Raw genomic sequence first — 271,166 nt, 5'->3', positions numbered from 1 at the left:
CCTGTGTCTCTGCTTCTCTCTCTCTCTTTCTCATGAACAAATAAGTAAAATCTTTAAAAATAAATAAATGCATACATATATTGTTTTCTTCTGTTGACCTTGTGTCACTTAATTTTCTGCTGAAAAAACTTGAAGAGGGTAAAGGTAAAATTTTGCCTCTCCTACATGGTGTTAAGAAAAAAAAAAACAACCCAAGGATGCGTGGGTGGCTCAGTGGTAAACATCTGTCTTGAGCTGGGGTCCTGATCCCGGGGTGCTGGGATCAGGTCTTAATAAAATCTTAAAAAACAACAACAACACAAAAAAACCATGAGGGTGGGGGGCATGCCCAGCTGGCTCAGTCAGTGAGCATGCAGTGACTCTTGATCTCTGGGTTGTAAGGTTGAGACCCATGTTGTTGGATATAGAGATCACTTAAAAATAAAATTTTAAGATACACACAGGCCCCATTTAGACTGACTTCCCAAACTGGAGGCTTAATATATATTCTTTTTTTTTTTTTAAAGATTTTATTTATTTATTCATGAGAGACACACAGAGAGAGAGACAGAGAGACAGGGAGAGGGAGAAGCAGGCTCCATGCAGGGAGCCTGACATGGGACTTGATCTGAGTCTCCAGGACCACACCCTGGGCTGAAGGCTGCACTAAACCATTGAGCCACCCGGGCTGCCCGAGGCTTAATATATATCCTAATGGCAATGTCAACCTCCCCCAGAAATGTAGCCCTAAACTGGCAGTTAGTAATCTAGTAACCTGGGCAGCCTGGGTGGCTCAGTGGTTTAACACCATCTTCAGCCCAGGGCCTGATCCCGGGTCTCCAGGATCAAGTCCCACGTCGGGCTCCCTGCATGGAGCCTGCTTCTCCCTCTGCCTGTGTCTCTGTGTCTCTCATGAATAAATAAATGAAATTTATTTTTTTAATTATTTATTTATTTATTTATGATAGTGACAGAGAAAGAGAGAGAGAGGCAGAGACACAGGGAGAGGGAGAAGCAGGCTCCATGCACCGGGAGCCCGACGTGGGATTCGATCCCGGGTCTCCAGGATCGTGCCCTGGGCCAAAGGCAGGCGCCAAACCGCTGCGCCACCCAGGGATCCCAATAAATGAAATTAAAAAAAAAAAAGTAATCTAGTAATCTTTCATTCACTGTCAATGATTTGGCCACCTGGGTTCTCTCTACCCTACCAAGAAAGATGAGGTAATCTGCATAAGACATTTTGCCTTTCCCCCCTAGAAAGTGCCCTCACCTGGAAAAAGTCTTCTTCTTCTTTTTTTTTAAAGATTTATTTATTTATGAAAGACATAGAGAGAGAGAGAGGCAGAGATACAGGCAGAGGGAGAAGCAGGCTCCATGCAGGGAGCCCGACATGGGACTCGATCCCAGGACTCCAGGATCACACCCTGGGCCAAAGGCAGGTGCCAAACCACTGACCCACCCAGGGAACCACACAAGTCTTCTTTTGCATATAAGTTTCTTGCCCCTATTGTCCTTGCACAAAAACCTTCTGTTTTGTACAACCCCTTGGAGCACCTGTCTACGTCCTAGATGGGATGCAGCCTTATTCATGAACCGTTGAATAAAGCCAATTAGATCTTCACATTTACTTGGTGGAATTTTGTTATTTAACCATGGTTTTGGTTCCCTTTCAGCATTTTGCTGAACAGCTGTCTGAGCTCTGTGTGTGGGCCTAAGCTGTTGGCACTGGCAAGTTTGCTTGCCCCCTCGATGGAAAGCAAAACCCCGTGTCACACCAGTCATTTGCAAAAAGCTCCATTGCAAAGCGGCCAAGCAAGGAGACAGGAGGCTGGCTCAAAAAAATCTGTCTCCACAACCTGAGCTTAGAACAAGACCTTATAAAGGTTGAGATTGGGGCACCTGGGTGGTTCAGTGGTTGAGCATCTGCCTCTGGCTCAGGGCATGATCCCGGGGCCCAGGGATCAAGTCCTGGATGGGGCTCTCTGCATGGAGCGTGCTTCTCCCTCTGTCTATGTCTCTGCCGCTCTCTCTTTGTGTCTCTCATGAATAAATAAATAAAACCTTAAAATAAATTAAAAAATAAATAAAGGTTGGTATTACATACATATTGAAGAAAAGGGGGGAATTTATTCATGAAGAAGGATGGAACATGCCCACTGAGCTAACCTACATCCCCTGCTCACCTTCGAGTGGAGATTAAACACTGAAATGAGGCAAAATGAGGCCCCTGATGTGAGGTTGCCTCATTTTGCCTCATTTCACATGCTCTGAGAGCCCATATAAACAAAATGAATGCAGGGTATCAGGAAGAAAAAATTCTTCCTCTATCCTCAAGGTCTTCCCGCTGGACTAAGAATTCAATTTACAGGAGACAGGTTAAGAGGAGAAAAAAAAACAAGTTTTATTTTAAGTGCGTGGAGGTCCATTAATGAAATGGAGACCCAAGGAAATGACCAAGACAGGTGATCTTATATGTTTTAGACAAAGAGACAATAGGGTTGTGAGGAATTCACAGGATAAAGAAAACAGGTGTTTGGGAGCTTTAACTAGTAAGGAATTCTAAGCAGAATTTAGGCTGATGCAGCAGGTCAGTAACAAAGTAACAAGTTTTGTCCCTTTCTCTGGTGATAAAGATGTTTCTTCTTAGTATAGAGAGGGCACCTCACCTTTCACATGGAAGATTTATTTCCTGCTTTCAGGAGAGGAGGAGGGCCTGAGAGTCCTTCTTGCAGACTGTCTCTTAAGTAACTTTTATTTAAAATAATCAATATGACCAAGTGACATAATTCGGGGCAGCCTACCCTTGGCCCCTACAGTTTCCCCTCGGAAACTTCCCTGGGAGTTTCACATGTTAAAAGTTGAACTGGTAGATTGAACTTTTAATAGCCTCTCAAGGCCAGAAGCCAAGCCAAACACTTGCCATCATACTTCGGCTGCAATACCTATAGATTTGGGTTAGTTCCTCTCTTCTAGAGGTCCCCAGTCTATTCTGAGGTTCCTGCACCTGCCAGGAAGTGACCTTCCTTACTCCCTGGTGAGGCTGCTGGGAACCCTGTAAGAAGGTACCAGGCTGGTGTTTCCAAGGGGCTTTGTTGGCTCCATCAAGTCAACCTGAGTTCCTTAAAGCTGTCTGGTCATATCTGAGACTATGGATGTCTCTCTCAAACATGACATTCCAGTAAAGCCTTGGTTAAAAAAAAAAAAAACAACAAACACCTCAGTGTTTCTTTCCAATGGTGTCATCTTATAAGAACAGATTCTTACTGCACTTATGCAAATAACTATAATTGCCATAAAGGAAAGAACACTCACTGAGAGAATTTATGAAATCTGGAGGGTTCAGGTAGGGAGAAAAAGACAAATGTTTCATATTTGTTTACAAAGAATATTTTATCAAATTGCTGTAAGCCACAGCTTAAGAGAAAAAAGTTTTCTTGGGGTGCGCCTGGGTGGCTCAGCGGTTAGAGTCTGCCTTAGGCTCTAGTCATGATCCTGGGGTCCTGGGATTGGGTGTCCTCCCCACCCATTGGGCTCCCAGCGGGGAGTCGGCTTCTCCCTCTGCCTCTGTCTCTGTCTCTCTCTCTCTGTGTCTCTCATGAATAAATAAATAAAATCTTAAAAAAAAGAGAAAAAGATGTGTTAAGTCAGGAAAAACAAAACATTAAAAAAATCAGCGATGTTTTCAACAAAAATGTGACAAAAGTATAATTATCTTTCTCCATTTATTCAGTCTTATATTATTAATTCTTGAATAAGATAATTCTTGAATAATTCTTGAATTCTTGAATCCAGTTTTCTGACTAGTTCCAGAAATTCTTATTTCAGTCTAATGATCTTAGGGTTATAAGTAACCCGTACCCAGAGTTCTTCCCGTGTCTCACTGAAGCACATCTGCAGAAAGCTTCTTATAAAAGCATCAGAGTAAAACTATAATTGTCTGTAAATAAGACGTAATGACCACAGTCAAAGATCTGATGAGAGTCCGTTACAGGGGTGCCTGGGTGGCTCAGTTGGTAAAGTGTCTGCTTTGGGCTCAGGTCGTGATCCTTGGGTCCTGGAATCGAGTCCCACGTTGGGTTCCCTGCTGAGAGGGGAGTCTGCTTTTCCCTCTACCTCTCTGTCCTTCACCTTGCTCATGCTCTATCCTTCTCTCTCTCAAATAGATAAGTATCTTTTAAAAAAATAGAGTCCATTATGATGCAATTGATAAGAAAATCTTATTTCTATGACATATGACAAAGTTATAACATGTTAGGACATATCAGATCCCCAAGAGTTTTATTCAATTTTTAGAACACTTATATTAATACAATATCTATACAAACATAATCTAAGAGGGTTTAGTATCACTTATTTGACAACACTTCCCATGTGATTTAACATAACAAGCCAAATTAGTTTCATTTTTACAAATTGTTTTCTTTTTTTTTTTTTAATTTTTTTTTAAAATTTTTATTTATTTATGGTAGTCACAGAGAGAGAGAGAGAGAGAGAGGCAGAGACACAGGCGGAGGGAGAAGCAGGCTCCATGCACCGGGAGCCCGATGTGGGATTCGATCCCGGGTCTCCAGGATCGCGCCCTGGGCCAAAGGCAGGCGCCAAACCACTGCGCCACCCAGGGATCCCTACAAATTGTTTTCTTTTAAAGATTTTATTTTTAAGCAATCTCTACACCCAAATTGGGGCCTGGGGCTCAAATTTACAACTCCTAGATCAAGAGTTGCAGGTTCTACTGCCCTGAGCCAGCTAGACGCCCCTCACAACATTCTTGAAATGTTCCCTCTGGAAAATTTCATTTAGATTGTGGTCAAAATACTTTATTTTAGAATTTGATTTTGGGAAGTATGTCAAATATATTCATAGTATGAACATTTCATTGATCAAATCAATATATCAAAAAGTTTAAACATGTCATTGGATTACAGAGCCTTAGGAAACAATATTTATTTAACCAAAGTGATAACAGAAGATTTCAAAGGAAAATACAGACGATACATAGTTGTGTGCAAAACCTAGCTCTTGATATTAAGACTCAGTTTTTTGGATAATAAAAAATGTGATAAAGAGAAAACACAGAATCTTTGTTTTCCTTACATTAAAGTTAAACTCTGTTTACAATTTTTACATAAAAAGCAAACTAATAATCTAATAAAACACTTCCCTTTTAGCAGAGAGAAAATTCTAATTTTGTAACAGCAATACTTTTGATATTAAAACTCATCTTAAAATATACTTATTTTAACCTTAGCCACTATTGACCACATAAAATTCCCTTCCAAAGGTGTTTGCTTTTTTAAAAAACAAAGCTTTTACAACTCTTCTTTTCCCCACATTCAGATTTTGTCCTGAGTTTTCCCTCTTTGTTATTTTTTTAAGATTTTATTTATTTATTCATGAGAGACAGAGAGAGAGAGAGAGAGAGAGAGAGGCAGAGACACAGGCAGAGGGAGAAGCAGGCTCCATGCAGGGAGCCCGATGCGGGACTCGATCCCAGGTCGCCAGGATCACACCCAGGGCTGAAGGCGGCACTAAACCACTGAGACACCCGGGCTGCACTAGTTTTCCCCCTTTAAATGATTAGCCTCCCTTTAGAAAAAGTTATTTTCCTTCAACAAAAATATTTTTTTATTTCTCAGATTTTTTTTAACCAAAAACACGCATCTTACTTTCCTTGCAATAAATCATTTCCTTTATTTTCCCAGTACTTTTACTGATATTTATTAGAATTCTTAACTCGTGGAAACCTTGATATCTAGTGAAACTTAAGTAGGAAGCAATTGTGAACTGTTACATTAGAATTCTTTAGATTGACTAATGAATACATTTCATAATTCAGAAGCTTGTGATTTTTTTCATAGTATAACCTTCTAATAAAGCACAAAACAAGTTTTGCTAACAGACCCAAATTTATCTTTAGTTTCTCTGTGTGGTTAAGACAAAAGTAGATAAACCTATATGCTTTAGTGCTTAATGTTTAATATCTATTTGGAAATGATCCCAGATATTCAATGAATTTAATTTAACTCATCATTTAACTTAATATGACTTCGAAGTTTTACCCTTACCGAAGATTTTGGAAACTATTTAAAGGTTTGCTTATAAGGATGCCTGGGTGGCTCAGTCAATTGAGCCTTTGCCTTTGGCTCAGGTTATGATCCCCGGTCCTGGGATCCAGCCCCGCAGTCTGGCTCAGCGGGGAGTCTGCTTCTCTCTCCTTCTGCCCCTCCACTCCACTGGTGCTCTCTCTCTCTCTCAAATAAATAAATAAAATCTTCAACCCCCCCCCCCCCCTTTTAAGTAGGCTCCACATCCAACATGGTGCTTGAACTCACAACCCTGAGGTCAAGAGTCGCATGCTCTACTGACTGAGCCAGCCAGGCATCCCCTCCCCACTTTTTTCACATCTTTTTAATTTACCTGTTCTTAACATTTATGCTTAAATTATCTATAAAATCTTCAAGAAACATCGAACAAAGTCAGTCCTGCTTTCAGGCTACTATTATTATTCCTTTTCAGATTTCATTTCTTTAAGTAATCTTAATTGAGATTAATTGAGGCTTGAACTCACAACCCCGAGATCAAGAGTTGCAAGTTACTCTACTGACTGAGCCTGCCAGGAGCCCCGCTCCTCAAGCTATTATGATTATTTTAATTTGTAACAGAGATCACATCAACTTATTTGACTTTAAGTAAATCCAGGCCGAATAAAAGTTTTAGGTTTTTTTTTTAATTTACTGAATTTACAAGGAAAGTTTTAGTTTTAATGTTGATAACATTTAGACATTTCTATTTTAATTAAACCAACAACCTTAAATTAGCTTTAGTACCAAATATTTTCCCAGATCATGTGAATTTGAAAAATATTTGAGTCTCTCACTTTCTGAGAATTTAGAATGCCCAAATCTTACACAAGCATTTGCCTTCAAACCAAGTAAATAAAACTCTATCACAGATTAATTTTAGCAACACCATCTGGAGGTAAAGAAAATATCTCATATCAAATCGATCAATCTATCTGGGTATGACTGGGTATATATATCTATAAATAGGTATAGATATAGATATATAGTCCTACCCAGACAGATGCAAACAAAAATTGTTACCATACTCAAACCTGTGCACCTGATGTGCAACACACCAATGTCTGAGGTACAGGTTTTGAAGTAAAGCTTTATTATCAGAAGAGCAGCCCCATGAGAAGACAGGGGATCATTCCCAAAGCTGCTTTGCCCTGTTGAGCCCAGGGACAGCTGATACATGGGAGGGGAGGATATGCGGTTCCTTGAAACCTTGGGATGGGGGTCTTGGAACAGTCTGGAGGTAAACATTCTTCTGTACAATGAGGAGCTATTTGGGACCTGGTACAATCAGATATTCAAGACAAATGTTACCATCTGTTCCCCGTTAGGTTTCTACAGGCAGTGGATAAACAGGGAGTGGGGATAAAGAGGCAAAGTTAATGATCCATTGTGCACGAGGTTAAGGGGTACGTAAAACATTAATTATAGGTAGAGAACAAAACAGAAGACAGAGCTAATAATGCAACTAATACAACTATAGTTCTGCTTATGCTTTCAAAACAGGTTCAGGGACCGTGGGTCTGGCCTCCAAACCTTAAAGCTTTGGTTTTTATTAATATTTGTGAAGAGGACATTACAGACCCGATATCCAAATACCCCTCTCTCTTTTTTTTTCTCCTGATAAAAAACTTTTCCTGAAGTTTGCATTTCGAAGAATGGCTCTTAGTTCCTAGAGGAGATGAGGGTAGAAAATTTATATCAGGACAGCCCTGGTGGCTCAGGGGTTTAGCACCTGCCTTTGGCCCAGGATGTGGTCCTGCAGTCCCAGGATCGAGTCCCACATCGGGCTCCCTGCTTGTGGCCTGCTTCTCCCTCTGCCTGTGTCTCTGCCTCTCTCTGTGTCTCTCATTAATAAATAAATAAAATCTTAAAAAAAAAGAAAATTTATATCAAAAAGGCATAGAGAACATATCTAAGTTTCCCCCAAGGTGGGTATTTGGAGCAGAACTGCCTGTTATTAGAAGTGCTAGAGTCTGAGCACTTCTAACAGGTCTGCTAGGTCTGAGTGACCTTCCTCCAGGAACTCAACTGCCTTTATAGCAGTTTGTATTTTGAAAAGGCCTCCTCTCCCCCTTTTTTTCTTCTGTTCCAGGCGCTAGTATGCTATATTTACATCTCAAAGATATAATAGGATTTATAACTTTAAGGGACTGAGAAGGAATGAAAGTTGTTTTTTTTTTTTCCTTCAAGTTTCAGGGTATTTGCCATCTAAAGTTTACCTTTTCTTTTCCCTTAAGTACAGGACAATTCTGTTCCAATAATCTGATCTTTAATATCTATATTATTATAGATCTATATAATATCTATAAACATTTTGAGAGAAATAGAGGAGGTTTTTTTTTTAAAGATTTTATTTATTTATTCATGAGAGATATAGAGAGAGGCAGAGACACAGCAAGAAGGAGAAGCAGGCTCCATGCAGGGAGCCCGACGTGGGCGGGACTCAGGATCACGCCCTGAGCCAAAGGGGGAGGTTTTGTTTTTTTGTTTTTTTTTAAGATTTTATTTATTCATTCATGAGAGACACAGAGAAGGAGGCAGAGACACAGGTAGAGGGAGGAGAATCAGGCTCAAGGCAGGGAGCCTGATGCGGGAATCAATCCTGGGATCCCAGGATCACGCCCTGGGCCTGCTAAACAGCTGAGCTACCCAGGGATCCCTCTAGAGGAGGTTTTAAGATTAATAAAGGTAGATGAGCTTTGACTTGTTTTGAGAGTAGTATTTCTGGTTTCGGATAGATTTGCAAAACAAAGGTGATTGTTTTTAATTTCCCCAAAGTACTGCCTGAATATCAGAATATTGGCCTACTTTTTAAAAATTTTCCTTAAAAGTAGGTTCCACACCCTGTGCTGGGCTCAAGCTCACAACCCTAAGACCAAGAGTCACATACTCCACTGACTGAGCCAGCCAGGCGCCCCAACTTTTTTTTTGCTTAAACCAGGGAGATTTTTAGCAAAAATGGGAATTGAAAGATTTATGCAAAATCCATAAAGCATTTTAACAAAAGCCTTCCTTTTGAGTACACAATTTAATGTTGGCTTCTATTAGTCTCTGAATATTGGCCTTTTGGAGATCATTTGTAGGAGGGCTGCAGAGAAATTTTGGTCCTGTCTCTTCTGTGAAGGAGGGGAGGCATTCTTCTAGGGCCAAATTAACCGCAGCGTTATCTATCAATCCCCAGCCACAAGAGCACCCAGCCCAGCCAGTCAAGGTCTCCGAGAGTGCAGTTGTGAATAGCCATTAATTTTTATTTATCTCAAAAATTTCTTTATTAAGTTTTTTTAAAGCCACTAATTAGAAAAAAAATTCCTCTCTGAGGCGCCTGCCTGGCTGGCTCAGTGGATGGAGCACTTGACTTGGTCTTGGGGTTGAGTGTAAGGCCCACATTGGGTCTAGAGATTACTTAAAAAAATAAGATAAAATCTTTAAACATAAGTAAATAAAAATTCTTTTCTAAATTTGGTAGGATCTTCTGGAAGTGGAGAAACAAGGGCTTTACCACTTAAAAGATCTGCTGTTGGTCAAGGGATAGGAATCCTTCACAGTTGTGTGTGTGGGGTGTGTATGTAAGATACATCTGTAAGGGTCATTGCACAGAAATGCCTGAAGCTGCCAGAGCCTGATTAAAGCAAAGTGAGCCCTACCATGAGTCCCAGGAGCTACTGCTAAATTCACTTTCTGGCTCTCAGCATTTGTAAGAGTAGACTGTATACTTCGAACCTAGAGGTTAGGCTGGAGTGCTGTCTGTAAATCTCGTAGGGAAAAGGAAGTTAAAACCGGCAAATGGGGCTAGATTTTAAGAAGGTGGATTTTCATTGGATGTGGACATTTATTTGTCGTAAGTTGAATTTTTGTTCTTGTATATTTTCAAGGGAGTCCCTTAATGATGTGAAGAACAAAGGCAAAAGAAATGTGGAAAAATGAAATTTTCCTACAACTGCGAGCTCCTTCGCAAGTACTTAAGACAGGCAGAGTGACCTTCCTCCAGGAACTCAAGTGCCTCATGTAAATGATGAGGGAACAGAGGACTAGCTGAGGACAAAGCACACTGACAAGTCCTTGAAATAGGCAGAGTGACATTCCTCTACAGACTCAACTGCCTCGATGTTCATAGTTTGCTAAGGGCAGAAGGCAATCTTAGCCCGACCCCCGGGAGCCTGTGAGTCTACTTTAACATATAAAAATTCCTTTAGAAAGTTCCTTTATCTCTACCCCACAACATACATGTTGGCAACCATCGCCCAAGCACATGGCCCACGGATACACAGCTGAAGGGTCTCATGACTCAGGTTTTATTAGACGGTAATAAGTGACCTTTTCCCAACAAGAGCTAGCCCCCTCAAGGTCCTGGAAACCTTGTTTCCAAAATTCCTTAGAGAATACGCTCTCCCCAAACCCTTCCCCACTGCCAGGTATATAATTAGCCACTCCCACAGGCCCAGGGCAACCACTCCTCCTGTGCACAGGTCCTGTCCCTGGGCTTTAATAAAACTACCATTTTTGGGGATCCCTGGGTGGCGCAGCGGTTTGGCGCCTGCCTTTGGCCCAGGGCGCGATCCTGGAGACCCGGGATCGAATCCCACGTCGGGCTCCCGGTGCATGGAGCCTGCTTCTCCCTCTGCCTATGTCTCTGCCTCTCTCTCTCTCTCTCTGTGACTATCATAAATAAAAATTAAAAAAAAAAAAAAACAAAAACTACCATTTTGCACCAAAGATGTCTCAAGAATTCTTTCTTGGTCATTGGCTCTGGACCTCACCCCACCAAACCTCACCTATATTTCAAAGCTTCATCATTAATACCTTGCTAAAGGCAAAAGGCAACCTTAGCTTGACATTAGCCTGACCTCTAGGATCCTGTAGACTTTACCATATAAAAAGCCCTTTGGAAACTTCCCCAAGATCCCTGTTGGCAATCATCCTCCAAGCACATGGCCCACTGATACACAAGTGAGGGGTCTCATGACCAAGGGTTTACTAGACAGTAGTCAATGATCTTATCTTAACAGCAGCTAGCCTCTCAAGGTCCTGCAAAATTTTGTTCCCAAATTCCTTAGAGACTTATGCTATCCCTAACCCCCTCCCAACTTAGAAGTACATAATCAGCCACTCCTCACAACCCTAGTGCAGTTCTTTCTGTCCACGGGTCCTTTCCCCGTGCTTTAATAAAACCATCTTTTTTTTGCACTGAAGACGTCTCAAGAATCCTTTCTTGACTCTTCACTCCTGGACCCCAAACATCACATCATGTCACATCACATCACATCACATCACATTACATCACATCACACCACACCATATCACATCACTTAAGGTTAGCTGTTATTCTAATAAGACAATTCAGAGCTCTCGATAAAGAATATTTATTTACTTATTTAAATATAGCCAATTTAAAGGATCTATCATCTGGTCATTGGTGGAGAGGATCTTATCAATTTTAGTAGTGAGTCAAACCAATCAGCTTTTTAATGGCTTAACCAAAAATGTAAGTGGCATTCAGAGAAGGCACAGATGATAAAGTCCTCCTGACCTAAAAGTTTATTCCCACAAAATCGTCTTTTCTTAGACCTTTGTTTCATAGGTGGTAAGCATGATGTGGTGAACACTGTGTCTCTGGTCTCCCACAAATCTGAGATGCCTCCAGTCACAGACCCACTAATCTGTGACACTGGGCAGTAGGGGAATGGGATTTTGTCAGCACTAACCTGCAACAAAGGTTGAGATGATAAGTGGCCCCTATGGGCTCAGATTCCTTATGATAAACTCTCCTGAGAGGTGACACAGAGGGACAGAGTGTGCTTTTCCTTTTGTTTTGAAAGATTTTGTTTATGTGACAGAAAGAGCACAAACAGGAGAGAAGGAGAGGGAGAAGCAGACTCCCCACTGAACAGGGACCCTGACGTGGGGACACAGGGCTAGATCCCAGGACTCTGGGATCATGACTTGAGGTGAATGAAGGCAGCTGCTCAACGGAGGGTGCTTTTTTTTGTTTGTTTTGGTTTTTTTTGAGGGTGCTTCTTGTAACTGAGTGTCTAGGATCCCTAGCCTATTTGGGCACCAAGGTGCACCCCAGTAAGTACACCCTCCGGATGATGGAGACCAGAGACAATGTTCTCATTGGTCACAAAGCCAAGCTCTTAGAACACAGAACAAGACAAAAGGAAAAACTTCATCTGGTTTTTATATAGGGGACTCTCAGCAAAGTTTGTTCCAACAGACCCTGGTCTGGTGAGAATTGTGAACTGATCAGTCTGTGAGGCGAGCTGGAAAAATCAGGCTTCTAGGGTGTGCCTGCCCTTGGTAATTCCTGTTTTTGAACACAGGGCACAGAAGACACAGACCAACAAAGACAATCTCTGGGACAAAAATGGATCAGCAACCAAAGAGTGTGCTGCCAAATTTGTCCTAAGAGTTGCTAAGCCCAAGGAGCCAGGTCCACAATATTTTCTCCCGATAATCTGAATTTAGAGAGAGTAAAAAATATTCTCACCATTCTGAGACTCAGACAGATTCCCAGAAGTCTGGAATCTGCAGACAGAGATTCCAGAAGGCTGACATGGTAAACAACAACAACAACAACAACAACAACAAAAAAACCCAACTTACCTGCAGACAGATTCCAGAAGGTTGATCTTACCTGCTGCCAGCTGTATTGTCAGATGCCCCAGGAGCTCGGTGGGGGCAGTGTCTGGGGCAAGCAGTTGCCCCACAAATGAAAAGATCTTGCCCACTAAGGTAGTTATGCCAACTACCTGGAAGGAAAAATTCTTCCTCTACCTTCAGGGTGTTCCTGGCTGGACTACGAATTCAATTTACAGGAGACAAGTTAACAGGAGAAAAAAAAAACCAAATCTTTGTTATGTGCCCACAAAGCCCAATAATGAAATCAAGACTCAAAACAATGACCTAGGCAGGCAGTTTTTGTACATTTTAGACAACGAGACAATACATTTGTGAGGAATTTACAGGACAAGGAAAAAAGAGGTGTTTGGGGGCTCTAATTAGCAAAGAATTCTTTTTCTTTTTTAAGATTTTATTTATTTATTCATGAGAGACACAGGGACACGGGCAGACTCAATGCAGGGAGCCCGACGCCGAACTCGATCCCGGGACTCCAGGATCACGCTCTGGACCGAAAGCAGGCGCTGAGCTGCTGAGCCACCCAGGGACCCCTAATTGGTAAAGAATTCTAAGCTGAATTTTTGCTGAGGTAGTAGGTTAGCACAAGCTACTAAGATTTATTTTTATAGCTTTCTTGGCTTTAATGTCTCTATCTTGGGCACCTGGATGGCTCAATCAGTTAAGCACTGGTTAAGCACTGGGCTTCGATTTGGTTCAGATCATGATCCCAGGATCCAGCCTGCTCAGTGGGGAGCCTGCTTCTCCCTCTCATCTCTGCCACTGCCTCTGTCTCCCCCTGCTTGTGCTCTCTCCAGGGAGGTCTCTCCCTAATAAATAAATAAATCTCTATCTCTGGTGATAAAAATGTCTTACCTCTTTTTTAAAAGATTTTATTTATTTATTTATTTATTTATTTATTTATTTATTTATTTATTTATTTATGAGAGACACAGGCAGAGGGAGAAGTAGGCTCCATGGAGGGAGCCCGACATGGGACTTGATCCCCGGTCTCCAGGATCAGGCCCTGGGCTAAAGGCAGGTGCTAAACGGCTGAGTCACCCGGGCTGCCCCTTCTTTTTACCTCTTAGTACAAGCACTTTTCACATGGAAGATTTATTTCCAGGGGAACAGAGGAGGGTCTGGGAGTCCTTCTTGACAAAGTAGCATATTTGGGGGCAGCCTGTCCTTGGACCCTAAAAAGGCCTTGCTTGTTCATAGGCCCCAATCCTAGCAGTGACCTTCCTTTGTGTCAGTCCAAGGGCCTCTGCAGGCGGCTAGTGGATTTGTTAGTGGGATCTGAAAACAAACAGTATCCAGCAGTGGTGTTGAACATTCAGGCATATAGAGAAAACTATGCTTGAGGTTTCTCCTTTTGACATTCAAGGGTTTGGAGAAAAGGCTTTTTGTAGCGATTCTCCTGAGACGCCTGTCACCATCATATTTTCTGACATCAACCTAGTCATTTTGATATTCAGTACTTAGGATTTTATTTATTTGAGAGAGAGTGAGCACAAGCGGAAGGGGAAGGGGAAGGGGCAGAGGGAGAGGAAGAAGTAGACTCCCCGCTGGGGCAGAAAGATCCACAAAAGAGGGGGAAACCCCTGAACCCTGAGATCATGACCTCAGGGGAAGGCAGACATTAACCAACTGAGCTACCCAGGTGCTCCTGGTATTCAGTACTGAGTAGGTAGCACCAGTGTCTACCAAGAAATCTGTTCAGTGTCTTTTTTTTTTTAATTGATTAATTTTTTAAGAAGATTTTTTTAATTTATTAAAGAGAGACAGAGAGAGAGAGAGAGAGAGAGAGAGAGGCAGAGACACAGGCAGAGGGAGAAGCAGGCTTCCTGCAAGGAACCCAAAGTGGGACAGTATCTGGATCCCAGGATCATGCCCTGAGCCAAAGGCATGCAACCACTAAGCCACCCAGGCGTCCCTGTTCAGGGTCTTTTTCACCAATAAGATGACCCAGGGTTCCACGTGGGAAATTTCAATGAAGGCTGTAGAGCTGTTAGGAGTCTCTGGGCCCCCTAATTCTGGATAGTTCTTGCGGGGATTATGGGGGAGGGAAGAGGCGTGGAGCATCTGGAAGTTTGGCTAAGAGTCACCTTCACATTATTTATTGAGAGAGGGGCACTCCTTTTTCCAGTGTCCCTCTCGTTTACAATAGGCACATTGGTGTGGCCCTACATTGGGGTGGCCTCTGGATGTGGAGTTTGAGGGCTTCGGGTGTCTTCCCTGGGGATGGGCCCCAGGCTGGGGCGGAGCCTGGTGAGGTGGTGACCGCGCCTGCCTCCCCGCCTCGGCCAGCAAGGCTGCCTGCTGCCGCATCCTGCGCCGCGCCTCCTTCTCCCGGACCTTGTCTCGGTTTCGGAAAACCCCAGAAGCAACCTCAGCCAGGTGAAGGGTAGGCATTCCTAAAGCCCCACTCAGCCTTTGCAACCTCCTTTGAATGTCAGGGGCAGCTTGCCTCACGAAGCTGGCATTCACCAAGGGTAGCTGCTCTGGAGCCTGCGGGGCTATGTTAGCGCACTGCCGACAGGCCGTAAACAGCCGTTCCAAGTAGTCAAAGGGTCCTCGTCAGGCCTCTGTCTGACCCGCAGAACTTTATCGAAGCTTCTTTGTTTCGGGACTCCGTCCCTCAGGCCCTGAAGGATGCAGCGTCGGTAATGCTCGAGCTGGTTTCTATGCCCGCCGTCAGCAGGGCCCCCCCTAGGGTCGGCCGCGGGTACGGCCACGTCTGCGAGCGCGCGCACCGGGCTGTTAGGCACCTGCGCGCGCATCTTCTCAGCTTCCGCGCGAGCCTGTTTTAGGACCGTGCCACGTTCCTCGGCTGTGAGGAAGACATTTAGGAGGATTTGAATATCTGCCCAAGTGGGATGATAGATAGCAAAAATAGAGGCAAAAAGACTCTCCATTTTAATGGGGTCCTCTTGGTACGTCGGCATGTGGACTTTCCAACTAAGCAGGTCGGAGGTGGGTAAGGGGGGGCGGACGAGGATGACACCGGGCGGCTGCCGGGTCCCGTAAACTCCGCCGATCGGCCACTGCATGCCGGGGAATCTCCCTGCCTGAGGCTGGGTGCCCCCCTCGTCCCGCGGGCTCACCTGGCAGGTCTGAGAGGGAGAGACCACTAGCGGGGCTGCGGGATCCGGGGGGGAAGTGGACGGAGTGGGGGCCCGAGGTGCCGACCGTAGCTGGACGGCGGCCCTGGCACCTCCCAGTGGAGACGCAGGTGGAGTAGCGGTGTTTAACTGGATGGATAAGGAATCCTCTGTCTTGCCATCAGAACCGAGTGAAATGACCTCATTCTGGGGACTCTCCTCTTGCGCCAAAATATTACATTTTCTCTGAATGTCCTTACGCTGGTATAATAACATAAACGATTGTACATATTCGATCTCAAGCCATTTTTCTTCCTTTTTGCAAAATAAATCCAACTGCAAGATAGCATTGTAATTTAAGGAACGATTCTTGGGCCACCGTTCTCCCGAATCCAGGGAATATTGCGGCCACGCAGTATTACAGAAAGATATCATCTTTTCCTTTGTCATGAATTTATTGGTCAGCACTGCCCAGTTCCGAAGGACGCAGCCCAAGGGGCTACAATTTGGGATGGAATTCTCATTTCCCATTCTAGCTTCGTATTTGCAGTAATTCTCAGTGGGTCACACAGAGTCACTCTTGCACAGACAAGTTTCCCAAGAAATCCAAAGAGCCAAGAGAACCTCTAGGAGGGTAAGCCCTGTTTTCCTTTTCCCCTAAGGGAAATTCCCCATCCAAGCCCTTTCCGCTGAGGTCGGACCCCAATTACCAGCAGTCAGTCATCTGTGCCATGATTACTCACCCAAAGGATGTCTTCCGAACCCCAAACAAGTTTCTCTGCCCCAAAGAAAGCACCGAAGGTTGACTCCGCCCCTGCAGAGAGAGTTCGGAGCCCAGACCCCCACACGGGGCAAAAGAGCCACCGGCAACGGTGTCCAGTTGGATTTAGAGCCCCTTTGCCGTTGCCAAATTTGTTAGTGAGCCGGAAAGAGCTTATTTGCTGGCGTGCAACGGAAAGCCAGACACCGTAGCACCAGGCTTTTGCAGAGAAAAAGCTTTGTTGCAATGCGGCCAAGCGAGGGGACAGGAGGCTGGTTCAAAAATCTGTCTCCGTGTCTGAGTTGAGAACACGGTTCTATAATCACGGGGGTTGGAGTCACACACATATTGGTGAAAAGGGCGGGGGAATGTGTGACTTCATGAGGAAGGAGGGAGCTGCCCATTGAGCCAACCTAGATGACACCACCTTGGGGTGGAGACTTGACATTAGAATGAGGCCAAATAAGGGCCCTGACACCAGATGGTCACCTATAGGTCAAGGAGAGGGCGGTGGGCATCTTCTGAGAGCAGGTGTAACTGAATGAGTTCTCAGGCCGGGTGAAGACTGCAGGGCCTTGCTTGTTCACAGGCTGACCAGAGAGAAGCAGGTCTCTGAAAAATAAGCTTTAAGTTTTCTACTAGTCTCAGGGCAGCCTGGCTGGCTCAGCTGGCACCGCAGATGACCCTTGATCTCAGGGTTTTGAGTTCTAGCCCCACATTGGATGTGGAGGTTACTTAAAAATCAAATCAAATTGAAATTTGCCGTTACCCTTGACGGGATGAGCACTGGGTGTTAGGCTATATGTTGGGAAATCGAACTCCAATAATAAATAAATAAATAAATAAATAAATAAATAAATAAATAAATAATGAAAAATCATTGTCAAAAAGAAATTTGCCATTAATCTCAACCTCATTAACCTCAAGGGGCACAGCTTCAAATCTGCTCATTTTCACTCTGCACCATGTTCTCATTTCTTGCTCATGAGCATTTAGAGTATTTCTTTTTTTTTTTAAGTTTTTTAAAGACTTTTATTTATTTATTCATAGAGACACAGAGAGAGAGGGAGAGGCAGAGACACAGGCAGAGGGAGAAGCAGGCTCCATGCAGAGAGCCTGACACGGGACTCGATCCAGGGTCTCCAGGATCACGCCCTGGGCTGCAGGCGGCGCTAAACCGCTGCACCACCAGGGCTGCCCCATTTAGAGTATTTCAAAGCTTTTGCTATCACAAGACCCTGAACATATCTTAAATATACTAACCTAATGGGTGTGGTGTGGAGTGATATTAATAATTGATTATAACTTTAATTTTCATTTTTCTATGTTTAATAAGTTTTGGGTTCTTTTTTTTTTTAAGATTTTATTTATTTATTTGAGAGAGAAGGAGAAAGAGCCAGAGAGCACAAGCAGGGCGAACAACAGAGGGAGAGGGAGAAGCAGACTCTGCACTGAGCAAGGAGCCTGATGTGAGGCTGGATCCCAGGACCCTGGGATCATGACCTGAGCCGAAGGCAGACACTTAACCAGCTAAGCCACCCAGGCACCCCAGTTTTGGGTTCCTTTTGTGTGTTTTTGCCACTTGGTTGTCACCATCTGTGAACTGCCTATTCATATCTTTAGTCCATTTTTCTATGGAGTCGTGCTTTTTTTTCTTAATGACTGCATAACCTAATGGAAGGAGAGTTCATCCACCCAATGAGCACCAAAGCCAGCAAGGGCCCCACCGAGTGTTTGCAAGAAACGAATTAAAAAAGCTGTTTATTGGATTATTGCTAACCCGGAGAACAGGGAGCTAAGGCTCTAAAGACCCCAACTCCCTGAGGGTTTACAAGCAGAGGGTTCTCTTTCCTTTCCTTTTTTTTTTTTAAGTATTTATTTTTATTTTTTTTAAAGTATTTATTTTTAAATGGGCACCATGCTCAGGGTGCGGCCCAGAACTCACCCCACTGAGATCAAGAGTTGCCTGCTCTACTGACTGAGCCAGCCAGGTGCAGCCGAGTGGGGGCTTTAAAAGGACAAAAATTGGGACGCCTGGGTGGCTCCGTGGTTGAGCGTCTGCCTTCCACTCAGGGCATGATCCCGGGGTCCTGGGATCGAGTCTCCCATCAGGCTCCTTGGGGAGCCTGCTTCTCCCTCTGCCTATGTCTCTGCCTCTCTGTGTCTCTCATGAATAAAGAAATAAAATCCTTAAAAAAAAATAAAAGGGTGAAAATTCACAATAAGGATCTTGAGGTCATTCAGTTAGGGATTAGGGCAGCTGTAATATTTCTTTCCTTAATTGTTTTGTCACTCCTGGCGTCACCTCGTCTGGTTTTGGTGTAACTGTGGTGAGGTGGTCCTCAGGTTCAGGGGCCTGGGACTGGAAACATTCTTGCCAGATTGCATCAGTCATCTTTAGAGTGCAAAAGCAGAAGTTCCACATCCTGTGACTATTACTAAGCTGCAAACAATTACTATTTTTTGCACACGCGGTGCGTTAAGTTTGTCACCTCAGGTGGAAGAGCATCCCACACATTTCTCAGAGGCAACTTTATGTTATTTCCTGAGGCAACTTTACAGGTTTCTTTAAACTGTAACTAAGGGCTACTTAACTCTGATCAAAGGTAGCTAGGAGCCATATATCTAATTGTGGGGCCTGCTGAGGGCTTGTATCTCTGGTTTCAATTGGCAGAAATTTTTATATGTTTTTTAAAATTTGGGGGGGGGCACCTGGCTGGCTCAGTTGGGAGAGTGCGACTCTTGAACATTGGGGTTGTGAGTTTGAGCCCTGTGTTGGGTGTACAGATTACTTAAAAAATAAATTTATTTTTTTAATAAATAAATAAATTTTATTACAGATTTTATTAAGTAATCTCTACACCCAACTTGGAGATATATATATATATATATATATATATATATATATATATATATATATATATATCTGATATCTATCTATCTATCTATCTATCCCTCATATCTTCTTTATCCATTCATCAGTCTGTGGAGACAGTTGAACTTTTTCCATAGTTTCACTACTGTTGATAATGCTGCTATAAGCATAGGGGTACATGTATCCTTTTGAATCTGTATTTTTTTTTAAAGATTTTATTTATTTATGAGAGACACAGAGACAGAGGCAGAGACACAGGCAGAGGGAGAAGCCGGCTCCATGCAGGAAGCCCGATGCGGGACTCGATCCTGCGACTCCAGAATCATACCCTGAGCCAAAGGCAGACGCTCCACCTCTGAGCCACCCAGGCATCCCAGAATCTGTATTTTTGTATCCTTTGGGTAAATACCTGGTAGTGCAATTGCTGGATCATTGGGTTGTTCTATTTTTAACTTTTTGAGGACTCTCCATACTGACCTCCAGAATGGCTGTGCCAGTTTGCATTGCCACCAACGAATGGTACAAGAGGTTTTCCTTTCTCCACATTCTTCTCAACATCTGTTATTTCCTGTGTTAATTTTAGCCACTCTGACAGGTTTTGATTTGCATTTACCTGATGATGAGTGATGTTGAACATCTTTTCCTGTATCTGTTAGCCATCTAGATGTTTTCTTTGGGAAAATGTCTATTCATGTCTTCTGCCCATTTCTTAAATGGATTGTTTTTTGAGTGTTGAGTTATCTTGATAGGTTCTTTATAGATTTTGGATACTAACCCTTTATCAGATATGCCATCTGCAAATATCTTCTCCTATGCTGTATGTTGCCTTTTTTTTTTTTAAGATTTTATTTATTCATGAGGGACACAGAGTGAGGCAGAGAAATAAGCCGAGGGAGAAGCAGGATCCCCGAGGGAGAAGCAGGATCCCCGCAGGGAGCCGGAAGTGGGATTTGATCCCAGGACTCAGCAACCTGGGCATTTTGTGTCTTACTTAAGAAGTCTGCCCCTACCCTCAAGGTCATAAAAATATTCTGTAGTTTCTACTGAAAGTTTTTCACATGTAGATATTTAATCTACTTGGATTAATGTGGGGAGCCAGCTGTGGAACTTATCTGAGAATTGAATCTCCTAGTCCTTGGCACACTAGGGATACATGAGCTCCTGGGTGCACACACTGATTCTTGACCACATTGTTCTCCAGATAGAGCTCCTCCACTCCTTCTCCTTTTGTTTTTTTTAAAATAAATTAATTTTTTATTGGTGTTCAATTTGCCAACATATAGAATAACACCCAGTGCTCATCCCGTCAAGTGCCCCCCTCAGTGCCCGTCACCCAGTCACCCCCACCCCCTGCCCACCTCCATTCCCTCTCCTTGAACTAACAGTCTATTCTTTTACCCTTCGAAGTAAACATGTTTTTCTGTTTCCCAAAATTAATCATTTCTATAGCTAACATGCTAGATCTCTTAATAAAATCTGGAGGAGACAAAGCCTTGGGATCCAACTCCGAGTGTTCTTGGTCCCCCTGTCCCGCAGATTAAAATTCAGTGAGAGGGCAGCCCTTTAATTCAGATTAAAATTCAGTGGCTCAGCGGTTTAGTGCCACCTACAGCCCAGGGCGTGATCCCGGAGACCCGGAATTGAGTCCCACGGCAGGCTCCTTGCATGGAGCCCTGCTTCTCCCTCTGCTTTTGTCTCTGCCTCTCTGTCTCTCTTTCTCCTCTCTGTGTATTCTCATGAATAAATAAATAAAATCTTTAAAAAAAATTTTTTTAAAAATTCAGTGAGACTCTGAGTCTTTCTTCATATCGTTGCCTCTGACTATCCTGTCTCCATGGCAGATTAATTTTTATGTATGACATAAGGATCCAATTTTATCTGAATTGCATATGGGTAGACTGTTCCAGCATCATTTATTTAATAGTTCATTCTTTTCCCAGTTTACACTCTACTGTCCTTTTTTTTTAAAAAAAGATTTTATTTATTTATTCATGAGAGACACAGAGAGAGAGAGGCAGAGACATAGGCAGAGAGAGAAGCAGGTTCCCTGGAGGGAGCCCAATGCAGGACTCAATCCCAGGACCCCAAAGATCATGACCTGAGTCACCCAGGCGTCCCTACACTCTACTGTTCTGTTAGTACGTCTACTGGCACTAAATTGATTCCTTATAGCCTTCAATGTTGTGAGTGTATAGAAAATCTTGGGACCCCTGGGTGGCTCAGCAGTTGAGCACCTGCCTTTGGCTCAGGGCATGATCCTAGGGTTCAGGATTGAGTCCCACATGGGGATCTTGTGGGAGCCTACTTCTCCCTCTGCCTGTGTCTCTGCCTCTCTCTTTCTGTGTTTCTCATGAATAAATAAATAAAAATTTTAAAAAAGTAATACATATTTAGCTCAGATTCAGTCTTTTTTAAAAAATATTTTTTAAAATTTATTTATTCATAGAGACACACACACAGAGACAGAGACAGAGAGAGAGAGAGAGGGAGAAGCAGGCTTCATGCAGGGAGCCCGATATGGGACTCGATCCGGATCTCCAGGATCACACCCTTGGACTGAAGGCACTAAACCGCTGAGCCACCAGGGCTGCCCTGACTCAGTCCTTTTTTTTTTTTTTTAATTTTTTTAATTTTTAAAGATTTTTATTTATTTATTCATAGAGACACAGAGAGAGAGAGAGGCGCAGACACACACAGGCAGAGGGAGAAACAAGCTCCATGCAGAGAGCCTGACGTGGGACTCGAACCCTGGTCCCCAGGATCACACCCTGGGCTGCAGGCGGCGCTAAACCGCTGCGCCACTGGGACTGCCCTGACTCAGTCCTTTTAAAGTTTGTGGGCCCTATGCCTGGGGCCTCAGAGAAGCAAGGTCAGAATGACCTGACCAGATTTCAAAGCATGAGCTCTATTTCTGTCCTGAGCGTACCTTATACATCTGCTTTGCTGACAAATAACCAAACCAAACCAAAAAAACGCCACCCCAAAACATTTTGGGGGCACCTGGGTGGCTCAGTTGGTTGAGTATCTGACTCGATTTCAGCTCAGGTCATGATCTCATGATCTCAGCGGCCATGGGATCAAGTCCCACATCGGCTCCCAACTCAGAGGGAGTCTGCTTCTCTTCTTCCGCCCACCCCTTACCCCTCATCCCCCGCTGTGGGCTCTCTCTCTCTCTCTCTAAAATACATAAATAAATCTTAAACAAACAAACAAACAAACAAACAAAACCAACCCATTTCAGACTTAAGGAATAAACCCCCCTTAAATTCCTATGAGACTGAAGTCATGCAGCCTTACACATAAAGCTTAAGTAAGACAAGTCTATAACTTTCTGAAATGTCTTTTGTCTGATTTGTAACGTTTTATGTAAAAAATCTGGTATAACTTTACACCAAATGTTTCTTCCCTGGAGCACTCCCTTATTTGTGAAGATTGTGTATCCTGGGCAACTGTCTTCCCCTGGGCTCAAATAAACCTCTTTCTTTCTTTTAGAGATTCTGAAAGCTTTGTTCATTTTGTATCAACAATATATACGTATATATATACATATGTATTTTATAAATAATCTGCTTTTTGTGTTTGTATTTTTCATAGTAAAGGAAGTATCTTGTTCATAATGTTACAAACTTGCATTAATATTGTTGCTGCTGCTCAAAATACACTTTATTTTATTTTTTAAAGGTTTTTATTTATATAGGTAATCTTTACACTCCACATGGGGCATGAACTCACGACCCTAAGATTAAGAGTTGCATGTTCATCTGACTGAGCCATCCAGGAGCCCCTCAAAATACATTTTAGAATAGTTCTTAATCTAATTACTTTCACAATGAGTGTTTCATTTTTTAAAAAATATCCTCAGCTCTAAGGAAATCTTCACCTTCTGACCACACAGTTGAGTTTTGGGAAAGGGCACTGGATCTCAGATTTTGATTCTAGACGCTCAACCACTGAGCCACCCAGGTACCTCTTGCCCTCATTTTTAAGAGATTCTGTTATTCCAGATTGACAGTTGCTTTCCTGTAGCATTTTAAGGATTTTATTTTATTTATTTTATTTTTAATTTTAAAATTTATTTTATGGGATCCCTGGGTGGCGCAGCGGTTTGGCGCTTGCCTTTGGCCCAGGGCGCGATCCTGGAGACCCGGGATCGAATCCCACATCGGGCTCCCGGTGCATGGAGCCTGCTTCTCCCTCTGCCTGTGTCTCTGCCTCTCTCTCTCTCTCTCTGTGACTATCATAAATAAATAAAAAAAATAAAAAATAAAATTTATTTTATTTGAGAGAAAAAGAGAGAGAGTGCAAGTAGGGGGAAGGGCAGAGCCAGAGAATCTCAAACCAGCTCATTGCTGAGTGTAGAGACTGACATGGGGCTTGATCCCCAGACCCTAAGATCACCACCAGAGCTGAAACCAGAAGTCAGACGCTTAAGTGCTTAACTGACTGCATCACCCAGGCCCTTTAATAAGGATTTTATTTTTTTTAATTTTTTTTTTATTATTTATTTATGATAGGCACACAGTGAGAGAGAGAGAGGCAGAGAGAGAAGCAGGCTCCATGCACTGGGAGCCCGACGTGGGATTCGATCCCGGGTCTCCAGGATCGCGCCCTGGGCTAAAGGCAGGCGCCAAACCGCTGCGCCACCCAGGGATCCCAGGATTTTATTTTTAAATAATCTCTACATCAAACGTGAGGCTCATCCTTTACAAGAGTTGCCTGCTCTACCCACTGAGCCAGCCAGGTGTCCCTCTTGCAGCATTTAAAGATAGGTTCCTCTCTCTTCTGGATTCCTGTGGTGCTTGTGAGAAGTTAGTTTTCCTGATTCTCAGCATTTTCGCCCTTCTCCTTCTCTCTCCAAATCTTTGTCCTTAGTATTCTACAGGGTTTTTTTTTTTTTTACTTTATTTATTTATTCATGAGAGGCACAAAGAGAGAGGTGGAGACGTATGCAGAGGGAGAAGGAGGCTCCCTATGGGGACTCCATCCCAGGACCCTGGGATCATGACTTGAGCCGAAGGCAGGCGCTCAACCACTGAGCCACCCAGGCGCCCCTACAGTTTCAATACAATATGTCTACGTGTGGATTTATTCATTTTGATCCTGCTTGAGATTTGTTGTGTGTTAGGCATTGAATTGTGTCCCCCAAAAGGATATGTTGAAGTCCTAACTCCCAGTACTTCTGAATGTGAATTTATTTGGAAGGAGAATCATCACAGATGTAATCAGTTAAGGTGTGGTCATACTGGAATAGGGTGGGCCTCAACCCAGTGTGACTGGCGTTCTCATGAAAACAGGTGAGGGCAGCCCCGTTGGCGCAGCGGTTTAGCGCCGCCTGCAGCGCAGGGCATGATCCTGGAGTCCGAGGATCAAGTCCCACATCAGGCTCTCTGCATGGAGCCTGCTTCTCCCTCTGCCTGTGTCTCTGCCTCTCTCTCTCTCTCTCTGCATCTCTATGAATAAATAAATAAAATCTTAAAAAAAAATAATAAAAAAAGAAAACAGGTGAAGAGGGAGAAAGGATGAGGTGAAGACACACAGAGAACACCAGGTGGTACTCAGGCAGAGACTGCAGTGGTGTCTCTGCAGTCTTTATAAGACTAAAGAAGGCTTTTTTTTTTAAAAAGATTTTATTTATTTATTCATGAGAGACACACACAGAGAGAGGCAGAGACACAGGCAGAGGGAGAAGCAGGCTCCATGCAGGGAGCCTGATGTGGGACTCAATCCCGGGACTCCAGGATCATTCCGTGGGCTGAAGGCAGACGCTTAACCACAGAGCCACCCAGGTGTCCCTAAACATATAAATGTTTAAACATATAAATATATCTTTGGAAACTTCCTTTAGCTCTACCTCCCCAAATATATGTTGGCAATCATCCCCCAAGCATATGACAACCCAGTATACATCTAAAACCCAGTATACATCCCATGACTAAGGTTTTATTAGAGAGTAATAAATGACCTTTTCCTAATAGGAGCTAAATCCCTCAAGGTCCTGGAAACCTTGCTTCAAAAGCAAGTATTTTGCACCAAAGATGACTCAGGAAGTCTTTCTTGGCCAAATTCCAACATCTTTTGGAAGTCATATTCCCTGTAGCCAATGACCCTATTCTATGTCTTGAATCTCTGGTGTTCCAAGCAATATTTCCTTAGAATCTTATCCCTTTGCCCAACCAGACTCCCTGCTTTCAGTCCTACATGGGGGCCAAAAGTGAGCATTCCAAGATTTCTCATTAAAATGTTTGCTACATAATTGGGCGCAGTTTAAGCTGGGTAAGTCGAGAGACAAAAAAAATGCTAATATTCTATTATAATGAGGTTTGGGGGACGCCTGGGTGGCTCCACAGTTGAGCATCTGCCTTTGGCTCAGGGTGTGATCCCAGGATCTGGGATCGAGTCCCACATCAGGCTCCTTGTGGGAAGCTTGCTTCTCCCTCTGTCTGTGTCTCTGCCTCTCTCTCTCTCTCTCTCTCTCTCTCTGTGTCTCTCGTGAATAAATAAATGAATCCTTTAAAAAAAATAATGAGGGGATCCCTGGGTGGCTCAGCAGTTTAGCGCCTGCCTTTGGCCCAGGGCGTGATCCTGGAGTCCTGGGATGGAGTCCCACATCGGGCTCCCAGCATGGAGCCTGCTTCTCCCTCCTCCTGTGTCTCTGCCTCTCTCTCTCTCTCTCTCTCTCTCATAAATAAATAAACAAATAAATAAATAAATAAATAAATCTTTAAAAAAGTAAATAATGAGGTTTGGCCCCCAAATCCCTTGGGGAACCAAGAAATCTGGCCACGAGTGGTTCTTTGAATTATGATACAGCCTGATTTATCTTGTAAGAGGCAAGAAAAATGGAATGAAGCACCTTATGTGTTGGCCTTTGTGGTCCTGCATGGGGACCCCAGATTAAAAGGACAATGTGAAGTTTATATGGTCCAGGCTCCTAAATCGGCAGATTTACATCCTTGAAATGACTTTGACATTTGTGCTGATTTGATGAAACCTACAGATATTACTGTCTTATTTCCTGTACCATAGAGGAGGGAAGGAAACAATGCATACATAGTCAAGCCATTAATTATGATGAAGGGGAGTAACTCAAGGAAAAGATGAAAACCTATCTCTTGGGGAACCTGGGTGGCTCAGTCAGTAAAGCATCTGCCTTCAGTTCAGGTCACAATCTTGGGGTCTTGGGTTTGAGCCCTGTGTGAGGCTCCCTGCTTAGAGGGGTACCTGCTGGTCCTTCTCCCTCTCCCTCTTCCCCTCCCACCCCCCTACTCCTGCTCTGTCTCTCAAATAAAATAAATAAAATCTTAATAGAAAAAAGAAAAGAAAACCTACCTCTCTTTCAGGGTAGATTAGTGGAGGCTTTCCACTAATGCACTAATGCAGACCCTGATTCTCCAGAAGGGCAGTCACTGTTGGCTGTGCATTTTATCCTACAATCTGCAGCAGGTATCAGGAGAAAATAACAGAAGGCAGCCGTGGGCCCCAAGCCCCTATGAAACAATTGCTGGATAAGGCTTTGGCTATATTTAGTAATAGAGACTGGGCAGGGGTGCCTGGGTGGCCAAGTCGGTTAAGTCTCTGACTCCTAACTCTGGCTCAGGTCCTGATCCAGGGGTCGAGCCCTGCGTGAGGCTTCTCACTCATTGAGGAGCCTGCTTGAGATTCTCTCTCTCCCTCTCCCTCTGTCCCCCCTGCTTGTCCTGTCTCTCTCTCTCAAACATAAATAAATCTTAAAAAAAAAAAAAAAGTAATAGGGCAGGGCAGAGAAGGAGGACAAGTTTGTCCAAAATAAATGGCATGCCCAACTTTGAGCCATGGCATTGGGCACCCTGCCACCCCAGGACCACCTAATACAGAAGCCTGCGAGGCCAGAGTCTGGCAAAGCCAGACTACAGCCCCTGGCTCGCAAAAGGCTGGGCCCTCATCAAGGTGCATTCTGCATGATGGAGGCCCATTGGAGACAGTATTGTCCCTGACTTCAAAGGAAGGTGGGTCCAGACTGGAAACCTTTGCTGGCCAAGGTTAAGGAGGACCACAGGGGCCTGAGCTCTCCTATGGCTCCTCCTGGACATCTCAACATAACACACCAGGAGCCTCAGGTGATCCTTGATGTGGCGGGTAAGGAAATTGAATTTTTATTGGACACAGGAGCCATTTACCCTCAACATGATGGGCTTCCATCCCAGCACTCCTGTTCTGCTACTGGAATAGATGGAAGGCCACAGGTGAGACAATTTACTTGTCCACTATCTTGCAGCATGGGTTCACTCTCGCTCTCATGTAGCTTTCTCTTGAGGCCTGAATGCCCTACTCTCTTACTGGGGAGGAACTGACTCGCTAAACTACGGACTACTGTGCAAATAGGACTGATGGGCCCAAACGGAGGGAAAACAGAGTTTAAAATGGTAATGGGCCTAGCCAGGCAAAATGAGAAGTAACATTTATGGGCCAGACAATATACCATGCCATACTGCAATCAGAAAATTGTATGTATGGGGATGCCTGGGTGGCTCAGTGGTTGAGCATCTGCCTTTGGCTCAGGTCATGATCCTGGGGTCCTGGGATCAAGTCCCACATCGGGCTCCCTGCAGGGAGCCTGCTTCTCCCTCTGTCTGAGTCTCTGCCTCTGTCTCTGGGTCTCTCATGAATAAATAAATAAAATCTTAAAAAAAAGAAAAGGTAATATTCCATAGGACCAGGGGCCACAAAGGCATTCAGCCTCTAATTAAGAAAAACGTTTTCAATGCAAAAAATTTTTTAAGATGTTAATTTATTTGGCAGAGAGAGAGAGAGCAAGCAGGGGGAGCTGCAGATAGAGAGAGAGGGAGAAGCTGGCTCTCCGCAGAGCAGGGAGCCTGATGTGGAATTTGATCACAACCTGAGCCAAAACCAAGAGTCGGTTGTTTAACCAACTGTGCCACCCAGGCGACCCCTGAATATTTTAACACCACAAACGAAAAGGCAGTTAATGACTTTCTTTTTTTTTAATTTTTTTAATTTTTTATTTATTTATTCATGAGAGACACAAAGAGAGAGGCAGAGACACAGGCAGAGGGAGAAGCAGGGTCCACACAGAGAGCCCAATGTGGGACTCGATCCTGGGTCCCTAGGATCACGCCCTGGGCTGAAGGCAGCACTAAACCACTGAGCCACCCAGGCTGCTCAAGAACTTTCTTAGACAAAACATCAACAACAACAAAAAATAGAACTTTCTTAGGCCTGGTAGGCTTTTGTCACATTTGGATTCCAGGGTTTCATATTATGGCCAAACTCCTTTATAAAGCATTACAAGGAAATGATTTAGAATGCCTGGAATAGGATGATGATTGCCACCAAGCTTTCAAAGGTCTAAAAGAAAAACTGAACACTGCTTCTGCCTTAGGACTCCCAAACCTGGAAAAACCCTTCACTCTATAGGAGTCAGAAAGGATAAGAATAGCCCTGGGAGTCCTAACTCAAAAACTTGGGCCAGTTCCTAGGCCAGCAGCCTACTTCTCCAATCAGACCTGGTTGCGGAAGGGTGGCTAAGATGCTTATGAGCAGTGCTCACAACTGCCCCACTAGTTGGAGAAGCTAGCAAATTTACCCTAGGAAAACACCTGGATGTCATGACTCCACATCAAGTGCAAGGGGTTTTAGAGGCCAAAGAACACCAGTGGTCCAATAGGAGGGAGATTATTGAGATACCAACGCGTGTCGAGCTTTAAACCTGGCTACTTGACGATCTGATGAAGGCAATAAGGAGCTTCTGATCTACTTTTGTGTAGACACAATAGAACAAGTGTATTTAGGTAGGTCTGACTTTAAAGACAAACTTCTACCCAGTCCAGAGGCTGAATGGTTTATAGACGTAAGTAGCTTTATGCTCAAGGGAACCAGAAAAGCCAAATATGCTATTGTCACCCTACAGCCTCAGCCTAACTGGGGCAAGACCTTTGCCTCCCCATTCTTTGCACAAACCCCGAACTGACTGCGTCATCTGAGCACTATAATTAGGTAAAAGGTTAAAGTGAAAAATATATACTGATTCTAAATGTGGCTTCCGGGGATCCCTGGGTGGCTCCACGGTTTGGTGCCTGCCTTCAGCCAATAATAAAATCTTTTAAAAAATGTGGTTTCTTTTTTTTTTTAATATTTTTTTTATTTATTTATTTATTTATTTATTTATTTATTTATTTATTTATTCATGAGAGACACACACACACAGAGAGAGAGGCAGAGATAGAGGTAGAGGGAGAAGCAAACAAGCCCTGAGCAGACGCTCAACAGCTGAGCCACCTTGGTGCCCCTAAATGTGGCTTCTTAATATTTCATACCCATGCAGCCATCTGGAAGAGATGAAGACTATTAAATTCAAATTTTTCCCCTATAAACAACACAAAGAGGAAATTTTAACATTGTAAGAGACATACATACCTCGGGAGGTGGCAGTTGTATCTTGTGGAAGGAACCAAACAAACCAAACCATGACAAATCAAGGAAATGACTTTGCTGACACATTAGTGAAAGTGGCAGTGAAAGATGAAGGGCTGGCTACACAGGTTTTAGCTCTGATTCCAGAAGCTCTCCTCTAAGAAGTCCAAATTATACTTCCTCTGAGGCTCAGTGGGCCTCACAAAAAGGATGTGAGGTCGACTCAAAGGATGGTATAAATGAAATAATATATATATATATACTCCCTGAGGCACTACAGTGGAAGATGATTAAGCAAATAGCGGACTCCACCCACTTTGGTAGAGATACTATGGCAAATCCGGTACAGCAAATATTCAGAGAGAAGAATCTAACCAAAACGGTAAGAGAAGTTACCAGAGCATATGAGCTTTGTGTCAGAAATGACCCACGGACCTATCACATGACTCTCCCACCTTCATTAAGCCAGTTCAACATGGAGACACTTACCTTGGGGAAGACTGGCAGGTTGACTTAACTCAGATGCCACCCTGTCTGGGGTAAGGTTTATGTGGATACATTTACAGGGTGGGTAGAGGCCTTCTCCATTAGGACAGAAAAGACTTTAGAAGTTTCTAAAAGATTATTAAAGGAAGTCATACCTAGCCTTGGACTTCCCCAGAGTCTACAAAGTGATGAGGACCCCGCTTTCCTGTTAACACAACCATTATCAGTGGCTCTAGGGATCTGTTATGCCTCATGGAGGCCTAAATCTTCAGGAAAAATGTAAAAAATGAACAATATATTTTTTAAAAGATTTTTATTTTTAGTGATCTTTACATTCAACATAGGGCTTGAACTCACAAACCCTAGATTAAGATTTGTATGCTCTGCCAAGTGAGCCATCCAAGCATTCTTCCCCAAACCATATCTTTTCTTTTTTTTTTTTTTTAAGATTTTATTTATTTATTTATGTGAGACAGAGAGAGAGAGGCAGAGACAAAGGCAGAGGGAGAAGCAGGCTCCATGCAGGGGGCCCGAAGCGGGACTCGATCCCAGGGCTCCAGGACCACGCCTTGGGCCGAAGGCAAACGCTCAACCACTGAGCCACTCAGGTGTCCCCCAAACCATATCTTTAAAGAAACTTTGGCAAAACTCTGTCAAGAGACTCATGAGACACGAGTATAAAATGTTATGGATTGCTTCACTAAGAATAAGAGTGGCACCAAAGGGGACTCTTAAATTGAGCCCTTTTGAATTAATATATAGAAGTTTTCTCACTGCAACTTTATCGTTTGATGAGGAAACCAACAAAATTTTAAAATGTATTACTAGTCTGGGGTACCTGGGTGGCTCAGTTGGTTAGGTGTCTGCCTTTGGCTCAGGTCATGATCCCAGAGTCCTGGGATTGAATTCCTGCTCGGCAGGGAGTCTGCTTCTCCCTCTCCCTCTGCTCCTTCCCCTGCTCATGTTCTCTTCAATAAATAAATAAATAAATAAATAAATAAATAAATAAATAAATAAATAAAATTACTAGCCTGGGTAAAGTACTACAGGCTCTCCACAAGTATGGAAATAAAATACTTTCATACCCCATTGAAGATAAGTGATCTGTTGCATACTACCAGGGAGCAAGGTTTTATTAAAAACATGGAGGGGGGCCTGACTGGCTCAGCAGATGGAGTGTGCAACTCCTTATCTTGAGGTTGAGTTTGTGTCCCACGTTAAGGGGGGAGAGTACTTAAAGATAAAATCTTTAAAAAAAAAAAAAAGAGGGGATTCCTGGGTGGCTCAGCAGTTTAGGAGATGAGGGTAGAAAATTTATATCAGGGCAGCCCTGATGGCTCAGGGGTTTAGCACCTGCCTTTGGCCCAGGGCGTGATCCTGGAGACCCGGGGTTGAGTCCCACATCACGCTCCCTGCATGGAGCCTGCTTCTCCCTCTGCCTGTGTCTCTGCCTCCCTCTCTCCCTCTCTTTCTCTCTCTGTCTCTCATGAATAAATAAATAAAATCTTAAAAAAAGAAAAAAGAAAAATGGATCACATGAAGATCAGCTCATACCAAAGTTTAACTTTGGGAAGGTTTAACTCTGGGAAGGTTTAACTTTAACTCCCTACTTCTTAGAAGTAAAATCCAAAAGTACGTTCAGATTGGGTTCACTTGTCCAGAATCAAACATATTTTCCTAAGTCTTTTTTTTTTTAACAAATTAATTTATTTTAGTAATCTTTATATCCAACATGGGGCTCGAACTCATGACCCTGAGATTAAAAGTCACATGCTCTTCCAACTGAGCCAGCCAGGCACTCTGCTCATTGGTCTTTTTTTTTTCTTTAAGATTTTATTTATTTATTCATGAGAACCACACAGAGAGAGGCAGAGACATAGGCAGAGGGAGAAGCAGGCTCCTCACAGGGAGCAGGATGTGGACTCGATCCAGGGGCCCCAAGATTATGACATGAGCCAAAGGCAGGCACTCAACCACTGAGCCACCCAGGGGTCCTGATAGCTCGGAATTTTTATGCCTCCCAATAGGCAGAGTCTACAATCTTTTTCAGTCTGAAGAAGTTACAGAAGATGAGAGCTTTGCCCTTCAACATCCCTTTAGAATAAGGAGGGGGGTGCCTGGTTGGCTCAGTCAGTTGGGTGTCTGACTCTTGGTTTTGGCTTAGGTTGTGGTTGTGGGATCAAGCCCCCAGCTGGGCTCTGCATTGGGTGAGGAGCCTGCTTGGGATTCTCTCTCTCCCTCTCTCTCTGCCCCTCCCCCTCCCCCATCTCTCTCTTAAAAGTAAAAAATAAAATACTTAATTTTTTTTTTTTTTTTACAAAGAATAAGGAGGTTAAAAATCCCATAGAGGGGAGATAAGACAGGGAAACCGAAAAGCTCCAAAAAAACTGCTTTTCCCTCCTTTCATTCTTGCTAGGATGTGCACCCCAATTTACACACGCCTTGTAAATAGCATACATATTCTTTATAAAGCACAAGGACTTGATGCTGCTCGAGGTTAAATAACATCTAAAGAAGAACCAGGCAACAGTGAGTGGAGGAAGCTACCCTATGTCTATGTCAGACCACCTGAGCTAGACAGCAATGCCAAGACCCTCCTGGCTCTGAGGAAGGACACTTGGGCCATCGTCTTTGTTCTAAGTGGTTCCTGGATGCCTGAGAACACGTGCACCAGATCACCATCCCTGGTAGCAACTGTAGACTCTGAGCATAGAAGAGACTCCCTCCTTTCCAAGTATCCTGGACGCTCCCTCTTTCTGTTCTCTGCTCTCTCTTTATCTTCAATGAACTCTCACTTCCTGTTGCCTCAGGTTTGATTTCCATCCTGTCCTAAAGCCAAGGATCCTCTTGGCTGGTCCTCCCTCCGGTCTACCTCCTGGCATCAGGAATCAAAAGGCCCCCCTCAATGCTCAAAGGTGAACTTTTGGAGAGCCAAAGAAGTTAAAAGTTTGCCCTGCTTGTTCCTCCAAATGAGATGGGGGGAAAAAGTTAATCCATTCATTGGGCCGATGCAAAGTTTTTCTACAAGCAAGAGGAGGGAAAAAAACACACCGCAATACTTCTTAGGCCCAGCTGCAGTTCCCCTCAGATTCTAACCCGGGGCTTTCCTAGAGCCTGTTAACCCAGTAAATGCTGGATTTGCTGCCAAGGGTTTAAGCAAACTTGCAATGGGGAAAAAAGGAGGGGAGGGTTTTTAAAAAATGGCTTTGTATTTTGTAGCTATTTGCACTTGGTTAAACAACGAAAATGCAACTGATTAATGTAAAAGATCAAATTGGCTCTGTTAAATGATTCATCGATCTGGCCACACCCCATCTAGTAAAGGGAAAGGGGCTGCATCGAGCTGCAGAAAAGGAAAGGTTTTTAAAAGTAGAGAGGGAGCAGAAAGGAAATTACTACCAGAGAATCCATTGTTTTAGACAAAGTCACTCTCCTTAGGGGAATGGAAGGGATTGTCAGTAAATTTTCTGATGTGGACCAGGAAACCCCATGTTGATTGGCTAAAGATTATGGTCCTCGGGTGCTGGAACTGCAGTTAGGTTAGGTATTAAGTCTTGGTTTGTGCACATGGGGCTCCCAACATATATGACTCCATATTGGACCCATAGTTTTCTTTCTAACAATCTAGATCCAGGGACCCTGGGTGGCTCAGCAGTTTAGCGCCTGCCTTTGGCCCAGGGCATGATCCTGGAGTCCCGGGATCGAGTCCCATATCGGGCTCCCTGCATGGAGCCTGCTTCTCCCTCTGCCTGTGTCTCTGCCTCTCTCTCTGTCTCTCATGAATAAATAAAATATTCAAAACAAAACAATCTAGATCCATAGTACAACTGATATAAAATGTCATATACTTTAATTTCATAAATGTTAGAGGGATCATCCCAATCAGGGAAAGCTGGGATGAAAAAGTAATATGAGGCACAACTTCCTTGCTTTTTGCCAGTGGGCTGGTTAACATTTAAATTCTTTTGAGTATTGAAAAAACAACAAGTTTCCATAGCCAGTGGTTTTTGCCTCTTGGAGCCTCTGGAAAAAAGGATGATGTAGAGAACAGTGACAATCTTCACATGGAGATACATATTTGGGGGACACCTGGGTAGCCCAGCAGTTGGGCGTCTGCCTTTGGCTCAGGGCGTGATCCTGGATTCCCGTCCCACATGGGGAACTCCCTGCATGGGGCCTGCTACTCCCTCTGCTTATGTCTCTGCCTCTCTTTCTGTGTCTCTCATGAATAAATAAATAAAATCTTAAAAAAAAAAAAAAAAGGAAATACACATTTGGAGTTTTAAAAAGGTGTTTGATTTGCTCGAGAGCTCTTATGAAATCAGGTGTATGATCCTTTGAGGCTAATGGATCTTCCAGCCTGATGGACATACATATTTTTTGGCCAGGGTGGGAGGTTAATTCAGACTCTAAGTCAGAGAAAGCATAAAGGACTTAGGGAAATCTTACTTGCCATTTGGATTCAGAACCTACTCTGCTGTCTGGCCCTGCAATATCTTAGAAGAAAAGCCACCGGCTTTTTTGGAATCCTGACTCAGATCCAATCTTAATTGCCCAGAGTGGACTCTAAGCTCAAATCTGATACTATCAGCTGGGGCCTAATTCAGCCTGAGTAGGAACTGTGCTAGCTTATTCAACCAAACCACCAGAATTTGTTCATCTGCCCAATATGCAGTAGGTCAAACAAGAACACTGAGTTTTTGCATGAAGAGAGATGGGCTGTTAATTGGTGTGGCTCACCTAGAATTGGGAGTGCACGTTTAAAAGTCCCAAACTCTCTGATGGCTTGTAAGTGAGGGTTTTTAAGGGGAAAAAAAAAAATCAAAAGTAAGAGGCATGGGGTTGCAGGTTCTTCTGATTGGTTAGGCACTGGGTAAACTTCAAGACCGATGAATTTGTCTTTCTGGCATCAGTGTTTCCCTTTCCTGGTCTGGGTCAGCAAAGCATCTCAGCAACATGTGTCAGGCATGCTATATATTTTGTTATTTAACAGAGGCTATTTATCTTGCCCCCTAGGCTGCAATTTCATTATTATTATTTTTTTTTTTTTGGAGAAAGAGAGCATGCATGTGTGTACAAGCTCGCAAGATGGGGTGGGGGCAGCAGAGCGGCAGAGGGAGAGGGAGAATCTTAAGCAGGCACTCTGCCCAGGGCAGAGTCCCACTCAGGGCTCACTCTCATAACCTGGAGATCATGACCTGAGCCAAAATCAAGAGGTGGATGCCTAACCAACTGAACCATCCAGGCACTCAATGAGTAAATATAAAGATCAAATTGATTTTACTCAACAATTCATGAAGTGAGTAGCATCCCAAGTAGCAAGTAGAAGAGAGCTCCAGCTAGTTATACGAGAAGAAGGTTGGGGATGCATGGGTGGTTGAGCATCTGCCTTCAGCTCAGGACGTGATCCCCGGGTACTGGGATCGGGTCCCACATCAGGATTCCTGCAGGGAGCCTACTTTTCCCTCTGCCTGTGTCTCTACCTTTCTCTCTCTATGTCTCTCATGAATAAATAAACAAAAATTTTTATTTTATTTATTCTCATGCAAAGTCAAATAAAAATAAAATTATTTATTTAGTTATTCATGAGAGACACAGAGAAAGGCAGAGACACAGGCAGAAGAAGAAGCAGGCTCCCCACAGGAGCCCGATGTGTGACTCGATCCCGGACCCCAGGATCACACCCTGAGTCAAAGGCAGATGCTCAACTGCTGAGCCACCCAGGCGTCCCAAAAGGAAAGTTAAAAAAAAAAAATTACTTATTTATTTGAGAGAGAGGATGCACAAGTGGTGGGGAAGGGACAGAAGGAGAGGGACAAGCAGATGCCCCACTAAGCAGGACCCAAAGGCAGATGCTTAACCGACTGAGCCACCCAGGTGCACCTAAAAAAGGAAAGGGTTTTATTTTTTTATTTTTAAAAGATTTTATTTATTATTCATAAAGAGAGAGAGAGAGAGAGGCAGAGACAGGCAGAGAGAGAAGCAGGCTCCATGCAGGGAGCCTGACAAGGGACTCAATCCCAGGTCTCCGGAATCACACCTGGGCTGCAAGTGGCACTAAACCGCTGTGCCACCGGGGCTGCCCAGGAAAGGGTTTTAAAAGCAGAAAGGAGGTAGAAAAAGGAAATTATGCCAAAAATGTATTGTTTCCGGTGAAGACACCTCCTAAAGAGGACAGAATAGGTCCACTGGGCAGATTATTTTATTAGTGCTGACCATGTAATTCCATATTAAGTAGTTAAAGATTACACTATTGGGAGGGTGGTCAAAGCTGCCATTAGGTTAGATATTTAAGTCTTAGTTTTCTTACGTGAGGTTCAGCATGAGTGAGTCCCTTTTGGGTCTTCTGTCTCTTTTTTAACAACTACGAAAACATCATGGGTGCTGGCTGCCCTGACTTGGGTCACAAACACATGCCTGCACAAAAGGGCTTATTTTCTGTTTGGACCATATGCTGTTCTGCTGTGCATTCAAATTGACCCCATTCCTCACCTGTGAATCCCACAAAAGCTGGGAATCGAGGGAGGGCACATCGCAGGGACTGTGACCCCTCTGCCCAGATGGGACTCCTGACCTGTTCTCTGGGATGTCTCACTGCTGTTGTCTGATGGCTTTTCAGGATGAGGGCAGCAATACCCTGATCATCTGACTCTCCATCTCTCCCCTTCCCCCGGTACACACACAGTAGGAAGGCAGTATGACTTAAAAGCTGTTTTCAGAGAAAGATTAATCTTTTCTAGGACTGGTTACATAATCAGGACAACAGGGGTGGAAGGTTATGCAAACCCATTAGAAATTGTCGCAACTTCAGGATTTTAACCCAATCATTTCCATAACATGATATATCTTTCTGGTTAAGTCATACAAAAATGTCTTTCTGTGTCCCTCGTGAATACATTAAAAAAAAAAAAAACTGGGATCCCTGGGTGGCGCAGCGGTTTGGTGCCTGCCTTTGGCCCAGGGTGCGATCCTGGAGACCCGGGATCGAATCCCATATCAGGCTCCCGGTGCATGGAGCCTGCTTCTCCCTCCACCTGTGTCTCTGCCTCTCTCTTTCTCTCTGTGACTATCATAAATAAATAAAAAAAAAAAAAAAAAAAAAACTGAAGGAAGAAACTATCCAGCATATGAAGATGATCTTGATGGTTAGTGGGCTTTCTTGTGATCAGCTAAGTCCAGGATCCCAAAAAAGGCATAACTGAGATCAGTACTGCATACTGGTCTCATCCAGTCATGTGGGGTTCTACTGTTAATAATTTTGCTGTGAAGACACCTTGGCCAAGGACTGAGGGGTAGACTGCACAGAAAAGTTAATATAACAGGCCTGATTGCTATTTTTTGAAAGGTCTGCTTTCAAGGTTGGCTCTCCATTGGGGTATATTCTGGGAGGCTTCCCATCATTATTAACTTCAGACCATCAAGAGTAGCTCACTGTACCTAAATTGTTGGTCCAACCAATATGGTTTATTCTTTCCTCTTGGGAGTCTGGAATTTGGACATGTGCCAGGCACGGGATCAAGAAAAGCCTCCAAAAAAGCCCTGGGCAAAGTCTCTAATGAGCTTCTCTAGTTGGCAATATCTCACACACGTTGTCACAGCTCATCGTTGGGACTAATTAAGCATACCCTGTGTGACTTCAATGGCAGGGGATAATAAAGGCTTGTACCCGGTTCACCTGGACCTTGCCTCATGGGGAGCTTCAACACAGAAGCTGAAAATGGCCCTGTTTGCAGGCCTATCTCATCCAAAGCCTGGGAGTTTGCTTTCTTCAACCCCTCACTGTCCTGTTAGACCAGAGTTATGGAACAGATCCTTCGAGGAGGGCCTGATCTCGGGGCTCGGACTGAGCACTGTCACAGTGCTGGAAGTTTCAAGGTAGCAAGGAGGACAGGAAGTGGGTACAGGTGCCGGTCAGGAGAAGGGTGTCACATACAAAAGGTAGAAAGATTGACGCATGTGCCTATTTGGGGAGTCAAATTTAGTGACATAATAAATATCACTCTATTGGGCCCACCTATGAGATATATACAAACCTGATGGAATATTATGCTGAAGGAATTACAAGTAGATGATGGACTTTGTAGCAATATGAAAATGAGCACACGAAGCAGTGATAAAGGGACGCCTGGGTAGCTCAGCAGTTGAGAGCCTGCTTTCGGCCCAGGGCGTGGTCCTGGGGTCCTGGGATTGAGTCCCACACTGGGCTCCCTGCATGGAGCCTGCTTCTCCCTCTGCCTATGTCTCTGCCTCTCTCTCTCAGTGTGTCTCTCATGAATAAATAAATACAATCTTTAAAAAACAAACACAAAAGCAGCGATAAAAATACAAGTAGAAAGAAGGAAGCTAACATCCAATTGAGGCACAGGGCTCAGTGATTTTATATAGATATTTTGAAAGTTATGTCTTACAACAGACCTGAGTCTGAGTGGAGGAATTAGCATGTTTGATAGCAAAGGACACCAGGACTCAAAGAAGTTCATAACGTGCTCCGGGTCATGTAGCTATTGAGTGACAGAGTCAGGATTTAAACTCAGGTTTTTGTACCATGCCCTCCATACTCTCAGCAAGCACGTATAGGTGCCCCACCCCAACACCACCATATGTCCCCTCACTTTGCCCTGCTCGCCCCCCCGCCGCCGCCCTGTATACAGCACACACACTTCAAGCCCAAAGAAGCCGAGGTGTGCATGTATAAAACTCATCAGTGACCTCCAAGAGAGGCTGAGTTGTGCTTTCCTGATAGTGAGCCTCCTAATTTTAGGGGTCCTTGCAACCTGAATAGGCTAAGGATTCCCTCAAATCATCATGTTCAGGTTCAGTTTTCTTGCTTGACAGTTCTTCCCTCAATCTCTCTGCTCACATATTATACTGATAGCAGGAAGAAGAAACAGGCCACACTCCCTGAACACTTTGTTTGGAAATGTCAACTAAATATCCAAGTTCATGGTTTACAAAGTCTGCCTTCCACACACACCTGCAGGCCATAATTCATTGTATTTATTTATTTATTTATTTATTTATTTATTTATTTATTTGCAGGACATAATTTATCTAAATTTCTGCCACTATGCAGCTGGACCCTCCTTGCTGACTGCCAGGATTCTTTTCTTTCTTTCTTTTAAAGATTTTATTTATTTATTCATGATAGAGAGAGAGAGAGAGAGAGGCAGAGACACAGGCAGAGGGAGAAGCAGGCTCCATGCAGGGAGCCCAATGTGGGACTTGATCCTGGGTCTCCAAGATCACACCCTGAGCTGAAGGTGGCTGTAAACCACTGAGCCACCCGGGCTGCCCAAGGATTCTTTTCTTTAGAAGGGACAGAAACTCAGTTCCAAGTGGTTTAGGGCAAACGAGGGATTTTCTGGAAAACTCCGTTGTCAATGAGGGAGAGGTACAGCTGGCCCACAGGGGAACTGGGATCAGGAGCTGGTTTTCTTCCCAACTCTCCTTCTCTGTGACTAAGCTGCCTCTCTCAGGCCAGCCTGCCTGCTGAGCTTGAAACTGAGAGCAACGCGCGGGCGGCCCGGCTTAGGAAGCCCACGTTCGCCTCCTCGCCCCTGGACCGCGACTTCAGACATCCCAGGGAAGCCTTCTGAAGCCACCTGCTCAGGTCGGGCCAGAGGGTGGGTTCCTCCCAGATCGGGCTGGCGCTGGCGCTGGCGCCGGGCCCTGGGCCCGCACGGGGCGGCCTCGGGGATCACATCCCGGGGCGGGTGAGGGTCGAGAAGAGAAGGAGGGACGCTTCGCTTTGGGCTGCGGTCCCCCCGGCCCGCAAGCCGGCATTTCCCTCCGTCGCCGACCCGCAGCTCGCACCACGGCAGCCCTGCGGGTGGCAGCTCCCACTGCGGACGGCTCTTCCTGAATCCTGCCTCCAGCGCCGGCTCTCGGCAGCCTGGGCCACACCCACTGCGGCGCGGGCCGCCCGCACCCCCGCCCTCGGCGGCGCCCGCAGCAGCACCCGCAGGCGCGTGGCTCGCGGACCTTCGGGGTCGGGGCCGGGCCCCGCGGGCGCCGGGGCGGGCGGGGCCCCGAGGGGCGGAGCCGCAGGCCCTATAACCCGGGGCGGCCCGCGCCGCCGCCCGCCGCCCGCCGCCCGCCGCCCGCCGCCCGCCGCCCCCGCCGCGCCTCGCCATGGGCCTGGAGCTCTACCTGGACCTGCTGTCCCAGCCCTGCCGCGCCGTCTACATCTTCGCCAAGAAGAACGGCATCCCCTTCGAGCTGCGCCCCGTGGAGATATTCAAAGGTGGGCCGGCGGCTCTTGGGGTGTCGCTGTCCCCCCGCCCCTGCCCCTGCCCCTGCCCCACCCCTGCCGCCCCCAGCCCGCGCCCCTCCGCGCCCCCGGCCCCGGCCCCGGCCCCGGCCCCGGCCCCGCAGCCTCCGCACCTTCCAGAGGATTCCCTAGCCCCCGTAGCCTCCCGGAGGAGAACAAAGACGAAACAAATGTAGATTAAATTTCCTTACAACTTGTAGCCCCTTGACCAGTGCTTGAGACGGGCCGCGTCTGCCCTCCCTCCCAGAACGCTCACCGTCGCCTTGTTACTGCTTTGCTAGAGATAAAAGGGCAACCTTAGCTTGACAACAGCCAGACCTCCAGTCTTCTTTAACATGAGAAAAACCTTTTGGAAACTTCGTTTTTACTCTCCCCCAAATTAAAAGTATGTAACTCATCACTCCTTGAACCCCGACGTGGGACTCGATCCCGGGTCTCCAGGATCACGCCCTGGGCCCAAGGCGGCGCGAAACCGCTGAGCCCCCCTCCACCCCCTACCCCGGGCAGCGCCGGTCAGAATTTTTTTTTAAGATTTTATTTATGTATTTGAGAGACAGCGAGAGGGAAGGGCAGAGGGAGAGGGAGAAGCAGAGTCTCAGCTGAGCAGGAAGCCAGAGGTGGAGCTCCATCCCAGGACCCAGGGATTAGTTAGGACCCGAGCCACCCAGGTGCCCCTCAAGAATTTTTTTTAAAGATTCTATTTATTTATTCTTGAGAGACAAAGACATAGCCAGAGGGAGAAGCAGGCTCCCCTCAGGGAGTCCAATGTGGGACTCATCCAGGGACTCGAGGATCATGCCCTGTGCCAAAGGCAGGTGCTCAACCACTGAGCCACCCAGGCATCCCAAGAATTTTTTTTAAAGATTTTATTTATTTATTCATGAGGCGGGGAGGGCAGAGGGAGAAGCAGGATCCATGCAGGGAGCCTGTTGTGGGACTCGATCCCAGGACCCCAAGGCAGATGCTCAACCTCTGAGCCACCCAGGCATCCCTAACCTGCCTTTCTGCTGGAAGCTAGTACACTGGTCGGAATTGTAATAAGATCTAGAAACTTGGTGTCCCCTCTTTAATCCTATTCTTTTTTTTTTTTTCTTTTTTTTTTAAAGATCTTATTTGTTTGTGATAGACACACACAGAGAGAGAGAGAGAGAGAGAGAGAGAGAGGCAGAGTCAAAGATACAGGCAGAGGGAGAAGCAGGCTCCATGCCAGCAGCCCGACGTGGGACTCGATCCTGAAGGCAGGCGCCAAACCGCTGTGCCACCCAGGGATCCCTAACAATAAACTCCTATCGAATCTTTAGCCATGTTCATTTTGAGTCTTTGTCATTTATGGTTATTGTTCTGGTGCTCTTGCAAAATGTGTTAAATTAAGTCATTAGAAGGGCTTTGGATAAATACAGGATTTTGATTTCTTTAAAATCATAATAAAGCTAAAGTGGGTAAGAATTTCCAGAACTAACTAAAAAAGCTGCATTCAAACTGAGAACGAATTAACAGGACTAAGTGAACTGAGGAAGATGATTATAGTTTTGGTGACTCCTGTTTGAAATGTTGCTGGTTCTCTGTTTTACTCTTCCAGATTAAGGAAACTTTTAGATATCCGTGATATACAGAAATAGGATAAAATATTCCTTTGTGAACACATTGAAGCATTTAACTTTTTTGTACCTGAACCCTCTGAAATTCAGAAACTGTCAGTGACTGGGGCGCCTGGGTGGCTCAGTGGGTTAAGCATCTGACTCTTGGTTTGGGTTCACCTGGTGATCTCAGAGTCATGAGATTGAGCCCCACCTCGGGCTCTGTGCTCAGCATGGAGTCTGCTTGAGATTCTCTCTACCTCTCTCTGCCTTTCCTGCTCATGTTCTCTCCCTCTCTCTCTTAAATAAATAGATTTAGATATTTAAGTAGGTAAGCAGATAAATAAATTTTAAAGGTGCTTTTATTAAAGCACGGGGATAGGACCGTATGGAGAAAGGGCTGCACCTTATAAGGTGCAACTGATGATATATTTTGGACTTGGGTGGCATGTAGAGATAAAGGGAGTCCCTAAAGGGACTTCTGTAGGTCAAAGAAGACTTAGAGGATCCTGGAGGTCTGGTATTGATTGTCAGGGTTAGGTTGCTTTTTACCTCTAGCAAAGCATTAACATAAGGCAGTTGTGAATTCTTTGAGGAAAGTCACACTCTGCCCGTCTCAGGTATTTTACGGAAGGGCTGCAAATTGTGAGGAAATGTGATTTTATCTGCTTTTTTTTTTTTTTTTTGCCTTTGTTCTCTGGTATCTCCCACTGGAGACTGCCCTCTGCTGTGTGGCCTGGACTCTCTGAACCTTAACTTTCACTCTGAGAAGGAGGATAATGTTACTTCTCTATGGAATGAGGAGTAAATGCTGAACTGGATTTTCACAGTGCCTGCCTTGAGAGCCTGTATTTGAAGTCCTGAAGCCCAGGGACACCTGGGTGGCTCAGCGGTTGGACGGAGCCCCAGGATTGAGTCCCACGTCAGGCTCCCTGCGGGGAGCCTGCTTCTCCCTCTGCCTGTGTCTTTGCCTCTCTCTCTCTCTCTCTCTCTCTCTCTCTCTCTCTCTCTCTCATGTTTCTCATGAACAAATGAATGAAATCTTAAAAAAAAAAAAAAGTCCTGAAGCCCTAAAGACCCTGGGGAGCTGGCCACCAGGGGAGAGTTTAGAGGTGGGAACCGCGGAGGCCTCTCTGGCTCCCTGCCCCCTGCCCTCCTGGGGCCTGGTCAGCTAACCCCCCTGCGCCCCGACCCCTCAGCTGCCCTGGGACCGGGCGGGGCAGGGAGGCCACCCTCACCCCTGACCCGAGGCCCAGCCTGGCCCAGGGCCCGCTGGGGGCGACAGGGAGAGCGCAGAGCCTCGGTTCTTGGCTCTAAGCTTTGCTGACTTCTTCCTCCACAGGGCAGCTCCTGAGCAAGGATTTCTCCCAGATTAACAGCCTGTGCAAGGTCCCTGCCCTCAAGGATGGGGACTTCATCTTGAGCGAAAGGTGCTTCCCCCCCAGGCCCAGCCCTCTTGCCTCCAGTGCTTCCTACCCCCTCATCCCAGCCCCCAGCCCACCTGGCCTCTGGCTGGCCTGCCCTGTGCCCTCTCGGACCCCGTGGGGTAGGCGAGGGCAAAGGGAAGGGTAGAGCTGGGGCTGGGGGTGACCAGGATGTCTGGGGGCTGACGCAGCATCGCTCTTACCCCTCTAGTCTTCAGCCTCTCCTTCTGGACCCAAGGGCCTTCCCATCCCCAGATTGAAGGGCACTAGAAGAGGACATGGGGACATTTGTCCAGTTGGATAGAGCAGGTTCAACAAACGGAGGCTGAAAGGGCCTCTCCTGGCTCCTCAGGCTGCTCTCCAGAGTCTGCCAGGACCTGAGGGGACACCTCAGGGTCAGCCACCAGGCAGGTTGAGGACAAGAGGTTGGGTGACTACAGGCATGACGGCCCGAGGACCTGTCAGAGGGGACCCACGACAGATCCGAGGACATGCTTCCCCTCCTGGGCCTCAGCCCATACACTTGAACATGCAGGGGCCTTGATGCAAGATTCCAGAGGCCCAGAGAGCCTTTTCTGAGCCTCAGACTAGTCACTTAATTATTCTGAACCTTAGCTTCCTCACGTGCAGCTGGGATGACAAATCTCCAGCTCACAGGGCGGCTGCCACTGTATCACAGGGATGAAAGGGCAAAGCAGACAGTCTGGCCAAGCATCCATGCTAGAGACAGCCAAGGACGGAGACACGGGAGGGCAGAGTCGGGGGAGACCAGGGGCAGTGCCCAGGGAGTTGTAGATGGGGGGGAGGCCCAGAGGAGCCCCAGAGCCCCACTGAGGCATGGGACCCAGGATCCTCACCGCCACCGCTCCTCCCTTCTCCCCAGCACTGCCATCTTGATATACCTGAGCTGCAAGTACCCGACGGCGGACCACTGGTACCCCTCCAACGTCCAGGCCCGTGCCCGCATCCATGAGTACCTGGGCTGGCATGCCGACTGCGTCCGTGGCACCTTCGGCGCGCCCCTTTGGATTCAGGTGAGGAGAGCCATCTGCGGGGTGTTGGCTGCCGGGGACCTGGGGGTGGGGACCACACCTGAGCCCACCCTTTGCCCATCAGGTGTTGGCACCGCTCATTGGGGTCCACTTGCCTGAGGAGAAGGTGCAGCGTAACAGGGCCGCCATCGACCGGGCGCTGCAGCAGCTAGAGGACAAGTTCCTGAGGGACCAGGCCTTCCTCACAGGCCAGGACGTGACACTGGCCGACCTCATGGCACTGGAGGAGCTGATACAGGTGTGAGCATGGCCGGTGGAGCAGCATCTGTGGGCAGCATCCCTCCTGTTGCCACCCTCACTAGACAGAAATGCTGAGGCCTAGAGAAAGCTGGGTATTTGCCCAGAATTGCAGAGCAGGTTTCTGTCTAAACTGGTGCTTGCTTTTGCTCTGACTTTCTGCTTCTCTCCTGTGTGTGGTGTTTCACGCAGGTGCTCTTGGGCCGAGACTGGCCACATGGCGCTGGGCCTCAGCTAAGGGGTGGGAAAGGGACCTGACACCTGTGCCAGTGGTCCTGGCATTGGGGCCTCAGGATCACTGTAATCTTACCATCGTTTGTCCCTGCAGCCTGTGGCTGTTGGCTTTGACCTCTTTGAGGGACGGCCGAAACTGGCAGCATGGCGTGAGCGACTGGAGGCTTTCCTGGGTACGGATCTCTGCCAGGAGACCCATGGTCTCATCCTGAACATCTTGGAGCAGGCGGCCAACAAAAAGATCCCGGACCCTGCCCCGGAAATCTATCCTTATATGCTGCTTCGTATTTCCAGGATCCCCTGAGGAGTCTGGAATGGGAGCTGATGGTTGTAGCCCAGGAGATTAGCAATAAAGATTCCTTCTTAGTCTCCTACTTGTCCTTTTCAATTCTTTCCATCTGGCCTTAGTCTTTTGTTTCTGGCTCCTAGAGGAGCTCTGCACAGGTAGGACACCTGATGTCCTTGGCAGTGCTTATTCTCATGTGCAGGAGTTCTAATCAATAGACGACTAAAATCCACCATATATAAAGAGCTCTGAAAATTCAACAGCACGAAGAATAAAATCAACTTAAAATCAACAAATGTCATTGGTCTTTTACTTTTAATTTTTTCTATTTTTTAAAAGATTGTATTTATTTATTCATGAGAGACATAGAGAGAGGCAGAGACACAGGCAGAGGGAGAAGCAGGCTCCATGCCAGGAGCCCAACATGGGACTTGATCCCGGGACTCCAGGATCACGCCTTGGGCCAAAGGCGCTGAACTGCTGAGCCACCCAGGGATCCCCTCCTTGGTCTTTTATTTTTTATTTTTATTCATTTATTATTTTTTTTTGGTCTTTTAAATGTAATGAAGACTCAGGGTGCCTGGGTGGCTCAGTCGGTTAAGTGTCTGGCTCTTAATTTCAGCTCAGATCATGATCTCAGGGTCAGAGATTGAGTCCTGCATCAGGCTTATACTCAGTGCAGGATCTGCTTGTCCCTCTCCCTCTGCGCCTCACCCCACTTGCATACACTCTCCTTCTCTCTAATAAATAAAGCCTTAAAAAGATAGTGAAGACTCAGACACTTGAATAAGAAACCAAGAATTATTGGTTTTATTACACAGTCATATGTATATAATCAAAGTATGTCCAGTAACACTCCTCATAGTTAACCAAAGTAACCTCGCAGATAACAAGTCAATATATAAGATTGTTACTAGGGCAACAAAATGTTCAGAAATCAATTAGAATGACTAAAAAAAAAAAAAAAAAGAATGGCAAACTACTAAAGGATATAGATGATATTTCAAGGGCTACAGTAATTTTTTTAAAGATTTTTTTTACTCAGAGACACACAGAGACAGAGACACGGGCAGAGGGAGAAGCAGGCTCCATGCAGGGAGCCCAATGCAGGACTCAATCCCAGGACCCCAGGATCAGCCTGAGCTGAAGGCAGATCAACCGCTGAAGCTCAACCGCTGAACCACCCAGGCAACCCAAAACGGGGTACTTTCCAAGTGTTAGGAGCCATTTGCATTTCTTCTCCTGTGACCCTCTTGTGTCATTTGTGAAGGGCCCTGATACCCAAGCATCGTGTTTGGGATACGGATGGATATTGCTGGCTTCCCTGAGACGTTCTGGGGGCTCAACCATTTGAGCCCCTCTCTTGTAGCCCGTATGTCTGCCCTGTGGGCCTGGAGATGGGCTCCTTCCCATATCCCTGCTTTAGATCTCATCTCTCAGTTGTTGAACGCATGTCCACCAAAGCCCTGCTCCTGTTTTCCTTTCTTCCTATTTGTACACCTTTCTATTTTATGCTAGTGTGACTGAACCCAAGTTCACCTGTCCAACACACAGCAGAGCCCATCACTGAGACATCGAGTGTGTGGCAAGGAAAGCATTTATTCGAAAGGCTACCACACAAGGATACAAGGGACAAGGCTCACACCTTCTCAAGTGTTGGTGAGGATGTGGAGAAAAAGGAACCCTCGTGTACTGTTGGTACTGGTGCAGCCACTCTGCAAAACAGTCCAGATGTTCTTCAAAAAGTTAAAAACCAGCATATGGTCTAGTAATTCCAACACTGGGTATTTACCCAAAGAATATAAAAACATTAATTCAAGATTTTATTTATTTAAGAGAGAGAGAGAACACAAGCAAGGAAGAGGGACAGAAGGAGACAGAGAAGCACACTCCTGACTGAGCAGGGAGGCCCATGTGGAGCTTGATCCCAGGACCCTGGATCATGACCTGAGACGAAGGCAGATGCTTAACCAACTGAGCCACTGAAAAGCCCCTGAAAACATGAATTCAAAAAGATATATGCAACCCTATGTTTATTGCAGCATTTTTACTACAACCAAATTATGGAGGCAGCCCAAGTGTCCATTGATAGATGAATGGATAAAGAAGATAACACACACACATATTTATATGAATATTATTAAAGACATGGATGGAGGGGATCCCTGGGTGGCGCAGCGGTTTGGCGCCTGCCTTTGGCCCTGGGCGCGATCCTGGAGACCCGGGATCGAATCCCACATCGGGCTCCTGGTGCATGGAGCCTGCTTCTCCCTCTGCCTGTGTCTCTGCCTCTCTCTCTCTCTCTCTCTCTGTGACTATCATAAATAAATAATAAAAAAAAAGACATGGTTGGAGCTTTATAACATTATGCTAAGTGCAATCAGTCACAGAGGAAGACAAATAGCATATGATTTCACTCATATATGGAATTTAAGAAACAAAACAAATGAACAAAGGAAAAAACCCTCAGATTCTTTTTTTTTTTTTAAGATTTTATTTATTTATTCATGAGACACAGAGAGACAGGCAGAGACACAAGCAGAGAGAGAAGCAGGCTCCATGCAGGGAGCCCGTCGTGGGACTCGATCCCTGGTCTCCAGGATCCTGCCCTGGGCTGAAGCCTGCGCTAAACCGCTGAGCCACCCGGGCTGCCCTATTTACTTATTTTAAAGATTTTATTTATTTGAGATAGAGAGTGAGAGAGAGAGCAAGAGGAGGGAGAGTGGCAGAGGCAGAGGGATAAGCAGACACCCCACTGAGCCCCAATGTGGGGCTTGATCCCAGGACCCTGAGATCATGACCCGAGCCAAAGGTTGAGTCACCCAGGTGCCCCGGGTCAGGGATTTTTAAAGGCCAGTGAAAGAGGGTCTGGGTAAAGGGGACAAGAGTCAGGTGACTCAAGATCAGCTTCGGGAAGTTGCTGAGGGTGGGAGGGTCAATTTCATTTTGTTGTGCCCAAGGGGGAAGTCAGTGGTCCTAGGTTCTGTTTTCTTCTTTATGAAACCTTGAGTTCTTGCAAAACAACTAAATTAACATTTGCTGTCAAACATGAATATTATCTTACAGAAACAAGGTGACAGAGAATAAACAGTTTGGGGGGAAGAGTTGAGCTATGCTACCTACCCTGTTAACTCTTTGGTTTCGCTAGCATCCTAGTGGGGGGTCTCTGGAGGAAAGAACGCAGCGTCTTTAATCATCACAAGGCCTACAACCTGTTTTACAAACCAAGGGCTTCTTATCAACCATGTGCTTCAACCCAAAACTTTTGGGAAATTGCACTTATTTAACAGAAACTGCACAGGTCAAAGCACACAACACTTTGAAGTTACTCACGGTTCCATTTGCCAACATCTGTTTTTCTGTCAAGTGATTTGTTTTTTTAGGACAGGGCCAGGGTCCCCAGTCTCTCAGGACCTTCCATACTAAGTCACATGGCTCATGTGGCTGCAGTTCTTGGAGGTGACAGTAGATGTCACTGCCAACCAACAAATGGGGTCCTTAACCTCGGCCACTGGAATTCATCTTTCCGGGCTCCTACTTTGTGCCCCTGCTCTACCCATCCTATGTCATTCCTGGCTTGAGCCTTGAGCGGCTCCCCTGTCACATCTGTCCTGCCCTGGGGGTTCCTGGTGGCTGTCTTCCCTCTTAGATCCTGTGCCGGTGGCCTCCCTCTCAGAGAGTCCTCACCCTTGCTTGCTTTCCTGCACCTTTTTCATCTTTCCCCAGAGGGTTGAGGCTGGAGGCAGCCTGTGCCTTCTAGAACCACACCAGCTACATTTTGTTCACAATTGGATGGTTTTGCTTCCAACAGACGTTGAAATAAAACATCAGAAGTAAATGAAAGTAGAGTTGAAGAGTCACTCTGAGTTCAGTGTCAGTGAGAACTATGTCCTGGATGGTGGCCACAGCTAGACTAGCCATGCTGGGTACCATCAAAGGTGGGGGGTAGCAGGATCCTCAGGTTGCCTGCCAGGAGGAGAGACAGAAGAGATTCTGGAAGTGACCTCGAATCCCGAATTGGTCTTGGCAGAGGTAAGGGCTTGAATTAATGCTGGAAGCAGGGAGGTGGAATGTGTTTGGGGCTTTCCAGTAGCCGGGCATGGTGAAGGGCATGCTGGCAGGCCAAGGTCACTACGGCGAGATGAGCACCGGGCTCTGGAGCCATGCTGAGGGGTGGGGTGTTAGTTCCCAGGAACTGTCATTGCCCAGGTATGTGACCAGCTAGGGGCATTACCCAACAGCTGGATGGGGGCATGGAGCAAGATGGCCGGGGCAAGGACAGCACGAAGGGGAACCTGTCAATGGCAGAGACTTCTGCTAGGGGCCTGCAGGCTTCTGAGGGCAGTGGGAATGGCTGGGTACCAGGTCCTCAAGTCCACTGCCCCCTCCCTGCCTGCAAACACCACATGGTGGCCTACCGATGCCATCTTGCCTGTAGGCCCATGACCACGTGAATGAGGGCTCGAGCTGGCCTGATGATGGTGCCCAGGATGGTGCCCTTGGGCATGCCTGTATGGACCCAGGTGAGGTGGGTGATCAGGGAATATGACAGGTGAGAGCAGGGCCAAGGTGCTGGAGAGTGGAGGCTTGCAGACTGAGCCCCCCTTCCCCCACCAGACAGGTGCTGGTTCTGCTCATGTGTATGCAGGTGCCCAGGAGGAAGCTGGCCAGGAACAGGGACAGACAAGTTTCTGAGGCAGAGCTTTGGTCTCTAGTTCAGGTGATGTTGGCGGGCCTTATGGTGCTGAAGAAGCCACTAGCTCAGAACAGTAGCCCAGCCTCCCTCCACTGACCCTGCCTAGGGGGGGCAGGGGGTACCATCTCTGTTCAACAGATGGAGAACCTTCCCACCCCCACCTCTTGCCTGCCCCTGGAAGGGGGTAGGTGGGATCCCTCCCTGACTTCCCTCAGGTCCTGTGGCAGCCTTAGGTCTCAGGTGGGGTCCATGACTTGGCTCTCCCTGCCTCCTGTGCTGGTGTCCCCAGAATCAAAGCCTCAGTACTGGCCTGCCCATGAACCCCAGGACTGTGCTGTGTTGGGAAGGGTGGTCATGCAGGTGGCATGACAAGAGTGAATGGAGGGTATCCTGGGTGCAGGGTTGTGCCAGGACCCTCAACATCGTCCCAAAGGTCCTGGCGCAGGCTGTCAATCCCTCCTGGGGACCTCACAGAGGACATTATAGGTCCTCCTTGGAGGCTGGGAGACATAAGAAAGTCTCCTCTCTGGTCCCCTACCCTTGTTCTTCTCCCTCCACTGTTTTTGGTCTGTCTGAGTCTCTGAGTCTCACTCACTGCTAGATGAATAAATGAATGGGTAAATGAAGATATGAGTTCCTTGCTGCCCTCCTCCCTCTGTCTTCCCAGCCTGCTTCCAGGTTATTCTCCCTCTGTCTATCTCTCCCCTCTCTCACTCCTCCCCTTTACCCATGGCAGTGGCCCCCGTCCAATGTGGTAAACCCAGCTGGCTTGGAGGATCTCTGTGCAGGCTTGAGTTACAGTTCCTGGGGTGCTGGGCCCAGGGCTCGCTGATGGCTCTGGGCAGGCCGAGTCTGAGGCTTGCTGACCTGCCTGGCTTCCCTCCCTTCTGTCTGGGCTCCAGGAAGGCTGGCTCTGGACAGCCTGGCTCCTGGGGGTGGCCCAGGCCCACCCTACCTCTCCACTGGGGAAGAGTCTGAGCTGTGCTCCTTCTCCAGCCTGTCCTTGGGAAGGACATGGGCCTCAGCAGGAGTCAGCTTTGTGCCTTGTCCCAGTCCCTCCTTCCCAGAACTTCCTGCCCCAGCCCTAGGACCACCTGGTCCAGTCAGAGTGGCCAAGGGTTACGGGGTCTTCACTAGCTGGGCCAGGCCGCAAACTGTCCTTGAAACCAAGGGCGGGGACAACCCTGCCCAAGTCACATGTCCTATGAGTATGTGTGTTTGTAGAGGATGGAATTTGTCCCTAAAAGTCCTGCCTGGGAGACTTCAATTCCTGTGAAGTGGGGAAGGCATGACAATGGGTCATGCATGGGTCAAGAAAGCCAGGGAGTGGCTCTGACCTCCTCAGGTCACAGAATGAGGCTGAGGCAGCTTCCTGGGAGTCCATGGCTCAGGTCTGCTCTGGCTGTTACCTGCTCCATGACCCACCCTGCTAGCATGTGCCCGGGTGGGTGCTAGGCCCCAGCTCCCAACTCCCAACCCACCCATGACTGTTCTCTGGGTCCATGGAGGCCTTGCCTGCAGCCCAGCCCTCAGCCTCTCAAGACTTGGGTTCTGGAAGTACACAGGACAGTCCAAGAGGAAGGCCAAGAGGCAAATGGACAAGGCTGGGGAGTGTGGCCACACTGGGTGAGGGGGCACGGCGAGGCTGAGGGTGCCCAACCCGGCTCTGTTCCACAGAGGCCAGGAGGTGTTGAGGCTTGGCAGGGCACCCAGCCCGCCTCCATTCCACAGAGGACAGGAGGTGGGGAGGCTTGGCAGGGCGCCCAGCTCTTACGTAGCTCAGAGGAAGTAGGTTTTCGCGAGGCTAACGAATTTCTTCAGGCCCCGTTTTGGAGGGGCCGAACCAAGCCCTGGACACAGGCCTGAGTGGAGAAGGTGAGGGCAGCTGGAGGTGCAGCCATGCCGCCGGAGCTGTTTCTGGACCTGTACTCACCCCCCTGTCGTGCCATCTACATTTTCGCCCTGAAAAATGGCATTCCCTTCCAGCTGCGGCCTGTGGAGCTAGGCCGGGGTGAGCCTTGACTAGCCTGGGCTCCGTGGAGGGGGTGTCCAGGGGCCCGAACTTGCTGAGCCACTCATGGTCTCCACCCCTCAGGGGAGCACCTGAAGCCTGAATTCCTGAAGGTGAACCCTCTGGGGAAGGTACCTGCCCTCAGAGATGGGGACTTCCTGCTGGCAGAGAGGTAATGGGGTCCTGGGGTCTGCAGAGGCCTCAGGGCTGGGGGAGCAGAAGGGAGGAAAGCAGAAACCTGAGGCCCCCACTTCCTCCTTTTAGCTCACCCAGCTTGGAGGCAGGGGGCTGGACTAAGGGGCTGGAGCCAGTCAGGAAGACCCAAGCTCGAGGCTGGACCTCCCCAGATGTCCCGGACCTGGCCTTTCAGCCACAGGGGCCAGGGACCTGAGAGCCCCCGATTTGCACTGGGCTCTGAATCCCAGCTCCTCGCATCCTTGCTCTCGGCCTGGACAGGTCACAGAACTCCATGCCCCAGGTTTCTCCTCTGTAAAATGGAGGAGTCACATGACACCCCCCTTCCTGGGACTTGCCTGAGAACAGAAACTGGTCTCAAAGTCCCAGGAGCCCGGGGTTGGGGGCGGGGGACCAAAAAAGGGGGTCCTCCTCCATCCCCTCCCCTGGGCTCCAGGCACTGGCCTGGGAGGGAACTTGGAGACCCCTTGGGCAGGGCATCCATGGCAGGCCGCCTTCCTCCCCTTCCTGCTCAGTAAGACCCTGATGCCAGCAAGCTGGGCCTGGAGGCAGAGAGCTGGCTGGGGTAATGGTAGGGAGGGGGGTGGCAATGTGGGCTGATGGGGGAGCATTTGAGGAATGGAGCAGTTGGGGGGGGGCAACCATGGAGGGGGATGGGGGTTGCGGATGAAGGGATGGGGACTTCCTCCCCTGGAGGTGGCCTTGGAGAGAAACACAGTCAAATCACCCTGCTTGTGGGAGCCTGCCTGGCACTGAGGGTGGGGAGATCTCTGACGCCCTCCACCCCCCACCCCCCGGGTCCACAGCGTGGCCATCCTTCTCTACTTGAGCCGCAAGTACCAGACGGCAGAGCACTGGTACCCGCCTGAGCTGCAGGCCCGGGCCCGTGTAGACGAGTACCTGGCGTGGCAACACACCGCCGTCCAGCTGCCTGCTACCAATGTCTACCTATGCAAGGTGAGCCGCCCTGCCCTACCGTGTGGGCCGGGGCAGGAGCTGGAGCCCCCAGGCTGGAAGGAACTGGTGGGCATACAAGCCGCCCACCCCATCCCAAGTGGACATCCGTAATCACAGGCCTCTTCTCCTGTGTCTGATCCACTCCTCAGAATCCTTCTGAATACAAAGCCCGGGGGGTGTCGCTAGGAGGGAGGGCTGGTGGCCAAGGAGGGATGGCCAGGTGCCTGGGACATTCGGAGGAGTCCGGGGTAAGCTGCCTCTTATTGTCCCCGGCCCAGTCCCTCCTGCCCCATTTCTCGGGTCAGCCTGTGGACCAGGAGCGGCTAGATCGGCTGATGGGCAAGCTGAGACCAGCTCTGCAGCACCTGGATCAGGAGGTCCTGGCTGCCAAGCCCTTCCTGGCCACCGAGCAGGTCTCCCTGGCAGATCTGATGGCATTCACGGAGCTGATGCAGGTGAGCCTCTCTTGCCTGCTTGCCCTCTGAGGGGGACTCTGGGTCCTGGGCTGAGCCCCCTGCTCCAGCTACCCTGTCTCCCCAGCCCACTGCCGTTGGCTGTGACCTCTTCCGGGACTGGCCCCGGCTGGCAGCATGGCGAGCCCGAGTGGAGGCAGCTCTGGGCCCTGAGCTCGTCCAGGAGGCCCACAAGCTTGTGCTACAGCCTCGGGACCCCCGAGACGCCCAGCGTGACCCCAAGCTGGCCCAGGAGCTGGTGCATCGGCTGCTGGAGAGGCTCGGCTGAGAGGGATGCGACAACGGGGCCTGCTCCCCTGCACTCTCCTGCCCACAATAAACGTGCTGTATGTCCTCTGCTTGTCTCCAGCCTCATTTAGCCCCACTTCTGAGCAGAATCTAGAGGGCCAAGAGATCTCCCGCGATGACACAGCCGAGAGTGAGCAGCCCCCAGGCCTCCCCGAGTGTCCAGTTATCCTCCAGAGTTGCCAGGTGCTGAGTTCCACTGGCCACTGCCAGTGCCAAGCCAGGCCAGAAGTTTCTGGGCTTCTCTGCATAGCCTGGCAGGCCAACCCCTGGCACCCTGGTGGCATTGTCCCCAGTGCCCTGGCTACTCCCCAGGCTCCTGTTCAATGCTTTCTTTGCTATAGTCTAGGCTAGACTGACCTATACCTACCCCCAATCCCTACTTCTGAAACCCTCCATGGTTGGTTCTCATTGCCCCATCCTCATTCTGGACCTGCAGAGCCCCTTGGGTTGCATTCTGCAATGAAGTTCTGGCCCTGAGAATTCCCATGTGTAAGTCCTTCTTACACAGGCCGCCGGCATGCACATGCACCAAGAGGGAGGGGTAGGGCAGGGCTGCAGGTGGCCCATGCCTCCTGTCCCTAAGCCAGGGACCTCTCTCTAGTCTACTCCTTTTTTTTTTTTTTTTTTAATTTTATTTATTTACTCACAAGAGACACAGAGAGGAAGAGACACAGGCAGAGGAAGAAGCAGGCTCCATGCAGAGAGCACGAGTTGGACTTGAACCAGGGTCTCCAGGATCAGGCCCTGGGCTGAAGGTGGCGCTAAACCGCTGGGCCACCCGGGCTGCCCCTCTAGTCTACTCCTGAGTCTTCCCAGAACCCCTGCTGCTGTGAGAATTCCCGGCTTCCTGGCCCCATGACAATATCAAGTGAAACAAGAAGTTCTAGAATGTGGGGTTCTGGGCTTGGGTTGGAGAAGGTTGATAGGCACAGGGCCAGGGCCAGGGCCAGGGGTTCAGGCTGCATCTAGGCCCAGGTTCAGAGTGTGGCAGCTGTGGCTGGTGGGGGTGCCCAACGTGTGTCTCAACATGGGCCTGGAGCTCTATCTGGACCTCCTGTCAGCATCCTGCCGTGCTGTCTATATCTTTGCCAAGAAGAACAGCATCCCCTTTGACTTCCAGTTTGTGGATCTGCTGAAAGGTAGGCACCTCCTGCTGCCCTGCATAGGTCTGGCCCTGGAGTGGGGCAGGGCACAAGGTCAGGGTGTCTCTAAGCTGAGATGCAGAGGAGACTCCACCTCCTTAAGTCCACAGGGGAAGAAATGTTTCCCAAGGGAAGGAACAGACTCTTATAAGGTAAAGTGGAAGGCAGAGCTGCCGAGTGTCCTCCCGTCTCCCATCCAGTGCCTTCGGCTTTTTCTCGTGAGAGGGTAACATCTTGTTAGCTGGAGCACCTCTGATCAGTTGACAAAGGTTGCAGAAGTGTGTGGTTATCCAAACCTGAGTCAAGACCATTGCTTCGAAAAAAAAAAAAAAAAAGACCATTGCTTCGGTCCATACCTGCTCAGGGTGACACAGACCCTGAGTGAGGTGCAGGGTGCTGGCCTCCAATGCTATCCCAAGCATGGAGGGGATTCGTAAAGGCTCAGGTTGCAGAAGCAGAAGTCTCTAGAACATAGTGGAGGAGACCAGGCGCTCTGAAATGAGGTGGGAACCCAGCCCCAGAAATGTTTCCAACTAGAGGCAGCTGGCTGCAGAAGGGTTAAAACTCCCAATAGATTGGGACACTTGGCTGGCTCAGTTGCTAGAGTGTATGGACTTTTGATCTCAGGGTTGTGAGTTCAGGCTAATGTTGAGCAGAGAGGTTACTTTAAAAAAGAAAAATAAGAAAAACTGAGTTCAAGTCCACGTTGAGCAGAGCTTACTTAAAACAAAACAAGTTTCCTTAAAAAGTTGAAAATTGAGCTACTCTATGACCCAGCAATTCTACTAGTAGGTATTTACCTCAAAGATACAAATGTAGTGATCTGAAGGGCCACCTGCACCCCAATATATATAGCAGCAATGTCCACAATAGCCAAACTATGGAAAGGGCGCAGATGTCTGTCAACAGGTGAAGGATAAAGAAGATGTGCTATATATATACAATGGAATATCACTCAGCTATCAAAAAAATGAAGTCTTCCCATTTGCAATGACATGGATGGAGTAGAGGGTATTAGGCTGAGCGAAATAAGTCAATCAGAGAAAGAATTATCATATGATCTCACTCATATGTGGAATTTAAGAAACAAAACAGAAAAAAACAAAACAAAAACAAAACAGAGGATCATAGAGGAAAAGAGGAAAAAAAAAAAAAACAAGATGAAATCAGAGAGGGAGGGATGCCTGCGTGGCTCAGGGGTTGTGCATCTGCCTTTGGATCAGGTCGTGATCCTGGAGTCCCGGGATCCAGTCCCGCATCGGGCTGCCTGCATGGAGCCTGCTTCTCGCCCTGTCTGTGTCTCTGCCTCTCTCTCTGTGTGTGTCTCTCATGAATAAATAAATAAAATCTTAAAAAAAAAATAAAAAAGAAATCAGAGAAGGAGACAAACTGTAAGAGACTCTAAATCATAGGAAACAAAACTGAGGGTCACTGGAAGGGAGGCAGGCGGTGGGGGATGGGATAACTGGGTGATGGGCATTAAGGAAGGCCCGTGATGTGATGAGCACTGGGTGTTATATAATACTGATGAATCACTGACCTCTACCTCTGAAACTAATAATACATAATACATTAATTAATTGAATTTAAATTTTAAAATGTTAAAAAAGTAAAGTAATGACCTTGAGGAGATAAAAACCCAAAACACAACAATAAAACAAAACTCCCCATAGACTGATTGCCCTTGAGAGGTTCTCTTTTGGATTCCAGCTGTGTGCTGCGGCTGGGGCTCCTGGCTGCCTTGTCCCTTTTAGAGGGATCTATAGGAGTGGGGGTGGGACCCGGGCCTCCAGGGGTTCTGCTGATTCATGGGCTGTGGCTTCAGGCCCAGAGCTGGGAGTGGGGGCTCGAGGGCTCTGACTTCTGTGAGCCAACGGGGTGTCCTGGTCACCAAGCCTGGGATGGGGTCAGGAGTCTTGATCCTAATCCCTGTTTTGTCACTGACTGGCCCTTGGACCTGAAGTTAGCCATGGTATTCCTCTGGGACTGTTTTCCCTCCTAGAGAAAATAGGGAGGAAGGCATTTCTGCCTCTGGGAGACCTGGTTCTCTCTTCCCTGGAGTCCCAGCACCCTCAGACCTTTCCTGTTCCTCTCAGGTCACCACCACAGCAAGGAATACATAGAGATCAACCCCCTGAAGAAGCTACCCAGCCTCAAAGATGGAAGATTTATCTTATCTGAAAGGTAAGTCTTCCCCAGAGGTCCCCACTCCCACTATCTATCTCTGCTCCTCCTAGGAGATTCATGCTAGTGCTTATTTTTTATTTACTATGAAAAAATATATATTTATACCAAAGTAGAATAAACTAAGTATTGAGGAGTATAACAAACTCCACATGGTACCCATCACCCAATTCCAACATTGGTCCACTTGGGGAGCCCATTTTGCATCACCTGTAACCCGCTCTATTCCCCTGTCTGCCAACCACCCATCATTTCATCCATAAATGTTTAGGAAAATACTTTTAGGAGATAAGGGCTCTTTGAAAACAAACAAACAAACAAACATCAAGGGCACCTGGGTGGCTCAGTAGGTTAAGTGTCTGCCTCTTGATTTTAGCTCAGAACATAATCTCAAGGTTGTAAGATTGAGCCCCACCTCAGGCTCTGCACTAGTATGGAGTCTGCTTGGGATTCTCTCTGTCCCTCTCCCTCTGCCCCTCCCTGCCTGCTCGCACACACTCTCTCTCAAACAAACAAACAAACAAACAAACAAACAAACAAACATACAAACAAATATTTTTAAGCATCATTGTGATGCCTGGGTGGCTCAGTGGTTGTGCATCTGCCTTTGGCTCAGGTCGTGACGCAGGGGTCTTGGGATCGAATCCCACGTCGGGCTCCCTGCATGGAGCCTGCTTCTCCCTCTGCCTGTGTCTCTGGCCTCTGCCTCTCTCTCTCTCTCTGTGTCTCTCATGAATAAATAAATAAAATCTTAAAAAAAAAAAAGTATCACCACAATACCATGATGACACCTTGTAAAATTAACAATAATGCCTGGATTTCAACCATTATCTTATTCGTATTCAAAAGTTTTTGATTAGGGGCCCGGGGTGACTCAGTCAGTTAAGTGTTTGCCTTCAGCTCAGGTCATGATCTCAGGGTCCTGGGATTGAGCCCTGAATTGGGCTCCCTGCTCAGCAGGGAGACTGCTTCTCCCTCTCCTGCTCCTCTGCTTGTGTTCTCTTTGTGTCAAAAACATAAATAAAATATTTTTAAAAAAAGAAAAGAAAATTATTTATATAAAAAAAGTCTCTATCAAAAAAAAAAGTCTCCATCTCATATATAGCTTGTAGCTCGTGCATTTCAATCCCACTCCAAATAACTGCCAAGTATTGCAACTGGTGATCTGTCTCTTGGGTCTCTTTCCATCTGTAGCCCCTTCCATGACCCACCTCTCTTGCCTTGGCATTTTTTTTATAGTCTCCACACCTACAGGACCCTGAGACCAAGAGGGACATGCTCAGCCAACTGAACCTGCCAGGCACCCCTTGCCTTTGCATTTTTGCTGTGGTTGAAGAATCCGAGTCCTTCCTCTTGTGGAATTTCCCACAATCTGAGTTTTTGCCAATTGTATTCTTATTGTGTCATGTTTACATGGTTTTTCTGTCCTTTCGTTTCCTGTAAATTGGTCATTGGAAGTAGAAGTTTGGTAAGATTTGAGGTTGACTGTTTTTCAGACTGTTTCAGAGGCAATGTCATAATCGCCTCTGAAGTATGTCTTCTAAGTGGCCCACAGGACCTCAGCTGGCCCAGGGCCTGGATTATTTTCCTAGGGCTGTGGTCACAAATTATCACCAACTAAATGACTTAGAACAACAGAAATGTATTGTCTTTTTTTTTTTTTTTTAAGATTTTATTTATTCATGAGAGACACACAGAGAGAGAGAGAGAGAGAGAGAGAGAGAGGCAGAGACACAGGCAGAGGGAGAAGCAGGCTCCACGCAGGGAGTCTGATGTGGGACTCGATCCCAGGACCCCAGGACCACACCCTGGGCTGAAGGCAGGCGCTAAACCGCTGAGCCACCCAGGGATCCCCCAGAAATGTATTGTCTTACAGTTCTGGAGGCCAGAAGTCATAATCGAGGTGTCAGTAGGGCTGTGCTCCCTCTGAAGCTGGGAAAGCTTTGTTCCAGGCCTCTGTCTTAGGTTCTGGTAGCCTCAGGCTTTCCTTGCCTGGGAGATGGCCATCTTGCCTTACCTCTGTGTCCCTGTGTCCAATTCCCCTTTCCATAAGAAGATGAGTCATATTGGATTAGGGTCCACTGTAAGACCACATTTTATTTTTACTTTTATTTATTAAAGTAATCTCTACACCCAATGGTGGGGCTTGAACTCACAATTCCGAGATCAAGAGTCATGCTCTTCTGACTAAGTCAGCGAGGCACCCCTCTAAGACCTCATTTTAACTTGATTACCTCTGTAAAGACCCAGTTTCCAAATCAGGCTACATTCTGAGGTCCTGGGCATTAGGATTTCAACACATCTTTGGGGGACACCATTCAACCCATAACGGTCTGTCCCCTGGGTCCCCCAAATTCATGTCCTTCCCACATGCAAAATATATTCAACTCATCCCAACACCTCCAAAAGTCTTAATCACTCTGGCATCAACCTGTAGCCCAAAATGCCAATGTCTACATTATCCAAATCATGTATAGGTGAGATTCAGGGTATGATTTTTTTAAAATAATTTTTAAAAGATTTTATTTATTTATTCATGACAGATGCACAGAGAGAGAGGCAGAGACACAGGTAGAGGGAGAAGTAGGCCCCATGCAGGGAGCCCAACGTGGGACTCGATCCTGGGACTCCAGGATCGCGCTCTGGGCCAAAGGCAGGAGCTAAACCGCTGAGCCACCCAGGGATCCCCATGATTTTTTTTTAAATAATTTTGTTTATTTATTCATGAGAGACACACAGAGAGAGAGAGGCAGAGACACAGGCAGAGGGAGAAGCAGGCTCCATGCAGGGAGCCCAATGTGAGACTTGATCCCAGGACCCCGGGACCACGTCCTGAGCCAAAGGCAGATCCTCAACCGCTGAGCTCCCAGGCGTTCCCAGGGTATGATTCATCCTGGGGCAAAGTTCCGCTCTCTCTGTGAACCTCTGAAACCAGAGGACGAGTTGTCCTGCTTCCAAAATACTATGGGGAGGGGTGCCGGGTTGACTCAGGTGGTGAAGCATGTGACTCTTGATCTCAGGGTCTTGAGTTCAAGCCCCATGTTGGGTATTGTAGAAATTACTTAAAAATGATAATAAAAAAATACCAAAAAATACAAGGAGGGGCACCTCGGTGGCTCAGTCAGTTGGGTGTCTGCCTTCTGCTCAAGTCCTGATCCCACAGTCCTGGGATCAAGCCCCATGTCCGGTTCCCTGCTTTATGGGAAGCCTGCTTCTCCCTCTGTCACTCCTCCTGCTTGTGCTCTCTCTTTCTGTCAAATAAATAAATAAAATCTTAAAAAAAAAATGCAATGGAGGAACATGCACAGGGTGGATATTCCCATTCCCAAACAGAGAAATAGGAAGGGGGGAGAATCTCATACATTCCAAGCAAGTCTGGAACCCAGCAGGGTAAATCACTTTAGATTTTAAGCCTTGAGAATCATCCTTTTGGCTCCATGCTCTGTCCCCTGGGCCCATAGGGTGGTGGCCCCACACTCTGGAACCAGGGAGGCTGAAGCTCAACTCCCACCTGCACTGCCCCACTCCAGGCCCGCTGGTGGCAGGGCAGCCCTACTGGCCTCTGAACCTCCTTCTGGGTCACTCTTCCCTTCTCTTTCTTTTCTTCTTTTCTTTCTTTCTTTCTTTTTTTTTTTAAGACAATTTATTTATTCATGAGAAACACAGAGAGAGAGGCAGAGACATAAGCAGAGGGAGAAGCAGGCTCCCTGAAGGGAGCCGGATACAGGATTCTGTCCCAGGACCCTGGGATCCTGATCTGAGCCAAAGGCAGATGCTCAATCGCTGAGCCACCCAGGCCCCCCCCCCTTCCCTTTTCTTGAAGGCTAACCCAAGTTTGCAGTTGGATAGCTCTGTCGGCCATTGTCACAGAAGCCCAGCAGCCTTCCTTCATTTCACTCCCCTTCATTTCACTTCATTTCTGTCCCTCTCCGTCCAAGCTGGCAGCGTTCCTACTGAACTGGCCACATGGATTCACAAATCACACACCCTTATCTCTTTAGCAAATGACTGTCCCGCCGCACCCTCGCACTGTTCTCTCCAGAGCAAGGCCCCAACCTCAGTGCCAGGGCTCCTCCTCTCTGCCTTCTCTTGGCTCTGTGTTCTCACCCTGGTGGGCCTAGCTCCCCAGCCTGGATCTCGGAACTATATGCTCTCCATGCCTGGCAAATCCGCTCCTCCCTCATAGGTCTTCTCCAGTGACCCTCGCCGCCCACTCCCCTCAGCCAGAGGAATCTGGTACTGAATCTCTCCTTTGGCCATCTCCCTGTCTGTCTGTCTGGAAAAGGATCAGCCTCTCCTTCTCAGGGTATCTGAAGTTCCCAAAGAAGGGCATGCATGGGCCTAGTCTGAGTCCCCTTCCTGCCTGTGGGCCACTCACTGGCGGGCACACTGGGGCCTCTGACTGCCAGTCACCCTCACCAGAATCACTGGATTAAAGATGACAGAGCAGGTCCTCATGAGAAAAGTTGGAGAGGAGGTGCTAGGCAGACAGAAGGCCAGGAACTGTGATGCTAGCCAGGGTACCTGTCCCCAGGAGATGGGGCTCCTGCAGGCACAGCAAGCTCTGATCTGCTACCGTGGCATTAGGGGTGGCAGGAGGCATTTGGAAATACAGAGGTGTGGATGGGCCCTACTTGGCCCTGGTGCTCCCGGTGTGGGAGCCGGGAAGGCTAATGCCAGAGAATGAGCAGTGGGGAACCTCAAATCACAGGACAAAGAGACACAGAGTGTGGCAGTGGGCTGTGGGCTCAGAGTGGCACAAGCTACAGACAACCTGGGGGAACCAGTCAGGACTGGGAGCCACCAACAGGTCTGCCCAGAGCAGTCATGACCCAGGGGTTGGCCACCAAGGACAGTGCTCCCAGAGGTTGCAAACTGGGGAGGGGCATTGGGCCAGTGAGGCAAGCCTCTGCCTGCCTCTGCTGCCCATTCACACTCCTCCCAACCTGACTCCATCCTGACTCCATCCATCCCCTCCACCCCCTGGTCCTGGTCAAGGTCATGCACAACACCGGGTGGTCAAGAGCAGTGCCCCGGCTTGGGCTCAGACTCGGGCTCAGGCTACTGGGGTCAAACCCCAATCCTGTCACTCATGGGCTGTGTGTTTTTGGTAAGTGAGTTATATTTCTCAGCCTCAGTTTCCTCAATTGTAAGCATACAGGGACCCATCTTACAGGGTTATTGTGGGTTGAACTGAGATGGTTTAAGATTTAGGATTTCCCTCCTTGACAACTCCCCCCTTCTTAGAGAGGTGGACCTTTGGGGCCTCCCTCCTCCCTCCCAACCTCCCTTCCTTTCTCCCCATCCATCTTTGCTCCCTTCTCACTTGCTGACTCTGCGCAGGCAGGGTTGGGGGCTGCGGTGTGTGTGTGTGTGTGTGTGTGCAGGGTAGGTGGGGCAGGCACCTGCATCTTGGACTTTGATGTCATATCAGACTCTGGCTTAGGGCTCTCTAGGGCCCCAGACATCCTAGATTCCTCAAACACCTGTGTCTACCCTGAGTTCCTCCTTTCCTGCCCCCCACCAGCAAAGAGCAAGACCATCTCCTCCAAATGGTGCCTCCAGTCTGTACCCTCCCCATACCCCCGTGGCCTCTGCTCTCCTCAGAACCCCTCCACCCACTACCAGAGTGGTCTTTCTTTCTTTCTTTCTTTCTTTCTTTCTTTCTTTCTTTCTTTCTTTCTTCTTTCTTTCTTTCTTTCTTTCTTTCTTTCTTTCTTCTTCTTTCTTTCTTTCTTTCTTTCTTTCTTTCTTTCTTTCTTTCTTTCTTCTTTCAGATTTTATTTATTTATTCATGAGAGACACAGGAAGAGAGGCAGAGGCACAGTCAGAGGGAGGAGAAGCAGGCTTCATGCAATGAGCCCGATGCAGGACTCGATCCCAGGAATCCAGGATCATGCCCTGAGTCAAAAGCAGACGCTCAACCGCTGAGCCACCCAGGCATCCCATTTTTTAAAAATTAATATGTAATTGCTATACAGCTTTATATTAATATTTATGTTTCAAGTATAAAACATAGTGACTCACTTGATGTATATATTGTGAAATGATCACCACAGTAAGTTCTAGTTGCCGTCCATCACCACATATAGTTGTAGATTTTTTTCCCCCTTATGATAAGAACCTTTAGGATCAACTCTCTCAGCAACTTTCAAATATACAATACAATATTATTGACTTTGGTCACAATTACTTCCCCGTGACTTATTTTATAGCTGCAATCTGTACCTTTGGACTCCCTTCACCCATTTCACCTCCACCCCCAGCCTCCTGCAACCACCAATGTATTCTCTGTATCTATGACTTTGTTTTTTTTTTTTTTATTCCCATATACATGAGATCACACTGTATATTTCTTTCTCTGTGTGACCTATTTCACTTAGCATAATGCCCTCAAGGTCCATCCATGTTGTTACAAATGGCAGGATTTCCTTCTTCTTTATGGTTGAATAATATTCCATTGTATATTTACACCACATTTTCTTTATTCTTTCATCCACTGATAGACACTTAAGTGTTTCCATACCTTGGCTATTCTAAATAATGTGGCAGTGAACATGAGGGTGCAGATATCTTTTTGTTACAGTGCTTTTGTTTCCTTCAGATAAATATCCAGAAACGGAATTGCTGGATCATATAGTGGTTCTATGTAGAAACCTCCATGTTATTTTCCACCGTGGCTCCACCAGTTTGCATTCCCATCAGCAGTGCACAAGGGTTCCCTTTTCTCCGTATCCTTGCCAACATTTGTTATTTCTTGTCCTTTTGATGACAGCCATTCTCACAGGTGATATCTCATTGTGGTTTTGTTTTTTTCCTAAGATTTTATTTTATTTATTCATGAGAAACACACAGAGAGAGGCAGAGACACAGGCAGAGGGAGAAGCAGGCTCCATGCAGGGAGCCCGACGTGGGACTGTCTTGGGACCCCAGGATCACAACCTGAGCAGAAGTCAGACGCTTAACTGCTGAGCCACCCAGGTGTCCCCTCATTGTGGTTTTGATTTGCATTTTCCTGCTGATGAGTGTTGTTGAGCACCCTTTCATGTGTCTGCTGGCCATCTGGACATCTTTAAAAAATGTCTCCAGTCCTTTTTTGATTGGATTATTTGTTTTCTTGCTACAGAGTTATAGGACAAAGGGATATTTCTAAAATTCAAGGTGGATTTTTTCATCCCCCTGCTTATATAACCAGAACCTTGAGGGTTAAGTCCATAGCCTCCCGCATCACCAAGGGCCTCCCTGTGTGGCCTCCACCATATCTCTAGCTGTCTCTGACCATTTTCCCCATCCTTCTTCTGGTCACATCCACCAACTCTTTTTTTTTTTTTTTAATTTATCTATTCATGAGAGACACAGAGAGAGAGAGGCAGAGACACAGGCAGAGGGAGAAGCAGGCTCCATGCAGGGAGCCCGATGTGGGACTCGATCCTGGGTCTCCAGGATCACACCCTAGGCTGAAGGCAGACGCCAAACCACTGGGCCATCTGGGCTGCCCCCAACTCTCTTTTCTCTGCCATGCTACCTCTTACATGAATTCCTGTACATGTTTCCCACTACCTAGACTGCCCTTTCTGATGCCATCTAGCAACTCCCATTCACCCTGTCGGTCTCCCTCTCTTCTCTTACTGACTGTGGACTGACTGCTTTTCTTGGCATCCTTTGGGCTCATCCTTTCCCTAGTAAAAAGTCAGTGCCCAGAGCCCATCTCTGGCTGGAGGTCCTGCCTTGGGCCCAGGCCACACTGGGGTGGTGGGGTAACAGTTTTGGGCAAGGCAAGAGCAATGCCCCCGACTTTCTCTCTCTGCAGCGTGGCCATCCTTTTCTACCTGTGCCGCAAGTACAGCACACCCTCACACTGGTACCCACCAGACCTGCACACACGCGCCCGTGTGGATGAGTTCATGGCTTGGCAGCACACTGCCATTCAGCTGCCCATGAGCAGGATCCTCTGGATCAAGGTGAGTGGGGTCCAGGCTAGGGCTGACCACTGAGGAGTTCAAGGAGATCTCCCTCCTTTCCTGAGCCTCATTTCCTTGGCTCCGTCTCCTGCCTGCCTAGATTTCTAGAGCTGATGGGAGTGTAGAATGAACCACTGGGTATGAAAAAGCCTTGTAAAAACAAGGGGAAGGGCACCCAGGAGAGGTTGGTATTATTCAAGCCAGAATAGGATTCAAGAAATTTCACTGACTTAGAAAACATCAGGGTTGAAGGGTCCACAGAGACCACCAAATTTGAAGATGACCCATAGCTGGTGTATGTGCCCTTACTGCTTATCTCATGCCTGAGACAGACCTCACTAACCAATTACAGGATTCCTTCCCGCAGTGATCTCTCTCTCTCTTTTTTAAATATTTTATTTATTTATTCATGACACACACACACACACACACAGAGAGAGAGAGAGAGAGAGAGAGAGAGAGAGAGAGAGGCAGAGACACAGGCAGGGGGAGGAGCAGGCTCCGTGCAGGGAGCCCGACTTGGGACTCATCCCGGGTCTCTAGGATCAGGCCCTGGGCCAAAGGTGGTGCCAAACCCCTGGGCCACCATGGCTGCCCCCGCAGGAATCTCAAAATCCCACTGAATTGTGGCCCCAGGTTACTTCTACCAACCAGAATCACTAAAAGAGATGAACCTACTTTCCATCCTTGGTTCTGTCCAACACCTCTCCAGCAGACAAGGGTGCTGAAGAGCGGAGGTTCAGATGGGATTATTAGAGTGCAGCCTCCTCTTCCCTCCCGTCCCCCACCCTGGCCAGATGCTGATCCCAAGGATCACAGGTGAGGAGGTTCCAGCCGAGAAGACAGAGCAGATGTTGACAGAGGTGAGGACAAACATGCAGCTCTTTGAGGAGAAGTTTCTGCAGGACAAGATGTTCATCACCGGGGATCACATCTCACTGGCTGACCTGGTGGCCCTGGTGGAGATGATGCAGGTGTGGAGTGGGATGGGGTGATGGACAGAGCCTGGGCACAAGTGAGATTCCTCTGCGACCATTGGGGCCATGCTTTGATTATAGGCTGGCGAAGTCTCCAGTGTCTGGAGTCTCCAGGAAGTGTACAGAGGCCATCAAAGTGTCCTTCCAGCTGAGTGCTCCTTTTCTAGAGCTCCAGACACAGCTCTGAGTCTGAGGGGCATCCACTGTGTGTTTGGGGGCACACCCAGGTGTGGGCATTTATGTGGTTTCTACACACAGGGGAGGGTGGCCATTTCTGACCTGGCTGGTGTGCGAGATGGCCAGTTCAGACTCTGGCCAATGTCTTGAGAGGCCAACGTAATCTGTGGCCAGTATGCAAAGTGTCCATTTTAATGCAGACCATCACCAGGAAAAACCAGTGTTTCTGGCCCAAGTGGTGTAGTCCCCTATATTTCACCCCTAACCCACATTTCACCCACATCCACCCCATTTCGGGATGCCCCAAGCTTTTTGGGTGCATGTTTCTTAGACTACCTGCTGGGTCACCCACTCTAGGGCCTGAGCCGATTACAGAGGAAGGCTCAATGTGGAGGAAAAAGAACTGAATTCGTTGCACCTTCATCTGAGAATAAGGGATTTCCCAGTAGAAGGCAGGACCCATGGAAGGTTTCATGCTGAAGTGGGAGCCATCTGGGCCAGGTGTCACCTCAGAGAGGGATTTAGGAGCCTTGGAGCAAGACCAGTGGCCAAGAATCCTGGAGATTCTGATCTTCCAGTCCCCACCCCACATCTATCACATAATGTCTGACCCCTTGTCCAGGCCAGGGAGTAGGGTGGGTCACAGACTCACTCTTGGTAGAGGCAGATTAGGAGAGCCCCTGAGGCTATAGGAGGGGACCTATAGGTAGGGCTGGTCCCCCTCTCCCTCCTTCTGCCTGACTACTCCTTCTTCTTCATCTATCTGTAGCCCATGGGAGGCAACTATAACGTCTTCCTCAATAGCTCCAGGTTAGCTGAGTGGCGCATGAGGGTGGAGCTGGCCATTGGCTCTGGCCTCTTCTGGGAGGCCCATGACCGGCTGATGAAGTTGGCAGAGTGGGACTGTTCAACACTGGATCCGATGGTCAAGGAGAAGATCTGCGAGTTGCTGCAGAAGTTCAGATAGAAGCAGAACTTCTGCAAGGCTTGGCTGGCTCACCCCTTTTGAGCTTCCTTTCTTAGAGGAGATGTTGAAAACAACTACATTTCTTTGCCTAATAAAATACTGCAATCACCACCATGGCTGCTGAGTCTGGGACAGTTGGTATGAGCATAGGGTTTGGTGTGGGCGAGTGTGGTGGTCATGGGTCCTCCCAGGTTCCAAAAAAAAGTTTAAAAACTAAAGGTTAAATATGATTAAGGGCGGGGAATCCCTGGGTGGCTCAGCGGTTTGGTGCCTGCCTTCAGCCCAGAGTGTGATCCTGGAGACCCAGGATCGAGTCCCATGTCTGGCTCCCTGCATGGGGCCTGCTTCTCCCTCTGCCTCTCTGTCTCTCTGTGTCTTTCATGAATGAATGAATGAATCAATAAATCAATCAATATCTTTAAAAATATGATAAAGGGAGCCTTGCTGGCTAAGTCAGTTCAGTGGAGCATGCAACTCCTGATCTCTGGGTTGGAAGTTTGAGCCCCACATTGGGCACAGAGCTTACTTAAAAAAAAAAAAAAAAGATTTAAAAAAAAAGATTAATTGGGGGTGCCTGGGTGGATCAGTTGGTTAGCATCCAACTCATGTCATGATCTCAGGGTCATGAGATTGAGCCCTACATTGGGCTCTGCAGTCAGTGCAGTGCTGGAGGTTCTCTCCCTCTCCCTCCCCCTCTGCCCCTCCTCCCTCTACACTTGTTTGCACACTCCCAAATAAATAAAAGATCTTTAAAAAAAAATCAACTGGGTTAGGGTGCCTGTGAGCTCAGTTGTTCGGGTGTCCAAGTCCCGGTTTCAGCTCAGGTGGTGATCTCAGTGTCATAGGGTTGAGCACATCAGGATCTGGGCTCAGCAGTCGGCCTGTTCCTCTGCCTCTGCTCCTCCTCCCTCTCATGCTCTGTCTTTCAAATAAATAAATAATACAATCTTCTTTAAAAATCGACCAGGAGTTCCTAGGTGGCTCAGTCAATTAAGCATCTGCCTTCTGCTCAGGTCATGATTCCTGGGTCCTGGGGTAGAGCCCAGCATAGCATCGTGCTCTCAGCTTAGTAGAGAGTCTGCTTCTTCCTCTTCCTCTGCCTCTCTCCCTGCTCGTGCTCTCTCTCTCTTTCTCTCATTCACTCTCTCAAATAAAATATTTTTTTAAAAAAGATTTTATTTATTAATGAGAGACACAGAGAGAGAGAGAGAGAGAGAGGGGCAGAGACACAGGCAGAGGGAAAAGCAGGCTCCTTGTGGGGAGCCCGATGCGGGACTGGATTCCAGGACCTGAGCCAAAGGCAGACCTCAACCACTGAGCCACCCAGGCGTCCCAATTTATACCCTTTTAAAGTCCTCACTCGGCTGCACCTGGCTGGCTCAGTCAGTAGAGCAGGCAACTCTTGATCTCAGGGGGGGTGAGTTTGGGGCCCCACCCTGGGCATGGTGCCCATTTAAAAATAAATTTTAAAAAAATGGAAAAGGAAAGAAATGAGAATCCTCTGTTTGTAAACCCTCAGGGAATTGGGGTCTTTAGAGCCTTAGCTTTCTGTTCTCCTGGTTAGCAATAATCCGATAAACAGCTTTCTCTTTTTCAAGATTTTATTTATTCATTAGAGACACAAAGAGAGAGACAGAGACAGAGACAGAGACATAGGCAGAGAGAGAAGCAGGCTCCTTTCAGGGGACTCAGTCCCTGGGCTCCAGAATCATGCCATGGGCTGAAGGCAGACACTCAACTGCTGAGCCACCCAGGCGTCCCATAAACAACTTTTTTATTCCTTTCTTGCAAACACTCAGTGGGGCCCTTGCTGGCTTTGGTGCTCGTTGGGTGGATGAACTCTCCTTCCGTTAGGTTATGCAGTCACTAAGAACAAAAAGCACGACTCCATAGAAAAATGGACTAAAGATATGAATAGGCAGTTCACAGATGGTGAGAACCAAGTAGCAAAAACACATTAAAAGAACCTAAAACTGGGGCGCCTGGGTGGCTCAGCTGGTTAAGTGTCTGCCTTCAGCTCAGGCCATGATCCCAGGGTCCTGGGATCGAGCCTCACATCAGGCTCCTTGCTCAATGCAGTCTGCTTCTCCCTCTCCCTCTGTTGTTCGCTCTGCTTGTGCTCTATGGCTCTCTCTCCCTCTCTCTCTGTCAAATAAATAAAATCTTAAAAAAAAACCCAACAACCCTGAAGCTTATTAAATGTAGAAAAATGAAAATTAAAGTTATAATCAATTATAAATATCACTCCACACCATACCCATTAGGTTGGTATATTTAAGTTACGTTCAGGGTCTTGTGATAGCAAAGCCACCCAGGCACCCCAGGCACAAGTTTAAAACAGCAGATTCACAGTTGTTCTTGTAGCTTTATTTTTGTGACTACTAGAACAATTTATTTTTAAAAAATTTTAAATTTTATTTAAATTCAATTAATTAGCATATAATGTATTATTGTTTCAGGGGTAGAGACCAATGATTCGTCAGTGTTAATATAACTCCCAGTGCTCATCACATCACGTGCCCTCCTTAATGCCCATCACCCAGTTACCCCAGCCCCCACTCCCTCCCCTCCAGCAATCCTCACTTTGTTTCCTATGATTTAGAGTCTCTTAAGGTTTGTCTCCCTCTCTGATTTCATCTTGTTTTATTTTTGCCTCTCTTCCCCTATGATCCTCTGTTTTGCTTCTTAAACTCCACATGAGTGAGATCACATGATAATTCTTTCTCTGATTGACTGATTTCCCTTAGCATATCCTCTCGTTCCATCCACATCAATGCAAAGGGCAAGGTTTCATTTTTTTTAAATGGCTGAATACTATTCCATATACTCCACTTTCAATAATGGATGTAACAAGGCAGAGGTCATAGAGGAAATAGACTCGAATGATGCTCTAAACCAATGGACTCACCAGATAGATTCACAGAACCCTCCACCCAATGACCACAGAATACACACTTTTTTTATTTTATTTTATTTATTTATTTATTCATGAGACAGGCAGACAGGCAGAGGGAGAAGCAGGCCCCCTACAGAGAGCCTGATGTGGGACTCCATCCCAGAACCCCCAGATCACAACCTGAGCCAAAGGCACTCAATTGCTGAGCCACCCAGGTAGCCCTTTTTTTTTCTTTAAAATTTATTATTATTATTATTTTAGTAATCTCCACACCCAACCTGGAGCTCAAACTCACAACCCCAAGATCAAGAGTTGCATGCTTTTTGGATTACCCCAGCCAAGCGCCTCAGAATATACATGCTTCTCAAGTGCACATGTAATATTCTCCTGGATAGATCATATGTCAGTGTTGTGCCCAAGTGTGAATCCGAGAAACCACCCAGGAGCCGACACCAATGCAAACACACGAGGGTTTATTTACAAGTTCGAGCTTGGGTCCAATTATACCCAACACGGCGGAGCAGGGGCATGGACCCTGAAGTAGGTTACAGCTGGGTTTTTTATGGGCTGGTCTAGGGGATTTTCAGAAGGGGTGGAGGAATTTTTTCCATTCCAATATGGGGGACAGGGGTGGGGGAGTTTCTTAAGATCTGATATGGGATTTCCTGCCGAGGGCATTCTGAGCTCTGTTGTCTTTGTGATATGGGATTCCTTGTCAAGGACATTCTGCAGTTTTTCCTGTAAAGTTCAGCTCTTATTCACAGGGGCCTAAGATGGCTGTACTTGTGCTAATGCTAAACTTGAGGTGGAATGGCCTTAATTTTCTCGGCCTCCACAGTCAGGTCACAAAATAAATCTCATTGAATTTAAACAGATCGAAGTCATATCATGTATGTTCTTGGAACACAATGGAGTGAAATTAGAAAATAACTGAAGAAAAACGAGAAAGTTCACAAATACCTGGAAATTAAACAATACATTGTTAAACAGCCATAGAGAAGTTAGAGAATACCTCTAACATATGAAAACAAAAACACAACATAACAAAATTTACGAGATAGAGCAGAAGCAGTGCTAAGGGAAATTTATAACTGTTAACGTACATGAAAAACGATCTCAAATCAATAACCTAACATTATACCTTAAGGAACTAGAAAAAGAAGAACAAACTAAACCTGAAACCAGCAGTAGAAAGGAATAATAAAGACTAGAGTGGGGATGCCTTGGTGGCTCAGCAGTTGAGTGTCTGCCTTCGGCTCAGGGCGTGATTCCGGGGCCCCAGGATCAAGTCCCACATTGGGCTCGCCGCAGGGAGCCTACTTCTCCCTCTGCCTGTGTCTCTGCTTCTCTCTGTGTGTCTCTCATGAATAAATAAAATCTTTAAAAAAATAAACGGATAACATACAATGACCAGGAGTGCAAGGGTGGTTCAACATAGGAAAATCAACCAGTATAACATACCATACTAATAGAATAAAAAAACAAAACAAAACCCATGACTATCTTAATAGATGTAATAAAAAAAAATCATTTGATGAAATCCAACATCCTTTCAGGATAACATTACTCAACAAACAAAGAATAAGATAAAGGGCAATAGGATACTGGGATGCCTGGGTGGCTCAGGGTGTGATCCTGGAGTTTCGGGATAGAGTCCCCCATAGGGCTCCCTGCATGGAGCCTGCTTCTGCCTCTGCCTGTGTCTCTGCCCCTCTCTGTCTGTGTCTCTCATGAATAAATAAATAAAATCTTAAAAACAAAAAAAAAAGGCAATAGGATAAAGGGCATCTATGGAAAACTTATAGCTAACATCATACTTTGTGGTAAAAGACTGAAAGCTGCCCCTCTTCCCGCATCAGGAACATAAAAGGATGTTCACTGTCACCAGAGGGACAGACCAGACCGAGTACCCTCCTCAGGAGCTATGTGGGAAACCCAAATGATCTGATAGGGTGGTGACAGTGCAATCCTACCCCACTCCTGGGTTTCTTTGTTTATTTTCCTAGCTTTATTGAGAAATAATTGACAAATAAAGATTGCGCCTATTTTAAGTGTACAGTGTGAGGTTTTGATATACATTTACTTCGTGGAATGAATACCACAATCAAGTCAAGTAACATATCCACCACTTCATGTAGTAACCATTTTGGTATTGTGGGTCATTGTCCTGGAGTGACAGGTGCCTTGCTGGTGGTCTGGCTTTTGCTTTCTTACTCTGCCCCTCCAGGCTCTCTGGGAGCCTGCACTTTGAGAATGGTCTGAGCATTGGTTGGGAATGTTCTGTCTAAATGGCCTTTATCTCTTTTTCTATAAAATAATAAATCCATCAGTCTCTCGTGAGTTGGGTTATATGAGTCAGATCCTAAGAAAAAGATTAATCCTGGAATATGGACCAAATTAGGTTTTGAGACTCTAAGATTGAGACTGAACCTTAAATTTTTTTCAGTCAAAAATCATTATTACCAATATTTACTTTCTTTGTAAAAATCTTCCTTACTGCGTAGAAAATGTTGTTCCTGCAGATGCATTTTCAGTTGTACTTGTGTTAGGAAATGACATAGACACCATTTGACCAGGTGGCATAGGCATGCTCTGGGGGATTTCTGGGTAGTGAGGAACAGGCCTGAGAGGCTCAGCAGATGAGTCCAGGGGTGGTGACTTGCAAGAGGGCCCTGTAAGGCTCTAGCCTCTCCATCATATTATATAACTATCTACCTATCTATTTACTATTGAGATATAATTGACATAACAATGTGGAAGTTTAAAGTGTACAACGGGCTGATCTGATACATTTGTAGATTATAATAAGAGCTAACACCTCTATTACATCACCGAATTATCATTTCTTTTTTGTAGGGAGAATAACCAAGATCTAGTCTCTTAGAAACTTTGAAATCCTCTTACAGTCATTGACTATATTGTTGACAATTAATGTTGTTGACTAATAATCCTTATGTTGTGATAGATCTTCACAACTTATCCATCTTCTAGTTGCAAGTTTGTACCCTTACACATCCTTCCAGTTTCCCCACCTCCCAGCCCCTGGTAGTCACCATTCTACTTTGTTTCTAGGAGTCTGGCTTTTTTTAGATTTCACAAATAGGGATCCCTGGGTGGTGCAGCGGTTTAGTGCCTGCCTTTGGCCCAGGGCGCGATCCTGGAGACCCGGGATCGAGTCCCACATCGGGCTCCCGGTGCATGGAGCCTGCTTCTCCCTCTGCCTGTGTCTCTGCCTCTCTCTCTCTCTCTCTGTGACTATCATAAATAAATAAAAAAAAAATAAATAGATTTCACAAATAGTGTGATTACACCATGTCTTTCTGCTGGACTTACCTTACTCAGCATTATGCCCACAGGGTCCACTTAGGTTGTCACAAATGACAGGATTTCCTTCTTTCTCATGGCCGAATAGTATTCCATTGGGTATATACACCACATGTTCTTTTTTTTTTTTTTTAAGATTTTATTTATTTATTCATGAGAGACACACACACAAAGGCAGAGACACAGGCAGAGGGAGAAGCAGGCTCCATGCAAGGAGCCCAATGTGGGACTCTATCCCAGGTCTCCAGGATCAAGCCAGGCCAAAGGCAGCCGCTCAACCGCTGAGCCACCCGGGCTGCCCAACACCACATGTTCTTTATTCGTTCATCCCTTGCTGGCACTTAGTTGTTTCCATGTCTTGGCCATTGTGAATAATGCACCAATGAACGTGAAGGTGCAAATATCTCTTTCCTATCCCGTTTCCATTTTCTTCGAACATATGCCCAGAAGGGGGATTGCTGGATCTTTCCCTGTCATTCTAAAGATGGAGAAACTGAGGCCCAGAGCAGGGAAAAAAAACAAATTCAGGGAATCTGAGGCATGGTCCTGGCAGGAGCAGGAAGAGGAAGGCTGCCACATTACAAGCAGAGCAATCTGAGCGGAGTGAGTTGGCCCATAATGCTAAACAGAAGTCCGGAGGCTGTGCCACTTGCTGGCATCACGACCTCTGGAGAGCGCGGCTAAGAACGCGGACTCCGGGGCCAGACTTCCCGGCGCATAGTCACTCCCTGCCTCAATTTCGAGACATCCCTAAAATGGAGATGATAGGAAAATCCGACAGTGACAGCGACGGCGTGGATGACCTTGAAGACACCGTGGTAAGTGAAATAAGCCAGTGACAAGGGACTGTGCCTTAGCGGGAGCCGGGAGGGCGTCACCCCGCCGCTGGGCCCTGCGCTCCGGCCGCCCCCCGCAGCCACCCAATGGGGAGCGGAGGCCAGCGGGGCGTGGCCCACGACCCGGGCTCGCAGCGGCCGGAGTCGCTGGAGTCCCCGGGGTCCCCGCGGCCGCCCCCGCCCCCGCCCCCGCCCCGCCATGGGCCTGGAGCTCTACCTGGACCTGCTGTCCCAGCCCTGCCGCGCCGTCTACATCTTCGCCAAGAGGAACGGCATCCCCTTCGAGCTGCGCCCCGTGGAGCTGCGCAAAGGTGGGCTCGGCCTGGGTTTGGGACCCGAGGGATCGGGGAGGCCAAATACTGCCCGAGGGGACGCTGGGCGCCAGCGCCTTCTTGGGGCCCGTGCTGAAAAAGGTGAGTCGTCGGGGAGATCCGAGCGTCGGGGGGTCCCCCCCACCCAACGCTGCTCGGTCCAGCAGGGTGGACGGTGCGGCTCGGAGGAGGCCGAGGAAAGGGGTGGGAGCTTCAGGAAAAAGACCTCGTCTACAGAAACAGGGAGCACCTGGACTTAGGGAAGGAGGACCTCCAGAAAAGAGATGGAGGCAGGAGGCGTGGGTAAGGGGGCCGTGTATAGGCTGGGGCAGAGCCCAGTCCCTCCTTGTGGCCTCCACGGCCGAATTGGCAGCTGCAGTCACCAGGGTCGAGACTTCTCCAGCGCTACACTGTGCGCATCGGTCCAGTCTGCACCACCGGGGACCCTCTCTGTGGCCCTCATTCTTCTGCTTTGCCTTCTCTGCTTTACCTTGTGCTCTGCCTTCTTGTTCCTGCTGGGAGAGGCCCCTGGGGGGGGGGGGGGTAGGCCGGGGGCTTGAGGGGGAACTGCTGGAGCTTGGTGAGCCCTGCACTCTGAGCTGGAGGGCTTGTTTCCCTGGCAGGCTCCCAAGGCTCTGAGGACACAGCTGGCAGTTGGGAGGTAAGAGGGAAGCAGAGCCCAGGTACTGCCCGGTGGGCAAGTAACTCCACTTGGCTGAGCCTTCCCCCCACCATCACTTCCCCCCACTATCACTTCCCCACCACGTTGAGGCCCTTGCCTGCCTTTGTGGCTGTGTACTGGCCTGTCTGCCTGCGGACTCATCTTCTCCTGGGGGCAGTTTCCACTTGTCCTGCCCAAGGGTTATCTCTGCAGAGTGCAGGTGAGAGAGCATGGGGACAAAGGAACATCCCAGCCAGGCTATCAGATAAAGGATGCAGAAAGCGGTGTTTCACTAGGAGAGGAGGGCAGGTGTGCCTGGTGAAGGCACAATCTGAAGAGAGGGAAAAGGGAGGATAGTGGGTGTGTTTGAAGCTAGGGTGTTAAGGCAATCGTGTATGGCTTCGAGGAGTTTCCACATGATCCTGGGGGTAACGGGGAGCCGATGAAAGCTGTTGAGCAGGATAGTAATGAGCTTAAGTCCTCATCAGAAACTTCTCTCTGACTGCATCTGCAGGAGTAGGAGCCACCCACACAAACTCAAGCAGAGGCCGGGGTCCCAGGGGACACGAGGCTTGCACCTTTTGGGAGGCTGTGGGACAAAAAACGTGACTGTTCCAGCTCCAGCAGAACCTAAAGGCAGGGCCAGCCCTGTGTCCCCAGTGGCCAGGGGAGGGTGAAGAAGGGGACACAGAGGAACTGATAGAAGTTGGGTTTTGTTTTATTTTTTAAATTTTATTTATTTATTTACGAGAGACACACACACACACACACAGAGAGAGAGAGAGAGAGGCAGAGACACAGGCAGAGGGAGAAGCAGGCTCCTCACAGGTAGCCCAATGTGGGACTCAATTCCTGGACCCTGGGATCAAGCCCTGAGCCAAAGGCAGACGCTAAATATGAACCACTGAGCCACCCAGGCATTCCAGAAGTTGTTTTTGCAAATAAATAGATAGCAGGAAAAAGCCACTTCTCTGTGTTTGGGGAACTTACCCTAGAGTCCGCAGAGAAAGGGGCACTGTAAGAAATCAGGGCTCCATTTGGGGACTAGCCACCCTGCTCTGGCAGCGTGGGGCCCCCTGAATATGAACTTATGAGGCTGGGTATGGTGCAGAGGTGGTGGGTGGGTGCGTGTGAAGGCCCGGCTGAAGCATCATATCCTGCACACTGGGCTGTGGGTGGAGCTTGTGCCCAATGGGACAGGGCATGGGCTGTCGAGGCCTGTCCTGCAACATTAGGCAGAGTAGTCTCCTGCTCCTCCCAAAGTGGCCCTCACAGCCTCTGCCACACAGGAGAGCAGCTGGGGACAGGAGAAGAGCCATGAAACTGGGACCTAGGCATAGTTGGGCGTGGGCACAGGCCATGCAGCCTCAGTGTTCCTTCCCTTTCCCACCACTCTGCAGGTCAGCACCTCAGTGATGCCTTTGCCCAGGTCAACCCCCTTAAGAAGGTGCCTGCTTTGAGGGACGGGGACTTCACCTTGACAGAGAGGTAACTGGGGCCCTTGGGCTGCTACCAGAACTTGCTGGAACCATCTTGTCCTAACCCTCTGTTTATTTGTTTTTTTTTTCAAGATTTATTTATTTATTTATGAGAGAGAAAGAGAGCAGGTGAGTGGAGTGAGGGGCAGAGGGAGAGAGAGTCCACAAGCAAACTCCCAGCTGAGCGCAGAGCCCGATTCAGGGTTCTAGCCCAGGACCCTGAGATTGTGACCTGAGCTGAAACCAAATTTGGTTGCTTAACTGACTGAGCCGGCCAGGTGCCCCCTAACCCACAATTTTAGAGACAAAAAAAGAAAATCCTCAGAGGTGAAGAGCCCTTAGCCCAACATCCCACAGAGTCAGGACTAGAACCCAGTCCCTGACTATCCCTTGATCCAGTTCACAGAGATGCTTGGGAAAAAATAAGTATCTATTTTACCTCTGCACCAGTCCTATGACTGTGGGTGAGAGTACCCCAGGGTAGGGGTGCAGGGCGAGGCAGGGGCAGTGCTCTGGCTCGAGATGGCCCATGGGCATCTGGGACACCCAGTGGCTCCAAGTCCGGAGAATTTTTCCCAACTCTGCCCCTTTTGTCACCTAATCACTGCTCCCATAACAAGGAGAACTTGAAGCTTTAGAACTTATCTCTGGCATTGTGAGGTGGATGCATCCCCAAGGGAATTCCTGGTATGATGCCAGTGCCATTTTTTCCTTTCTGCTGCTCTCTATTGTCCTGGCTCCTTGTATTACTCAGTTTTGAGCACACATAGTACCTGTCAGGGGCATTGTTCAATTTCTGCATTTCCCTGTGTCTTTTCTCACTGTCAGGAGGTCTGTGACTCCCAGGGACTTGCAGCCCTCCCCAGAGGTGGTTTGATCAGTTAGCTGGGAGGAAAAAAGCTCCAGGGTACCTTGTACCAACAAGTGAGTTGGTAAGCCGGGGCATGGGTACAGGATTCATGATAGGGAATAGAGGTTTTCTGCCTTTTGGCTGGGGTATGTAACCCTGGGGGTACCCCAAGTTCCTGAAAGCCTTCCTATGGCCCCAAATTCATGCATCCTCAAGGCCCTTCCAGCTCCATCCCTGTCCCAACACCATGGTAGCCCTCATAGCCTAGAGCAGGAGGAGAGCTTCAGGGACCTGGTCTGATCTGCTGTTCCATGATCCTGCAGCACCCTCAGTGTTTCCTACAGGGTGCTTTAGGGAGAGCAGAGGGATAACAGGAAAGATTTTTTGAGCAATCAGGCCATCTGAGGCCAGTCTGGATGCCAGAGGATGAGGATGGATGCAGATTGGAAAGAACCGAGCTTTAAGGCTCAGCTTTGATGGTGTCTCCTCCAGGAAGTCCTGTGGCCCGCTAATCAGAGACTGTCTCTGAACACTTGGCAGGATGCTCTGCTGTGGGCTTTTGCCCGATGGTAGGATGAGCTTGGGTATTAGCCTCAGAAAGACTCTCGGTCCTGCCACCAAAGGCTCTGTGCCCTGGGCAAGTCCCTTAACTGTTCTAAGCCTGGCTTGCTTTCTTTCTTTCTTTCTTTCTTTCTTTCTTTCTTTCTTTCTTTCCTTCTTTCTTTCTTTCTTTCTTTCAAGATTTTATTTACTTATTCATGAGAGACACATATAGAGAAAGAGGCAGAGACACAGGCAGAGGGAGAAGCAGGCTCCATGCAGGGAGCCCGACGTGGGACTTGATCCCAGGTCTCCAGGATCACGCCTTGGGCTGAAGTCTCCCCTAAACTGCTGAGCCACCCGCGCTGCCCTAAGCCTGGCTTTCTTATCTGGAAAATGAGGCAAATACTTTTGCACATTGTCAGGAAAACTAAAGGGACTCTGATTAAGCCCCCAGCACAGTGTCCTTCCTCCACCCATCATGTCATCCCTCCCCTGCAGCGTGGCCATCCTGCTCTACCTGAACCGCAAGTATAAAGTCCCCGACCACTGGTACCCCCAGGATCTACAGGCCTGTGCCCGTGTGGATGAGTACCTGGCATGGCAGCACACAGCCCTGCGGAGAAACTGCCTCCGGGCCCTGTGGCATAAGGTGAGGCCCTGAGGAGGGGGCTGGCGGGGGGGAAGTGAGTGAGGGCGTCACCCCAAAGTGGCTAAAGCATCATTGCACTCTTCTTTTCCATTTGGATAGTCTCTATTGACTTGGTTTGACTCTGCTAATTCTTTCTTCTGTTGTGCCCACGCTGCTATTAAACCCACCTAATACAGTCTTTATTTGAGATGTGTATTTTTCAGTTCTAGATATTCCATTTGGTTCTTTTTATTATTATTCTTTTTTTTTTATTTTTTATTTCTCCATTTGGTTCTTTTTTAAAGTTTCCACTTCTTTGCTGAAATTCACCATCTAAACAGATTTGGTTCATCTACCCATTTGGTCCATCTTTTCTTCTAAATTCTTTTTATTTTTTTATTAAAAAAATTTTTTTTGTAAGTGATTGAAGTATTTATTTATTTATTTTTATCCATGATAGACACAGAGAGAGAGAGAGAGAGAGAGAGACAGAGACAGAGACACAGGAGGAGGGAGAAGCAGGCTCCATGCCGGGAGCCCGACGCAGGACTCCATCCCGGAACTCCAGGATCGTGCCCTGGGCCAAAGGCAGGCAACAAACAGCTGAGCCACCCAGGGATCCCCCGATTCTTTTTATTTTTAATTTGATTATTATTATTTTTTTTAAAGATTTCATTTATTTATTCATGACAGAGAGAGACAGACAGACAGGCAGAGGGAGAAACAGGCTCCATGCAGGAATCCCAACATGGGACTCGATCCTGGGTCTCCAGAATCACAACCCTGGGCTGAAGGTGGCGCTAAACCGCTGGGCCACCGGGGCTGCCCTTAATTATTATTTAAAAAATATTTTTATTTATTTATTCATGAGAGATGCAGAGAGAGAGAGGCAGAGACACAGGCAGAGGGAGAAGCAGGCTCCCTGCGGGGAGCCCAATTTGGGACTCCATCCCATGACTCCGGGATCATGACCTGAGCCAAAGGCAGATACTGAGCCACCCAGGCGCCCTCTTCTAAATTCTTTTTTTTTTTTTTTTAAGATTTTATTCATTTATTCATGAGAGACACAGAAAGAGGCAGAGACACAGGCAGAAGGAGAACCAGGCTCCACGCAGGGAGCCTGACGTGGGACTCGATCCCGGGTCTCCAGGATCACACCCTGGGCTGAAAGCAGCGCCAAACCACTGAGCCACCCAGGCTGCCACGTATTTTATTTTATTTATTTTATTTTATTTTATTTTATTTATTTTATTTTTTAAAGATTTTATTTATGCATTCATGAGAGACACAGAGAGAGAGGCAGAGACACAGACAGAGGGAGAAGCAGGCTCCATGCAGGGAGCCTGATGCGAGACCTGATCCGGGGACTCCAGGATCACGCCCCAAGCCGAAGGCAGACACTCAACCGCTGAGCCACCCAGGCTTCCCATGTATTTTATTTTTTAAAAGATTTTTAAATCACTTTTTGGGGTGGCTGGGTGATACAGTTGGTTAAGCACCTGATTCTCGGTTTTGGCTCAGGTGGTGATCTCAGGGTTGTGAGATTGAGCCCCACATCAGGTTCCACGCTCTGTGCAGTGTCTGCTTGGGAGTCTCTCTTCCTCTGCTCCTCCCCAGCTCATGTGCATGCTCTCTCTCTCTCTCTTGCTCTCTCTCTCTCAAAGATGTAAGATTTTTTTTTAAAAGATGTTATTTATTTATTTGAGAGAAAGAGCAAGAGAGAGAGAGAGCGAGAGAGAGAGCACAAGTAGGGGACAAGGAGAAGTGGGCTCCCTGCTCAGGCTCAGGGATCATGACCTGAGCAGAAGGCAGCCACTAACTGACTGAGCTACCCAGGCACCCCTAAATAAATAAATCTTAAAAAAAATTTTTTAAATAGTTTTTTCTTTTTTAAGTTTATTTATTTTTCTTAGTAATCTCTACACCCATGTGAGTCTCCAACTCATTACCCTGAGATCAAGAGTCACACACTTTCCCTCAGAGCCAGCCAGGCACCTCTGTATGATTCCAGTTACATGAGATCCCTAGAGTAGTTCTGTTCATAAAGACAAAAAAGTTGGGGTGCCTGGGTGGCTCAGTCAGTTAAGCATCTGTCTTCAGCTCAGATCATGATCTCAGGGTCCTGGGGAGTATGCTTTTCCCTCTTCCTCTGCCTGCCGCTCTGCCTACTTGTGCTCCCTCTCTCTGTCAAATAAATAAATAAAATGTTAAAAAAAAAAAGACAAAAAAAGTAGAAGGATGGCTGCCAGGGGTTCACGAGGAGGGGGAGTGGGGTGTTGTTGTTTAATGGGGACGGACTTTCAGTGTGGGACGATGAATGAGTTCTGAAGATGGATGGCAGTGTTACCTGATGCCTGAGTCTAGGTTCTTGAGTCTCGATGTCGTAGAAATGAACATTGAACTTGAGAGAAAGAAAATATGTGGAGTTTATTAGAGATAGCTTGTATAAAAGGGGGCTGACAAGAAAGAGGAATATCACTACCCTCTCCGTAGGCTGCGAGAGTTATAAAGGCACTTTTCCAAAGGGTGAGGGGCTGGGAATGGGCAAGTGTCCTTCGATCCCATGGTCATTATCGTGCAGGCTTCAGTTTTTAGTGGACACAAGACAATCACAGGATGTTTTTCTTCATGGTCAACATTCTTTTAGGGCTCCTGGAAAACAGAGATACTTGTGCAAGTAGGCTTTAAATTGTTAGTTCTGATTTTGCTCAGACAACCATTACTCCCCCATGGCTGTTATCTCTCATTGATTCATTTTCTTTCCCAGAAGGAGATGTTCGTCTCTAAGCTTGTGGACGCTTTTAACCTTTGTCTTACACCTGCGACTTTTACAGGAGCTAAGTCCCTCTTGCTTTCTCTATGCTATCTCAGCGGTGATGGTTATACAACAGTGTGAATGTACTTAATGCTGTGGAACTGTACACTTAAAAATGGTTAGGATGGGAAATTTTATGTTACATGTTTCTTACCATAATTAAAAATAAAACAATTAGGGCACCTGGGTGGCTCAGTGGTTGAGTGTCTGCCTTTTCAGGTCGTGATCTCAGAGTCCTGGGACCGAGTTCTGCATCAGGCTCGGGAGCCTGCTTCTCCCTATGTCTCTGCCTCTCTGTGTCTCTCATGAATAAATAAATAAAATCTTAAAAATAAAATAAATAAAAAATAAAAACAATTATAGTAACATGTAACCAATAGAATAATCACTAGCGGGATGCCTGGAGGGCTCAATGGTTGAGCATCTGCCTTTGGCTTGAGTTCAGGTCATGCCCTCGATCCGATGCCCAATGTGGAGCCTGACACGGGGCTAAATCCCACTCGGTCCTGGGATTGAGTCCCACAGTGGGCTCCCTGCAGGGAGCCTGCTTCTCCCTTTGCCTGTGTCTCTGCCTCTCTCTGTCTCTCATGAATGACTAAATAAAATCTGTAAAAAATATAAAAAATAAAACCCTAAGAATTTTGGATCAACCAAATCAGAACAGAAGGGAAATGTAGACAATCTCTTTCAGGGGTGAGGCCGATAAGAAATGAGGGAGGAGGGCAGCCCCCGTGGCTCAGCGGCTTAGCGCCGCCTGCAACCCAGGCTGTGATCCTGGAGACTCGGGATCGAGTCCCACGTCGGGCTTCCTGCACGGAGCCTGCTTCTCCCTCTGCCTGTGTCTCTGTGTCTCTGCCTCTCTCTCGCTCTCTCTGAATAAATAAATAAATAAATCTTAAAAAAAAAAAAAAAGAAAAGAAATGAGGGAGGAGGGCTAGGTGGGGTTCTGCAGATTGAGAGCCCATTGTGCCCCTCCTAAAGGAGGGGCTCCTTCTGGACATCAGCCTTAGATACTGAGCAGGGAAACCCTGTGGCCAGCACCCATTACATGAAAAAGAGAAAGTCTGGACTCTTACATGAAATGCCTGCAGTTTTAAATGTCAGCAACTGATCCATATTTTTATTTTTATTTTTATTTTTTTGCGAAAGTAGAGAATCTTTTTTTTTATGATTTATTTATTTATTCATGAGAAACACAGAGAGACAGAGACATAGGCAGAGGGAGAAGCAGGCTCCATCAGGGAGCCTGATGTGGGACTCCATCCCAGATCCTAGGATCACGCCCTGAGCCAAAGGCAGACTCTCAACCACTGAGCCACCCAGGTGGCCTGAGAGAGAGAGAGAGAGAGAGAGAGAGAGAGAGAGAATTTTAAGCAGACTCCACGCCCAATGTGGAGCCTGACACCGGGCTCAATCCCATGATGCTGAAATAGTGACCTGAGCTGAAATCAACAGTTGAACACTTAACCAACTGAGCCACCCAGGCACCCCCTGACCCACATTTTTAAAAACTCTGTAGCCAAAGGAATGTCATTAGCTCAGGTATGGCCTCCAGGGCATCAGTGGGAGACTGTTGACTCTATCTTGTATGGGGGAGGAAATTGAAACCCAAAGCCAGGGCTCATGTATAATCCTAGTCCTGTTAACCTAAATCCCAGGCTTCCCTAAGCAATTTTACCAAACAAAGCATGAAGCCTTCTTCCCTTGCTCCCCATCCACTGCATGTTCCAGACAGCTCTAGCAACCATGAGGCTGTTGATGGCTTCCCCCTAAAACACCTTCCTCCCAGAATCTTAGATACCACTCTTTCCTGGCCCTCCTCCTTAGTGTCTGATAGTTGTTCATTGTCAGAAAATGTCTGTTCTATTCTTGACTTAGTCTTTTCTTGGCTGTGCCATCTCAAGCAACTGACTGTCCCTCTCTGGGCCCCACTTTTCCATTTACAAGAGGAGTCATGTACTATTATTCCTATATTATAGATGAGGAAATTCAGGCTCAGAGGGTTTGAGTATTTTGTTTTAGGTCGCATACTTTGTAAGTGGCAGAGTGGAAACCTGAAAAGCTCACCCTCCTAATTACTTATATATTTAAGAGGTACTGACTTTATATTCAGGGGGAAGAGGTTATAACATAGACTGTCCTTAGGCTAGCTGCCTACTTCCAAAGTATAAAACTCATTGTTTAGGTCAGCTCTGAGTCATTCTCGAAGGGGTCTGAGTCCTTGTGTTAGATGTCCCTGAGGCTCAGCCATCAGAGATCACAGAGGCAGGAATATTTCTGTGAAAGGTGGTCCTTTGGGAATTTCCCTGCAGGCCTAGCCCAGCCTTGGAAGAAAGGTGCATGTAACCAGAAAGCAGCTCAGACTGGGGCAGGGGAGGCACACTTGCTTTCCTGACCCCGAGACTGGTTGGTCCCTAACCCTCTTCTTTGCCTTCCCACCTGCCAGGTGATGTTCCCTGTTTTCCTGGGTGAGCCAGTGTCTCCTGAGATGCTGGCAGCCACACTGGCTGAGTTGGATGCAACCCTGCAGTTGCTTGAGGACAAGTTCCTCCAGAACAAGGCCTTTCTCACTGGGCCCCACATCTCCCTGGCTGATCTGATAGCCATCACTGAGCTGATGCATGTGAGTGCTATGGATAGGGTGGGCCTGCTAGGGAGGGGGGAGTCCAGGGGGTTGTTGAACCCCTGCTCACGCTGCCCCCACTGCCCCCACCTGGCCATGACATATGGAAACTTCCTGGAGCTCTGGGCCCTACCACCCCCCCCCCCCCAACAGGCAGAGGCTGCCATCCTTGACTTTACCCATCCACCCCCATCCTGTTCTCTTTCTCTGTACAGCCTGTGGGTGCTGGCTGCCAAATCTTTGAAGGCCGACCCAAGCTGGCTGCATGGCGCCAGCGTGTGGAGGCAGCAGTGGGGGAGGATCTCTTCCAGGAGGCCCATGAGGTCATCCTGAAGGCCAAGGACTCTCCACCTGCAGACCCGATCATTAAGCAGAAGCTGATGCCTAGGGTGCTGGCCATGATCCAGTGAGCTGGGAAGGCTTGTCCCTGCTCTGCCCTTGACAGCTCACAAAGCACCTTCATTTCCAATGTCCCATGGGAGTCAGGCTCAGCGGGCAGGAGTGATTTGCCTGAGTCCCACTGCACCTGTGCTCCCCAGGTCAGGTCCCTACACCCACACCATCTTGCACAGCTGCCTATAAGCCACAATGAGAATGGAACAGCCAAATCTTATCCCCTTTAATCACTGCATTTTGATTTCAGTTTGGAAATAAACTTGGGCTTAGCCTGAGCCTGCGCTTCTACCTTGGATGTGTGATTTATTTGACCTGTCTTGGCCCCTGCCTTGGTCTCTATCTGAAGGACAACCCCCATTCCAAGGCCCTATGGGTCAGCTTCCCCATGATGGTTGAGAGTAAAATTAACAAATCCCCTCTACTCTTTTAGTTCTCGGAGAAAGTGATTTGTCAGACAGCATGGGATCAACAGGCATCCCATATGTGGTGACTATTGGCATAGTGATCAATCAGTTGGCTGGGCCAACCTTCCAGGACATGGCTCTTTGGCACCAAGTACTTTAACTCACAGGTCCTGCACCTCTTCTGTGGAATTGGTCAGGAGGGGCAAATCCAAACAGCATCTCTCCTGGTCAGGAATCAGTCATGCAGAGTCTTAAAGCCCATGCCTGTGATCTGTAAACCATAAACAGGCATAGTGTGCTCAGTTGGCATTTATTTATTTGTTTATATTTTAAGTAGGCTTCACACCCACTGTGGGGCTTGAACACTTAACCCTGAGATTAAGGGTTGCATGCTCTACTGACTGAGACTGGCAGACACCCCACCAGATTGTATTTTAAAATAATATTCTGGGGCACCTTGGTGGCTCAGCAGTTGAGCATCTGCCTTCAGCCCAGGGTGTGATCCTGGAGTCCCGACATTGAGTCCCACATCCAGCTCCCTGCATGGAGCCTGCTTCTCTCTCTCTGCCTGTGTCTCTGCCTCTTTCTCTATGTCTCTCATGAATAAATAAAATTAAAAAAAATTATTCTGGCTGCGTGGGTGGGGGGTGGGGGTGGTGTGGGGGCTGGTTGGACTGGTGGGTGGCTAAAGAGGAAGTAGGGGAATTGGATATTATAGTAATCTTGCCAAAGGTGATTTGTGCAGGTCAGGGCAACAAAAGGATGGAGAACATGGCCCCTCCCATCATGGAGAGGGAGAGGGCTCCAGCATCAGCCCAGGAAAGCAGTCTCCTGGGGTGGGGGTGGGGCGGGGCGGGTGGGTCTTACTTAAATCAGCTTGAATGACCTGGAAGGCCAAACTATTCTTAAATTTTCCAATAATATCTTGCTGAGGGTTTTTCTCTGAATCTTGGCTTTGGGGGCAAAGAGAGAGCCTCTCTTAGGGAATGGGGGTTCATAGCCATAGACCTCAGGAACCTGACAAATCAGTTGGAGAAACCTGGCCCTGCAAGGAAGTGGGGAAGTTTCAGCCCCCGCCCCCAAACCTCTAGCCCCATGGGTTTCTGCCGTTTGCTAGAGGGATTAGCTGGAGTGTAATGAATATGACCCCAGGGATTAGGGAGGGGAAGCTCATTCTCTCCTGGAGTGTGGGCGTGGCGTCTGCAGGGAGCTGGGGTCCGGAAACCTCCCCAGCCTCCATCCTGGGCACTGGGCTCAGGGGCCTACTGCACCTCGGTCCTCTGCCTCATTTTGTGTTCCTGGGGACTCAGAAGCCCCTCCTCTCTCAGTCCCCTCCCTGAATCTGGGGAGGTGGCTTGGGCCCCCTGAAGGCAGCGAGCCCCTTGGATCCTAAATTCCCTGAAGGTCTGTGCTGGAAGCGTCCTTGGCGGCCCGTTCCCCTTACCGCCCCCCACTGCGCCGTGTGACAAAGGTAGACCTCGAGGTCGGGAGGAGGGGTGTGACCTGGCAGCGAAGCCTCGGGTCTGGGGCCAAGGCTCCCAGTGCCTTCCCGGTCACCAGAGTTGCCCCCTGGCTTCCAGCCGAGGGAGGGAGAGCTGGCGCGCAGCTGACCGGTCCCAAACGCTCGGGAGCCATCCAATGGGCGAGAGGGCGCGGCGGGGTCGGCCCCGCCCCCGCCCCCGCCCCCGCCCTGCCCCCCCACCCCCGCGGCCTCCCGCGGTAGGCGCGGCGCCTGGCGGTTCCTGCCGGCCGTTCGGGTTCCGGGTCTTGTCCCCGAGGTGCGGCCCCCGGGACGCCCCGCCGCCCCGCCATGGGCCTGGAGCTCTACCTGGACCTGCTGTCCCAGCCCTGCCGCGCCGTCTACATCTTCGCCAAGAGGAACGGCATCCCCTTCGAGCTGCGCCCCGTGGAGCTGCTCAAAGGTGGGCCGGGCCGCCCGTGCGCGCGGGGACCCCCGAGTGCTGCGACACCCCCCAGTTCGGAAACTGTCATCAGCCATGGCTTGTGTCCTTTCCAAGAGCCCGGACCTTTGCCTAGTGAATACGAAACATTTTTCAAGATACAGGTTAAGAGGGAGCAGAGCAGATAGAGAGCAGTGGAGGGCTTGGGTGGGGGGTAGGGCGTGGGGAGGCGAACGGAGTGCCCCCAATACCTACACACCCGGGCTTGGGGAAGGCAAGGAAACCGCCTCTCCATTTCTGAGTCGGAGTAGCCCACAGCTCTTGCATTTCTGCAGGTGCCAGCAGGAGAGTTGTTCCGCCTGGATCTGGTCTCCTCTTAATTTCTACAGCTACAGCTACCAACCTCCCCTCCACATTCACAGGATCCAAGGGAGGGGCAGAGCTGTAATGGGACAGCAGGCCCACCCTTGGGCAGACCAGAAGGGAGACCTCTTCTTGGCTGAGCCCGCCCACCTCCTGTCTTTGGTGCCCCCAGCCAGGGCCACCGACTGCTGCCTCCTTGCTCCACCTGTCCAGCTCTTCTTGGATGGGGGCTGGGCACAGAGGCACTTTTTTTTTTTTTTCCCAAGATTTTATTTATTTATTCATGAGAGACCCACAGAGAGAGACAGAGAGAGAGAAAGAGAGAGGCAGAGGCACAAGCAGGCTCCATGCAGGGAGCCCGATGTGGGACTCAATCCTGGGTCTCCAGGATCACGCCCTGAGCTGAAGGCGGCGTTAAACCACTGAGCTACCCAGGCTGCCCAGAGGCACTTTTTTGGAGGGAGAATGGGTAGGGGTGATTCTCTTAGGTGGGCGCATGGGCAGGCTGGAGCCTGGTTCCACACAGGCCCTCTGACTCCACAAACCATAATTGTACCCTCCAGCACTGGCCCAGCTCAAGGAATGTAGAAGTGAGTCAGACCTATGAACCTCCATTGGGGAAGGAGCCTTGAGGGTTTGGCACAGGACAGAAAGAAGAGCTGAGCTGCTGGAGGCTGGGTGATGAAGTGGGCAGGAGCTCTCAGAGAGGGTGGGGTTGACCTGAGGGCTAGGGGCAGGTGTGGCTGGAGCTCTGCGGTGTGGACAGGTCACCCAGCTGGCATAGGAAGATGGATTGCAGGGGCAGGCCTAGAATCCAGGGAGGAGAGTGGAGTGTCTGACATATGGATGGAATTGGCTGGGGGTGAGGGTCCCTCCCTTCATGGGCAAGCTGAGATGCTGCTTGGCCTGGGTTCCCAGGGGTGTGGACGCAGGAAGGGTGGACCTCTGTTGGGGTCAAGTTCTGTGATCTGGTGACCAGCAGAGTGATCTTTCTCCTGTTGCCCACCTGGATAGGGGCCTCAGAAAGCTGGTTCCTGGATGTTGGAGTGGGAGTTGGGCAGAGGCCTCAGGGGGCTCAGAATTCCCCTCACCTGCCTCACTGGTCTCTCTCACAGGCCAACACCACAGCGATGCTTTTGCCCAGGTGAATCCTCTGAAGAAGGTGCCAGCTTTGAAGGATGGAGACTTTACCTTGGCTGAAAGGTATCAGGTCCCCAGGCTGCTACCAGGCCTTGTGAGGCCAGTCAGCCGTCTGTGTATCTACTGTGGATGGTTTGTGTGCCCTGAGCACCTGTGCCAGCCCCAGCAGGCAGAGGAGCCTGGGGCTTTGGGGGGGGGGGCGTTGAAGTCATGGTATCCCCCGCTGTTCCTGGGCATTGTACAAAAGAGGAAACTGTGGCCAGGAGAGGGGAGGGACTTGGACGAGGTCACTGGGCCCAGCTTGTTTCCAGGCCTTCTCTCTGCCAACCTAGCCCCCAGATGGAAGAAGAGTGGAGAGCTAAATATTGAGGAGTAGCTGTACTGTGCGTAAGAGCTATCACTTCTATAAATCTTGGGGGCAAGTACTGTTGTCCTGGGAGTCAAGAGAACACCCAGAGAGCTTCAGCGGCTATTTGCTGAGCACTCACCAGGGCCAGGAACCATCTAGGCCCTGAGGCCAAAGCAGTGAACCATTCTAAGCGCTTGGCCTCATGGAACTCATACTCTAGAAGAGGGGACTGCTAATCTCTGTAAGGTGTAGCACATCAGGGGGTGATGAGTGCCATGGAGAAAATAAACAAGGTAAGAGTGAGAGAGGGTGCAATATTGAGTAGGATGTTGAGTAAAGGGCCCTTTGAGGAGCAGGCATCTGAGCAGAGACCTACAGGGAACAGAGGTGCAAGGTATTTGGGAAGAGTGTTCTGGCTAGAGGGCACAACAAAGCCGAAGGCTCTGAAGTGGGGCAATGCTTGGGGTCCAGGCAGAGGGGCAAGGGTAGCATGTAAGGCCAGGAAGACTTTGGCTTTACTGTAGGTAGATGGGGCCTTTGCAGGAGTTTAAGAAGAGGAGAACTGAGGTCTGAGTTTTAAAGGATCCCTCTGGCTGGAGTACTAATCCAGGAGAGGTGCTGGGGCCCCAGACCAAGGTGTTGATACAGGGGGACGTGGTGGTCAGTTCTGACTGCCCTTGAAGGTCAAGCCCAGGAATGTGCTGAAGAGTTAGAGGTCAGAGGGAGAGACAAGAGCCCAGGCCACCTCCAGGTTGGTGGATGAATGGTGGTATCCTTTACCGAGGCCACATAGTACCTCTGTGGTAGACCCAGATTCAAGTTCCACTTGGCTTTGGAACCTTGGGTCCTTGGACAGTCCAACATCCACAGAAGTATGGTGCTCTCTGGCCAGACATGATGGAGGGGGAGGAGAGAGGAGGAGGTCAGAGAGGGCTTCCTGGGGGAGGGGGCTGGAGGCTTTGGGCAGGTAGAGAAGAGATGGGACAGGGTGGGAAGCAGTGACCCATTCATCTGGGAGGCCTTGTCCCAGCTACAGTGAGTGTGAGGGGACAACTGGCCTTGCTTCTGTTGTGGTCATGCATTGGATATGGTGGGGAGTGGTACCCGAGTTGCTCTCGTCCTTCAAGAGCCATGTTGGGGCCCCCTTCCTCCTGGAAGCTTTCTCTGAGTACCCCATCACCCTCCTTCTGAAATCCCAACACACTTTGTTTTTCCCTTGGTGTCCTTAGTTCAGATGATAGGATGGGTCAATGTCGAGCTGTGTGACCCTAGGCCTAACCTCACCTAACCTCTCTGAGCCTCCCATTCCTACTCTGCACCATGGAGATAGTGAAACGCTCCACCCATAGGAGTTGGGGAAATGTGAGTGTGGGGGGCAGCCCCCACCCAGGGCCTAGCCCCTGTGAAGTGGCTGAAAAGTGACTAGTACATGTTCCTCACCCACCTCCATGTCCCCCAGTGTGGCCATCCTGTTGTATCTGAGTCGCAAGTATGAGGTCCCCGACCACTGGTACCCCCAGGACCTGCAGGCCCGCGCCCGTGTGGATGAGTACCTAGCATGGCAGCACACCACCCTCAGGAGTAGCTGTACCCGAGCCATGTGGCAGAAGGTGAGCTATGGCAGGACGGGAACCCTTCTAGGAGGCTCAACGGACCGTGTTTTCTGTTTTAAAAATTCCTTTTTTATAAAAAGATTTATTTACTCATGAGAGACACAGAGAGAGAGGCAGAGACACAGACAGAGGGAAAAGCAGGCTCCTGCGGGGACCCTGACATAGGACTCGATCCCATGGCCCCGGGATCACACCCTGAGCCAAAGGCAGATGCCCAACTGCTGAGCCACCCAGGTGTCCCAAGAAGTAAAATTTTTAAAAAAGATTCATTTATTTATTTGAGAGAGAGTGAGCAAGTGCATGCACATGCATGCACCCATGAGCAGGGGTGGGAGGGGTGCAGGGGGGTGGGGGGGAAGGGGCAGAGGGAGAGAATCTCAAGTAGACTCCCCGCTGAGTGGGAAGCCCGACTGACTGGACTCGATCTCACTACCCTGAGATCGTGCCCTGAGCCAAAATCAAGAGTTGGATGCTGAACCGAGCCATCCAGGCGCCCTTGAAAGAAGTAATATTCCTAATATTTAAGATGCTCTCAGAAAGCCATCAAAGAAAAACGCACAGGAGAAACATGGGCACAGGAAACCAGCAGAGATTTCGTTGAAGGACAGAGAGAAATGGTCATTAAGTGGATGAAAATACATTTTTTTAAAAAGATTTTATTTATTTATTCATGAGAGACACACACAGAGAAACAGAGACACAGGCAGAGGGAAAGGCAGGCTCCACGCGGGGAGCCCGATGTAGGACTCGATCCCCAGGACTCCAGCATCACCCTGAGCTGGAAGGCAGATGCTTAACCGCTGAGCCACCCAGGTGTCCCTGAAAATACATTTAACCTAAGAATCAAGTCAATGCACATTAAAACAGCACACACCTACCATTTTTACCTGTCAAATGTACAGATGTTCTTGAAATGTGTGCTCTGAATTATTTTTTAGGGTACTTACAAAGGTACTTAAGCTTAGGGTACTTACAAAGGGCCTGGCACACAGTGGGTGCCCTGTGGGTGTGAGGGAGCATGAGGTGGGCATGCTCATACTCTGCTGCAGGTAGAGTTCTACTGTTCTGAAGGGGCCCTTGGGCAAAATGCAGGTTCCTATAACCTTAGAGGTGTCCTCCTTGAGCCTCTCTGGGCTGGAAGGGGAGCTCCTTTGAGCTGGCAGGGGCAGGTGCCTGGTGTGTTTGAAGGCAGAATGGAGACAAGTCAAGTAGCGTGACTATAGACCTTTGCCACTCAAAGTGTGGTCCAGGGACTAGGGCCATCGGCACCACCTGAGAGCTTTGAAATGCAGAGTCTCAGGCACCACCCAGGCATACAGATCAGGAATATGCACTTTAACCAGATCCCAGAGGGATTCACATGCATCATCCCATTTGAGAAACCTGGGGTAGAGGAGGGGGTGGGGAGAGGCGAGAGGGTGACTGCTGCACGGAGGAGGGGCCTTGTGTTGAGGCTCTCATGGTGAGGGTAGTGGGGAGCCATGGAAGGCTTTATGCAGAGGGTGATGGGGGCAGACTGGGATTACAGAAGTTCCCCCATTGGCTGCCTTGCATGAGGACCTAGGGAGAGTAGAGGCTGTCCGTGTTGGAGTAGAAGATGACGCCTGGGCTGGTGATGGCAGTGCGTAGAAGGAGTGGGTCGGAGCGCGAAGAAATTTGAAGGCTTGGTGATAGATTGGTGAGAGCAGGAACCAGGCTAGGCTTTGGGCAGACCCTGAGCCCTCTCTCTGCCTGCCCACCCACCAGATGATGTCCCCAGTGTTCCTGGGTGAACAGGTGCCCGCTGAGACATTGGTCTCTACTCTGGCCGAGCTGGACAGGTGCCTGCAGCTGCTTGAGGACAAGTTCCTAAAGGACCAGGACTTCCTTGCTGGACCCCACATTTCAGTGGCTGATTTGGTGGCCATCACAGAGCTGATGCATGTGAGTGCTATGGGTAGGGTGGTCCACTGGGCAGTGCGGTGTTCTGGGAGGGATCCCATGTCCTAGCTCACATTGCCCCTTCTGGCTGTGGGGCCCTGAGCAAGTCGCTTCCCTCTCTGAGCCTCAGTGTTCTCATCTATAAAATGGAGCTTCAGACCCCATCCTGCAGTGACTTAAGAAGTTTCCCAGTGTCTCCTGGGAGAGAACCTCCAGCCTATTACACATGTAGCAGAGGAGGGAAAATCCACCCAGGGGAATCCCTCCACGAGGTCATGCTACCTCGTGCTTGACCATGCCTAACCCTCCACTTGGCTCCCTCTCCCCATAGCCTGTCAGCGCAGGCTGCCAAATCTTCAAAAGCCGACCTAAGCTGGCTGCATGGCGCCAACGTGTGGAGGCCGAGGTGGGGAAGGACCTCTTTCAGGAGGCACATGCAGTTGTCCTGAAGGCCAAGGACTTGCCTCCGGCCGACACCTCCATCAAGGAGAAGCTGAAGCCCTCGGTGCAGGTTTTGTTGCGGTGAGATGAGGGCCAGGCCTGTAGAGATGATGGAGACTCTGTTGTCAAAACGAAGAGGTGGAGTTGCCCCTCATAGGCTGTGAGCAAGACACGCTGTCCAGTCTCTGTCCCCAGTTCCCTCCAGGCACCAGGTCCTCCTTCCTCACTCCACTCCTGCCCCTTCGACCCTGACTTCGTGTGAGCTTAGTAAACATGTATATGACCCTGTCCCACCTGTGTTTTAAACTTTGCATGGCGCCTTACTCCTCTGAGGCTCAAGGATGAATCACTGAACTTTGCGCTCAAGGACTTGCCCACCCTCCAGGGCACCCCCTTCTGGGTGCACACAGTCACTCATCATTTTAGACGCCTTCTCCCAGCTTCCACCTCCTGGCCTTGGCTCAGGCTGTTTCTGTTGCTAATAGGGCCCTTCCTCACCTTTGCCCGGTGCCCCTTCTGGTCTTTAGGCATTTGTCACCATGTTGCTTCTCCAGGGAGACTTCCCTGACTTCCCTAGCCCCAGGCCGAGTCAGGTAACCCCCCCTGGGCTCCTCAGCCCCAGTGCTTCCCTCCCTCAGTCCTGGAATAAAGCTGGTTCAATAGCCCCTGGGCTGAGCATGGGTCACAGATGGGGGTTGACCTGGTGAAGAGATGTCTGAATCGGGCCTGGCCTTGGTCTCTGTCCTCCCTCTGGGATGATGCTGTCTCCCACAGGTGGGGTGGGTGCAGGGCTGGTTCGTAAAGCACCTTGCAGGGAGGGGAGTCCCAGATTAGTTCTTGGCCCTCCAGGTGCTGCTGAGAGGCCTTGTTCTTTCAAGCCTACTTAACCCCGACCACTGTCTTATTTGTGCCCCACCCTGGGTCCCAGACTTGCCACCTGTCCCTGTCCTTTCTCCTTAAGGCTGTCACAATCTACCTGTCTTGTGTCCTAGACCCTCTAATGTCTTAGTCATCTAATAAACTGCTAATGGGACAGGGTCACGATTAGCCTTTCAGTCTGCTGCCTTCTCACGGAGGCTCCTTTTTAAAAAAAAAAAAAAGTTTATTTAGGGGTGCCTGGGTGGCTCAGTTGGTTAACCGTCTGCCTTTGGCTCAGGGTATGATCTCAGGGTCCTGGGATGGAGTCTACATTCGGCTCCCTGATCAGCGAGGAGTCTGCTTCTTCCTCTCCCTCTGCCCTTCTTCCCTGCTCATGTGCACACCTTCTCTATCTCTGTCTCTCTCATGGTCTCTGTCTCTCTCAGATAAATATATCTTTAAAAAATTAAAGATTATATTTATCTGAGAGAGAGAAAGAGAGGAAAAAATTAAAGATTATATTTATTTGAGAGAGAGAAAGAGAAGAAAGAGGAAATGGTAGAGGGAGATGGAGAAGCAGGCTCTCCACTGAGCAGGGAGCCAGACGCGGGGCTCGATTTTAGGACCCCAGGGATCATGACTTGATCTGACGGCAGATGCTTAATCAACTGAGCCACCCAAGTGCCCCTCCTTTTTTTTTTTTTTAAGATTTTATTTATTTATTTTTAAGATTTGTTTATTCATAAGAGACGGAGAGAGAGACACAGGCAGAGACACAGGCAGAGGGAGAAGCAGGCTCCCCAAGGGGAGCCTGATGCAGGACTTGATCCCAGGACCCCGGGATCACACCCTGAGCCAAAAGCAGGTGCTCAACCTCTGAGTCGCCCAGGTGTCCCTAAAGATTTTATTTCTGAGTAATCTCTACACCCAACATGAGGCTTGAACCTACAACCCTGAGATCAAGAGTCACATTCTCTACTGGCTGAACCGGCCAGGTGCCCAAGCCTCCTTTAATATGCTCACTCATATAGAATTTTAGAAGTGTAATTGAAATTATTCATATACACTCCCACATAATTTCTTTTTTTTTTACTCCCACATAATTTCAATTGTATTTTCATTTATAAGTCAAACAACTTTGCAACACTGACAAGAGTACCAGAGTACCATGTTTAGCCATATCAAGAGATTTCCATTTTTTTTTTTTTTAAGATTTATTCATTCATGAGAGAGAGAGAGAGAGAAAGAGGCAGACACAGGCAGAGGGAGAAGCAGGCTCCCCACAAGAAGCCGGACACGGGACTCAATCCTGGACCCCAGGATTACCACCCGAACCAAAGGCAGACACCCAACTGCTGAGCCACCCAGGTGTCCCGATTTCTATGTTTTTTAAAACATATTTTATTTATGAGAGAGAGTGTGTGCACAAGCTTGGGGGGTGGGGGGGAGCCAGGGGGAGAGATAGAGCTGACTCCTTGCTCAGCAGGAAGCCTGACATATAGGGCTCCATTCCAGGACCTTAGCGGAAGGCAGATGCTTAACCTGACTGAGCCACCCAGGCACCTCCAGATGTCCATGTTTTAAGTAATACATTTTGTTTTGACTATAAAAATATAGGGTACTATATAAACATGGCTGGTAATTGGACTAGGACCTGGCTTTCACTCCATGGTGTGTAGTATTTCACTATGAGACAAGGTCGCCACAGGTGCCAGAGGCCACAAAAGCAGATGTCTGTCGGGACCAGGTAGGGATGCAGTAAACTGGAGGTTCTCTGCCCAGCCTCTCCTGAACTCACAAGTGTCACCTGGCTCCGGGTCAAGAGAAGCGCAGATCCCCACATATAACGTGAAGTCGCCTCACTTGGAAATGGTAGCAACACAGTAAAAAAGGGATGAAAAAAAATTCAGATAGAGCCTGGGAAAGGCCCCTACAGATGTGTTTCTGGTGTGTGTCCAAATCCCCATTTTGCGAAACTGAATAAAGGAAACCTCTTGTACAGTAAGGTCGGGCGGCCAGAAGGGGGGGCGCTCACACCTACTACTCCTTGCGGCCCTTTGCAACCTCGGTCGGAAGAACGAACCCAAGGGGAAGACGGTCTGAGTACTACCAGCAGGGGAAAGAAAGACCCCCTCGGTGCCCCTGCCCCCGTCCGGCCAGAGAGAGGCTGTCACAACTCAGCCATTGAAAAGCGCCTACACTCTTGATTCCCAGTTTATTCCCGCGCACTTTAAAAAAAGTTTTTTTAGTTTTATTTTTAAAAGATCTTATTTATTCATGGGAGACGCAGAGAGGCAGAGGGAGAAGCAGGCTCCTCAAGGGGAGCCCGATGTGGGATCCGATCTCCGGACCCCGGGATCACGACCTGAGCCAAAGGCGGACACTCAACACCGAGCCGCCCAGGTGCCCCGCACTTTCTGTTTTTAACAGCCCCTCCCAGCTCCTCCTTTTTTTCTGTTAAGAAGCACGTTTCTCTCCGTTTGGACTTGCCGATGGTTTTGCCTTAGGCTGCACGTCCCAAATTGCAATTCTCGGCTACCCTCGAATAAACCCATTTTTTTTCTGGTAAAATAACTGGCTCTTTCATCTTCAAGGTTAACAATCTAAGCCCGGGTTAGGAAGCCGGGGCGGCGGCGCCAGGAAGCCCTCGGGCCCGCGGGCGGGGGGAGCAGGGCCGGGGACCCTGGGCCGCCCGCGCTCCGCCGGCGCCCGGGGGGCGGGTCGCGCACCCGGGTCGCCCCCGCCCCCGAGGGGCCTTGGGACTCCGGAAATCGGCCTCGCGCCGAGGCGGGTGTAGACGGCGCAGCCAATCCCGGGGCGCTGCTGCCTGCGCAGCCAATAGGGAGCCCGGTCCCGTGGCGCCCGCCCCCGCCGCCCAGTCCGCGACCCGGGCGCCCCGACCCGCGCTCTGAGCCCGGCTTCTCCGCGGCGGCGGCGCGGCGGCTCCTTCCCGCCAGGCATGCCGTTCGTCGAGGTGGACACCAACTTGCCCGCCAGCCGTGTGCCCGCGGGGCTGGAGAAGCGGCTGTGCGCGGCCACTGCAGCCATCCTGGGCAAGCCCGAGGACGTGAGCGTGGGCCGGGCGGCACGGGGCGGGAGGAGGCTGCCGGGCTGGGGCCAGCCCCCACCCCCGGCTCTGCGTCGCAGGGCCCCCCACCCCCCCGCCCCGTCGGCCCCGTGCTGCCCTCCCTGGCCCTGACACCAGCGCGACCCCCCGGGACCCCGCCCCGAGCCTCCAGCCCTGACCCCGGGGGCCCGCGCAGGTCGCCTCTCGCCCTCCCGGGGCCTCAGCGCGAACGCGGCCTGCACCGGCTTCAGGCGAAATTTCGGTGTTGCCCGCAGCGCGTGAACGTAACGGTGCGGCCGGGTCTGGCCATGGCGGTGAACGGCTCCCCCGAGCCCTGCGCGCAGCTGCTCATCTCCTCCATCGCAGTGGTGGGCACCGCCGAGGAGAACCGTGCCCACAGCGCCCGATTCTTCGAGTTCCTCACCAAGGAGCTGGACCTGGGCCAGGATCGGTGCGTGGGGGCACGGAGAGGATGGGGGCCGTGATCCCATCCCCGAGCCCCTCCCAAGGTTGGGGGAAAGGCAGTCCTCAGCTAGGGCCCTGGGCCCGCGGATGCTGGGTCCACCCTCAGAAGGGTAGAGGAATTGAATGGATTCCTGACACTGCCGTGGTTTCCTTAACACCTGGGCAAGGTGTGACCTTCCAAACCTCGGTGAAGGTTTGGAAGGCTGTGAAGTGGGAAAGCTCTCCTTGAACTGCTCCCTGGGGGAATTGCTAGAGTCCTGGGGGATGGGGGTGCACTCTCTGTGCCTTGGCACAGGGGTAGGTTAGAATGTTATTTGTTAACAATAACAAATTGTTATTTTAGCTAACATAGCATATATGTTATTTTAGCTAACATAGCATATGTTAACATAGCATAACATAGCTAACAAAGCTATGGCCGTTTATCATCTGCCTTTAGCCTTCTCCACATCTTAGAAAATCAAGAATGATTTTCTAGGAGAACTTCTCCAGCTTGGTCAGATGTGTGACCTCTGGGCCTGTAGCCAAATAGGTCCTGGGAGACTCAGGGAGTAGTGGAAAGAAAGTTGGCTTAGATGTCTGGAGACCTGGGTTCTGAGTCCAGGACAGCTCAGGGACTCAGGGAGTGACAAACCCCGAAATGAACCACCTCTGGTTTGTAGGCTTCTCTTCTGTGACTAGAGGGGAATGTATTAATAATCACCCAAGAAGCCCGAACAGCCCCCCAACCTGGGATTCTGTGTCAGGGTTAAAGTTTCTTTCTGGGTGAAAAATATTCCTGAGCCAACCCCATGCCTATGAGGAACTAAGAGCATGAGAAACTTGAAAGAACCTTCCAGAATGGATCCTTTGTTGGCCTAAGAGGCCTAGTGAGGATTACTCCTGGGAGTGCTCAGACCTGGTCTTCAAGTCGGGATGAGGTAAAAATTGTAAGAACGATATGTAACATGTGAATGGTTACCTGTGCCAGGTTATCTATAGATACCTAACATTTGCATGTTCCCATTTGATCCACACAATCTCTGTCCCTCTGTTCATATCACCTTGTGCAGACATGCTGTCCCTGTGAGGTTTACAGATGGGAAAACCAAAGTTGTCACACCAACCCTTCCCCTACCATCCCTCAGGCTACCCCAAGTATCTTACTCTTTACCAGGAACTTCTCATCACTTCTGTGAGAGGGGCGTGTTGTGCACTCCATAGACATTAGTGGGGGGCGGGGGGGGGGTGTCAGGTCACCCTGTGTCTGGTTTTGAGGTAACTTTGAGAAAACAGAAGTGCCTGGGGGTACTGCACATGCCCCCAGGGAGCTTGCAGTTTGAGAGTGAGTGGGCTACCCACAGAGCATGCAGTGACCCTAGAGGCTCCCTTCTGCCCCTGAGGGGACACAGTGGGAGATCATTAATGGGCTAAGGTAGGCTGCTCTGGGAGTCCAGGGTAGGAGTGCCCAGCTAGCAGTCTTGGAATATGAGGCATTAGCCAAGGAGCTGATTACATGTTTTTTGCTTTTTCTTTTCTCTTGAAGGATAATTATCCGCTTTTTCCCCCTGGAGCCCTGGCAGATTGGCAAGAATGGGACAGTCATGACTTTTCTATGACTGGCACAGAGGGCACCCAAGGCATGCATCTGTCAGCTGTCTGCCCCTTCCAGAGAGACCTCCTGGCAGAGTAAGGGCCTGCTGGGTACCAGCTTCTGGTGCTCATTCATGCAGATCTGCCTGTGACCCCACAGTCATCTTCTTCCCCAGCCTCATATCAAATAAAGAGATTTTTGTCTTTCTTTTTTTCTGTCCCACCCTGAAATCTTCGTCTTTCAAACGTGACTTATTTATCTCCCTTTACCCTTCCCTGGCATTCTGGGTCACCCTGGGCATCAGGGTTGGTGTGTGAGGTGGGAACTTTAGGGAATCTGAGAGGTGAGATGTTTCCAGACTTCCAGGCCACTGTCTCATGTATTGTGTGTAGGCTTGCTCAAATCCAAGGGTGGATAGTACAGCCTGGAGGCCTGGTTTTCTATCCCCATGGGCAGGCTGGTGGAGCTGGCAGCCGGTCCAGGCTGGGTCTTCCTACAGCTTTTGCTGACCAGATGTTCCTACCCTCAGCTTGGGTTGGCCCATGTAACTTACTGCCCATGGAATGCTGTGCCCACCAGGGGAGCAGTGCGGTTGGGCTTCAGGGCCCTTTCCCGGGTATTTCCAAACTCCATCTTCTCCCATGAGTCTTACCAAAATTCCTCTGTAGCTGTGCACCTTGTAAAAGTCATGTCCTGGAATGGCAAACCTGGAAATGAAACGTCTGCCACTACAAACAGAATGAATGCAATTCCCATCTAAATACTATATTATGCTTTCACATTTTAGGGGATAGACGGGCATGGTGGGGGGAGCCCAAAAGGTGTCCTTTACAGTGACCTTCCAGATGTTTGATGCAGAGTTTACATATCATGACCCTTAGACCTGGTGGTGGGCACTGTGTTTACCTATAGTTGGAAGTCTTATCATCCTTGTACACCTTGTACGTCAGTGGAGTACCAAGTTGAGATTTTTGGTCTGTGCTGTCAACGTGGTAAAGTTAGTTCCCAATGGAACAGTTCTTGTGCTTTTGCTCTTTGTACCCGACCACTGCTGTGGACTCTCATTAAAACCTAGAGCTCGGAGTTCCTTCCTTTGGCTCCCTGGCCCAACTTTTCCTGTGCTCATTCCTTCTGCCAGCATGGTGTTCTGCTTCCCAGAGGAGCTCAGGGAATGTTCCTGGGTTGAATCTGAATGAATGGTTAAAGTGCCCAAGCAGGGATTCAGGCCTAACTCTAGCCAGGACCTTAAGGTAGTAGCCTCCTGCCTTGGTCCCACTTTGAATGTTTTTCCCCTACTGTAGTGAGAGTGAGGTCATTTGGTTGCTGTGGACGATTGTCCCCTCCCTGTCTCCACATTATCCTCACTGTGGCCCTGAACTTTGGCCCCTGGTAATACTGTGCTGCCAGAGTGATCCTACACTGCCCGTACTGTTTCTCACCTCCAAAAGCTTGCCACACAGCTCCTTGCTACGTGGGCCGCTCTTGCCATCTTTTCTCACCTGTTTCACTCCAGAGCATATTTTAAGATACAACTCAGGTGTGAGAGCTGCATCCAGGGGTGCTTGTTATCCATTAAACTTGAAACCACCTGTTTCTGCCTGGGTCCACTGCCCTCCCCCACCCAAGGCTGTACTCTCCATGTCAAGATTAGTGACTCCATTATTTTTGCAACTCCTGGTGCACAACTGAAGCTTATTGTTCTGAACTGACGCTATGAGTTCATCATGATTTTATCGCTTTTACATAAGGTCAAAGAGAAAGCCATAACATTCCTATTTAAATTTTTTTTTTTTTTTTTTTTTTTTTTTTGCTGGACTTCAGCAACTATGAATCCCAACCACTCTGAAACCTTTCCCTGAAAAACCTCTGAGCTTCCAAGGGCTTAACCTCTTTCAGCCCAAGGCCGTTTTCGGGAAACTTTCAATGCTGAATCCTCTTCAGCTTTGGAATTCTGTTACTCCCCCCCCCCGCCCCCCGTTCATTTACCTGTCTTTTTTTTTTGTGTGTGTGTGTGACTTTTATCTTTGTCTCTTAAAGATTTTATTTATTAATCACACACACAGAGAAAGGACAGACACAGGCAGAGGGAGAAGCAGACCCCATGCAGGGAGCCCGACGTGGGACTCGATCCGGGGTCTCCAGGGTCACACCCTGGGCGGAAGGCGGCGCTAAACCGCCGAGCCACCCGGGCTGCCCTTTATCTTGGTCTCATTGGCTGATTGTATCTGTACCTTTCGGGCTTCAAATCGTTTTCAGAACGAGGCGAGGCTCGGGATATATAAGGGGGAACGCCCCTCCTCCCCCGGTTCCCTCTAAGCGTCCCCAAGTGTCCCCTGCCTTCCGAGCACCTGCCCCAGGTTGTAGCAAACCGTCCTTTAGCGGCTGCTCAGGGCCAGGCGCCGAGCTCCGCGTTTCCCAGGTATTACAAGCGGCGGAGCAGGGAAGCCCGACCCACGTCGTCGGGGCGCCCCCGCCCCAAGCAGCCGGAGGGGGACACTCGCGCGCCCGCCGCTCGCAGCCCGCGAGGGCCAGGGGAGCTCGCTCGCCCGGCGGCGCGTGCGCCCTCGCTGATTGGCCAGCGGAGCCGGCACCGGAGCCAATGGGAGCGCGCCTTATTGTCAGGCGCGCAGCCGGCCGGCGCGGGGGTCGAGGCGGGCAGGCCGTTGCCTTGGAGACGCCCGGTGAGTTCCCGGGTGGCGGGCTCGGGGGCCTCCCCCGGGAGGGGGCGCGGCTCTGCTGAACGGGGGGCGGGAGAAGGGGCGCGGGCCTGGGGGGCAGCGGGCGCCGGGCCGAGGCCGGTGCGGACGCGGGAGCGGGGGGGCAGAGGGGCCCCCCGGTAGCCTGAGTGTCCCATTCGGGGAAACCGAGGCCGGAGGGCGGGAGCGGCTTGGCCGGGCCTCCTCCCCGCCCTGGCCGTCACCCTGGGGTGCCGAGGCCGGGCTCCAGCGTCGGGAGCGGTTCTCGGTGACGGCAGCGGGAGCCACCATTGGCGGTGCGTCTGCCCGGCGCTGAGCCCGGGGCTCGCCCCTTCGCTTGCGTCCTTTGACTTCACCTTCACAGCAGCCCCGAGAGGTGAGTGCTGCTGCTGCCCGTAACGCCGTGTACACGGCTGGAAACGGAGGCCCACGCGAGGTGAAGGGTCTTGTCCAGAGTCAGCCAACTAGTGGACCAGCCCAAGTCTAGACTGAAAGAAAAACATAAATGTTAAAGATTTTATTTTTGAGTAATTTTATTTTGAGTAACCCCCTGTGGGACTTGAACCTATCACCAGGAGGTCAAGAGTTGCATGCCCTAAAGGACTCAGCCCACCAGGCGCCCCTAGACTGAAAATCTTGACTGCACTGCTTCCTAGGAGGAGGAGGAGGACCCCAGCTACACACAGCCTACTGACACACTCAGGTGTCCGCACAAGTGACTTCGGAGTCACTTAATTCTTTGGGGCCTGGCTTACTATGGGTTTATGGGTCTTAACTATGGGACTTGGGGTTTCACGCAGCTAAAATTCGTTGCATGGGATCCATAACTGTGGTTACAACGAAAATATCCGGGACGCCTGAGTGGCTCAGCGCTGGAACATCTGCCTTCTCAGCTCAGGTTGTGATCCCGGGTCCTGGGATCGAGTCTCGCATGGGGCTCCCTGCGTGGAGCCTGCTTGTCCCTCTGCCTATGTCCTCTGCCTCTCTCTCTCTCTCTGTCTCTCATGAATAAAATAAAATTTTAAGAAAAAAAAAAAAAAAAACCTGAAACATGCTTTGAGTGGTCTCCTTCAGAGGTCGGCAGACTTAGGTTGTAAGTGCAGTAATATTTGTAATATTAATAGAATTATATATCAGAGTATGCTGTGAATGTAATAAACATTTATAATAGTAATTTAGGCTTAGGAGGCCTACTTTGTCTATTCCGTTCTGGCATCGTACATTGGATACAGGCAGAGACAATAGGTAAGCGAGTGGCAGTGTTCCAATACAATTTTATTTATGGACACTAAAATTTGAATCTTATGTAATTTTTATATGATTTTCGTGTGTCATGAATTTTTTCATCCATTTAAAAATGTCAGAACCATTCTTTGCTCCAAGGCAGGTTAGCTTGCAGACCCCTAGTCTAGCCCAAAACCTCATCGGGTAGAGGAAACTGAGAATCAAAGAGGGGTCTCTTAGGCCAAGCTGATGACACAGCCAAGAAGAGAGCCACAGCACAGCCTAAGATCTAGGCTTCCCGACTCCCAAACCAGAGCACGTCAGGAAATACCACCTTTTATCACTGACTGCGTCAGGGTGCTGAGTTACTCAGTGTGTGCTCTTCTTTATCATATGTTCTTAAGGCTATGGAAACCATGGCCTAACGTGTTTGGAAATTTGTGAGGTTAAATTCCTAAATATGCTATTCTGGGGTAATATGATTGCTGGGCTGGGAGTCTGAGAAAGGAATAGATATTTTCTTTCTTCCTTTCTTTATTCAATAGTTCTTGCTCCTTAGTCTCCTTAGTCCTTTTTTATTTTTTTAACGATTTTCTTTCTTTATTCGTGAGAGACAGAGAGACAAAAGACTTCGGCAGAAGGAGAAGCAGGGAGCAGCCCTGGTGGCGCAGCGGTTTGGCGCCGCCTGCAGCCTGAGGTGTGATCCTGGAGACCCTGGATTGAGTCCCACATCGGGCTCACTGCACAGAGCCTGCTTCTCCTTCTCCCTCTGCCTGTGTCTCTGCCTCTCCCTCTGTGTCTACGAATAAATAAGTAAAATCTTAAAAAAAGGAGAAGCAGGCTTCCTGCGGGGAGTCCGATGCAGGACTCGATTCCATGACCCTGGGATCATGGCCTGAGCTGAAGGCAGCCACTCAACCACTGAGCCATTAAGACATCCCAGTCTCCTTAGTCCTTAACGATTACTTAGTGTTGTCTTAGTCTTGATATTTTTCAAGAGTACTTGTCAGTAATCAGATATCAGTCTAATATCTCTCAACTTGGATTTGTCTAATGTTTTCTCATGATTCATGTGAAGTTATGCATTTTGTGCCACAATAACACAAACATTGTGTTGTCCTTAGTGCATTATACCAAGGAGTTCAAGATGCTGATGTGTCTTATAACTGGTGATATTTATCTTGATTGCTTGGTTTAGTGTCTGCCAACTGAAAAGTTCCTATAGAGTTACTAACTTTCCCTGTCCAGTTAGTAGGTATCTTGGGTGAAATACTTTGGAAGGATGGGAATTCTGGTTTTCACAAATTTATGCCCACTGACCATAGTTAGGATCCATTTGTGGGTCCCTGTGGTGTGTGCCTAAAGGTAATTATCTATTACTCTCTTCCCTTTTACATTTATTAATTCAAATTCAATTAAAGGGAGAGCTATCCCTTCTCTCATTAGTATGGGCCCCAGGGATATTCATTTTATTCCATGGGTTAAAATCTAATAAAAAAAAATCTAATGTTACCATCATTTTGTTGTACACTGTTCTGACTTTGCTTGTTCAGGATCTCCTTCAGGTTAGCTGCTGTGTCTTCTCAACAAATCCTCATCATTTTGGGGAGCATTTATTTATTTTCTGGCACCTCCAGATGTTACAGGCTCGTATTGTGTTCTCTCTGCCCCAAATCTTGAATCGCAATTCTTATCTTTAGCCTTACAATATCCAATCAAGATACTATTCTCCACAGTTACTTAAATTAGTTCTTTTCGGGCAGCCCCGGTGGCGCAGCGGTTTAGCGCCGCCTGCAGCCCAGGGCGTGATCCTGGAGACCGTGGATCGAGTCCCGCGTCAGGCTCCCTGCATGAAGCCTGCTTCTCCCTCTGCCTGTGTCTCTGCCTCTCTCTCTCTGCATCTCTATGAATAAATAAATAAAAATCTTTAAAATATATATATAAAAAATTAGTTCTTTTCTTCCGCGTACCCTTCAATGTGGTCATGTATTTGTAACACAGTATGTTCACTATTGACATTTATGTTCCATTTTGGGTTCCACCTAGATCTTAGTTGGTTTTAATTATTTTTCAAGTAGGAAGCATGACTGTGGTTATAAGAGTAAGAACTGTAACAAAGGTATACTCAGGGAAGTGTCACTTCTCCCCCCCCCACCCCTGCCATCTTGTTCCTGTTCTCCCCTACCTTTCACCCCTTTTCCACTCATCCCCTGCAGCTAACTGATATCTTTGGTGTCTGGATTATCCTTTCTTTCGCACAGATGAACAGGTGTTCATATCCGCTTCTTTTGTATATGAGAGATAGCATACTATAGATAATTGTGTTAGCTTTTTTCAATTAACAATGTCTTGAAAAATCACCCTTTGTGTTCATAGAAATCTTACTCATTTTTAAAAAGTTTTATTGAAACAATTCATACACAATTTGCCTATTCATTGGGATAAAATGTACATACAATACAGTGGTTTTTAATATTCATAGAGTTGGGTGTCACCACAATCAATTTTAGAACATTTTTATCACCCCAGAAAGAAACTCTGTACCTATTAATAGTCACTTCTCATTGCCTCCTCCCTTAGCCCTAGGCAGTCACTAGTAATTTCTGTCTATATAGATTTGCCTATTCTGGACAGTTCATATAAATGGGATCATGCAGTATGTGGTCTGTGACTGATTTCTTCCATTTAGCATAATGTTTTCATGGTTCATCCTATTGTCAATAGTTCATTAACTTTTTATGGCTGAATGATATTCTGTTTTATGAATACATCACATTTTATTTATCCAATTATCAGTTGATGGACATTTGAGTTGTTTCTACTTTTGGTTACTTTGAAAAATGCTGCTATAACATTTCCTCATTAATTTTTACAGCTGCGTATTCACTGTGTGGAAGTACCATGGTTTATCCATCCACTATACTATCTATAACTATTTAGGTTGTTTCCAGTCTCTTGAAATGACAAACAATGCTGGAATGAATAACCCTGTATATATGTATTTCATATTGTTGGAGGTGCATCTTTAGGATTGATTCCTAGAAGTAGAATTGCTGGGTTGAATGGTAAGGGCATTTGTAATTTTCTTAGCTGTTGTCAAATTCCCCTCTAGAGTGGTTGTGCCAGTTTGCATTTCCATCAGCAATGTATGAAAATAGTGCCTGTTTCCTGGCCACCTCCAACAGAACGTGCTGTTAATTTTGCCAGTGCGATAGTGATAGTGTGATAAAAATAGTGTCTCAGTGCTTTAATTTGCATTTCTCTAATTATGAGTGAGTATGAAAATTTTTTCAAGTTTGAGAGCCAGTTGTATGTCTGAGTGAATTATTTATTCACATATTTTCCCTATTTTCCTATCAGTTTTTTTTCCCCTTGGCTTATGGTATAATATTAATGTGAAATGTAATGTTTAAAAGAATTTTGTTTTTTTAAGATTTTATTTATTCATTCATGAGAGACACAGAGGGAGAGAGAGGCAGAGACCCAGGCAGAGGGAGAAGCAGGCCCCATGCAAGGAGCCTGATGCGGGACTTGATCCCGGGTCTCCAGGATCATGCCCTGGGCCGAAGGAAGGTGCTAAACCATTGAGCCACCCAGGGATCCCTAAACAATTTTTTAAAAAAGATTTTATTTGAGAGAGAGACAGAGCATGAGTTGGTTGAGGGACAGATAGAGGGGGAGAAGCAGACTCCTGTTGAGCAGGGAGGCCTGCTTGGGGCTGGATCCTAGGACCAATGACCTGAGCTGAAGGCAGACACTTGACCCTCTGAGCCACCTAGGTGCCCCTAAACTATTTTTAAGTGTACAGTTCCATGGCATTAAGTACATCCACACTGTTGTGCAGCCATCACCACCATACATCTCCAGAACTTTTATTTACATTTTCCCATACTAAAACTCTGTACCTATTAAACACTCTCCATCCTTCCCTTCCCCCCAGTCCTTGGCAACTACCATTTTACTTTCTGTCTCTATGAATTTAACTACTTTAGGTACCTCACATAAGTGGAATCATACACTGTCATTCTGTGCTGGCTTATTTCACTTAGCATATCTTCAAGGTTCATACATGTGTCAGAATGTCCTTCTTCTTTAAGGCTGAATATATTTCATTGTATGTATATACCAAAATTTTTTAAATCTTTTTTTTTTTTTTAAATTTTTTTTATTTATTTATGATAGTCACAGAGAGAGAGAGAGGCAGAGACACAGGCAGAGGGAGAAGCAGGCTCCATGCACCGGGAGCCTGATGTGGGATTCGATCCCGGGTCTCCAGGATCGCGCCCTGGGCCAAAGGCAGGCGCCAAACCGCTGCGCCACCCAGGGATCCCCCAAAATTTTTTAAAAAGTAAGCTCCACGCCTAGTGTGGAGCCCAGTGTGGGGCTTGAATTCATGACCTTGATTGAGATCAAGACCTGAGCTCAGATCAAGAGTCAGATTTGTAACTAAATGAGCCATCCAGAAGCCCCTTGTTTATTCAGTCATCTGTGAATGGGCACTTACTTGGGTTGCTTCTACTTTTTGGCTGTTGTGACTAGTGCTGTCCCTTAGTTTTTAAGAGCTTTTTATGTGTTTGTCTACAATATATGTTGCAAATTTTTTTCTCTCAATTTATCAATTGACTTTTAACTTTTTGTTATTGAAAACTTTTCTAATTAATTTTTTTTCAATTTTGTTGAGGTGTAATTGACATATAGCACTATACAAGTTTTAGGTATACAGCATAATGACTGCTTACGTGTGTTGTAAAATGATTACCACAATTAGTTTTGCTAATATCTGTCATCTCATCTCATATAGATACAAAGAAAAAAATGTTTTTCCTTTATGATAAGAACTCTTAGGAGCTTTTACTTTCAAATATACCATATAGTAGTGTTAACTATAGTTATCATATATATTATATCCTTGGTACTTAGTTACAACTAGAAGTCTGTACCTTTTGGCCACATTCATCCAATTCTCTCTCCCGACCCTTTCCCCACCTCCTGCCTCTGATCTCTTCTATGAATCTGATCTCTTCTATGAATTTCGGTTATTTTGTTTTTATTTGTTTGTTTTTTTTAGATTGCTGTATAAGCGAGATCATATAGTATTTGTCTTTCTCTGTGTAACTTATTTCACTTCGCATAATGCCCTAAAGTTCCTTCTATTTTGTCACAAATGGCAGGATTTCCATCTTTTCTCCATGGCTGAATAGTATTCGTGTGTGTGTGTGTGTGTGTATGTGTGTGTGTGTGTGTTTTTGTGTGTGTAACTTCTTTTTTCATCCTGGGTGGATGCTTACATTGTTTCCATGTCTCAGCTATTTGTAAACAATGCTGCTAAAGACCTGGGTATGCAGATCTCTCTCAGACATGTTTCCATTTCCTTCAGATGCATTCCCAGACGTGGAATTGCTGGATCATATAGTGGTTCTATTTTTTGAGGAACCTCCATTATTTTCCAGAGGGGGTAACAATTTATAGTCCTACCAACAATACAAGGGGTCCCTTTTCTCCACATTCTTACCAGCATTTGTTATCTCTTTAACTTTTTGGTGATAGCCATTCTAATAGGTTTGTGAGGTGAACTCACTGTGGCTTTGATTTGTATTTCTCTTATAATTAGTGATGAGTACCTTTTCATGGACTTGTTGGCCATTATTTTATTTTCTTCGGAAAAATGCCTAGTCAGGTGCTTTCCCCATTTTTATTTTATTTATTTATTTTATTTATTAATTTTTTATTGGTGTTCAATTTACCAACATACAGAAAAACACCCAGTGCTCATCCCGTCAAGTGTCCACCTCAGTGCCCGTCACCCATTCCCCTCCAACACCCGCCCTCCTCCCCTTCCACCACCCCTAGTTCGTTTCCCCGAGTTAGGAGTCTTTATGTTCTGTCTCCCTTCCTGATATTTCCCAACATTTCTTTTCCCTTCCTTTATATTCCCTTTCACTATTATTTATATTCCCCAAATGAATGAGAACATACACTGTTTGTCCTTCTCCGAATGACTTATTTCACTCAGCATAATACCCTCCAGTTCCATCCACGTAGAAGCAAATGGTGGGTATTTGTCGTTTCTAATTGCTGAGTAATATTCCATTGTATACATAAACCACATCTTCTTTATCCATTCATCTTTCGATGGACACCGAGGCTCCTTCCACAGTTTGGCTACTGTGGCCTTTCCCCATTTTTAATTGGATTTTTTTATTTTATTTTTTTTCTGCTATTGAATTTTATGAGTTCTTTATATATTTTAGTTATAAACCTTAATCAGATATATGGTTTGCAAATATTTTTCCTATTCTGTAAGTGGTTTTTTCATTCTGTTGATTATTTCTTTTCCTATGCAGAGCTTTTTATTTTTATTTTTTAAAAAGATTTATTTATTTATTCATGAGAGACACAGAGAAAGAGGCAGAGACATAGGCAGAGGGAGAAGCATGCTCCTTGCAGGGAGCCCGATGCGGGACTTGATCCCCGGACCCCAGGATCACACCCTGAGCCAAAGGCCCATGTTCAACTGCTGAGCCACCCAGGTCTCCCAAGAGCAGAAGCTTTTTAGTTTGATGCAGTCCCATTTGTTTATTTTTACTTTTGTTGCTTGTGCTGAATTTTTTGTTATGCAAAATTTAAAACATTTTTATGTTTATTATTATTATTATTATTAACTTACTGCCTCTGGATTTTAAATCATTGTGAGAAAGCCTTTCCATATACAAGGTTAAAGAGGAATTCATCTGTGTTTTCTTCTAGTATTTGTCTGGTTCCTTTTGTTTTCATTTAGATCCCGAATCCATTTGGAGTTTATGTATATATGTGGTGTGAGGTAAGGGTCAAATTTTACCTTTACCAAATGGCTACCAATTTTTCCCAGCAACTCTTTTTAAATTTTTAAAAATATTTTATTTGTTTATTCATGAGAAACACACAGAGAGAGGCAGAGACATAGGCAGAGGGAGAAGCAGACTCCCTGTGAGGAGCCTGATGCAGGACTTGATCCCAGGACTCTGGGATCATGCCCTGAAATGAAGGCAGATGCTCAGCCACTGAGCCACCCAGGCGTCCCTTGTTAACTTAATTTTTAAATATTTAAGCATCTTTGTTGCTATTACAAACAGGATTTTTCTCTATCATAATTTCTTCTGTTTATTTTTTGTTTTTATGAATGCTACTGACTTTTGTGTATTAATATTATGTCATCTACTTCATTGAGGTCTTTTAAGTTTCATAATTGATTTGGGGGTTTTCCAGATATTCTGTTATATTGTCTGAAATTAATGATTGTTTTAGGGGATCCCTGGGTGGCGCAGCGGTTTGGCGCCTGCCTTTGGCCCAGGGCGCGATCCTGGAGACCCGGGATCGAATCCCACGTCGGGCTCCGGGTGCATGGAGCCTGCTTCTCCCTCTGCCTGTGTCTCTGCCTCTCTCTATCTCTCTGTGACTATCATAAATAAATAAAAATTAAAAAAAAAAATGATTGTTTTACTTCTTTACTCATTCTTATACCTCTAATTGGTTTCCCTTTTCTATTGGCATTGCTAATACGCTAATAAGTATAGTGGTGGATAGTAACAGACATAATGAGCATCCTTGCTTTGTTCCTGATATTAATGGAAATGCCTCTAGTGTTTCTCTATTAAATAAGATTTTGGTTTTAGGACTTAGGTATGTAAGAAAGGATTATTTAATTCCTATTTTCTTGAGTGCTTTTTATCACAAGGGAGTGTTAAATTTTGTCAAAGGCTTTTTCTTCTATGGAGATAATCCTACAGTGCTCCCCCACCCAGTGATTTTTGTTGTGTTTTCACACATAAAAGTGCTTATGTTTTCATTGTTAGTAATTCTTTACATTTCTCCAATTTTAGCTGCATTCCCTTTCACCCACTTGTTTAATAGGAGGTGCTTAAATTTTTAAATAGAAGGATCTGTCTTCTGTCGTTGATGGTGGTGGTAGTGTTAGTAAATTGTAGTTTTAATGTATTGTGATCAGAGGTTTTTTTAACACATATTTATAGAAGATGTTTTCTCTGTGACTTAATATTTGCATTTGTTTTGTGAATATGCTGTGAGTGCTGGAGTATATGTAGTCTCTATTAGCAGAGTATAGAGTGGTATGCATCTGTAAGTTCTATAATCATTTTGTTGTTTGGATCTTCTGTGTCCTTATTTTTTTCTCTATTTGACCTGTCTTACACTGACAGTGGTGAATGAAAGTCTCTTATTAGTGTGTTTTTATTTATGTGTCCTTGCATCTCCTATGTTTTTTGTTTCATAGAGTTGGTTGCTGTATTATTTGGTGTATATTCTTTTTTTTTTTTTTTTTTTTTTAAGATCTTAATTTTAAGAGAGAGTGCATGCGCACATGTGAGTGGTGGGGAAGGGCAGAGGGAGAAAGACAATCTCAAGTAGACTCAGTGCTGAGATTGGAGCCAGATATAGGGCTGGATCCTAGGTCCCTGGATCATGACCTGAGCTGAAGCCAACTGAGCCACCCAGGTGCTCTAAGACTGTCAACTTTCACTCAACATAATGGCTTTGAGGGTAGCCCGGGTGGCTCAGCGTTTTAATGCTGCCTTCAGTCCAGAGCGTGATCCTGGAGACCCAGGATCGAGTCCCACGTCGGGCTCCCTGCATGGAGCCTGCTTCTCCTTCTGCCTGTGTCTCTACCTCTCTCTCTCTCTCTCTCTCTCTCTCTGTGTGTGTGTGTGTGTGTCTCTCATGAATAAATAAATAAAATCTTAAAAAAACATAATGGCTTTGAGATTCATCCAAGTTGTTACATGCATCAGTTGTTTGTTCCTTTTAAAGGGCAGTATTATTCTATTGTGTAAGTAGTATTCTTACTGAGCAGTATTCTCGTGATATATCACAACAGTTTATCTGTTCAGCTGTTGAATATTTTTGGTAATTTGAATGGAGCACCTTTAAACTTTTACATACAAGCTTTGTATGAATATTTCTCTAGGATAAATAGCTGGGATGAGATTGCTGTATCATATGGTAAATGTGTGTTTAACTTTATAAGAAACTATTTTCCACCATGATGGTACTGTTTTGTATTCCTATCAGCACTGTGAATTTCAGTTGCTCTGTATCCTCACCAGGACTTGGCATTGTCAGTTTTTTTTAAAAAGGTGGCCATTCTAATAGGTGTATAGTAGTATCTTCTCATGATTTTATTTATTTATTCACGAGAGACATGCAGAGAGAAGCAGAGACCTAGGCAGAGGGAGAAGCAGGCATGGGGAGCCTGATGCTGGACTCAATCCCGGGACCCGGGGATCATGCCCTGAGCTGAAGGCGGACACTCATCCACTGAGCCATCCAGGTTTCCCTAGATGCAGTTTTAATCGTATGGTTTCTACTTCTCTCTCTCTCTTTTTTTCATATTGTATGATGATCAAAGTGTCCATCATGGCATAGCTCCAGACTGAGCAGCATTCTTTTTTCCTAAATGTAGAACATAGGAGATAAAATAGCTATTAGCCCAGGGGAGGTTTGAGTCTTCCTTGTCTGTGAAAAGACTACTTCCTTTCTTTTAAGAACCCTGAGAGAACTCACAGACCATGGTGGAAGCCATGCTAGAAATGATTGCTACAGTGCTGTTGGCAATAGTAGCAATCAATTCATGTTATCTGGGTGGAGCATGCATTCAGTCTGTAGGCCCAGGCTCACTCCCTCTGCTTCCAGGGCCTTCTGCTGGCCTCTCTGATGGGATTTTTTCTGACTCCTCTTCCTGCACTACCTGGCTTGTTTGAGGGGTGCCCCCCCTCCCTGTCCTGGCCTCTTAGGCCAAAACTCTTGGTGTTATCTAGAACCCCTCTGCTCCCTCTAGCCTCCTAGGTGCAGAGTCCTGTGAGTCTACCCCCTGTAGTGTGTCCCTTGTGTCCACTGCCCCATCCAGGTTCCTGTTATCTCTTGTTTAGTAACAGCATGTAATTCACATACCATATAGTTCACCTATGTGGGGTGTGTAAGTCAGTGGTTTTCATTGTATTCACAGGGGTGTGGAATTATTACCACAACCAATTTTAGAACATAATCATCACCCTGGAAAGAAACCCTGTTTCTATTAGTAGTCATTCACCATTTGTCCCTTTTCCACAGTCCACTATCTACTTTCTGTTTCTGTAGATTTGACTATTCTGGACATTGCATATAAATAGAATCAGACAACATGTGGCCTTTTGTGACTGGCTTCTTTCATTTAGCATCGAGGTTCATCCTGTTGTAGCATGTGTCAGTACTTTATGATTGAAGAATAATCCATTGTATCAACATGCCACATTTTATTTATCCATTTATTTTATTTATTCATTCATCACTTGGCAGACATTTGGGTTGTTTCTACCTCGAAGCTGTTATATATAGTGGTGCCATGATCATTCGTGAACCAGGTTGGGTATGGACATATTTTTTCATTTCTCTTGGCTAGATACCTAGGAGTGGAATTTCTGGGTCATATGGTAACTCCAGGTTTAACATTTGGAGCAACTACCAGACCGGTTTCCACAGAAGCTGCACACTTTAGCTTCCTGTCAGTAATGTATGAGATTCTAATTTTTCCACACATTCTCACCAATCCTATCTTTTTTTTTTTTTTTTGCAGACTTCAAACTGGTCTGCCTACCTCTAATATTTTTTCTTTATATTTCTAAAATTTTGTTTTCCCCAAAACTCTCAGTGGCTCCCCTGTTGTCTGCAGGTTGAAGTTCCCAGTTCCCTGGCATGGCACTCTTCCATCCTCCATATCCATCTCTGTTCTAAGGCCTGGCCGTGGGCTGTGTTGGCACCCAAGTGTGTCTACATTTCCCCATCACACCACAGCTCACCACCCCTTTGTTTCACCACCCCCTACTGTTGTCTGTTCCTCAGGGCTTACCACAAGGGCTGCCTCCCTCACTGTCCAGGATCCCTTCGAGTGAATTATTTTCCACCCATAGATGTTGCCTTGGTTTCTCTTCATTTCATTAAATTATTGGGGAAAAAAAAGAAAAAGAAAAAAAACCTGTTTATAGGTCTCTTTCCTCTGCTGAGCAGTGAGCCCTGAGAGCAGGAGTTGGTCTCAGTCTACTGTGTCCCGTGTCTGGTGTCTTGCCTGGCTAAGGCAGAGGCTCTGGCCATGGGACCTGGGTGATAGATCTCAACCCAACCAATCTGAGGCTGTTGCTTGCCAGCCTGTGTGCTTAGAGCTGGGTAGGCCCCTGGATTTGGGGACTGCTTTGTGGTGGGCCCCTGGAACTATGGTATTCCTGTCTTTTCCTGAGCCCTCTCTCAGTCCCTCCTGTTTCTTCTCTAGGAGATTGTGGACTGGTACAGCCCCTACCAGTGATGGGAAGTGGTGCACAGTGGCAGCGTTGAAGCTCTCTGAGTATGGTATGGACTGGTGTTTGCATATTTGCTGTTAGTATTCTTTTGTACCTTTTCTCCTGGAGACAAGGGGCATTTTCCTGGGTGACACTCGGTATGGGGCAGCCTTCCTCCTGGGAGAGCTGTTGGAGCAATTGAGGGTAAGGATGTTTGGCCTTCTTTTGGAGTGGCCTCTTCGTAGTTGAAAGAAAGGTATAAAGTTAACATGTTTTGTTGAAATCTGTTATTCTAATGTCTTCTATTGTTTCTGGCATTGCTGGGGTGTTCCTTTTGCAATGGATAGTACCCAGGACATGCTCCCCGTGTAGCTTGTTATGGTCCTCCTGGACATATTCTGGTCCTTATTTTTTTCCTTGATGATCATTTATTGCTCATTACATTCTGAGAAGGCCATAGCTGTTCAAGCTATAAGAGGTTATGCACTGGAACAGAATTGTATTCGTTGTAGATTGTTAAAGAGACAAGTGATATCTCAAAAGCAATTTTTTTCTTCCCTCAAATCCCTGTTTTTAGATTCGAATTGCAGCCTTAAATGCCAGCTCTACAGTTGAGGATGATCATGAAGGAAGCTTTAAAAGTCACAAAACTCAGACCAAAGAGGCCCAGGTATGTAATCCATGGTCTTCTTCTGCAGGTAGACCCTGCTTTTCACTTCGGTAGATGGTACCTTATTTTAAATGTATTCATAGGATTCACTGCAATATCACAGGAAAAATTCCATTTTTTTTTAAGATTTTTTATTTATTTATTCAGACAGAGAGAGAGAGGCAGAGACACAGGCAAAGGGAGAAGCAGGCTCCATGCAGGAAGCCTGACATGGGACTCGATCCCAGGTCTCCAGGATCACACCCTGGGCTAAATCACTGCACCACCGGGGCTGCCCAAAAATTCCATTTTGAAAGATAGTTCTTCATCTCATGTTTTACCTGCTTCTCTTGGAGGTGGTCACACTGAAGAGAAATTCCATATTCTCTGAGCAGCATTTAAGCTGGTTGAGGCCCTGGGCCCACTTCTCCAGCTAGGGCTAGCTTTCTATGCAATCCATTCTTTGTGCATGTTTCAGGGATTGGCATACCTAAGCGACTATAGAATGTAGTGGTAGATGGTGCTTTCCAGTATGAGAAGGCCCTTGATGGGGTCTCACTGAGATCAGTGGGGGGCCAGATTCAACTTCAGTTCCCTAGATTCTTGGTCTTTCCTCTCTACCATGAGGCCTGGCACCACTTCAATTTCAGCCTGGCTTTCCTTCCCTCCATCCATCTTTCCACCTTTCCTGCCTTAGTATAGAAGTGGTTTGCTTCTTGTTTCTGTCTTTGTTTTCCCTGGAATAAACATGTACCTCCCCTTTCACAGGAGAAACCCAGGCAATCAGGAGCCCTCTCAAAAGCTGACTTGTCAGCTGTCCCTGGTCTTCAAGGGGATATCAGTTGGGCTCAGCCTACCCAGTATCCCCTTCATCCTGGAGGAGGTTGTCACTCTCCTTGGGCAATGATCAGGCTAGGGCAGAGTGGCAGGTAGAAAGCAATGGAAACCATCCATATTCTCTAGGAATCCAGGTTATTCTGGCTGGTTTGGCCACTCTCCCAGCTTTACCCAGCAAGGGCTCAGGTGGGTTCATAACCTTGTTGTTGCTCTGACCCTGTGTCCCTGGACCAGTGTGTTTTTTGCTGTTGCTTAGACTTAGTTGAGCCTGTGTTTCTCGTGTCTTGTTGGGGGACTTCCGAGGGGTTCTTCTCCCAGTGATGAGCTCCAGGGAGGTTGGAATGTTTAGGATTGTTTCCTCTACAGGCCTTAACTATAGCTCCTATTACACTTTTGGCTTAAAAAAAAGACAAACCTTTATAATATTCTCTCTTGGTTCATAGGAAGCAGAGGCTTTTGCCTTATATCACAAGGCCTTGGATCTCCAGAAACACGACCGGTTTGAGGAGTCAGCCAAAGCCTACCATGAGCTCCTGGAGGCACGCCTGCTGCGAGAGGTGAGGTATTACAGGCTGGGTGGCGGGCTTGCCCTCTACCCTCTCCTTCTTGGCTGGGAGACCTTGGACATGTTACTTCTCTGCCCTTCAGTGTCCCCCACCTGTAGATTGTCAGCCTCATTGGGTCACTGTGAGGGTTGAATGAATCCAGTGAAGTGGATAGAGTGGTTCTTGGTGCATAGTAAGAGCTCTGTGTCAGGTATTTCATTACATTCTCTTTATAACTACTCTGATGACAAGGTGAGGGTCACTGTCCCCATTTGACAGTTGTGGAAATGGAGGCTTAGTGAGGTGTTGATAGCTCAGAGCCACCCAGTTAGTGAAGCATTAGAATCAGGATTGGAACCCATGGTTTTCTGTTACTTAATGATCCTGTTGGCAACACATTTTGGCAAATGCAGTTTAGGTGATAGCCCGTGAGCTCAGGAAACCTGTGTAGGTGCTCCATGGTCTTTTGAAAAACACAGCTGGAGGAAGGGGCTGGGAGAGCAACATAGAGCCATGTTGAGGGCACAGATTATGGTGGGGAGGGGCAGGCAGGGCAGGACTCAGTGATCTAGCATGGGGGCCATGCAAGTGGCAAGTGAGTTAAACCTGAGTTGGCTGGCTCATGGAGATGTGTGTTGCCTGGCGGTTTGAGAATGAGTCTCAACTTGAAACTGATTTAGGAAGAATATGTTTCATTAGGAGGAAAGGCTTTTGTTTTCAAGTACCCAGACACCAAACACAGAGACATGCGATAAGGAAGCAGACAGACTCCAACCATGGGCATTTTCTGGAATGTGGTCCTTCAGTTGGGCAGTCTCCTCCTCTAGGAAGGCAGACACTTGTGTCTGAAGCCCCCACCCCTGGATAGTTTTCATCACAGATGAGGCAGAATGCTAACTTAACTTACTTCTCACTGTCAATATGAGGAGTCCATCCCTTCTCTCACTCGTGTTCGTGTTCCTAATTGGATGTCAAGTTTCTCTGGTGCTGGTTATAGTGTCTTGGAATGAGGGCTGTGGGAATTGTGACCTGCCCCTCCCCTGTTAGTAGGAAGTGAATGAGGGCCCAGAGATGAAAAAGACTTTTTTCTACTTTACTGAGCTCCAGCCACAGACCAGGGGCTGCATGTGTTTTAGGAGGGAGATCTTCCCTCAGCCCATGGTGGAGTGGGCCTCAGAGGTGTGAGTTGGCTGAGCAGAGCACCAAGTCAGAAGAGTGATGGTCGGGTGTCAGCCTTGTAGTCCTAGGTGTGTTCACCTCTCTCTGTATCACTTTTAGCCTTGGAAGACTGCTGTAGTACTCCCCCCTTGGCTTATAAAAGTAAAATGTCATTGTAAACAGTCGAAGCATACAGAAAATGTATAGAAAGGTTTCTTTTCACATTCATCCTCATCGGTATACGTAATATTAAACTATACTATGTAGTTGCAGTCTCACAAACACTTGGCATAAATAGGCCCTGGAACACAGCTGGCTTCTAAGAAGTGGATAGCTTCATTGGGGAAGCTTGTTGGGGTGAGCCTGTCATCTCCCATGGGCATCAGCGTGTCTGTCAGGAGGATGGAGAATGGTGCTGAATACAGCTGATTGGGTGGAGGTTAGTTATGAGAGCTTCTGCTGTTTGTGTGGATACACACTGGCTAGTCTCTGAGGTAGACTCACGTGGCCTCTATTAAAGAGTTCACACCAGTTTTTGAATAGTTCTTACCTGGAGAGGTGAAGGTACCTAGTATCCAGCCTTGATCAGCCTGTTGTTGGGGATATTTCTGCAGTATAAGCCAGACAATAGGCGAAGATAATGAATGAAGTTTGATTTGAGCTTTTTAGTCTTCTTCTTGGGATTCCTTAAGAGTTCTAGGATAGATTTCTTGGATTAGTCAAGGGGTACTTCCTGAAGGTTGCATGTCCGCAGGTCTTACTTGTTCTGACCATGAAGAATGACATGTGAATGTGACCTGTCCCAGGACAAGGCTGAGATATGGACCTACCCCTGGAAAGAATTTCTTTGTGCCACCGAGCTTTTCTGTTAGAAAATATTTTACTGGGACACCTGGGTGACTCAGTGGTTAAGCGCCTGCCTTCAGCTCAGGGTGTGGACCTGGAGTCCTGGGATGGAGTGCCACATCAGGCTCCCTCCATGGAGCCTGCTTCTCACTCTACCTAAGTCTCTGCCCCCCCCCCCCCGTGTCTTTCATGAATAAATAAATAAATAAAGTCTTTTAAAAAGAAAAGAAGAAAATGTTTTACTTTGTTCTGTGATTAGAGTAGTTTTCCTCATCAGTGGCGTCTTAGAAGTGGTAGGGTTTTCTAAGAGGTTTCATAAAAGCTGTAGTGAAATAACTTTTAATAGAAAACATATTTATAATCTTTATTTATTTATTTTTTTTTAAAAATTTTTTAAATTTTATTATTTATGATAGTCACAGAGAGAGAGAGAGAGAGGCAGAGACACAGGCAGAGGGAGAAGCAGGCTCCATGCACCGGGAGCCCGACGTGGGATTCGATCCCGGGTCTCCAGGATCGCGCCCTGGGCCAAAGGCAGGCGCCAAACCGCTGCGCCACCCAGGGATCCCTAATCTTTATACTCTTTTGGCTCACTTGTACTTTTGATACTTAGGTAGGATTTACTGCCCTTATAATGCAGAGGTCCTTGGGGCACTAACTTTTTAGTTAAAGTAACTTGTTTACAGTCATATGAGTTACAGAGTTGGGAGCTCAGCCTCCTGACTCCTAATCCGGTGCTCTTCCTGCTATAGAATGTGTAGAGATGTATAAATTGGCTGTCTAGGTACCTCTAGACCCTGCCACTGTCCGCAGGTGGCCTTCTCATGCCCTGTCCTCCCTCTTCAGCCCTGCTTTGGGGGAGCTGAGGGCTCCAGGCTTGACCTTTCAGGCATAGCCTTACCAATGAGGAGGGGTCCCTCTGTCTCTTTTGGTGCCCAGACTATCTGTAAACTACTTTGTGGTGGTCTGCTTTCCTTTTCTTTCTGCTTGGAGCCGGAGGGGTCCTCCAAAAACATCTAGTATAGTGCTTTCATTTTCTAATGGAGAGTGGCACCAGACTGGGCCAAGGGCCTGCAGTAGAGGCCAGCCAGGAAGCCATTTGTCCTGCTCATTGCCTGCCAAAGCTTCAGGGCCTAGGTGTCATTCACTCTTGAACTCTGTTTTTGTTCACAGGCAGTTTCATCTGGTGATGAGAAAGAAGGGTTGAAACATCCTGGGCTGATGTTGAAATATTCCACATATAAGAACTTGGCCCAGCTGGCAGCCCAGCGAGAAGACCTGGAGACAGCTATGGAGTTCTACTTGGAGGTGCAATTTTGGCAATGCTTAGCTCCTTGGGTTTTTGAAAGCTTTTGGTGGAGGGGTGAGATTGTGGTCTTGTTGGCTTAAAAAAAAAAAAAAGAATTTGTAGTGGCGCATCACCAAGCTGTGGTTCCTGAGACCCTTATCAGCTGACAACAGTGAGTTCAAAGAGAGCAGGGGCCTGCATGTGCCTTGGTCCTTTGCCACTCAGGGCATGTGTGGCCATGGTGAGTTGCTTACTCGCTCCTGGTCCAGGTTGACACCAGTATAGTGGGCATAGTAAGAAAGAGGGCGGTTGTGAAAAATGAATGAATTGGTACGTTTACAACTACTGAGAACACAGCCTGACCCTGGCCCTGTACCTGCTCATAACAGTATTGCCATGATCTCTATGCTACCCACACTGTCTCTCTGGGCACCTCTGAGGTGCCAGACACCACGCAAACTGCTTTCTACACATGCACTAACCATATGTCATCTTGCAGAAAAGGTGTCTTTATATTCATTTTAGTGATGAGGGGACCGAGGCTCAGGATCTCACTGCCAGTCAGTGTAGGAGCAGGGATGTGAACTGAGGTCTGTCTCCAGATCCCATAATCTTTCTAGAATCCCACAACTTAAAATTAAATAAAAAATTTAAATACCACAAAAATATTCCACACATCCCATTTTCTTTTAATGGTACTTTCACTTCCTTTATCTATCAAATATGTAAGGAATACAGATGTTCAGAATAATAAATTATGTCAAAAAGATGTTCTGAATTTGATAAATTGGTTCATGTAACTTATGTTTGCCATTTTTCTGGGTGGTTTGAGTGGCTGGGTTGATGCTTTGCCCTTTTACCATGGATGCTGGCTCAGCAAGAGAGCCAGCTGACTGAGCTCATGTGTCCTCTGTGCTGCTTCCAGGCAGTCATGCTGGACTCCACAGATGTCAACCTCTGGTACAAAATTGGACATGTCGCCCTGAGGCTCATCCGGGTCCCCCTGGCTCGCCATGCTTTTGAGGAAGGCCTGCGGTGCAATCCTGACCACTGGCCCTGCTTGGACAACCTCATCACTGTCTTGTACACCCTCAGCGATTACACAAGTGAGTCAGGTTTGATGGCTCTCTCCCATGTGCTGTGTTTTGGGGACAGAGGAGGGAGGGCATCTTGGGTAAGTTGAAGACCAGGTTAACACTGAAGGGCTTTCTGCCCAACTGTTGGGAAGGGAGATGACTTTGCATTTCTGCTTTATTGCACGTGTCTTTCTCACTCAATTGAGATTTCTTGACTGCATTATAGTGATAGGTAGCATGTTCTCTGAGTGGTTTTTCCCTTTGCTTATCTCATTTTCTCCCTGCATTGTCCTATTCTGTGCCAGCCAATTTCTATAACTCGCTGACAGATGACCTAGCAGCTTCAGCTTGACTCCTGGTGTTGGGAACCTCACTACCTCTTTTTTTTTTTTTTTAAAGGATTTTATTTATTTATGAGAGGCACAGAGAGAGAGAGAGAGAGAGGCAGAGACATAGGCAGAAGGAGAAGCAGGCTCCCCACAAGGAGCCCGATGTGGGACTTGATCCTGGATCCCGGGATCACGCCCTGAGCCAAAGGCATACACTCAATCGCTGAGCCATCCAAGCGTCCCTGGAAACCTCACTACCTCTTAAGGCAGTCCGTTCCTTTGTAGAGCAGCAAGGCTACTTCTGCTAGATGAAGCCCTATCTGCCCTCCAATTGCTTAAGCACCAGCCTTGCGGTCTGCTCTGCAGAGAAAACCTTTGTTCCTTGCATGGGCTGGTCCTGAGGCATGCACTGATGAGGTGTTCTAGGAGTCAGCCTCTTCTGGGTGTCCTCTGAGGCTAGGGTAGAAGGAGGCTTTTCAGGAGTACTGGGAGCAGTGCTGAGCGCAATGGGAGCCCAGGGCTCTGTGAGCTGACTCTATGCTGCAGGCTGGTCTGGTGTGTGAAGGTGCTCCATACCTGCTTGGGCCGCATTACTCTTTAGGACAGACATACCAGTGAGCACTTGATACCGCTTTCAAGGTTTAGGCCTGGAAGACTGGCGAAGACTTTTTCCTTCCCTTTTTTTATTATTTATTTGTTTGTTTAAAGATTTTATTTATTTATTCATGAGAGACACAGAGAGAGGCAGAGACACAGGCAGAGGGAGGAGAAACAGGCTCCGTGCAGGGAGCCTGATGTGGGACTTGATCCTGGGACTCCAGGATCATGCCCTGGGCTGAAGGCAGATGCTCAGCCGCTGAGCACCCAGGAGTCTCTCCTTCCCTTTTATAAAGACAAATAGTGCGAAGCATTTTGAGAGACACTATGCCCTGCTCACCCTTCCCCACCTCCAGTTCTCCACAACTACTTTTTAAATCTCATTAACTGAGGTAACACACACACACACACACACACACACATACACACAGTAAAGTGAATAATATTTATATGTGAAATATGTGAAGTTGCAGAACATTTCTAGAGCCCCAGAAGGCACTCTGCTTTGGGTCCCATCCTGGTTATTACCACCCTGGAGGTGATCTTGATTTCTCCCTTTTGTCACCAGAGATGAGCTCTGCTTCTTGTTGAGGCTCCTCTAGGTGGCATCAGTTGGCGATGTATACTCTTCTCAGCCTGGCTCCCTCAGCTGTGGTTTTCCTGTCCATGAATGCACCCAGGCAATCCCTGGGATCTCTATTTTGTGTTGTCTGTTATGTGTGTCTACACAATTTGACCATTCTGTGCTTGCAGATTGGGTCATTTCCAGAGTTGAGTTCTTGCATAACACTGCTGTGAATGTTCTTGTGTATGTCCTCCACTGGACATAGCACTTGTTCTGGAGTGCTTACCCTGGTTTTCACACTCACCAGCAGAAATGTGATAGTGCTTGTGAGGTGCCCTTTGGACTCCCACAGCTTTTCCTCCCGAGTGGTGTTTAGACTCCTCTCGGGGAACTTTTCCGACAGTTTGGGTGCCACTTGAGGTGGAGAGTCTTATGTCCTGCCTTCCTTTCCCCAGCTACCTGGTTTAGTTCTTTGCACCCCTCTCCCATGATAGAAGTTGTGCTTGGTAAACTTAAGTCCTTGGGGGAAAACAGGCCTGAGGGACTGAACGCTGCTCTATCTGGGAGAACCCTGACACTTACTTACTTACTTACTTACTTACTTATTTATTTATTTATTTATTTATTTATTTATATTTTTAAATTTATTAGAGAGAGAGAGAATGACATAAGCAGAGAGAGCAGGCTCCCTAGTAAGCAGAGAGCTGAACATGGGGCTTGATCCCAGGACCCTGGGATTATCCCCTGAGCTGAAGGCAGACATTTAACTGACTGACTGAGTCACCTAGGTGCCCCGTGACACTCATTTATTGATTTCAGTACGTGTGTGTGTTTGTGTGTGTGTGTGTGTATGTTTAACTAGACTCACACCCAGTGTGGAGCCCAACTTGAGGCTTGAATTCACAACTGAGATCAAGACCTGAGCCAAAATCAAGAATCAGACACTTAATGACAGCCACATAGGCACCCCAGACCTGACACTCATTTATACTCCAAAGTAGGGATGCCTAGGTGGCTCAGTGGTTGAGGGTCTGCCTTCAGCTCAGGGTGTAATCCCGGAGTTCTGGGATCCAGTCCCACATTGGGCCCCACAGGGAGCCTGCTTTGCCCTCTGCCCATGTCTCTACCTTTCCCTCTGTGTCTCTCATGAATAAATAAATTAAATCTTAAAAAAACAAAACAAGACTCCAAAGTAAAAGCAGCATGCTAAATTGACTCCCAGTGGCATTTATCCACTTGAGATGAGTAGGCAGGGTGCTTGGGACTTCTGAGGCCTTCCTTCTGTTGGAGTGTTGGTATAGTACAGCTAGTGTGGTGAGCTTTACTGCATCCAAAACACTTGCTGAGAGCCAGCATCATCAAATGCTCAAGGCCTCCTGGTTTTTTCTCTGGGTGTCTCTGATGGCCACTCTCATGTCCCACTGTGGTACTAGAGAAACTGTGTTCTTGTTTGTGTGGAGCAGGAACTCTGGGCCATCTATGCAGATATTCAGTCAGCAGCTTGCTGGGCTGTGCTGGGAGCACCCAGTCCCTTCCTGTTCACAGGTTGAATAGCCTTCGTGTGCCTTGCTGGGGGCAGTGTTGGTACCTGTGGAGCTTTGGGACCAGGCTCTGCTCTCTCCTTCCATGGTACTTTAGGACACCATTCTTTTTGTCTCTCAAGGCCTCCATGCCTACATCTCTACTTTTCCTTCCTCCTCACCCCTGGCTCCTTTGGTTATTCTTTTTTTTTTTTTTTTAATATTTTTTAAAAAAAGATTTTATTCATTTATTCATGATAGACATATAAAGAGAGAGAGAGAGAGAGAGAGGCAGAGACACAGGTAGAGGGAGAAGCAGGATCTCTGCAGGGAGCCCGATGCGAGACTTGATCCGGGGACCTCAGGATCATGCCCCGAGCCAAAGGCAGACGCCCAACCACTGAGCCACCCAGATTCCCTGTCTGGTTATTCTTTTTTTTTTTTTTTTTAATTTTTATTTATTTATGATAGAGAGAGAGAGAGAGAGAGAGGCAGAGGGAGAAGCAGGCTCCATGCACCGGGAGCCTGATGTGGGACTCGATCCCGGGTCTCCAGGATCGCGCCCTGGGCTAAAGGCAGGCGCCAAACCACTGCGCCACCCAGGGATCCCCCCTGTCTGGTTATTCTTGATAAAAGTAGCTGCAGTCTGTTTACACTCAGACTGCGAAGCTGAACAGGACACACTAGTGTTCCCAGTGCCCAGTCAGAGCAGAGCTGATGCTTGGCTCTACTGTATTGTTTCCCTGTGTGCTTATAGGTTAGTCCTGGTGGCACCGGGCCTGCTGGGGACTTATAGCAGTCATGTCTATCAGAGGCTGTTCCCATTTATAAATGCCAAAGGCTTTCCTAATTTCACATTGCAGCTCTGCTTTGTGACTCCTTGCTATCCCATTTTTTTTTCTGTGTTGCTTTGCCTATTACTGTCTACACTCCTAGAATTCCTGGAGAAGGCATAGGTTTTCCAGATCATTGATTTGAAAAGGCTCGTTGACGTAAATGATGTACATGTCTTTAATTGTAGGCAATAATTTTTTTCTGATAAGAACAGTTTACGAAAAAGAAAAAGAGAAGGAGGAAAATTAGAAAATGCAAATAAGCAAAAGGAGCAGAAACCGGTTTTATGTGTACAAATGGAGTAATACTATGTGGCCTATTTGGTTTCTTATCTTTTCCCTATGCCATCTTGTGGCCTTCCTTTTGGTCAGTGAGCACACCTCTGAACCATTTATACAGTGGCTCCTCAGCAACCCAGTGTGTGGACTGGGAAGCTTTCCTTAACCTGGCTCCCTTGGTGGGACACTCAGTGCTTTTCTGATTTTTTGAAGGCTCTTTTCCAGTTAACCATTAGCTAATCACTGTGAGCCTGAAGATTTTTGCAGCAATTCCTAGAAGTGGGTTGTTGGGCCAAGAGTCTGTCTGTGCGTAATACCTGTGGCTCTCCAGAAAGGTCATACAGTCTGTCCTCGCCCAGCAGCGTTTGGGTTTGCTTCATCTGCTGTGGGTAGTACTATTTGCAGGATCTTTCCTGATCGAATCAGGTAAAGTGGTATCTTGTTATTGTTTGCCATCATATCTTTGATTTCATAGTAGGGATGTTTTCTTGGTGTTACCTGGTAAGGCCAGAGGTTTGGGGTGCACACTCAGAAATCATATTGTTTCTTTCCTTGCCAGCATGTCTGTATTTCATCTGCAAAGCTTTAGAGAAGGACTGCCGGTACAGCAAAGGACTGGTTCTCAAGGAAAAGATCTTTGAAGAACAGCCTTGTCTCCGGAAGGACTCCCTCCGAATGTTCCTTAAATGGTGGGTCCTACTTCCTGTGCTGGTTCTGCATTGCCTCTCTCCCACAACAGTGTGTGCTTGGTGGATATCAGGAGGCATGTGCACCTCCTTCCCTCAGGTCCTGATCTTCTGGCAGTTGGGCCCCAGTACTTCATCCCCCACTGTACCCCTCACCTGGTTTTGCCTATTACTCACCTGTGTGCCTCATCATGGCGGTGCCTCCTTGGCTCTCTGCTGCCCACCTTTCCCACTGCCCTGCCAGTTCTTGGCATTTACCAGCTCTCCTCTGGGTGTTTGTGGTAGCCTACTGTCTACCTTGTCTCCTCGCCACCCACCATTTCCCTTTTCAGGGCTTTGCTCCCATGCTTCCCAAGTTCAGTGTCCCAGATATGACCTTGACACCCCTGCCTTGCCTCTAGGACAAAGCTTATGTTCAAAGCGTCACCTAGAAGATCCTTTATAATCTGTCCCCCTTAGTTCTTCTCCTTGCTCCTATGTCTCCCTCCGCCAGGAGAAGACTGCCCTAGGTCCTTGACAAATTCCAGACTTGGCCTCATTGTGTACTGTCCTATCCCTGTGCCCTGGAAGGCCTGAGAACACTGGAAGGCTATCTTCCCACCTCTCTACCCCTTGAGCCATTGCTCCTTCTTCATATTCCAGCTCTCAGGTCACCTCTGGGCAGCTTTCCAAACTCTGACTGTCTCCCTCCCTCCACCTTCCAAATGAACCAACTCTTCTATCCCCTGGTCCTTGGCCCCTGGAACTCAGCTGGTGAGGAGTTAGTGGTTATTTATCTTCATGTCTATCCCTCGTAAGACTGTATTTCTTGTTCAGATCTGTCCTGATGGTACTATCTTAAGAGAGATTAGATGGAAAAATAAATCTATAACCTTGTGGCTTGTGGTAGACCCTGCTCAGAGACATCAGCACAGCCTGGGGAAGGAGGGCAGGTATTACTGTGCCACCTCAGGTGGATGTGTTTCTGTGTGAGGGCACCTGAGGCCTCAAAGGGCACCTGAGGCCTCAAAGCCCCTATCCTTTCTGTAGTTTGGCTACAGCAGGGAGTTTGGTGAGCCTAGGTAGTCTGATGACTTTTTGGGCTGGGCAGGATGCGGAAGTTATATTTTTTAAAAGTTCTCTGTAAATAATTGAGAGCAAGTTTTTATTTTTCTGCGGCTTTCTGACATTACCGTGATCTTGTTAATACATATGAAAAACATTTGCTCAGTTTTGAATTGTAGAGGGAACAAAGGATATTAGTCACTTCTATTGTATATGGGTATTAAGAATGCTAATTACTGCCCTTAGAGGCCAGACTCAAGGGGTTATTTTATTTGTAGGAAGAATTAATACAGATTAAAGGGTATTAACTTAACTGCATCCCTGTCTGTAAAATTTCAGCCTTGGCCCTAGTTTGTAACAATGTAATTTCTCTCTGTCCTACACGCTTTTAGTGACATGTCAATCCACGATGTGTCGGTGAGTGCAGCTGAGACGCAGGCTATTGTAGAGGAGGCCCTGGGGCTGCGGAAGAAGAGGCAAGCGCTGACTGTGCGAGAGAAGGAGCCAGACCTCAAGCTGGTGCAGCCCATCCCCTTCTTCACGTAGGTTGTCTAGGTCTCTGGGGTTGCTGGGTCAGCCTGTAGGCCTCGTTAGGAGGGAGAGACCCTGAGGCCTGCCCCTGGGCTGATGGTGTGAGTGGGAGCTGGATGCATGTTGGACAGACACCTACGGGTGTGCACTTGTTGACTGCAAAGAAGCAGGCCAGGTGTCTCCCAAGTATACCCAGTCGAAGTCTCTCTTTGCTCTTGGCATTCTTGATGCCAGCCACCTGCCACATCCCTCCAAGCCCCCTCTCAGTCTGCCCTTCCCAGTGAGGGAAAGGAAACTAATATTTGCTGAGCGCTGGACAGGAAACTGGGTTCAGAGCAGTCAGCTGGGTCAGGAGCCCTGGGCTCCCTAGATGAGACGTTTGTCAGTTTGGGAAGGGCCGTGAGTGCCTCCTTGTTACAGGGAAGGAGGGGAAGGCCTGAGAACACTGGAGAGGGCTGGAGAGGATCCTGGTTATGTGACTGGAGAAGCCATCAAGGCTGTCCTCATGCAGGGTGAAGGCCAAATGGAAGCATGAGGGAGATGGGCTCAGCTGGAGGAAGCATTGCTTGGGAGTGAAGTCTGGGATTGATTGCATTACTAGAGGAAGAGTGCAGAGAGTCTCTCTCTGAGACAGAAAAGGTGGGGCTTTTAAAATAACCATAGTCTATCGTAGGGCTCAGCACATTTCTCTTGCAAAGGACCAGATGGTAAAAGCTTTAGGCTTTGTGGGCCAGGAACCATCTCAGTTGTGTATTCTCCTCAGTTGTATATTCTCCTGGGTGTGTGTGTGTGTGTGTAACAACCCTTTAGCTGGCTCTTAGATTATGGGCTGTACAAAACAGGCTCTTGGTCATGGTTTGCCACCCTTGGTTTATTCTGTGCCCACTAGAAAAGGTATGAATAAATGAAATTGGGTACTTAAGGCATTAGACATAACCCAGCTGTGAGCAAATTCTTCCTCGTGTGCATGTAGCCCTTACTGAAGACAGGGAAAGAATAGGTAAGAGATCATCCTTTCCAGTCCCAGGAGCCTCCATTTGGTTAGATTCTGGATTTTAGAGCACCTTCATTTCCATCCAGTCTGCAGTACTTACTGGATGCTGGCTCTATGCCAGGCACTGTGCCCTGTGCTGGGGATTCGGCATGGTGGGCCCAGTTCTTCTCTGCGGTGATCTGAGGGGTAGTCAGTCACCCAGGACAAAAGGCACATGCTCCAAACAGATGAGCCCTTTGATGAGAGGAGCACAGCACCTTGGGGGGAGCTCATAATGGGGTCTGCATTGCTTTAGGGGTCAGGGAAGGCTTAGGTGGTGGAGCTAGAGTCTGACAGAGGAGTGGCATTGACCAGAGAGGCTGGGATGTGGGTGAAGGCCTTTTTTTTGGTCAGAGAGAAGCTTATGCAAAGGTCCTGTGGTATGCAGGAGTATGATTTTGTTTGGCAGAACTGAAAGAAAGCTAGCATGGTGGGAGTATAGAGGTTGGGGGTGGGGATGTGAGATGGGCTGGGTCAGTTGACTGGGTCAGGCCATGCAGCACCATGTAGCTGAGGGTGTAGTTTTTAGCCTGAGCGCTTGGGAAGCCATTGAGAGAGGGGTGGATGGATCTATCATGCCATACCGTATCATACTGTAGCACAACATATAACATGAGATAAAACATGAAACAAGAGACATTCTACAACATAACACACTACACCACAATAAAATGCACATGTGACACAACATATCATGGCATATGACATAGCACATGATAAAACACTCAGTGGTCTTGGTGTGTGGGGACTCACTGATATGACCCCATTATCACTGAGATGTGCTCCCAAGAGGCTCTGCCTAAGGGCCCATTCAGCCCCTTTATTATTTTTTTAATTTTTAAATATTTTATTTATTTGTTTAACAGAGAGAGAGAGAGAACACACAAGCAGGGGGTGCAGGAGAAGGAGAAACAGACTCCTCGCTGAGCAGGGCGCCCAAGGCAGAGCTCCATCCCAGGACACTGTGATTGTGACCTGAGCCAAAGGCAGATGCTTCACTGACTGAGCCACCCAGGGACCCTTTAGACCATTCAGCTCCTTTAGCCCACATCCCAGCCCGGCCCTCTCCCCTACCTCACCTGCCAAAAAGGAGGATTAGTGGCCTCAGAGAGATGCTGTAGGTGATTTAAAAATTGGGCTTTGTAGGGAAGGAGCTTTTTTTTTTTTTAATTTTATTTATTTATTCTTGAGAGACACACACACACACACAGAGGCAGAGATACAGGCAGAGGGAGAAGCAGGCTCCATGCAAGGAGCCCGATGTGGGACTCGTTCCTGGTCTCCAGGATCACGCCCCAGGGCTAAAGCCAGCACTAAACCACTGAGCCACCAGGGCTGCCCTGGAAAGGAGCTTTAGAAGTGAGTCAGTGGTTCTCATGCCTTCCTGGTGGAGTCTGAAGGTGCCTGACATTGGGGTGGCCGGGTGAGGGGAGGAGGATGCTTGGTCCAGCTACCACTTGGTCTGCTCCACCTCAGTGGTGTTAGACTGAGGAGTTTGTCCCCAACAACGATGCCAAAATCATGAGCTCTCCCGCCTGCTATCATGGAGATGGCAGCCCCGGGGCTCGGTCTACTGCCTCTCCACAGGCCTGCTGGCCCTGTGGTTGGAGCGCCCAATGCTGGGTGCAGACCAGGGGCAATTACCCTCTCCTTGCAGCTGGAAGTGCCTTGGAGAGAGTTTGCTGGCCATGTACAACCACCTCACCACCTGTGAGCCCTTGCGGCCCAGCCTTGGCAAGAGGATTGACCTCTCCGACTACCAGGACCCCAGCCAGCCTCTGGTGTCTTCTGTGGTGGTGGCACCTGTCAGCGTGATCCAGCCAAGCCCCGTCACTGCCAACCCGGCTGTGGCAGTTGCAGAACCTGTGCTCTCCTTTGCCCCTGTGGCTGCAGCCAGTTTCCCTCTGCACAGTCCCAGCCTGCTGGAGACTGGCGTCCCTGCAGGTGAGGATGCCTCCTGGGGTCAGCTTTTGGGGAGGCCCCATTTGCTGGACTGGGGTGAGTTTTGGGGTCCCTGGCCTCTCCAGAAGGATGGGTCTCGCTGATGCTTTTGGCCTGAGGTTAAGTGGGAGCACCTCAGCCCTGCAGGTGGGGAGGCCTAGCCAACTCATAGGCAGTGGCTGGTCAGGGGCCGCCTCAGCGGTGAGGCACCCCGAGGGAAGGGGTTGGAGCTCAGGAATGCAGCTTCTTGGGATTGCTAAAGTCCTGGGTGGTCAGTCCTGGTTTAAGGGTTGCTCTTCTCGCTTGTGACACATGGGGCAGCGGGGCCCTCTGCTGGTTCTGCTCTGCTGCCTGCCATGTGCCATAGCCCCAGGCCCTGCCGTGAATGGACATGGAGTTTTTTGACCTTAAAAAGTCAGCAAAGTTACCACTGTATGTGGTAGTATATTTTTTAATGGTTTTATTGATTTTTATTTTCAATGAAGTTGTAAAAAGATTTCAGACAGGGCAGCCCAGGTGGCTCAGCGGTTTAGCTCCACCTTCAGCCCAGGGCGTGATCCTGGAGACCAGGGATTGAGTCCCACGTCAGGCTCCCTGCATGGAGCCTGCTTCTCCCTCTGTGTCTCTGCCTCTCTCTGTCTCCTGTGTTTCTCATGAATAAATAAGTAAAATATTAAAAAAAAAAAAAGATTTCAGACAAAAGGTCCCAAGCCTTTTCTTGATTTCTGTGTCCCAGAAAGAAAGGATATCTGGCAGTTAAACTTCTGAATGAACATGTATGTGGTGGTTCTAACTTTTTTTGCTTAATCATACATGCACTCCTTTGCTGTCTGTATACTTTCATGTCCTGTCATTGGGTACTCAGAAGGTCCTGTGTGGTGGGTAGAGTCCGTGTCGCCACCACATGCTCTGTCCTGTCCCAAGTACATGCACGAAGGTGCCAGGGGCTCTCCCAGCCAGCCAGTGGGAAGGGCAGGGGCCGGGAATGTTTGAGACCCTCCTGTGCTATAGCTGTGCAGCATAATCTTCAGATCGGGCTCGTGCATTTTGTGTTCAAACAAAGTGTGAGTTAACTGTTTTGACTTTGAAATGAACTTAGGAATTAAAAGATGGGAGGTTTCTTGAGTGTCAGAGATAAAGGTAAAACACACTGATAGAGTTAGAAAATTAGGGGCACTAATGTGCCTGTGTGGTGCATTTTCTTACCCCTGTCCCTTGTAAGATTTCAGTTTGTACTCTTTGTGAAGGTGATGTTTCTGGGGGAGATAAATCCAAGAAAGGAGTAAAGCGGAAGAAGATTGCCGAAGAGAGTGGAGAGACAGCGAAGCGACGGTCTGCCCGTGTCCGGAACACTAAGTGCAAGAAAGAAGAGAAGGTTGACTTCCAGGAGCTTCTGATGAAGTTCTTGCCGTCCAGGTACTGTGCACACTTTTTCTCACTTGTGACAACAAGCAAACCTCCAAACCTCCAGCCGATACCACTGATTAAGTTTCTCTTTCCATCAACTCCCACTCCTCTGGGCACCCCTTTTGTTTTCCTATAACGTCTGTGCCAATGGCCAAAGCACAGATCTCACTGGATTGGGATCATGGGTTTTTCTCACTTATCTTCCCTCTGAACTTCTGAAAGCAGGAACCATGACTTATACATCTTTCAGAGGACCAGATACTCCCTGGGCCCTCAGGAGATGGATGGATCACAGAGCTAGAGGCCACTCACTCATGTCTTCATGCACACACAGACATCCACTTGCTGTGAGGCCTAGGGCTGCTGCTGCTTGGTTGCAGACTCTGGGGAACCCCACAGAAGGGAACACCCATTCTCTTTTCAGGAAGAGTGTACGTGCTTTGTTTCTCTAGGCTCAGTAGGATTCCCTTGAATTCTGAGAAGGAGGAAGATAGGCTTGTAAATCCTCCCTTGCTTTCACCACATCTTAGTGTTCTCAGAGAAGCTTTATGAGAGAAGGGTCCAGGTTGCTCCTAACTGGAAGGGGCCTGGGCCCTCATGCTTGTTACGTCAGTTTTCGCTAGCCCTCCTGCTTTTTGTCCTTGCTTCCCCAGCTCCCCAGAGGTCTAAGGCCCTCGATTCCTGAGCTATCCTGGCCACCATTGTTTATGGAGCCCCAGTGCTTGGCTCCTCACCTGCCTCCTCCCTTGCCCTTAGCTGAGTGGAGAGTGCAGTTCTGTTTCTGCTGCTTCATCATCTTGCTGCCATCTGACATTTGGTGGACACATTTCTTGTCTACTGGGGCTTCCTCTCCTATCCCCTGTAGCTTTTTATCCCTTCACAGTTACTGGAGTGTAGTTTGGGAGGTAACCATGTGTGTTCAGTATGTGTCTTTAACTAGGAGTCTTTATTTTTTAAAGATTTATTTATTTATTCAGAGAGGGGGGGGGGGCAGAGACACAAGGCAGAGGGAGAAGCGGGCCCCAGGCAAGGAGCCCAATGTGGGATTCGATCCTGGGCCTCCAGGACCATGCCCTGGGCTGCGGCGGCGCTAAACCGCTGCGCCACCCGGGCTGCCCTTTAACTAGGAGTCTTTAGCTGGTGGTTTGGCCTGTGATTTATTTTTAGGGGTGACAACATTCATGTGCAGGAGAAGGAGTCAGAAGCTTCAGATGGATTATGAGTCCATTTTACAGCAAGATTCTGAATTTTCCTCATTTGTTGCCTTTCTTTCTGGGGTGAAAGTGAAGCACTAAGAAGTCAAGGTTGTTCTCTGTAAGTGGAGGATGTGGTTGGTTCTCCCTGATAAATTCCTCCTCTGGGTTAGTGCCAGGAGCAGGTCTCCCTTCAGGAGAGCTGCAGGATAGAGCAGTGGTTGATGATGCCAAGGGGTCTGAGTGACCCATTTTTCCATCTTCCCCTCAGTCCTGCTTAAAGGGTCATACCCTCTTTTTTTTTTCCTAAGTTTTTTTAAATTAGAGAATGAGCGAGAGAGCACAAGTAGGGGGAGTGGCGTAGGAGAGAGAGAAGCAGACTCCCCTCTGAGGAGAGAGCCTGACATGGGGCTCAATCCCAGGACCCTGTGATCATGCCTGAGCCGAAGGCAGACACTTACTGAGCCACCCAGGCACCCATAAAATTTTTTAAAAATTAATCTCTACACCCCACGTAGTGCTTGAATTTACAGCCCTGAGATCAAGAGTTGCATGTTCTACCTACTGAGCCAGCCAGGCGCCCCTTTTGGCTTCTTTATGTGGAATGTCTTTTGCCTTCTTTATCTTTAATTGTTGGTTTTCATGTCTGCTTCTTTGAACAGCCAGGCAGGAGCAATGTGAGAGCTTGCCCAGAGTAGCCACCCTGGGGGGGCTGTGTGTAGTAAATGAAGCCATTGAAGAGTGCCCTGTTCTATGTGTTTATGCTGCAGGGCTTCTTGGTTGAGGGGAATCTACAGGATGGCCAAAATATGGTCCTTGAGAGGTGCTGAAAGAATGGTGCTCTCCAGACCCCAGGCTTTGTGGGGAGCCACGGAGCCATGGACGGCCCAAGCTCAGAAGGGCCTTCTGTGCCCCCATACTCCACTCACCCCCTTTCCCCTTGCTTGCTGGGCTTCCCTCAGGTCTTAGAACGTACCTGGTGCTCTTCTGGCCTGCGCCTCTCCACCTGCCCCTGTCTGTGCTCCTTCTTTGCATGACCAGCCCCTTCTCCACCATTATCAGCATGGACATTATCCCCTCTGAGAGACCTTCCTGACTCAGCTCTCTAAAGTTGGTCTCCTGTAACCCTCTGTCTTAAGCACTCTGTGGTGCTTGGTCCTTATTTGGGCTCTTTGTTTTTTGTTTCTGTTTATTGCCTTCACTCTCATTTAGAAGGTAAGTTTACTGTGGGCAGGGTTTGCCACACTAACAGCTGAATTCCAGTGCCTGGCACATGCTCAGTAACCAACAATCCTGTTGGTGGAATGAATGAATGAGTGAGGGTCTAGACTAGATGCCAGCTTACAAAGGCGTAGAAAGAGGCAGAGCCTCCCAGAGGCCTGGATTCTGGACTCTTCCCTCCATTCACTGATTGGCATCTTTTTCTGTCTTTTCATTTCTCTAATTGGAAGAATTCAAGTGCTTATGTCAGGATATGTTGGTGTGGCTTTTGTGATTTTGGTGTGTTCCACGCAGGCTAAGAAAGCTGGACCCGGAGGAGGAAGATGACCCCTTTAATACCTATGAAGTCCAGTCAGAAGCCAAACTGCAAAGCTTCCCAAGCATTGGGCCTCACCGACTATCATACGACTCAGCTACATTCATGGAATCTGGTAGGAATTGAGCAACTTGATCATTCACTGTTGAGAATTCTTCCTCCCATTTTTTTTCCCCTAAAGATTTTATTTATTTATTCATGAGAGATACACACAGAGAGAGGCAGAGACACAGGCAGAGGGAGAAGCAGGCTCCATGCAGGAAGCCCGATGTGGGACTTGATCCTGGAACCCCAGGATCACTCCCTGAGTCAAAGGCAGATGCTCAACCACTGAGCCACCAGGCATCCCTCTTCCTCCCATTATCCTATAGCCTCCTTAGGTTTTGTTCTGGGAGAATGGTTCTGGGATGATATTTAAAGCATTATCAGAGGTTTGCCTGAAGTTATCTTGGGCCTGAGCTCTGTGGTCAGCTGGGAGGTCTGCTGAAATGTCTAGGCTCATAATTGACTGGGCTCCCTGAAGGACGTGTGCTTCAGGCCGAAGCCGGGGGCATGGCTTTGCAAGTCAAATGCTCATGACACAGCTGTTGAGTGTGCATCGTGAGGCAGCGCATGCAGGTTGGTCCTTCACTACCCACTTTAAACCTGGAGGTTCAGAGCAGCTTGTTCACAGCCAGTGAGGTAGGGACCCAGCATCCTGGCCTCAGCACTGCCACGTGGGAGGATGTAGGCTCTCTCCTGCCTTTCTGCCTGCCCTGCCCCACACCTGCCTCTTTCTTCCAAAGAACACAGGAGGGCATGGAAAGTCCTTCATTCAAGTTAATTGTTTCTCCCTGGGCAGAGAAGCAGGATGTGCATGCATTCTTGCTGGAGAACCTGACCAACGGGGGCATCCTGGAGCTGATGATGCGCTACCTGAAGGACATGGGCCATAAGTTTCTGCTGAGGTGGCCACCAGGCCTGGCAGAGGTTGTGCTCAGCATCTATCACAGCTGGAGGAGGCACAGCACCAGCCTCCCCAATCCACTGCTGAGGGACTGCAGCAACAAGCACATCAAGGTCAGGTGGGCGGGCAGCCTCGTGAGGGCTGGGACCAGGGAGTGGGGTCATGGACCTTCTGTGGGTATGGAGTTGCTGTCATATTGAGCCTACTTGGCTGCATCCATTTGTGGGCCTGGACCCTGGTGACCGAGTGGAGCTTGTACTTGGAGGTGAGAGTGGCACAGGGCTGTTAGAAGGCTGTTGCCAGATGAGTGACAGTAGTGGGAGTGGGGTGGAAGGTTCTAGAGGTAGAGCTGACAGGATAAGCTACAAGTGGGGTTGAGGGAATGAGACAGTGGGCAGGGCTTCTAGGGCTAGTGGTGTGGTGGTTTACCGAGATGGAGGAGAGTAAGTGGAGAAGGTGCACAAAAGTGAAACATACGGCTCTGTTTAGGTGCCAGAGACTATTACTGATTTTTTTAGTGGGTGAGAAAATAGAAGTGCAGAGGCTAAATAGGTTGGTTGCTTAGGGAAGTGGTGGGGGCCACTGGCAGTAGGGGGTTGACCCATGCTCAGGCCCTCCTCCCCCACCCCTGCTGACTGCACCCCACACTCCAGGCTCCCCCATTCAGTGCTTCCTGAGGTTTAAGGGGACACTGAATACTCTGGTCCCCTTCTCCTGTTACAGGAGGAAGGCTGGATGCCAGGGAGGTTGCACTGGGAGCCTTTAGGGCCCATCTGGATGGTCTTTCTGGCTGGGGCACAGAAGGTAGAAGAGCTCAAGGGAGTTGACTGGTCCTTAGGGCCATGAAAGTCCATGCTCCCTCCACAGGAACACGTCAGGGACTGCATCCTGCCAGCTGCTGCCCATTAGGCCTGCTCCCTCAGGGGCAGTGTGGAGTGGCTGATGGTAGGTGAGGCTTTGGTCTCTCCAGGCAAACCAGGTTGATTATTTCTCAGCTGTATCCACTTGGCAGGCGCCTCCTTATTGCTGGACCTCAGCTTCCTTGTGATTGTGGAGATGATGCCTGACCCAGCCACTTTTAAGGCTTGAGTGCTGTAGTATGGGGGCAGCATCTGGCCTGGCATTTGGCAGGTGACAGAGCTGCCTCTTCCATAGGGCAGTCCCTTAGGACTGAAGACAGGTCTCTGTCTCCTCCCAGGTCTTGTCCCAGTGTAGATCCCTGTGCCTCTTTTTATGTCCTGGCAAGTAGCCACTGATTAGAAAAAGAAAAGTAGGTTGAAGAAAGAATGATATCTTTATCAAAGTAAGTTTTACTTTTATTGCATCCCACACCTCATCCTGTGATGACTCTTTGTGACTCCATTCCTGACCTTCTGGTGCCTGTCTTGCAGGATATGATGCTGATGTCTCTCTCCTGCATGGAGCTCCAGCTAGACCAGTGGCTGCTGACGAAGGGCAGAAGCTCGGCAGGTAAGAGGCATTCTGTTGTCTGTGGCAGGAGTAATTTTCTCAACCCTCAGCATCCAGGAGGAAACGGGAGTGGGGAGCCTGAGTCATGGAATTGAGATTTACATCTGCAGTGGGCACATTTCCTGGGTTGGAGTGTTGGACTAGGGAAAATCCAGGGTCCCAGAGAAATCCTTTGGATGGATCAAGAAGTAGTTAGCTGCAGCTGAGCCCCCAGAGGGAGCCACCTGCTTGGTTTTTTTCTGTTATTTAGGATTGAAGGAAGTAGGATCTCCAATTTCTCAAGTTATAACCTGACACTATGTGTCCCAATAATTTTCCTAGATGATAAGAATCATTCTGATTTTTATTTTTATTTGTTTATTTATTTATTTTTTTAAAGATTTTATTTATTTATTCATGAGAGACACAGAGAGAGAGGCAGAGACACAGGCAGAGGGAGAAGCAGGCTCCATGCAGGGAGCCCGTCGCGGGACTTGATCCCGGGTCTCCGGATCACACCCTGGACTGAAGGTGGCGCTAAACCGCCGAGCCACCCAGGCTGCCCAAGAATCATTCTGATTTTTAAACCACTACTGGTGAACAAAGTTTAGTATGTAAAATGAGGGCCCTTGGGGGTCTCTGCATCTGTCTGATTTATCTGACTTCTCTGATGCTTGCCACTTTAAGGGGCTGTAGGGCTCCATGGGGCTCAGAGCACTCCTGGATACTAAAGCAGGTGTGACGGGGCTAAGGGCTACCTCTAGGGAGCAGAAGGGTGTTTGGAATGTGCACATGAAGTTGACTTGTTCTGGCCTGAATGGTTTTCAGTGTCTCCTCGGAACTGCCCTGCTGGTGTGGTGAATGGCAGGTTTGGGCCTGATTTTCCAGGAACCCACTTCCTGGGTGACCTCCTGCAGCTGTCATTTGCCTCATCCCAGCGGGACCTGTTTGAGGATGGCTGGCTGGAGTTTGTGGTCCGTGTTTATTGGTTGAAGGCTCGGTTCCTCGCACTGCAGGTTGGTTGGTTCTGTGGTTGGCATTCCCTGGCACCCAAAGGGAGGGAAGAGAGCTAGACATAGTGTTAAGGATATGTGTGTATGTGCACCTGTGGCACCTGCTTAGCACTGGGCTCAGGGTGAGGAAGTGGGATGTAGTGGGGAATTTTCAGGTCTCAGATATCTCAGCATGGCCCCAGTCTATACAGCAAATCAGCATGACCACAGAGCTCTGGAAGGGATTTCCTATGCCTCCTGTAGACTTCCTCACTCAGGATTGCCTTGGGGTCTTGAACCCCCTTGCCTTTGTTTTCCTGAGAGAGCCTAAATGAGTGCATAAATGGATGCAGAGCTTTTTAGAAGGAAAAACCACCCGTCTTGTGTGAATTCTCAGAACACTTGCCCTCAGAGCCTGGTCTGGATGGCCAGGGTGGACTGACTGTTATTACTTAGCAACTCACATTGTGGTACCCGGTGCACTGTGGTAGCATGGGTAAAATTGTCATAGTTGGTTCTGGAATTAGGACAGGTCTAGGTTCTAATACTGGCTCTGCTATTTATTTGCTCCTCATCTTGAACAAGACATTCGGCCTTACTCAAGCATCCTCAGTGTCTTCATCAGCAACATAGAGTTAACGATACCTTTCCTTAGAATTGTGGTATGAAGTAATCAAATCATTCATTATTCATTCATTCATTCATTCATTCATTCATTCATTCAACAAATACTTATTGAGCTCCAGCTGTGTGCGAGGCCACCTTTTAGAGGGTATAGCAGTCATTGGACAAAACTGCCCTCCTGGTGCCTGTAGTCTGATGGGATTAGGAGGGTAAGGCGCCTGGCATTGCATGGTGAGTTTCCTTCCTTCTGCCCCTGTCTCTTGACTGCTTTTCCTCTGACCAGGGAGACATGGAGCAGGCCCTGGAAAACTATGACATCTGCACAGAAATGCTTCAGAGCTCCACTACCATCCAGGCTGAGGCAGGGACTGAGCAAAGAGACATCGTCATCCGTCTGCCCAACCTCTATAACGATTCGGTCGTTTCCTTGGAGGAGGTGAGTGGGAGTTATTTAATGGTGTTTTCTTAGTCAAAGATTTATTCTGAGTTGGCCCAGTTAGACCAGGCCTGCTGTGTCCCTGTAGAGCAGGAAAGCAGCCCATGGGTTGAGCAGGGCTCCTTCCTCCCAGGAGAGGCCTGGGAGCGGTAGCTCTGGTGCATGAGGGCACTTTGGACTCGCAGGCACACCCACTGAGGGAAAGTAAGTCCAGGGAGCAGGGATGGCGGGAGGCATTCACTGGCAAGATCTGGAGTGATCATTGCTCAGCTCTCTGGGCCGTGTGCTGGAGCAGCCCCAGCAGCATTAGGGGAAACTGCTGAAGGAGCCTGTAGTGCTGGTCTGGCTATGGGTTGGGTCAGCAGTATGGGGCATGTATACCAGGCTCAGTCTGGTTCTGATCTTGTTCTCATTGTGAAGCCTCAGACTCTGCCACAGTTCCATGGCTGTGACATATCCACATCAGCTGAGTGGCCTTCAGACTCTTGCAGAATTTTTTGGGCAAAGCCAAGTGGAGTGTCCCTGCTTCCTGTGTTCTGAGGGCCACAGCAGAACTCCTATGAGGAGAGGGTTCTGTGGGTCAATGGTGTGTATCAGCCTCTGGCCTAGAGCTCACCCAAGTCCCCAGTGGCCTCTGGTTCCTCAGTTCCAGGAGTCTGGTTCACTGTCCAACTATTTTGGCAGAGAATTTTGTGGAACCTCTCTGCTTCTTGGGTAGTTTTTGTTTTTGCTATTTTTTTTTAAAGGTGTTTAAGTAATCTCTCTACTGAATGTGAAGCTCAAACTCATGACCCCAGGATCAAGAGTCACGTACTCCTCTGATTGTGCCAGCCAGGTGCCCCATTTTTTTCTATGTTTGTTTTAAAGAACTGAATATGCCTTGACCTTAATAGAAGTACTTTTTATACTGCATTAGTTTAATGTAAATGCTGATTGTATTAACAGGGAATCTACTTTCATACTCCTCATCTGGGCCTAGTAAATGCAGACACTGGCCAGATTCAGAGAGGATGTGAGGGGTTTGTCATTGGGCAGCATGTCTGGACCTTTTCCAGATTGATAAGAACCTGAAGTCGCTGGAGCGGTGCCAGTCCCTGGAGGAGATTCAGCGGCTCTACGAGGCTGGTGACTACAAGGCTGTCGTGCATCTTCTTCGCCCCACCTTGTGTACCAGTGGATTTGACCGGGCCAAACACCTGGAGTTTATGACCTCTATTCCAGAGAGGCCCGCCCAGCTGCTGCTGCTGCAGGTGTGTGCTACTGATGGTGCCCCTTGCCCTGACCTCCTACCTTCTTTGCTTGGTTATGGGTTTATTCTCTGGAGGCTTTGAGGTGGCCCTCAAGAACATGCACCTGGAAGAAAAAAAACAGGAGTAAAAAGTGCTAACTGGCACCCAGGAAGATGCTAGTTAGAAGATACAGTCAAGACCAGGGGAAGCAGGAACCTAGGAGTGCAGGTTGTAGGATTCTGTGTAGCTCAAGGTGTGAACCTATACTTGAATTGGAATGTCTGCCTGGCAGATGAGGAAGGAAGAGTAGTCAGGGTGTCACCCATCAATCCACCTATTTGTTCATCTATCTGTCTTATTATATTATCTTTGAGATTAAGTCTTGAGTAGACGTTCAAATGGACAAACTATACAATATAATCAAGATAAATAAATATCCATGAACAATCATATGGTTGAGAGAAAACACTACTGTGGGGTTTGAAGCCATGTGCCTTCTCAGCTCCTCCGTGCCTCCCTTCTTCAGAGAGCTCACTGGGCATCAGAATCTGCTGGGTGCTGGGCAGTTACTCAGTTTCTGTGCATTGGTTCCTCATTTCTAGAATGGAGATGATCGTAGTCCATTCCTCAGAGGCCTGCTACAGGGGTTATATAAATTAGTGTGTCTTGGCACCACGCCTGGCATGTAGCAAGCACTATATGGGTGGGTGCTGGCTCTCACTAGTGCCACCATCTTGTGGAAGCATGGGGTTTGTGATAAACATGATATGTTTAGTGGCATTGGGTGGTCTGGTGTCTTGTCCCTTATAGTTCACACACTAATCACATTGTATTTATTATATATTGGGTCCTTCCCTTCAATTTGGAAAGAGAGCCCAATTTTCTCCCAGGCTTTTTGCTCTAATTATGTCAGACATTTCAATTAACTTTTTTGAACAGTGAAACAGTTAAGAGGTGCAACTATAGGAGCAAATGGAGGCATCTCTATTCTGGTGAAAGGGAAGAAAGAGTTGGTTCTGGGAAGGAAGAGAGGGTGGGAGGGAGGAAGGGAGATGGAGGTTCCAGTTCCTGGCAGAGGAGGGTCAGGCTGGCCCATGCTGAGATAAAGGGCTGAGATATGTCTGACCTCAGTTACCATGGCAGGCTTGTGATTACAGGCTTATGGGGACGGGGTGGGTGGGGGTGGGTGGGATGTGGGGGAGTGGAGGCGTGTCCAGCATGACTGCATATGGGAGGGATGGCTGGGTGTACCAGGGAGGCCATTGGGTGTGGAGAAGAAGGGAGAAGCTAGCCCTCTTCGCCTGTTAAGATGGCTCCAGTGTTCAGTTGTCAGACTGCTCCTGTAGTCCAGAACCCCTAGGTGTGCAGGGTGCTCCACTGATGGGTTGGACAGGCATTGAGCAGTACTTGAGAGAGCTGTGGCGAGGCCTGGGTCAAGTGCTATGGAAGCACCTGGTCTTTATTTTGAGGATAAGGGACCATTGGTTTTTCAATTTCCCATGGGGGGGGGGTATGTTTTTTTATTGATTTGGAGTGCTTTTTATATTTTAAAGATACTAATCTAAAAAAAAATAAATAAAGATACTAATCTTTTTTTATTTATTTTTTCCTAAAGATTTTAATTTATTCATTAGAGACAGAGAGAGGCAGAGACACAGGCAGAGGGAGAAGCAGGCTCCCTACAGGGATCCCAATGTGGGACTCGATCCCGGGATCCCAGGACCATGACCTGAGCCAAAGGCAGATGGGTAACCAACTGTGCCACCCAGGCGACGCCCCCAGTTTGCTTTTAAATTGGCTTTTTTTTTTTTTTTTTTTTTTTTACATATAAGAGTTTTGAATTTTATGTTGTCAAATCTTTTAATATTTTCAAATGTTTGTGATTTTGTTCATTATGCTTAGATAGCCTTTCCAAGATTGGAAGAATATTTATTCACTCATTCCACATACATAGATTGAGCTCTTATAGTGTGCCTGACACTGGACAGGGGAGAGAGGCCCCCTTTGGCAAGACCTATATTTTAGAAGGGAGGCAGATTAGAAGCATGTCAACAAATAGAAAAAAGTGTATTTGCCTTTGTTTTCTTCTAGTGGTGTTAGTTTTGCATTTATCGTGCTTCGTCTAGCTTTTATAGTGTGTCTGTGGAGGGGGTCTGATTTGGAATTCTCTCTAGCAGTATGATGGCTTGCTCTTATTTAGGCAAGCTGCCTTTTATGTTCTTTGATAAAATTGTGTAGTTTTTTTTCTGGTTGAATTGATTCTAAGTTCTTGATACTTTTGGTTGTAGTTTCAAGCAGGATCTTTTTGTTGGTCATTATGTTTTCCGACTGTACATTTCTGGTTTATAGGAACCCTATTGATTTTTGCACATTTATTTTAAATCTAGCCACTTTGCTACATGCCCATTATTTCTGATAGTTTCTGTTTGTTTGGGGTAGGCAATCATGTTGCCCACAGTCAGCAGTAATTTGGTCTCCTCGTTTGTTGGCAGTTATTCTTGTGCTTTTGAGCTCTTTCTAGCGTTGAGCCCTAGGGATTATGTCACATTAGAGCACTGCTGGTGGATCTTGTCTTGTCCCTGACTTTCATGGCAACACTGGCTGCACTTTCAGATCCATAGTCTTTATCCTGTTACAAAATAAGCCCCTGTCCCTTGCATGATTAGTGTTTGATCGGAGGGGTTCAGCTTGGGCCTTCGGGTTCGATGTCTGCACCCTGTAGACTCCTTCATGCCTTGGACCTCCTGCTAAAGAGTACTGGCTTTCTCTAAAGAAACACAGGGTCCATTTTCCTGGCAATTAGGGTTTTTAAATTGGGGGTGGTTTTGATCTGTGTTCAGACATTGTAGCACATCCCAAAGGCAGTTTTGGCCACCCCTCTCTGTGTCACCTCAGGGAGTGGCAGCTGCGCCTGTGTTGTGGAGCTGTTGCCAGGCCTCAGCTGTGGCGAGGTCAGAGCCTAATAGGGCACTGGGCAGCAGGTGCTTCCTGCTGTTCTAACAGGCTGCCTGCCAGATCCGCGAATTCACAGCCAGGCTGAGTTTCCCCACACAGCAGCATGGTGATGAAAGTGGCTGAGACTGAGGTGCTTAAGTGGGTTATGTTCTAGAGCAAAAGGAAAGGGAGCTGCATGGAAAGCGATGGCTCCCTAAGAGGAGATGTTAAAATAGTGTGATATACTGCAAGCTCCTCCACGTGCCAGGGCACGGGGCTGAGCGTGCTCATTCTCTGCTCCTGGTACCTTCTTCCACCTGAGCACCTGGGGCGGATGGGGACGCTTAGAACGATGACCTTAGTGCTGCCTGGCTGGTTGCCTCTGCCGTGGCCTCGATTCAGGCCCTCCTCCACAGAGAGAGTCCCTCCTTAGTAGCCTGCCCTCCCTGCTGAGACCTCTCCAGAGCCATGGCACCAGAGGAGTGCATGACTGGGTGGCCGGGGTCATGGTGGCTCCAGCTGAGAGCTGACAGAGGTAGTGGACTCACTCAGCTTCACCCTCACCCTAGGGGCTTGCCGGCTCTGTGGCCTCATCCGTGTTCCAGCTTTATAAATGAGGAAACTGAGGTGCGGAGGTCAAGCCCCTTTCTGAAAGCCCCCTGGCTGGCACATCCATGCTGTGACTGCCCTCACAGATGCCTCAAGGCCAGTGGAAAGCCTCTTCTTCCCCTTTTTTTTGGACTGCCCCTTGTGTCTTTGTCCCTACCTACCTGCTTCTCAGTTCTGAGGACCAGCTGTGCAGAGTGACATCACAGCCCTATCATGGTACACTTTCCTTCTCCTCCCCGCCCCTCCTTGTGCTCAGGACTCCTTGCTCCGGCTAAAGGACCACCGGCAGTGTTTCGAGTGCTCTGATGTGGCTTTGCATGAGGCTGTCCAGCAGATGGTGAATGCGAGTGAGTCTGCAGCCAAGGAGGAGTGGGTGGCCACAGTGACCCAGTTGCTGCTGGGCATTGACCAGGCGCTCTCGGCTGACAGCAGTGGCAGCATCCTGAAGGAATCATCTGCCTCCACTGGCCTCACCCGGCTCACCAACAACCTCATCCAGGTAACCCACCACTGCTTGTGGACATTCCCGTTCTTCATAACTCACCGGCTTTACTGCAAGCTAGGACCCCAAGGGGATGCATTGGGTGCTCCTGTTGCAGGAGGCGGGCACCTCAGGTGGTGGGGGTCACTATGCACTGGCTGCACACCTTCCTGGGGCTGCTCAGGTCTGGGAGTTAGAGATTGCTGAGCCCTTGGCACCACAGGGTTCTTCTATACCACCCATCCCCAAGGGATGGAAGCAGGCTCAAGCAGGAGGGCGTGACTTGTGTGTGGTGGAGGTGGAGCTGGGGCTGGAACCCCAGGCCCTGTGTCTCCCCACCAGGGCTCTCTACCATCCCACATCATCCTGGCTCTCATGGCCGGGGTGGTCACAGTACCGCACATCGTCCAAGTGGGCTTCATAGCAGGGAACCTTCCTTAAGCTCTCTCTTGACAATGACTACTCAGGCCATCAATAGGTCCTGCCAAACCCAAATCCTTAACATCCCCATTCTTTGTTTCTCCTCTCCGTGTATAGTGCTCTGCCTTAGCCCTAGGACACTGCTGCCTCTTCTTTGAGCTATGGCAGCGTGCTCCCTGCATTCCTCCTTGCCCACTCTACCCTCCCAGGGCAGCCATCACCCTGACATGGAAATATGAGTGTACTCCTCCCTCTCTTCAACCCTTCATAATCCCCCGGTTGCCCATTGCCCAAGGTGCACCATCCTGCCCAGCTTTCTTTACTCATCTTTCACTCCTTGGCTACCTCTGGGCATCTGCCTGTATGCCTGTCATCTGCCACCAATTCCTGCCTTCTTGGTATTGGTTCTACCACAGCCACCCACCTGGAGTGTTACTCCACTCTGGGAAACCTCAAGGTTTTCCTCTGTCTCTTCCCACTCCTCTGCGACCCCACTGTGGCCCTCATCTACTTTAATCACAGCGGCTATACTGATTCTGATTCTTAAATTTTTTTTAAAGATTTTATTTATTTATTTATTTATTTGAGAGAGAGAGAAGCACTTGCGAGTGCAAGCAGGGGGAGGAGCAGAGGGAAAGGATAAGTAGACTCCTCTCTGAGTGCTGAGTCCAGTGCAGGGCTTGATCTCACGATCTTGTGACCATGACCTAAGCCAGAATCAAGAGTTGGCTGCCTAACCAACTGAGCCACCCAGACGCCCCTGATTCTTAACTCTTGAGTGGCTTGTCTGTGGCTCTCTTCCCCTTGCACTATCAACTCCTCGCTGCGCCATTGACCTCTGTAACCCTCATGTCTGGCATATGCTGCGCATAGGTGCCGATGACATCAGGAGCTGCATGTGACATGAGGGCAGACTGTCAGAGCTGGCTCTTCTAATGTCTGGGCTTAACTCTGTTGTTGGGCATCCTGGGACTCTGATGATATGGTGTAATGCTTCTCAATCAGTGTCCCCACCTTTGCCCTGAGGAGTCATCATCTCAGAGGGTGGGAGGGACAGCTGGCTGACTGTAATAACCCCTCTTCCCCTTCTCCCAGGTCATTGACTGTAGCATGGCTGTGCAAGAGGAGCCCAAGGATCCCCATGTCTCTTCAGTGCTGCCCTGGATCATCCTGCACCGGATCATCTGGCAGGAAGAGGATACCTTCCAATCCCTGTGTCACCAGCAACAGCTCCAGAACCCAACGGATGAAGGTGGCAGGAAATGGGTCCGGGTGTGGGTAGGCCCCAATAGCCCTGTCCAGGTGCTGTGGGTGGGCTTAGGGCTCAGTCAGCAGGATTTTGTGTGGTGCTCAGACAGAAGCAGAAGCTCCTTCAGGGAGCTCATTGTGCAGTGGCATCAAGAGACAGTGAGTGTGTGCTATTTCATGTCTGGTGCAGGTGGCAACACAGAATGACAGCACAGCCAGTGCTTATAAGGAGCACTGACACTGACCCAGGCAGTTTCACACTTTAATCCCTGTAATCCTTTAATCCCCAAGACAGCCCTGTGAGATGGGTAGCCATGCACTGGCCCTTCTGCTTTATTTATTTATTTATTTATTTATTTATTTATTTATTTATTTATTTATTTATTTATATTTTTTATTTTTTGGCCCTTGTGCTTTAACCACCACACTCTGTGGCCCCTGCTGGCATGACCCAGTCAGGGTGGGGTGTGGGTAGCTGAGAGGTACGGAATGAGTGAGCACAGGTTTCAAATCTCAACTGTCACATATTGGCTGTGTGACCTCAGGCAAGTCATACAACCTCTTAGCCTCTATTCCCCAGATAGATGTTGGGAATAATGGCACCTATCTCAGGGGGTTGTACCGAGGACAAAATAAAATAATACAGCTATTATTATTCAGTGCCTGGCATGTGGGGGTGCTAAATGATGAGTAGTTATGAACAAGAAGCCGAAGAGGGCGAGCCCGGGACTCTTCATTGGAGGTGGTACTTGAGCCAGGTCAATGCAGCAGTAGGAAATGTGTTGAAGAATTAACAGTAACAGCTAAATGACATTTAAACAAAGATTCCCTTTCATTCTACCAAGTGGTAGAATGTTCTTGCATTTTCCATCTAGACTTGGCCAATGACACAAGTTTTTTATGTAGCTGAGAATTTAATGCACATATTTATGTATTCAACTAAGCTTCAGATTAATATATTGGGGATTTTTCCTCAGTGATTTGAAAAATCAGAAAAGTGGAAAGGAAAGAAAGCTATCCTTATTCTAACAACGTAGAGAAGGCCAGAGTTAACATGCAGTCTGTTTCCTTCCATTCATTCTAACTTTGTGTACTACCCTGATACTTATCAGTTGCTCACTGCATGTCAGGCCTCTGGGAATAAGACCTTTCATTCTGAGAGATTCATGGTGAGAGGAGACAGACCAGAACATCCACAGTGCCAAGCCAGCGTCACCCGCTGAAAGAAGGGTGCTTCATGCTGCCTGGGTGGGGGCAGGGGGTGAAATGGTGTTGGACTGAGGTTTGAGAGGAGAGCAGGGGCAGAGGAGGACACTGGGGAGACAGAGCAGCATGAGCAGGGATGCAAGAGAGCTGGGCCATGTGGGTTGGACATGGGAAAGGCTAGATTGAGAAAGGCTTTCAGGCCTTATTTTATGAAGCTGTTTCAGTTTTGCTCTCTGGGTTTTGTAATGCTGATGAGAGATGTCCTGCTTTACTGAACCATCCTGTCTGCTGACCCCTCAGGATGCCTGCAGCATTTCTCTCTTATAGGTCACACTTCAGTGAACCTCATGTATACTTTTTTGCTTCTGCCTAATTGATTTTTTGTATAGATTTCTAGGTTATATATCTTCTGAGCTCTTAACAAGTAGTACCTTTGTATTTTCCAAAAGGGTTTTAATGGTGAGAAAAAATTGAGGTTTACATCTATGTTTATTGTTTTTCTCATAATTATAATGCAAAAGACTCCTGAATTAAGAGTCTCCCTTTTCCTCTGATTATGCAAGTAAAATATAATTTAAAAAAACTGCTAATAAGCAAACAAGGAAAGGGGGACAGTGGAATGCCATAAGCTTGAAAGAATAGGCCAAGGAAGGAATCCAAGATTCTGGTGGACTGGCAGCAGATGTGGCTCCTGTCCTCTCCTCTACCCCTGGTAGGAAGGCTGAGGAAACATGGGAAGTTGGCAAAATCCTGGCAAATAATATTAATATCCTCTCATTTATAGACAGTGGGCTAGTGAGGAAGCCCCTCCATATCACCCTGGTTTGGCAGAGATTAGAAGGGCTTCTGGGCCCTGCCACCTTCCAGTGACCAGACTGTGCTAAGACAAGGGGTCCAGGGATAAAGCACATTACTAGCTGGGTGATAAGGGGCCCAGAGTAGTGTAGAACATTGTCGTATTGAGTTCTCTGAGCTGGTTTATTGGGGATCGTTATTTGCAAAAGTAACGGGAGAGGAAGCAGGGTGGAGCAGAGGGAAGTTGACCTGCACTTCAGGTCTGACCAGGCCTTGGCCAACCTGGCAGGGAACTCTGGAGCCAGAGTGATCCACCAGAGCTGTCATACCATGTTGGAATCAAGTAGCTGGTCTTTATACTCCCGTCTTGCTCAGTCACTGCACATGGACTCCCACAGGAAGTGTATGACCTTGGGTGGGGTGCCTTTCTGCAGCTGTAGAAGACCCTGGAGGAGCTGACCACTGGGGGCTGTCTGCTGACTACACTCCTCTCACAGGGCGACCAGTCCTATCTTAAAGGTCATCTCAGAGAGAAGACGAAATCCAGATTCCCCAGCAAGGACTACCTGCTGCACTAGTCCAGTGATCTCCCTTCTACCTCTGCAGATACAGGTTACAAAAAAGTGGATTGAGAGCAGTGCCTACATTAAAATTATGGCTTTAAAGAAAGGGCAAATTGATCTTATATTTGGGAGAGTGCCTCAGAAAATTGGTGATATATTAGGGCATTTACGTAGTGTGGAGGATGTGGAGGAAGTGCGGTTAGTGGACCATGAGCAAGATAGAGAGAAGTTACATGGCAAGTATGCTAACATATTGTAGCCCACTCCCTACCCCATGTGGAGGATGAAAAAGAAACAGATTAACTCAGTCAGGAGGAAAACTTACACCAAGGAACAGAGGCAGGGGCCGGGTAATGATTTGCACAAGAAATGATTTATTAAAAAATTTGAACTAATAAGCAGAATGAAATGAAGAGGAAAATTGCAAAACTAAGGGAAAACGTTGCAAACCAAGCCTCACCATTATAAACTAATAAACCAGACTGCAAGGAGCAGAATGAGTATGGCTAGAACTGAAACCAGGGTTTTAGTTCAGAGCTAAAAGTGTTGTTGATGAGAATAGATGAGGGAAACAGTGGTGGGCCTGTGCGAGGATAAATTGTGCTCCTGATGGAAAGACTCTAGCAATGAAACAGGACAAGTAACCAAATATTGGAACATTTCTCTGTAATAAAAACAGTGTGCAGATTTAAAGTGTTTAGTATATGCTGTGAAAAATTGATATACAGCAAGATAAATCCTGGTTAAGAATCTACTTCAAGAATAAAGATTTTTTAGATTTCTAAACTGAAAAGGCAGTTTATCTTCATGGGATAAAACATGAGACTCATTTCAGATTTCTCCCTAGTCATATTCAGGGCAGTTGAGGTGATGTCTAAAAGTCTACACTATTCTCAGGGAAAGACAGTGCAAACTAGGACATCTAACCAAGTTGTTTGTAATTAATAGTGGTTATAGACATTTATAAACAGAGATCCTAGCTCCTGTGGGTGCTTCTAAAAACACTACTGGAAGATGAAGTCAGTAAACCAATATGAGTCAGAATGAAATTCATCGGGGTGGAAAAGCCATAGGCAAGAATTTGTGCTGAGCACCAAATCCATTTAGAATTGAAATTGAGGGAAAGCACCTGTGCTAATTATGGTTGCAGAACAGTTATCAGTGTTAGAAACTTTTTTTTTTAATTTTTAATTTAAAAAATTTTTTTATTTATGATAGTCACACACAGAGAAAGATAGAGAGGTAGAGACATAGGCAGAGGGAGAAGCAGGCTCCATGCACTGGGAGCCCGACGTGGGATTCGATCCCGGGTCTCCAGGATCGCGCCCTGAGCCAAAGGCAGGCGCCAAACCACTGCGCCACCCCAGGGATCCCAGTGTTAGAAACTTTGAAGTGCTACAGAAGTGCTACAACAAAATTGGGAGATGGGGAGAAAGGAAATGTTACAAGCTATCATCCATCTTGTGCAATAGAATCACTTGATGCTGTTGAAAATGGAAACTAAAGGACCCATAGAAAACCGGAGTGGCTTAATTTCTTCATGATTTTCTGAGTTTTTTTTTTTTTTTTTTTTAAATCCTTGCCTTTTGTACCTTTTTGACTGGGGCTGGCCAATGGTCAAAATGTATGAAACAGGGCAGCCTGGGTGGCTCAGCGGTTTAGTGCCACCTTCAGCCCAGGGCGTGATCCTGGAGACCCAGGATCGAGTCCCACATCAGGTTTGCTGCATGGAACCTGCTTCTCCTTCTGCCTGTGTTCCTGCCTCTCTGTCTCTCTCATGAATAAATAAATAAAATCTTAAAAAAAAAAGTATGAAACAAATTTCATGAAAGAATCCTAATTCTAGGGATGCCTGGGTGTCTTTAAAAATGCTGCTTACAAGCCCACTAGTGGGTTATAGCCCAGAGTTTCAAAAACACCGAAGGATCTTTAAGGAGCTAGTAATAGTTATTTTATTTTATTTTTGCTAGTAATAGTTCTAGTGGTGAACAAACACTAGAAAATTTAACTGAAATTTAATAATTCCGTTTTTCTTCTGTAATACTCCAATAGGCCTACATATAAGAATCTTTAAGAAATGGTATATGTAGTATGGGTTTCATTGTTAAACATTATTTATCTTTTCTTTCAAAATGTTTCATATGTGCCCACAAATGTCAATGTGGTTAACTGGAGGTGCAGTAGGCATTCTTATGATTGCCTTATGATGTCTGGTATGATTTGAATTGTTTTTTGAGAAGTGTGTATTGCTTTAGTAAAGGCACTCAGGTCATTACTTACTTAAAAAGCTAAAAAAGGATAGAAGAATCTGTGGCCACCTTGGTAAACACAGTAAAGCCCACTAAGGAACTATTGAGCCTTGTAGCTTCCATGCTATCCCCATGCTAACACTGTGTTGGTCTGGTCTTTCCTTAGTGATGGCAGAGACACCCATGCTCCCATCATCCCTCATGCTACTCAACACAGCCCACGAGTATTTGGGTAGGAGGTCCTGGTGCTGCAATTCCGATGGGGCTCTGCTGCGATTCTATGTAAGTGCTGCCCTCTTGGCCGGGGCTGGGGGTGGGGTGCAGGGTGGGATGGGTTGGCACCCTGAGGCTTGCTTGCTTGGCCTTGCCCTGCACTGGGGCCTGCTGCCCTTCTTTGATTTTGTATGTGACTACTCAGAGTTGCCAGAAAGTCTGAACTTTGTTCCCTTGTGCACTCGAGGTGCAGGGGTTCTGGACCTGGCCTTGACCTGCAGGTAGATTTAGAACCACTGCTTGTTACTGCATTTGTTATGTCGGGCATAGGGCCAGGTCCTTCATAGTAATTTTAGAAGTAATAACTGCATTCACCAATGCCTTCCATTGACTCCTTTCTGTCAAGCACCACTCATACAAGGAGGTAGTTGCTGAATCAGTAGCTATTTCGTGAGTAAATAGTGAGTGCAAATAGTCTTCTCTCACTTGGCTGCTGCGATTGACTGGACATACTGGAGATAAGTAGTATGATTACCGTCCCTAAAACTTGCTGCTGAGTGTGAGGCCAGGTAGCACACAGATAGGTTATAGAGCATGAAACGGACACCCAAGGTCTATTGATAAATGATTTAGTGGAACATAGCCATAACCATTCATTTATGTATCAACTATGCCTGCTTTGGCAACACAGTGGCAGGGATGAGGAGCTTTGATAGAGTCCATATTGTACGTGAAACCTAAAATATTGACTGTGTGTCTCTTCAGGAAAAGATTTGCCGACTTCTGCTCTATATCTTTTCAGTGAGCAAGTATATGCTCTCTATAACTGCAGTCTGCCTCCCTAGTCCTGATCTTCCTCCTCTGCCCTGTGCTTTCCCCATGGCTCTTACCAGCTTCTAGCATGCTATAGGATTTATTTATCTAAGATGTTTGTTGTGTGCTTCTTCTCCATTGGAATGTAACTTCCATGAAGTAGGGATGTTTGTTACTTTTGTTCACTGCTGGATCCCAGTACCTTAGCCCAGCACACCTAGCCCATAATAGGTGCTTAATAAATAATGGGTTGAGTGAATGAACGAGACAGAATATTTATAGGGCTCATGTATGTGTAGTGCTTGACAGTTTGCAGAGCACTTGTGCTGAGGAGGCAGACTTGGCAGGAGTGCCAGCTGTAGATGCCTCAATGTCTGCTCCATGCTGTGAGTTCTAAGGGCCTCCCGGGTGCTCACCCTAGGTCAGCTCCACACTTCAGGACCATTTTTGGAAGAATTGTGCTAAGCTTAGACTAACTATATTGCTGCCCAGGAATTGGCAACTTCATTCTTCTGGCTTTGCTCTCCCAGTTAGAGAGTGTGGAGACATTGTCTACTTCCACAGGGTCACCTCCATGAGGCAGTCAGTCACTCCTCTGCCCCTATGCTGCTTGGGAGAAAGTCAAGAATGAGGTAGCACCTTTGCAGGCTGGTACCCAGCAGAAGTGGTGCTGAGGAGCGGCCTTCCAGGCCGGCAGCAGAGGTGATGATCCTACTCCGGGTTTTCCTTAGTCTGCATCTTTTTTGATGGAGTGTGAATTCCAGCTGCTAGGATCTGCCAAGTGAATTTGATGGAGTGGAAGTGATAGAGGAGTACCTCCATGTTTCATTTCATAGCTCCTGACTTTTCTACCCAAGGCCCAGCTTTTCCCATTCCTCCAGCTCCTGTAGCAACTTCACCTTTGTGGAGTCGGCCCTGGCTTGTTGACTGCCCTCTCTCTGCCCAGGTCCCTCTAGGTTTCCTCTAACAATTTGCTTGTTCATATCATTTGTTCATTTTTCTGTTGGGCTTTTTTCTTTTTTCTATTGATGTGTGGAGTTCTTTATATACTCTGAGTTCCAGTCTTTTAACTGATATATATATATGTTTCACCAGTTTTACGTGTGTGTATTTAGTTCTAATTTCTATGCAATTTTATGTGATGTGTCTTTTAACTTTGTGTATAGTGTTTGTTTTACAGAATTTAAATATCAAATTTATTAGTCTTTTATGGTTTGTGGGGGTTTTTGTTTTCTGTGAGTGGCGTTTTGTTTTGTTTATTGTACTTTAAGAAATCATTTCCTCCACAAGATTATAAAGATATTCTCTTCTGTTAAAGTTCACTTTCATTTTCCACATCTGGTCTTTATTCCTTCTCAATTTTTGTTTATTTAGGACATAAGATAGGGACTCATTTTACATTCCATATGGATGGCCAGTTGGTTTGTACCATTCATGAAAGAGTCTGTTCTTTCTGCACTAATTTGTAAGGCCCTCTCCATACACGTGAGGGTTTGTTGTTGAATTTTGTTCTTTCTATTGGTTTAGGTATTCCTGTGCCAGTACCACATTGTCTTTGAGAGATACTGATACCTGCTAGGATTAATCTGCTTACCTATTTATCACATACTCTTGACTGTTCTTTGTACTTTGATTTTCTGAAACATTGTAAGATCAGTTGGTAAAATTTTGTGGACTCCCCGCATCCCGCATTCCCCAACCCTCACCACCACTGGGATTTAATTGAAATGTCATTGACCTTACAGATTAATTTGGGGAGAATTGCCATTTTTATGTGATTCTTTCTAGTCATGAATATAGTATATCTCTCCATTTATTGAGGTCTTATACTTTCATGTCCCATAATTTTCTCCTTAAACTCTTACATGTATTCTATTAGATTTACACCTGAGCATTATTATTTTTTTATTCCTGTTGTTCATAGATATTTAAAAATTAAGTTTTCTATTTTGTGTTTGTGGACAGATAGGAACACTGCATTTTAAAAAATAAATTTCTCGGGGTGCCTGGGTGACTCAGTTAGTGAAGCATCTGCCTTTGGCTCAGGTCATGATCCCAGGGTCCTGGGATTGAGTCCCGTATGGGGGGTGGGGGTGGGTGTCCCTGCTCATTGGGGAGTCTACTTCTCTCTTTGCCCACAGCTCCCCCTGCTTGTGCGCTTTCTCTCTCTGTGTCAAAAAAAAAAAAAAAGTTTCTCCTGTGCATAGCTCCTTTGCTTATTGCTTTTATTAATTCTGGTGGATTGTAGATGTCTCAGATTTTTTGTGTAGGCAGTTATATATCATTCACAAATAACTATTTTTTTATCTTCTTTTCAATTCTTACAGTTTCTTTTTTTTCTCTTGTCATAATGCTTTTCAGGTTGACAAAACTTACACTCTAAAGGGACAGATAGTGAATCTTAGAGGCTTTTGTTGGCCATAGAGTCCCTGATGCAAATACTCAGCTTTCCCATTGTAGCACAAAAGCAGGCATGGCCAATATTTAAAGATAATATGTAAAAACTTGTGGATGCTAAAATTTGAATTTGATATGTTACAAAATAATATTATTCTTTTAATTTTTTTTAGTCATTTAAAAATATTAAGTGTCAGTTTTAGCTTCTGAGCTATACAGAAATAGGCAGTGGGAAGATTTGCCCCCTAGGCCATAGTTTGTCACCCCAGCCTAGAGCTCTCTCTCTCTCTTTTTTGGGGGATAAATTTTAAAATATTGATTCTTTCTTTGGTGATTCAAGGCCCATTTAGATTTTCTTTTTTTAAACCAATTGTATTTTTGAAATAATGTCCACATAAGCACAAAGTTGTTCATGAAGTATGCTTATGATTTATAAAGTCTCTTTGGTACCTCTGGTTATGCCTCCCATTTCAGTGCTAAAATCATTTATTTTTGCTTCCTCTCCTTTTTTATAAGCCCCTTTTTGCTGAAGCTTATCTAAATTCGTTTTTTCAAACTACAGGTTATTGGTTTATTGATCTGTTTTTTCTTTGCTTTCTAATTAATTTCCACATTAATATTTATTATTTCTTTGGATATATTTTGTGCTTTTTAATTTAATCATGGTGAAAGCTTATTTCAGTGTTCACTCTTTTTTGTTTTTGTTTTTTTCACATCTTGTTATCATTAAGGTATTAGTGTTTCTAAGTTAGGTACAGAAGCATTGGGAAAAGTCATGTGCTCAACACCTTGTAAGGCCATTTGGTAACATCTTCCTGACATTAGGATATAAGTGCTTACAAACTTATGTTTAAAAGCCTGTGTGTAAAGACATTTGCTGAATTGTTTGAAAGGACACTGTTATAAAGCATCCTTCATCTAACTTCTTTTTTTAAAAAAAAGATTATTTATTGGGTTGACTGGGTGGCTTAGTTGGTTAAGTGTCTGCTTTTGGCCTAGGTCATGATCCCTGGGTCCCTGGAATTGAGTCCCAAGTGCTCCTCCCTCTTCCTCTGCCTCCCTGCCCCCACCATGAGAGAGAGAGCACACATTCACAAGCTGGGGGAAGGACAGGGAGAGAATCCTCAAGCAGACTTCCCGCTAAGTATGGAGCTCCATGCGGGGCTCAGTCTCACGACCCTGAAATCATGACCTGAGTTGAAATCAAGATTCTGACGCTCAACCGACTGAGCCACCCAGGTGTCCCAGTAACTTCTTTCTTTTATCAAGATATAAGTGTAATAAATATATGTGTGAAGCCTATGGGAAAAGCTATACACTTACCACCTTGAAATTATACCATGCTTAAACCATTCCTCAAATAACATCTTCTTTCATTAAGGTCTAAGTCTTTCTCAACTTATGTGTAGAAGCATATGGGAAAGGCCTTGTGCTAATAAGTCCCTGAAACTACGCTATGCTTAGATGGCCACGTAGTGACAGCATTCATTCTTCTACTACATGTTTTGAAGGTTATGTTTTCTCCAAATACGTTTTTAGCTGCATGCTGTAAGTCTTCACATTTGGTATTTGCTACCTTTATATACTGATTTCTAATTTTACTAACTTACGTTCATTGACTGTGGTCTGTATTGTATCTTGTCTTTAGTATTTGCTGAGATGTGCTTTTTGTCTAGTTTTGGTAAAAATCCCATGGAAGCTTGAAAAGAATGTGTAGCTGCTAAGAGTTGGGCATAACAATAGCCTTTGGAGCTAATCTCCATAGATACCCTACTTGTTGACTATGTTGTTTACACCTTCTGTAATGTGGGATTTACATCTTCTGTAATCCTTATTAATGTTTTGTCTGAGAGAGACAATTTATTATTTCCTTGATATATTTTGTGCTTTGAATTTATTTTTTGCTTTGGATACATTTTGTGTTATATCTTTATATTTTGTGCTGAAATAGAGGGAGTCTCTCTCAGACTTCCTCAGCCCTAATGGGATTTAACATCTTGCATTATAACTTCATGTTTAATTAACTGCCCCTGTATTGGATCTGAGCTTCTTAAAAGCAGGAACTATGTCACACTGTGCCTAGCATAAGGAGGGACTCAGCAAATATTTGGAGAGCAAATGAATGGCCTAATAAATAAGAAGAGAAGTTCCCAGAGGGCATATAATATCTCCTTCTAGTAGCTGGTGGATACTGAGTGGGCATACTGGAAGGAAAGCAGTTTGGCAAGCAAACTCCTCAGGAAGTCACTGTCAGAGCAAGCCCAGAATGGCTCCTGTGAGGATAATAGACCCTTTCCAGTAAACAGGTCCAACAGACATGGCCGCCTCAGGTTAACAGAATTGACAATGGTGGTCTTCCTGGGGTCCCACTGTGCCAGGGAAGCTATGGGCCTTCTGAGGAGTCTCTCCCTGCCTACCATAGGTACGAGTTCTCCAGAAGGAGCTTGCTGCATCCACCTCTGAAGACACACACCCCTACAAGGAGGAGCTGGAGACGGCCTTGGAGCAGTGCTTCTACTGCCTGTACAGCTTCCCTAGCAAGAAGAGCAAGGCCAGGTACCTGGAGGAGCACTCAGCCCAGCAGGTGAGGGTGCTGCCCAGACCAACCACACCTGCCCTGGTGGAGAAGATTGGGGCTTCGAAAAGCAGGGGCTCTGAGCACTCTTGAAGGACATCAGATACACAGCTCTTGGGGGTGCACCAGGAGAATGAGAGCATGGTCAGAGGGTTTTCCTTGTAAAAACTAGCTTCGTGATATTGACTAATCATTCAAAAGTGCAGCATGGCAATTTTCAAAGGATTTCTTTTTCCAATTTGGATAGTACTAATAATTCCTTAGAGGTTTGGTTTTCAGTGTACTATTGGGTGTATCATCTCATGGCTCGTCATTTATTCTCCAATCTTACTAATTCCATGCCCTGAACATAAGCTGCTCAGCAGGGCCACATTGTGGCCCTACACAGAAAGCAGAACCCGCCTGGCTCTGAGAGGCAGTGGGGCAGCTGAGGCTCAAGGGGAGGGGCAGTGGCCTGGCCGCAGTTCCCACTCGTTTCTGAACCTATGTTCTGGCTCGGCCACATGGACTCACAGAATGTGCCCTTGGTTTCCAGTATTTGTCTTTATAAAGGCCGAGCTTATGTCTGTTTACTTTTCTGCCTTTAGACATTTGGTTTTGGGGATTATAGTGGGCATACGAATTTTTAAGAGTATACAGGACTTTTTCTAGACTCTAATATATTGTAACCTCATCTGCATTGTTCCCATGGAGGAACTTTTCCCTTTCTGCTTTTACCCCAACAACACTATGATCCACTTTCTGTCTTTTCTCAAGGTGGACCTTATATGGGAGGATGCCCTGTTTATGTTTGAGTATTTTAAGCCCAAGACCCTTCCTGAATTTGACAGCTACAAGACCAGCACTGTGTCTGCTGACTTGGCAAACCTTCTGAAGAGAATCGCCACCATTGTGCCCCGCACAGAAAGGCCAGCCCTGAGCCTGGACAAAGTCTCTGCCTACATTGAGGGGGCCTCAGCTGAGGTAGGAACTGAGTGTGACAGGGTTGTGTCCTGTCATTTTTTTTCCCTCCAGCACTGCTGGTTATGTGGCTTGTCTTCTTTCCTTGCCCTATACCAGAAGTCAGGGCCTAGGGTCTTCTTTCCTTGCCCTATACCAGAAGTCAGGGCCTAGGGTCTGTCCTGTGCTAATGTGAATGGTCTTGGGTTTGCAGCATTACTGGTCACATCTGAGACCCTGACTCCATCTCCCCTTATCCTTGGTCCTTCATCTGGCAGGTGCCCTGCCTCCCAGAAGGGGCCGACCCCTCCCCTCCAGTGGTAAATGAGCTCTACTACCTCCTGGCTGATTACCATTTCAAAAACAAGGAGCAATCCAAGGCCATCAAGTTCTACATGCACGACATCTGCATCTGCCCCAACAGGTCAGTGGCCTGGGCAAAGGGTAGGCAGGGAGGGCTGGGGTAACTCCAGCTCAGCAACTCCTCACTGGGCCAGTTTGGGTTTTCCTTGCCCTGGCAAAGAGACCAGGGAAAAAGGAATGAGAGAGTATGTTTAGCACTGTGCAGTTTTGGGAAAAAGCAAGTTTTTCATAAAAAGAAAAGCAATGAAGAAGACTTCTTTCCAGAAGATGCCTGGGATGAGTGTTGGGATCAGAGGAGGCATGAGGTGTCCATCTGTTCAGGCCAGCAGGGCAAGGGTGTACCACCTGGTTGTTGGTTGTGTGCTGTCTCCTTTCCTGGTTCCTGGCCCCAGGAAGTGGGCTAATGTGTACTATGTCTCTTCAGTTATTGTTGTTTCCTTATTTTGGGGTAAGGGAAGAGTAATAGAAACACTCAAGCTAGAGGTTCTCTTCTCTTGTTCTGATGCAATGCATTGTTGGCTGTAGCAATTGTCATGACAGTAGAAGTAGGAGAGCATATTGTACATGCTTTCTTCCCACCAAGCCCTGGTGGCTTTTTCTTAAAAAGTTATGATTGACCTGTTCATCCTTAAAGGGCCCTGCTAAGCTTATAAAGTCTGATTCATTTGATTGAGAGAGAACATTTTCTCTTGGCTGCCACACCTAGGAGGTAATAAGCCTTGGGTCAAGGTAAGCCTTGTATCTGAAGAGTCCAGAGTAGTATCTGTGGGTAAGTACTCAGAGGCCAGGCCACAGTGGCTGCCTATCCTCAGGTGAAACTGGCGAGCTCCACCTTGTCAGGATCCACCTGGCCCAGGGGAGAGGGTCTGGGATCTGAATGGAGAAACCAGTTTACACAACTTCTTGTGGGAAAGGTTCTCCCAGACCTATTGCTCAGCCTGTGGTTTCCTCCAGGCAGGGAGCCATGTGCTGGATGTCCTCTCTAGGGTCATTATGGGCCAGTTTGGTGGAGCAGACCCATGCTCAGGCTGGCTGAGCGCTCATAGCTCTAGACAGGGAGCAGTCACCTCCTTTGTGCCATTGTCTCCGTGTCTGAAAAGTAAGGGTGATAAAACCCACCTGTCCATGGGGAGGTGGGAGCCTGGCGTGGCACTTCTCACCCAATAACCACTTGGGCTATGAGACGAAGTTCATAACAGCTCAGCTGGTCCTCATTTGAACCTGTACATGCACCTGTTCGGAGGATACCAACCTGTCAGGCTTGGCCTGCCAAGAACCCTGCCAGAGAGGTGGGTTGTCCTGTGAGTACTGATCCCAGGGCCAGGAGGAACTTGGTGGCCCATTCCTGGGGCTCTTTCATTGTGGCTCTAACAAGCAGATGTTAGGGAGGACTTGGGTGCAGTCTCATCTTCTGTACTAGTTAAGAGGGAAGTTCAGATACTGGCTTTTTCTTTAAATCTTCTGGGCCCACCAGGTATAGGAGAAGCGCTTGACAGACAGGTGAGTGGATGGTGGAGTATTCTGGCCAAAGTGTGCTTTGGTGGTTCCTGTGGGGAAAACAGAGTCTGTGAAGATGCTGGCAACACCGTTCCTCACCTGTGTTCACTTCACTATTCCATCTGCTCTTGCTCATCTGGGATTGGGTCACCTTGGCCAGGCATTTCATAGAGTGGCATTTGGGAGGAGAATTTGGGAGTAGGCCCCAATACAGCTCATCCCTCTGCCAAAGAAACAATTCTGGGCCCAATGCTAGGAGCGGGGCTGCCGTGTATAAGAGCCCAGTGCACAGGTTCTGGACACTTCCTCTTCTTGAGTTCAGGACATCACTGGCCCTTGGGCTCCCGAGTGTCCCTGTGGGTGAGCAGTCCCCAACTGTGGGCTGTATACTGCTCTGCTAGAATCAAGAACTCACGTCAGGACTTTTGTTGACACGTAGAAGAGCATTTTGAGTTTTTATGATGATGTGTCTGTGTTCTTGGTTACTTATATTTGTGAGTGCAGATAGCGGTTTCTGTTTTGGGACTCATGCAGGTGTTTGGGCCTACACTGTGATGTGGTCCCTTCCCTCCAGGCAAGGGCAAAGAGTGGTGCCAAAGGTACTGTGGGAAGAATCAAGAGGGGAAAATCCTCAGTGTGGAAGTTGCTAGCCTTGGTAGAAAGACCCTGGCATGGTTCCCACCATCTGGAGGGGAGCTTGACACCTACCCCCATGCTTCTTCCTCGAAGTGACCTGAGCAGGCCCTGAATCCTGAGGCCCTGAGGAAGAAAGAGTATACTCAGGATCTCCATATAGGGGCCAAAGCCTTTATTTTTCCTATCCCTTGTCACCATTTAAGCCTTCAGGCCTCTTTACTGCTCCTTCACTTGCGCTTTCTCACCTCTGGGTGCCTGGACACATCTGGGCACATCTGAGCCTCACAAGTTTGCTCTTTTCTTGCCACACCTTGGGGACTGTCGAATAGTCCAGGAAGCCAGTTGGCTAGTTTTAAAGTTAGTGTAGCAGTGGGTCAAGAATTGTCATTTTGTAGAGGGAAGCTTCTGTCATGTGATTGCTGCCTTCTGTTGTTTGTACTCGCATTCAGGAAATTCCACTTTCCGAAGTGCTCTTGGCCTTGGTCTCCATCTTAGAGAATTTTTTGCATTTTCCCTACCACTTTCAGGCGATCTCAGAGCAGTAGGATCTCAGCCATCCTGTGGTCCCCTCACTCTCCATCTTACTGCTGGGAACTGAGCTGGAGAGGGCAGGATCTGGTCAGGGTTCCAGAGGGAGAACTATGTAGAAGCTACATGGCAGTGTTTTCAGGGTCTTGGCCACACCATGCTTTTGGTCAGTGAATGTGTTAATGGCAGATGCTACCAGTGAGGGGTTGGGTGAGGTGGCAGCGGGATGGAAGCCTCCCTGTCGCCTTGGATGGGACATGCCTTGTAAAGGACTCCTTTTCCTTTCCATCAGAAACATTCTGTGGGTAACCCTTCCAAGCAAGGAAGCAAAGGGGACCAGAGTCCAAGAGCCCACCATGCTGGTGAGCACAATCTGGGCTCAAGTTGGTGGGGATCCTCTTAGAACACTTACTGAGTACCTGTGAGGTGCTGGATGACCTCAAATACATATCTTGTGGTGTCCCAGCAGCTCTGCTCTCTTGAGGTGGGTTTTCTTAACCATGTTTTATAGCTCAGAGACATAGAGTCCCTGGTGGTGGAGCTGGGCTCTGGGTGGCCTGGGAAATGAGTTGCCCCAGACCTGGGGGCCTCACCCTCCCATCTATCATATCTACAGTGCTGTAAGGGCAGTGGTATGTTTACTGGTGCTTTTGTTGTGACCACAGGTTTGATTCCTGGGCAGGCATGGCTCTGGCCCGGGCCAGTCGCATTCAGGACAAGCTGAACTCCAATGAGCTGAAGAGTGATGGGCCCATCTGGAAGCACGCCACGCCTGTCCTGAACTGCTTCCGCCGGGCTCTGGAGATCGACAGCTCCAACCTATCCCTGTGGATCGAGTATGGTACTATGTCCTATGCCTTGCACTCCTTCGCCTCACGCCAGCTAAAGCAGTGGAGAGCTGAACTGCCCCCTGAACTTGTGCAGCAGGTGAGGAGGAGCTCTGCTGAGGGGCCGCCATCCTGCCATCTGACTGAAGTGCCCTCAGGTGGCAAAGTTCTATCTTATCCATTCCTTTTACCCTTGTCTTCACAACCATCCTGGGAGCTCACAGATGATTCTCCTCATGAGACTGTAGCCATACTTTGATTGGTGACAGTTTGGTCCTTGGTCTTTAGATACCTAGTCTGTTTTGGGTGAATTCAGGGCAAGGCTCTTGTGATCTGGCTGGTCAGCTGTCAGTTTTCCAGCAGTGGAGAGGCAGGGGAGGGGTGTTGACCGCCAGAAGTAGCTGTCCCTTCCCTGTTCCTTCAGAGGAACTTCTTGAATCCTTGTAAAATTTTTGACACTGTATTGGGAATTTCGAAGTCTGTCTTGGTAGGGGGTTCCCCTGGTGTGGTTTGCTGGGTGTCTGGCCTGAGGTCTGGGTTGAGCAGGGTACCCCCTTGGCTCCTTGAGATGGAAATGAAGGAGTCCCACCAGCATGTTTAAGGTTGGTGTGGCAGTAAGATGCCATGGTCCAGAAGGGTTTCTAGGAGAGCAGAGTGCTGAAAGGGCCTGTTTCTTGTAGTGATCATGTGTGGTCAAAATCTAAACAAGATGATGGCCTTGTTAATGCTTCCATTGGATTGTTGAGGGAACCCAGTGAGAGTAGACTGGTCAGTGGGACTCTTAGCTACAGCTATGCTGCAGTTGTCTTGACAGCATCTCCATCCTTGAGAGTAGGCCTCTGTTGTCATGCCCAGCCCCCCACCCCTGGCCCCTGTGACCCTTTAGAGGCAGGTCACAGGCTTCCACAGTGCTTGGCCTTGTGATGACCCTGACCTTCCCACATTGCATTAAGTAGGGGAAGTCCTAGCCTTGTGCAAAGAGGTAACAACTCTTTGTTGCTTGTTGCTGATTGTATATAAAAGCGAGGTATCCTTAGTGTTAAAAATTCAATTGGTATGGAAAAGAATAAATGGGAATGTAATAATGACATGAATGTCACCCTCCTACAGTGGCCCCTTTTGTGCCTACTACAGTGGCAACATCCCACCCCACTAGCATGGGCGTGAGGGGCAGGGTCTGCTGTTTGTGGGCAGTCAGTTGCTAGCAAAGGGCCACAAAGTGAATCCACTCAAAATGTAGTTCAGTTATCCTAGTAACTAGCACCTACTAGGTGTGAGTGGGGCTTTATCTTAGTAAAGATAAAGTAATAATAATGAAAATAACTCCTAAATCTTACCTTACTAGGACTTTGGTGATAATTGCAAGGGTGTGTTAATTCTTCAAATGATCCAATAATGACTGAGTTTGGTTGGTTTTGGGAGAGTTTAATTTTTCCATCAGTTTTATGATAGCATGGTAGGTACCCCTTCACCTCAGCAGCATAAATTTAGACAGCTACTTTTGCAGAAATATTCCTGCAAATATTCTGTCTGCAAATATTCTGTCTGAGAGAAGGGCTACTTCTCTCTCCCAGGATTCTCTGATATCTTTGTGCCTTAGAAGAATGTGTTGCGGTCTCTTCCTTGACCAGTTGTCCTCCCTTTGGGCAGTTGTTAAATGTGCCCACTGCTCATGTATAAAGGCTTTGTCCATATTACTTTCATCAGCTTCATGAAATCCCGTGTCTTTTGCAAAATTTGCAGCTTAACTTTGCAGTAGATCTGCATTATACCATTCGACTAGATGTGAAAATCAGCAAAAGATCGACTATGGAATGAATGTAGTGAGCTGAATGTGGATGAATGTCAGTGAAAGTGCTGGGTGGATCTGCTATAAGAGCACAACCTGAATCTGAACATTCCCGTGCTGTCATAACTGCTGTCGCCACCATGTCTGCAGCTGTGGGGCCTCTGAGTTCCCACACGAGGTCTTGTGGTATGGGACATCTGTGTGCTGTGTGATAACACTTTGAGAAAGCCTCAGAAAGACTGAAATCCCCTTCTCTCTCCACACATTTTCTGGTCTCCTCAAGTCACCCATACTTGACAAGAGCAAGCTGGAAGCATGACCTGGGACTCTACCTTTGGCTGTTGTTTGAAGAATGCCAGTAACTTCAGCTTTTCCCCCATGAGCTCTGGGTGCCACCACCTGTGAGCCTGGGAGGGTTGTCTCAGGGTGCCAGACTTCAGGCACTTTGGCTCTAAGGTTTTCCCTCTCTTTCTCTGCCCAGAGAGCATGAACCCTACAGGCCAACGAGAACAGTGGCTCCCACATGTGAACTGGGCATCAGAACCTCTTTTGGGGGAGTGAGGAGCTTGTTAAAAGGCCCCATCAGGCACTCACGGTCAGAAGCTGCACTTTCTCAGGTTCCCTAGGTGGATTAGACACAGTGTCCTGGGGACAAGCCTGGCAACAGTGGCAGAGGACAAAGGTGACAGGAAGGGCAGTGTAGCCATGGAGCAGAGACAGGTGGTGGGCTCTGTGACAAGGAAGAAAATGGGCAAGAAAAGAGTAGCATGGCCCTTGTTTTAACCTCACTTTTATAGAAACCACTCTTCAATTGTACAAGAAACGCCTCCTTTATAACAACTGCCACAGTAAGGACAAAGTTAAAATCTTTTTGGCTCCCCCCAACCCCTTTCTAATCCCTTCATTCCTGCTTCAGAGAAACTTAACAGTTAGGCTTGTATCTTTCTAGACTTTACACAAACACTGTTTGTTATGTATACATGTTCTCCTAGAAAGAATGCCATGATTTACCTGTTCTTTTCTTCTTGTCTAAATGCTGTTGTGCTGTACGTGGTGTTGAGCTTCCTTTTCACTCAGCTCCATGCTGTTGAGCTCTACTCATGCCTTGCAACCCTATTTCATTGCAGTTGTTCTATGCAGAGACCCCTTGCTCCATTCTGTTTGTAGTGTAACGGCTCCAGGGCTGAGCAGGCTGGGAACTGAGTCCCTGACAGCACTAGGAACACTGTTATCCTCTGCTGGGACTCACTGGGGTGGGTGGAGTGTAGATCTTGGGATTCTTTCTCTAGTCCCCCACTAGTGATGCCCAGTAGGATTTAGCAGAATAGAGGCTTTCCAGGAAGTAAATATGATGAGAAATCAGAGTGCCCTTTCTGCCTTTGGTACTTGAGGGTTTTGTTTGTAGAGCTCCCCAAGAGGAGGGAACTTTTGATTCCCCCAGGAAGGGGCAGGGAAGGCAGAGAGTGGGCGACAGACAGGAAACCCAGGTTGACTCCTTGCACACCTCTTCCCCTTGCCTGTTCTTTCTCTTGCATAGCTTGTGGCCCCGGTGGCTGAACTCCATTCTGATCCTTAGGAAGCCATTGGCTCAGGGAGCTCAGGGCCTGAAACTGGGCTCCCAGGCCATCTTCCTGGATTGTCAGGGGTGGCAGGAAAGAGATGGAAGTCCACCAGGTGTGCGGGGAAAGAAGGAGGTTTTGCGTTGTTGCCCAGGGGGATAGCTGCCTCACAGGGCTGCCCTGTGCCTCCTGTTTTCTCCACTTCTGGTAAGGTAGTTTCTTATCCTGAAGTATGTCATGATGACACAGCCCCTTGGTGGCTAGAGCTGTTTGGGTTTATTGTATTTAATTAGGTGAGTTATAGGACTCATGTTGATAGCTGTGCACTTCAACTTCTGCCTGCAAACTTGCCAAAGGGGTCTATTACAGGAAAACCAGTGGTTTCCCTTGTCAGTTCCAGGCAAGGGCAGAGGCTTTGGGGCCAGCGCCTGCTGGCTGTGTGGCCTGCTGTGGAAACCTGGCCGTAAGCAGGCTGACCATCCCTCCTGTGTGGCAGTATTGTGAGAGCTGGCATTTCCTTAGGACCTCTCATGGGCTGGCTCTGGGCGAGGCACCCTGGCCAAGAGGTGAATGAGGTGCCACAGCAATAGGTGCACGTCTCTGGGTTAGGCAGGTGGTGTTAGGGTGTCTGGCAGAGCTCTGGAACATAGTGGATCCTCAGTGGCTCTCCCTCCTGCTCCTGTCTGAAGAGTTCTGACTACTGCACCTACTGAGGACAGGGATTCTGTGCTTTATGTGCCTCTTGTGTGGTTCCAGTCCAGATGGGGCTCTTCACAGTTGCCCTTCCTTTCTCAGTGGGTGGCTTTATGACCCTCAGTGGCAGAGCTGGGTGGGCAGAGGGTTACTGACTTGGTTGAGGCCACATGGTGACAGAGTAGTCAGAGCAGGACTCCAGTCAAGTGGCTGCCTTTTACTGGTATAGATCTGCTACAGAATCCCATTGGAGGGGTATGATGGAGTCACTTGGCTTGTGCCGTATCCTGGCACTACACTGTGATTCTTTCTATCATATCTCACTCATTGATGGTTTCTTGATTCCTAGGCAGTAATTTTCCTTCTCAAGAAATGTTTGGCAGAACACTGGGGTTCTTTGTGCCGGCCCCAGGGCCATTGCTACAGGAGATTCATGTAGATCAGCGTCTGCGGACAAACATCCTTGGGCAGCCTTCCTGTGCACAGTGGGGTACAGGTACTCCTCTCACAGGCGGCAGGCAGTGCCCCTGCCAGAGCTTAGTGCCTGCAGCCTCTCCCTTCCTCTGGTCCCTGAGATGAGACTAGAAGAGGCTGCAGCTTCCCTGTTGTCAAGTTAGGGTCATGAAGATGAGGAGCTAGAGACCTGGGGTACTGGGAACAGCTGCCTCTTTGGCCCCACACAGGTAGTCTTCATTCCAGCTCCTACCCAGGAGCTCTGGGATAAACGGACACATGCATCTAATGGCTTGACATCTCACGTGGATAACATCTAGGTGCTGCCCCATAGCCCTCATACAGGGACTGGGAAAAGTGACTGGAAAAGTTTTCTGAGTTGGAAAGCATCTTAGAAGCTGATCCTCTGTTTTAGCTGTTTCCACCCTTCAGTATGTGAGAGGGTGGCTGGAGGCACTGGGTCTTAGGGTGGGGCTCAGGAATCTGCCATTTTTAAGCAACCCAGGTTTCTCTGGAGGGGTGCAGAGGACAGGGTGGGAAATTCTGTGGTACCCCAGGGGTGCACATCCTCTCCAGCGCTGTGTCGCTGGGTGTTGGGTGCACACCCTTTCCAACTCTGCTTTCCCATCCTAGTGAGTGGGTGTGAGAATGAAGTGCTCACTGCCTGCAGTGGGGGCTCATCTCAGAACATTGGTGCTGGCTCTTGGCATTCTCAGACTGACACAGCAGAGCTGCTGTTGGCCTGGTTCTCCTAGCAGCCCTGGCCTTGTGCTGTCTCCCCCTCCCAGGCAGAGAACCTTACTGCAGTCGCAGTGAGGGGCATGGTTGGGATCTTTAGAAGGGGGTCAGGAGGTACTTCATAAACTCCTAAACTGTGTAGTTGCAGATACTGCAGGATGGTGGTAAAAGAAAGGAGCCTGGAATTGACACGAGGAGACATGGGTTTCAGTCCAGCTCTGTCCCTTATTTACTGTGTGCTTCGGAGGGGTCCCCCGGCCTCTCCATACTCTGTGTCCCCAGATATGAAATGGTGATAGAACATCTGTGTGTCAGGGTTGTTAAGAGGATTATAAACTTACAAAGAAGGCAGCAGGGCTTCCCTCAGGATAAGGCAGGTGATAGCTGAACCCTGTAGGTTCAGGCCCAGGGCCTGAACTCAGTCTGGTCTCGTGGTCTCATTCCAGATGGAAGGCCGGCGCGACAGCATGCTGGAGACAGCCAGGCACTGTTTTACGTCTGCGGCCCGCTGCGAGGGCGATGGTGATGAGGAGGAGTGGCTTATCCACTACATGCTGGGCAAGGTCGCTGAGAAGCAGCAGCAGCCACCTGCTGTTTACCTGCTGCACTACAGACAGGCTGGCCACTACCTGCACGAGGAGGCTGCCCGCTACCCCAAGAAGATCCACTACCACAATCCACCTGAGCTGGCCATGGAGGCCCTGGAGGTGACACCATGCCGGCCTTGGGCAGGGAAGCAGGGCAGGGGCGGGCCAGGCTCTCTGTCTCCCTGGGGATGGGGGATGAGGTCCCAGTGGCTCCCACGCAACCTGTTGGAAACTTCTCTGTGTTCAGCAGCTTTGTGTGTAGTGAAATTAAAGCAGCCTTTCCTCTCTCTTCTAAAGGGTGCTTACCATCCTTTCTGGGAGAGTGATTGTTTTGTTTGTCTCTCCAAGAGGAAAATTACCTTTCCTCCTCAGCACGTGCAGGGTTCTTGAACCTGACTTGGTGATGACATCGATGCGGCACAGTGTCCCCTGGTACCTTTGTTCCCTGCGATGCCACAGGCTGTGCCTGGAGCTCCCAGCTTGGCAGGACAGGGCTAGGGGAGTAGTCTGTTCTCTTGGCCTCAGATCTGGGGTCTGGCAGTGCTCCTCAAGAGAAGAGCAGTCGTATGGTGCTTGGATTTGCATTTATGATTTCTGGGGCACTTCACACATACTGTCCTCGATGCTCAGGGCGGTGGTGGAAGGCAGGCTGGGAGGCTGTGGCTGGCACGTTCTATAGGGAAGAAACTGAGCACACGGGTGAGGATCCATATGAGCCTGGCCCGGCCCAGGCCTCACTGTTTCCTGAGCACATTCGCTTTGCTCTTTTGTGCCCAGCTTGTGACCAGCAAGCTTCTTGGAGTTTGGGGCAGAATCTGCTTATTATGCCTTATCTGCCTTGATGTGTTTGTTTGTTTTTTCCTGATTATAAAACTAACACATATTCATGGATAAAAAAATCAAACATAAGAGTCAAACATTCAGAAGTATTTAAAATGAAAAACTGAAGTCCCCAGTGATCCTAGCCCCATGTTAACAGTTTGGGCATGTCCTTGTCTTTCTAGATTTTCCCCCTATTAATATATAGATACATAGTAACATCTTCTTACTTTGCAACTGGCATTTTTCACTGGACAAGATATAGTGGAAGACATTGTGGGCTTCTTTCCCTGCCTCTGGGCCCTCTAGTCTGGCTGGATGTCCACTTATTTGCCCAGTCCCTTCTTCATGGGTTTGGCCTTCTTTTCTGCTTCTCCCTAAGTGGGTGCGGACAGGGCCTTGCCTTGTATACATATCAGGGAGCACTTACTGGAGTATTACCAAGGGTCATTTAATGTCGCATCCACAGCGTCTTGTTGCCCTGAAAGTTTATACTGATCTATGAGCATGTCTCTTTTCCCTTAACCATGTTTTCCCTCTTTTTAATATTTGGTAATTGAACAAGCAAAAAAGGCTCATTTTAATAAATTTTCCTTTGAAAAATGATTCACACTGAGTGGTTGGCAGCAGCTGTCTGGGGGCCATATTCATAGGGTTCATGGTGAAATGCGGAAGCACAGCTTCCAGGTTGCTGTCATTCCCTACCCAGGTCCTTCCTTCCCATCACAGCTCTTTCATGCTTTCCACTCAGGCTCACAGGCCTATCCCTGGAGGGATTTCCACTTTGGGGCTGAGAAGGCTGAGGCCCAGAGGGCTGGTGTGCCTTTCCCTAAGTTAACAGCAGAAGAGAAGAGGGGTTGGGGCCCATGTAGCACCTCTGATAGCACTGAAGCTGTGGGCAGGGAGGTAGTCCAGCCCTCAGGAAAATGACAACTCTCTTTTTCCTCCGTGGTGTTTTTTTGACTTTTGGCTTCTGCTGCTGTCTGATGGAACCAATAAGCAGGCAAGATGGTGTCCCTGTGGGGCCCAGGGACTTCCAGGTAAGGAACTGAGGCCTAGCACACCATGCTGGCTCTCAGGAGAATAGGAGTCAGCTGCAACATATGGATATCTTGTTTTAAAAATGACATTTCTCTTAAGACTTTAACTCTGCCCTGGTGAAAATTCACCTCTGCTGTTGAACCTTCAGTTCAAATGCTGAACCTGTCACTTAGTTAAAACTTTGCCATTTGAACAGTGTGCTCCTTTAGGCAAGACCACCTGGATGTGTGTGGGGGCATCAGTTTTCTGTGGCTGAGAATGGACTTGCTGGGCTAATTACTCTGGGGGCCACAGGCAAGCTAGAGGTGGAATGGCTCTGGGTGGTGGTCCCCTCTGTCCAGGATGCCCCCTTCAGAGTGCTGCCTAGGCCAGACCACCTAGCATCTCACGTGGGTAGGTCGTTGGCAACATCTCTTGAGAACCATGTCTGGGTGAGAGTTGGCTGGTTAATCAGGGTCTACGGCCACAGGCATTCCCAGCCCTCGTGACATCCTGTGCCATTTGTGGGAGTCTGTGCCACAGGCAGGAGCCTCCATTGTACCCACGTGAGGGTGCGAAGGTGAGGTTGAGTCACTACAGAGGTGCCTATGTGTGATGTGGTGTTCAGTTGGGGGCAGTAGAGGGCAGGGCAGACCTGAGTTTAACCTGGCCCTGGGCTTTCCCGGCTGTGGTGCTTTGGGCAACTTACTCACACATTTGTAAATGGAGGATTGTGGTGAGGACTCAAGGAAATGAAGAAAAGCACAGGCTTCAAAGAATATGGCATGCCTCCTACCTGTCCTGTAACCACTGGGCCAGCTCCTCCAGGCCTGCAGTACCTGGCTGGCCCAACAGCACACACACAAACAGAAGTCAGCTGTTTTTCACCTCAGGGAGTCTGCAGTGCAGTGGGAGACAGGTGTGGAGGCTTCCTTTTTATGGGTGCTGAGGGAGGGGGCCACAGAGGGTGGCAGGGGCTGTGGTAGGAGGAGGTGCCCAGTGAATGGGGCTGAGGGTTTTTACTCTTGTCATCTTACCACCACTTGGTTGCATTACTGGCTAAACATTTAAGCTAGGACGCTGAGAATTCCTGTCCATTTTAATGGTGGAACTTGCTTTGAATGACTTATAGGTTGGCTGGTTTAAAAGCAAATGAAAAAGGCAGCATGTGGCAGCCTGTCTCCTTGGTCAGGGGCCCTTTTCCAACGTAGCTGATTGGCCTGTGGAGTGAACCTTAGCAACTGGGAGGGCTGCTTATATCCGAGTATCATTCTCCTAGGTGTACTTCCGGCTCCATGCTTCCATCCTAAAGCTCCTGGGGAAGCCCGACTCTGGGGTCAGTGCAGAGGTCCTGGTCAACTTCATGAAGGAGGCTGCAGAAGGACCCTTTGCCAGGGGCGAGGAGAAGAATACACCCAAAGCTTCAGAGAAGTGAGTAGCACGCTTTCACCCAGCAGCTTACGCCATATGTACCTCGATTTTTCATTTACGGCAAGATGACATTCCAGGTGAGTTCTCTGGAATTCACCTGGAGACTCCTGGTTGCCGGACAGAGATATTTCTGTTGAAACTGAGAAGGAGAGGCTGAGTGTGCAATCCCAGGTCACCTCATGCTGGATTCATGCTCGGTGCCACCCCATCCTCAGGGGCAGGTCCTAGGGAGAAGCCAACTCCTTTCCTCTCCCCATTGGGGCACAGCTCTGCCCTACGCAGAACATTATAGGAAAGGAGTTTTCACATTGCAGACTCAGAGCAACGTGAAAAGTCCTTTCCTATAGTGTTCTGCATAGGGCCTGGCCTAGTGCCCACCACACAGGTGTGATAGCCCCGTGACCCATCCTGCCCCACAGCATTTACTCTGGGTCCTTTTCCAGGGCCTCTCCCAAGAGTGGGGACTTGTTAGGGCCTGTCTGCTGCCTATTCTCCCAAGAAGCAGAGCATTGGAGGCTCTTCTTGTGGTGCCAGAGACCATGGGGATGCTAGCGCCATGGTGTGGTCCCCTCACTGGGCCGGGGAGGACCCTTGGGCCTCCCCTTGATTGTGGCCCAGACTTCTTTTGCTCTGGTGTCCACATCTTGGAGCTTCAGCTCAGCTTGCCCCATCTCTGTGCCCATACCTGGCTGGGCACTGTGCAGGGCTCAGCCAGGTGCCGGAGAGACCTGCGCCCAGACTGTATCCTTGAGGCCCATTGTCTTATGGGAGAGATGAGCATGCATGTAGCATGTCACCCAAGCAGATATGGTGTGTCCTAGGAATTATAGGTATGTACCTTTTAGTTGCAGAGGGCCCCCAAGGTACAATGATATTCTCTTTTATTGATCGTAACTCTTAAAAAAAAATTATTGGGGTGCCTGGGTAGCTTAGTTGAGTAAGTGTCCAGTTCGATTTCAGCTCAGGTTACCATCTCAGGGTCATGGAATTGAGCTCTACATGGGGCTCTGTGCTCAGTGGGGAGTCTGTTTGGGATTCACTGTCTCCTTTTCCCTCTGCCCCTCCCCCTGCTCATGCACAAACTCACTCTCCCTCTTTCTCTCGAATAAATCTTCTTTAAAAATTATTAAATTATAGGGGCGCCTAGGTGGCTTAGTTGGAAGTGTCCGCCTTCTGCTTAGGTCATGATCCTGTAGTCCTGGGATTGAGCCCCACGTTGGGCTCCCTGCTCAGCAGGGGAGTCTTGTCCTTCTCCCTCTGCCCCTCCCCCTAGTCATGCACATGCTCTGTCTCTTGCTCACTCTCAAATAAATAAGTAAAGTCTTTTAAAAAATTGAATTATACAAATAATGAATAAATATATATTTTAGGTATAGAAAATTCTGGCAATATATAAATATATGGGCTAAAATGTGACAAATTCACTTTCCTCCCCAGAATTAGTCACTATCTAGTTTATTTTCTCAAAAAATTATCTGTGCATTTACACACATTTAACATTTACATGTATAATCGTAGAGGTTTTTTTTTTTTTTTTTTTAATATCATAAAAACGGACTACTGAAGGTGCTATTCTAGAGTTTACTTTTCCCCTGACAAGGGGTCTGGGACCCCATCCATAGTGATAGTATCCCATTCATGCCATTCAGTCTGTGGGTATGTATTATTCCATAGCATAGGTGCGTCATGTTTTCTATAGCCATTTTGATGGAACATTTCAGGTATTTCACTTTTTTGCTCAACAGTGTTGTAGCAGGTATCCTTGTACACATGGGACTTTGCAGTAAATCCAGACGTTTTCTCTATCTGCATTTTGTTGGGGATTAAATCTGTCAGGCATCACGTGGAAGGGTACTGACTTGGCATGGAAGGGGATTAGGATGGGTTCCTCTGAGGAAGGGCTTATCAGCTACCCTGCAGTCTCCCTAGGGCTTGAGGCCTGAGACGGTTGAACAGTGGCCACTTAAGGGCTGGAGCCCAAGTGGGTACCATGGGAGCAGCTCCTTCAGCACCTTGGACCACCAGCCAGGAGGTTAGGTCACTTGAGGTGTGTGGGAGCAGTGCAACCTAGGAGGGCAGAGGAGGCCCTTGAAGGTGGCAGGTCAAGAAGGGTTCAGCGGTAAGGAAGGGCACTGTTTCAGAGCAGCACATGTCCTATTTCGGTGGGATGTAGAGATTCTAACCTGCACTCCACCCATCTCCCACAGAGAGAAGGCCTGCCTGGTGGACGAGGACTCCCACTCTTCAGCTGGGACACTGCCGGGCCCCGGAGCCTCCCTCCCCTCCTCCTCTGGCCCAGGTCTGACATCCCCACCTTACACAGCTACTCCGATTGACCACGATTACGTCAAATGTAAAAAACCCCACCAGCAGGCGACGCCGGACGGTACAGTCCCTGTTCTCCCTACTGCCAGCCCAGGGCGGCACGCCAATCACGGGGGAGGGTGCTTCGGGTGATGATTTGCTTTGTTTTGGTGAGGGGGTGGGTCTGGGGTGACACGGGCAATGTTGCGGCTGTTCATTAACCTCATGGCCTCACGGTGATTCTGTGCTTCCGAAACATGCTCAGGGTCGCCACCTGCCAGCTAGCCCACCTGGGGGCTGGGAAGGGGCAGGGCAGGCTAAGGCATCTTGCCTTTGTGAGCCTACATCTTCCCACCTGAAGAATGGGGATGTTGAGGGGTACTTGGAAGACTCTGTGTACTAGCTGTTGGGATCTGCAGGCTGCCTTGAGTGGCCTTCGTGCAGTCAGCCCAGTGATGCTGGCATTGTGCCTGCATTATTACGGCAGGTCTTTCTGACAGCCGTGGGAAGCCTGAGTCTCTCAACCCTGGGAGTCCAGACAGTGGGGTGTGGGAATCAGCTGGGACTGTGTATGAGGCCGTCCCACATGGGATAGGGCAGGTGGCGACCTTTGAACCACATTTCTTACTAACATTAGGAGGCTTGCATGCTGACCTCGTAGCTTGATTTCTTCATGTTCTCCTCACCTTTAAAGTGATAAGCTGTTATAAAGTCTTTGCTGAAATGAGCAAAATTGGTGGACTGAGAGGGCCTTTAAAGTGCGGCCCTGGGGAGGCAGTGACAATGCCGATAGACACGCAGGTCCTCACTCACAGGTCACTGATTGCATCAGGCTGTGGGGGAAATAGGCCTTGCTCTGCCTTCTCCAGGGCATAGGACACCCCTCACCCATTGCATGGGTTCCTGAAGTGTGCCGTGTTGTGAGTGAGAGGGGTGTGAAAGTAGATTTAGGGAAGCACTGAAGGAAGCTAGGCACGAAGGCCCCCTCTGGGCCTCTCTGGGTCCTGGATTTGGTGATCTGAGAGGAGAGGAGACTTGTAGTGCCCCCTTCTGGAATTTGCTTGACCTACAGGGACTGTGTGGAGAGATGTGGAACTGAGTGTGTGCTGCTGCATGACTGCATCACCTCCCTGTGCCCCAGAGAGTGGATTCAGTCCTGCACACGTCCTGAAGCAAGGTCCTTCCCCTTCTTACTTAACCCGAGTTCAATAGGAAAACTTCCCTGTTCCCAACATTTTACTCTTGAAAATATTGAGAAAACGTACTGGATATCAATCTCTGCTTTACAAATCCATTTTTGCCAGGTACTCCTGTGAGGATTTAATATCATACCAGCTTTTATAAGAAAGGGATGCAGCTCGTGGCTGTCCACAGGCCTGTGACTGGCACCCCTTCGAGCCCTGCAGGTTCAAGCTGAACTTGGGTAGCAGGAGCCCCTAGAGCTGGAATTGGCTTTCCTGGTGTAGGCATACTCTGGTAGCAGAGAGGAAGGGAGGCAGGAAGGGGCCATGATGCTATGCTGCCTGGCCCTACTGTCCAGCGCCCCCGTGCTGGCGCACACACATGTGGAGTTGTAGGGAAGCAGAGTGTTGGGGGCAGGCACTGTGTGACATGTCCTAAGTGCCAACATAATGGTTGTTTGCTCTAGAAATTTGCAGGGGGAGCCACACATATGGGCTCAAATAGAATTTTAATGGTTGTACATTTTTCAATGATTGTAAAAAAATTTTTTTTCAAAGTGATTTCTGTCAGTGATGTGGAGCCACGGTCCGCTTTCACCCAGTCCCAGCTCAGTGTGCCAGGAAGCTCTGCACTGGCCATGCTGTGCTGTGCACACAGGCCTGGCTACATAGCGCTTTCAGAACTCCTGCCCTCCTCACCTCAGAAAGAAAGCAGTGTCTACAATAGGAAAATGTTTGGGCCCTAAAATAGCCATGCCCTTAAAATGTGGCCGTTTTAGCTGTTATACTAGCTTGTAGGGAAGGGCCCTGGCTTTGGAGAAGTAGCAGATTGCTGGTATCAGGGGATATGCTGGTAGCCTCAAGGCCTGTACTGCCCTTCTCTGCTCCTGCCTCCTGTGACCCAGCCAGGGCCACTAGCCCTGAGAGGAGAATGTGTGGCCTTACACTTTGCATACAACTCCTCAGCTTGAGACCAGCCTCCCTTGGGGCAGGACAGGGCATTAGTGCTCACTCTAGGCATAGCTGAGCCCTTCTACAGGAAGGCTGATGGGTGCTTCTAACTCGTACTGACCAAGGGAAGCAGGTCAGGAACTCAAGGCCAGATAGGGAGGCCAGGGCAGAGCAGGCCTTGGAGTCAGGGGGATCTGCATTGCCATCCCAGCCCCACTGCTACCTGACTTGGCCACTTTGGGGAAGGGACTTCATTCCGAGCCTGTTTCCTCACCTGGAGAATGGGAGTAATGTTTTTCTTGTGGGTTTAAAGGAAGGTGCTCCCACGTTGTAGCTACATCCTAGATGCATTCAGCCCGAGGTCATCAGAGTTGGCACAAGGGCCATGCAGCATGGCACAGTGAGAGAAGCCTAGGTCTGAGGCCAGTCATCCTTGGTTTGCACCCTGTCTCTCTCAGGCCGGTGGTGTGATCTCAAAAGAGGGGCCAGCAGGGTCCTTGGGAGCAACAGCCTTGGGAGTAGGCCTGGGCCTGTTTTCTGCACCCTGGATCCTGTCAGAGGCTAACTTGTTACCAGGTAGACAGGGAGACAGGCATTAGGATTTCCCCTTGGGTGTGGCTAGGATACCCCACATTCGAGCTGCCCTTCTACTTTTGTATATCTCTGCTTCAAAATCAGAAATCAGCTGGGGTCAGTTCTTATTTGGTGTACATTTTTAGGAGAGATTTAGAAAAATACCTTTACATTTTATGTAGATAAGATACATTTTATGTTTGATAGTAGGCCTCTTAGTAGGACCCAGATTTACTCTCCGGACTGGCCCCACTTGCACCCATGTGCCATCCTGCACTAGCATTGAAATCTCCCTACAGCCTGTCCAAGGCCTGCCTAAAAACTCTTAGAACTGGCCCTCGGGTTTCTTGGAGACTCCACCGAGTCAGATGTGAAAGCCAGCCCTTCTCAGCATGGCTGGGAGGGTACCCACAGCTGATCTGAAGAGGGGCCCTTTGGCCAAGTTGAGACACTGAGATAGAGAACGAACTTAGTAGTCAAGGCTGCCTCTACTGGCAGCCCTGCCTGTCTTATTTCTCCCTTCCATCTTGGGACTTGTCCAAAGTCCTGAAATCTTTAGCGTTAACACTTCCTAACCAGGAAGAGGAAATCACATAGGGAGTACATTATGACCCTTAAGGAGTTCCCAATGATTGCTGTTTAACATGTTCAAACATAGCATAATGAGATTTCTGAACAAATTCTGTACCCCTTCCCAGCATGGAGTATGTGAGCGTGTGTGAGTAACTGGGCCCTACCACATGGCAGTGTGTGCTTGCTCTGGGCTGGTCCCCCCGAGAGGTGCCCGTGGTCCTAGCCTCACAGCTGCCCTGCAGGCTTGGCCACGTGTCCTGTTTCCCTGGGAGGAAGCTGAGCTGAGGGCAATTGGGTGCTCATCTAGGGCTGCTCGCTTAGCTGGGGAGGAGTCAAGGGAAAGTTGAGGTCTAAGTCTCCTTCTACCCCAGGCCAGAGAAGGCTAACACTGGGAAGGTCCCGTATTTGCTGACCTGATGGAGACTGGATCTGTAGGCATTTCCCTGCTTTGTTTGTTGAAGGTTTGTTGGTAGCAGGGCTCAGGGAGCAGGGTTGTTACAGGACGCCTTGGTCTATAACTTGGCCTGGCTTAGCCAGCCTTCAGGATGTGTACATAGTGACACTATGACTCTGTTGGACAGCCAAGACCCTTGCTATCTACCTGCCATGCTCCATGTCACCTGAGACTCTTGGAGCCCAACTTTCCCTTGACTCCACCCCAGCTAAGCGCCCTATGGTCTGTCTGAGGCTGAGCCTTCTGTGGGGTTCTTCAGCCAGCCCGTGGCCATGCCTATCTAGTGCCCATCAGCATTGTGCTGGGTGCCTGGAACAATCCTGGTTCCTGCTACAGGTTCTTGGGGAAGGCAATGTGAAGCTGTGAATCAGCTAAGGGTCGGAGTGCAACTGAAACCACCCCCAGGAGACCTGGCCTGGCCTTGGTGGGTGGGAGGCCTTCCTGAGGAGGCAAAGCTTAGCCAAGGTCTAGGGGGTGTCAGTGTTTACTATGAAGGTGGAAAGAGAGAACATGAGGGTCAGAAGAGTGGGAGCCATGGAGGCTGGTATTCAGGGTTGCAGGATGCCCATTTGGCCCCATCAATAACATAAACAGAGTCTGCCCTTAGCCCCAGGCTGTAGGGTGTGAGCCGTATGGGAAGCCAGGGTGCCCTATGCAAGCTCCCATGTGATCGTCTGTCCTCACCTGCCATGCTGTCACCGTTTGTGTCGTGTCCCATTTGTGCTCATCCTCGCCTGCTCACCCACACTGCCTCCACCAATATTGCCCGTGCTGCCCCTAACCCTGACCACACTCTGTTCTCCAGGCTTTGTCTTTCTGCTTGCACTGTCACGGCTCGCTTCAGGGGACAGCGCAGACCGCATGCTTAGTCCTCAGTCCGGCTCCCTGCTCCCCATGATCAGGAGCTCCTCCATATCTGCTGGTCCTGTGACTTGGAGAGTGTGTGTTCGATGTGCTTGGCTTCTGCCCACAGCCCATGTTCTCAGTTCTGGCCAGATGCAGTGGTGGCCTCCTCCCACTGCCCGTCTGCCTGGTGGGGTGGCTTAGTCCTGTATTTCCATTGCTTTGCTGTTTCTGGCTTTAAAAATTAATAAAGGCGACAGACTCTAAGATACCAAGCTATCTTCCCAAGGACAAATGTGTCAAAATGCACTTCATGCACAATAGCCAAGACACTCTGAGGTGGGTCCTGTGTGCGCAGGCCACAGTGTCCAGGCTTGAGGCAGGGGGCTACATATGGCATCAGCCCTCACCAGCCTCCCTTCCCAGGGCGAAGGAGAAGTCAGCTTACAGTAGGCAAGCTACATTCCAAAAACAGATGTTTCGGGATCCCTGGGTGGCGCAGCGGTTTGGCGCCTGCCTTTGGTCCAGGGCACGATCCTGGAGACCCTGGATCGAATCCCACGTCGGGCTCCCGGTGCATGGAGCCTGCTTCTCCCTCTGCCTGTGTCTCTGCCTCTCTCTCTCTCTCTGTGACTATCATAAATAAATTAAAAAAAAAAAAACAGATGTTTCAATGTGGGAGAGACTTGTAGTGGAGCTTAGGTGCCCCTGCCTGTGCTCCTGCAGGGTGGGGACTGATGTTGTGGCAGGAAGGGAGGCTGTCAGAGGGCAGAGCCAGTCACCTTTGTTCTCTTCTCCTCCATTCTTACTCTCCAAGGAACCTCTCCAGGCTGTAGCTGGTAATGGCATATGTTGAGTGCCTGCTGGACATAGAAGGGGACCCTATGAGGAAAGCCAGGAGGAGGGCACCCTGATCCCTGCTGCCTGATTGAATCTGTGTGTCCCTAGGCGGTATCTTGGGACAGTGGTTGGTGCCAAGAGGTAGTGCCGTAAGCTGGCCAGGGCCCTGGTGAGTTGGGAGGACTTCCTGGAAGAGGTAGCCGTGCAGATAGGCCTGCAGGGCCATTTCAGGTGAGGGACAGTGGGAGCAAGGACATGGAGGTTGGAGAGCCCTACTGTATTTGGATACTGAAGCAATTGGGGTGGGAGGAAGAGAGACCTTGCAGTGAGAGAGCTTGGGAAACCAGCTGGGTCTGAGATGGGGCACAAGGGCTCTTTGCTCTAGGTACAGTGTGACAGAGCGATGCATGGTGAGGATCACACAGTGAGTGGTGCACATGAGTCCAAGTCTTGTCCCAGCTCTGAGCACTGGGGGGCCAGAGGGGTGGTGCTGCTGTCTGCACATTGGTCCCAGCAATACTCTGAGCACCTGCCTGCGTCTTCTGTGTATCTGCCTTTTTATCAGGGGTCCTCATGTATCTGGTATCTCTTTTGGGCATCTGTCCAGGCTTCTCAGCCTGCCAGAGGGTGCCTCTCCCACACAGTTAGCCTGGCTTCCAGTGGGTGTGTTTTTTCCTGCTGATCATCGGGGCCCACTGGGGCAGAATTCGTCCGGTTGAGAGATTTGTCAAAAGATCAATTCCACCCAAGTTTACTGTTCTTAGAAACCTGTTGCTTTCTAGTTGGCAGAGCATTTGTGATGTTTTCAGGGCTCACTAGTCAGAGTTGTCGCGGATTTTGATGGTACAACCACGCCTTTTCCCTCAGACTTTCATTGGACTGAACTGATGGAATAAATGGTTGTGAGCTGTTTCTAGTCTTAACTGCTGGAGCAAGTGGAGAAAATGTACCAGGAAACTTGTGTCTTGTAAACAAAGAGCTCTTTTAGGTTGACCTGGAAATCCTGAGAATGTTCAAGGGCTTTGAAGGGAGTCAAACCTGAACCAGAAAAATCCTCAGAATACAGCCTGCTCTCATACTCCATGAAATGGACAGGCTTTCTGTCACCAAGCCAGATCCCTTTCCCTCTGTGTCCCCAGCTGTCGTTCCTTTGCAGTTGGCCCTCCAGGCCCCACCTTAGAAGTGGAGGGTGTCGTCAGCAGTTGGCTGGCAGATGAACATCCCTGTAAGGATTCAGGGGAGGGGCTGGGGTGGCCTAGAGGCATAGATGTGAAACATTCCAGTGATTAACAGTAAGGGAATGAAATATTTATAATTTTGCCACAAATATTAATTAGTGTGAACAGATTTTGTGTGGGCAGACTTTTAAAAGAACATTCTAAAGAAGAGCAGAGCCAGCCTGTACAGCCTGTCCACTAGTGAGTGTGTCTTTCCTGTTGATTTCCAGGCAGCTCCTTAAGGAAATCAGGAGTCTGGGCTGTGGTCAGTCCCTGGAGTCCCATTTAGGTACATGCTTCTCTGGAAGGCTCTCTCCACCCAGTCCTGTAAGAGGCCTGGCTTTTCAGTGAGTCTGGCTCTCCTATGCGGAAGAGCTTTCCCGTTGTCTCCTGTACTGCCCCAGGACCAGGAGGCCAGGAGAACCGCCAGCCCAGGCCAATTTGCAGAACCTCTAGGTGGTGGCAGAGGCAGGAAGGCAGCCAGTTCTGCTTATCCCTTCTGGCTCTGCTCCAGCAGGCAGGTGAGAGAAGGGAGGGCCGCTGCCTCCAGACTTGGCAGCCTTTGCCTGCAGAACACTGGCAGACCCACCTGGTTCTTTTCTGAGCAGCAGCACAGGCCAGCAGCCTGGGGTCCCACGGTGCCATCGGAAGTGGAGGCAGCACCCCAGGCTATTAGCATACAATTAGACATAGCCGTATGTCCACTCATTTGGACCCTTGGCCCACAGTGTCCCAGAGAAGGAATGTGACACCCATAGACTGCTTTGAGGAAAAGGTGAGACTATAGCCAGGCCTGGAGGGAAGCTGCGTGTTCTCTAAGCTGGAACTGCGCCCCCCCCCCCCCCCCCATCAGGGCGTGCTGTGAGCATTCATGCTGTGCAAGGTGGTACGAGTCTGTGCTCAATCTCAGTCTGGCTGGCCAGGAGGCAGGCGGGACACGTTCAGAGTGGTTTGGGCCTTCCTTGCCCTGGGGCATCCTCTGCCCACTGACAGAATGATTCTTTAAGAGGTTTTCATTCCTCTCTCTCACTCTAATGATGTGGAAATGAACTTAGTTTTCTTTTAACCTAACTTGCTTCTTGGTGTGAGTGAGACCTTGGTGTGGGTTGCTTCCTAGTATTCAAAATTAGTATGATTTTAAATAGCTTTGTGCCAACCCTCTCTGAAAGAATTGAAGAGAAACTTGGCCCTGGGCTCTTACTAGCAATGACATGCTTGTGCCCTGTTTCCCAGACGTGCACCTCTTTCAGGGGTGGGCAGGATCCTTGGCAAACACCCCCTACCGTCTTGCTTCACAGGTGTGGTAAGGAGGTCCCAGCTCCAGCCAGGGCACCTCAGTGTGCTCAGAGCCCACCTCGAGCTCTGACCCAGCAGCCTGACCTGCATGGGGCGCTGCTTCCAGACCCCTTTCACTTCCCTCAGGGCTCCTTAGGTGCTCGCAGGCACCCCTGTGACAAGGGATTGTCCAGGAAACGGTGCGCCCCAGGGGTGATGTTGGCTTTTGTTCTCCACCCTTTCAGAGGGCGGGCTGTTCTGGGTTCCCGTGTGTATGTCTGAGGGACTCGAAGCGAGAGGCCTGGTTGTGGTCCCTCAGCTTATGTGTGCCCTGCTTTTTGGCTGTGGCTGTCATGTTGTTTTTAAAGAGTCTCAGCGGAGGCCCCACCTACTGGGGGTCTCAGCAGACCCCCCTGAAGCCCAGCACTGCCCTGTCTTCCCCCCAGCATCCTTAGTGCAATCTGCTGCCTTGCCTGCTCACTCTGGTGCATTAGAGCTTCCCTCACTAGGCAGCATCAAGAGGGTATTAGCATGTTGGGAGTAAATATCCGTTTGCTTAAGCCAATCCATGGTTTTTGTAATAATCACAACTGGGATTCCAGCAAATTAGCGATTCTTTAGGCCCAGAGCCCAACAGCTTGTGAGTACGTGAGCTCATCCGGCAGCATGCCAGTTCTCGTGAGATCCTCCTGGCTAGGCTCACTTCCCAGATGCTTGCCACACGATGCGCTGCTCAGCCGTGCAGTGACTACAGCTGCTCTGGATGCTAGTGAGAAGCGCCTGCCCTGGCCTGACTTTCAGAAGGACTTCTTTACTGCAGGAATGTGGCCTGCCATCTTTTCTGAGCCATTGGTGTTCTTTTTGGTGGTGCCAGAGTAAATGCTGTGGGGCAGAAGAGTCACGGGGCTATCATGCCTGTGTGGTCGGCACTAGGCCAGGCTCCTGTGGGGATCCCATTTGTGTATTGAGGACAGAGCAAGGAGAGTAGTGATATATTTGTTGGGATGCCTGGAGCAGCCCAAGTGGCAGATCTGGGATCGGAATATGGGTCTGAGACTCTTGAGTCCTGAGCTCCTGCGGTGACCATGTGTGGCCTCTGAAGGCAAGGGACTGCTTTCCACAGAGACAGCAAATGGTCTGCCCCTGCCATTTCTCTGGGAGAAGTGATTCTCTCACACTGGGGACTTGGGTTTAAGACTTCCCATGAGAGCTATAGGCCTGCCAGGAATTCCTATCTGGTGTTCACAGAGCCTTGGGGTCTGGCCTTACAGGTCACGGAAGAGCCCCTCACTGAATATGCGGCAGAGGGGTCCAGCCAGGTCCCTGCTCCCTCATTAGTAAGACACAGAACCTCTGTATTGGCCACTGAAGGGTCTCATGTCCCAGTTTCTTTCTTTTTCTTAAATATTTTATTTATTTATTCATGAGAGACACACACACACAGAGAGAAGCAGGGACATAGGCAGAGGGAGAAGCAGGCTTCCCACAAGGAGCTCGATATGGGGATCGATCCCAAGACCCCGGGATCACGACCTGAGCCAAAGTCAGACACTCAACCACTTAGGCATCCCTCATGTCCCAGTTTCTATTAGTCCACCAGCCCAGCTGATACTAATACCCACCAATTACTGGGCAGTGTGCATTCCAAAGGCAGCTAAGGAGGAAGGGCTGTGGCCATCTGAGAGGTGGCTGTCTCCAAACCCTGGTCAATGATCAGACATAGGGGAAGAAGGTAGAGCAGCAGAGCTGCCTTTGGAAGCACAGGCCTAATTCCATGTTCCTCTGTGCAGGTAGGCCCACTTTGGACGACCCTGGCATGTCAGTATGTAAGAAGTGATCACCACCCCATGCACGTGGTGCTGCTCGGGTGTGATCTTCAGCCTGGCATAAGCAGAACCGTTTGCCCACTCAGAACAAAATCTGTAATGTCAAGTGTGAGACCTTACTGGAAAAAAAAATCAGTTCAGGTTCTCTGAAATAATGATATTGATAACTGAGATGATATTTTTGTGAATACTTATTGTGTATCAGGCCCCATTGCAAACATTTTACATATATTAACATATTTAATCCTTGTAACAATTCTACAAAGCAGGGATTTGTATTATCACAGTTTTTATACAGGAGGAAACTAAAATGAAAAACAATTATGGCAATTGCATAGGCTCTCCAACCTAATAAGTGGCTGAGCAGAATTTGAACTCAGGCAGCCTGGATCTCCCAGAATCCAGGCCTTTGATTTTGTTGAAACAACTACATTTTGTTGCCAGTTTGCTGGCCCACCAGGCTGCTCACTACTGCCCTCCTAGGGGGCCCCCAGTATTTGAGTTAGTTGAGCAAAGGGTTGGAGGGTCCTGGGGGCTATGTCTGCCTTTCTCCCTGTGTCCCTAGACGCTGTTCTACCATTGACCTCTCTGAGGATGTATAGTTGTGATTCATAGGTGGGGAAGGGACTTCACCTGTTCCAGGTCACACAACTAGTGAGTGGCATGAGAGGAACTTGGCTCTCTTGATTGAGAGAGAGCTTCATCCCTCAGATACACAAAGTTGAAGACAAAGTTTTATTTTTTAAGGTTGTGTTTTGTCTTTAATATTGGATTAATATACTTCTTTAAAAAAATGTAGTGACTGCATTAGGCTTAACAAAATATGTTTAAGTGATCATAGTCCACCTTCAAGTGATATTGTACTACTCATGTGCATTGAAGGAAATTCCCATTTCTTGTACTCTTGTTTTCATTCCTTTTTACACAAACTATAAACTCACAATAGGCTGCTACTAGTTTTGCTTTAGACAATACACAAGAATACTTTAGAGGAATTACACATGAGGACAAAGAATGTCTTTTCTATTATTTAATGATTTCTGAAGAACTTCATTTCTTTATGTAGATCTAAGTTTCTGTCTGATTTCATTTCATTCTACCTGAAGAACTTTTTTCAGGCGCCTGGGTGGCTAAGTGTCTGCCTTTGGCTCAGGTCATGATCTCCTCAGTTCTTGGGATTGAGCCTTGCATTGGACCCCCTGCTCAGTGGGAAGTCTGCTTTTCCTTCTCCCTCTACCTCTCCCCTCCTGCTTGAGTGTGTGTGCGCGTGCTCTCTCTCTCTCAAATAAATAAATAAATAAAAGTCTTTAAGGGGGGGCACCTGGGTGACAGTGGTTGGGCATCTGCCTTTGGCTCAGGTCATGATCCTGGGGTCCTGGGATTAAGTCCCTCCTCAGGGGCCCCGCAGGGAGCCTGCTTCTCCCTTTACCTATGTTTCTGCCTTTCTCTCTGTGTCTCTCATGAATAAATAAATAAAATCTTTAAAAAAGAAAAAAAAACTTTAATATTCCTTGTAACTCAGATTCATGGTAAGGAATCCTCTTAGCTTTTGTTTGTCTGAAAAAGTTTTATTTCTGCTGCATTTTTGAGAGATACAGAATTTGAGGTTGACTTTTTTTTCCTTTTCTTTTCTTTTCTTTTTTTTTTTTTTTTAATTTAAGTCATCTTTACACCCTATGTTGGGCTCAAACTCCCAAGCCTGAGATTAGGAGTTGCATGCTTTTCTGACTGAGCCAGCCAGGCACGCCTGGGTTGACTTTCTTCCTTTCTTTCAGCATCTTATTTTATTTTTTAAAGATTATTTATTTATTCATGAGAGATACAGAGAGAGAGGCAAAGACATAGGCAGAGGGAGAAGCAGGGTCCATGCAGGAAGCCACATGTGGGACTCGATCCTGGGACTCCAGGATCACGCCCTGAGCCAAAGGCAGACGCTCAACCATTGAGCCACCCAGGTGTCCCATCTTTCAGCATTTTAAAGATGTTATCTGACTTGCATGGTTTCTGATGAGAAGTATGCTATAATTCTTAATTTTGTTCCTCTATATATCATGTGCCTTTCTCTGCTTTTGAGATTAACTCTCTGTCTTTGGTTTTCAGCAGTTTGAATATGAGACCTCTGAGTGTGGTTTATTGTTGATGTTTTGTTTGTTTTTTAAATATGTGTGGAGGAGTCTTTGCCCTGCTTGATGTTCTCTGCCCTGCAGGAGTCTTTGCCCTGCTTGGTTTTAAATATGAATGGAGGAGTCTTTGCCCTGCTTGATGTTCACAAATTCTTAGCGATTTGATGTTTTTTTCATTATTTTTGGAAAATTTTCAGTCATTATGGATGTGTGTCCATCTCATTTCCCTCTGGGATTCTAATTAGTATGTTGGATCATTTGGGTGCTCTTGGGTACACTGTCTGATTTTCCCCCCATTCTCCTTCTCTCCGTTTGGATGATTTCTACTGACCTATCTTCAGGTTTTGGTTATTTCTCCCTCCACTGTGTCAAGTATGCTGAGAAACTTGACAAAGGCATTCTTTGTGTCTGCTATTGTGTCTTTTATTTCATAGTTCCATCTCACTTCCCAGATTCCCCCTCTGTTCATGCATGTGTCCACCTTTTCTACTAGAGCCTTTAACAGACTAATCACATTTATAAATTGCATTAATCTTAGTGTATTTATTTTAGTAATCTCTACACCCATTGTGGGGTTTGAACCCACAACCCCAAAATCAAGTCACATGCTCTTGCAACTGAGCCAGCCAGGTGCCTCTAATCTTACTTATTTAAAATTTTTCCCATCAGGTAGGTCCAACATCTAGGTCATCTCTGAGTCTAGTTCTGTTGATTATTTTCTCTCTTCCCAATGTTCTTTGTGTGAGTGTGTGCCTCATTTTTATATTGAATATCAGATATTATGTATAGGACAGAAGAAACTAAAATAAGTCCTTTTTATGCCTAGAATGGGCTTCTTTCTCCTGTTTCTAGGCTGTTAGGAGGGGGAGTTAGGCTAGTAAGAAGTTGAGGTGGGGTTGGGTTTTGTTGTTGCCATGGTTACCTTCAGTGCATCACTGGCTTCCAGTTCCTATGATCTTACCTTCTTATGCTTATAGCAGGACTGATTTGCCAGAATATTTTCTTCTCTTTTCTTTCTTTCTTTTTTTTAAGATTTTATTTATTTATTCACGAGAGACAGAGAGAGGCAGAGACATAGGCAGAAGGAGAAGCAGGCTCCCTCCGGGGGGAGCCTGATGCAGGACTCAATCCTAGGACCCCAGGATCACAACCTGAGCCAAAGGTAGACACTCAACCACTGAGCCACCCAGGAGCCCCTGCCAAAACATTTTTTCAGTGTTCCATTCCCACCTTCAGCCTTAGGCCTTTTGTGTACACCTCAGGGAGGGTTTCTCTGCATGTTCTTGCCCCCTTTCCTGTGGTAGACTGCTTTGCGTGCTTGCTAGCCTGGGGTAAGAGCAGGGCTGATTCTCTGTTGTCTCTGTCCAGCCTCAGACTTAGCCAGATGTGCCCCTGCATCTCAGGAGTGGGGCTTTTCTTCCCCGAGGGTGAGGGGCAGGAGACTGTAAGTGTCAGGGCCCTGAATGGTTTCTAGCCCCTCCCACAGGAAGTGTTTCTTTTCCCTTCTCAAAGCTGCAGTGGGTCTTCACCTGTACCTGGGAGGCAACATAGGGCCAAAAGGTCCCCGCATTTCCTGCCTTTCCTATAGCTTCAAACATGCCTCCTCTCCAGGCCTTCACCACCAGGAGGGTTTCCTTCAGTCCCTCTTCCTGCGTTGCCCCTGATCTTTCTCATGAGCACCTGTGGAGGTCTGAGGAGAGGAGCTAACATGTGGGTAGCAAGCTTCCCGGTATCTATATCTCCCAGTGATCTCTGCTTTCCCTCTAGAACAGCACTTGGCCTGTAACGACTGGATAAAAATGTCTGCAGGATGCTTACCTGCTTCAGTTGTTGATGCTATTGTGTCTATGTGATAGAAACACTATAGAATAGTGTACTATTGTGCATCTTTTTCTAGCTCCACATTCAGCAACATCATGTTGGCTGGTAGCCTGAAATTGGCGTGGCGGGAGTATTTACACCACAGAAATCCATAAATACTACAAACGTGGGCTTCCCTCCTACCCTGAGAGCCAGTTGTTAACCATTTACCAGAACACTACCATTTGGGAAAACCATACAAGGTTGACCTTGGAGATTGGTGCCTTTGGTGAGTGGCTCAGTGGCCTCCGGGACTGGTCAGGCTCAGCAGGATCACAATGGCTGTGCTCAAGCCATCTCCTCTGCAGGGCAGTCACCAGGACACTCACCCTGGGGAGGCCCCTCCGTGTTGGAGCTGGTGTAGATTCATGCTGCTACTCTCTCTCCCTCCTTTTCCCCTCAGAGCGCAGCCAGGACAGCACGGCCGTGGCGCTCTCAGACTCCAGCTCGACACAGGACTTCTTTAATGAACCCGCCAGCTCATTGGAGGGCTCCCGAAAGCTCTATGTGGAGAAGAAGCTGCCTGTTCCCAATTCCCAAGCAGGATCAACTGGTAAAGACCTTCAGGGGGCCACAGAGGAAAGAGGTATGAAGGTCTAGGTTGGTGCGTTAGAACTGCTTTGGTGACCCATGGCAGTCTGGGCAGTCTGAAGAACATGGGCTCCTGAGCAGCTGGGAGCCAGCAGCTGGCTGGCCTGGCTCCTGTCCTTGCACCTCTGCCTGCTGCTCTGGGACCTCAGTTGGGCAAGTTACACACTTCTCTCGCCCTCTGTGCTCCCTGTAGGGTGGGAGCCATCCGATGGCCCACTCTGGGGGTTGTGAGGATGAAACAGGGTGGCTCAGAAAGGTGCTCGCACAGTGCCTGGAGTGCAGTGTGCACTCACTGACACTTGTTGTTGTTATGATCCCCGCAGCCCAGTGTGGGAAAGCCACATCCATGACGTGAGTGCCCATATTTTTTTTTCTTGCTACATAGTTATTAAAAAAGTCTTTGAATCCTAAATGTCACCAATGTGTTTTCTTTTTAAAAGTCTGAATCACATTAGGCCTTTAGGAAAAAGTGCCCCCCTTTTTGGGGCAGGGGGCCCTGATCTAACTCTGGGGCATGCCCAGATCTCCTGGGGCCTTCAAGGCCCCCCTTTGTGGAAGACAGTGGGCAGGGACTCCTGGGTAGCTCAGTGGTTGAGTGTCTGCCTTTGGCTCAGGGTGTGATCCCAGTTCGGGGATTGAGTCCCATATTGGGCTCCCTGTGAGGAGCCTGCTTCTCCCTCTGCCTATGTCTCTGCCTCTCTCTGTGTCTCTCATGAATAAATAAATAAAATCTAAAAATAATAATAATTAATTAATTAATTAATTAAAGGCTTCTTCTTTAAAAAAAAAGAAAGAAAGAAACCAGTGGGCAGAGCCCCACACCCAGCTCGCAGGAGAGCACTGGCAGGCTGTGTGTCCACGGTACCACTCAGGCTGTGGCTGGATGGCCAGCTAAGGGTTTTGAGAGCTTTCCCACCCTGACCAGGGCTTGCCAAACAATAACAACAACTCAGACCATGCTCAGTGACCCTGTACCAGGCACTGTTTGAACTCCTTTTGTCTTCCTAACTACCCTAGGAAACAGCCCTGTGTCTCTTACCGCATTATAGATGAGGAACCTAAGATTCAGAGAGGGTCAGGAATTTGCCTGGGGTTAGTCTGCACCCTTAATCTCTGCCCCATGCTCCCTCTCTAAGTGGGCTAGAAGGAGCAGCTGGGGTTGGTGAAGACCTCCCCTAGGATGTGTCCACACAAGCTCTCCCACACAGGGAGAGTTGAAGCTCAGGGACTCATGTGTAGATGTGGCCAGAGCCCTTCATGCTGGGAATGGCCTGTCCCAACTCTCTGCTCCTCGCCAGCCTCCCATAGCTGGCCTTAGCAGCTGGTGAGGCTGCATGCCATGTAGGTTGGCAAAGGTGCCCTTATTAGGGTCAGGGAAGGTGAGGCTAGTGCCGCACTTTCAAAACGAAGTTGGGTTTTGAGATAGCATAAACTGGGTATCTACAACTGACATAAACATACTGTAGGAAGTTTGGAAGGGGAAGGAAAAAGTAACCTATAGTCCCAATGCTCTAATACAGCAATTTTTGTTCATGTCCAGTCTTACAAATAAGATTATTTTAGCTATTGGACAGGTAAGGCCTGTCATCTCTGCTCCGTGGCCTATCAAGCAGTAGACTGTTGTGGGTATTGTTGTGTCATCATGGGCCTCTCTTTACCGTGCTTGGGGAAGTGGGGGATGTAGGCTGGGGTGCTGAGCTAAGAGAGTGTCAGCTGTGGTCTGCCCCAAGCTGGGCTTTCCAGACACATGAGGGGCATCCCACCCCTTCCCTCCTTCCATTCAGAGTCAGTGGTTTAAGCAGACATTGTGGGGGCTTGCCACTGGTAAAGAAAATTTGAGTAGAACCAGAGTCACTCCAGTAGCTGGTGGACTTGAAGGGAAGCATCCTGCTTCTGTGGATGCATCTCTTCATTCTAAGCCCAGCTTTTCCTTGTAACTACAGTGAAGTTGGTGAGCTTCCTGTCAGGAGAGTAGGTGTAGCAGAGCATGTGTTCTGAGCCCTCGCTAGGCAGACTGCATAGCGAGTAGTGTGCTCCTCCAGGCCTGGCTCTGGTCAGTGGCAGTCTCTGACACATGCTCCTCTAGGTTCCCAGTGGGCAGGAACCCTGGCTACTGGCACTCTGGCAGCTTTCGGCTCCCTGCAAAAAGCCAGGATATGGTTCTGGGCCAGGGCTGGGTGTGTGCCCCTAAGTGTGCTTCACAACCCAGCCCTTTTCAGGTGCACCTTCTTGGGTGGCCCTGTCACCAGTGTGCTGCTTCTGTCACAGTCAGTGTCATAGGGATCACTCACAAATTTCATGGGCATTGTTGAGCAATGAAATCCAAGTCTGTGCCAGGCCCTGGGTGCCAAAGGGAAGCAAGAATGGCTCTGGGAGCCACGCCCTGCCTGACATCCAGGTGCCCTCCCTCCTATGGTGTCCAATGGGCACTGGCTCCTGAGAACTCCCCTCCCCTCTTTACTTCTCCATTGTGGTTTGTGACAAGGTGCTTCCAGGAAGAAGGTTTTTCCACAGGTGGCTGTTAGAGCTAGTTTAAGCTCACCTTCTTAAGGGTCAGAATAATAAAAAAAAAATGTATAGCGTGAATGTAGTAACAGTAAAGGCTTATTTTTTAAATAGAGGAAAAGCTGCCCAAATTTCACCACCTAAATACAAGGTGCTCTGTTATATCACTCCAAGGGCAGCAGAGTTTGTCAATAGCCTATGTGGTCTAGACCGTGGCCACGGGTGCCTGGCCTGGGCCCAGGCCCTCCCTGCCACCTGGGCCCAGGGCACGATGTGGGCTGGGGATGCTGATGCAGCTACCAGACAGAGACTGCCATCCCATGGTACACCTGCCCCTTTTTGATCAAGTAGATGACCCTCCTGAGCACCTCACATAAGCCAGTTCTCATTGCCAGCAGCAAGCAACAGGGTGGTGAGAGCATTTGCTTCGCTTGCTTTTCATCTGTAGGAGGAAGTCTTCTCACTTTCACACTGCCAGGGTTAGGATTGGGCCTCCTGGCTGGAAAGTGCTGTGTGGGCTTGTTGACGCTTCTGACCCCCTTCCTTCCACTGATGTGACCTGTGAGGCTCATTCAGCCATGATAGTGGATGCTGTGGGTGAAGCGTGTTGCCCATGTCTCCTGGGCCTTTTCAGTAGGCTTTTCACTCATTCTGGCATCACTGTTTCTCTCTCTCTCTCTCTCTCTCTCTTTCTGTGTGTGTGTGTTTGTGTGTGTGTGTCTTCAGACACATCTGAGCTCTCTTTGGATTAATTCTTGATACTCTGCTTACTTTCCATAAGAAACACGTTCCCGTGTTATCTTTGTATGTGAGCACACACTTAGCCTGAAGCACTGGGAGGCCTGCATCTGCATCCTGTTTCCCTGCCTCTCGTGTGCCTAGCACAGCACTGGGCCCAGAGTTGTCCAGGATGTATTTGTTGAGTCACGTTTGAAATGTGTCTCTTGAACCAAACACTAGAAATCAGGTACATTTGTGAGTGAGGCGTTAGTGACCCTTGTAAGACACCAGCCCTGAGCAGACTCCTGGTTGCTGTCACTGAGCTCTGAGTAGATGCCTGTGCTCTCCTTTCAGGGGAGCATGGTGTCAAGATCAGATGTGACCTGTTTTTCAGTCATTCAGTCAGCTTCAACCTAGACAGTGTGAGGCTCTGGGCAATGGTGTGGGTGGGGGGGAGGCATCTTTGCATAAGTGCAGTGGGATGGGTGATATCAGAGACGTGGGCACACAAGACTCTCTGCAAACCCCACCTTGGGGCCAGGGAGGCCTGCAGGAGGAGGTAACACTGAGGCGACACTGAGTGGAGTCCTGAAGAATGAGAGTGAGTGGGGGAGGCAAGGGAGAGAGTGCAGACTGTGTCCAGAAGGAGCAGCAATGAAGAGGTAGGAATGAAGAATGAGGTGTTCCCAATGGTTGGTCTCAAGGTGTGAGGCCAGGAGGGGAGCTAGGAGGAATGGCAGGACCAGTGGGAGATGGCCTCGAGTGCTGTGCTGAGCAGCTTGGCTCTGTCTTGCTCAGATTCTTTCCTTGGCTGGAAGAGCTTAATGTGCACTTGATGCCTGCATGATTTTGCTGAGGAACTTGAGACTTTAGTCCTCAGCCCCTCTGCCCTGCTGCAGCAGGCTCCAGCCTTCTCCCAGCTGCCACTGCAGTTGGGAAAGGGTCGTTAGGGTGGGGGCAGGAAGGGGCTCAGCTCACCGTGGCAGACAGGCTTCAGAGTTGGTGCTGGGCTGCTTCTCTGGCCTCCTCCATGCAGGCCTTGCCAAACTCCTGGGTGCCCAAGAGGCTACCTTACCCTTGAGGCTTCCCTCCACCCTCTTCCTTCCATCCCTCCTTCCTGGTCCAGTCATCTTCTGTAGCCCCTGCAACCCAGCTTGGGCTCTCCTATGTGTGAGCTCTTGGTTCATGCACAGTGGCAGCAGCAGCCTTGGAGAAGGATGTCAGGTAGGCTACGGGCTGAGGTGCTAAGTGGTAGATCAGGAGCAGTCCTTTGTGTCCTTTCCTGGCTGTTTTATTCCATGGTGGCAGTGGCCATACCCTCCCTCTGTGGATTGCCTCCCCGTGCACCTGCACAGGCCTGGGAGGCAGGACAATCTTATGCTGCCATCCAGAGGGGGCCCCAGAGCCCTGCTCGCAACCCCCACTATCTGCAGCCTCGTGGCCCCTCTGCTGTGTGCCAGCTGGGACATCCTGTTTCACAGGGGAGGAGACTGAGAGGTGGTAGAGGCCTCAGCCAGCAGGGGCATGCCTCCTGCTGCTGGGTCTGTTGAGCTCAGCACCTGTCTACCAAGGTCACAGACCTAGCTATGCCTGTCACCTCACTAAGACACCTCTTTTGCCGGTGGTAGACCACTACTGAGGTGACTTTCTTTTTCTTTTCACTCATAGGAAAAACTGAGGAGTCCTTGGAGAGCACAGAAGGCTTCCGGGTCACAGAGCAAGGCAGCCAGAAGTCTGCTGCAGACCCCCCAACCTCTGTGTGCATTGCTGTCAAAACCCCAGCATCTGCACCTGCCCTGTGGGATGGGAGGAAGAGAGCTGATCCCCCCGCGGAGCCAGCAGCCTTTCCCCAGGGGCTGCCAGCCGGGGCAGAGGAGCAGCGCCAGTTCCTTACGGAGCAGTGCATCGCCTCCTTCCGCCTGTGCCTCAGCCGCTTCCCCCAGCACTATAAGAGCCTCTACCGACTGGCCTTCCTCTACACCTACAGCAAGACCCACCGGGTGAGTGAGCTGCCAGCCCACACGGGGCAGGAGAGAGGAGTGATCTTCTTCCCAGGGCCCAGGAGTGTCTGAGTGCTGGTGGACAGAATAAACCCAGCTGGCAATTGCTCAGGGTCTTGGGTAGTGGTGCATGGAAGGGATAGGGTAGGAGAGGTGTGGCGGGGGGGTAGGTTCGTAAAAGTGTGGTCCAGCTTTCCAGGTGAGAGTTGATGGGGACCATGGATCAGAGCAAGGGATCAAGGGAGGAGCTGGTATGGGGGCTGCTCCTGAAGCAGGATCTGAGGCTCAGGTACTGGCCGTGGGCTGAAGGATGAGGACCTACTCTCTCAACAGCTCTTGTCTGTGAGGGCTGGTGGAGTGATTCTTACTCCACTGACTGGCTCCCTCCCTGCCACTGTTTACCTGTCCATAGTATGGCTTTGCAGACACATCCCCCAAATGCCTTATAGAGGCGCCCCCCCCCCCCCGACTCCTCTGTCCCAGGGCCTTGCTACAGGCTCAGTCCCCTCCAGACACATCTTGCAGAGAGGCCTTCTCACCATCATCCTGCCCCTGGGCTTGCCCCTCCGTGCAGCTGCCATCTTCACAGCCTCTGTTACATGGGGGTTGGGTGCTGACAGCCTCCTCCAGCTCTTTTTGGAAAGCAGATGATATAGCGATTCTTAACAGCTGTGCCCCAGGCTTAAGAGCTCTCAGGGGCTTCCCAGCCGGACTGCTTCTACTGGCATGTCGCATCTGTGCAGGGAGTGTGGCATGTGTGCTCTTCTACTCCCTCCTCACTCACCTGGGGGCACTGGAGAAAGTGCTCCTGGTCATGGCGCCTGTCCCCATGGAGCTACATTCTAAGCTACGTGCAAACAAGCAAATTAAGCTAATCCCATTTTGACACATGCTACAAAGAAGATAATGGGGTACACACAGGAGTAGGTAGGGGTGCTGCTGCAGCACCATGAAGGCACCCATTAAGCTGAGACCTGTAGGGTGGCCTTGGGCAGAATGGGAGTCAGCGGGCAGGTTGGACGACAGGGAGAGAGCCCAGATCAGGCAAATTGCCTGAGCATGTGGCAGTGCTGGGTAAGCCAAACTGGTGTGGGCCAAGGCCAGAGACGGGCAGGGTGGTGGGGTTACCCAGGGGCAGCCTTTGGAGTCTGGCTGTGGTCTCTGGTTTTGTCTGGCTCAGAAACTTTTTTCTCCCAGAGACCTCCCACTGGCCCCTTGCCCCTCCTCACCAGCCTCTGTGGGACCTCTGAAAAACCAGGAAGGGCAGTTGGCTGGAGAGATGGAGCCTGGCTTGGTGCTGGTTACATGGCTGGAAGTTGTTACTTGACAAAATTCTGTTTGGGGATTAGGCACAGGTAGGTGCCCTGTCACAGTTGTGATTGCCCAGCACATTCATGGGGCTTGGTTGATTTCTGTTGGAGCAGAACAGAGGAAGCTGGTGTCAGCAGGCCTCGAGAAGGAGGGGTCTGGTTCTGGGCTTTGTCTCTGCTTCAGGGCATCTGGCTCCTCTGGCTGCCACTGAACTGCCTGAGCCTGGTTCCCTCACTGCTCAGTTTTGCAGTGGACCTTACCTCTGGTGCCCTGGGCCTTCTGGACCCAGGAAGACCTGGGTTTTTAGAAAACTCCCCTCTGCAGCAGTCTCTGGGGACTCAGCCAACATTGCGCCTGCCCCTGACCCCTGCGCTGCTTTGGGAACTTTTCTTTTTCCCTCTTTTGAGAGCAGTGTAGCCCAGTGCAGGAGCTTCCGTGAGTATTGGTTGAAAGGGAACATCCATCATCTGGATCTCCTCTCCCTACTTGGGCATCCCCCTTTTCTCATGCCCCACAAAGCAGCTGTGCAGCCCCTTCCAGCTGTGGTCAGCTCTTAGTAGGACTTGGAGCTTCCTGTGCTGAGCTCAAAACCTTCCTCACACTGTGGCAGGTCGTCTTCTCCAGAAGCAGATGCCGCGGCAGAACTTGGGGTACAAGATGCCTACTAGGGATCAGTCTCTGTGGAAAGGAGGTGAAGATGTGAGATTGGATGGAGGGAGAGTTGAGTTGCAATGCAGGCCCCCAGAGCCCCAAGCCCCCAGCCCCGGCTTCATTAAATGGCCTTAATCTGAGCTCAAAGGAGCTGATGCATATAAAGGGTCCCACCTGGTGTGAAGCTTAGCCTGCCGTTTTCACAACCTGTCCCCTTGCTGGATGAGTTTTTTAAAAGTGGGAAATAGTATCTCTGTCAAAACTAAAAATTAGAAGATATCCACAGTTCTGGCACCCTAAAAAGCTATTTTGTGTGTGTATTTGTTCTCAGCTCTCGTGCACACACGCTATTGACTGTCACTTCTGAGGTTCTAGATGGGGTCTTGTTCTCTCTCTATTGCACATCTGATATCTGGCTCAGGGCCACACACTGGGGGGTGACAGCCTGGCATCAGCTCAGGTAGCTAACATCACCCTGGCCCAGTTGCTCCACTGCTCCCCCCCCCCCCCATTAGGTCATCCATGCTCAGTTTGCTGTTTTGGTATTTCTGTGACTGTCCCCAGGTCTTATTGTTCACCCTCTAATAGTCTGAGGAGTGGGTGCCCCCCAGCTGATCCAGCCTTCCCTGGTCATGGGGACAGAGGCTGCCTTGGCTTCCTTCCTGGAAAACCTTCCCACAGCCATCACACTGTTTCTGCTGGCTTTTCTGTTAGCTGCATTCCCAGGTTGGGTTCCTTGGCTTTCTGAAATGGAATGCTGGTCTTGATTGTGAGAGAGACCCCTCCTCTCTTACATGACAGTTGTGTGTAGATGCCAGATATGTCTCAGGAGTTCTCCAGGCTGCCACACCCTAAGCCTTGATGCACCCCGGGTGGCTCCACTGGCTCTTTTGCTTACTTGACTTAGAGACCTTTGCTGAGCAGCAGGTGTCACCCCAGCTTGAATGGCATGTTGTTGGCACCTCACTGCACTGAGAGCTTGAATCAAGGCCATCCCTGTCTGGGGCATGCTGTTGTTTTGGGGGCTGGGTGTGGTTCTACCCAGGCCCTGGGTTTCAGGGGGATCAGGGTATAGATCTACGGGACATGACCAGTGCTTTCAGTGACTAATGTAGAACCATTAGCTGATAAGCAGCGACTGCTTTCCAAACACAGCTGTTTGGTAACAGATACTTCCCACTGTGTATATTTAACAGCAGCACATTTCTTCATGAAATCCGCCTGTGGGCTTGGCAGTGGCATTTTCCTGTTGCCATCTCATGGCTCAGTGGCCAACTGGTTGAAACATCCATCATCCCTGCCTTCAGAGAGGCCCCAGGGGCTCTGCAGGTTGACTCCAGATCCTTTGGGTCTTTTAAGCAGCCTCCAGCTGAAGCTCTGTTCTGTTCAGAGGCCTCCCCACCCCAGGCCTCTACAGAGAAACTATCCTCAGGACACAGGGAATCACTTGCTTTAGCTGTTGGCAGCAGGATTTCTGGAGGAGGGAGAGGAAATGTGGGCTCTGAATGTGGGTTCATCTAGGTTCACATACCAGCTCTGGAGTGGGGAGGATTCTTCCCTTGTACTCGCACAGGATTATTGTGACAATGAGCTGAGGGGTTGGGGCCCTTCCCATTGGGCCTCTCATCAGGACCCCAGAGCCCATTTCCTCAGCATCTTCCATGGCTCCTAGCCCCCTCTATTAGGCCTTCTGAGAGCTTGATCATTCCCTGAGGGACCTTTGATGCCTGCCTAAGGCCGCCCTCCTGCCCAAGCTGGCTTTGCTGTGCATAGGCTGACCCCCTGGGCCTCCCAAGGCAGGCCTCCTGCTAGCCTACACCAAGGGCCAGGGCACCTGAGGAAGCAGAGCTCCCTAATGCTCTCCGCACCTTAGGGAAGATCACACATGCTGATGGCCATAAGGGCCCTAAGTCTAGCTATTATATCACTTACAGTCTCCAAGATTACAGTCTTCAGCAGGACTTTGAGCCCCAGACTGTCAGCCCGTGCTCAGAAAAACCTGTCTCCTGGAGTCCACATGAGCACCCCAGGAGAGAGACTACATGGCATTGGGAGCTTCCATCGTGAGGCTTCTGAAATTCGCTAATGAGAGCCAGAAAGAAGGCTGAGGGATGGTCGCCCCATCCCAATTCCCCCCACCCACTCCCTGTGGCTCAGCTGGGAAACTGAGCCCCGCGCTTCAGCATCTCTTGCTTTGAGGGGTCTGGGACAGAGTGGGTTTTAAGATGGTTCCTAGAGCCAAACAGGCTTGAAAAAGAACAAACTTGGAGAACTCATACTTCCCAATTTCAAAATTTACTGCAAATATACAGTAATCAAAACTGTGGAATATTATTCAGCCTTAAAAGGAAGGAAATTCTGGCATGTTATAACGTGGATGAACCTTGAGGACACTATGCTCTCAGTGAAATAAGCCAGACACAAAAAAATCAAACACTCCATGACTCCACTTTAGATGAGGCATCTAAAGTAGTCAAAATCAGAGAGACAGAAAGTGGAATGGTGGTTGCCAGGGGCTGGGGGAAAGAATGGGGAGTTATTTAATCAGTACAGAATTTCAGTTTTTATAATAAAAAAGTTCTAGTTGTACAACCATGTGAATATACTTAACACTACTGAACTATACAATTAAAAATGGGTAAGATGGTAAATTTTATGTGTTTTGAACCACAACTGAAAATAAACAGTGTAGGGGATCCCTGGGTGGCTCAGCGGTTTCGCGCCTGCCTTTGGCCCAGGGCGCGATCCTGCAGTCCCGGGATCAAGTCCCGCATTGGGCTCCTGACATGGAGCCTGCTTCTCCTTCCTCCTGTGTCTCTGCCTCTCTCTCTCTCTGTATATCATAAATAAATAAAAATAAGTTTAAAAAAAAAAAGAAAATAAACAGTGTAGTATTAGCCTAGGAATAGCTGTATGGATAATGGAATAGAACTGGAAGCCCAGAAACAAAGGCATACATCTATATGGTCAGCTGATTTTTTTTTAAGATTTTATTTTTATTTATTCATGAGAGATAGAGAGAGAGAGAGAGAGAGAGAGGCAGAGGCCAGAGACACAGGCAGAGGGAGAAGCAGGCTCCATGCAGGGAGCCTGACATGGGACTCGATCCTGGGTCTCCAGGATCAGGTTCTGGGCTGAAGGTGGCGCTAAACCGCTGAGCCACCCGGGCTGCCCTGGTCAGCTGATTTTTGACAGGGGTGCCAAGATACTTCAGTGGAGGAAAGGACAGTCTTTTTAACAGATGGTGCTGGGATAGTACAAAAGAATGCAGTTGGACCCCTGCTTCATACCACCTACAAAAATGAACTCAAAATGTCTCAGAGAGTTCAACTTCAGAGCTAAAACCTGTGAAACTCTTAGAAGAAAACAGATGTCACTCTTAATGACCTTGGACTACTAGGCAGTGGTTCCTCAGCTATGACTCCCAAAAGCACAGGTGATAAATAATAAATAAATAATATAAATAGGGCACCATCAAAATTAAAAAACTCATGCTTCAGAAGACATTATTGAAATGAAAAAATGGTCCACAGAAAGGGAGAAATATTTACAATTGCAGGCAGGCACATCTCATTTTACTGCATTTCATTTGATTGTACCTTGCAGATACTGTCTTTTGTTTTATTTATTTATTTATGTTAAGATTTTATTTATTCACGAGAGACACAGAGAGAAAGGCAGAGACATAGGGAGAGGGAGAAGCAGGCTCCCTCTGGGGAGCCTGATGCGGGATTTGATCCCAGGACCCCAGGATCATGCCCTCATCCAAAGGCAGACACTCAACCACTGAGCCACCCAGGCGCCCTGCAATAAAGTATTTTTAAATTAAAAGTATATACATTGTTTTTTAGACATGATGCTATTGCACATTTAATAGACTTAGTATAGCAAAAACATAACTTTTATATGCGCTGGGAAACCAAAAAGTTCATTTGACTCACTTTATTTTGGTATTCACCTTATTGTGGTAGTCTTGAATGCAATCCACAGTATCTCTGAGGTATGCTTATATGTGGTAAGGGGCTTGTATTTAGAATATATTTTTTTAAAAAACCTCTTACGAAAAAAAAAATAAAATAAAATAAAATAAAATAAAATAAAATAAAATAAAAAACCTCTTACGGGATCCTTGGGTGGCTCAGCGGTTTGGCGCCTGCCTTTGGCCCAGGGCACGATCCTGGGGTCCCGGGATCGAGTCCCGCATTGGGCTCCTGACGTGGAGCCTGCTTCTCCTTCCTCCTATGTCTCTGCCTCTCTCTCTCTCTCTCTCTATCATAAATAAGTAAATAAATAATCTTAAAAAAATAAAAAATAAAAAAATCTCTTACAACTCAATAATTAAAAGACAACTCAATGTAAAAGTGGGCAAAGGATCTGAATAGAAATTTTTCCAAAGAAGATATACAAAAGGTCAATAAGCACAGGAAAAGGTGCTTAACACCATTTTCCATTGGGAAAATGTGAGTTCAAATCACACTGAGATACCACTTCATACCTCCTACTATGGCTAGAATAAAAGATTTCGGCCTCTCCTCCTGGGGGTCGGGGGTGCATGAGCAGCCACTGCCTTACTGACAGTTCTGCTAGGGCAAGGGAGTTGGGCACCGGGGCTATGTGCCCCCTGCTTAGAGACCAGGGTTTGTGAACACTGGTGGTACTTTCCAGAGCTAGTTTCCTCTGGGGAGCCTCTTGTTTAGAGTACTGCCTCTCCTAAACTTACTTTGTTTTGTGCTCACTGCTGGGTCTCAACTTGGGAAATGTTCTTCACATTCTTTGCTTCCCATTCTTGGGGTATGGTCCTCCTGGGTTACTCAGTGTCTTAAGAGAAAGGTCAAGAAACAGACTCCAGTTCTGCACTGAGACTACTTGGCCTGTGCCAGCTCCTCAGTGTTGTTTCACCCAGCATGCTGCCCAGCAGGGGGAGCAGGAAACTGAGGCTGTGAGGGGACAGCAGCTTGTCTTGAAGCCCTTGGGGAGGAGGTGGCCAGGCCTGGGCCTCCTGAGGCTCAGATGTTTTCCTCTGTCTCTGCTCTCGAGGTGGGGGGGACCAAGGCCTTTGGCCCAGGCCCTTCACCTGGCCAGCTAGATGGATGCCCAGCTTCTTGATAAAGCCACACGGCTGCTGATTGGCTACATTGGACTAGAGTGAGGAAATGTTTACTGAAAGTACTTGTGTGAGAGGCTGGAGGTTTAGCAGAAGCAAGGCTGGCATACCAGCTCCTGTGGGTGCAGTGGCCACTTAGTAATTGGGCTGCTGTTGGTCAGTGTGGCAGGAGGTAGGCAGTGAGCCAGGGGTGAATGGCATCCCAAGTGAGGAAGGAGAGGAGAGGAGAAGGGCCTGTTCTTTGGGAGAGGCCACCTTCCTGGGGCTTGGAGTACGGCCAGCTTCTGGCCCATGGGCTGGGGCTCTGCTCATCTGGCTTTAGTACTGCCTACATCAAGGCTTGGCCTTTATTCAACCTACACTTCACCAAAAGGTTTTCCTCCCACCCTCCAGGGCAAGTGTGAGCCTTGCTGGCTCTGCTGTGGGATGAAGCCCAGCTTTTGTTGTGTGGCTTTTCCCCGTCTGACCTGGAACAGCTCTCTGATACAGTTAGCATCCAAGTTATCACTGAGAGGTGACACTCAGGTGAGGATTGCTCCGGAGCCTATGGGGCGTGAGATGGAAAAGGGACTATCAGTCTGCTCTGATCATAGGCCTGGCCCTTCCCCAGACCCTGTGATTAGAATCTGTCCCTCTACCACCACTTGTCCTCTTTCCAGTGTGCATGCTGGAACCTGAACCACCCCTCCCAAGTGCCGGCTCCCAGCCCCTCACTCAGGCTCGGCCAGCTAGACAGCTGGCTTCGTTTCAGTCCTATGGATAGATTTCTTAAATAGTCAAGCGGGGATAATGGCACCTTCGTTGTAGGTTGTAGGTTTTACTGTGAGGAAAAGTGAGTTAATAGTGCTTTACCAGCTGGGAAACATGCATACTGATGACGAGAGCAGCCTGTCTTGCAAGCCCCACATGCATGCTGCTCTGATGGGAGCAGAGGCCACTCGCTGTGAACAGTGCTCTAGACCAGCTGCTGGCCTCTGTCCCTGTCCCAGTGTACTCCTGGAGGCAGCTGCACAGCATCATGGCCAAACCCTTTTGCAGTACATCCTCCTAATGGTAGGTGACAAGGCCCTGTCAGTGTGGCATATAGCTGGATAGTGGCCTCGCTGCTCCAGCCCAATCAGACCCACTTCTCTGACCCAGAACCTGTGCGGGATGAGCCCAGGCCCCAGTGTCTGTTTAGAACTTGTTTGATACAGAGCTGCCTCTTGCCAGGTGAGTCCAACAGGGCTGCTGCCACCTGTGATCTCCAGAGAAGCTGCTGAACTTTGACTTCAGAGTCTGCTTATGCTCTGGTGTGAGCTTGAGCAAGGGACGGGCCAGCTGGGCTGTGAGCCCCTGCCCCTTCCTTACCCATTGTGGGTGGTTCCCTACCTGCCTGTGCCATCAGCTCACATCTAGAACCTGCAGAGTCAGGTTAAACGAGAACCCATGAGGATGGGTGGGTGTGACAGAGCCACCCAAGGGTGCAGCCTGGGAGACCCTGCTGCATACACATGAGTGAGTGTCCTAGGAGCAGGTGGTAAGCTGCGCATTCCATGCCAGACGGCAGGACCAGGCATGACGAGGGTGTGCCAGCCACGCAGCAGGGCGTTCCCCTATTCCTTCAATCCCTGCTCTCTTTCTGTATACCCAAAAGGATGCTGTGCCACAGGCTCCCCACGCAGAAGCCCTGGGCTGCTGCTGATCCTCGCAAGCCAGGTTATCAGGCTTTGTTTGCAAAATGAAACTCCAGATTTCTCTCAACTTCAGAATCTCAGTTATACATTTCAAAGTCTGTCTACAACATGGTTTGAAGATTTCGCTGTGCCTTTGGGGGTCAGAGGAGGGGGAACAAATGCCCCCCTAAAGGCCCATTGCCTTCCTTGTTCTATCTTTGGGAGGAGGTGAGCTATGGATCCCAGCAGTTTGAATGGGTTGAGTACTCTACTGGCAGCAGCCATTACAAATTGTACTGCATGTGGAAGAAACTACCACCACCTCCTCATCCCACAGACCATGGTACAGCCGAACCCCTGTGTTAGTGTCATCCTCTACTGCCCACCCTGCCCCCGCCAGCATTGTGCCTATGCATCTCTACGGGTTCATTCATTCAGCAGCTGTCACCTGCATTGATACATGTGAGGCCCTGCCTGAGAGGCTGGCATATACTGGTCTGCGTAGCAGAGCCCCCCCACCCTTGAGTGCACACAGAGGGGAGGGAGAGTAGAAGCATACCTAACGGGGGTTAGTGATGCATCCAGAAGAAAGCTAAAGCTGGTAAGGGTGTGCAGTGGGGGGAGTGTGGTTCTTTAGGTAGGGAGGTCTGGGAAGGCCTCTCTTAGCAAAGACCTGAAGCAGGTGAGGGAACTAACCAAGGTGATACCAAGAGAGGCTTCTGGGTGGACAGCATGGGTCACGTATGTGCCTTGAGATAGGAATGGGCCTGGCAGGACTAGAATCAGCCAGGAGCCTGTGTGATTGGCTGGGCAGGGAGGAGAGGGGGAAAAGATACATTCAGAGCTCCTGAGGACCTGGGGAGGCAGGGAGGAGCTGTGGCACATCATTCTAAGTGAGGTTAAAGCTACCACAAGATTGTACATGAACGCCTCGGGCTGCTCTGGAGAGTGAGAGGTTTGCTAGTCAGGCCTTCGATGGCTCCATCCAACCACTTATCCAAAGAGCCTTAATAAAGGGATTTTCAGTGGCCTGGGTGGACATCTGGAACCCACAGGGTAGGTGTGGTGCAGGGTCCTTGGCCAGCCCCAGGGCACCTCTGCATCAGGCTACCTGTCAGAACTTTCAGTCCTTGGTGGCCAACCCTCGGCACCAGAGGGAACTTGGGATAAATGCTCGGTCTCATCTTTGCCCTACTCTCTGCTCTCCTGCTGATGCTTCTTGCTGGTCAAACCCACCTGGCAGGCAGGGGGTACGCCCCAGGCCTGGCTTTTCAGGCCGGTGCAGGGAGGGTAGAGGAGGAGCAGTGGCACACTCTGCCAAGTTCAGGGGCAAGGCCGGGTCCTCCAAGAAGACACGGGCTGTCTCAGCTTGGCAGGGGAGGAGGCTGCATGGGTAGGGGCATTCTCTCAGAGGTGCAGGTGAGGACCTTGGTGCATTTGTAGACAGGTGCTTTCCCATCTGCTATCTCTGGCATTCTCCAGCTGACCCTAAGAGTGGCCTGATGGTCACTACCACCTCCATCCTCCCAAGTGAGCCTCTGAGGCCCCAAGCGGTTATAGGACTCCAAGACTGCCAGCAGTCATTCATTTATTCCTTCAACAAAACTTGAGTGTGTACTGCTGCATGCCCATGTGGATAACTGCCAGGCAAACATGGGGCTTCTGAATCACTGTTTGGAAGAAAGAATAGAGAAAGATCTCTTAAAAGATAGCCTTTGAGAGCAGCCCGGGTGGCTCAGCGGTTTAGCGCCGCCTTCAGCCCAGGGCATGATCCTAGAGACCCGGGATCGAGTCCCACATCGGGCTCCCTGCATGGAGCCTCTGCCTCTCTCTCTCTCTCTCTCTCTCTCATGAATAAATAAAATCTTAAAAAAAAAAAAAAAAAAAAAAGATGGCCTTTGTGCTCCAGCCTGCCCACACATGAGCTCTCAAGCAGTTCCTTTCCCAACAGCTTCCTTGGGTGGGGAGCCCAGGATGAGGGCTCTGCCCCAGCACTCCTGCCTCCAATCCTGGGCCCTCCATCCCCACCATGTACTGCTGGCACCTTCCTGCCTCAGCACCTCAGACTGTCCCGCAAACCCGAACACTGCCCATTCCTTTCACTCCTCCCAAATATTTGTCACAGCCCTTCCATGGACCCCATACTGGTCTAGCCCCATGTGGAGCCACCTCGTGGGTCTGACAGACAAAAGGGGGGCAGACCACAAAGCCGTCATAGTCGGCAGGGAGGCTATTAAGGTAGCCATGAAGCTGTGAGGACAGTATTGAGGGGCAGGTGGGAATGGGGTGAGATGATGCTAGGCCGAGAGACCTGCAGGGCCACGGTGGGGGCAGAGGCAGGAATGGCTGCAGGGCTGCGCATGATGGGAGAGGGGAGGGAAGGAGATGAACTTGCATGTGTGTGAGTGAACGGAGGTGTGGAGCTGGCTTTCAGTCTGAGGGAGCTGAGGCCTTCAAGCGGAGTCAGGAGGGTCCCTCTGCCTTATGCCAGGATAGGAATGTCCAGGCGAAAGGAAGTTGGTGGAGGACATCAAGGTGCTGCGTGCTTCCAGGGATTCTTCTCCCTGTCTCTCATCAGGACTCTGCCCTCCTTCTGCCCCTTGTTAGGGCATTTAGTGCATTCTGCCCTCTGTCAGAGGAGGGTTTGTGCACTAAGCTTCAGGGGCCCATGGATCCCAGGAAGGATTGGTGCTATTAACTGGCAAGTGGCCTGGTTGTGTTTCTCCCATTCCCAGAGGTGACGGTAAGCTGAGGCTCCAGGCCGGTGGCATGGTGACAGGTTGCTCAAGACCTGAGACAGGACTGCCTGAGAGTTGCATATAGATTTGTAAAATTACTTGCCCGCCCTGGGATGGGGGTGCAGATAAGAACCCAAGCCTTGGAGTCCTTCAGGTCTGGGCAGGAATGCAAACCTGGCTTGCTGCTTCCTGGCTTGGGGGATTCAGGACCCCCCCCGCCCCCCGCCGAGACCTCTCTGAGGCTGTTTCCTTGTTGGTAAACTGGTAACAATATAGGGTGAGGAGTGATGTGCTGTGCTTAGTGCAGGTGGTGGTGTGTGTCTCACCTCCCCATATCGTGAAGCTGCAGAGCAGACTGTGCATTACAGGTGCACCATGGTGGGTCAGCTCCCCATACCCCTCCCCTCACCAGCCTGGCACTTGTCAGTTTTCTGGGCAGGTTTCCTTGTCCCTGTCAGCTCCCATCTGGGGCCTCAGATATAAATTAGCTAAGGTCTTCCATGAGCTGTCTGGACGCTTTGTGCCATAGCCATCGATCGGATCTCTCTGGCAGGCCTGGGAGACGGCTGAGGAGCCCTGCTCTCTGCTGGTGTGCGGGGGCCAAGTCTGCAGGAGGCTAATTGACAATCCTGATCGGGTTTGGCAGGCCAGTGCTTTCTGCACTCTTCTCAAGTGGCTGGTTTTTAGGTCTCTAAGAGTGCTGGGACCTCTCCCACAGTCTCCTCCCTCTGTGGTCCTCCACCTTCTGTCTGACTGTTCTTGTGGGAAGGGCTGTCTTGGTGCAGCTGTCATGGGAGAAGCTGCAGGGTTGTGGCAGAAACCAAAGCCCTACAGGGATGTGTGTTCCTGCCCCTCAGCCTTGGGGCCTAGAATCGGACATCTGGCTCAGGAAGCAGAGTCTCCCACTCTCTCTACTCTGGCCATGACACTCTTCTCTCTCACATATCCCCAGTCACACGGAAGGCACATTTTCTTGTTCTTATGAAAGTAATGGTCAATCCTTAAAAAAAAAAAAAAGAAAGAAAGTAATGGCCACCTCGGAGATGCCTCTTTGAGTCTTGTTTTCCTACCCCTCTCAAACTGCTGCTAACTGGATACTTCCCTTAAGTCCCAAAGGAGCCTCAGAGGGGGCTTTCATGCATGCTCTAGGGATACCCCAGTTCAGTGACAGCTGTGTGCCAGTCATAGCTTAGTTGTCATATCCCCTAGGAGCCTTGCTGACCTCCTTAGGCTGTACCATAGGTGGGTGCCTTATCTCCATGGTTGTGGTCAGGTGGGCTCACCTGTCATATTCAAAGTGCATATATCGGTTCTTCTGTCTTGTGTCACTTTCTGTGAAGGTCCCTCCCCTTCATGGATGATTAGACTGGCAGCCTCTCACATCTTGCTTGAGAGAGACTTTGAACCAAATGGCACTGAGACCAAAGGATCGTGGCTAAGTACTGATAGAGGTTGTGAGCATCTCTCCTGGGCTTCTTGAGTGGTTGTCCTGCTTGCTGGAGGTCTGAGACTTTAGCTTCTCTTTGGATCCTGTGTCCCGGGGCCCTGAGGAGCCCTGACCAGCTTGAACAAATCTGAGTTAGATCTCATTCCTTGTAATGAAGCACACCTGACCCACCCTATTTCCCTGCTCTGCACTCAGTTTGTCCATGGCCGACCCTCCCTCCCCTGGTAGAAGCACTGGTCAGGCTTGTAACCAGCCTTAAGAGACTTCTAAATAGACTGGTCTGGGGGGCAGGGTCTCTGAGCCAGACTGCGGGACGCTGCTCTGGACTTCGGAGTGTGAACTGCAAGTTGATCCCTCGTTGCACTGGAGCTCAAAAGTTGAAGGCTGGGATTGAGTAGTTCGCTGTTCTTCCTGTGTATAGGGCAGAGTGGCCCCTGTGCTCCCTGGCTGAGGACCAGGGACTGTTGCTGCCTAGGTAACTCCTCTCCTCTGTTTCTGCCTCACCCATGTAGGGGCAGAGAGGAGGTGCCTTGGCCTTCAGGAAGCCTCATCATTCACCATGAATGACTATGGCATCAGTCCCTGAGGTGCTAGAAAGACTTGAGAGTCCTGGAGAAGTAATGTCTCAGGAGACTGTGGCTGTGGCTGCGCCTCCCTGACAGCCGCTGAGTCTTTGCGAGAGCAGCCCCCACACGGCCTTTGGTATGATTCCTTCTCTGTGCTCGCCTTGCTGTTTTGGTTGGAGTCTGTGAGAGAGGAAGAGTCTCAGTCTGCTTCTGATCTCAGCATGTCAGATGTGTCTGAGCAGGTGTCTGGGCTCAAGGAGGGCTCTGAGCGAAAAAGCAAGCCTCCTGAGTGCAGGTTTAGAGGGGTCAGCTGTGTAGAGGGCTGTGGACAATATGTGCTCTCTTGTCCAGCTGGGGTTTTCCCTGCTGTTGTACATGCTGGGCTGCTCATGGCCCTCCATCCCCTACCCCTACATTAAAGCTGCTTAGACCAGGCTGGGCTGCAGCCCTGCTGGGCAAGGACAGCCCTGACTTTACCGGGCCTCAGCCTTCATCCACTCTCAGAACCGTGTCCCTGTAGGAAATGGCCTTAGAGTCACTGCCAGGCTTAATCATCCAGGCTTCCCCCAGAAGATGATGTTCTCCCTTGGGCTTCCACAGAAGAGCTAGCTTCATCTGCCATGAGTGTGTCATCCAGAAGATGCATGCCTGAAAGTTTACCTGTCTCCATCCCAGAGGGACCCTCATTTCTGTGTCCCACCCCTTATAGCTTCAGGGTCCTGCCTGGTGCTGGGTGCAGAGCAGCCCTCAGTTCCAATAGCAGCCCCTTGGGCATGTCCCTCTGTGCAGAAGCTCGGATGCAGGCCAGCAGGGGCCCCCAGCCAGCAAGCCAGGGAGCTGGGGCTTGCACTTTTGTCAGAAGTTGTGACTAGGGAGACTATTTCTTAAGTTCAGCCTGACCAGTAGTAAGTACAGTGGGAGCAGGTGAGACAGGTTTGCAGGCTGAGACGTGAAAAGGCATTAAGCAATTGGGACACGAGGTGATAAAGGCCTAGCACCAAGGGTGAGAGAGACAAGGAAGGGACCTGGATGGGGGTGGAGAAGGAGTACTGATTGGCGGGGGGGGGGGGGGGCAGGATGGGGGAATGAGCGCTGTGGAAAAGAGGAGCTGATGTTGGGCAGTTCAGGTTCCAGTACTAACTCTGCCCCCTGCTGGCTTCTCCCTTCTAAGGCAGCACTGTCCCAGGTGCTGGGTGGTGAGATGGTCCTGGTGTGGGAGCCTCCCTGGGAAAGACCTGAGATGGGAAGGTGGCAGACCAGGCAGCTGGTGGGGAAGGGCTGTTCTCTGAGTCAATGAGAAGGTCCCAGAGAAGGCCAAAGGAGCCAGGTCCACACTTAGCCTCTCAGGCTGCCCCCAGGATCCCCTTGGGCTAGCCGGCTTTTGTTCCCACCCTACCAGGCCCCTGGGCCTGGATTCCAAGAGGCACGGTTGCCCAGGGAGCACTGGCTTGAGCACTGTGGATAGAACCCCCCCCTTCCCTCCCAAGCACTTAGGCCCCTGGCATCCTACAGAGACTAGCTCTTCCAAGCCTAAGGTGGCTGTCTCCCAGCTGCGATGAGTATTGCTAACATCCTGACAAGTCAGGGCTGACCCTTTGGGCCAGTGGGGGTCCTCCTGACAGAAGGCAGGGCGCTAGGTCCACATAGCAGATTTTCAAGGCCAGTCCGGGTGGGGGTCCCTATCTGTGCCCTTCTTGGGCAATCTAAGGCCACACTCTCCTAAGTCAGCCAGTGCTAGGCAGAAAAATCAGTTCCGGAAATGTACCCCACAGCCAGATGATCAAAGCCCGCAGCCAGAGCTCCCTGGAGCTGCGGGATCAGTATCTGCAGGAGCCGCTGCTCATCCCCGCTCTGCCAACGCAGCCAGGAAGGAGGGGACTGCCTCCCTTCCCCGTGGGCGCCGCGAGCTGCCCACACACTCACTTCCAACCTACTTCTTGTTTCCCCAGAACCTCCAGTGGGCCCGCGACGTGTTGCTAGGCAGCGGTATCCCGTGGCAACAACTGCAGCACATGCCGGCACAGGGGCTCTTCTGCGAGAGGAACAAGACCAATTTCTTCAACGTGAGTACTTTGCCTTGTTGATTTCCGAGGCTGCTTGCTGCACTGCTTTGCGCCGGAGGCGCGTGTGAATGGCCCCCTGGGCGGGCGTTCCCAGGACCACGGCTTTGCGGCATCCTCAGAGGGCGGGCAGGGTGGCGCAGTCGAGAGTACGCCAGACTCGGGGAGTGGGGCTGTGCCTGCTGAGCGACTTCTGGCAAGTCGCTGCCCCCTTCTGGCACTGGTTTGCCCCTCTGTGGGGAGAGGCATGGATGAGCTCAGTGTGTTCTCTGGAGCCCCAGATATTCTAGGGCCGCAGCAAGCAGTAGTGAAGGGGCTCTAGGCCCATGGTCTGCTTCTCCTGGAGCAGCTCCAGGTGCCCCATGTGGTCTTGAGCACCTAGGAAATTCTGACCAAAGGCAGGTCTACTGCTTCAAAAACAAGTTTGGCTTGAAAGCCAGTGCGAGGCTCTCAGTACCCTTCCAGCCTTGACATTCTGTGTAGGGTAGAGACCCACCCGTTGGCCAGGACATGGCCTGTTACCAAGTCTGTCTGCTTTCTATCCTGGGGCCCCCTAAAACCCACATCTACCCTTCCTGGCCACCCCACCCAGGCCCAGCCCTCCCTCATTTGCTCTGTCCTACACAGAGACAGCTGGTCCTTCGCTCTGCTCCAGCAGCAAGTCCTCATCCACCCCTCCCAGCACAGCCAGCTCCCAGCTGGGTAGCTTTGGCAAGTTACCCAGACCCTCTGAGCTTTGGTTTCTTCTCTGTTCTCCCTGATTCCTGGTTACATGTAAGGAAACTGAAGGGTAGAGTGGGTCTGCACAGAAGCTGAGGAGAGCAGGTATTGGGTCTGGAGGGGTGTGTCAAAGGCTGGTTCTCAAGGCATATGGCAATGGGGGCCTCCCCACTGAGAGCCAGCTAGGCAGTGAGGTGTCTGGGTCTGTGGCTCTTCTCTTGTCCCAGGCTATATGACCTTCTAGTGGCCAGGCACGGGCCACGGAGCCTAGGAGCTCTGCATCTGCCAGCCCTCTTTCCCTGTGGATATTTTATAGACAATCAGTAGATGTAATCCGTAATCAATCTACACAGTACCGAGGGTTTGTAGAAAAAGAGAAGTTCCCTCCTCTCCAGATGCCTAGGCCACAGCTACCATCCCATGGCCACCACTGTCCTCATCCTGTGTATATCCTTCCAGAAGGTGTCTGCCTATTTATAATCCAGGGCACAGAAATGTACACAAAGGACAAGTACATGTGCTTCTGACTTGTTTTTTTTTTTTACTTAAAAATATATCTTGGTATCTAGGAACTGGTTCATTGTTTTTGATAGCTATATAGTATTCCTAACATATGGATATGTCACAGTTTACCTACCCATCCCCTGCTGATGGGCATTTAGGTGGTTTCTAGTCTTGTTATTTCTGTTTCATATATATATACCTTTGCTATGTGGGAACCCATTCATAGGATAAATTTCTAGAAACAATTTCCTAGTCAAAGGATTTGTGGTGCCTTTCAAGTTTTAGAGGATAGTATCCTCCAAAGATCCAGCCCACATTCCCAAACTTAGATTCATTTTTTTCAGACCTCTTCTATACTTTATATTATTTAACTGTTTCATATATGCTCTTCAGTAGGTGAGAAATGCTATAGTGTTCCATTTATTTTTAGTGGGATTGCCCATGATATGACGTTAGTAGTTTTTATTTCTTCTTCAATGTCATTTCAACTCATGTTAATTTTCTTATTAGATTATTGGTCTTTGGGGATCCCTGGGTGGCACAGCGGTTTGGCGCCTGCCTTTGGCCCAGGGCGCGATCCTGGAGGCCCGGGATCGAATCCCGCATCGGGCTCCCGGTGCGTGGAGCCTGCTTCTCCCTCTGCCTATGTCTCTGCCTCTCTCTCTCTGTGACTATCATAAATTAATTAATTAATTAATTAATTAAAAAAATATATTAAAAAAAAAAAGATTATTGGTCTTTTTCATATTGATTTATAAGAACTTTTTATATATTAATGAAATGGGCTTTTTGTCAATGTTGTGCAAACCTTTTTTCTGCAGTTGCTAAATTGAAGTTAGAGCCAGGCAGCTAGCTAGTTTCCCTGAGCTCCGTTATAAAATGAGCTACTGTTATTACCTGCCTTGAAGAGTAATTATAGAGATCAAGTTATATAATGGGGTAATGACCCTAATTCAGGCTCTGGCACATGGTAGATGCTCAAGAAAATAGTTGTTGAGTATTTGCCCTCAGAAACTATGCAGTAATGTTGGAAGGAGAGAGCTAGCCTCCCTCTCTTACTCATGGGTGGAGTGCTTACCCTTCCTGATGATAGAGTTTAGGAGACCAGCACCTTCGATACCTGTAAACTTGGGGCACGTCTGAGCTGGCAGCTGGGTGCTCCAGGCCCCTTCCACATTGGGCTCACTCCCCATAGCGGCTCCTGTGGTTTCTGAGGCCTTCCAGAAAATGAATTCTGCAGAAGGGCAATCAGGCTGTCCCTGTGAAAGAGAAGGCTAGCAGACCCCTGGATGAGCCTGGCACCTGGGCAGCACCTCCCTGTAGCCAGAAGCCCCTGCAGATATAGGCCACCCAGCCTGGACTGGATAATTTGGGTGCTTTACCTCTACTGTGTCACCTGTTTATTTCTCCGTGCTTCCCAGTGACCTGCTGCCTTTACCTACCTCGGGCCCTCTCTGGCCCAAGTGCTGGCCACCTCCACTTTCTCGGTCTTCTCTTTGGAGGTAGGTTGGGTCTCCTCAAGCTTCTCCAACCCAAGATGTTAACCTCTGTCTGGGAAGAGGCTAGACAGACACTTGCACCCCCATTTGAGAAGTACCCAAGTGACAGTTGCTCCCAGCTGCTTGGTGACAGGATGGCCCTTGCTGAGCCCACCCCACCCTGTCCTTGTCATTGCTGCAGGAAGACTCTCAGGGTGGACACTCCTCCAGCCCTGCCTCACACCCAGAGAATGCTGGCCCTGTGTGCTCTTAGTACACAAATTTGTCTAGCAGATTTGACCAAGTGTGAGGAAATGGTTTCCTGCCATGTTTACAGAGGAGCATTTAGAGCCCCCTCAGCTGACTCTGCTGGGATAGGGCCATGGCACTGACAGCTGGGGCTATTGGTCGGGAGAAGCAGCCTGACTCTTCTCCTTTCCTGTGTGCTTCAGCCTGGGGTGGGGATAAAGGCACAGGGCTGTTGGTCCTTGTGAAGAGGTATAGGGAAGGTGAGGGCAGGGGCACTGTGCAGCCTGGCCTGCCATCCCTCAAGTCCCCACCCTCCTAGGCTACCTATGCTCCCGTCTTTGGTGTCACTCACCCAAGAGGCTGTCTGGACAGCCTGCCTCATCATCCTCAAGGGCCTGAGCTAGGGGACCCTCCTATTATTTTTTAATGACAGTTTCTGAAAAGTGTGTGAGTTATACAGGGCCACATTGTCACTGCACACAGTCCAGACGCACAGTAGAGTGCAGGCGTGCTGCAGCCTTCTCAGAGGTGCTTCCGTGTATGGTTGGGCTGTTCTCCTTTCTCAGGTGTGTGTACAAAGTCAGACAAACTTGTTGTGCAGCTGTTAGAACTTGTATGTGTGTGTACACACACACATGCTTTTCAGCACCTTGGAGTTTTTTTAGCTGACATTAAGTCTGAGAAGTTTCCCTATGAGGAACACAGGCCATCTCTCTTTGGAAGCTGCCACGCACTATTGTGCTGTGCAAAGGCCACAGTCTCCTTGAGTGGGCACATATGCGGGCCTGTCTTTGTGCTCACAGGCAAGCTGCACGGGGTCTCCTTGTGCGCACTGTTGTGCCGTGCACCTCGTTGAGTCTCTAGCTGTTCCGGCCTGGCCCAGAGAGGTGCTCACTCTTTGTGTGTGCCGTCGTACTTTTTCCCTTACAGGATGGTCTCCAGGCACGTCCTCTAGGTCCAGCCAGTGGTGGCTGCCACAGTGTCCCTGCACAGGGTACAGGCAGGCTTGTGGTAGAGTCCCACATGCATGTGTAGGGCATGCCCGTGTAGGGCCTCTGTAGGACACCATGGGGGCACATGGGAGAGATGGGGAACTCTTGAGGAGTTTGGGTGTGCTGGAGGGGGGCTCCCATGGCAGGGCCAGTACCATTCAGCCAGCAAAGGGCCAAGAGACTGTGAGCAAAGTTAGAGGCACCTTCTGGGGAGCTCCTCATGGCTGGGTCATGCCTAAGCTCATGCTGGTTGAATCTTTTCATGGGGAGGGTGAAGGGCCAGACAGAGGGATGGATGCTGAAGGCTTGGTAAGTGTGCCTGGGGCTCTGATGTCAGCTTTCCTCAAGGGAGCTCTTGCACGTGGGGTTTACTGGGCCTGCTGCACAGCTGGCTGGGGACCCGTAGCAGCGTAGACGTGGCATGTAGCAGGGCGCAGCAGTGTGGTTAGAGAGAGAGGAATGAACTTGGCACAGCTCCAGTCCTACTGTTCCATAACTTGACTGAGAAGGAACAGTTCCCAGCCCACCCCCTTCCTCTGCCATGGAAAATCCCTGCTTGCGGGCTGTCTGCCCAGCAGGTTGGAGCTCCTGGGCCACGACTCATGTTCCTGAGCAGGCCGGAGCCCCAGCTGAGGGCCCCATTACCTCAGCCCTTTCCCACCAGGCAGAACAGTCTGGTCTTTGCCAAAACAGAGCCAGAGTTGTTGGACGTTGCTGGTTGAGGTCCTGCGGCCCTCCCTGCCCCAGCGGGGCCTGGTCTGGGCCCTGATTCCTGTTCTTTCACAGCATCGGGCGGGCCCAGCGGAGGCGTGTGGCTGTGTGATTCAGAGGCAGCTCCTCAGGCCAACTATGCAGAGCAGGGAAGACAGGGAGGCCCAGGGCTGGGGATATGGAGTGGGAGTTGGGCCCGGAGACATGTGAACCCTCCTGAGCCAGTGCTAGCCCTGAGCGGGCTGCAGAGTCATGGGAGCCAGGGGGCTATCCCTCTCTGGGTGGAGGGGGGCTGGGAAAGCAGGCTTCAAGCACACGGTAGAGACTAAGGGCTTGTCTTCGAGTGCCCAGAAGCTTCTACAGCATCCTATACAGGTGTGTGCACTTCTGGGCAGGTGGGCCTGCATAGGCTGGAGCTGGGCTGCTCTGTCCAGAGTGAACTTCTCTCCCTCTTGTAGTTGATTCAGAAATGTTCCCATAGTAACCAAGCCAGAGATGGCTTTCCCTCCTTTCCCAAAATGTTTGCTTATTTTAGCAGGCAGGGTTTTTTCTTATTTCAACCCAGTTTCCAGCCACTGTGAAAGAAGCAAAGGAAGCTGACGGCCCAACTAGCACGGCTTCCTGTGTCCAAGATTGTGTGGGGTGGGCAGCTGCTGTGGCTCGAGTTTGAGGAAGTGGAGGGAAGGTGCTGGCCTACTGGGGCTTGGCTGCCCTGCCACCGTGCCCCCGTAGCCACTCCTCCCCTATGTGGGGGTCTGCCTGCAGCTCTGGTGAGCAGCCTGTGGCCAGCAATACCCAGGGTGGGACCCTAGGCCCTGGGACCAGTGAGAAGAGCATAGACTTTGGACTTGGGTGGGCTTGGCTCCTAGCCACTGCATCCCTGATCAGGCCCTGCATAGGGCACGGGGCTGCCTATTGGCAGGGTGGTCACAGTAGGTGGATGGACGCCCTCACCCACACGTGCTAATAAGCACATCACACAGCTCACTCATAGGATCAGGAGTCAGCCTGCATGGGGCTTTGGGGCTTATCTGTGGATCCCCCAGGGGTGTTGCAGGAGGGCAGTGCTGGCACCAGAAGTGGCATGGCAGGAGCTGGTGGTGGGAGCCCCATCTCTCACAGGGCCAGGGACCTCCAGAGGCTCTGGCCCTGCCCTGGCTCAAGTGAGGCAGCCTGAAATGCGAGGCTGTCTCCACCCACCACATGGGCCCCTTTGTGCATGGCCTAGCTTGGCCTTTGGTGGCTGTAGATGCAGGTCATGCTCACTCCTTTGTCAGTGTGACATGGTGCTCTACTGTCTGTCCTTCAGCTTATCTGCCTGTCCTCATCCCAGGGGAGCAGTAGCTTCCCGTTCACCACTGGTACAGATACATGGCCTTCCCTGGTCTCCTTCCACACGTGGACAAGTGCCTAGAAGTGGAGGCTGTGTCACAGGCCCTCCAAAACCAGTGCCTCCACACGTCGGAAGCCAGATGGCTCTGCAGGTCCTGCCCTGATTCCCTCTCACCAGTCCCCTCTCTGCCCCTACTTGGCACTTAGAACCACAGATGACTTTCCTTTTGGCCTATCTGTGGAGTGATTGGGAAGGCCAAGCCCCTTCCTCTCCCCATGGCTAGTCCCTCTGTCTGACTGGCTCTGGCATGCACGCCCAGATGGGTTCTGTGGTTCTGTTTGTCCTAAAGCGGTTGTGCTGTGTGGTCTTCAGCCCTGGAGCATGAGTGCTCACCAAGGGCCCTGATATGAAATAAAGGGCCCCCATAGGCTGGGCAGCCAGCTCAGGGGAGAGCTGCCTGCCAGAGCTGGGGGGAAAGAGAGAAAGGCTCCAGAAACCCCTGGCACCCCATCTTCCTAGGCAAGAATCAGTCACACTCCTTCTCTAACTTGCTGCCAGTTGGCTGTGACCTTGGGGGGAATCCTCCTCCACCTACCCAATGAGCAGATGCCAGGTGTTAGGGAGAGGCAGGCACAGTGGGCCCACCTCCCAGGCGGGCAGCCCAGCCTCTGAGCCTAAAGCACGGCCGGGCCTGAGACCGTGCCTATCTTTCAAGCCAGGCCTCAGCCAGTGTCCCAGCCTTTGGGAGGGAGCTGGGGGTCCAGATGGAGGCCGGTGGTGCCAGGCACGGCCTCTGGAACCTAGCACACCAAGCCCTCTCAAGCAGGGACTTCATCTAGAGCACCCTCCCAGCACATCCACCTAGCACAGTGCCCAGCAGGAGAGACTTGCTTAAAGACTGAATTTTTCCCACCTGTGAGTTACCTGGGACAGAGTTAACTGAGAAGTGAGCAGCTCCAGAGTGAGGGACAACAGGCAACATCCTGGCTTGAGTGAGCCCTGGCCAGGCCCTGGGGTCTGTGCCTGAGACATCTTCCTCCTGCTGCAGGGAGGCCCTTCTTTCCAAGTCCCCTCCCCCCGCTAGTTCCCAAGAGGCACCGTGCCTGGTGGGCTTGTGGGCAGCCCTTGCCTTGCTTGCACCCACTCCTGGAGCTGAGTCACTGACACCCACCCCCAGATGCCAGCCCCAAGTTCAGGGCCTTTTGCAACAGGCAGACATAAGGGAAGACCAAGGCACAGCCCAGGGACGAGGTGTTGGTCTCCACCCAGTTAATTATATCCTATACTGCTCCTGACAGCAGCAGATTTGTCCTGCCTCCCGGCAGTAAACAAGCCCCAAGAGTGTCAGCGTGGGGTGTTCCAGCCTGTGGGGCGCTTCAGTGCAGAGTCCCGCCCACTCTCTCTGGTCAGGGCCAGGGAACATCGGAATAGGAAGCCCCTGGTTGGCAACAGACCCACACCTTTCCTGAAGTCAGTCCACCCATGTTACCTTTTCTGCTCTCAGGACCGGTCGTGGCCAGTTCAGGTTCCATTTCTGTTTGTCCCTGTGTCCACACCTCAAGGAATGTGTTGTCCCTTTGTGAAACCTGCCATGCTCCAGACCGTGGGCGAGCTACATTGTCAGTGAGGTCCAGTGTCCATAGGCCCATTTCATGGAGGTGCCATGGGAGGTTAGGTCCCATGCCAGTCCATGTTGGAGGAAGAATGCAAACCTTACTCTGTCTAGTGTTGAAGCTGTGGGTGTAGCCTGCAGTTGCACATGAGGAAAGAAGAGCAGGAAACTAGGAACGGGTTGGCTCCTACACTGGGATTGGCCCAGCTGCTCCCAAGCAGGACTGTTGCCCGCATGGTTGATTGGCTGGGTGGGGAGGATGGTCTGGCAGTGGGCAGGGGAACATGGGCATCTAGCCCTGCCCTAGCAGGTGGGGCTGGGATTCCAGGATGATGGGGGCTGGAATCAGTAGCTGGGCCATGGTAGAGGCCAGGGCCATCCCTGGGGGCCAGGATTGCACTGTTGGCTCACATAGACATTGGGCCTGTGTAGGCATGACTGACTTGGGCCACCTGTCTATGGCAGACAATCCCTGCCCAGCTCCACCCAGGAGCTGGGGCTCCTGAAGCAGAGCACAATAACAGTGGAGGCTGCCACTGTTGCCACAGTGCCAGGACATCTGTGCCCAGCCTGGCCATGGCAGCGATGGCAAGACTGGCCCCATTTTCAGGCACTCACTGGGGGCTTTATTTGGGGTGCTGCTTTTGATCCTCCACAGCATGTGTGAGTGGCTTAGATACTATTATTATCCCCATTGTACAGATGGGGAAGTTGACACCAGCAGGTGCCATAGGCTGTCAAAATCAAAAGCCCTTTTCTATCCTTGGCCCACCAGGCTGACCTGGCTTCCCCTGTTGGACAGCAGAGCTTGTGACCCTGTTTTTAGGTCCTGTTCATAGGCCATTCCCCAGCTGATGTGCTTGCTCTGGATATTGGGGAAGGATGGCACATTTGTGGGGTATGCTTCTACATCCGAACTTGTCAGCAGTCATGCGACAGGGGGAAGGCGGGGGGTTGCTGCAGAGATGGTTCCGTCTCCCCTCTTTGAACAGTATACGGAAGCCCAGGGGGTAACCCAAGATCACATAGCTAGCAAGTGGCCCGGCTGGAGTTCAAAGCCAGGTCTGTCCCACTCCATGACCAGCTCCTTTAGCATCCAGGCTCTCTCTGCTCCATTAGTGATGCCTGCTGTAGGCAGTGGCAGACTGTGTCCTGTGTCTCTGCCCCCTCCTTCAGGGGATAGAGTCCTTTGCCTCTCCCTTGCTCTGAGGCCTCCTGGTATTTAGGCACTCTCTGCATGGCTCTTTGTCACCTTATGGCCCATTTTGTCTTCCTTCAAGCCATTAGAGAGGCCCCTTCTTGGGGGGGGGGGGTCCAGATTCCCCAGGGGAGGTCAGCTAGTGAACAAAGGCTGTGGGAGCCCAGAGCTCACAGTGGTTTTGGGTAGGGCTGGCTAGATGGGGAAGGATCGTGAGGATGTGAGGGCAAAGGTGGATTTGTTCAAGCCAGATGTTGGTCCTGCCACCCTTTGCTCCCCCTTTTGGAACCTCACCTGGTTATCATTGCCTCCCATGCCCCCAGGGCTTTGGCTTTAGTGCCTCCCTCAGTATCTGAAAACATACTGGATGAGGGTCATTTTGCATGCAGTAAGGGCTTCCTTCTGTGGTCCCCTTACAGGGTCACTTCCCAGCTCAGCCCTCCCAAGTTTACCCCACCTCTCCTTGACACACACCCCCCAAGCCCTGCTGTAGGCTGGTCTCTTCCAGCAGGTGTCAGGACCTGCCTGAGCCCCATCACTGCAGTCACTTTTGCACACGTGCTCTTCGAGACCCTCAGGCCTAAATAAACCCCTACCCTTCCTAGAGCTGAAACCTCAGAATCTGAGGGTGAGCTGACAGTGGGAAAAAGGCAGAGGAGGTGACATTGGAGGAGGTGCCTGCTCGGCGGGCTTCTGAGCAAGGGGAGATGTGAGCCATTGTGGGCATCAGGTGAGTGCCATATGCCTGCAGTGTTGCCAGCTGGGCCAGGTGCAGAGGGTGGACTTCCTTATAGGGCAGAGGGGCTAGGATGGAGGAGATCTTCAAGATGTCACACTTGGTAACATGATATACTGGAGGGGCCAGGCTGGGTCAGGGCCCACAGCGCTGCCAACCTGCTATTCTGTGAGACTCCACTACACACGACAGCTCACTGAATCCTTGTAACCCATGAAATGTAGGCAGTACCATTATCCCTGCCTTACAGATGAGTACACCGAGGCTTAGTTACCCTGCAAGTCCACACCTAAGCCCGAACCCAGGCATTCCAAACCTAGTCAGGGTGGTGGAAATGGCAGCCAGTGGATGGGCCCTAGAGATAGGCAGAGGAGGGACACAGGGCCCCCTCAGACCAGTGGGATGCTAGGCGGGGCCGTGAGGACAGGAAGCATGGTGGGGTGCAGCAGGGGTGGGCTGGAGCTCAGCTCTGCTCTGGTGCACCAGGTCCATGGTCCTGTACACTTCTACCTGGTATGGTGTGGGCCTTGCGTCTGTGTGTGCATGAGGGACGCCAGGATGCCACTGAAGGGCCACTGCTCGTCATCCCACTTCTTCCTATGCACACATATCAGATTCTCAGAAAAATTATCTGGGAGTTCACTGTGGCTCTCCTCTTCCCTGTGGTACCAAGGCCCCATGTGGCTGTGGATATCCCACCCGGCCAGTGAGGAATGGGGATTGGCTCTGCTCCTGACCCTGCTCTCAACAGAAGTGACTGGCAGGTGGCCTGGCCTCCCCTTCTTCCTCACTGAGATCCCTGGAGCTGCACAGCAGCGCCGTTGTTGGGGTTAAGGGAAACGAAGTCACATCACAGTGGGAATTAGAAAACAGAAAAGAAGGGAAAAGTTTAAATTGAGGAAATCTGAGCTCCTTGACTGTAGTAGAATTGCTGCAGTGGTGCTATTTTTAGCATTGTTGAGATGATCTATGGGCCAGTTGCAAAAGTAAACAAAAGATTCACTTCAAGTTCTCCAGGGAAAAAAGGTCCAGTTTTTAAGAGTCTTAAAAAGGTTAGCAAACTTGTGTGGCTTCTTAGCTTATCCCCGGGTTCTCCTTCCTTCCCATGTCCTGGGCTCTGCAAGTTCTATTGAACTTCACAGCTTCTGGCTTGCTAGACCCAGGTTCAGCCTGGAACAGGTACTCTAGGCCTTTTGTCCATATCCCTGTCTCACTGTCCATGGGGACTGTGTGAGCCTAAGAGGTGACTGGTGGAGAGGGGCTGGTTCCCACCTGAGAAGCTGCGGAGTGTACCAGCCCCAGGGGCCGGCATGCAGTGGGGCAGGGGGGACAAGGCCCAGGACACCCAGGCCCCTACCCTGACAGGACCACAGCAGTCATCAATCCCTGCCCAAGCCCAGCCGCCCTCATTCACAGCTGGAGTTTTGTTTTGTTTTTAAGATTTTATTTGTTTATTCATGAGAAACACAGAGAGGCAGAGATACAGGCAGAGGGAGAAGTAGGCTCCCGGAAGGGAGCCCAATGTGGGACTTGATCCCAAGACCTCGGGATCACACCTTGAGCTGAAGGCAGACGTTCAATCACTGAGCCACCCGGGTGCCCCGACAGCTAGAATTTTTAAAAAAACCACCCGCAATCATATGTAAGCAGCCTAGATGGTCATCCTCTAATGTGCAGTCTTTTTTGGCCATTGGAGACAATTTCCATCTCCAGATATGTATTCATGGGTGTGGCAGTGCCAGGATGCTTAGGCAGAGGGAGAGGTATGTTTAAGCCCTTGGCATTTGTGATTCTACACAAGATAGTCCGGTGGGGGGGGGGGCGGGGAGTGCAGAGACCCTTGCAGATAGCACAGCTATGACTTGCCCTGGGCCACATAGCCAGCAAGTAGCAGAGCCCAGATTGGAGCCCAGGCCTGGGACCCACATCCTGTGGGCCAGCTTCCACGCCAGAGTTTCTGGCCAGCCTCATGGGGACGGCAGTGATTGTGTACACATCCAGCACTGACCTCAGCCCACAGCCCCCTCCACCCAGCCACTGGGGGTGCTCAGTCAGGAGCTTGCTGTTTAACATTCCTGAAGAGAAGAACATTTTCCAGTGTAGACTTTTCCCACTGCACGTTATTTTTTAAAGCTTGCTCTTGGATACATGTCCCTGCTGTATCTTCCGGAGGCACTGTACATAACTGTCTCAGCCAGGGCAGAGAGTTCTGAGCTTTACCCGCCCGGGACACTGTCCCAGGCCCAGGCACACCATCTGGAGGAGCAGCACCACGGTGCTGAAGGCAGGAGGGGGAGGCGCACTTCTGGGAGGAGGCCCAGGTCTCAGCAAGGCTTTGGAAAAGCCAAACAGGCCAGGCAGCCCACTCAGACCGCCTGAGGATGGCTAGGAGTGAGAGGAGAGCCTGAGGGAGGACTCTGACTGCTGAAGCTAAAGGCACCCCACCTCAGGGCATCCCTGGCAGGTCCTCCCTGTGCTCCCATCCCCAGGCTGCAGGGGGCCAATTGGTGGGTATGGCCTGATGGAAAGATAAAAGGTTGGGAAAAATGTCAGTTAGTGGGCCTCTCCCAGGGAGGGGAGGGAGGCCACAGGGCTTGCTTCTATGGACTCAGGGAATCTCAGGGGTGGCAGGCACTTCCTTCATTTTTCCTCCCTGCAACCTCATGGTCCCCATCTCATGATGAGCAGGCTGAGGACAATGGCAGTATGGACACAGCATCACTCAGCCTGAAAAGATTCCCACTCCACAGAGCCTGGCATCCAAGAGCTCAGACCTCTCCCTGTCCCCCTACCCACCAACCCAGCCATATCCAGCCTGGCAAGGTTGCAGATAAAAGCCCAAGCACAGCCCACGCTGTTGACCATGGTGCCCAGGGCAGACAGGAGGGCACCTGCAGATATGACTGCTCTGTCCTGGGCTACATTCTGCTTTCCAGGCTCTGACCAGTTGGCCCCATCCAAACCTTGTAGGAGAAGGGTGCTGCATAACCCTGTTTGCAGATGAGGAACCAGAGGTGGCAAGCCCGAGGGCCCTGGGTCAGGGAGTGGGGGCATAAGGGCTGAGCCCAGGGCTCTGCTTCCTGCCATGGTGCTGCCCCTGTGGGCCTGGCATACCCGCTGACTGAGCCAGGGTATGGAAGTACTGTGTTCTCTACTGGGTGGGACATGACTGCTCAGACTCAATCTCTTCATCTCTAAGATGGAAGATGCGAGCATCCAGCACTTATACTTGAGAGCCTTGTGGTCCCAACCCTGTATTGAGGTAGCCACAAGTCACATATCTGAGCCCCAGGGAGTCCAGATGTGGCCTTTTCTCGGCCTGACGACTACCAGAGTATATGAGTTCCCTGTCCTGGGCAAGTAAACAGGGGCCCCAGGTCACAGGAGAGACCCATGCCCTGCCTGGACCTCTCTGCAACAGTGGTGGGCTGTTGTCACCATGTAGCATTCCCATTCTGCTTCCCAGAAATCTACCCGATGATAAAAACAGGAAGCAATAGCAACCCCCTACCAGGGAGGATTCCAGATGTGGGAGGTGGCAGGTATGGATAGCAGCCATGGGTCCCAAAGGGATCTTGCAGCAGGGGTGGGGACAGAAGGGAGGGCAGGATGTATTTGCTGGCCTTTGCCTGCCCTCCCCCAGAGCTGTGCCCATGGCTGCTGCCCTCTGGCATCTACTTCCTGCCCATTTGCCTCCCCTTCCTCACCAAGGCTTCCTGGGTGTCCCTCCAGACTGGTCATTGGTACCGTCAGGGGAGCTTGGGGGCTCAGGGGGTGAGCTTCTCACAGCCTTTGACCACTCTGAGACAGCCTAAGCTAGAGTGGCAGCTAGGAGGATGGCTTTCGTGAGGTGATGGGCATTGGCCATAGGAGCCCGAGTGAGGGGCCCAGAGATGCTCCCCTAAAAGAGTACATCCAATGGCAAAGCCACCAGGTTTCGCTTGGGATGGATTCTTGTGAGCATGGGCCTGCCTGAAGCTCTCTGAGGGTCCCTGGTTGCCCTTAAGCCCCAGGGGTGAATGTCACACTCTGTCTGAGGTCTCCCATCTTCTACTGTGTATGATGGTGAGGTTGCCCTGTACAGGGCCCTCTGGCCAGAAGCCTCTGCACGTGTGGCCAGGGCTTGTGGATGGCAGGCAGGGCCCAGAGCATGGCTGGGACGGGAGATACCACATGCCTGACCCACTTGCCTTCCTGTGCACCCCACTCTGGGTCAGGTGCATGCTGCCCTACCCTGAGAGTGCAGTTGGGCTGTTGACTTCCTGGTCCTGGTCCCTGCTGACCTCAGTCTCCCCATCTCAAAGGTGGGCCAGTGGGTGAGGTCAGTGGTTTTCCAGCCCATTTTCCAAAAGAACGCCTTCTCACACACCCCACTGGGACACATGAAAGGGCCTCTCCAGCATACAGGAAGGGCTGGGTGCCACCTGCTGCAGCCACACTCCCTCTCTCCTGCCCGCCCTGCCCAAGTTCCCAGGAAGGAGGGGCAGGAACCCCAGGGAGGCTGCGGGTCTCTGCCCTGCCACCATTCTGGTAGCCCAGAGGAGGCTTCCCAAGCACAGTGGCCAGGCCTTCAGTCTGGGAATTTGTCTCCTCCCCCTCCTCCTCCTTCAGCCCCCCTTCATTTCCACTTTTCCTCTTTGGAAAGTTTGACCAAGTTGCTTCTGAGAGAGCAGCATTGGGTTTAAAATCCAAACCAGAGCTCCAGCTCCTGGAGTCCCTGCCTGGTTTCCATGGTGACAGGCTGTGGCCACTAGTGCCCCTGGGGGCAAAGCAAGGACTCCCTCACAAGGGCAGGCCCAGGCCTTGTTCCTGCTCCATGCCTGGCTCCACCCATACAGCTGGGTGGTTCTAGGCAAGCCAGCTAGATTTTGTGAGGCTCTTTCTTCATCTGCAAAGTGGGCTGATAAGACCTACCTCAGGAGGTTATAACTGTACTGCCTGCCATGTGCCCCGGGGACATTGTGCCCAGAAGAGGGTCCCCACAGGAGGAGGGAGCTGGGGGGGAAGGGACCCAGATGACATAAGGCACACGGGTATCGGCTCACTAGGGCCAGTGGAGGAGAAGGTGAGATGGATTGGAGCCAATTGGCAAGGCCCCTTGAAGGAAGTACAGGAATTTAGTTGATTAAAAACACATTTTGAAATGCTGATCTCTAAATATGTATAAGAAATCTACAATCAGGGTATGTCAGAGCAGAGGGAACTTGCCCGTGAACTCCAGCCCATCACCTGCAGCAGCACAGACTCTCAGGTTCTGTCCAGCCACACACCACTCCCCCAACTTCCCATGTAGGACAAGTACAAGTAAGGGCCAACGCTGGGCTACAGGGGAGGCCCACCCAGCCCCGGCCACAGGGAACCCCTGCAGTAAGAGCATCTCTCAGGTCCTGGCCACCTCAGCCCCGTCAGGTCAGTGCTGGGCTTAATTCCCAAAGGCAGACTCAGGTGGACCTAGTTGGAAGGTGGGGCTCCTTAGGCTCCAGGCTATGGTGTGGCTGAGGCCCGAGCCCGAGCTCCTCACAGGTGGGAAATGAGCCTGGTTTGGCCGTGGGGGCATGCAAAAACCAATGAGGCGGTGCTGTGGAGGCCTTTGAAATGGAAGGCTGGCCCCCTAGGGCTGGAGATGAGGAGCCCTCTCCTGGGTGACAAGAGATAGCCATGTTCAGGAGCACAGGAACCTGTGCCCACTGCAACTTCACTTCCATGTGAGGTTGGTTGTCAGCATCCCACCCCAGCACTTGGCCTGGGCACCCTGACTCACTACTTTGTGAGTCTCAGGGTGCTGTGGGTGCAGGGGAGGGGTATCTACTAGCCTCACCAAGTGGAAGGGGGGCAGGTGGTCAGGAACACTTCTGGAAGCCTGGACTGACCTTGAAATTGGCCAGATTGTCAGACCAGGGAGAAGGTGTTCCAGGACAGAGAACCGAGGGAGGCAGTGTAAGGGTCCTCACAGCTCAGGGCAGGCCGTGGTGGAGAAGGTAGATTGGGTCTGCCCTGAAGGCCATCTGTATCCCTGGTCAGCAGGCTGGCTCTGTCCTGTGGCAGTGCGGCACCCACTGCAGGAGGTCCCAGTTGCAGTGCCGTGGTCAAGTGGGGAGCTCTCAGAGCAGTGGGCTGTTTACCTCAGATGGAAGGCCTGGAGAAGGGCCTGGGGGCTACAGAGGTTAGGAGAGTGTTGTGTAGGGAGTGTCAGAGGGGAGTCTGGAGGAGTGTTGTTCTGGCTACAGAGGAGTAAGACACATGTCCCCTGCAGCTTGGTGTGGCTCAGCTCCCAGAAGGGTGCTGCATTTGGGCTTCGACCTTCTGTGGGCCAGCAGGAGCATCCTGCATGAGTGGGAGCTACTCTGAACAGGTGACCCCACTCCAAAGGGATAGAGCCCTGTCCCATCCCCTCACAGCAGAGTGGGAGGCCTCAGTGCCATCACAGAGATTGCACATCTCTCCAGAGAGGGAAGGGGTGCTGTGCCTGGTTCGTGTCTTCTGGTCACATCTCAAATGTGTTCTGCTTTGGGGGCACCTCTGTAGACTGGGGACTGAGTGCTGCTCTGCAGGGAGAGTCTGGATGAGTTTGTTCCCCTTCTGATGCTATATACAAGGTTGGAGGGGTTTCTGCCTGTGGCTGTTATGAGGCAGAAGAAAGTGGAGGCCTGCTTGGGAGCCCAAATGCCCATGGAGGTGCCAGCTTTGTTAGGACTTTGCCTCTGTCTTGTGGCTGGTGTCTGCTCACCCCTGTCCACTGTTCAGCTCGGCCTTTCCCTGCACGAGGATCCTGTGGGGGCCATCCAGGGAAGAAACCTGGCATGGTCCACGTCTACCACAGCCACTTCAGCCTTAAACCTGGCCCTGCCGAGGTTCCTATCACTCCCTCTCACTTAGCAGCCCAGCCAGAGGAGCCAGAGCTGCCCCCTCCCACCCCCAACCTCCCAAGCCCACAAAGGCCATTTATTAGGAGCCTGGGGTCAGACGATAGATAGACTGTCCTAGTTTTCTCAGTGTGCATGTCAGACATGGCTTTTCTAGGATGCAGGCTTCCCTCCTGAGATGAAGCAGAAGCAGCTCAGCAGTCCTCCAAAGAGTGGGCGATTCTAGAACCTTGGATGCGGGCTCTCATTACCAGCCCTGACATGGGGTTGGGCTCAGAGGAGTGTCTTCTCACTCCAAGGAGGTACTCATGGTCCCCATCAATCATATCCAAAGACCCAGCTTGCCCCGAGAGGCCTCACCACCTGCTGGCCTCCCTTCTCTGCCCTGCCTGGGACCCTTCTCTCTCCACAGAGGCCTCTCCACGTGGGGTCCCATTGTCTGTCCCCGATGTCCCAGGCCCCCCACCTGTCTCTCCTGCGTTCTGTTCCCCTGTGTGGGGAGATCACTGTCTAGCAGCACCCGGCCCAGAGGCCACTGTGTCTTCCTCAGGAAGCTGCCTGCCTCTTTGCTTCATCCTTGTTTCTGTCCCTCTGTGGCCACCCCTGCTCTGGATTCCCAAGCTGGCTGGGCTGGAAGCGCCGGGGAAGCTAAGTGGATGTGGACTGTGGCTGCATCAGTCCCTGTCCATGAGAGCCCTGGCATCCATGTCTGCCTCATAGTGACTGGGGATGTGGACATGGCATTTCCCTCTTGCTTAGGCACAGGCAGGAATGTATGCATGCCAGAGGCCTACATGCTGGTCCCTGTCCTAGCCTGAGGGGCAGGGATTCTTGCATCGAGCCCTGCCCACCTCAGCCAGGCTGTTTTCCTAGGCATGTCATTTCCCTTTTCCCTACCACTGTATCCTCACTTATGGGCATTCAGGCCAAACAGCTGGATTCAAGGACATCAAAGACACCTTGCAGCCATAGAGCACAGTCTAAAGAATTTCTGAGTACCAGAAGCTTTGGCATACGGGAATAAAGCGGGGTTGTAGCTGGGGGTCTGTATTCCTGGGGGAGGAGAGGCACGTTTCACTGTCTGAGCAGTCGGGGGCGGGGGGGGGGGGCGGGGAGGAAGCTGGCTAGCGTGAGACTGGAAGGCCCAGCATCTCAGGCTGGCATGCTCTTGGCAGAGAGACTGCCCAGGCACAGATCACACAGAGCCAGTGTCCCATAGCAGGGAGACAGATAAGCAGCAGTAAGCCTTGTACCTCCAAACCAGTTGGCAGCTCAAAACCCCAAGGCTGAGGGTTGGGACTGTTAACCCCAGAAACATTCTTGCCACCTAAAGGCAGCATTGGACTCAGCCCAGGAGGAAGATGGGGTTATGTCAAGTGGGGACTAAGGTCACAGCTAGCAGAAAAGAACCAAGAGTGACCTGCAGGTCTGCGTTGGCTCAGGCCTTGAGAAGAGATGGCTGCAGGGGGCTGCCAGGGCCGCATGGTCTGTGGAGCTCAGCTGGCAGCACGTGGGGCATTAGCCCAGCTCTAGGATCTAACTGGCTTCACTGGGCCGGGAACCCACCTCTGCTGTGGAGTGCCTACCTTCACTTGCCACGTGAGCCAAAGGCCAAGCGCCTATTTCCAGAGAAGGCTGTGGTTACCACCCTGGGGGGCTGCACTGCTATGGTGACTCGAAAGTGACCAGGAGAGGATGAATAGTGCCCACCTGCCCTCTCTGTTGGTCTGCCCCAGGGTGGGACATGGTGAGGCAGACACTTGGGGACATACACACATTCACCTATTGGTCTGGGTTCCACACCTGGGTACATGTCTTCCTTTCTACTTGGTAACAGGATGACAGCATCTGCCCCACAGGCCAGTGTTTCCTGGCCTTCTCTATGGCTCCTCACTCAACACTGACACCATGAGACAGTTCAGACTTTGCCTTGCTCACCCTCCTCCTCACCCAATATGCTCCTACTAGGAGCTACTCACACAGACAAGGCCACAGGCATTCAGTTTTGCTTTCTCTAGTTCCTCTGGCCTTGGTGACCATCCCTGGGCTCCTGGAGAGCCAGCTCACCTTTTGCTCTCTACAGCCACTCATGGGAGTGCATGTGCTTCAGGAGAGGCCAGGCCTTTATCCTAAGGACAGCGAACAGTTTGCATTTTAGAAATGACTGTGGTATAGAGAATAAACGTGGCCAGCCAGCACAGGGTGGGGGGAGCCCTAGACAGGGCTGCAAAGAGGAATATTGGCTGCCCAACTTCCCAATGTGGAAATGGATGAAGCCCTGGCCAGTCTGCCTCCCCACTGGGTGTACAGCAGCTGGAGATGTGATGGGTCAGCACTTAACTGGGGTCCTTGGGCCAGGAGTGGGGAGGTGGCTCTCAGGGCCACCTACCTATTGCCCTTGCCACCATCATCCTCTCCATGGTGACCCAACTGTCCTGGAGCTGGAATGGGGAGAGGGGTCTGCCTGGGAAAGTCTCTGTAGTGACCGGGCAATGTGCTCAGGACTTTTGTTTTCTTCCGATCAATCGTCACAGTTTGCTCTGGAGTGTCAAGGTCAGACATCCCTTGGAAAGGCAGTGGCGCACCCTGATGGCATGGGGCTCCTCTTGCCCCAAGGCTGAGGAGGCTTGGGCCTAAATGCAGCCCAGGGCCAGCATATCCACTTCTAACATCAATCCTTCTCCATGGACAGGCTGGACCGTGACCTTCGAACACCCAGACAGGTGGTGGCAGGGGCACCCCGATCCCCAGGATCGACCCAGAGTAGGTGGCCCACAGATTAAACCAGCCTCTCCCTGCTCACTGGGCCTCCTGCCAGACTCTGGGTGAGCATGGTCAGGGTGGCCTGGCCTCCTGGGCCCCTGAGGCTGGCAGAGTGCTGCAGGAGCCCCCAGGCTTTCAGGGGTGGCCCTGAGGTTGATGAGCTGCTGTCCTCCCCAGATAGCAGCCGTCAGAGGCCTCTGGGCTGCATGTCCAGGTACTCTGTGGGCAATTAGGACCTATGGGGCTCTCCTGCATAGGGCTCTAAGTCTCAGAAGGGGCACAAGGCTCTTTTAGGCTCATAGGATTCTTGAGGAAGAAATCAGATGATGCAGGCCCACCAGGGTCCCCTGTCACAGGGGGCTTCCAGTGTGCACAGGAATGCTTCCTCCTGGGGGCTCCGGGAGAGTGATTCCCACCTCCCAATTCTGGGCCTTAGTGCCGTGGTCTTTCAGCTAGAGATGGAATGCCCACGTCATGGCGCTCTGGAGAAGGCTTGCACAAACCAGGGCCCAGGGAGCTGGGGTACCGTGAGGTGCCCAGGGCAGGGCCAAGGAAGCTGGAGATCCCTGGGAGCACACATTGTCTCAGGCTAGTCTCTCCCCCAGAGACTTTGTTGGGCAGGGGCCTGGCACAGAACCCCTGAGCCCCCCTCATGCATTACGGGCCTCCCTCCTGCTATGACAGCCAAGACCACAGGACGCCAGGCTGCCCCAGCCCACCCTGGGCCTCAATGTGCTTGTGCAAGCTCCACAAGGGCTGGTTTCCAGAGAACGACATACTCAACACAGTTTCTTCCTGGCCTAGGTGTGATGAGCACATGTTCTCAGCCTCCTGTAGTCTGACTCTGTCTTACAGGAAGTGGATAAAGTATGAAGTGAGATCATAAACTGTGCAAGGCACAAGTGCCACTTGTCTGCTCCAGCCTTCCGTACAGCCAAGAGGAGTCACCCAGCTCTGGCCATACTGACCTTGTGGCTGTGTGACTCTGAACGAGTGTCCAACCTTGCTGAACCTTTCCTCACACGAGTGTCAAGTGATGATCTGCGTGTAGATGGCAAGGAGCTGTTGTGACTTAGGTGCCATGCAGATTTAGAACTCCTCTGAGACTCGACCTGTGGCGAGCACTCGGTTGGGAAACCCTTGTCCTCACATAACCCTGGGGTGGCTTGTGGTCATGCTTGTCTCCCTGCAAGTGAATGACCCCCAGAACCAGAGCCTAGTTCCTCCAGTGCCTGGCAGGGAGTAGTGGTCCTCCAGGGGGTGCCCAGATACTGCCTCTGTGGCCACCCCCTTCCCCCAGGAGGGAGGGAGGACAGAGAGTGTGACATCCCTCTGGCTGAAGGGGTAGGTTGGACCTGAGCCCATTTGGACTAAGGGCACCTGGCAGGGGCACACAGAAGACTGGGAACACTAGTGGGCAGAAACTAGCCTAAGTGTAGGATAGGTGGAAACAAGCTGGCTCAGGGAGATGGCACCAGGACAACTGTTACCAGAATAGGGGCCAGGTGGATCTGAGGCCTCTGGGTGTGTGGGGAGGGAGGAGGAAGCAAGGAACTCATGGCACTGAGGTGGTGAGAGAGAAGCTTGGGGAGCGGGGAGGGGGTGCCTGTGGGGGCGGGCCAGGGCTTGGTGCAGTATCTCTCCATCCACTGCCCCTGCCTTTGCTTGGCCTCCCCTCTCCTCACCAGGGAGGAGCTGCTGGTGGATGGTGGGCAGTTCTGGAGCAGCGTGCCCCACAGTGCTGTGTGCAGACTGGAGCTGTGGGTGCTGGGGGCATGGTGCTATGTTCTTGGGTGAGGCTCTTCTCTCTGAGCCCATTCCTCATACTCCTCCTCAGCCTTCCAGGCTGCCCTGTGCTGAGAGGGAGGGGTGCTACTGCCTTTCTTGGAAGAGAGTCTGAGAGGGGATCCTGAGCCCACCCTGCTTCTGCCCAGCCTGGCTACTCCCACCACCTTGATCCCGGGCCTTCTCCAGGCTCAGCCTCCACAGCCCAACTGGGAAACGGGGCCCCTGCCAGCTGCAGAGCCCACTGGGGGACCGCAGTGGCATCTCTGCTCTGCCCTTCCCCCCCCCCCCCCAGGATGTCGGTGGGAAAGTCTTTACTCCACCTCTCACTGCCCCGCGGGATCCAAGCACAGCTCAGTGTGGTGCGTGTCCCCTCACACCCACTCCTCTGCCCTCCACACGGCCCTCGCCTGGCACAACTCCAGGGGGCGCCGCGCACGGCTGCCGCGGCCGCCCGCACTCCCCGCCGCCCCTCCACCGCCTGGTCCGGGACCCGCAGCCTCCTCGCCGCGTGGGCAGCCGCCGCCGGCCGCCGGCGCGCACCGGGCCGGGAACCTGCGAGGATTGGCCGGCAAAAGTCAGCGGCGTTGCTGGGCCCGCTTCCAGGCGAGCGAGGGAGCGAGTGCCCGCGCCCCGTCCGGCTCTGCCCGCCCCGCCCCGGCCCGCCGCGAGCGAACGAGCCTCCGCGGCCATGGCCCGGCGCCCGCCCTAGCTCCGCTGCACAGATGCCACGGCGGAGCCGGCGGGTAGGAACTTGACCGGGGCCGGGGCGGGGGCGGGGGCGGGGGCGGGGGCCGCGGCCGCCTCTCCTCCTCCGCCCGCCGGCTGCCCGCGTCCCGAGGCTGCTGCCCGGCCCTCCCCGGGCCGGCTCGCGCGGCCCGCGCCCCCCCGCCGCCCCGGCCCCCGGCCCCGGCCCGCCAGGCGCAGCAGGAAGCCCGCGGGCCGTGGTTTCCCGGGCGCCGTGGCGGAGGAAGTCGCCGGCGGGGGCCGCGGCGCCCGATGCCCCGGGGCTGGCGCCCTGCACAGCGTCAGGTGGGCGGCCGGGCGGCGGGGGCGGCGGCGGGCGGCGGGCACCGGCGGAGCCCGCGCTCGCACCCGCGCAGCGAGCCCCGGGCGAGTGCCGCCCGGCCCGGCCCGGCCCGGCCCGGCCCAGCCCAGCCCAGCCCGGCCCGGGGCCGCGAGCCGGCGCGCGGGGGTGTGCGCCGCGCGAAAGCGAAAGCCAGAGCCGCTCTCCCGCCGCCGGCCCGAGCAACTTCGCGGCGGGCGGCGCCGAGGAGGAGCAGCGCCGGCCGCTCCGGGGATGGTGAGCGGGCGGGCCGGGCGGGCAGCGGCGCCCGGGCGCGGTGCTTCCCCGGCTATAAATAGCTGCCGTGCGGGGGCGGGAGGACGGTGCCGCGGTCCCGGAGCGCCCAGCCTGCTCGGGCCGAGCGGGGCCAGGACCCTGCCCCGCGGCAGAGGGGCGCGCGGCGGGGCGCGGCGGGGCGCGGCGGGGCGCGGCGCACGCAGGTGGGGCCGCGGTGGAGGGGCCGGGCCGGGCTCCCCCCGCGCACTTAGTTGTTTGTCGTTTCTGCGTTTCCCCGGGGCGGGGGAGGGGAGGGGCAGCCGGCGGTTCTGGGGACCCGGCGTGCGACGTCTCATTTAGCAGAAGAGGCTGGGAGCGGGCGAGCGCCAGCTGCAGCAAATTGCAGGCTTCCCCGGCCCCTGCCTGTGCCGGGGACTCATTACCTGTGGATGGCGCGGGGAATCCCTTGCCCTCGGGAGCCCAGCCAGGACCGCTGGGCGGGTGAGGGCAACGGCGCCCCTGGCGGTTTCGGTACAGCCCTGCGGCCCGAGAGGCGGCCCGGTGGGTTCGCAGTGGAAGCTGCAGGACTTCCTGCCCCCAGGGGTGTTCAGTCTAGCCTACCTCAGGCCTGGAGCGGGACAGTGGCTCCAGGTGCTGTGCGAGGGGCAGGGTCCTTAGCTCTTCAGGGCACCAGGAAGACGGGGAGTCATGGCCTCAGGAGTCCTGAGGAGGGTGGCTCCTGAAGGAGATGGCGCTACTGCACCAGCTGTGGGACAGGGGCCGCCCTGCCAGCCTCCTCCTGTCTGTCATGGGGACCAGTGGGGTGCAGTGGGAAGGGCAGAGTAGTCTGAGTTTTGCTGTAGTTTCAGCTCCGTGCTGGCTGTGTGCTCTGAACAAGTGTCTCGTGGTGCGCTCTGCACTGACATCCCGTGCTGGAGAAGCGGGACAGGCACACCGTCAGTACCGTTGGCCCCTGAGGCTCACGGCTGCCAGGTGCAGCCCTACACACCCTCTCCAAGTAGTCTTGCCGTTTAGGAGGCTCATATTGGGTTTGCCCACGACAGGTGTCTCCCTAAGACTTCAGAGGGTGCTGATATACTCCCCAAGACTACTCCAAACCTGAGGGCCAAGGGTCCAGATTCTGTCCTGGCTCAGCTTGGCGTTGGTTGGGCTGCCTCGCTAAGGCTAGACGGTGGAACGTTTTTCTGCTTCTCTGAGGGGAGAGGTCTTAATCTACCCCAGCACGTCTCCCTACTGAGGGGCTCCTTTGCTCTCTCCAGCTCCAGCCACATGCATGAAAGCAGGTCCTCATCTGGAAGCAGCCTGCTGCCACAGCCCCGAGCCCACTGCTCCTGGGAATGGGATGCCAGCAGGCTGCCCGCCCTCGCCTGCTTGGAGCGCTGAGTCACCACTGTACCCATGTCTGGGGCGGCGCGGGGGGGGGGGGGGGTGCTGCAGGAATCCCTCTGCCTGGGGAACGGATTCTCCTTTGGGTGCTCACAGCATTGTGTTTTTTTGTGAATAGGAATGTTGGGGCCGAGCAGCCCTGGGAGGCCTGTTCACTTGTCATACTGTGGCATGGCAGTCAGGGCCAGCTGGGGACTAGGAAGGCCCAGGATGATGGACCCACCCCCCACCCCCCAGCACCACACACTTCTTGTCATAGGTCAGCTGCCCAAGCCCTGCTGCTGCACACCTACTCTTTTGTTCCTTCTGGGGTATCCATTCTAAAGAGAGAAAAGATCTGTGGGGAAAGCTGTTCAGTCAGCCCCAGGTGCCCACCAGGAGGAGACTTGGGTGGGTTTGGGTACACCGGTGGGGTGATGTGCTGTGGTCATTTTAAATGACAAGAGTTTGGGTTGTTTTTCTTTTCTTTTCTTTTTTTTTTTTTTTTAAGATTTTATGTATGTATTCATGAGAGACACAGAGAGAGGGGCAGAGACACAGGCAGAGGGAGAAGCAGGCTCCATTCCAGGACTCCGGGATCACAACCTGAGCCGATGGCAGATGCTCAACCACTGAGCCACCCAGGTGCCCAATGACAGGAGTTTTTGGTGATACAAAAAGATATTGGTGTTCTGTTTACTGAATTAAAACTTAAGATAAAAATTACGAACTGTTGAAAAAAATTCCATCCTCCTTTGTTCTCCTGCTCAGGATACTCCAGGCAATAAGGTCAACGCTAGGGGGTTGCCCATTTTCTCCCCATTTGACAGAGGCTCCTCCTCTGGCTCCTGCTTCATCCTGGCTTTTCTCTCGCTTTCCCTGAATACCACTCCCCGAAGTCCTTATCGTCTTAGCCCATTACTCCTCATACCAAGCAGTCCTCCTCTCCCCTCACCCTGGATGGATGTGTGTCTATCTCTCCCACTAGCAGGGACCCCGTCCGGTGGGTGTGCCTGACCCATCCACGGGACCCCTGGCCCCTGGGATGCACTTGCCTTTGTGCACAATCGCCAGGCTGATCTGCCCTGGGAAACCCAGTGGGTGCTCTGGAGCAACTCCTGAGTTGAGCCTCCCCAGCACCCAAAGGGGATTCACCTGGGGCAGAGATTCTCCAGAGCCTGTTTAGGCCTTGGTTCATGCTGGGGACTCACTCAGAGGCACCTGAAAGCTGCACAGAGATTAAGGGGACTTGGAGGCAAGCATTTGTGGCTTTTCCCTGGAGCATTCCTTTCCTGAAGGCTGTTCAGGGAGGCCCATGGGCCCACATCCCTGTCTGCCTAGCTTGACTCTCATGTGGAAGGGTTTCCCTTCCCCCACTGGAAGGCTAAGCTCTGTTCCAGGGGCCTGAGGTGCCAGCAAGCAAGAGAGACGCAGCTGCTCCTGCCCTCCCCTGGACAGCTCAGAGTCCAGGAGGCTGTGGCAGGGCAATCTCGGAGTCAGGTCCTTGGGACTCGCTACTGATCTCAAGAGCTAGCCTTTATAAGCACCCTGTGCGCAGCCCCTGATCAGGTAGGGGAGGCCTGAGAAGGCCCCAGGCAGATGTAGCCCTCTGGCTGCAGCGGCCTAAGGTGGACTGGAGATGATCCAGCCAGCCACCTGCCCAGCTGCCCGCCTGCTGCCTCAGCAGACTGAGTACCTCTGAGTCTCCCACAGTGCTCTGGGAGAGGCATCTCACTGCCTTTCCCTGCTTAGTTTTTCCCCAAGGTACCCAAGCCATCTCCTTTGTGGCCTCTCTGGGTGCTCCCAGGGGTGGTAACTCTCTCCTGTCCTCCTGCTTGAGCCTTACAGGTGCTGCAGCTGGGCATGACTCCACTAATAGCAGAGTAGGGAAGGGATGTCTGAGTCCCATGGGTAAGGCAGCAGGGGACGAGAGGAACCCAGCGGATTTCTGGTCTTCCAGAGCTGGAGGTCATGTCCAAAACAGGGGCTCAGGGGACTAGGTTATGAGGTCTCTGAGGCACTCAGAGGCCACTTACTCCCCATCCTCTGCCAGCAGGTGTTCCAGTTCCAGCCTCCTCTTCCAAGGGGGGTTTTCTCAGGTCTTCAAAGGCCCTGGCTCAAAACTGAAGTGATTTTGTATCACTGCTTGGTTCTCTGATTCTGTTTCTAGTATGTAAATCACAGATCACATTGCTGACCTTTTGTACCTTTGTAAGCATTCAGCGAAGATGCGGGGAGAGAGACCTAAAGAGGAGGAATCTGGTCCCTGCGTCTGGTCCCACACCAGGTTGCTGGGTAGCTTCAGGCAGGTTGTCTGAACTCACTTTTCCCTTCTGGAAAATGAGGGGTGGGTTGATTACACACTTGGACAGTCCCTGCCCGTGTGAGTGTGGGATGAATCAGAGTCCACACCCAGTCCCCATGGCCTGAGCCTTGTCCACTCAGTGATAAGCCCATGCCCGGGGTCTCAGTGTGGTTTAGATGGAACAGAGGGTCTGACTGGGCCACACCTCCCACCTGCCGCCTTCTCTGCTTTGGCATTTCTGAGCCACTTGCTTCCCTGGAGGAGCCTTTGCCTGTGCCCTTGGAGTAGAGGAGGCCCCAGTGGGATCATGAAGGTGACAAGGGCATCTGGGAACCCCAGAATGACCTTGTGGTGTACTGTCAAGATTGACCTGAGCAACAGCCCCTCAGAGGGCAGTTGGAGCTACTGTGAGAATCAGAACTGTATCTGGATCTGTGGATTTGGGCTGCCAAGCTCAGAGTTGGTTCTGAGCCATGGGAGGAAGCTGTATTGGCAGCCCTGCTGGTGTGCAGAGAGACAGGGCTCCAGGAGTATGGATAGGCAAGGCCCTCCAGCCCACACTGAGGCAGTAAGGGAGGTGTGTACTGGCCAGCTGATCAGGAATCTGGAGAGAGAGAGGAGTCCCTGCCACTCCAGGAAGAACAGACTACGGTGTGCTGGAGACACCATGAGCCTTAGGAATGAGCACGACCTTAGCCTGGCAGCAAGGAGCAGTGCTCTATACAAGGGGGCAACTGCTTTCCATCCCTGAGGTACCACCACCTGCCAAGATTTTGGTGATCAGAGACCAAGGCCTCGTGGCCTTCCTGCCCAGGCATCAGCCTCACCCTGCTTTCCAGCCCCCTTTGTGAGTGGACAGTGTGTTCATGGGCAAGAGTGCAGGGTGGCCCAGCAGCACCCCACCTCTTCCACCAACCCATCTCTCAGCTCACCTAGGAAAGTCTCCAGGGGCCCCCGACCATGCTGGCCAGCCCCACCCTCCATGAACCCCCAGGCTTGCCACAGTGTGGAGCTCAGCTCCTAAAGCTCTGTTTCCTTAAGAGCAGCAGGAGGATGCCCAAGTCTCAAGGCTTGGGAGGGTTTGGTAACTTGTATCAAGCTCTCATCCCGGAGTCTGGGGCTCCATGAATTATTCAGGTAGTTATAGTCTGTCTCAGTGACCTCATCTGCCAGCCAGGAGCCTGGAACCTGGCTTGGCCAGGTTGAGGGTCGGCTGAGATGTTCCCAGAGGAGCAGCATGTGGGTGGAGCTGGGAGCACCGTCCCCTGTTTCTAAGTGCTCTGAGGCTGCTGCTGTGCGCCCCCAACTGCCCACAGTTCTCCCAGCAGGTATCATCCCAGGGAGGAATGAGTGTGTGCCTGCGCTCTGGCACAGGGAATCCTGAGGTGCAGCCAGAGCCACGGGACAGGAGGGCAGCTCGGTGGGGTACAGGGGAGAAGTAGGAGAGGCCCTGAGTCATGCCCCTCCGGGTCCCGCCCGGCACCAGTGCTGCCTTCCTCCCTCAAGGGTGATCCCCATCCCAGACCCTCTTCATGAGGTCCCTGCTGCCCCTGGCTCCTATTCCTGCCCTCACTCCTCTGCAATCTTGCTTTGGCCAGTTCTCCAGCCCCTGAGTGCAAGCATCCCTCATGCTGCTCCCAGCTGCCCCTTCCCTCGGGCACTGCTGCCCACCCCCGTCTCACTAGGCCCCTTCCTCCTCCCCCCTCAGATGCCTCCTGGCATATCCCCGGCGCCCTCCCGGGGGCCTGTGCATGTGGCCCCTGCTGCTGCAGGTGGGACCTGGCCATACCCCTCCCTCTCGTGCGCAGACATCCCTTGCCCGGTGCCTGTCCCCTCCCTGGGAGCTCCCTGGTTCTCGGAGAGGCCTCACAGCAGGCACAGCATGACAGGGCTGTCTTCTCCTGAGGGGCAGTATGTGGGAGTGTGCTTTGGCTTCTTCTCCTCCGTAGGGGGTGTGGGAAGTGTCCCACTTGTCTTGGGGCTGCTGGGATCGGGGGGGCCCTGGCTGCAAACACAGAAGCCCGGCACTGCCTGCTTAGGCAGAAGGCAGAGTTGTTGGCTTACTTGCCACCCTGCCAGCTTATGACTCTGCCTGGTGGCTGCACGCCTTCAGGCCAGCTGTCCCTGGAGGCTAGCTGCATGTCTGCAGGAACCTCCCCAGGGCTTATGGTGTCTGTGATTCCCTTCCGATTTTCTATGGACTCTGCCTGATTTGTGTGGTCTTCCATCCTTTCTGAAATAGGTGGCGGTATGTTATGGCTGCGCGCACGAATCTGGAAAGGAAACGGATTAATAGGGAGCCCTCATGTGAAAGGCGCCAAACCATGCCCTGGAACGCGTGGTTACAAAGTAGACCTGTCCTCACCGGGTGTGTCCTGGCCCTGTCCCTCCTCAGGGATTGGCCGAAGCCCTTTGGGAGTCTGGCTCTCAGGCATAGGGACCCTGCTCTGCCCTCAGCGTGATCACAGATGTGTCCGGCCGGTGCAGAGGCTGCTCAGCCAGGCTTGTCAGTCAGTCGCTGGTGGAAGGTAACCCACTGGCCCGGACATGAGAGGGCGTCCACATGCGTTCCGGGTTTGGCTGCCATCCCGCAATGGGGCTTGGGGTGCAGTGCCCCTCAGTGGGCCTCGGGTTCCCACCTACACAGTGAGCAGTTTCAGCCAGCTAAGTGTGCTTGAAAACGTCTGTGATTGTGCAACTCTGAAGCCACCAGATTCGTCAGTGCCTGCCCGGGAGCATCATCCCGGGAATCAGGAATGGGGGCAAAAGGAAGGGTAGGGGTGGGAGAGGCAATTCCAGAGGGTGAGGTGGGCAGGCCAGCAGTGCCATGGTGTGACAGGGAGCAGGTGGCAAGCAGACCCCTGCCCCCATCCCTGCTCACTGTGCATCCGGAAGGTGTCTTATCTGTGCACTGCCTTGCTTCACCAAGCAGATGACAGCCCCTGCCTTCGTCTGATTGCCGGTAGGGCTAGCGGTGCCAGGCTACCCCTCACAGTCCCAGGTTGGCCCATTTCAGGGGGTGACGCAGTGAGTCCTCCAGAGAGGTTTAGTTTAGCATGCTTACTGGCTTGTTTTGGCACATCCCCATCCCTCTTGCAAGAAAAAAACTAAACAGGTAATTGCCCTGTGTCTTTGGTTCTAGAACTTGGGGTCAGGCAGGGTGAGGAAGATGCCTGGGCAGGAAGGCCACGAGGCCTTGGTCTTTGGTTCTAGAACTTGGGGTCAAGTTGGGATCCCCTCTCTGCAGGGGTGCTACCCATGCCCCCCACCATCTGCCAAGTATGCTGTGGTCATCTGACCTACCCTGCAGAGGGCCAAATGTGTCTGGCATCACCTTCTTGCCCTCCCCCACCCCCTGCCATTTTTCAGGAGAGAGGGGAGAGCTGGCCCTTGTCCTATCAGGAGCCTAGAGGGGTATGCCTCCAAGCAGCCCAAGGTCCTGCCCGCCCTCAGTGAGTGTGTTGCTGACTTGCCATCATGCCTTTCGGCAAGGTGGAATGCCCCCCCCCCCACCTGTCCCCCAGTGTAGGGCTCATGTGCACACCCAGAGCTCTCAAGGGCGTTCATTTCCCTGTGAGTGGAATTATTTCCCACCTACCCTGGAAATCTCCAGGATGAGGGGACTGGTGGGGAGATGGAAGAGCTAGGCTTCTGCAAACAGGAAGCTGGGCACCTTGCTTGCTCTGCTAGGTTTACGTCTGGCCCCTGGGGACCTGGAGCTGAAACAGACCGGCCCCCATGTAGGATGCATTCCCAGCCACAGGCTTACCCCTGAACCTGAGTGGTCCTGCCAGAGATTTATGAGGGCAGCAAGCCAGGAGGGCTTCAGAGAGGAGATGACATCACAGCCAGGTTTGAGAGGACACAGAAGAGCTGGCTGAGTAGAGGAGGTGAGAGGGCACCTGAGAAAGTAAGAAGCATAAAATTCACGGCTCTGTAACAGGGTGGGGGTGGGCATGGTGAGTCAAGGGAGGAGGGGTGTAGAGGCCAGCGAGGCTCAGGCTGCAGCTGAGGTAGGTGAGGGAGCTAGTTGTCAAGGATATAAGAGGAAGGATGCAGTCACATGATCTTTTTCCTAACTTGTCCTTGCCCAGGCTAGGTGGATGGATTAGGGGCAAGAGTGGAAAGAAGAGGCAGGATGAGATCCAAGCTGGGGTGGAAATGTTAGGAGCACAAAGTGCAGGCTTGGGTGTCAGGGAGGGATGGGGTGTGGGAACAATCCTGGGGTCCTTGCACAGCACAAGAAACCTTTTCTAACAATTTATCGAGGATGAAATGGACCACCTCCGGAGATACTGTGCTCCCCAGATGTGCAGGCCGAGGTTGGTGCCCACTGGTCAGGTTGTGGGGTCCAGGCATCCGGAACCATGTACCCCAGGTGCCTGGAGCCTCTTGAGGCATTGGCACCATATCAGAGGCCCCCATGACCCATGCCTCTGCCCACCCCACAGCCAGGCTCACCCCGAGTCCCTGGCAGGCCTATCTTCAGACCTCCTCCCCTACCCCTGCCTGTGCCCTGACTCAACTGACGTGGATGGCAGGGGTGACATGGGAGGAACAGGGCCGCTTACCAGGGCAAGGTCCAGAGAAGTCAGCACCCTTCTCCCACAGCCACCCTCAAACACAATTTGGAGGAACAAATGTGAATCTTCCATTAGTCCTCCCTGATTGCCCCCCGAAGAATAACAGGAGACCCTCCACTTCCAGGTGCTCATACGACAGCTGAGAGAAACCTTCTGACCCCAGATGCCAGGGAATAGGGAGGCATTTAGCGGAAATGCAGGGTCATTCTGTACCCTTACGGTTGACAGTGCAGAACAGAGTGCACTCCTCTGTGCCCTAAGGAAGAGAGCGGTGGGGTCACACCCAGCTCCCCAACTTGGCCTGTGGCCTTGGACCAGCCCGGGCACACGCCTGCGGTGTTTCCACACATGGTCGGGCTGTGTTTCTGGCTTTCTCCCTCTGCTGTTAGGTGCGGGAAGGAGCCAGAGGCCAGCAGCAGAGGGCTGGAACAGATGGTGGGGGCTTCCCTCTGGGCTGGTTGGGCTTGTCTTGACTGTCCTCAGAGCTGTGGGCATGGAGAGGGGCCAACTCTGGGGCTGCCCCTCATGCTGTGTTACCCTGAGGGAGTCCCTGCTCATCCCTGAGCTTTGCCCTCCCTGGCATAGCTGTGTGAGCCCGTAGTGAGGAACACAGTGATGTTAGCAGTGCCATGGAAGAGCCAGGCTCTTCTTTAATCTTATACCGCTAAGCCTGCCAGGCAACAGAGATGGCACCTTCTCAGCCACTGCTGTCCATCTGGGGCCAGGGTGTCAGAGCCACACTGCCCAGACAGTTGCTCAAAGTGGTCTCTTGTCCTCTCAGGTGGCAGCTTTTCCTGAGCTGCTGCAGAAGCCACCTGGGCCCAGTGGGAAGATAACAACAGTGTTGGTGTCTGTGCCATGAGTGAGCGTGGCCTCAGCCTCCTGGTTTGGTCCAAGCTGGGAAGCAGCTGGTGCCTTGTTTGGCACTGCCTGGGATGAAGGGTGGTTACCAGCCTTCACACAGGTACCCCCAGCCTGCTCGGGAGATAGGGGTGTTGTGTCCAGTGTGAGCCCAGTGACCCAGTGTGGAGGCTATGGGGGCTTGGAGCTATGGGTTATGGGTTTTAGGCTCCTCTCTTGCCTAGTGGCTCAGGGCTGGGGGTGCCCTGACTTCCCTCCTGGGACTGCCAGAGCCTGGAGTTAGTCACTGAGCACCCACGGGAATAAGGCCCTGGGAGTGGCACCCCCTGGGAACCCTGCTAGGGGCCCCAGATGGAGGAGACAGCATTGCTCATAGCCCTGTTCCATTCTAGGCAGGAATCTCTCTAGGGTGTTGACTGCAGGGAGCCAGCTGTGAGCCTGCCTGCTTCCAGGCCCCCAGAGTCCTGCCCCAGAGACATAAATCCTAGTCCAGGCCCCACAGCCTTGGGTTTGCTTCTGTTCACCTGTAATTTGCTCCCTTGGTCATCCTTTCCTCCACTATGCCTTGACTGGACCGAGTATGTCTCAGACCCTGTGCTGGGTGCGGAGGTGCTGCAGGGAACCAGACCTAGAGCTGCTGCTGAGCAGGGTGCCCAGTGCAGCAGTGGGCTGAGCACGGACTGAGGGAGATGGTGGCAGGGCTCCCCAGAGCCAGCCCTGCGCCAGCTCAGCCTTCAGACAGGTTGGTGGTCGAGAGGTGGAGGAGGGAGTCCCAGGCGGAGTGCACACGGGACAAAGGCAGGGTGGAGGGAACCTGGGCATCCTGCGAGCTCCCCGTCATTTTCAGCCCAGCCCTCCAGTCTCTGGGCGTTGTTCTGGGGGAGTGCACGTGGTTGGGGCCAGCACAGCTGCCAGAAGTTCATGGTAGCCACCTCTTGACCTGTCAGTTTCGTTCTAGGAATTGGTCCCATGGCTGAATCAGCACCTATGCAGAGGTGCTGAGGTTCTGGGTTTCCCCCACGGGTTGCATTTGACTAGGCACGACCTGCATGTTTCCTGTAGGCGACGGGTCAAGTGCATACATGCCACGCTGCCGTTCAGAAGAAGGGAGTGCAGGACAGCGTGCGCGTATCCTTCTTCACCATCTGCAGGGGAAGTCGATTGGGGTGGTCACACTCCCCTTCCCCATGGCACGGCAACCCCCTCACATGCCCTCTTCCGTCCGTCTCACAGGGCATCTGGCGGATCCCCGTGGACGAGATCGACCGGCCGGGCAGCTTCGCCTGGCACATGAACCGCTCTATTGTGCTGCTGCTCAAGGTGCTGGCCCAGCTCCGGGACCACAGCACCCTGCTGAAGGTGTCCTCCATGCTGCAGCGGACCCCAGACCAGGGCAAGTGAGTTCAGCTGTCCAGCCCGGTGTGCGCTTGGCCCTGAGGGCAGCTGGTGCCATCGTGGCTCAGGGCGTGAGTGCACCCACCCAGGGCGTCTCTCTGCTGGTTGGGGAGCCTAGACCAGCCCTTCTTTTCAAGGGCTTCTCTGTCCCACTATCTAGATGACACCCTTGCCCTGTGGACCCTGGGGCGAACACAGCCTGTAGACAAGTTACCCTTCCTTTCCTTCTGCTTGCCTTTAGCTTGGGGCTTTCAGGGTGCTGTCAGGTTGTGGGGAAAACAGGTGTCCAAATGATACCTGCCCCACTCCCTCCACCCCTACCCCCGCCCAGGTGAAGGCAAGTAATAACAGGCCAGATAACAGGTAACCAGGGATCCCTCTGCCAGACAGGGGAAGGGGTAGGCTTGAGGGACATCTGCTGCAGCCACCGCTTGTAGGGGTTGTGGGGGATCCTGGGAGACGTGGTCTGGCCCAGGTGGGCCAACCGCTGTCCTCTGCCCCTGCCCTGCTTTCCCTTCTCTCGTCTCATTCACCTGTGGGAGCAGGGGTGGGGCCTTCAGCCAGGGTCTGGGGTGCACTGAAGACAGGCTTTATAGAGGGAAGCCAGAGGCCCCCAGCTCTCGCTAGGCCCAGCCCTGCCAACCCTGCTCCCAGGGCTCCCGGCCAGATCCGGAGGACCCAGGACAGTCTATGCTGGGGTGCCAAGGTAGGGGGGTCAGGGAAGGCTTCCAGAGAGTGGACCCAGGCAGGAGGGAGGCCAGGGGACCAGCAGGTGTTCTCGGGGCGGGGAGGGGTGTGGTCCACCAGCCAGTGCAGTGTGGCTCTGAGGCTCTGCTATCTTCTCCGGCCACCCCTGTGTGTCTGCAGGAAGTATCTGCGAGATGCTGACCGCCAGGTCCTGGCACAGCGGGCCTTCATCCTCACTGTGAAGGTGCTGGAGGACACTCTGAGCGAGCTTGCAGAGGTATGCCCGCGGCTACTGTCCTCTCCCAGGCAATCGCCCTGGCCCTTCACTTATCTGCCATGAGGCAGGTCCCAGTGTCCCCAGCTGTGAAGGAGCACATTCCTGCCTCCCTGGTGGAGAAGGTCAGCACAGTAAGGAGGTGGCCAGACAGTGAGGTGCTGGCCTGTCTGGGACTTGTGGTCAGGGAGGGACAGTAGCAAGCCTCACTGAGGCTGCTACCTGAGCAGTATACCCCCACCTGGCAGGTCGAACCCAGGGTCGCAGCAGCCCTGATACTAAAGCACATGGTGGGCTTCTGGTGGGCTGTGCGGAACCTTGGATTGCATCGGGCACACCTAGTCCCCTTTCACCCTCTGAGGCAGGCACAGTCCTTGCTTCCTTTCAGAGCTAAGCACCTGAGGCCTACGAGGTTAGGTCACCACCCTAGCGGGAAGGGCCATAGGGACCTGAGCCAGGGCAGTGCTGCTGCAGTGCCCTTTGCCCAGTAGGACTAGCTGGGCCATGGTGCAGGGGCTCAGGGTAGCGCCCCCTAAGACTCCACCCAGGCTGCTGTGCATAAGGGGCACATCAGAGCCCAGAATAGCATTTAGCTCTGTAGCAAGCATGTATGGTGGCCCCTGGCAGGTTACCTCCCTGTAAGATACCCAGGACTGCCTTAGTGCCCTCATTCAGAGGAAGGCCATCAGAGTACCAGCCAGGCCTATTCTGGAGCAGCACCGCCTCCAGTGCCCCATCAGTCCCTCTCCAGGCTGGAGGAGCAGAAAGGGAGAGACTTCCTCAGGCAAGTCTCCAAGCCCAGCCTGGGGAACTGGCTGATGGGCAGACCAGAGTGGCCTGAGATGGGGACCCCTGACACCCAGGCGTGCTTTGTTGTAGTGGAAGCACAAAGACACAGTCTTTTACCTTCGGTTTTCTCGTAGGGGTCAGAACGCCCAGGGCCCAAGGCCTGTGGCCTCCCTGGAGCCAGGATGACCACTGACGTCCCCCACAAGGCCAGTCCCGAGGATAGTCAAGAGGGCCTTCCCCACTCCAAGAAGCCTCCTCTGGCTGATGGCTCAGGGCCAGGGGCTGAGCCAGGGGGCAAAGTGGGTCCTCTCAACCACCGGCCTGTGGCCATGGAGGCAGGAGACAGCACAGACCAGGCCGGAGAGAGGAAGGACAAGGACAGCCCCCGGGCAGGGCCTACTGAGCCCATGGACACAGGTGAGGCCACTGCTCGCTGCTCAGACTCCGAACGGGCACCACCACCACAGCCAAGCCGTCCCCCAAGGGACCGAGGCCCTGAGAGCCGTCCCACTGAGCTGTCCCTGGAGGAGCTGAGCATCAGTGCCCGGCAGCAACCCAGCCCACTCACACCAGCCCAGCCAGCCCTGGCCACCGCCCCTACCACCACCACTGGGGCCAGAGGGGGTGGCCACCCTGAGGAGCTACCCACACGGCCCAGCCGAAAGAGGAAGCTCCTGGAGGACACAGAGTCGGGCAAGACACTCCTGCTGGATGCCTACCGTGTGTGGCAGCAGGGCCAGAAGGGTGTGGCCTACGACCTGGGACGCATCGAGAGGATCATGTCTGAGACCTACATGCTCATCAAACAGGTGGGTGGCTGCGGGGCAGGCCTGGCGGGTCTCTTCTCATGGAAGGTCCTTCTCAGTCTGTCCAGGGGTGCTAGGGCCCTTGGGGGATGCTTGTTAGGTGTCTTTCCCACCCCAGCCCTGCAGTTGGCTTTCCTACATTTGAGGTTTTCAACTCAACCACGAGCATGTCCAGTCATCATGTTGCATGCTTTAAGTATGGAGTGATTTTGTCAACTGTATCTCAAGAGAGTTTGGGAAAATACACAAAAAAAGAAAACAAAAAGGAGAAATAGTGAGCTTGGAAAACTGTTTTCGACTTTAAAGGAAATGAAACCATTTGCAGAAATCTTATGAAGTCCAACACAGGGAGACAGAAGGACCCTTGGCCCACTCCAGTGTTCTGGGCACACACGTCCTCAGAGACTGTTGTGCTGTCATCTGGAGGTGGCCGTGGTGCCCTGGGACGTGAGGAGGCTCTGCACTCTTCTTATTTATTTTTTTAAAATACATTAGATGTGTAGCTATTTTTCTATTTAAAATGATTTCTGGGGCCCCTGGGATGAGTCTGAGTCCAGCTCCCTGCTTAGCGGGGAGCCCGCTTCTCCCTCTTCCTCTGCTCTCCCCCTGCTTGTGCTCTGTCTGTCTCCTTCTTTCAAATAAATAACATCTTTTCTTATAAAGAAAAAGAAAATGAATCCCACACGAAGTACCCCCAGAACTGCAGTGGCTGGCTCAAACGAGGTGCCCATCCTGATAAGCTGTTTCTGCCCAAATTGTGTCTGTTTGTGGTACCACTTCTAAGAGTGGCCGTTTTTTCACCCCCTCACCAGCATCCAGGATTAATTTAACCCTTCTTTGTTTTCCTTGTTGACCAATTAGGAAGAACCCAGCCTGCATTCCCTGCTGGTGGAGGTGAACCCTCCCCCACCACCCACCACCACCCACCCCACCCACCCCACCCCCACATCTGCCCCCAACTGGCTGCTCTTGCCGCCCAGGCCTGGCCTGCCTCCCTCACGCCCTGCCCGCTGCTCAACCAGGGCACCCCAGTGCCTCCCTGGCCTTGCTGCCGTCCCGCTGCGCCTTGGGCTCTTGGCCTCTGGGTCTGTCGGACCTTCTCCTGCCCCAAACCTCAGACTCTGAAAGGTCCACCATCCCACTCGCTTGAGGGGCAGGGTCTGGCTCCGACCACCAGCCTCAGCCCCTGAAGACAGGGTAACATGGTCCTAGATGTGGCGTTGACCGGACCAGCCTGGTGCAGAGCACAGCCACGTGCCCGTGCCTCCCAGGCAGCGCGGGAGGGGACCTCGTGCTCCAGGGCTGGGAGGAGGCCAGGCGCCACGGCCTGGGCCCTTTGACTGAGCATCTCCTTGCTCAGGTGGATGAGGAGGCTGCGCTGGAGCAGGCCGTCAAGTTCTGTCAGGGCCACCTCGGGGCCGCTGCCCAGAGACAGGTAAGCAGGACACAGCGCGCCAGCCTCATTGTATGGGGCCCGCCCCCGCTAAGGCCCTGGCTGCACGCTAAGACGTGAGTACACCCCAGGGCGGGCTGTCTGGGGTCAGCGTGGGCCGGGGGAGGTGCACAGGAGGCAGCTGAGCCTGGGCCCCCAGGAAGCCCTCTGTCCCCGCTGGGGAAGCCCTTCATGGTTGGGGGGGACCCTGGTGGGCCCAGCCCCTGGCTCAGTGTGCGCAGCCTGGGGGGCCCTCATCTCAGCTACCCTTCCTGCAAATGGGAATGTCCTTACCCAGCTGACCTCCCCCGGGAAGGTTACTTCATTCGGGACAAAGGTGGAGGAAGTGATGTGGGGCTGGGATATGAGTAGGATAGGACCAGAGTGGAGGGGGGAGGGGGCTTATTCAGCAAGGGAGGGAGCAAGATGGCCCCAGGCTTGGGAAAGATTCCCTGCTGTTGAGTGGAGAGCATGGGCTGGTGCAGGGGCCCAGTGAGCGAGGTGGGTCTGAGATGTCAGAAGGGCGGCCAGCGGGACTTGGTGACAGGGAGAAGGGATGAGGCCCTCCCAGGCTCTGGCCATCAGATCCTCCTCTAAGGAAGAGGTCTGGGTTGGAGCCCTGGCTGTAGATACCCCTGAAGCCATCGGTTTGGGGCTCAGAGGCCACAACTTCTGAGGAGTAGTGGGACCAAATGGGTGGGGGAAGGGCTGAGGGAGAGGGGTCCTCCTGGGAGAGGCCCAGCTCAAGAAGAGGCCCATAGGCAGGGTCTGGCCATCCGGGAAAGGGGGCACCCAGTCTTGAGCCAGGAGGGTGGCATTGCAGTATCCTTGTTCAGTGCCAATGGGGCATTTCTGCAGGAGTGACCCCTGGGCCTGGGTCGTTGGGTCAAAGGACAGATATTTGCCATTTGAATAGATGTGGCCTCTCGTCCTTCCAAGGGTGGCCCAACTGCCCCTTCCCCAGCAACACAAGTGAGCAGGCCTTGGCCTCCCATCCTCGCCCACACACAGCCCTCTCCGGCATTCCCCCTTGGGGAGTACCTCACAGGGAGTCCTGAGGCAGGAGCCCTGAGGAGGACACGACAGTAGGTGTCCACCTGCAGCCTGGGGACTCGAGTCCCCGGTCCCCTAGCAGCAGCCTAAGAGGAAGCCTGGTTGCTGAGGGTCTGAAGACATCCAGTTCAATCATGAGCGGGCTGTGGGCACACCTGTGGGCCTGATCCCCCAGGTGAGGGCCAGAATCCCAGGGGAGACGTGCCCCAGGCCACCAGCATTCCTCATCACTCCATTATTGCCAGAGGAGCTGGAGTTCATGGTGCAGCCACTGTGGTTCCTGTGGCCTGTGTGGCCCTCGCCACAGCCCCTGCTACATGGGGCAGGAGTAACCACGCAGGGCCACAGGGCAGAGTTCGGCCCCAGGGGTCCCCTCTTGCCTCCTCTGCTGACAGGGAAGGGGGCAGGTGGGCAGTGACCACTCCAGACAGAGGGCTGTTTCTGCTGCAGCCTTTAAAAGGTGTTTAAAGTGATAGAACCACACTGGACAGGAAACACCCCAACACCTACTTTCCCTGTCCTGTGGCAAAAGGAGGTGTTAAGCTGGCAGGAGCCAAGGGCAGGGAAGGGTCTCATTTCTTAGATGAGAAGATTGAGGCCCAAAGAGGACCAGCACCAGGCTGGGGCCTGGCCCGCCTCTGGCCAGGTCGGGGAGGGGGCGGCCATGGGCCCGCTTCCCCCGCCCCTCAGGGAGGCTCTGTTTTGCTGGTAGCCTGTCCCAGTTGCCATGGCAGCCCAGCACACACCTGGAGAACGCTCTGGACATAATTGGAGGCTCCGTGCTATCACCCTGGCTGAGGCTGACTCCTGGCAGCCCATGCTTATCCCATGGCAGAATCTTGGGGGCTCTCCTGGACCCCGTGAATCTGGGGACAGGACATTCAAGCAGAACAGGTACCAGAAGAAGCTAAGCTCCAGCGGGGAGCCAGCTGCTCCCCAGCACCAAGGTGCCCCCTGCGGGTGTGGGATCACCCTGCACTTGGAGCCACCAGGAGGGCTTCCACTGTCCCCGATGGGGGCCGGTTCGGATAGGACCGTGGGCCCTGGGCTAGGGGTCTGAGGGCTGAGGCATGGCTTTCATACAGGGGCCCACCTTGCCCATGCCCTCAGTGAGCAGCAGCCTTCACACCATCCCGGGAGCATGGGCTTTGGGTGCAAAACAGAAGGGGCTTGGTGGCAGAGGGGACTGTGTGGAGGAAGACGAGTTGGCCCCAGTGGACCTGGCTTGCCTAAGAATGGAAGGCTTGTGGCGAGAACTACAGACACGGCTGCAAGCCAGGCTGTCCAACACCGTGGCTTTGGGGCTACAGTTTTGAACTCAGGGAGCTGACTCTTGGTGTCACCCCAACACTCTTGAGATGGTCCCACTGGTGGCCCTTGGGAAATCGCCCTCCGGGCCAACTTTGTGTTACTACAGTCCCCACGTCGTGCACAACAACCCCCTGCCCAGAGTCATGCTCCTGTCAGGGTGACATCCAGGAGTGGGAACATGAGATCTGTTAGCCCCAGTCCCTCTGCAGAATCCCTATCAGCAGGGCCTGGACATCCTCCCAGGGAGGGGCTGTGGGTCCCCAGCAGCTTTCTAGCATTGCAGAGTCCTGAAGGGTTGCCCTGGGGGCTCTCTGGCAGCATGGGGGACTCAGGGTTTGGCGCCATGAGGGCATGTTGGGAGGCCCAGGCCCAGGCAGGTGTCCTGTGGGATGGTGAGGGCCCTGGGCTGCCGAGCTAGCCTTCTTCACCTCCCTTTGTCCTCACAGGCTGCAGGGGACACACCCACCACCCCAAAACACCCCAAGGACAACCGGGAGAACTTCTTCCCAGGGACTGTGGCCCCCACAGCTCCTGACCCTGTGCCGGCTGACGCTCTCCAGCGGCCCAGTGACACTCACACCAAGCCTCGCCCTGCACCAGCGGCCTCCTCGGCTATCATCCCATGCCCTCCTTCAGCGTCGGCTTCCACACCAGACCTGTCCAAGGACCCTGGGCCCTCCCAGCCACACAGGCCGGAGGCCACCCCCAACATGGTCTCTCTGGGCCCAGGTAGGTCCCGTCCCATCCACTAGGCAGTGAGGCCTGAGCTGGGCCCAGGCCCCTGCCACTAGCAGAAGCAAGTCCTGCTCCTTGCATGGAGAGTGAGGGCAGGGTGGGGTGAGGCCAGGGTGACCTCTAGCCTGGTGGTCCTTGAGAAGCCCATCCTGGGGGCCCTGGAGGGCAGGGGGCACAACCTGCTGGCATGTCCACCACTCTCTTAACCTTCCTCTCATCCAGAAATGAAAGTGGTGACAGCAGTCCCCTCACAGGGGTGTTGTGAGGAGAGAGGGAGCCAGTGTTGACATCAGGTGTTTACGTGCTTATGCGTGTTGCTTTCTCTTATGGCAAGTCTTGTGATGAATAGATAAATAGGGATTCTGCAGAGAGGGCATCCAGACTTGGGGTTGCTGGAGACCTCAGAGGCCTCTGAGCCATCCCTGGACACCTGCTGTGGTTGGGGGCATTGCTGCACAGTGCCCCCCACCCCTCGTGGGCCAGCCAGCATGGGCAGGGCAAGGCTGGTCAGTGGGCTTGTGAAGGAACAGGGACAGGGCCCTGGGCTCCTTCAGCCAGAGGGAGCCCTGGTTCCTTCTAAATCCCCAGATACCCTTAGGAATGGCAGCCCACAGGCTGGGGAAGCCGGCAGACCAGGAGGGCAGACAGGCCTGCAGCTTTCCGGGGACGGGGCACTGACCCTGCCTGCCCTGCCCTGTTGCTGGGACCAGCCTGCGCCCCTGCGGAGGCCCCACACTGGCCCTTTGCCTCTGCAGGCATGTCTGTGCCTGGTCACGGTCCCATGCAGCCTTTTGGGCATGCAGCCTTGACTGTGTCCTTTCCTGACACATCTGAATGTCAGACCTGAGAGCAGCAGTGGCTGTGAGCAGGGTGCTGCTCTGCACGCTGCTAGTCTGCCCAAGGGGAGGCCGAGAGTGGCAGCACTTCATCTCTCCGCTCTTTCCCACAGCGCAGACATCAGGCGCTGAGATTCTCACCTGATGCCAGTCCCCAGTTTGTGTTGAGGATCGTGGAAGTCTAGGGACCCTCTGTCCCACTGGGTACAATTACACCAGTCATGGCCCCACGACATGAAGAATCACTTCCCTTAAGTCCGCTCCTGCAGCCATTTGTTCTGAGGGGAGCCCTGAAGGTTGCAGGACAAAAAGCAGCCCAAGAGCTAGAAGTGGTGGTTCCACCACCAGGTGACCTCGGCCGCCCCTGCTTCCCTCTGTGTGTCTGCATTTCCAGCACACAGCGTGAAAGATGGAGGTGATGCAGATTCAGCACAGTGCTTGGCAGACGGCGAGCACAGCCATGGCACGGATCCTGGCAGTGGGGATCTCGGGGGGCAGGGGCAATGGGAGTCCATGGCCCAGGGAAATCGCTCACTCCCACGAAGACCTGGCTCCCCCAGGGATCACCCCCTCTCACCGTAGGCTGTCTTGGCCTCCACCTGACTCTCGCCCCCTGATCTCGTAGCCCCTGGGGAGCAGGAATTCAGGAGTGTGTCAGGCTGTCATCTGGTCATCTGAATTCACTCAGGTTGCTGGCAGGTCTCGGGTTCTCCTGGGTTGTTGGCTAGGAGGCCTCAGGTCCTCTGCCGTGGACCTCTCCATAGGCTGCTGTGGGTCCCCATGCCGCGGCTGCTGGCTTTCCTCAGGGCCCAGGGTCTGAGAGAGAGCACTGGAAGGAAGCTGCACTGTCCTTTATAACCCGATCTTGGGAGTGAGTGACCATCATTGGCATTGGCCACGCACGATGGGTACAGGGCGGGAAGTTTCCTCAGGGTGTGAGTGCCAGGAGGCGGGGCCCGCAGGCCACCTGAAGCCTGGCTGCCTTCCTGGCCCCTCCTGCTCACCACGCCCCAGCGCCAAGCAGGCCCCAAACTGTGATTCGCACTTTTTCCCCCTCCGTTAGATCAGTGGAAGATCGTGTACTTCCCAGTGTTATTCTTTGTCTTGGAGAATTGATCCTTTCTTATTTCCTTCCCCCAAACTAAACTGAATAGCCTTTTGCTAGGATGGAACGCTTACATGACATTGGGGTTGGGGGGCGGCCCTGGGTCGAGAATACGGGATACATAGACCTGACGCTGATGGGCCAGGAACACAGCACACTCACTGACCAGCCTCCCACACCACACGCAGAGTGACCTGCCGGCCTCTTGGTACTGCCTCAGGATCTGCAAGCGGACGGTGTTCGGCTGGCCGCCCTGATGGTCCCCAGAGACCACTTCCCACAGCCTCCAGAACAGGGAGAGCCTGGAAGGGGCTGCACAGCACGTTCTGGTTCCCCAGATGTGACAGGGTGGCCTGGTAGTAGGATCTGCATCTGCCTGCCCTGGGCCCAGGGTAGACCTGCCCTGCAGAGGTGCCCAGAAGCTAGAGAGTGTACAGGCTGGGAGCTGCTGCCAGAGACAGCGCCATAGGTTGCAAGCTACCTGGGAGAACAGGCTGGGGACAGATCCTCCTAGGACACCATCCCCAAGGTGTGAAGACAGGGGGAAGGCAGCCTCAGAAGAGACCTTGACTGGTGTCCCCGAAGTGGACAGCCCTGTTGTGCTCCTCCCCGGGGTGCCCCTCACACAGGCCTTCTGGCTCCAGCAGTGGCTGGCTGACAGAGTCCACTCCCAACTTATCCCACCTCCTGTGGCCCGCAGATGGGCAGGAACACTCTCAAGCTTCCCTGGTCACTAGCTAGGACCTCACCTATCCACCCAGGTCATGCTGACCAGGGCTGCTGGCCTCATGTGGTGGTTGCATCCCCTTGGGGAGCTCAGGGTCACTTTTGGGCATCAGCGGGGCTCCTAACCACATGTCCCCAGTCCCCCCCTCTGTTGGGTGTCTGTCCACCAAAGGCCAGGACCTGGTTTCATGCTAGAATAGTGCCGGGCCCATGAATAAGTCACAGTAGGGAAGTAGATCAGGGAGGAAGAGTGGAAAGGACACTCCAGGCCATGGGACCAGCCTGGTAAGGAAAGTGCCTGCCTGAGCAGGGTACTGCCGGCCAGGGAGTCGAGCAGGCTGTAATGCCGGCCTCATGCCATTTTGAGAAGCCAGGAAGAGTCTGAGTCAGGTCTGGCACTTCCAGGACACTGGTCCTTGGGGACCTGGTGCCCAGGCCGTGAGTCTGCCCCAGGGAGGAGGGAGAGTGGCCCAATGGCACAGGATTCCAGCCTAGCCGGGTATTTCCCACTGACAGAGAACCTGAGGCCTGGGGGGCCATGGGGTCCATATGGCCCTTCTTTAAAGGCTGGGCCTCCCGGTTGATCCCTCCCCCCTCAGGTCCACCTGCAGCCCGCCTCACAGGCCCCAGGTGCCCCAGAGGGGAGGGGGCTGCTGGCCTAGGGAGCACTACTGCACATGCTTGGTGCTCTCTGCTACATGCCTTTGCCCCAAGCGTCCCTTCTCCTCCTGGTGGCCCACCAATAGGAAGGGGCCTGCAAAGGGTGGACAGTCCCCTGGGGCAGGAGAGAGCCAGCCTGACACCTGGCCCCTCTGAGGGCAGCCTCCATCCATCCTGCCAGCCCCAGGCCCTCCCTGCACCCGTTCTCCCCACACTCCATCATGCTCCTATCCTATAGATACCTGTCAGCCAGGAAGCCAGTTGCCCTCCCAGGGCACCCAGGCCTCAGGGAACAGCTGCACGAGGTTGGGCACAGGCCGGCAGAGCATTACCACCTATAGAAAGTCCTGGAAACAGATACCCCCTGGGCCTACTTGCTGACTGTGTGAACCTGTGCCACGGTGAACCGAGTCCTGCCCCAGTGGCACGGGACTCCAGCTGTGGTCCCTGCTCCCCGGGTCCAGTAGGGCAGCAGGAGGAGTCTTCCAAGGTGCTGACCCTGCCTGGTCATAGTGTAGGGTGCTGGACGCTGGGACAAAGAGACTGTGACTGTGACTGCCAAGCAGTGGGTCCTGAGGAAGGGAGGGACTGGCTCATGGCGTGGGCAGCCAGGGAAGGCTCTGTCCTCCAGGAGCGGAGAGCCAACAGGCAGGAGGCCAGGCTACTAAGTCACCCCATCTTTGTCCCTGTCCCAGGAGCTCTCCTGCCTGGCCTGGAGGGTGGGGAGGGAGGCTTCACCTGCTGGAGAAGTGGGGGAGTGGAAGGCGATGGCCACCTCGGCCTCAATGAGAAAGAAGAGAGGAGGAAGGTGAAGAAGGAATGTGAGGAGCCCTGGATGCAGCAGGAGCTGAGGGGTGGCTGCAGGTGGGGCCCGGGAGCCCGTGGACCGATGCTGACTAACCGCCTGGCTGGCAGCCACAGACGCAGTGGGCACCCTTCGGGCCCATCAGGCCTTGGCTCAAAGGAGGCCAATTCCCGGCCCCTGCCTCATGCCAGGGAAGGTGTGGCCTGGCGGGAGGCACAGTGCCAGCACACCACTCCATCTACTCTGGTCTTAGCTAAGCTGGTTTGGTTCTGGGTCCTGACCATGTTTCTGAGTGCCACTCCCACGGGCTAGAGGGGAGAGCCTGTGAGCCCACCTCCAAAGTCCCGCGATGGTGTTTGATGGGGCTGGGGGCCCCACAGTGTCTGTGTGCCCTTGCTGTGTCAGGCACACTGGGATGTCCGGTAGTGAGCTGCCCCACTAGTGTCCACCTGGGGGGTGAGTGGTTTCCTGCCAGTACCAGCCGGGCCCCACCCATGCGACTGTTCTCGAGAAGCCCCCTGGCCCGCCGGTGGAGGTGGCGGGCTGCCTCGGTGCAGGTCCCCTGCCAGGTGTCCCAGGGCTCAGGAAGGAAGGGCCCTGTCTTCCAGGCTGGATGAGGATTGTAACTTGCAGCCCTCCTGTGTCCCCACAGAGGGAGAAGAGCTGGCAGGAGGGGCGGAGGGCATGGGCTTCCCGCCCCAGGAGCCCCTGCACAGTGAGCAGGTGAAGACTGTCCCCGAGAGCCCTTCGGCAGAGCCGCACTGCTGGTCCACAGAGCCCACGCCCCGGACAGGCGCCGAGCCCACCTGCAGCCAGGGTAAGGCGGGTCGGGAGTAGCCGCGGGGGCTTCGCCTGGGAGGGCGGGGGGGGTGGGCACAGGGGGAACCGCTGGTGGAGCGGGGCCTAGGGAGCACCCAGGGGTGGTGAAGCAGAGGGGAGCGGCCTGGGCTGGAGAGAGGGGTGGAGAGCCCCTCACTCTACCTCCAGCTCCACAGAGACCAGCTGGGGCAGGCAGCCAGCCCAGCTGCGGCTGCTTAGTCCGGGAAAGGAGCCCCCCAAGTCCGGGCCAAGGGAGGGGCTGCCATGTGGAGGGAGGAGTCGGGGCAGGCAGCAGGCGGGCCAGTCCGGCCAGGCCGCTGCCCGTGTCACAGTCACCCGTATGGGTAGAGCCACTTCCCAACTAGCCAGCCCCCTCGGGGATTCCTCAGGTTCAAGGGTCTCACTGACCCTATTCGGGACTGGAGGGCCTGGTGCTAGCCACATGGAGCCAGGCAGGGCCCCGAGTAAGCCCTGTTCCTTTTAAAGCCATGGGGACCTCGGAGGAATGTGGAGACCGGCCAGGCCGACCCCGCGGCTCCTAACTCTCAGCTTCCTGGAGGCCGCCAGCCCCGGAACTGCTGCCCCGGGCCCCGAGGATCTGCAGCCCTGCAGCCCTGCAGCCCTGCAGCGGGAGGGGAAAGCGGGTATCCTGGGGCTGAGTGACTGGCTGTGGACCCCCCGCGTCCTCCCTACGGTGTGGACACCGGCAGGACATGTGTCCTAGGGCTGTTGCAGGGACGTAGCAGTTCATGTGTGCGCAGTGCCTGGAGGGCCTTGCAGAACCCTGGGGAAGCTCCAGGGCTTGCCTGTTGGCCCTGGGCTCCCGCAGTGTACCGGGCTCCTCAGGGCGTCCCAGTCCCCTTGGGGGGTCCTAGTCCCCAAGCCCCACAGCCCAGAGCCGGACCTGGGCAGGCAGGGAGGCAGACGCAGCCGGAGGCCTGGGGCCTGCCAGCCAGCACACACCAGAAGGCCAAGAGAAAGCATCCTGGGTCTGATGCAGCAGGAGGCGGCGTCCTCGGTTGCCTCTGTCTTCCAGAGGGGAAACTGAGGCCCAAACCAGGGAAGGGCAGGCAGGCCCAGGAGGCCGTGAACAAGGCTCAGTTCCCGCGGTCCACCCCACAGTCACCAGCTCCAAGGTGCCCAGCAGTGCGAGTGCCCAGCCAGCCGAGGGCACCCCCGGCAAGGCCAAGTCGCGCCTCCTGCCCAGCATGCCAAAGCTGGTCATCCCCTCGGCCGCCACCAAGTTCCCCCCTGAGATCACCGTCACGCCGCCCACCCCAACCCTGCTCTCACCCAAAGGCAGCATCTCGGAGGAGACCAAGCAGAAGCTGAAGGTAACCAAGGGTGCCGAGTGGGTGGCATGGGCGGGAAATGGGCTCTAGGGGGCCCTGGGCCAGGCCGGGGCCGCCCTGACCAGTGCCCTGCCCGCTGTGTGTGCAGTCAGCCATCCTGTCCGCCCAGTCGGCCGCCACCGTGAGGAAGGAGAGCCTGTGCCAGCCGGCCCTGGAGGTCCTGGAGACGTCGAGCCAGGAGTCCTCCCTGGAGAGCGAGACGGACGAGGAGGACGACTACATGGACATCTGAGGCGTGGCGCTGCCCCCGGGGTCGCCAGGCCCACGCGGAGCACTGCCCCCCACACAGAGTCCGGTCTGCCCAGCCGCCACCCCTCGTGGTGCCCACCCCCCCCCGGGCCGTCACCCTTTCCACCGCATGGGGGCCCAGAGGGGGCCACGCTTGGCCACGGGGAGATGTGCAGCAGGGCTGGTGTCCTTTTCTATGAAATGTTGACTTTGTATAAATGTCCACACGCCCAGCCCAAGTGGCCGTGTCCGCACCTGGACTCCCGGATGAGCCGGGCTCTCTGCCTGTGTCACAGTGGAGGGGTCGTTTTGGGGTTGGGCTTGCCCCACTCCCGTTTTTTGGTTTCTTTTCTAATAAAGATGGAACAGTTGCTTTTGCCTCTTTGTTCACCTGAACCCAGGGCCCTCCGTCAGCCGGTTGCTGTCCCGGGTTTCTGGGCCCTTCTTCCTGTTGGTCAGAGGCCAGCCCTTGGGGATCCCAGGAGCATGTGGGGGCTTGGGGCGGGGGCAGGGGAGCCAGTGGGGAGACATGAGCACAGGCCAAGCAGGGCAGACCCTCTGGGTGGGGCTGGAGCCAGGCCTAGAAGGGGTCTCCAGTGTCCCATCAAGGACTCAAGTGCCTGGGAGTGTGCCCCTCTGGGGATGGGCAGCGGCCGGGGGAGGAGGCTGCAGGGCCAGGCAGGGTCCAGGCCTTGCAAGGGCTCTCTCGTGATGGGGACTGGCACAGGGGACCCTGAGGGGGGCAGGGGCAGTGTCAGGAAGGGGGTGCTGGCAGGAACGGTCCTGCCTCCCACCACACTTGCCCTCTGATAGAACTGTCCATATAAGTTGTGGGGCTCAGTGCAACGTGTAATTGGGGCTCTTGGTTCCCAGCCCACAATGCCGGCTCCATTCTCTCGGGCTCCAGGTACATCTGTTTGGGGGGGCATAGGTCGCAGGGGCCCCAGCCTACCCCGCACAACCCCCTCCGTGCCTCGGGGACCCATCTGTGTCCCCCCACAGATGTGGGCTGGCCCTGCCCTCAGGGGCCTCCCTGGAAGGGCTCTCTGTCCGATATGGACATGGGGCTGCTCCCGCTGCCCTGTGCCCCTCGTGGGCTGGGCGCTGCCAGGGTCCCCAGCCCAAGGCTGGCAGAGCCGTTACGGGGACCCAGGAGCACGGCAGCCTTGGAAGGATCCTCGCCCCAACGGCCCTAATTCAGGCTCTTTGCCAGGCAGGGGCAACGGTTACTCAGTTGACGGCCCCTCCCCAAATTCCTAGCTTCTCCTCAGACCGGGGTACCCAGAAAGAGGAAGTTCTGGGAACAACCCAGTCGTCTTCCAGGGCTTCTGGGCCTTCGGGCACCCAGACCTGGGACCCATCCCCGGAGCATCTCCGTCCTCCTGCTTCCGTGACCTGGGCCGCACGGAGCACCTTTGGTCCTGGGCCTGGGATGAGTCCCCAGCCCCTGCCCCCAGAGGTGACCTGAGCGCCCGGCAGCCAAGCTGGGAGACGTGGCTTCTAACTACCCCAGCTGGCTTTCCTGGCACCTGCGGACAGGAAGGGGGATGCTGAGAATGAGCGGGCCAGACCCCGGGAGCCCACATGCAAGCCCACATGCGTCACAGCCAGATGGCCTAAGCGCATAGCCCCCACCGGCATCAGCTCCCTTTGAAGTCTGGGGATGTGTCCCCTTTGGACACCTTGAGGAGCTGCCTCTGGGGAGAGAACCACCCGTCTGTCTGGACACCCAGCCCAGGTGGCGGGGCCCCGTAAGGCCCAGGCCTCGAGTGGAGCGGTGGTGGGGGTGTCCGAGAAGCCGCCTGGGGCCTGGCGCCGCGCTGCAGCCTCCCGGTGACCTTGAGCCCACCTGTCTACCCCGACCCCTGTTTCCTCCCCAGCGCAGTGGGAAGGCTGCATACTGAGGTCACGCAAATTCTGTGAATGTCAGCCGGGGTGGGTGGGGCTGGGGGGCTCCTCTGCAGCTCCGTCCAGGCCGGGCGGAGGCACCTCTGGAGCCCAGTTGCATAAGCACCACTGAGGGAATTCCGGCCCCGGGGGCTCTGGTCTCAGCCCCTCGCCCCGTGAACCTGCTCTGGCTGAGCCCCTCCCACAGCCTTCAACCCCCTCCAAAGGGGATCCCTTCCTCCGCCCCTCAGCACCCACCCCCACCAGCGATCAGCAGGTTAGTTGCTCCTCTCCCTGCGAGGGTGTGGTGAGGATTTGGAAATACCTGCTCTGGGCAGGGAAGCTGAGGACCAGGTGTGAGAGGTCTGTGGCTGGGGGGCCCTCAGGTGCTGGAATCCTGAGATTGCAAGAGCCACCCCACCTAACCCACCCTGCCAAACCCCAGCCCCAGGGGAGCCCCACCCTGGCCCCCCTGGGCTGGGCCAGAGGTGCCCTCGGGGGTCTAGGTTGCAGCCCCTGGACATCTGGATCCGACCCCTGGAGGCTCGGACCTCCTCCCCCGGGCCAGGAATGTGCTAACAGGGCAGGTTGGGCCCTCCTCGGCCCCCGCGGGAACCTGTGGACTTTGAGAGGGGACCGGGCCGGGCGGGGCGGGCGGGCGGGGCGGGCTGGGGCGGGGCAGGCGCGCGGGGCGGGCGGAGCCAGGCCCCGGGGACTAAGCCCGGCCGCTGCGGCCCCGCCACTGCTGCGCTGCGGGCTGCGGACTCGGCCGCACCATGAGGCCGCTCGTGCTGCTCTGGGCTCTGCTGCTGCTCGCCACAGCCCCCGGCCCAGGCCCCCGGCCTGCAGCAGGTAGGCCCCCACCCCGCCTCCTGGCCCCGTGCAGCCGGCCCAGCGGGGAGCCCCTCTCTGCTCAGCCTCTGTCCATCCGCCAGGTCGTCCGGGACTGGACTGGGGTTGTGAGAAGAAAATCTGGGGAGCCCAGGGTCTGGGCCGCTGGCAGAATGGAGTCGGGGCTATGCCCCACCCTAAACCCACTGGGAGCTGGGAGGTGCTGGCTCCCTGGGAGGGAGGTGGCCCGGGGCGGTGGGGGGCTCAGGGGAGCCCTTGGTCTGCGCCCCGAGCCCCCGTGGAGTCTGTGCTCATACATGGAGGAGCCTCAGGCCCACTAAGCTCCCTGACAGGTGAGAGGCAAGACTGAGGGTCCTTGTTAGGGTTATGGCTGAACCCCAGAAGGTCTGGGGGAAGGCTCCCACTCCGGAGGCTCCTGCTGGGCCGAGCTGCCAGGGGCAGGCTCCCCAGCCCCCTGCCCCACCCCTATCTCCCATCTCGGGGAAGCGCCACCACCCTTCAGCCACTTATCTCACTTACTGGCATCACTCAGCCTCCTCCCCCACTCCCTTGAGCCATCACATCCTCTGTCAATAAATATTTATTGACGCTCTCGAGTGCCAGGCCCTGCAGTGGGTGAAATAGGGTCACCGGGGTGGCTCGGGTCCAGCCCCAGCCCTTGACTGGCCCCCTTTGGTGGGGCGGCGGGGAAGGCCAGGTGAGCTGTCTGCACCCCCTTGGTCCCCACCCTCCAACCTGCCCAGTCACACTCGATGCAGAGGGTTTCCTGACGATACGGCCCTGTCATGGGTCCCCATGGCAGTGAGAGCTGAGGCCTGATGTCCACAGCCCCACACCAGGCCGTCCTCCCTCTCCGCCACCCTGGCCCTGCCGGGTCCTCTGCTGGGGATGACCGTCCTCCTCCCCTCAGAGGAGGGGAGCACCTCTCACCCTCTCCCCTAAGGGTGTCGCCTGGCAAAGTGAGATGGGGCATGCCGAGCTGCCAGACCTCCTAAGAGACTCTGGGGAGCCACGTCCCCAGGCCCCAGACTGTCCCTGTCTGGGCTAGGGGTTCAGACAGCCCCGCAGCCCACGGCGAGGGCTCGGCCACCTCTGGCCATCTGAGGATCCGGTCGTCCGGGTCTTGAGGGCTGAAGGTCAGCCCTGCCCCAGGGGCTCCTCTTGATGCTGCGGTAGTGGGCGGCCGCAGGCATTTGCCCTTACCTCCCCCTCCTTCTTGCAAGCCCTTCAGGCAATGGCCAGGTCATTCGTCCCGAGGTCCCTCACCCCACAGGCCCTGTGTGGGTTTCTACTGTGGTTGGCTTGGTGGTCAGCGCCCTTCCTGGTCCACGTTCTCCCGGGGACGCTTCTCTCTCATGGGCTCCGGGGAAATAGCGCAAGCCCCGCCTCCGGGCAGCCGGGCGCTCAGCACCGCCTCCTCCAGGTGCCAAGGGGAGCTGCTCCCACCGCTGTGGAGACCGGGATGGGTCGTGCTCCTGCCACCCCACCTGCTCTGGCCTGGGCACCTGCTGCTCGGACTTCCGGGACTTCTGCCTGGAAGTCTCGCCCTACTCGGGCTCCATGATGGGTGGCAAGGACTTCCAAGTACAGCACCTCACCTGGTTCATCCCCACTGACGGCGTGATCTGCAGGTGGGGGTCCCCAGGGGCTCCGTGCATGCTGGGGGCCCCAGGGAGGAGGTCGGGGCGCGGGCCTCAGAGGGGGTCCCCCGGCCCTGGCCTGGCCTTTCCTGCCACCTCCTGCCCCCGCAGGTTTAAGGAGAGCATCCAGACCCTCGGGTACGTGGACTCCTCTGGACACGTGCACTGTGTGTCGCCCCTGCTGTATGAGACAGGCCACATCCCCTTCACACTCTCGATGGACAACGGTCGCTCCTTTCCGCGCTCGGGGACCTGGCTGGCTGGTGAGCCCCACCTTCCTGGGCCTTGGCCCCCCACAGGCCCTTGCCTAACACTAATCTCTGCCCGCCTCGCCTGCCAGCCGTGCCCTACTGCTCTGGCTCAACCAGTCCCTCTAGTTCTCAAGCTCTGCTCCCCACCCCCTGGCATCCACACAGAGGAACTGGGGGGGGGCCTTCTGGGATCCCCCAGCAAGGTGGGCCACTTGACTCGGCCAGGCCAGGGGAGGGCGGAGGCCAGAGACCTGGGCAGCAGAGGGCAGGGCCATGCCTCTCCTGCAGGCTTCCTCCTTTCCCGACAGGAGGGCCTGGGAGAGAAGATCCTCTAGTGGGACTGCCCCGCTTGGTCCTCGGGAGGCACCCCCAGCTCGCAGAGCCCCTGGGCCTCAGGCCTTCACTCACCCCTCACCTCCTGCCCAGTGCACCCCAGCAAAGTGTCGGAGACGGAGAAGAGCCAGCTGGAGAACGAGACCCTCTGGCAATACTACGGCACCGCCGGCACCACGGACAACCTCACCGTGACCTGGGAGCCCTCCGCTCTGCCCACGCGGTCTGTCAACATCGAGCTCTGGGGCTACGAGGAGACAGGTAAGGCCACCAAAGGCTGCACAGCCCGAGGAGCTCTGTGGGCCGCTAGGGCCTGGGGCTTGCAGAGGTGGGAGAGAGGGGACTCCAGGTAGGGCCAAATCCCAGATGGGGACGTCAAGCAAGAAAGGGGAACTGGGGGACGCATGGGGGTGGGGGAGGCTGGGGACACCCCCCCGCCGGCCACATGGGCCCAGCTCTAGGAGGACATATGGACCTTCTCTGCCCTTGGATATAAGGCTTGCCCTGCGAACCCATCCTCTCCAAGCCCCTGGGCTGCGAGCATGGCCCTTGGCCTGGCTTCCAGGTGAGGCTGTGACCCTAACATGGGCGAGGAGGAAATGACCGTCACTTGAGCCAGGGCCCTTGCTGGAGCAACGGGGCAGGCCTTCCTCTGGGAACCATCCGTCTGTCCATCTCCCAGGCCGCTCAGAGCACCCAGGACTGGCACCTGGCCCTTCTTTTGCCCTTCTTTTGCCCCCGGGCTCTTGGAGGGGCCCCAGGGCTGACGGAGGCCTTCTCTCCCTTAGGGAAGCCATATTCAGGGGAATGGACAGCAAAGTGGTCATACCTGTACTCCCTGGCCACAAACATCCCCAACTCTGGCTTCTTCACCTTCACTCCCAAACCTGCCCCTCCAAACTTCCAGCGATGGGAAGTGGGTGCGCTTCGGATCATCAGCAGCAGATACTATGCAGGGGAGAAGTAAGGGCCACGGGCACGCAGAGGGTGGGCCGGGGGCCAGACCCGCCACTCGCCATCCTGGCCGGGGCTGCCAGGGCGCGGCCCTCAGTGCACGGGGTCCCCACAGGGACGTGCAGGCGCTCTGGAGCAATGAGCACGCGCTGGCCTGGCACCTGGGCGAGGACTTCCGGGCAGACCCCAAGGCCTGGGCCCGAGCCCAGTGCCTGGCCTGGGAGCAGCTGGAAGACCAACTGCCCAACTTCCTGGAGGAACTGCCTGACTGCCCCTGCACCCTGGCCCAGGCCCGCGCTGACTCTGGCCGCTTCCACGTGAGCCCCCCTCCCCACCGGGAGCCCCCTCCCCACCGGGCGCACAGGCCGGGAGCCCCCCGAGGGCTGGGCAGAGGCGGCCACCCCCCCCTCCCCTGCATACCCAGGAGGTGAGGGGCCGGGAGGCAGATAGAGGCCCCTGGGAGGCCAGGCTGGAGTCTGAGGGCCCTCAGGGTCGACTCCCGGGTAGGGCAGGCCACAGCCTGAGGCCAGTGCAGGTGACAGCAACCTCCTGCTCCATAGACGGACTACGGCTGTGACATTGAGCGCGGCAGCGTGTGCACCTACCACCCCGGGGCCGTGCACTGTGTGCGCTCCGTGCAAGCCAGGTGAGCCAGGTGGCAGGTCGGGGGCAAGGGGCCCGGGCCCCCCGACGGCGGCCTTGACCTGTCGCTGTCCACAGCCCCCGGTTCGCCTCCGGCCAGCAGTGCTGCTACACGGAGGCCGGCAGCCTGCTCCTGACGGCCGACTCCACCGGCGGCAGCACCCCGGACCGCGGCCACGACTGGGGCGCGCCCCCCTTCCGCACACCGCCCCGCGTGCCTGGCCTGTCCCACTGGCTCTATGACGTCGTCAGCTTCTATCACTGTTGCCTCTGGGCGCCCGAGTGCTCCCGATACATGCGGCGGCGGCCCTCCAGCGACTGTCGCAGCTACCGGCCGTCGCGCCTCGGTGGGTGGCAGGCGAGGCTGGGCCCCGGGCAGGGCCAGGCCAGCGCGGCCCACCTGACCCTCCGCTCTCCCCAGCCTCCGCATTCGGGGACCCGCACTTCATCACCTTCGACGGTGCCAGCTTCTCGTTCAACGGGCGCGGCGAGTACGTGCTGCTGGAGGCCGCGCTGACCAATCTGAGGGTGCAGGGGCGGGCGCAGCCCAGGACGACGCCGGAGGGTGAGGCTGGGGCCCGCGGGCCCTGGGGGCGTGGGGGGCTCCGGGTCCCCCATGAGGCGGGCTGGAGCCCAGCGCATCGGTCTGCCCGCGCCCCCCAGGCCCGCAGGACCGAGGCACGGGGCTCACGGCCGTGGCTGTCCAGGAGGGCAACTCCGATGTGGTGGAGGTCCGGCTGGCCGGCGGGGCAGGGGTCCTGCAGGTGCTGCTGAACCAGGAGGTGCTCAGCTTCACGGAGCAGAGCTGGATGGACCTGAAGGGTGAGTGGGCGGCCGGCTTGCCACAGGGCCGCTCTTGCGCCCTCACTTCCCGCCTGGGCCTCGGAGCGCGGGTGCAGAGGTGGGGGCCTCCATACGATCCGCGTGCTGTCCCTGGCATTGTGCTGCCAGTCAGCCCCCCTCTCCTGCCCCCTGCACGGTGGACACGCGCCCCCAGCCCGCCGATGTGTGTGGGCAGACGAGGTGCGCAGCCTCAGGTAGAAAGGTCCAGCCTAGGGATGGGGACCTGGTCTGATCTTGTGCTTTCACACTATGGAGCCCCAGACCCGTGGTCAGAACCCTGAGATGCCCGGACAGTGGGACGAGAAGCTGGAAGCTGCTTCGAAGATGCTGGCTGGCCCTGCGGGCTACGGAGCAACCCCCTGTCCACCCTCTTCCCCTCTCTGGTGGTGCTGCCTCAGGGAACTGAGCTAATGAAGTGATTTTTTTGCAGTGGGGATGGGTGGGGACCTGGGATGGGCCTGCTGGTGTTGAGGGTGCAGGGATCCCCAGGAAGGGCAGAGCTGGGTGTGGCTGCTGCCTCCCTCAAGGAGCGAGGGCCAACAGGTGACCCCCAGGTGAGGCCTCGGTGTGGGGGTCCCTTTGGAGCCTGGGCACACATGTCCATGTGGGGGTCCCAGTACAGGGGTGGGCGTGGGGTGAGGGAGGGTCACAGCAGGGCCGGCTGTGAGGACACCGTCCCTTTCCCCGGATGCTGACCCACTTGTCCTGGGGCTGTGGAGTCACAGCACGGTGCCCTCGGTGGGCAGCCCTAACCCCAGTTCCACACGTGCCCAGGTATGTTCCTGTCTGTCACTGCCGGGGACAGCGTATCCATCATGCTGTCATCGGGGGCTGGCCTGGAGGTCAGCGTCCAGGGTCCCTTCCTTAGTGTGACTGTCCTCCTGCCTGAAAAGTTCCTCACCCACACGCGAGGCCTTCTCGGGACACTGAATGATGACCCCACGGACGACTTTGTGCTGCGCGACGGGAATGTCTTGCCCCCCAAGGCCAGCTCCCGAGAGCTGTTCCGCTTCGGGGCCGACTGTGAGTGACTGCGAGGCCCCCTGGGGCTGGGGGGATCCCAGCGGGGACAGAGGCAGTGGATATGAGGGGGAGGGACTCCGGACCCTCGGCCGCCAGCGAGACCTGCTGAGTGTCTCCCCAGGGGCTGTGGAGAACACCTCGTCCCTGCTCACCTATGACTCCTGGTTCCTGGTCAACAACTTCCTGTACCAGCCCAAGCATGACTACACCTTTCAGCCCCTGTTCCCCGAGGAGACCGTCCCCAACCCCAGCCAGGCTGCCGAGGCGGCTAAGTTGTGTGGAGACAACTATTTCTGCATATTCGACGTGATGGCCACTGGGAGCCTGAGTGTGGGCAATGCCACGCGGATGGCCCTCCAGTGGCACCAGCATCGTGCTCAGAGCCTGCAGCCTGGTGAGGGGGGCTGGGGGCACAGGCGAGGGGGTGGACACCATAGGCTGGGACGTGACCCCCTAAGTCGGCAGCTGCAGGGGAGGTGGGGACCGCCAGCTGCTTAATCCTATGGTCTGCTCCTGGTCCCCTACCCCAGTGACGTCCTGCGGCTGGCTGGCCCCGCCCCCCAATGGGCGCAAGGAGGGTACCAGATACCTGTCGGGCTCCACTGTCTACTTTCACTGCGACAGCGGCTACAGCCTGGTTGGGGCAGAGGTCAGCACCTGCCAGGCTGATGGCATCTGGTCCAGGCCCACCCCGTTGTGCCAGCCAGGTGAGGATGCCCTGTGTCCCCACCCGCTTGCACCCCACCGCTGCCCTCCGGCGGCCCTCACCTTTCTGCTCCCTCTCCAGCTCGGAGCTACACGGTGCTGCTGAGCATCATCTTTGGAGGCCTGGCGGTGGTGGCTGTGGTCGCGCTTGTCTATGTGCTGCTGCGCCATAGGAAGGGCAACATGTAAGACCTCACCCACCAAGACCCAGGGTTCCAGGGGCAGGACCCCAGTCTGTGCCCCTCGTTGGCTCTCCTAAGATTCTAGGGTGCCCCCCATGCCTGCTCTAGATGGTGTCTTTGTTTGCAGGGCCATCTGGGGTTCACAGCCCTGAAGGGAGCGCATCTGGCCGGCAGCAAGAGGCATGGATGGCCACCCCGGAGCCAAGACCAACCTCCCAGGAGAACACCTCTGAGAGCGTGCACCCCAGTACTTCGATCCCCAAGTCACTAGCACTGTTTCTTGGGACCTGGGCACCTGATACCTGAGCCTTCGATGCCCACACACCCTAGACCTGGTGCCCTGCTCTGTCTCCTCAGACCTGGACACCTGGCTCTAACCGTGCAGGCCCCGAGAGGCCCCTGGTGCTCTAGTCCCCAAATATTCTCGGCTCTAATTCCGCAGCCTGCATACCCTTGAGTTCTAATGCCTGTCTCCAGAGACCCAACACTCTGGCACCTGAAACTCAAATACTAGTACCTCAGATCCCGTGTCTGATGCCTGTGGCCCTGATCCCTGATCTACTGATCCCTGGTGCCCCGACACGGGAGCCCTAGCACCCAGCTGCCTTGATTGCTGGACTTGGCCCAGCCTGAGGGGGAGAGGCCTCAGGACCCCAGAGTGGAGAGTCACTCTGAGCTCCAGGCTTGTAATTCTAACCCTTCTGGAATGTCACTTCTAACTCTTCTGGAATGTCACTTGAAACACCCCTCCCTGTCTACTCGGAGAAAACAAGCCCATGGTATCCCCTCCCTGGTGTACTGGTGCTCATGCCACACTTTGGTTCTGGAGGGTTCTATGGTTGCCTTGTGGGATCAACAGCACCCAGAGCAACCTTTGTCCACTGGAAGGCCACCTGGGGCCGGTCCCTCCACAGCCTGTCTCCCTCTAAAAAGTGTTCTCAAGAACCGTGAGCACTTTGTGGAGGTGAAGACAAAGGGCAGTGCCTGCAAAGCGTTCCCCATGGAGTCCGTGCTGGGTGCCCAGGAGATGGGATGGGCCAGCACAGGCACCTGCCCCTTCACTCTGTAGCAAGCTGGCCCAGCCTGCCCCTGGGCCCCTACCCTGCCCCAGCACTGCTCTGAAACCAGAGCCCATGTTCTGGGTCCCTGGGTTCCTCACCCAGAAGTGTCCAGAAGCTGGGTATGGAGCACAGGCTTCATGCCACTGCTGCCCTCTTTGCAGCAAGGGTGCTGATTGGAGGCCATGGGAGGGCCTTGGCAGCATAGGATAGGGCCATGCTTGGAGAAAGCACAGTGGAGGGTGGGGTTGGAGGCTGGTGCCCCCTGGTCCAGGCCGGAGGCTCCACCTGAGGGGTAGGGGCTGGGGGAGTTTGCCCAAGGGACATGGAACCTTGGGTGGGAGGTGAGGTGTGGGAGTGGAGGCCCCGGTCACGGCGGCCTGCAGTGCTGAGAGCGGCCGCGTGGGGGCAGCAGAGGGCAGGGCCGTGGGCCCGGAGGCCGCGCCAGACCCTGGGAGTGGCCACTAGAGCTGGGCCCTGGCCTGTCACAACCTCCGTCAAGGTCCATGCAGGCCCTCTTCTGCATCTCCCTCCGGTAGGAGGGCCTTGAGTCATCCCCCAGTCTCGAGAGCACGGGCCATCCAGGCACTGACCACCAGGGGCAGAACCCAAGCCTCCCCACCCCCTTAGACTGGTTGTTAGCTGAGGGTCCTAGACAGGTCCTGGGAAAGCTGGGTGATAGGGGCAAGTGCAGTCTGGAAGGTTTCCTTGAGGAGACAGTTTTGCACAATGGGGCACATTCAAAGGAACAGAGATGGGAGTGAAGGATTGGGGGGTCTCCCTGGGTTGTACCCAAGAGGCTGAAGGAAGGGGATGGGGTTGGTGCTTACACACCCCGCTGCTTCCACACTGGCTTCCAGCTCAGGACAGGGTGGTGCTGAGGGCTGGCCCCTTGGCCACTGGGCAGGTACTTTCCTCTGCAGATGAGGTAAGGCAGGGCTGGCTTCCCACCAACCTGCGTCCTCAGTGCTGGGCCAGGCACAAGCCAGTGGGTGACAGGTTGGTTTCCTCATCAAGCCCAGACCTGTAACAGAACAGCAGGGAAAGCAGGGGCAGCTTCACAGCTCCCGGACCGTAACTGAAAGGATGGGCCAAGTTCTCAGAGATGTGATTGGAGAGCCTAGGTTCCAGGCAGGAACAACCTGGGCAAAGGCTCAGAGGAAGAGAAGTATGGTCTGGTCTGAGAAATAGTGAGGCCCCTCCCCCACCAGACAATGGCAGTTAGGCTTCATCCTAAGGGTAAAACGTGGTCTCTCTCAGGCTTCCCCACCCTACGCTTGTCCCTCCAGGTTGGGACCCAGAGCGGCCCCCACCCCTCTCCAGCTAGAGAAGGGGTACACTGTCTGTGGCCCTGACCCCAGACATCAGGCACTCCCAGTGCCAGGGACAGGCCAGGCTGGGAAGCCCCGACACCTGATGGGTTTTCCCAGGGGCCTGTAGGGAGTCAGGGGTACTGTGGGGCCCATGTGAGGCTGAAGGTCCCAGAGTCCTACATAGACTCCCTTTAGAGACCTCAAAAGCAGGGACCACGGCCTCAGGGAAGTGGGTCTCCCCAAACCACAGTCCCAAGGCATTAGAACCCAATGGCCAGGCCCCTACCCTTTGTGCTGGTTGGAGTTTGAGGGACAGTAATCCAGGGACTTAGAAATACAGGTGATGGGAGAATCAGGAAGTCAGAGCTGGTGAGGCTGCCATAGGACCCCAACAACACCCCTAAGCCAAGGGACAAAGGAAGGAGGGTGCCAGAGCCAGGCCCAGGTGCTCCCAAAAGCGGGAACCCCACAGCAGGAACCGTGTAAGCCCATGGACCCTGGCAGGAACTACAGGCCCAAGATGGGGGAAGTATCCGCTTCTCTTCCTGCCCTCCAGCCTCCCACTAGGGCGTCCCCTTAACTGGACACAGTGGGGAGCACAGGTCCAAGGGAGCAATACCGCACAGCGGGGAGCAGGGCTCCCCCTTGGCCAGGCTGGCTCCTGTGCAAGCCCTGGGGTGGCTGAGGGTCTGCCCTGGGCCACGTCTGTTCTCTGAGCTCACAGTCCAGGGGGTACCCAGCGGGGAGGGGGTGCTCAGTGCAGCATGTCTCAGGAGTGGGAAATGAAGGGATGCTTCCTGGAGGAGTCCTGTTCCAGCTGAACTTCAAAGGACAAAAGCCATTAGGGAAGTGAGGTTGAGCAGGTGCTTGCAAGCAGCAGAGCAGCCCACAATACTGAACACCTCTTTGGGGTTGCCCGCTGGACTACATTTCCCAGAGCCCCTCACATTGGGGTGGTCACGTGACTTGAGTTCCTGTTAGTACAAGGCCGGAGGCTGCACCCACCCCCCCCCACCTGCACCCTTCCAAGCTCCCGCAGCTCCTTCGACTCCTTAGGTTGCAAGGGTGGCTCTGGACCCTGGGCCAACCTGAGTCCCCAGCATGGGGCAGGGAGCCCCCCTGCCCTCCGTGACCTGTTCACCCATCCGGTACTGCTGCTGGAACAAGAAGCAAACTTCCCAGTAAACCGCAAAACAGTTTTGGGGCTATTTGTTGCAGCAGCCGGTGTCTCTATAACGCCAGAGGCAGAGGTGCGAAAAGATGGCCTTACATTCTTACTGCTGAAAATAAAAATACAATGGTCACTAGGTCTTTAAAAACGCAAGAAGAGGGATCCTTGGGTGGCGCAGCGGTTTGGCGCCTGCCTTTGGCCCAGGGCGCGATCCTGGAGACCCGGGATCGAATCCCATGTCGGGCTCCCTGTGCATGGAGCCTGCTTCTCCCTCTACCTGTGTCTCTGCCTCTCTCTCTCTGTGACTATCATAAATAAATAAAAATAAAAAAAAAAAAAAACGCAAGAAGAGGAGATCCCTGGTGGCTCAGCGGTTTAGCACCTGCCTTCGGCCCAGGGTGTGATCCTGGGGACCGGGATCGAGTCCCACTTCGGGCTCCCTGCATGGAGCCTGCTTCTCCCTCTGCCTCTATGAATAAATAAAATCTTAAAAAAGAAAAAAGCCTCAAGCAGATACAACAGTGCTCATAGAAAGGTGGAAGCCAGCAAGCGTCCATGGGAGGCCGAGGGGTAAAGGAGCCGTGGTCCAGCCACCCACCCAGCGGGACCTATTCGCCCTGTAACGCGGGTGAACTTGGAGGCACCACGCTCAGTGAGGTAAGCCAGACACCAAAGGACGCTACTGTGCGATTCTCTCCTCCGAAGTTCCTAGTCATCAAATTCATAGAGAAAGACGGTAGAGCAGACGATGCCGGAGCCTGGATGGGCAGGGGGGGGAGTGGAGTTCGTGTTTAAGGGGCCAGAGTTTCTGGAAAGATGAAAACGGTCCCGCCGGAGAGGGGTGGCGCCGATGGTTGCTCAACACTGTGCGTGTGCTTATGCCACCGAGCTGGACACTTCAAATGGCTGAGATGGTAAGTGTTACGTATTTATATATTTTACTCCAATACAAAAAAATAAACCAAACAGTTTACTTAACTATTCCCCAGTCGGTGGGCATTAAGCTGAGCTCAAACATGGTCTTCGAAGGCTGTTGTCCTTTATAAATGAGGCCTGGTTTCCTTGCGGGACAAATCCCCGCCAGAGGACTGGCCGCGAGGACAGCAGTGCGCGCCCTCGGGGAATGGGGGGCGGGGCAGACACTGGCTCCCAAATTACTGGGAGAGCCACCACCCCCGCGCCCCTGCGCCCCTGGCAGCCCGAGGAGCCTTGCCGCATTTTGCTCTTGGACACAGACAAAACATGTTGCTTGGCAGGGCTGAACATTCCCAGGATGCCCTTCCATGAGTGTGTGTGTGTGTGTGTGTGTGTGTGTGTGTTCCTGGTTAGGATGGACCCGAGAGGGATTCCACGCCAGGTTGGGAGGGGGAAATGAGCCGGCGGCCCTGCTCGCAGCTCACGCTCACTGTGGCATGTCCGCTGACTCAGTTTGCCGGCACGAGCCGGGATGCCAAGGGTGCAACCGCTCCCTGGGCCCTCGGCCCACCTGCAGCTTCCCCACTCCTGGGCCAGGTGCCTGACAAAGGGGTCCAGCTTCTGCAGGACGCCTTTGTCTCCCTTGGCAACAAGAGGGGACTTGAGGGGAGTGCCTGGGTGGCTCAGTGGTTGAGTGTCTGCCTTTGGCTCGATTCATGGTCTTGGGGTCCTGGGATCGAGTCCTGCATCAGGCTCCCTGCAGGAGCCTGCTTCCTCTGCTGTGTCTCTGCCTCTGTGTGTGTGTGTGTGTGCCACTCATGATTAAATAAATAAAATCTAAAAAAAAAAAAAAAAAGAAGGGTTTCAATCAATCCATGTGGGCTCCAGCCAGCCGGCTCTGGATCGTCCCTTCCACTTAGCATCCACCTTCCCTCCAGACTCTCTGCCACATGGACCTCAAGCTCCGCCATCAGATGGAAGACAACAAACAGCCTTACAATGATCTCTTGCCCAGCTCCCCAGCTGCGGGTTCTCTGATGAAACCCTGATAAAGGACACATTACATGCAAGAGAGTACAGAGCTCAGGGTCCAGCTCAATGAACTCATCCAAAGTGGGCATGCCCAGTTGACTACCACTCATGTCAAGAGACTGAACAGTACCAACCCCCTCACCCCACGCCCACCATTCCATCCCTTCATCCCCTTCATCCCCAGGTTAGTCACTGATTCCTCACACTAGCTTTGTGTGGTTTTGTACTTTGAATAGATGGAATCATAGAGTAGATCCTCTTTGGGTCTGGCTTCTCTTGCATGTTTCTGAGATTCATCCATGTTGAAGCACGAGGCTGTCGACTTTTTCCCCCGAGTATTATTCCATCAAAAGAATTTATCTGTTTTCCTGCTGAGGCACATTGGGTTGGTTTCTAGTTTGGAGCTATAATGGCCAGTGCTGTGAACATTCTTGTACGTGTCTTGACACACAGATATATGAATTTATGTTGGGTAAGTTCCCAGGAGCAGCATTGCTGGGCATGAGGCATGTGTGTGGTAGCTTTAGTAGATAATATCAGCTTTCTAAAGTGATTCTAACAGTTGACATTCCCCGGTAGGAACGTATGGCAGTTCCATTTTGCCATATCCTCACCGATACTTGGAATTGTCAGTCTTTTGCATTTTGGCCATTCTCGTGGAATGCACCAGCAGCATTTTGTGGGCTTATTTTGCATTTTTTTCTGACAACCAGTGAAGCTATACGCCTTTTCAAATGTTCATTGGCCATCTGGAGCACCTCTTTTGTGAGGTGCCTGTTCAAGTCCTTTGCCCATTTTCTGTTACCTGGGTTTCTGGGTTACCTGGGTTTCTCAAATTGATTTGTAGAAATTCTTTATTCTAGGTAAGAGTTTATTGTCAGTATAAATCCTGGAAATACTCTCCCACTCTGTGGGTTGTTTTAATGACTTTCACTGTTTTAACAACGTCTTTTGTTGAACAGAAGCTTTTTTTTTTTAACAGAAGCTCTTAACTTTAACGTAGTCCCATTTTTTTTTTATTTATTTATGATAGTCACACAGAGAGAGAGAGAGTGAGAGAGAGAGAGAGAGGCAGAGGCAGAGACACAGGCAGAGGGAGAAGCAGGCTCCATGCACCGGGAGCCCGATGTGGGATTCGATCCCGGGTCTCCAGGATCGCGCCCTGGGCCAAAGGCAGGCGCCAAACCGCTGCGCCACCCAGGGATCCCACGTAGTCCCATTTATCAATTTTATTTAGTAGCACTTTTGCGTCCTGTTTAAGAACACTCACCTACTCCAAAGTTACGAAGCTCTCCTGTGTATTCTGATAAAAGCATTATTGCTTCATATTCATAATGAGATCTACAAGCCACCTGGAATAGATTGTGCACGGTGTGAGACAGGGGTCAGGATACACGTTTCATGCAGATATCCAGTTGACTCAGCACCATGTGTTGAAACAGCATTTCTTCCCTCTGCTCTGCTGTGTTCCCTCTATCAGAGGTGAGGTGAGTCTCTCTTCTGTCCCATTGCCCAGTTTATCTTTGCGCCAACACCAAATTGTCTTACTTACCAATGATCTAATTACTTAATTACATAGCTTGCTCTTGACAGCTGGTGAGTCCTCCATTTTTTGTATTCTTCCCAAAATTGCCTGGGCTAGTCTCGATTCTTGGTGTTTCCCCAGGAATTTTTTTTTAAATAAACAATTTTTTTAATTTGTTTTTTATTTTTATTTTATGAGAGTCACACAGAGAGAGAGAGAGGCTGAGACACAGGCAGAGGGAGAAGCAGGCTCTATGCACCGGGAGCCTGACGTGGGATTTGATCCCGGGTCTCCAGGATCACGCCCTGGGCCAAAGGCAGGCGCCAAACCGCTGCGCCACCCAGGGATCCCTCCACAGGAATTTTTAGAAGCAGCTTGCCAATTTCCACCACAAAAACAAAAACAAACAAACAAAAAAAAACACCTTTTAGGATTTTTATTAGGGTTGCGCTGTCTCTCTAGATGAATGTGGGGAGAATGGGCATCCTAGTCCATGAGCATAGTATGATTCTCCATTTATTTAGGTCTTTTTAAAATTCTCTCAATTATGTTTTATACTGTTCATTGTAGAGAGCTCACATACCCATGTTAGTTTTACCTAGACTTTGATTTTTTTTAATGCTTTTATGATTTCAGTTCCAGAAGATGTTTTCAATTTGTGGCTGGTATGTAGAAATATCATTGTTTTTGTGTATTTTCCTTGATTCCAGCAGTCGTGTGAAAGTGTGAAATCCACCTATTTCTAACGGTCTATCTGTAAAATAGCTACAGCTTTATGTTCTCCTTTTCAATCCTTTGTCTTTTTTTTTTTTTTCCTTAATCTCATTACACTAGTGAACACCTCCCTTCCGCTAATGAAAGGAAATGATAACAGCCGTGCTTATCTTGGTCTCAAAAGGAGTTGGTCTCCATCTCAGAAGGAAGGCTTTGTTTTGTTTTGTTTTGCCACGAAGTATGACATTTTCTGTAAAGGTTCTGCAGCAACAACTTATCAGATAAAGGAAGTTTCTTTCCATTTATAGGTACCAAGGATTCTTATTGTGAATGCAAGTTG

The 271,166-nt window shown here is 51.0% G+C and overlaps 8 protein-coding genes, 1 long non-coding RNA gene and 1 other non-coding gene across 19 annotated transcripts; 8 read left to right on the top strand and 2 right to left on the bottom strand.

The window, feature by feature from the left end:
• Positions 1-32,033: 32,033 nt before the first annotated feature.
• Positions 32,034-32,106, bottom strand: TRNAK-UUU (transfer RNA lysine (anticodon UUU)). Its single transcript has one exon. It is a non-coding gene; the product is annotated as a tRNA-Lys (tRNA).
• Positions 32,107-40,392: 8,286 nt separating this feature from the next.
• LOC112907494 (glutathione S-transferase theta-2B-like) lies at positions 40,393-45,477 on the top strand. The gene is made up of 5 exons (XM_072723354.1): positions 40,393-40,552; positions 43,499-43,586; positions 44,464-44,614; positions 44,697-44,870; positions 45,198-45,477. Exons 1-5 carry the CDS (start codon positions 40,441-40,443, stop codon positions 45,405-45,407), a joined length of 735 nt encoding a protein of 244 aa, XP_072579455.1. The 5' UTR covers positions 40,393-40,440; the 3' UTR covers positions 45,408-45,477.
• Positions 45,478-51,812: 6,335 nt separating this feature from the next.
• LOC112907537 (glutathione S-transferase theta-1-like) lies at positions 51,813-54,057 on the top strand. The gene is made up of 5 exons (XM_025982758.2): positions 51,813-52,096; positions 52,181-52,268; positions 53,098-53,248; positions 53,527-53,703; positions 53,789-54,057. The coding sequence occupies exons 1-5, from the start codon at positions 51,985-51,987 to the stop codon at positions 53,987-53,989; spliced, it is 729 nt and encodes a 242-aa protein (XP_025838543.1). The 5' UTR covers positions 51,813-51,984; the 3' UTR covers positions 53,990-54,057.
• Positions 54,058-54,825: 768 nt separating this feature from the next.
• On the top strand, positions 54,826-67,528 carry LOC112907552 (glutathione S-transferase theta-4). The gene is made up of 5 exons (XM_025982775.2): positions 54,826-55,148; positions 57,248-57,335; positions 65,146-65,296; positions 66,094-66,270; positions 67,220-67,528. The coding sequence occupies exons 1-5, from the start codon at positions 55,037-55,039 to the stop codon at positions 67,415-67,417; spliced, it is 726 nt and encodes a 241-aa protein (XP_025838560.1). The 5' UTR covers positions 54,826-55,036; the 3' UTR covers positions 67,418-67,528.
• Positions 67,529-74,584: 7,056 nt separating this feature from the next.
• LOC112907532 (glutathione S-transferase theta-1) lies at positions 74,585-85,066 on the top strand. Of its 4 annotated transcripts, none has more exons than XM_025982751.2 (5): positions 74,585-74,784; positions 76,846-76,933; positions 78,815-78,965; positions 84,206-84,382; positions 84,598-85,066. In XM_025982751.2, the coding sequence occupies exons 1-5, from the start codon at positions 74,673-74,675 to the stop codon at positions 84,790-84,792; spliced, it is 723 nt and encodes a 240-aa protein (XP_025838536.2). In that variant the 5' UTR covers positions 74,585-74,672; the 3' UTR covers positions 84,793-85,066. The 4 variants fall into 4 exon arrangements, with proteins under 4 accessions (XP_025838536.2, XP_072579454.1, XP_072579453.1 ...); XM_072723352.1 differs by having other exon boundaries at positions 74,597-74,886; XM_025982752.2 differs by lacking the exon at positions 76,846-76,933 and having other exon boundaries at positions 74,599-74,784.
• LOC140594162 (uncharacterized) lies at positions 81,354-85,519 on the bottom strand. Its single transcript, XR_011994708.1, has 2 exons — positions 85,348-85,519; positions 81,354-81,596 (listed from the first exon to the last, which is right to left on the bottom strand). It is a non-coding gene; the product is annotated as an uncharacterized lncRNA (long non-coding RNA).
• Positions 85,520-86,886: 1,367 nt separating this feature from the next.
• On the top strand, positions 86,887-93,197 carry LOC112907522 (glutathione S-transferase theta-3-like). Of its 2 annotated transcripts, none has more exons than XM_025982743.2 (5): positions 86,887-87,104; positions 88,562-88,649; positions 90,395-90,545; positions 92,295-92,471; positions 92,800-93,197. In XM_025982743.2, exons 1-5 carry the CDS (start codon positions 86,993-86,995, stop codon positions 92,992-92,994), a joined length of 723 nt encoding a protein of 240 aa, XP_025838528.1. In that variant the 5' UTR covers positions 86,887-86,992; the 3' UTR covers positions 92,995-93,197. The 2 variants fall into 2 exon arrangements, with proteins under 2 accessions (XP_025838528.1, XP_072579451.1); XM_072723350.1 differs by lacking the exon at positions 86,887-87,104 and adding an exon at positions 88,278-88,308.
• A 3,431-nt stretch (positions 93,198-96,628) lies between these two features.
• On the top strand, positions 96,629-99,102 carry DDT (D-dopachrome tautomerase). The gene is made up of 3 exons (XM_025982733.2): positions 96,629-96,834; positions 97,110-97,285; positions 98,825-99,102. Exons 1-3 carry the CDS (start codon positions 96,727-96,729, stop codon positions 98,895-98,897), a joined length of 357 nt encoding a protein of 118 aa, XP_025838518.1. The 5' UTR covers positions 96,629-96,726; the 3' UTR covers positions 98,898-99,102.
• Positions 99,103-101,445: 2,343 nt separating this feature from the next.
• CABIN1 (calcineurin binding protein 1) lies at positions 101,446-254,157 on the top strand. Of its 6 annotated transcripts, none has more exons than XM_025982684.2 (37): positions 101,446-101,553; positions 114,086-114,162; positions 114,670-114,762; positions 116,022-116,135; positions 119,301-119,435; positions 120,341-120,521; positions 125,174-125,303; positions 126,737-126,886; positions 129,566-129,852; positions 131,097-131,265; positions 133,965-134,101; positions 134,828-135,045; positions 136,324-136,402; positions 137,210-137,397; positions 138,281-138,433; positions 139,489-139,683; positions 143,462-143,704; positions 145,202-145,358; positions 150,334-150,449; positions 156,013-156,174; positions 156,922-157,128; positions 157,383-157,528; positions 160,794-161,055; positions 166,634-166,894; positions 169,893-170,044; positions 172,252-172,430; positions 186,468-186,617; positions 191,549-191,880; positions 207,302-207,415; positions 240,007-240,170; positions 241,036-241,132; positions 242,053-242,727; positions 244,085-244,159; positions 246,967-247,249; positions 252,040-252,204; positions 253,329-253,540; positions 253,647-254,157. In XM_025982684.2, exons 2-37 carry the CDS (start codon positions 114,160-114,162, stop codon positions 253,788-253,790), a joined length of 6,528 nt encoding a protein of 2,175 aa, XP_025838469.1. In that variant the 5' UTR covers positions 101,446-101,553; positions 114,086-114,159; the 3' UTR covers positions 253,791-254,157. The 6 variants fall into 6 exon arrangements, with proteins under 6 accessions (XP_025838469.1, XP_025838467.1, XP_072579450.1 ...); XM_025982682.2 differs by having other exon boundaries at positions 186,468-186,650; XM_072723349.1 differs by having other exon boundaries at positions 101,490-101,553; positions 114,089-114,162.
• A 2,192-nt stretch (positions 254,158-256,349) lies between these two features.
• Positions 256,350-263,887, top strand: SUSD2 (sushi domain containing 2). The gene is made up of 15 exons (XM_025982745.2): positions 256,350-256,525; positions 257,949-258,156; positions 258,277-258,428; positions 258,843-259,010; positions 259,538-259,712; positions 259,819-260,020; positions 260,264-260,349; positions 260,424-260,692; positions 260,767-260,910; positions 261,009-261,167; positions 261,963-262,211; positions 262,333-262,605; positions 262,742-262,918; positions 262,999-263,101; positions 263,226-263,887. Exons 1-15 carry the CDS (start codon positions 256,450-256,452, stop codon positions 263,248-263,250), a joined length of 2,466 nt encoding a protein of 821 aa, XP_025838530.2. The 5' UTR covers positions 256,350-256,449; the 3' UTR covers positions 263,251-263,887.
• Positions 263,888-271,166: the final 7,279 nt, after the last annotated feature.

This window comes from Vulpes vulpes, chromosome 10, assembly GCF_048418805.1.
Source record: "Vulpes vulpes isolate BD-2025 chromosome 10, VulVul3, whole genome shotgun sequence".
NCBI classification, from domain to species: Eukaryota; Metazoa; Chordata; class Mammalia; order Carnivora; family Canidae; genus Vulpes; species Vulpes vulpes.
The sequence above is the reverse complement of the archived record's forward strand: the minus strand, read 5'-3'. Positions and strand labels throughout refer to the sequence as shown.

Excerpts from the sequence above, each read along its gene's own strand:
- LOC112907532 (XM_072723352.1), top strand. The coding sequence starts at position 74,673 with ATGGGCCTGGAGCTCTACCTGGACCTGCTGTCCCAGCCCTGCCGCGCC. Across the intron at positions 74,887-76,845 it reads TGGGGCCCGTGCTGAAAAAG|GTCAGCACCTCAGTGATGCC; the intron begins GTGAGTCGTCGG and ends ACCACTCTGCAG. Across the intron at positions 76,934-78,814 it reads GACTTCACCTTGACAGAGAG|CGTGGCCATCCTGCTCTACC; the intron begins GTAACTGGGGCC and ends CCTCCCCTGCAG.
- LOC112907537 (XM_025982758.2), top strand. The coding sequence starts at position 51,985 with ATGCCGCCGGAGCTGTTTCTGGACCTGTACTCACCCCCCTGTCGTGCC. Across the intron at positions 52,097-52,180 it reads GCCTGTGGAGCTAGGCCGGG|GGGAGCACCTGAAGCCTGAA; the intron begins GTGAGCCTTGAC and ends TCCACCCCTCAG. Across the intron at positions 53,249-53,526 it reads CCAATGTCTACCTATGCAAG|TCCCTCCTGCCCCATTTCTC; the intron begins GTGAGCCGCCCT and ends TCCCCGGCCCAG.
- SUSD2 (XM_025982745.2), top strand. The coding sequence starts at position 256,450 with ATGAGGCCGCTCGTGCTGCTCTGGGCTCTGCTGCTGCTCGCCACAGCC. Across the intron at positions 258,157-258,276 it reads ACTGACGGCGTGATCTGCAG|GTTTAAGGAGAGCATCCAGA; the intron begins GTGGGGGTCCCC and ends CTGCCCCCGCAG. Across the intron at positions 260,911-261,008 it reads GCCCAGGACGACGCCGGAGG|GCCCGCAGGACCGAGGCACG; the intron begins GTGAGGCTGGGG and ends CGCGCCCCCCAG.
- DDT (XM_025982733.2), top strand. The coding sequence starts at position 96,727 with ATGCCGTTCGTCGAGGTGGACACCAACTTGCCCGCCAGCCGTGTGCCC. Across the intron at positions 96,835-97,109 it reads TCCTGGGCAAGCCCGAGGAC|CGCGTGAACGTAACGGTGCG; the intron begins GTGAGCGTGGGC and ends TGTTGCCCGCAG. Across the intron at positions 97,286-98,824 it reads CTGGACCTGGGCCAGGATCG|GATAATTATCCGCTTTTTCC; the intron begins GTGCGTGGGGGC and ends TTTCTCTTGAAG.
- LOC112907494 (XM_072723354.1), top strand. The coding sequence starts at position 40,441 with ATGGGCCTGGAGCTCTACCTGGACCTGCTGTCCCAGCCCTGCCGCGCC. Across the intron at positions 43,587-44,463 it reads GACTTCATCTTGAGCGAAAG|CACTGCCATCTTGATATACC; the intron begins GTGCTTCCCCCC and ends CCTTCTCCCCAG. Across the intron at positions 44,615-44,696 it reads GCGCGCCCCTTTGGATTCAG|GTGTTGGCACCGCTCATTGG; the intron begins GTGAGGAGAGCC and ends TTTGCCCATCAG.
- LOC112907522 (XM_025982743.2), top strand. The coding sequence starts at position 86,993 with ATGGGCCTGGAGCTCTACCTGGACCTGCTGTCCCAGCCCTGCCGCGCC. Across the intron at positions 90,546-92,294 it reads CCCGAGCCATGTGGCAGAAG|ATGATGTCCCCAGTGTTCCT; the intron begins GTGAGCTATGGC and ends CCCACCCACCAG. Across the intron at positions 92,472-92,799 it reads CCATCACAGAGCTGATGCAT|CCTGTCAGCGCAGGCTGCCA; the intron begins GTGAGTGCTATG and ends CTCTCCCCATAG.
- LOC112907552 (XM_025982775.2), top strand. The coding sequence starts at position 55,037 with ATGGGCCTGGAGCTCTATCTGGACCTCCTGTCAGCATCCTGCCGTGCT. Across the intron at positions 57,336-65,145 it reads AGATTTATCTTATCTGAAAG|CGTGGCCATCCTTTTCTACC; the intron begins GTAAGTCTTCCC and ends CTCTCTCTGCAG. Across the intron at positions 66,271-67,219 it reads CCCTGGTGGAGATGATGCAG|CCCATGGGAGGCAACTATAA; the intron begins GTGTGGAGTGGG and ends ATCTATCTGTAG.
- CABIN1 (XM_025982682.2), top strand. Across the intron at positions 125,304-126,736 it reads CTCCGAATGTTCCTTAAATG|TGACATGTCAATCCACGATG; the intron begins GTGGGTCCTACT and ends ACACGCTTTTAG. Across the intron at positions 252,205-253,328 it reads CGAGCCCACCTGCAGCCAGG|TCACCAGCTCCAAGGTGCCC; the intron begins GTAAGGCGGGTC and ends TCCACCCCACAG.